The 288358-nt window shown below is 44.8% G+C and overlaps 2 protein-coding genes across 3 annotated transcripts in view; one reads left to right on the top strand and one right to left on the bottom strand.

Annotated features, from left to right (window-relative positions):
* Positions 1-8049, bottom strand: part of SEC24C (SEC24 homolog C, COPII coat complex component) — a 128624-nt gene extending 120575 nt beyond the window's left edge. For both annotated transcript variants that reach the window (XM_069753244.1, XM_069753245.1), the window contains exon 1: positions 7915-8049. In XM_069753244.1, coding sequence (XP_069609345.1) covers positions 7915-7994 — 80 coding nt within the window. In that variant the 5' untranslated portion in view covers positions 7995-8049. The remainder of the gene's footprint in view (positions 1-7914) is intronic.
* Positions 8050-51011: 42962 nt separating this feature from the next.
* On the top strand, positions 51012-244124 carry SYNPO2L (synaptopodin 2 like). The gene is made up of 4 exons (XM_069753242.1): positions 51012-51221; positions 141488-141639; positions 164554-165245; positions 240763-244124. The coding sequence occupies exons 1-4, from the start codon at positions 51117-51119 to the stop codon at positions 243009-243011; spliced, it is 3198 nt and encodes a 1065-aa protein (XP_069609343.1). The 5' UTR covers positions 51012-51116; the 3' UTR covers positions 243012-244124.
* Positions 244125-288358: the final 44234 nt, after the last annotated feature.

Raw genomic sequence — 288358 nt, 5'->3', positions numbered from 1 at the left:
CACGCCATGCAGTATATTATATGTGTGTCACAATTCGAAAGAGACAATTTTGCGCTCTTTGTTTTGTGGTAACATGGTTTATTGTGTCTCTGTATATAGACATATATTACATTTGGCCTCCTCACTATATATATATATATATATATATATATATATATATATATATATATATATATATATATATAGCATAGATTTCCTGTAGAACTCCCGTTTTTTTTTCGGTGCAGAAACGCTGCAGTTCCGCAAGTGATTTACAGTACAATGTAAATCAATAGCAAAAAAAATGCTGTGCTAATGGTGCAGACAAATCTGCACAAAAAACGCAGCGGATTCAAAAAAGGACCATGTCAATTATTTTTGTAGATCTGCTGCGTTTCTGCACCTCTTCCATAATAGAAATCTGCAGGGGTAAAAAAAAGGAAGAAATCCGCACAAAAATTTGCAACATGTGCACATATCAAAAAAAGGTGCAGATTCTGATCTGCGTTTTCTGCCAAGAAATTCAGAATATCCACAGAAAATTCCAGTCAAATCTGCAACGTGTGCACATAGCCTAAAGCCTTTGTGACAGTCACTTTAGTGTGTGTTTTTTTAAATCTATGTATAAACTTCCTAAAGATAATCCTTTTTGTTACTATTTATCCATTTTTTTTTTACATTTTATTTAGTGTATTGTTTTGATATAATATTGGTAGATATTTATTATTTGTTTAATTTGGTGAAATTGTGCAAAAAAGGTAAGAAGATTATTTTTAAAACCATTTTTGGTTTGTTGGATAATAATTCTATATGCGGTTTTGTTAATACTTTGTCATATTTCACTATACTGACTACGGATATGTCATCAATGTAAAAGTAGTGGACAACCTCTTTAAAGTCTGAAACCTTGGTCAAAGTTATCTTAAAGCACAAATCTCCAAGGGTGCCCAAAATTTTGCCACGGGCCATTTTGCTTTTTATAAAAATGTTAAAATGTATGATGACTTTTTTTATGCCTAAAATACAAAGGAAATGTGTCATCGTTAACTTTAGGCCTTTTACAGATCATTCATCTTCAACTTGCTTAACTGATCACAATAACAGTAATTCAGACCAGGGGTGCCCAAACTTTTACTTGCCACTGGATGCAAAATACAGCAATTATGCAGCATCTTAGTTTTTCATTAATAATGACGATCATGTCCTAAAGCAACAGAAATGCATTTTACAGATAACACATCACATGTATATCCTACCAACATTTACAATATCACCTGTAGCTTCCCAAATATCAAGGGCTTCACAAATTCTAGCAGGTTCAACTGGCACCTAACGTTCTCTCTTCTAGGAACTACCGTATATACTCGAGTATAAGCCGAGATTTTCAGCCCATTTTTTTGGGCTGAAAGTCCCCCTCTCGGCTTATACTCGAGTCATATACCCGGGTGTCAGCAGGTGAGGGGGAGCGGGGGCTGTGTAATCATACTTACCTGCTCCCAGCGCGGTCCCTGCAGTCCCTGGCTTCTCCGGCGCTGCAGATTCTTCCTGCACTGAGCGGTCACATGGCACCGCTCATTACAGAAATGAATAGGCAGCTCCACCCCCATAGGGGAGGAGCCGCATATTCATTGCTGTAAATGATCGGTAACTGTGACCGCTCAATTACAGGAAGAAGCTGCAGCGCCGGAGAAGCCAGGGACTGCAGGGACCGCGCCGCAGCAGGTAAGGGGAGCGCAGCGCTATAATTACCTGCTCCTTGCTCCGGCTCCGTCTGCAGCGTCCTCTAGCAATGACGCTCAGGTTAGAGGGCGCTGTGACGTAGTCAGTGCGCGCCCTCTGCTGAGCGTCAGTGCTGGAGATGGAGCCGCAGAGGAGCAGGTAATTATTGAAAGCGCCGGCGTCCTGAGAAGAGGTGAGTATGTGATTTTTTTTTTTTTTTTATGGCAGCACCAGCAGCATTCTAAGGAGCACCTATGGGGCCATAAAGGTGCAGAGCATATAAGGGGCACAGCATTATAAGGAGCATCTATGGGGCTATAAAGGTGCAGAGCATATATGGGGCACAGCATTATAAGGAGCACCTATGGGGCCATAAAGGTGCAGAGCATATATGGGGCACAGCATTATAAGGAGCACCTATGGGGCCATAAAGGTGCAGAGCATATATGGGGCACAGCATTATAAGGAGCACCTATGGGGCCATAAAGGTGCAGAGCATATATGGGGCACAGCATTATAAGGAGCACCTATGGGGCCATAAAGGTGCAGAGCATATATGGGGCACAGCATTATAAGGAGCACCTATGGGGCCATAAAGGTGCAGAGCATATATGGGGCACAGCATTATAAGGAGCACCTATGGGGCCATAAAGGTGCAGAGCATATATGGGGCACAGCATTATAAGGAGCACCTATGGGGCCATAATCAAAGGTGCAGAGCATATATGGGGCACAGCATTATAAGGAGCATCTATGGGGCCATAATCAACGGTGCAGAGCAATAGATATATGGGGCACAGCTTTCTATGGAGCATCTATGGGGCCATAATCAAAGGTGCAGAGCATTCTATATAGCACAGTTGTATATGGAGCATCTATGGGGCAATAATGAACGGTATGGAGCATCTATTTTTATTTTTGAAATTCACCGGTAAATGCTGCATTTTCTACCCTAGGCTTATACTCGAGTCAATAAGTTTTCCCAGTTTTTTGTGGCAAAATTAGGGGGGGTCGGCTTATACCCGGGTCGGCTTATACTCGAGTATATACGGTATTTAGGTGATTCAGTAACTGACGCCTACTTTGCCAGATACATGACCCATTGACAGCTACAGCGCTTTGGGCACTTATCACCAGCTGGAGCTTGACATCTATACAAATCCATATATTAGATACATAGAAAAAGCATTCATGAATGTACAGGAGAATGGAGCATTACCCTCTGCATAGAGCAGTGTGTCACTGGTTGGATGAGATAACTCATTGATAGATAAACTGTACACAGCATTGTGCAGGCAAACCTCTGCAAGATGTAACACCGGGGAGAGTGAATATACAGACTGACACTTCACATCCAAATGGACTATAATTTCAGACTTAGAAGAATGAACACTCAATACAATTAAAGCCAATGCCCTCAGAGAAAAAAAAACAATAGAGAAGAGGCAGATAATCCCTGATGTTTACACCTTAAGGATATTGAGTGATTAGTAGCAGCAGTGATGTTGCAGATGGCACACCATCACTGCAAAACCAATGAGGAGCAGCATCGAGCAAACACTGGATACTTCAGTTTAATTTTTTTTTTGTATTATTTTACAGAATTATCTACCCATGGCCCCTTTTTTCCCCATTTTGAGCTATAGAGCTGTGAGCATCTCCTTAAAGAGACTGTCAGAAAAGAGTAACTGCTTGAACAAAGTACAGGCGCTTGGTGCAAACTCTGTGTGGTCAAGCCTTTCAGTACACCTTCCCACCAACTTGTTTTCCTTTTATGAAAAGTAGAAAACAACAAGGCACTCAACAAATATGACTTGTGGATGGTGCTCAAGTAGGGAATCCAACCCGTAATCTAAGCAAAAAATTGTTTTCCTTTTATATCTGCCCCCCTTTTTCTTTGATTGACAGCTCTGGCTTTATAGTCAGAGAAGGACAGGGATATATGGAAAACAAGAAGATAGGAAGGTGCACTTAATACATTGCTCCAGAGTATTATGTTTTGTTTTTCAGTGCTGGAGTGGTGCTTCTAATCTAAGGTCCCTGACCCTAGTAACGTACTTACCTGCTGCCATCTTCAGCTTTTATCAATGCCACTCCGGTCCAGAGGCGCCACCTTGTTACTGTAACATCTCACTGTCCGGATGTCAGAGGTAACGGTCACAAGTAGTGATGTGCGAGTGTACTCGTTGCTTGGGTTTTCCCGAGCACGCTCAGGTTGTCTCCGAGTATTTGTAAATGCTCTGAGATTTCGTTTTTGTCACCGCAGCTGAATGATTTACAGCTGATACGCAGTTTGAAATCATGTGGGGATTCCCTAGCAACCAGGCAACCCTCACATGTGTTCAGGCTGCCTAGCAGCTGTAAATCATGCAGATGCATCAAGAAAAACTAAATCTCCGAGCACTTACAAATACTCGGAAAACCCGAGCAACAAGTATACTCGCTCATCGCTAGTCACAAGCTCTCAGTGCCAAGTCTATGGGAGCCAGAACATTGAAAAGTATTAAAGATAAACTTGGCACACATGAACGTAAATGCAGTGAAGATTTAATAAAGTAGAGTACATACAGTAGACGTTTCAGTTTAGACCTTCTTCAATGTACCTCACTTAATTACTTATAGGTTTTATGGGTCACATAGGGTTAGAAAGTACCCCACTTGGAATAAAGAGACGGTCTCTGATTGAGCCGGGTCCGGCACAAAGAGATAGGAGTGACGGACGCAGTATCCACCGCTAGTCCAGTGTGTCCACTGCACTGACAGAGCACACACTGCGAGGTGCCGGCCTCCCGCACTGACAGAACACACACACTGCGAGGTGCCGGCCTCCCTCACTGACAGAACACACAATGCGAGGTGCCGGCCTCCCTCGCTGACAGAACACACGCTGCGAGGTGCCGGCCTCCCTCACTGACAGAGCACACACTGCGAGGTGCCGGCCTCCCTCACTGACAGAACACACACTGCGAGGTGCCGGCCTCCCTCACTGACAGAACACACACTGCGAGGTGCCGGCCTCCCTCACTGACAGAACACACGCTGCGAGGTGCCGGCCTCCCTCACTGACAGAACACACAATGCGAGGTGCCGGCCTCCCTCACTGACAGAACACACGCTGCGAGGTGCCGGCCTCCCTCACTGACAGAACACACATTGCGAGGTGCCGGCCTCCCTCACTGACAGAACACACACTGCGAGGTGCCGGCCTCCCTCACTGACAGAACACACATTGCGAGGTGCCGGCCTCCCTCACTGACAGAACACACGCTGCGAGGTGCCGGCCTCCCTCACTGACAGAACACACGCTGCGAGATGCCGGCCTCCCTCACTGACAGAACACACACTGCGCTGCCGGCCTCCCTCACTGACAGAACACACGCTGCGAGGTGCCGGCCTCCCTCACTGACAGAACACACGCTGCGAGGTGCCGGCCTCCCTCACTGACAGAACACACGTTGCGAGGTGCCGGCCTCCCTCACTGACAGAACACACGCTGCGAGGTGCCGGCCTCCCTCACTGACAGAACACACGCTGCGAGGTGCCGGCCTCCCTCACTGACAGAACACACAATGCGAGGTGCCGGCCTCCCTCACTGACAGAACACACGCTGCGAGGTGCCGGCCTCCCTCACTGACAGAACACACGCTGCGAGGTGCCGGCCTCCCTCACTGACAGAACACACAATGCGAGGTGCCGGCCTCCCTCACTGACAGAACACACGCTGCGAGGTGCCGGCCTCCCTCACTGACAGAACACACGCTGCGAGGTGCCGGCCTCCCTCACTGACAGAACACACGCTGCGAGGTGCCGGCCTCCCTCACTGACAGAACACACGCTGCGAGGTGCCGGCCTCCCTCACTGACAGAACACACAATGCGAGGTGCCGGCCTCCCTCACTGACAGAACACACACTACGCTGCCGGCCTCCCTCACTGACAGAACACACACTGCGCTGCCGGCCTCCCTCACTGACAGAACACACACTACGCTGCCGGCCTCCCTCACTGACAGAACACACACTGCGCTGCCGGCCTCCCTCACTGACAGAACACACACTACGCTGCCGGCCTCCCTCACTGACACAGAACACACACTACGCTGCCGGCCTCCCTCACTGACAGAACACACACTGCGCTGCCGGCCTCCCTCACTGACAGAACACACACTGCGCTGCCGGCCTCCCTCACTGACAGAACACACACTACGCTGCCGGCCTCCCTCACTGACAGAGCACACACTGCGCTGCCGGCCTCCCTCACTGACAGAACACACACTACGCTGCCGGCCTCCCTCACTGACAGAACACACACTGCGCTGCCGGCCTCCCTCACTGACAGAACACACACTACGCTGCCGGCCTCCCTCACTGACAGAACACACACTGCGCTGCCGGCCTCCCTCACTGACAGAACACACACTACGCTGCCGGCCTCCCTCACTGACAGAACACACACTGCGCTGCCGGCCTCCCTCACTGACAGAACACACACTACGCTGCCGGCCTCCCTCACTGACAGAACACACACTGCGCTGCCGGCCTCCCTCACTGACAGAACACACACTACGCTGCCGGCCTCCCTCACTGACAGAACACACACTGCGCTGCCGGCCTCCCTCACTGACAGAACACACACTGCGCTGCCGGCCTCCCTCACTGACAGAACACACACTACGCTGCCGGCCTCCCTCACTGACAGAACACACATTGCGAGGTGCCGGCCTCCCTCACTGACAGAACACACGCTGCGAGGTGCCGGCCTCCCTCACTGACAGAACACACAATGCGAGGTGCCGGCCTCCCTCACTGACAGAACACACAATGCGAGGTGCCGGCCTCCCTCACTGACAGAACACACAATGCGAGGTGCCGGCCTCCCTCACTGACAGAACACACAATGCGAGGTGCCGGCCTCCCTCACTGACAGAACACACGCTGCGAGGTGCCGGCCTCCCTCACTGACAGAACACACGCTGCGAGGTGCCGGCCTCCCTCACTGACAGAACACACGCTGCGAGGTGCCGGCCTCCCTCACTGACAGAACACACAATGCGAGGTGCCGGCCTCCCTCACTGACAGAACACACACTACGCTGCCGGCCTCCCTCACTGACAGAACACACACTGCGCTGCCGGCCTCCCTCACTGACAGAACACACACTACGCTGCCGGCCTCCCTCACTGACAGAACACACAATGCGAGGTGCCGGCCTCCCTCACTGACAGAACACACAATGCGAGGTGCCGGCCTCCCTCACTGACAGAACACACAATGCGAGGTGCCGGCCTCCCTCACTGACAGAACACACAATGCGAGGTGCCGGCCTCCCGCACTGACAGAACACACACTGCGCTGCCGGCCTCCCTCACTGACAGAACACACAATGCGAGGTGCCGGCCTCCCTCACTGACAGAACACACGCTGCGAGGTGCCGGCCTCCCTCACTGACAGAACACACGCTGCGAGGTGCCGGCCTCCCTCACTGACAGAACACACGCTGCGAGGTGCCGGCCTCCCTCACTGACAGAACACACGCTGCGAGGTGCCGGCCTCCCTCACTGACAGAACACACGCTGCGAGGTGCCGGCCTCCCTCACTGACAGAACACACGCTGCGAGGTGCCGGCCTCCCTCACTGACAGAACACACGCTGCGAGGTGCCGGCCTCCCTCACTGACAGAACACACGCTGCGAGGTGCCGGCCTCCCTCACTGACAGAACACACGCTGCGAGGTGCCGGCCTCCCTCACTGACAGAACACACAATGCGAGGTGCCGGCCTCCCTCACTGACAGAACACACACTACGCTGCCGGCATCCCTCACTGACAGAACACACACTGCGCTGCCGGCCTCCCTCACTGACAGAACACACACTACGCTGCCGGCCTCCCTCACTGACAGAACACACACTGCGCTGCCGGCCTCCCTCACTGACAGAACACACACTACGCTGCCGGCCTCCCTCACTGACAGAGCACACAGTGCGCTGCCGGCCTCCCTCACTGACAGAACACACACTACGCTGCCGGCCTCCCTCACTGACAGAACACACACTACGCTGCCGGCCTCCCTCACTGACAGAACACACACTACGCTGCCGGCCTCCCTCACTGACAGAACACACACTACGCTGCCGGTCTTCCGGCTCCAGGGTCCGCGCGGGCCCCCGACGTCTTCTTGGCCTCTCCTGGCCCCCAGGACCTGTGACAGTAACTCACCTCCTTCCGCTCCGGCTCCTGCACTCACTTCCCGTCCGCTTCCAGAAAGCGTCGCCTCCAGTTCCTACCGGAAATGACATAAAACTTCGGGCTTCTCAGGCTCTGCCACGTCCACACTCCGCCCAGACAGGAAGAGCAGTCACAGAGGAGGCACCACACAGAAGCAAACCACCTGGTCACCTGACGTTAGACGCGCCTGCGCAAGTTTATGAGGTCTGCCATCTTTACTACTGGCAATGCTACCTGTGGAGGAACTTTCCTGTTCATGTTGGTTGTGTCGTGTGTACGCTACATGGTGGACTGACTGGTCTGCTTCATACAAACTGGTCGGTGTTCGGAAAGTGCCGCGTGGGGAAGGAAAACATCTACTTCACGTGCTCCCTCAGGGCAGTTAGGACATGCGCACTCCGAGCTTTAATGAAGCCGTAAAAAAAAAAACAACACCAGTTTTCCCAATCAGAAAAAGCTTCAGGAAATGTTTCTTCATTTTGGCGGTTTCTGGAAATTTTTTCCTTCATGAACCGTTTTTGTGGTTGTTTTAACGTTTCCTGAAGTGTTTTCTATAAAATGTTTCATGTGTTTTTTTCTGGGCGACTTTTTTTTTAACCCCTTAGTGACAAAGCCAATTTGGTACTTAACCCCTTCATGACCTTGGGATTTTTCGTTTTTCCGTGTTCGTTTTTCACTCCCCTCCTTCCCAGAGCCATACCTTTTTTATTTTTCCGTCAATTTGGCCATATGAGGGCTTATTTTTTGCGGGACGAGTTGTACTTTTGAACGACATCATTGGTTTTAGCATGTCGTGTACTAGAAAACGGGAAAAAAATTCCAAGTGCGGTGAAATTGCAAAAAAAGTGCAATCCCACACTTGTTTTTTGTTTGGCTTTTTTGCTAGGTTCACTAAATGCTAAAACTGACTTGACATTATGATTCTCCAGGTCAGTACGAGTTCGTAGACACCTAACATGACTCAGTTATTTTTTATCTAAGTGGTGAAAAAAAATTCCAAACTTTGCTAAAAAAAAATTTAAAAAAAATTGCGCCATTTTCCGATACCCGTAGCCTCTCCATATTTCGTGATCTGGGGTCGGTTAAGGGCTTATTTTTTGAGTGCCGAGATGACGTTTTTAATGATACCATTTCTGTGCAGATACGTTCTTTTGATTGCCCGTTATTGCATTTTAATGCAATGTCGCGGCGACCAAAAAAACGTAATTCTGGCGTTTTTAATTTTTTTCCCGCTACGCTGTTTAGCGATAGGTTAATGCTTTTTTTTAGTTAATAGATCGGGCGATTCTGAGCGCGGCGATACCAAATATGCGTAGATTTTATATTTTTTTTATTGATTTATTTTGATTGGGGCAAAAGGGGGGTGATTTAAACTTTTATATTTTTTTTATTTTTTTCACATTTTTTTCAACTTTTTTTTTTTACTTTTGCCATGCTTCAATAGCCTCCATGGGAGGCTAGAAGCAGGCACAACGCGATCGGCTCTGCTACATAGCAGCGATCTGCTGATCGCTGCTATGTAGCAGAAATGCAGGTGTGCTGTGAGCGCCGACCACAGGGTGGCACTCACAGCCACCGGCGATCAGTAACCATAGAGGTCTCAAGGACCTCTATGGTTACAATGGAGACGCATCGCCGACCCCCGATCATGTGACGGGGGTCGGCGATGACGTCATTTCCGGCCGCCCGGCCGGATGCGGTAGTTAAATGCCGCTGTCTGCGTTTGACAGCGGCATTTAACTAGTTAATAGGTGCGGGCAGATCGCGATTTTCCCCTCGCCTATTACGGGCACATGTCAGCTGTTCAAAACAGCTGACATGTCCCGGCTTTGATGCGGGCTCATCGCGGAGCCCTGCATCAAAGCAGGGGATCTGACCTCGGACGTACTATCCCGTCCGAGGTCAGATAGGGGTTAAAGGGAACCTGTCACCCCGAAAATCACGGGTGAGGGAAGCCCACCGGCATCAGGGGCTTATCTGCAGCATTCTGTAATGTTGTAGATAAGCCCCCGATGTTACCTGAAAAAGACGTTAGATTATACTCACCCAGGGGCGGTCCCGCTGCTGGTCAGGTCGGATGGGCGTCTCTGGTCCGCTGCGGCGCCTCCCATCTTCATTACAAGACTTCCTCTTCTGATCTTCAGCCACGGCTCCGGCGCAGGCGTACTTTGCTCTGTCCTGTTGAGGGCAGACAAAGTACTGCAGTGCGCAGGCGCCGGGCCTCTGACCTTTCCGGCGCCTGCGCACTGCAGTACTATCCTCTGCCCTCAAGAGGGCAGAGCAAAGTACGCCTGCACCAGAGCCGTGGCTGAAGATCAGAAGAGGACGTCTTGTAATGAAGATGGGAGGCGCCGCAGCGGACCAGAGACGCCCATCCGACCGGACCAGCAGTGGGACCGCCCCTGGGTGAGTATAATCTAACGTCTTTTTCTCCTTTTTCAGGTAACATCGGGGGCTTATCTACAGCATTACAGAATGCTGCAGATAAGCCCCTGATGCCGGTGGGCTTACCTCACCCGCGATTTTCGGGGTGACAGGTTCCCTTTAATGACCAGGCCAATTTTTGCAATTCTGACCACTGTCACTTTATGAGGTTATAACTCTGGAATGCTTCAACGGATCCCGGTGATTCTGAGATTGTTTTTTTCGTGACATATTGTACTTCATGTTAGTGGTAACATTTCTTCAATATTACTTGCGATTATTTATGAAAAAAACGGAAGTATGGCGAAAATTTTCAAACTTTGTATTTTTATGCCCTTAAATCAGAGAGATATGTCACGAAAAATAGTTAATAAATAACATTTCCCACATGTCTACTTTACATCAGCACAATTTTGGAAACAAAATTTTTTTTTGTTAGGGAGTTATAAGGGTTAAAAGTTGACCAGCAATTTCTCATTTTTACAACACCATTTTGAGGGGTCTATATGATAGAAAATAACGAAGTGTGACACCATTCTAAAAACTACACCCCTCAAGGTTCTCAAAACCACATTCAAGAAGTTTATTAACCCTTTACGTGCTTCACAGGAACTGAAACAATGTGGAAGGAAAAAATGAACATTTAAATTTTTTTTGCAAACATTTTAATTCAGAACCATTTTTTTTATTTTCACATGTGTAAAAACAGAAATGTAACCATAAATTTTGTTATGCAATTTCTTCTGAAAACGCCAATACCCCATATGTGGGGGTAAACCACTTTTTGGGCGCACAGCAGAACTTGGAAGAGAAGGAGCGTCGTTTGACTTTTTCAATGCAGAATTGGCTGGAATTGAGATTGGACGCCATGTCACGTTTAGAGAGCCCCTGATGTGCCTAAACAGTGGAAACCCCCCACAAGTGACACCATTTTGGAAACTAGACCGCTTACGGAACTTATCTAGATGTGTGGTGAGCACTTTAAACCCCCAAGAGCTTCACAGAAGTTTATAACGTAGAGCCGTGAAAATAAAAAATCGCATTTGTTTACACAAAAATTATCTTTTCACCCACAAATTCTTATTTTCACAAGGGTAACAGGAGAAATTAGACCACAAAAGTTGTTGTGCGATTTCTCCTGAATACGTCGATACCCCATATGTGAGGGTAAACCACTGTTTGGGCGCACCGCAGAGCTTGGAAGTGAAGGAGTGCCGTTTTACTTTTTCAATGTAGAATTGTCTGGAAATGAGATCGGACGCCATGTCGCGTTTGGAGAGCCCCTGATGTGCCTAAACAGTGGAAACCCCCCACAAGTGACCCCATTTTGGAAACTAGACCCCTTAAGGAACTTATTTAGATGTATGGTGAGCACTTTAAACCCCCAGGTGCTTCACAGAAGTTTATAACGTAGAGCCGTGAAAATGAAAAATCGAATTTTTTCTACAAAAAAGATCTTTTTGCCCCCAAATTTTTATTTTCAGAAGGGTAACAGGAGAAATTAGACCACAAAAGTTGTTGTGCAATTTCTCCTGAGTATATCAATACCCCATATGTGGGGGTAAACCACTGTTTGGGCGCACGGTAGCGCTCGGAAGGAAGGAGCGCCGTTTTGGAATGCAGACTTTGATAGAATGATCTGCGGGCGTTATGTTGCATTTGCAGAGCCCCTGATGTACCTAAACAGTAGAAACCCTCCACAAGTGACCCCATTCTGGAAACTAGACCCCCCAAGGAACTTATCTAGATGTGTAGTGAGAACTTTGAATGCCCAAGTGCTTCACAGAAGTTTAGAATGCAGAGTCGCGAAAAAAAAAAAAAAAATTTCCACAAAAAAGATATTGTAGCCCCCAAGTTTTTATTTTCACAAGGGTAACAGGAGAAATTGGACTGCAATAGTTGTTGTCCAATTTATCCCGAGTACACTGATGTGCCATATGTGGGGGTAAACCACTGTTTGGGCGCACGGCAGTGCTCGGAAGGGAAGGAGCGCCGTTTTGGAATGCAGCCTTTGATAGAATGGTCTGTGGGCGTTATGTTGCGATTGCAGAGCCCCTGATGTACCTAAACAGTAGTAACCCTGTTGTGAATTCCGCTCTTGGGCTCCCTCCGGTGGTTGTAAGTGGCACTTTTGTGAGTTCTGCTCTTGGGCTCCCTCCGGTGGTTTTAAGTGGAATGGCTACTCCTTGGATTTAGCTGTCAGCAGCTGCTTCCACTGATTGTCTTTTCTGCTCGGCTTTTTAGCCTGGCTCTTTCCTTCAGCTTGTGCCACTTGTCAATGGTTCCTGGTTGGATTCACATCTCTTTGGATTTCCCTGTTATCCTGACCAGTTCAGCAAAGCTAAGTCCTTGCTTGCTCTTTTCTGTCCACAGGTTGTGGACTTATCCGTTCTGTGCTTTTTATGTTTGTCCAGCTTGTCAGTATGAATCAATTCTGTGATGCTGGAAGCTCTGGGAAGCAGATTTACCCTCCATACATTTAGTCAGGTGTGGAGATTTTTGTAAACTCTGTGTGGATTTTTTGTAGTGTTTTATACTGACCGCACAGTATTCCATCCTGTCCTATCTATCTAGCTAGACTGGCCTCCTATGCTCATCCTAGTTTCATTCTGTGTATGTCTTTTCCCTCTCCACTCACAGTCATTACTTGTGGGGGGGCTATCTATCCTTTGGGGACTTTCTCTGAGGCAAGATAGTTTTCCTGTTTCTATCTTTAGGGGTAGTTAGTTCTCAGGCTGTGACGAGGTGCCTAGGGAGTGTTAGGAGCATCCCACGGCTACTTCTAGTGTTGTGTTGAGCTTAGGGACTGCGGTCAGTACAGATACCACTTGCTTCAGAGCTCGTTCCATGTTGCTCCTAAACCACCAGATCATAACAGTACAAGTGGCCAAAAATGAATTAAATGCATCTCAAAAGAAGGAAAAAATTCTGAGCCATTTTTTTTTCTGTGCTCTCTTTTGTCTTTTTTTTCCTCTTGTTCTCTGGGTGGTTCAGGATTTATGCTCTGGCATGAATGTTCAGGGTTTGTTTTCTCGTGTGGATCAACTTGCTGCAAGAGTACAGAGTATCCAAGATTATGTTGTCCAGACTCCGGCTTTGGAGCCTAGAATTCCTACTCCTGATTTGTTTTTTGGAGACAGATCCAAGTTTTTGAACTTTAAAAATAACTGCAAATTGTTTTTTGCTTTGAAACCCCGTTCTTCTGGTGATCCCATTCAGCAAGTTAAAATCATCATATCCTTGCTGCGTGGTGACCCTCAGGACTGGGCATTCTCCCTTTAATCAGGGGATCCGGCATTGCTGAATGTAGACGCATTTTTTCAAACGCTCGGATTATTGTATGACGAACCTAATTCTGTGGATCATGCAGAAAAAACCCTGTTGGCCTTCTGTCAAGGTCAGGAAGCGGCAGAATTATACTGCCAGAAATTTAGGAAATGGTCTGTGCTCACTAAATGGAATGAGGATGCTCTGGCTGCTATTTTCAGAAAAGGTCTTTCTGAAGCCCTTAAAGATGTTATGGTGGGCTTCCCTACGCCTACTGGTTTGAGCGAATCTATGTCTCTAGCCATTCAGATTGATCAGCGTTTGCGCGAGCGCAAAGCTATGCACCATATGGCAGTGTCCTCTGAGCAGAGTCCTGAACCTATGCAATGTGATAGGATTTTGACTAGAACGGAGCGGCAGGAATTCAGACCTCAGAATTGACTGTGTTTTTACTGTGGTGATTCTGCTCATGTTATTTCTGATTGCCCTAAACGTACTAGGAGGGTCGCTAGGTCTGTTACCATTAGTACTGTACAGCCTAAATTTCTTTTATCTGTGACCCTGATTTGCTCATTGTCGTCCTTTTCTGTCATGGCATTTGTGGATTCAGGCGCTGCCCTGAACTTAATGGACTTAGAATTCGCCAGGCGCTGTGGTTTTTCCTTGCAGCCTTTGCAGAGCCCTATTCCTTTGAGGGGCATTGATGCTATTCCATTGGCCAAGGATAAACCTCAGTACTGGACGCAGATGACCATGTACATGGCTCCTGCACATCAGGAAAATTGCCGTTTTCTGGTGTTGCATAACCTGCATGATGTTGTTGTACTGGGTTTTCCATGGTTACAGGAACATAATCCGGTGCTGGATTGGAAAATTATGTCTGTGACTAGTTGGGGTTGTCAAGGGGTACATAGTGACGTTCCTTTGATGTCAATTTCCTCTGCCCCCTCTTCTGAGGTCCCTGAGTTTTTGTCGGATTTCCAGGATGTATTTGATGAGCCCAAGTCCAGTTCCCTTCCTCCACATAGGGACTGTGATTGTGCTATTAACTTGATTCCTGGTTGTAAGTTCCCTAAGGGTCGACTTTTCAATCTGTCTGTGCCAGAGCATGCCGCCATGCGGAGCTATGTTAAGGAATCTTTGGAGAAAGGGCATATTCGGCCGTCTTCGTCACCATTGGGAGCGGGTTTCTTTTTTGTTGCTAAGAAGGATGGCTCCTTGAGACCCTGTATAGATTATCGTCTTCTTAATAAGATCACGGTCAAATTCCAATACCCCTTGCCTTTGCTTTCTGATTTGTTTGCTCAGATTAAGGGGGCTAGTTGGTTTACTAAGATTGACCTCCGAGGGGCATATTGTAACAACTCTGCTGGCATCACAGCATGGCCTCACATCTCTCACACAATCTTACCCACTGCTCCAGGCCATGATGTGGTTTCTGTTTCATGCCAGCTCCATGTTCTGTGTCTCTGCTCTGTGCATGCTTCATGGCTATGTGTATAGGGGGCCGGCGCCTGATCTCTCTGGTTCTTATAGGAATCAGGTGCATCTGTCTAATCAGTTCCTGACCAATTATCAAGAGGCCTCCTGTATATAGTGCAGCTCCACCCTGTGGTCTGGGCCTGTGCAATGTGTTAGCTCAGTTAGTGTTTAGCTGCTGAGTTTGCCTGGCCTTGCTCTGAGTTACTCCCTCTGAGCTTTTCTCTGTGCTATTGCCTTGATCTTGTAGTCCGCCCTCCAGGAGGCAGAATATCCTGGTCCCTGTGTCTTTGTCCCTGTGTCTTGTTCCATTGCCTTGTCTGTACTTTGTCTTTTCTCGGTCTCCTTGTCTGTGGCTTCCTTCCCTGCTTTGTCTTTCCTTGTGTTCTCAGTCTGCTTACACTCCGCACTCTTGCGGCTCTGCACTCAGACCTTGCTTCGCACTCTCTGGCTTTGCTCTGTGGCTCCGCTCTTTGCGGTTCTATCTGGCTCTGCCTCCTGTGTTTCTACACTTGGCTCCGTCTCTGCTCTTGGCTCCGCCTCCAGCGTCTCCGCTCTTGGCTCCGCCTCCAGCGTCTCCGCTCTTGGCTCCGCCTCCAGCGTCTCCGCTCTTGGCTCCGCCTCCCGCGTCTCCGCTCTTGGCTCCGCCTCCAGCATCTCCGCTCTTGGCTCCGCCTCTTGCGTCTCCGCCCTTGGCTCTGCCTTCTCCTTCTCTTAGTTCCACCTTCTACTCGTACTCAGCCTCCTGCGTTTCTGTTCTTGGTTCTAGCTCTTGTGCTTTCGCTCTGCATCCGCTCTTGCGGTCTTTCTCTACTTGTTACTTAGTCCTCCTGTCTGAACAGGTTCCAACCTGTTTCACATACCTGCCTGCAGACCGGTCCCTACCGGTTCTTCCTATGTTCCAGCCGTACCCGCCTGCCTACCAGAGAGCCAGCCGTGTCCGCCTGCCCGCCAGTGTCTCTGTTGTACCCGTCTGCCTGCCTGTGTCCCAGCCGTGCCCGCCTGTCAGCCAGAGTGCCAGCCGTGCCCGCTCCGTTCCTTAGTGGGATCAGCAGCCACAGCCAGACATCACCCTGGAGTGGCACCTGGTAGCTTCCTATTGCACAAGTCTGACCTCACCATCAGAGGCTCCAGCGAACACCTAGGAAGCTACTTAGTTACGCCCCTTCCAGGGAAGTTTGGTCTGTGGTCCAGTGGGGCCACACCCCCGTATGCCCGCGCCAACCAGTCTGGGCGCGTGCGTGACACATATAATCTTGTTCATATTAAACAGGGTGACAAATGGAAAACTGCATTTAATACGCCCGAAGGCCATTTTGAGTACCTTGTGATGCCATTCGGGCTCTCTAATGCTCCATCTGTGTTCCAATCCTTCATGCATGATATTTTCCGCAATTATCTTGATAAATTCATGGTTGTATATTTGGATGATATTTTGATTTTTTCCGATGATTGGGAGTCTCATGTGAAGCAGGTCAGGATGGTGTTCCTGATCCTTCGTGATAATGCTTTATTTGTGAAGGGGTCTGAGTGCCTATTCGGAGTTCAGAAGGTCTCTTTTTTGGGTTTTATTTTTTCTCCCTCGTCTATGGAAATGGATCTGTTAAGGTCCAAGCTATTCATGACTGGATTCAACCCACATCTGTGAAGAGCCTTCAAAAATTTTTGGGCTTTGCTAATTTCTATCGCCGTTTCATTGCCAACTTTTCCAGTGTGGTTAAGCCCCTTACTGATTTGACGAAGAAAGCCGCTGATGTGACAAATTGGTCCTCTGCGGCTGTTGAGGCCTTTCGGGAGCTTAAACGCCGATTTACTTCTGCCCCTGTGTTGCGTCAGCCGGATGTTTCTCTTCCTTTTCAGTTTGAGGTTGACACTTCTGAGATTGGGGCAGGGGTCGTTTTGTCTCAGAGGGATTCTGATGGTTCTTTGATGAAACCGTGTGCTTTTTTTTCCAGAAAGTTTTCACCTGCGGAACGCAATTATGATGTCGGCAACCGGGAGTTGTTGGCTATGATGTGGGCGTTTGAGGAGTGGCGATATTGGCTTGAGGGAGCTAAGCACCGCGTTGTGGTCTTGACTGATCATAAGAATCTGATTTACCTCGAGTCGGCCAAGCGGCTGAATCCTAGACAGGCTCGATGGTCCCTGTTTTTCTCTCCTTTTTGATTTTGTGGTCTCGTATCTTCCGGGATCTAAGAATGTTAAGGCTGATGCCCTCTCTAGGAGTTTTTCGCCTGATTCTCCTGGAGTCCTTGAGCCAGTTGGCATTCTTAAGGAAGGGGTGTTTTTTTTCTGCCATCTCCCCTGATTTGCGGCGGGTGCTTCGGGAATTTCAGGCTGATAGGCCTGACCGCTGTCCAGTGGGGAAGCTGTTTGTTCCTGATGGATGGACAAGTAAGGTGATTTCTGAGGTTCATTGTTCAGTGTTGGCCGGTCATCCTGGGATTTTTGGTACCAGAGATTTGGTTGCTAGGTCCTTTTGGTGGCCTTCCTTGTCGCACGATGTGCGTGCTTTTGTGCAGTCCTGTGGGCTTGCGCCCGAGCTGTTCCCGTGCTAGTGGGTTGCTTTTGCCTTTTCCGGTCCCTGAGAGGCCCTGGACGCATATTTCCATGGATTTTATTTCAGATCTTCCTGTTTCCCAGAAGTTGTCAGTTATCTGGGTTGTTTGTGACCGGTTCTCTAAAATGGTCCATCTGGTACCTTTGCCTAAGTTGCCTTCCTCCTCAGATTTGGTTCCATTGTTTTTTCAGCATGTGGTTCGTTTGCATGGCATTCCGGAGAATATTGTGTCTGACAGAGGTTCTCAGTTTGTCTCTAGGTTTTGGCGGGCCTTTTGTGCTAGGATGGGCATTGATTTGTCTTTTTCTTCGGCGTTTCATCCTCAGACTAATGGCCAAACTGAGCGAACTAATCAGACCTTGGAGACCTATTTGAGATGCTTTGTGTCTGCTGATCAGGATGATTGGGTGGCTTTCTTGCCGTTGGCCGAGTTTGCCCTTAATAAATGGGCTAGTTCGGCTACTTTGGTTTCACCTTTCTTTTGTAATTTTGGTTTTCATCCTCGTTTTTCTTCTGGGCAGGTTGAGCCTTCTGATTGTCCTGGTGTGGATTCTGTGGTGGACAGGCTGCAGCAGATTTGGACTCATGTGGTGGACAATTTGACGTTGTCTCAGGAAAGGGCTCAACGTTTTGCTAACCGCCGTCGGTGTGTTGGTCCCCGGCTTCGTGTGGGGGATTTGGTTTGGTTGTCTTCTCGTCATGTTCCTATGAAGGTTTCTTCTCCTAAGTTTAAGCCTCGGTTTATTGGTCCTTATAAAATTTCTGAAATTATTAATCCGGTGTCTTTTCGTTTGGCTCTTCCAGCCTCTCTTGCCATTCATAATGTTTTCCATAGATCTTTGTTGCAGAGATATGTGGTGCCCGTTGTTCCCTCAGTTGATCCTCCTGCCCCGGTGTTGGTTGAGGGAGAGTTGGAATATGAGGTTGAGAAAATTTTGGATTCTCGTTTTTCGAGGCGGAGGCTTCAGTATTTTGTCAAGTGGAAGGGTTATGGCCAGGAGGATAATTCTTGGGTTGTTGCCTCCGATGTCCATGCCACCGATTTGGTTCGTGCTTTTCACTTGGCTCGTCCTGATCGGCCTGGGGGCTCTGGTGAGGGTTCGGCGACCCCTCCTCAAGGGGGGGTACTGTTGTGAATTCCGCTCTTGGGCTCCCTCCGGTGGTTGTAAGTGGCACTTTTGTGAGTTCTGCTCTTGGGCTCCCTTCGGTGGTTTTAAGTGGAATGGCTGCTCCTTGGATTTAGCTGTCAGCAGCTGCTTCCACTGATTGTCTTTTCTGCTCGGCTTTTTAGCCTGGCTCTTTCCTTCAGCTTGTGCCACGTGTCAATGGTTCCTGGTTGGATTCACATCTCTTTGGATTTCCCTGTTATCCTGACCAGTTCAGCAAAGCTAAGTCCTTGCTTGCTCTTTTCTGTCCACAGGTTGTGGACTTATCCGTTCTGTGCTTTCTATGTTTGTCCAGCTTGTCAGTATGAATTAATTCTGTGATGCTGGAATCTCTGGGAAGCAGATTTACCCTCCATACCTTTAGTCAGGTGTGGAGATTTTTGTAAACTCTGTGTGGATTTTTTGTAGTGTTTTATACTGACCGCACAGTATTCCATCCTGTCCTATCTATCTAGCTAGACTGGCCTCCTATGCTCATCCTAGTTTCATTCTGTGTATGTCTTTTCCCTCTCCACTCACAGTCATTATTTGTGGGGGGGCTATCTATCCTTTGGGGATTTTCTCTGAGGCAAGATAGTTTTCCTGTTTCTATCTTTAGGGGTAGTTCGTTCTCAAGCTGTGACGAGGTGCCTAGGGAGTGTTAGGAGCATCCTACGGCTACTTCTAGTGTTGTGTTGAGCTTAGAGACTGCGGTCAGTACAGATACCACTTCCTTCAGAGCTCGTTCCATGTTGCTCCTAAACCACCAGATCATAACATAACCCCCCACGAGTGTCTCCATTTTGGAAACTAGACCCCCGAAGGAACTTATCTAGATGTGTGGTGAGAACTTTGAATGCCCAAGTGCTTCACAGAAGTTTAGAATGCAGAGTCGTGAAAATAAAAAAATATATATTTTTTCCACAAGTTCAAAAGTTGTTGTCCAATTTATCCAGAGTACGCTGATGCCCCATATGTGGAGGTAACCCACTGTTTGGGTGCACGGCAGAGCTCAGAAGGGAGGGAGCACCATTTGACTTTTTGAGCGCAAAATTGGCTGTCGTGTTTGGAGACCCCCTGATGTACCTAAACAGTGGAAACCCCCCAATTCTAGCTCCAACCCTAACCCCAACACAACCCTAACCCCAACACAACCCTAACCCTAATTCCTACCCGATCCATAATCCTAATCACTAACCCTAACCATAATCACAACCCTTACCCCAAAACAAGCCTAATGTCAACCCTAACCATAACCCTAATCAAAACCCTAAATCCAACACACCCCTAATCCTAATCTCAACCCTAACCTCAAACCTAACCCTAATCCCAATACATCCCTAATCACAACCCTAACCTTAACCCTAATCCCAAACCTAACCTTAATCCCAAGCGTAATCCTAATGCCAACCCTAACCCTAATACCAACCCTAATCCAAACCCTAACCCTAATCCCAGCTCTAACCCTAAATTTAGCCCCAACCCTAACCCTAGCCCTAACTTTAGCCCCACCCCTAACCCTAGCCCTAAGGCTACTTTCACACTTGCGTTTGGCATCCGTCGCTATCCGTCCTTTTGGACAAAAAACGGATCCTGCAAATGTGCCCGCAGGATGCGTTTTTTGCCCATAGACTTGTATTGCCGACGGATCGCGACGGATGGCCACATGTCGCGTCCGTCGTGCACTGGATCAGTTGTGTTTTGGCGGACCGTCGGCACAAAAAAAGTTCAATGTAACGTTTTTTTGTACGTCGCGTCCGCCATTTCTGACCGCGCATGGGTGGCCGTAACTCCGCCCCCTCCTCCCCATGACATAGATTGGGCAGCGGATGCGTTGAAAAACTACATCCGCTGCCCACGTTGTGCACAATTTTCACAAAGTGCATCGGTATGTCGGGCCGACGCATTGCGACGGCCCCGTACCGATGTAAGTGTGAAAGAACCCTAACCCTAAATTTAGCCCCAACCCTAGCCCTAACCCTAACCCTAGCCCTAACCCTAGCCCTAACTCTAGCCCTAACCCTAACCCTAATTTTAGCCCCAACTGCTCTTCTCCTGCCGGCCGGCAGATGGCGATAGATGGCGGGCGCACTGCGCATGCGCCCGCCATTTTCTTTTCCCCGGCGGCCAGGAGGAGCAGAAGGAGGACCCAGGGACACCGGTGAGTATGATAGCGTCCCCGAATCCCCCTATTTCTCTGTCCTCTGATGTGCGATCACATCAGAGGACAGAGAATTACACTTTGCTTTTTTTTTTTGCGGTCGCCGGTAAACAGTTAATTACCGGCGATCGCAAAACAGGGGTCAGTAAAACCGACCCCGATCATGTTCTTTGGGGTCTCGGCTACCCCCGGCAGCCCAGACCCCAAAGATCCTCCAGGTGCCGGCCGGTGGGCGCACTGCGCATGCACCCGCCATTTTTTTGCCGGAAGAAGATGGCGGCGCCCATCGGGAGCCACGAGGAGCACCAGGGGAGACAGGTGAGTATCGGGGGGCTATTGGGGACCCCATTTCTCTGTCCTCTGATGTGCGATCACATCAAAGGACAGAGAAATTAAAAAGGAAATCGCGTTTTTGTTTTTTTGCGATCGCCGGTAAACGGTTAATTACCGGTGATCGCAAAAGCGGGGTCGGTAAAAAAAAACCCCGAATCATGTTCTCTGGGGTCCCGGCTACCCCCGGCAGCCGAGACCCCGGAGAAAATCCGACTCTGCGGGGCGCTATTTACTTTTTCCACAGCGCCGTTAATTAACGGCGCTGTGGTTTAAGTACCCTTAGCAGCCGCCGTTAAAAGGCGTATCGGCGGTCGTTAAAGGGTTAATATGTCCATTAAAGGGAACCTGTCAGCAGGATTGTGCTCAGTAACCTACAGTCAGTGTCAGGTTGGCACAGTTATACTGATTACAATGATACCTGGGTGATGAAATCGTCTTGTGGTTGTTGTGTAATCTTTATTTTCAGTTTTAAGTTAATGATATGCTCGTGTTCGGGGCGGCCTGTGGGGTCTTCATGTGGTGCTCGGATTAGGTATTCATAATGCAGCCTGCTGACCTGCCCCCTAGTTTACATAATATCACCATGGCACCTGCGCTGCAGTATAATTACATGTGTAGGCTTTGTGCTCACGTTGCGGATTTTGATGCATTCCGCAGCGTTTTTGATGCATTCCGCAGCATTTTTGGATGCGTAGAATTGCATCAAATCCACAGTGTAGTGCCCAAGCAATGATAGTCAAGGGGAATTTAAGAATTGTGTACATGTTGTGGAAAAATCCGTGCGGAATCGCAGCATTTTTTTTCCACAGCATGTCAATTCTTTTTGCGGATCTGCAGCATTTCTGCACCCATTGGCTTCCATTGTGTCAGGCAAATCTGCAGCAAAACAGCAGGTTTTAAAAAGATCTGTGGATTTGCTGCGGATGTGCCTGCGAGAAACGCTGCAGATCGGGAGGAGGAAGAGTGTGTGGACGGAGATTGTGTGCGGAGAAGATGTGCGTGTCTGTGTGCGGGTGTTTGTGTGTGTCTGTGTGTAGGTAGGCATCGTCCGATGCAATGGGACTACTAGTCCCATCTGGCTATGACTGCTACAGTGACAGCTAGCCAGATGATGGGACAGCAGTAGTCACATCATCCAGCTACTGTGTAAAAAAAAAAATCACACATGCACATACAGTACATACAACATACAGTACATACCAATCACCTAAGTCCCCGAAGCCCTCGATCACCTGTAAAAAAAATAAATAAAAATAAACCAACAGTATACTCCCTGATCTGATTTAATCCATTTAATAACGAGTGTCCCACGACGATCTCCTGTGGAGAGCTCTCACATCCGGCAGATGTGACCACTCTCCATGGGCTTCGGTGGTACAGTGACAGGAGGTAATCCTCTGCACTGTATCCCTCCCTTGTGAGTTCAGTACAGTTCATATTGTCACTTTCGGCACCACTGCGTGGGAAAATTCTCACGCAGCAGTGCCGTAAAGTGAGAGCCCTTTGAACCCTCAGTGATAACACTGCAGGAGCCATTATCTCCTGTCCTTGTGTCACTGGTGGCCCTATAGAGCAGTCACATCACCTGATGTGACTGCTCTATAGTGGAGATCATTGTGGGACACTTAAATGGACTACATCAGACCAGGGAGTTTTTGTGTTGTTTTTTTATTTTTTTACAGGAGATAAAGGCATCGCATGGATTGGCAGAACAATAAAGATAGCAAAACTGTGTAGTGTTTTATTTAATTAAAATACTTTATTCTGACTGTGTGTTATTTAATCCATTAACAACTATAGGATTAGTAATGGATAGGTGTCTTATTGACACATCTCCATTACTAAGCCGGCTTGATGTCACCTTACAATGTAAAGATGACATTAACCCCCCTATTACGCCATATGCCACCACTACAGAGCAGTGGGAAGAGAGAGGCTAAGTGCCGGAATTGGTGCATCTATTACGGCACATGCATATACTCACCTTGCTTCCTGGGTACTTCGCCGCATCCCGCCTTTTCTTCCGGTTCCTCAGCCACGCAGGGGATCCCGTTCCCCTCGCATTCGCGCTAGGCCGCTAAGGTCGCGGTCCGTGCAAACCCGGCTTTATGATGCCGGGTTGTACTGACCCGGAAGCACTGTCCTGCCTGGGCAGCGGCCTCCGGGTATATTAGGTCGCTTTCTGCTATAGGAAGCGCCTGATTGTTATTGTGCCTTTCCGTGCTCCCTCCAGGTCTACTAAGGCTTCTGTATGTCCGGTCCCTGTACGCTTCCAGTGTGTGTGTGCTCTGCTCAATCCCTGTACACTTCCAGTGCATGCTCTGCTCAGTCCCTGTACGCTTCCAGTACGTGCTCTGCTCTGCTCCGTTCCTATACTCCTCCAGTGCGAGCTCTGCTCCTTCCAGGATCCGGTACCCTCTGCGTGAACCCTGCCGTGTCCTGAGTTCCGAGTTTTCTCTGTGGCTTCTCCGCCCGTCTGGTCCTCTGTGAGTCCCCTGATTCTCCTCGTTGTCCTCAAGCTGCCCCTCTGGCACAAGCTATCGTGGTGTATCTCCCTCCTAGGCTTGCCCCTAACGGTCCTTGTACAGGCCCTGGCAAAAATTATGAAATCACCAGCCTTGGAAGATGTTCATTCAGTTGTTTAGTTTTGTAGAAAAAAAGATCACAGACATGGCACAAAACTAAAGTCATTTCAAATGGCAACGTTCTGGCTTTAAGAACCACTAAAAGAAATCAAGAACAAAAAATGTGGTAGTAATGGTTACTTTTTTTAACCAAGCATAGGGGAAAAATTATGGAATTACTCAATTCTGAGGAAAACATTATGGACTCTTAAAAAAGAAGCAAACAAAAAACACTCCAAAACATCACTAGTATTTTGTTGCACCACCTCTGGCTTTTATAACAACTTGCAGTCTCTGATCCATGGACTTAATGAGTGTCAAACAGCACTCTTCATCAAACTGGCTCCAACCTTCTCTGACTGCTGTTGCCAGATCAGCTTTGCAGGTTGGAGACTTGTCACAGATCAATTTCTTCAACTTCCACCAAAGATTTTCAATTGGAATGAGATCCGGACTATTTGCAGGCCATGACATTGACCTTATGTGTCTTTTTTCAAGGAATGTTTCACAGTTTTTGCTCTATGGCAGGATGCATTATCATCTTGAAAAAAGATTTCATCATCCCCAAACATCCTTTCAATTGATGGGATAAGAAAACTGTCCAAAATATCAGCATAAACTTGTGCATTTATTGAAGATGTAATGACAGCAATCTCCCCAGTGCCTTTACCTGACATGCAGTCCCAAATCATCAATGACTGTGGAAATTTGCATGTTCTCTTCAGGCAGTCATCTTTATAAATCTCATTGGAATGTAACCAAACAAAAGTTTCAGCATCATCACATTGCCCAATGCAGATTCGTGATTCATCACTGAATATGTCTTTCATCCAGTCATCCACAGTCCACGATTGCTTAGCCCATTGTAGCCTTGTTTTTTTCTGTTTTGATGTTAATGATGGCTTTTGTTTAGCTTTCCTGTATGTAAATCCCGTTTCCTTTAGGTGGATCCTTGCAGTTCGGTCACAGAGTTTGACTCCAGTTTCCACCCATTCGGTCCTCATTTGTTTTGTTGTGCATTTTCTGTTTTGGAGACAAATTGCTTTAAATTTCCGGTCTTGACGCTTTGATGTCTTCCTTGGTCTACCAGTATGTTTGCCTTTAACAACCTTCCCATGTTGTTTGTATTTGGTCCAGATTTTAGACACAGCTGACTGTGAACAACCAACATCTTTTGCAACATTGCGTGATTTTTTCCTCAGAATTCAGTGATTCCATAATTTTTTCCCTATGCTTGGTTAAAAAAAGTAACCATTTCTGATTACCACATTTTTTGTTCTTGATTTCTTTTAGTGTTTCTTAAAGCCAGAAAGTTGCCATTTGAAATGACTTTGTTTTGTGCCATGTTTGTGATCTTCTTTTATTCTACAAATTTAAACAACTGAATGAACATCCTCCAAGGCTGGTGATTCCATAATTTTTGCCACGGGTTGTATAGGGGTCGGTTCCACCTGGTCAGCTCACCTGGGAACGGTCGTCACCACCATCCAGTGGGTCCACTCCAGGATTTTACTGCTGATCAGAAGCGGTGTTTGCAGCGCTGTCATGCACATGAATACCATCTTGCTGGAGAAAAAAAAATCTTCCTCCAAGTTGATGGAGCACCCCCGTGGGCAGTGGGGTACTCGGTACCGGGTCCTTCGGTTCTCAGGGGGATGTCACAGTGGCTGACCCGGTCCGTGGCCCGCGGGAGGTCCGTTGTAAAAGGGAAAGGTCTTTAAAGGGAAAATGTTCATGACGCCACTTGTGGTATTCGGTCAGGGTGACCGACGCTGCTTTAAGGGGTCCGCTGGGGTGATTTTATGGCATCTTTGCTCTGACTTCTTCTCACTCTCTATAATACAGTTCTCTTTTCGTGTCCTTTCTTAGGAACTGCCGCACTTAGGGTAGGCGCAGCTCCGTGACCCTCTGTCTAGGCCGACTGCGCAGTAGCAGCTATGGGATCACCTATACACACCGATATCTGCTACTGCGCAGGCGCAGCGGGTGCCATTTTAAAATTGTTTTTCTCCTACGCCTCATTAGGGGACACCGGAACATGGGTGTTATGCTGCTGCCACTAGGAGGACACTAAGTGAACATAGAAAGATTAGCTTCTCCCCTGCAGTATACACCCTCTGCTGGCTCTAACCTTCTTGCTTAGTGTCTGTGTGAGGCACTTGGGTCTGCTTTCAGACCCCAACATTTTTATTTTATTTTTACTTTTCTGTAAATTTTTATTTTTTAAATAACGGAGTGAAGGGGGCGACGGATCCTTTCAAGGCTCTGATCTCCCCCGAATCATCAACAGGCGAGAACACGGAGAGTTGTTCCCCATACCCTCTCCTGCAACGTGGGATGCCATGCCTGAGGTCACTTTCAGGGGCGACGATTCCTTCACGGTCCCGATCTCCCCAAACCTGCAACAGGTGACCACATAGAGTGTCCCTCTATGTATCCTCTCCTGGAGCCAGGCCTACAGCTGGACATTTTGCCCTGTTCCATGGACAACAGAGGCTCCATTATGGCGTCCGTGCAGCCCCCACTGCATCACCACTGATTAAAAGTGGATGATGGAAGGAGGCAGGAAGTCCCTCTCCACGCCCCTGGCTATGGGGATGGAGGATTGAGGGGGGAGTCCCACGACCAGCAACACCGCAAGTCCAGCTCTGCTACATCACCTCAGAATGTGTGTATGACTGCGGCTGGCACCATCTGATCACAGAGACAGGGTCCTAGACCCTGGGGGAGCGGTGTCACGGCATCCAGCGGTGTTTTACACCGGTTTATTCATATATCTGCACCGCCGGCGCTCATTTCTGGAAGGCTTCACAAATTGAGTCCCCGGCTTCAAGCCGACCTAGGCCGCGTTTTCATGGCTCTGCTCACCACGGCCAGCGCCGCCCATACTTCTGGCGCTTCTCGTCCTAAACGAGAGGCGCCCCTCCTGCTCTCGGTGGCCATCTTTCTGCACCTCAGAATACGGAGCCGGTTTCCATGACAGCGGTGACAGTTACAGCAGCACTGACAGAAGCGCTGCGAGGAGGAGTGAGGACACCAACACCTTCCCTGGGGACACGAGCAGGACCTGGGTAAGCTCAATCCACTGGAGCTGACAGTTTAACCCCTTCTCTGCATTCTTTTCTCTGCCCGTTTTCTCTTTTCACATACTCCCTCTATCGTTTCAAGGGTACACTATGCCTCAATCTGTGGTGTCCAAAAAGGCTATCAAAACACATACAGTGTTTTTTGCCGCATGTACCACTTGCAATACTGCCTTGCTCCGAGCTCACAGTACTCCGTTCTGCACGGCTTGTGACCCGGCATGCGCCCAGGAACCACTCCCCTCTGCTAACTGACCTCAGTGAGCCTAGTCCCCCTGAGTGGGCTGCGTCTCTGTCAAGGTCTATGGCTTCCCTGACCAAAGCAATAGACTCTCTGCGGAATCTTCTTAAGTCAGGATGTCAGTTTGCCGGCCGCGGGGCACCTTGCAACGGTTGGGAACCGTCGACCAGCAGGGGTCGTACTCTATTTGAAAGTGCTCAGGGTTCTACAAAAAGGACCCATGACACATCCCCTGAGCATGCTCGTGCTTCGGTGTCCGAGTTCAGTTTCTCGCTCCCCCTCTCCAGAGGTTCGCAGAGACCGTGATTCAGAATACGACTCTGATGCATCACTAGTCCAGGACTCGCAGAACTATCAGCAGACACTTGATTTCCTCCATTGAGTGAGTTAACAAGACTCTGAGGTTAGATGAGGAATCTATATCCATTCCGGATCATGTAGTGTCTTTTAAGAGTGCTAAACGTCCTCACAGGGTGTTCGGCAATCACCCTGAATTTAAGAACATTGTCCAAAGACATAGGGATCGACCAGATAAACGGTTCACAGGTCAGAAGCCTTTTGAGTCGAGATATCCCTTTGCTCCTGATTTAAGGAAGGATTGGCTACAATGTCCTTCAGTGGATCCCCCTGTATCGCGTCTTGCATCCAAAACGCTCCTATCCTTGTCTGATAGTTCCTCAGTCAAAAAATCCCACTGACCGTCAAATTGACAACCTTGCTCGGTCAGTCTTTGAGGCCTCTGGAGCGGCACTCTTTCCATCTTTTGCTGCAACTTAGGTGGCTAAGGCTAGGGTTCCTTGGGCAGTAAGTTTAACCGCAGCCATTCAGGATAGTGATCTTCCCCCGGAGGCAGCAAGCCTCCCTGTCAGATATCTTTGGCCGGGGATTGAGTAGTAAACGCTTCTTTAGATGCGGCCAATTGCACTGCAGCAAATGCCGTCTCCATCAGGAGGGCGCTATGGCTCATAGAGTGGCGAGCGGATTCTGCTTTCAAAAGGTCATTAACCTCTCTGCCTTACCAGAGCAGTCACTTATTTGGAGAAAAGCTGGACCAACTTATCTCCGATGCTACCAGAGGGAAGAGAAAATTCTTTTCCCAGCAAAGGCCCATTCGGCCGTTTCGGACCCAACAACAGATCCGGACCCGGCCCTTTTGTAGCAATACCAACTGGTCCTCTACAACTTTCTCTTCGGCATCAGGGCGGTCCCCACGTAGGGACAGAGGTTTCCAGGTCTCATATAGACCGAATCGTTCCTGGAAAAGCAGGCCAAAACCATCTGGATCCAAAGGGGCCAGATCCTTTAGATCTTCTACAGTCTACACAATGACTTGCTATGGTATACGGTGGACACAGACAAAGTAGGCGGCCGTCTACTTTCGTTCCGACAAACCTGGCTCTCAGTCATTCACGACGAGGGGGTCAGAGAACTGGTGTCCTCTGGAGTTTTTCTTCCCCTACCTCAATACTTTTTTCCTGTCTTCTCCCAAAACAAAGGCAACAGCTCTCCAAAGGGATGGAGTCATTATTCCGGTCCCTCAAGACAAAAGGTTCAAGGGTTTTTACTCAAACCTATTTGTGGTTCCGAAAAAGGACAGAACAGTGCGATCCATACTGGACCTAAAATTGTTGAACAAATTTGTCAGAGTTCGACGTTTCAGAATGGAGTCCCTCCGCTCAGTCATCACCTCGATGGAAAAAGGGGAGTTTCTAGCATCCATCGACATCCAGGATGCTTACCTTCACATCCCGATTTTTTTCCTCCCCACCAAAGATTTCTACGCTTCGCGGTTGGTGGGGACCACTTCCAGTTTGTAGCTTTGCCCTTCAGCCTCGCCACCACCCCAGAGTCTTCACCAAGGTCATGGCGGTCGTCATGACCATCCTTCACGCTCAGGGTGTGGTGGAGCTTCCGTACCTGGACGATCTGCTCTTCAATGGACCATCTTTTCGGGCCTGCGTGAGTATCACGGTGGATACATTTTCTCACCTGGGTTGGAAGATAAACTTAAAAAAGTCTTCTTCAGTGCCAGTTCAGCAGATTTCCTTCTTGGGAATGATCCTGGACACTTCCCGTGGGTTGTTAATTCTCCCTCTGGAAAAGGTGTTAGCCTTACAACAGGGTGCATGGATGCTCTCCCGCTCTTTCCCTCACTCCATACGATTCAGTATGGGGATTCTCGGCAAGATGGTGGCAGCGATAGAGGCGGTTCCATGTGCGCTGCTACACCTCCGCCCTTTGCATCATGCACTTCTGACGGCTTGGGACAGAAACCCGATCTCTGTCGACCGTCGATTCCGTCTGCCTCAGTGGGTCAGGCAGACCCTTAGGTGGTGGACGCTGAAGTCTTCACTGGATCAGGGAAGTCCTTCCTTCCAGTACATTGGCTGATGGTGACCACCGACGCCAGTCTTCTTGGCTGGGGTGCAGTTTTCCACCATTACACGTCACAGGACACGCTGGTCTTCTCGAGAGTCGCATCTGACAATCAACATTTTGGAGATACGGGATATCAAGTTAGCCCTTCTGCTTTTTTATTATCTCCTGGCAGGTCATCCCATCATGATCCAATCCGATAACGCCACGGCTGTGGTGTACATCAACCGTCAGGGGGGCACCCGCAGCAGGACGGCCATGCACGAGGTAGGTCACATACTTCTTTGGGCTGAGAGGAACCAAACAGCCATATCGGCGATTCACATCCCGAGTTAGGGGAATTGGGCAGCAGATTTCCTCAGCCGCCAGGGCCTCGCCTCGGGAGAGTGGTCTCTTCATCCGGAGATCTTTCAGCAGATTTGATCATCGCTAGGGCACTCCAGATGTGGAACTGATGGCCTCATGGCTAAACACAAAGGTTCCCAAGTTGATAGCTCGGTCCCACAACCTAGTAGCCATAGAAGCGGATCCACTGGTCCTTCCGTGGCAGCAATTTCGGCTTCCGTATGTATTTTCCCCCACTTCCCTTACTTCCAAGGGTCATCAAAAAGATCAGGGCGGAGGGGGTACCAGTGATCCTGGTCGCATCGGTCTGGCCGCACCGGGCGTGGTACGTGGACCTAGTTCAACTCATCACCGACATTTTCTGGCGACTCAAGGATCACCCAGATCTGCTTTCCCGGGGCCCTATTTACCATCAGAACCCCAGGGCCCTGTGTTTAACAGCGTGGCTGTTGAATCCTGGGTTCTAGATCAAGCAGAATTTTTTTCAAAAAGTGATCTCCATGATTAGTGCTAGGAAACCCGCGTCTATGCGCATTTATCATCACACCTGGAAGACCTTCTTCTCTAGTGCAGGGACCATGGACGCTCCCTCTTGAGTTTTCCAATCTTTCCATCTTGGAGTTTTTCTGCAGACCGGTTTGGAGTCAGGTCTCGTGCTTAGCTCACTCAAGGCACAGATTTCAGCCTTATCTGTTTTGTTCCAATGCAGGATTGCCACCAGATTACAGGTGAAGACTTTCATTCAGGGAGTTTTCCATGTGATACCGCACTATAAAATGCCGTTGGAACCATGGGATCTTAATTTGGGCCTCAGGGTTTTACAGGAGGTCTCTTTGGAACCACTGCAGGATGTTTCACTAACTTTTCTTTCCTGGAAGGTAGTTTTTCCTAGTCGCGGTCACGTCAATCAGGCGATTCTCGGAGTTGGCGGCCCTGTCCTGCCGAGCTCCGTTCCTGATTTTCAATCAAGACAAGGCGGTTCTGAGAACGTCCCCATCTTTTCTGCTCAAAGTTGTCTCTTCCTTCCATCTCAACGAGGATAATGTTTTACCCTCACTCTGTCCAGCATCGGTACATCGTATCGAGAAGGCTCTTCACACTCTGGATCTAGTGAGATCTCTTAAGAAATATCTCTCGCGGACAGCGTCTTTCTGTAAGTCAGATGCCCTATTCATGCTTCCGGAGAGGCATAGGAAGGGCCTAGCCACTTCAAAGGCCACAACAAGCCAAGTGGATTTGCTCAGCTATTCAGGAGTCCTACCGTGTCAGGGGCATACCTTTCCCAGCAAGTATTAAGGCACACTCCATTCCGTCAGTGGGCCATTCGGCACCAGGCATGAGCAGAACAGGTCTGCAAGGCTGTGGCTTGGTCCAGGTTACATACTTTCATAAAACACTACAGTATTCATTCTCCGGCCTCTGCATATGCGGCCCTCGGCAGGTGGATTCTGCAGTTGGCAGTACCACATCTGTAACTCGTTGGTACATGGAGTAATAATAGTTGCTTCTTCCCCACCCAGGAACTTCGAAAGGACGTCCCATGGTCCTGTGTCCCCAATGAGGCGTAGGAGAAATAGGGATTTTTGTGTACTCACCGTAAAATCCTTTTCTCCAAGCCAATCTTTGGGGGACGCAGCAGCTACCCTGTTAGCCTATTGGCTTGTGTTCATTCTTAGTTTTGACATAGTTTATTCTTGTTAATAGTTACAAGCTCCTACTACTTTGTTACCTAACTGGTTCAGGTTAGAGCTAAACAGACAGTGTATACTGCAGGGGAGGAGCTAATCTTTCTATGTTCACTTAGTGTCCTCCTAGTGGCAGCAGCATAACACCCATGGTCCTGTGTCCCTCAATGATTGGCTTGGAGAAAAGGATTTTACGGTGAGTACACAAAAATCCCTTTTTTTTTTCTATCTGAATAACATCAACCACATTTATTATTGGGACACTAAGGGTATGTGCACACGTTGCAGATTTGCCTGTGGAATTTTCTGTGCAGATTCTGCATTTCTTGGCAGAAAATGCAATTAAAAATCCATGCGGATTTGATGAGTTTTTTATGCTGATTTTCATGTGGTTTTTTTTTTTCATGCGAATTTGTATGCATATTTGAAGGCGAAATAAAGCTCTATTATTTAACAAACAAAAAAAAGAATTGTGATGTTATTTCTTATCCAACCTCTTCATTTACATACTCCATTGAAGAATAATGTTTACACACACAGAAATATAGATAATAGATAGGTAGATAATTCTATAGATATATGAAAAAATGCAGGCAGCACTCCATAGCTTAAAGGGGAAAAAAATGTGTTTTTTTTTTTCACCTTTAGCTATGGAGTGCTTGCTGCATTTTTTCCTATGTCTGGATTTGGGCAATCTATTATCTATCTATTATCTATTATCAATCTAGATATCTATCATCTATGTAGTGTGCTACCAATGGTTTTCTTGGTGACTGTGGTCCCAGCTACCTGAGATCATTAACAAGTTCCCACGTGTAGTTTTAGGCTGATGTCTCACCTTTCTCATGATAAAGGATACCCCACGAGGTGAGATTTTGCATGGTGCCCCATATCGATGTCGATTGACAGTCATTTTGTATTTCTTCCATTTTCTTACTATTGTACCAACAGTTGTCTCCTTCTCACCCAGCATCTTACTTATGGTTTTGTAGTCCACTTCAGATTTGTGCAGGTCTATGATCTTGTCCCTGACATCCTTATAAAGATCTTTGGTCTTGTCCATGTTGTAGAGGTTAGAGTCTGACTGATTAATTGAGTCTGTGGACAGGAGTCTTTTATAAAGGTGACTAGGACAGCTGTCTTTAATGCAGGTAACGAGTTGATTAGGAGCGTCTAACTGGTCTGTAGGAGCCAAAACTCTTAATGGTTGGTAGGGGATCAAATACTTATTTCTCACTGTAAAATGCAAATATAGTTATATAATTTAAACAATGTGATTTTCTGGATTTTATTTTTGATATTCTATCTCTCAATGTTAAAATTAACCTACCCTTAACCCCTTTACCCCCAAGGGTGGTTTGCACGTTATGGACCGGGCCAATTTTTACAATTCTGACCACTGTCCCTTTATGAGGTTATAACTCTGGAACGCTTCAACGGATCCCAGTGATTCTGACACTGTTTTCTCGTGACATATTGTACTTCATGATAGTGGTAAAATTTCTTTGATATTACCTGCGTTTATTTGTGAAAAAAATGGAAATTTGGCGAAAATTTTGAAAATTTCGCAATTTTCCAACTTTGAATTTTTATGCAATTAAATCACAGAGATGTGTCACACAAAATACTTAACAAGTAACATTTCCCACATGTCTACTTTACATCAGCACAATTTTGGAACCAAAATTTTTTTTTGTTAGGGAGTTATAAGGGTTAAAAGTTGACCAGCAATTTCTCATTTTTACAACACCATTTTATTTTAGGGACCACATCTCATTTGAAGTCATTTTGAGGGGTCTATATGATAGAAAATACCCAAGTGTGACACCATTCTAAAAACTGCACCCCTCAAGGTTCTCAAAACCACATTCAAGAAGTTTATTAACCCTTCAGGTGCTTCACAGGAATTTTTGGAATGTTTAAATAAAAATTAACATTTAACTTTTTTTCACAAAACATTTACTTCAGCTCCAATTTGTTTCATTTTACCAAGGGTTACAGGAGAAAATGGACCCCAAACGTTGTTGTACAATTTGTCCTGAGTACGCTGATACCCCATATGTGGGGGTTAACCACAGTTTGGGTGCATGGCAGAGCTCGGAAGGGAAGGAGCGCCATTTGACTTTTCAATGCAAAATTGACTGGAATTGAGATGGGACGCCATGTTGCGTTTGGAGAGCCACTGATGTGCCTAAACATTGAAACCCCCCACAAGTGACACCATTTTGGAAAGTAGACCCCCTAAGGAACTTATCTAGAGGTGTGGTGAGCACTTTGACCCACTAAGTGCTTCACAGAAGTTTATAATGCAGAACCGTAAAAATAAAAAATCATTTTTTTTTCACAAAAATTATTTTTTCGCCCCCAATTTTTTATTTTCCCAATAGTAAGAGAAGAAATTGGACCACAAAAGTTGTGGCACAATTTGTCCTGAGTACTCTGATACCCCATATGTGGGGGTAAACCATTGTTTGGGCGCATGGGAGAGCTCGGAAGGGAAGGAGCGCCGTTTGACCTTTCAATGCAAAATTGACAGGAATTGAGATGGGACGCCATGTTGCGTTTGGAGAGCCACTGATGTACCTAAACATTGAAACCCCCCACAAGTGACACCATTTTGAAAAGTAGACCTCCTAAGGAACTTATCTAGATGTGTGGTGAGCACTTTGACCCAATAAGAGCTTCACAGAAGTTTATAATGCAGAGCCGTAAAAATAAAACAAAAATTTTTTCCCACAAAAATAATTTTTTTAGCCCCCAGTTTTGTATTTTCCTGAGGGTAAAAGGAGAAATTGGACCCCAAAAGTTGTTGTGCAATTTGTCCTGACTGCGCTGATACCCTATATGTGGGGGAGAACCAGCGTTTGGGCGCATGGGAGGGCTCGGAAGGGAAGGAGCGCCATTTGGAATACAGACTTAGATGGAATGGTCTGCAGGCGTCACATTGTGTTTGCAGAGCCCCTAATGTACCTAAACAGTAGAAACCCCCCACAAGTGACCCCATATTGGAAACTAGACCCCTCAAGGAACTTATCTAGATGTGTTGTGAGAACTTTGAGCCCCCAAGTATTTCACTACAGTTTATAACGCAGAGCCGTGAAAATAAAAAAAATTCCCCCCAAAATTATTTTTTAGCGCCCAGTTTTGTATTTTCTCGAGGGTAAAAGGAGAAATTGGACCCCAAAAGTTGTTGTCCAATTTGTCCTGAGTGCGTTGATACCCCATATGTGGGGGGGAACCAGCGTTTGGGCGCATGGGAGGGCTCGGAAGGGAAGGAGCGCCATTTGGAATGCAGACTTAGATGGAATGGTCTGCAGGCGTCACATTGCGTTTGCAGAGCCCCTAATATACCTAAACAGTAGAAACCCCCACAAGTGACCCCATATTGGAAACTAGACCCCCCCACGAACTTATCTAGATGTGTTGTGAGAACTTTGAGCCCCCAAGTGTTTCACTACAGTTTCTAACGCAGAGCCGTGAAAATAAAAAATCTCTTTTTTTCCCACAAAAATTATTTTTTAGCCCCCAGTTTTGTATTTTTCCAAGGGTAACAGGAGAAATTGGACCCCAAAAGTTGTTGCCCAATTTGTCCTGAGTACGCTGATACCCCATATGTTGGGGTAAACTCCTGTTTGGGCACACGGGAGAGCTCAGAAGGGAAGGAGCACTGTTTTACTTTTTCAATGCAGAATTGGATGGAATTGAGATCGGTCGCCATGTCGCATTTGGAGATCCCCCTGATGTGCCTAAACAGTGGAAACCCCCAATTATAACTGAAACCCTAATCCAAACACACCCCTAACCCTAATCCCAACCCTATTCCCAACCGTAAATGTAATCCAAACCCTAACCCTAACTTTAGCCCCAACCCTAACTGTAGCCTTAACCCTAGCCCTAACCCTAGCCCCAACCCTAACCCTAGCCCTAACCCTAGCCCTAACCCTAACCCTAGTCCCAACCCTAGCCCTAGCCCTAACCCTAGCCCTAACCCTAACCCTAACCCTAACCCTAGCCCTAGCCCTAACCCTAGCCCTAGCCCTAACCCTAGCCCTAACCCTAGCCCTAACCCTAGCCCTAGCCCTAACCCTAGCCCTAACCCTAGCCCTAACCCTAATGGGAAAATGGAAATAAATACATTTTTTTCATTTACTTTTATAGCGGGTTTTTTAGCGGATTTTTATGATTGGCAGCCGTCACACACTGAAAGACGCTTTTTATTGCAAAAAATATTTTTTGCGTTACCACATTTTGAGAGCTATAATTTTTCCATATTTGAGTCCACAGAGTCATGTGAGGTCTTGTTTTTTGCGGGACGAGTTGACATTTTTATTGGTAACATTTTCGGGCACGTGACATTTTTTGATCGCTTTTTATTCCGATTTTTGTGAGGCAGAATGACCAAAAACCAGCTATTCATGAATTTCTTTTGGGGGAGGCGTTTATACCGTTCCGCGTTTGGTAAAATTGATAAAGCAGTTTTATTCTTCGGTTCAGTACGATTACAGCGACACCTCATTTATATCATTTTTTTATGTTTTGGCGCTTTTATACGATAACTATTTTATAGAAAAAAATAATTATTTTTGCATCTCTTTATTCTGAGGACTATAACTTTTTTATTTTTTTGCTGATGTTGCTGTATGGCAGCTCATTTTTTGCGGGACAAGATGATGCTTTCAGCGGTACCATGGTTATTTATATCCGTCTTTTTGATCGCGTGTTATTCCACTTTTTGTTTGGCGGTATGATAGTAAAGCGTTGTTTTTTGCCTCGTTTTTTTTTTTTTTTCTTACGGTGTTTACTGAAGGGGTTAACTAGTGGGTCAGTTTTATAGGTCGGGACGTTACGGACGCGGTGATACTAAATATGTGTACTTTTATTGTTTGTTTTTTTTATTTAGATAAAGAAATGTATTTATGGGAATAATATTTTTTTTTTTTTTCATTATTTAGGATTTTTTTTTTTTTTTACACACTTGGAAATTTTTTTTTTTTACTTTTTTACTTTGTCCCAGGGGGGGACAATACAGATCGGTGATCTGCCAGTTTGCACAGCACTCTGACAGATCACCGATCTGTCTGAGAGCAGTACAGCGTTACCAAGTGCCTGCTCTGGTAAGCCACCTCCCTCCCTGCAGGACCCGGATCCGCGGCCATCTTGGATCCGGGACTTACTGCAGGGAGGGAGGTAGGAGACCCCCGGAGCAACGCGATCACATCGCGTTGCTGCGGGGGGCTCAGGAAAGCCCGCAGGGAGCCCCCTCCCTGCGCGATGCTTCCCTGCACCGCCGGCACATCGCGATCATCTTTGATCGCGGTGTGCCGGGGGTTAATGTGCCGGGGGCGGTCCGTGACCGCTCCTGGCACATAGTGCCGGATGTCAGCTGCGATAAGCAGCTGACACCCGGCCGCGATCGGCGGCGCTCCCCCCGTGAGCGCGGCCGATCGCGCTGGACGTAATATTCCGTCCTTGGGAATTAAGGCCCACCCCACATGGACGGAATATTACGTCCAATGGCAGAAAGGGGTTAAAATCATAAACTGTTCATATCTTTGTCAGTGGGCGAACGTGCAAAATCAGCAAGGGATCAAATACTTATTTTCTCCACTGTAAGTTGAGATCTTATGATTGACTCAGCCATTGCAGAATATTTTACTTCTTTGCCTTAAAAAAACCCTGGTTTGCTTCTGCATTATGTTTTGGGTCATTGTCCATCAACCTTGTCCTAGCAACCTTGCTGCATATAGTTGAATCTGAGCAGAAAATATCTCACTGTGCACGGCATTCTGTCTGCAGTCACATCATCAATAAACACTGGAGACCAAGTGCCATTGGAAGCCATGCATGTCCATGTCGTCATACTATCTCCATCATGGTTTACAGAGGATATAATATGCATTGGGTCATGAACCTTCCCAAACTTTCTCTATAAGTTCTTCTTCCCATCATTCTGGTAGAGGTTGATCTTAGTTTCCAGAACAGTGCAGCTTCTTTAGATGTTTTTTTTGGCAAAGTGGCTTTTATAATTGTTAAGGCTGATAAATGGTTTGTACCTTGTGGTGAACCCTCTGTATTTGCTCTCATAAAGTCTTCTCTTTATGGTAGACTTGGATACTGAAACACTGGTGAGTGTTCCTTCCAAGAGAGTGTTCTTCATTTGGGTGGAAAAAAAAAATCCAAGTGTGTTGAAATTGCAAAACGTTCTATTTCATATATTTTTTTTATATGGGGGGTGATGGTGTTGTTTTCCATGTTCACTATATGGTAAAAGTGACCTGACAATATGATTCTCCAGGTTAATGTGATTTTGCAGATAAAAAAAACAAACAAACTATACTTGTTTGATAATTGTTAAAAAAAATTCTGGAATTTTATAAAAAAAAAAAAAAACCTTTGGTTGTGTTACTATTTTCGGAGACCCGTAAAGCTTTCAGATTTCGGGGTATAGTGCTGTGTTGTAGCTTATTTTTTCGCGCCCTGAGTTGACATTTTTATTAGTACTATTTTGGGGTTGATATGATGTTTTGATCACCTTTTGTTGCATTTTGTTGCAATGTTGAGGTGGCCAAAAAACTGTAGTTCTGGCGTTTTGATTTTTTTCCTCGTTACTCCATTTACTGCCCCTATCTGAGGAAGCCAATATGGTGAAACGGCGCTGTTGGGATCTATGACGGGTATCCAGGACAGGACTAATACTTACGTGAGTAAGAGAATACATGGGCTATGGGGGATAATGCATATTGAAGCATTTTGTCTGCAATAGACACTTTGTCTAATAACTTGCTGCAAAAAAACAATATTATTTTGCTCTTAGGATAAACTATTTAGCACTATGCACTTTGATTAAATATTATCTAATGAGCCATATTGCATATATTGCAGCGTTTTAGTTGAAGATTTGGTATCCCCTTAGCTCTTCCATTTTTGACTGGTTTACCCTCAGCAGTTTTATGAAATGTCCTTGTCTTGTTTTATTTTATATTTATGTTAAATAAACTGATGTTTTTATTACGTTTTTATTTGCCTATGCCTCTTTTTCACCTGCAACAGGCATGGTGTATATGAGAAGTAAGTACTGCATATAACGTATTTTGATGGTCTACTCTTACACAGGGGCCCACCGGAGGATTCCCCTGTTCTCCTGTGAACCAGTCCAACCCTGCCTGGATGTAATTTTTTTTGTGATACTGACTAATGCTCATGCTTTTATTTATGTTAGGCCGGTTTCACACGTCAGTGGCTCCGGTACGTGAGGTGACAGTTTCCTCACATACTGGAGCCACTGACACATGTAGACACATTAAAATCAATGCATCTGTGCAGATGTCATTGATTGTTTGCGGACCGTGTCTCCGTGTGCCATGTCAGTGTTCGTGGGAGCGCACGGATTACACGGACCCATTAACCCCTTACCGGCATCGGACGTACTATACCGTCCGATGCCGGCTCCCCTGCTTTGATGCAGGGCTCCGCGGTGAGCCCGCATCAAAGCCGGGACATGTCAGCTGTTTTGAACAGCTGACATGTGCCCGTAATAGGCGCGGGCAGAATCGCGATCTGCCCGCACCTATTAACTAGTTAAATGCCGCTGTCAAACGCAGACAGCGGCATTTAACTACCGCTTCCGGCCGGGCGGCCGGAAATGACGTCATCGCCGACCCCCGTCACATGATCGGGGGTCGGCGATGCTTGTATATTGTAACCATAGAGGTCCTTGAGACCTCTATGGTTACTGATGACCGGTGGCTGTGAGCGCCACCCTGTGGTCGGCGCTCACAGCACACCTCCATTTCTGCTACATAGCAGCGATCAGCAGATCGCTGCTATGTAGCAGAGCCGATCGCGTTGTGCCTGCTTCTAGCCTCCCATGGAGGCTATTGAAGCATGGCAAAAGTTAAAAAAAAAAGTTTAAAAAAATGTGAAAAAAATAAAAAAAACATAAAAGTTTAAATCACCCCCCTTTCGCCCCAATCAAAATAAATCAATAAAAAAAAAATCAAATCTACGCATATTTGGTATCGCCGCGCTCAGAATCGCCCGATCTATCAATTAAAAAAAAGTATTAACCTGATCGCTAAACAGCGTAGCGGGAAAAAAATTCGAAACGCCAGAATTACGTTTTTTTGGTCGCCGCGACATTGCATTAAAATGCAATAACGGGCGATCAAAAGAACGTATCTGCACCGAAATGCTATCATTAAAAACGTCATCTCGGCACGCAAAAAATAAGCCCTCAACCGACCCCAGATCATGAAAAATGGAGACGCTACGAGTATCGGAAAATGGCGCAATTTATTTTTTATTTTTTTTTAGCAAAGTTTGGAATTTTTTTTCACCACTTAGATAAAAAATAACCTAGTCATGTTAGGTGTCTATGAACTCGTACTGACAGGAGAATCATAATGGCAGGTCATTTTTAGCATTTAGTGAACCTAGCAAAAAAGCCAAACAAAAAACCAATGTGGGATTGCACTTTTTTTGCAATTTCACCGCACTTGGAATTTTTTTCCCGTTTTCTAGTACAGGACATGCTAAAACCAATGATGTCGTTCAAAAGTACAACTCGTCCCGCAAAAAATAAGCCCTCACATGGCCAAATTGACGGAAAAATAAAAAAGTTATGGCTCTGGGAAGGAGGGGAGCGAAAAACGAACACGGAAAAACGAAAAATCCCCTGGTCATGAAGGGGCTAAAGTCAATGGGTCCGTGTGCCGTGCAGGAGACAGCGCTGTCCCCCCACTGGTGCTGAAGCCGCGATTCATATCTTCCCTGCAGCAGCGTTTGCTGTAGAGAAGATAAGGGGCTTGTCCTAGTATGTGATGAGTCTGCATTCTATGCGACTACAGACTTCTGAATTCTCAAAGTGCGCACTGGACGGTGTCAGGATTCTCTCGTGACTTCGATTTACATACATGGAGTCACATGCTGACTAGACATGTGTGGCCTCACCTAATGAAAATTAATTGAGCGAGGTTGGACACATCTAGTTGGAATGTGGCCAGAAGCATACAAATCACATACTTGTGGAGATTCCTAAATGTGTACAGTGCATGTGCTGTGAGAATTCAGAAGCCTACAGTCACATAGAGTGACTGCAGACTTTCATCTCAAACCTGGACAACCCTTTAATTATGAAATGAAGCCCTACAGGCAATCCTAACAGTGTGTAATATACTCAGTGTCAGGATTCAGCTCTGCTTCCTTGCTCCAGCAGTCATCACATGGCTGTTTCACTCATATGCAATTTTCGTACTGATGGTCACGTGACAACGTACCTTTCTTCCTGCTTCTCTCAGTTTTTAACTGAACAGTGAGAGAATTAAGGAAAACAGCTTGTCAGCACATGATTAAGGCCAGAGTCACACATAAAGCATTGCATAGCACTCGGCGCACAGTGACACTCAGCTCCTGCTCGCAGCAGAACAGGAGCCGAGGGTCATTAGCATATCACATCCGATGCCATATGCTGGTGTCACTCCAGCCTAAGTGTCACGACTCAGCTGTTGGGTGACCCGGGACCAGGGGCTTCTTCCTTGTCCCTAACACTAGGGGGCGCCGTAGCTTGCCCTATTCACTGGGATACTTCCGAAGGTGAAAATGCCGGGGCCGCCACCCTTGCCTTATCTCCTGAATCAGCCCTCCGGCTGTTCTCTTCCCCCACCCAGGGAAGAGGTGCGCTGCCATGCACCGCAGTACACCAACCCAACAAACACGGCAGCACAAACAACAGTAACTAAAAATAGCAGGCATACAAATATGCATCGGGGAGTGGTGGATGGGGATAAACCAAAATAAGAGAAGGGAAGGGAATTATCACACTTAAAAACCCACCGAACTGTCACAGATAACTCCTCCAAACTCCTCATGTAAACACCTCTCCTCCAAGCCATTCAGCATAAACTAGCTCTGACATGGGTTTGAGTCAGGTCCCAGATTAAAAAGGGGATGGGAGTGGCTAATCGAGCTCAGCTGAGAGCACGGACTCCCAGAGCTCCTATCATGGCCAATTAGCCCCTGTTCTGCCAAAAGAAATTAACACCATTTAAAAAGAAGGTACAGTAAAGTGCTTCTTTTCAGCGTAGGAGTAGGAGCAATCAGATGCTGCGGTCTTCTGGCTCCTCTCTGTTGTGGTAACCTTGTGACACTAAGTGTACAAATCGCATATGGGCTTATGGATGGGGAGGTGCCAAACTGAATTATTTCCCCGAATGCCAGAAAACCTAGATACACCTCTACTGGCGCGTTTTAAATGCCGTTGTCAGAGACTGTTAGTGAGAAACCAAAAGAGAGTGGACACAAGAGCAAGATAAAAACAATCTAAATTTTTATTATTGAAAAATGTTAAAAAATATATAAGAGGATATTTGGTAATAATGACACAAACAATAAAATGAGAGACGATACACAAGTGCCACATACACGCAGGCGGTATAGCAACAATAAAATTGAGCCAAACAGCCAGTCTAACAATAGTGGTATATGAAGCAAAAGACAATACAGACAATCTGATTAAGCGTATACAAGAAATTGACCTTGTAGTGTGGGTTATATGCACTAATTAATTAATACATATAATAGTCCAATGATAAAGTTAAGTGCATACAACCACTTTTGCATTAATTGAAATAGACATATATGCACAAGTAGGGCTGAGACTAAACAAAGTATATATCATTCAAATCACATTAGAATAAGGTAAGATAGATGTAACAAAGGGCAATCTATAATAGAACATGATATAGCCACAGTTGGCTGATGCTAATGCAATAACCCTTGATGTGAAAACATGAAACTAATGCACATAAGAATAAAGGTGGCAAATATTCAGGGGAAGTCATATGACCTTACAGAAACCCTACATAGGGTGATGTGAAGTTAGTATGCATAATGTTATTTAAGCATGATAGGCCAACCCGTGATGGACGTGGGAAGAGGAGGACCCCAACGCGCGTTTCGCACACTGCTTCTTCGGGGGACGTGATGTAAGGGACTGGGGAACTGCATGTGGCTAAGCGGCCAATAAGGAGCTTCCAGTGACACGGTGGGGACTGGAAGCCGGGGAATCAGCTTCCAACGTCACAAGTTCACGCCCCCCACTCACACGTCAGTGAGGAGTGCCCGAAGTGTGACGTGGGAAGGACGCGTATCCACGGCAATGGAGCCATGTCGGTCAGATGGAGCACACACCGCAAGGTAAGTAGCTGGTGCTAGAGAAGGAGAGCGGACTTGTTGAGGAGGATGGGCCATATGTTTAAGAGGAATGGGACTCAGAGCTGCCTTGTTAGATGGAGACATATGGAAAGTAAAAAATAAAAAAATAATGAAGGCTGATGAAAAACTAAAAAATAATAATGAAAGATGATGAAAAAATAGGAAATGTGATGCAGAAGAATAAATAGTAAATAATAAAGACCAGTGCACATACCTTGAAAAGTGAGTGAAAGAAAAACAGTGAGTGAGAATTGGGTATAGATACCTGAAACAAAGAAAAATAGAAATATAGAGTGAGACACTGTGGACTAATAAGTGACTTGTTTAAAAGGCAAATACTGTAGACGTACAGTAGTTGGAGTGAAGTTAGGAATGATGATCAGACAACTCCATTTAAAGGTGTACAATTATGTGAATATAGCAGAAAGCGATGCCCCATAAAAATTAGAATACAGTATATATGGACATAACTATTAAGTGTGAAAATAACATGTGAAAACAACATATACATTTATAGAGTAAATATTACATATGTTAAAAATTTGGCCTGAAAAATATATATAAAAGAATTGCAAATAAAAATATGTATCAAAAACAACGACAAGGGACAATATCCGGCTCCAATGATCTTCATATATAGAAAATCCATCCACACACCCTGAAAGCTCAACAAGAAAAAATAGGTAAAAACCTGCACAGGAAAAAAGATTAAAAAAATTAATAAAGAGACAAAAAAACATCAATTAATAAAACTACAGACAAGACACTGAATATAAAGTCACAAAAATGGAACAAAACTAAGGACTTCATTGAGGCCCTTAGGACGAATGCAATCAATACGGATTATCCATTGAGCCTCTAGTTGGGCAAGTCTCTTTGATGTCACCACCGTGTTTATCCATCAGGACTCGGTCAATTCCACGTACTCGTAATAACTTACTGTTACACCCATGTGCTTCCTTACAGTGCCTAGGAATAGGCTTCAAAAATTCATCAGCCGATAAATCCAGAGCTCCTTTAATGTCGCGACCGTGTTCTCTGACTCTCACACGGAGTTGTCGTGAGGTCAGGCCGACATAAATCAAGCCATAGGGGCAAGTGCCATAGTATATTACCCCCTCTGTGGAGCATGTATTATGTTGCGTAATACAGAATTCTTTTGTGCCGTCACTGGATAAAAAATTGAAGCACCGTTCCAAATTGGCACAGGCAGCACAACTTCTGCAAGGGAAAAAGCCCCATCTCGGGCCCTTGGATCCAAAGGAATATTTTTATTCTTGACCCTTGTAATAACTATGAGTATGTTAACTCTCACAGATTTTTGCTTCTTCTATAAGTGATGGAAGGTGTTGGGGTAATGCATTTACCCAAGACCGCATCCTGTTTAATAAGTGGTCAATACTTATTCAATGCCTCTCTGAAGGCTGTGGAATTGCTCGAGAAGGTAGAAATGAGTCTCACCTGGTGGGTATTTGTTGGTTTTTTCTTGGTCTGCAGAAGATCTTTCAACAAAAGAGGATTTCTTCATACATTTCCTAACTGTCCTTTCAGAATATCCACGGTCCTTGAAACTATTGAAAATTTCATTTGCTTGTCTCTGATAAGAAATTTCTTCAGAGCAGAAAGGTTTTACCCTAAGAAACTGACCGTACGGAATGTTGTTCTTAAGGTGTCTTGGATGGGCAGAGGATGCATGAAGTAAACTGTTAACTGATATTTCTTTCCTATATAGGTAACTCTGCAGGAAACCGTTTACACCCCTCTGGATCCGTACATCAAGGAAATCCACACTACTCCGGCTGTAATGACAGGTAAGTTTTATATTGAGTTCATTGATGTTAAGTTGTTCTATAAATTTCAGAAGGTCGCTCTCAGTACCCTGCCAGATTGCAAAAACATCGTCTATATAACGTGTCCACATTAATAAATTTGAAGCCAAGGGGGTAGCATCTTAGATAAAAATCCTTCTCTCCCACAGCCCCAGGAACAGACATGCATAGGACAGTGCAAAGGCCGCCCCCATGGCTGTACCCTGGAACTGTAGGTAGAGTGCCTCAGAGACTGTTATCAGCATTTAACAGGTCAGTAGCAGCAGAGGAGTAGAGGCACATGCTGGCTGGGTAAATCAGCCATCATATGTGGTGAATGATGCAGCCAGCATCAAAAAGAGACAGCTACTTATTAAAGAGCTGCAATTCGTAAACTCCTACTCCAATTATAGTGTGAATACCTTCAAATTAAAGTTTAGAGTCTAAACTTTAAGCCCAAATTGAGCAAATTAAATATATACAGTCATGGCCAAAAGTATTGACACCCCTGCAATTCTGTCAGATAATACTCATTTTCTTCCTGAAAATGATTGCAATCACAAATTCTTTGGTATTATTATCTTCATTTAATTTGTCTTAAATGAAAAGAACACAAAAAGAATTGTCCTAAAGCCAAATTGGATATAATTCCACACCAAACATAAAAAAGGGGGTGGACAAAAGTATTCACACTGTTTGAAAAATCATGTGATGCTTCCCTAATTTGTGTAATTAACAGCACCTGTAGCTTACCTGTGGCACCTAACAGGTGTTGGCAATAACTAAATCACACTTGCAGCCAGTTGACATGGATTAAAGTTGACTCAACCTCTGTCCTGTGTCCTTGTGTGTACCACATTGAGCATGGAAAAAAGAAAGAAGACCAAAGAACTGTCTGAGGACTTGAGAAACCAAATTGTGAGGAAGCATGAGCAATCTCAAGGCTACAAGTCCATCTCCAAAGACCTGAATGTTCCTGTGTCTACCATGCGCAGTGTCATCAAGAAGTGTAAAGCCCATGGCACTGTGGCTAAACTCCCTAGATGTGGACGGAAAAGAAAAATTGACAAGATATTTTAACGCAAGATTGTGCTGATGTTGGATAAAGAACCTCGACTAACATCCAAACAAGTTCAAGCTGCCCTGCAGTCCGAGGGTACAGCAGTGTCAACCCGTACTATCCGTCGGCGTCTGAATGAAAAGGGACTGTATGGTAGGAGACCCAGGAAGATCCCTCTTCTTACCCCGAGACATAAAAAAGTTTGCCAAAACTTACCTGAAAAAGCCTAAAACGTTTTGGAAGAATATTCTCTGGTCAGATGAGACAAAAGTAGAGCTTTTTGGGCAAAGGCATCAACATAGAGTTTACAGGAGAAAAAAAGAGGCATTCAAAGAAAAGAACATGGTCCCTACAGTCAAACATGGCGGAGGTTCCCTGATGTTTTGATGTTGCTTTGCTGCCTCTGGCACTGGACTGCTTGACCGTGTGCATGGCATTATGAAGTCTGAAGACTACCAACAAATTTTGCAGCATAATGTAGGGCCCAGTGTGAGAAAGCTGGGTCTCCCTCAGAGGTCATGGGCCTTCCAGCAGGACAATGACCCAAAACACACTTCAAAAAGCACTAGAAAATGTTTTGAGAGAAAGCACTGGAGACTTCTAAGGTGGCCAGCAATTGAGTTCAGACCTGAATCCCATAGAACACCTGTGGAGAGATCTAAAAATGGCAGTTTGGAGAAGGCACCCTTCAAATACCAGGGACCTGGAGCAGTTTGCCAAAGAAGAATGGTCTAAAATTCCAGCAGAGCATTGTAAGAAACTCATTGATGGTTACCGGAAGTGGTTGGTCGCAGTTATTTTGGCTAAAGGTTGTGCAACCAAGTATTAGGCTGAGGGTGCCAATACATTTGTCTGGCCCATTTTTGGAGTTTTGTGTGAAAAGATCAAAGTTTTGCTTTTTGCTTCATTCTCTTTTGTGTTTTTTCATTTAAGACAACTTAAATGAAGATAATAATACCAAAGAATTTGTGATTGCAATCATTTTCAGGAAGAAACTGAGTATTATCTGACAGAATTGCAGGGGTGTCAATAGTTTTGGCCATGACTGTAACTTTATATTGAATATGTTTTGCAAACAGCTAAAGTGTCAAGACTTTTGTCACTGTCCAAATAATGCTGGACCTAACTGAATATATGTAACGATCTGGTTAGCGGGACCCGTCTCCAGAATACTGCGAGATCGGGTTCCATCTGGCTGCAAGCATTCCCCTGTTCCCTGCAGCCTTACTTACCCTGTCCGTGCTCCCGCGATGTTCCCTCGGGCTGCGGCGTCTTCCCAATATGTCTCCTCTGCCTCCTCACTTCCGGGTTGCAGTGGAGCGAGCAAAGGGCGCGCGCATGTGCCGTTGTCGAATGATTTAAAGGGCCAGTGCACCCTTTTTCTGTAATCACCATTCAGCCAAGCGCTGTGAGTTTTGTGTACACTTAAGGTCTTCACTTGCTTAGGGAGGTGCCTGTGCAACTTTGTGCATTGCTCTAGTTGCCGTTCTCAGGTCTCATTCCAGCTCTTGCTTGCTCAGCCTAGTCTTGCCTTGTACTAATACCCAGTGTTTTTCCTCTAGTTCTGGTGTCCTGTCTACCTACCATCTACCTACGGACTCTGATGGTACCCTCTGGACCTTTCATTTCACCTTATCTGGTTCCCTGGATCTCTCGTCCTCCTTTCAGTTCCACTGTTCCTCTCGGGTCTGACCCTCTGGTCTTGGAGCTGTAGCACTTGAACCTCTTGGTTGTTCTGGGTTAATCCATGTTAAGGGGTTCGCTCACTAGAGCTCCCTCGGGGGGATTCAGTGTTTCAGTCCAGGGGGGTTCTCCCTTGAGGGTTCTCCTGTTTAAAAGCCTAAATAAAGCCTTGCAATTCATCTGACTTCCTTGTCCGGCTGGTTTCTAGGGTTCAGCTTCCACAGTGTCCTGTGTGGTCTAGTGGATTCGCTAACCTCGCTACGCCTGCCATGGCATGACAGCACTTGCTCAGACCCCTCCCAAATGAAGTGAAGACCTTAAGTATACACAAGCCTCATAGCGATTTGCTGAGCAGTAATTACAGAAAAAGGGTGCACTGGCCCTATAAATCATTTGACAATGAAGACAACCCCTTTAAAAGATAATCAGAAATATCAGTTTGTCATTTTTTTCTTATTTTTTTCATCCAGGCTTTCTACATGAGTCTGGGCAGTATGTACCATGTGCTGCACAATGTTCGGAGCTACAAGTCTTGAGCGCTGCTGCAAATATAATTAAATGCACTTCTTTACAGCAGTATGTTTTAAAAAATCAACAAGCATTTGTCAATTGTAAAGAGTTTTCAAGAATCATTATATATGATACTGATAAAAATGTCTGCAAATTGAAAGACATCATCTCCAATGAGTCTGTGTGTTCTCCAGTGTTTGTGTGGCTTTCCTCCAATTTCTTCCCACACACCAAAGACCTACAGATAGGGAATTTTGACTGTGAGCCCCAGTGGGGACAGTGATGATGATGTATGTAAAGCGCTGTGGAATGTGATGGCGTTTTATAAGCAAGCATAATAAATAAAATAATAAAGACCTACCTCGACTGCACTAAACAGGGTAGAAATTCACTACTATATTCCATGTAGAAGATCTCTTAGACCATTTGTGCTTCTATCTATCACTTGACTAGGAAGTACTGCCAATGTGTGTTTTAGAAGATATGGGTCCTGAAATAGTTCTAATCCATGGCACCACACTTACGCATTCTTCACATTGTTACTCCTGGCTCTCATTAGTTAGATGATGTACACTTTCCACTCTTAGCTTATTTGACTTGTCCTCTACTATAATACTGGATTTACACATGAACTTTTTAATGGACTGATATTAAACAAAAACGGCAATGGTTCCAAACAGAAGAGAAAAATTATAGGAAGAACTTACACCGATCAGCCATAACAGTAAAACTACGTGTTTAATATTGTGTAAGACCCCTTGTGGTGCTAAAACAACCCTGATCCATCATGGCATAGACTCCACAAAACCCTTGAAGGCACCAAGACATTACCAGTAGATCCTTTAGGTTCTCTATATTGTGAGGTTGGGACTTTATGGATCAGACTTGCATTTTGAACACATCTCAAAAACTCTCCGATTGTTTTACGATCTGAGGAAATTGAGGCTAAGTCAACATTTTAAACTCTTTGTCATGTTCCTTAAACCATTGCCAAAATAAGGCCTTTGCCATCAGATAATGCCATTGCTATGCATGTGTGGACTTGTTTTGCAACAATGTTTTATTAGTTGGTACATGTCAACTAAACATCCACAAAATTGTCAGGGCTCAAAGTTTACCAGCAATCTATTAATCAGCTCATCATACTGCCTCTACAAGTATGCCGTCTTCCCATAGTGCATCCTGGTGTTATTTTTGCTCAGATAAGCAACAATCATGCACCCAGTTATTCATAAAATGTGAAAAAAGGTATTCATCAACCATACACATCCTTTCATTGTTACATGATCCAGTTGTGATTTTCATGTGTCCCTTGTAGGCATATTCAGCACTGGACAGGAGTCAGCATAAGTAATCTGATCGATCTGCAGTTATACAGCCATATTAACGGCAGACATATCATTGGTGCAACCTGTGCAGCTGTGAGGATGTGGACTGTCTTACCCCGTCCCACCCTGAAGACAACCGCCGTATACATATGTGTAATGTGAACACTGCCGAAGGGACAAACTCCTTTAATAGGTACTTATGGAAAACATGTGAGATACAAAGGAATAGAGGGAGCTTTAATAGATACGCCACCGGATTGACCACCTCCAGGATCTCATCTTGTCCAATAAACTTTGGACCCAACTTAACTGATGGCAGTTTAAGTCTGTTATTTCTAGATGATGACCACACTTTATCCCAACTTTAAATACAGGACCCACTTAACGTTTTCTATCGGCCTTCAATTTGTAATGAATCTGAGTGGTTCCAATATTCTTTTGTACATCCCTAAGTCTCTTCACATCGACGTCCACCCTAGGACATTGAAAACTAATCCTAGCAAACTCACCAAAATGGGGATGAAAACCATGATTTCAGAATAATGGTGTAGTTCCAGTAGACTGATTTGCCTGACTGTTAAAGGCGAATTCAGCAAGAAGTAAAAATAAAGATCAGTCCTATTGCTGAGCTGCCACAAAGCACCTTAAAACTTGTTCTAAAGGTTCATTTATCATCTCAGTCTGATCATTGGTTCCAGGGTCACCTTCATACACATTTTCTCTATTCTTCCTTACTTAGACCTGTCTACACCACCACCCAACAAGGCACTTCAGAAACTTCTGCCGTCCCTAACAACGATACCACAGTCAGTGAGAGTCCTGTATTTCATCCTGTGTCCTTTTCCCCTTAGGGAAGCTACTTGTCTGCTATAGCAGTTACTCAGCTTCTCTGCTGACCGATACGTTGGAACTACCACCTAGGGTGCTCTCTTCACCTCATGTTCTCTGCTCTGATCTGTCCAATTACCTCCTGGACTTGCAAGCTCGGTATTGCATTATATTTCCTGCCCCAGATCCTGTCTTTGGAAAACCACTCACACCTTCTGTCACTTCCTCTTGCCTCTTTCCTGGATCTTGCTATCTGCTCCCTCGGTCTACATTCCCTCCAGGGACACCCATGTCATGCGACTCTGCTTACCTATCAGACCATATCAGTCTGCCTCTGCTGCAGGCTGGGCCCTATCTAACTTCCTTATAGGAAACTGTCCCAATTATTAACACTAGCTCTACCTACTGTTGGGCAAACTATAACACCGTCATTAATAACATGTCTCAATACACATTACGCATTGCAACAAGCCATGTGTCTTCAAGGGGGAACATAGGCAGCATGTCCACCTTCTTACACAATGCCTCATATGCGTTTGAATCACAGTATAATTTCCTTTTTGCTTGTACATAGATGATGAGATTTGGATTATTCTTAGAGTCTAAATTAAGTCTTCCTTTTTTTCCTACAAATACCCATACTCCCAGCAGGACTATTTCAGCGATTCGAACAGGTGGATGCAGAAGGGGTCAGAATGCATTATTACTGAAAGGCAGTTCAGAAAGAAGCATCTATAATTAGACCGTATCACGGTTTGTGTGACAACTCTCCGTGGATTGGTAGGAGGGATCTGCTTTCAGAGAAGGGGTTAAAAAAAAAGGGAGAGAAAGAAGGAGAGGGCTGGAAGATTGACACGACATGTGCTGGGGAAACCACTGGCTTCATCCCAAAAATATCACTGACTCATGTTAACAAGTGGTGAAGGTCCCAGAAGAGTTGAGAGCAGCAAGGATCTCCACTCCTGCTGCTTGCTTTCCTACTTTTGATACAAGGGCAAGAAGTTGTGATGGAGATCAAACGTGCAGAATAGGACAAAGAAGTATGGGGAGTGACGACCATATCATCATCACCCTATCCGGAGAGGGCCCTTGGGGCTTTAGACTGCAAGGGGGAGCTGAGAAGAGCTTACCTCTCCTTGTGTCAAAGGTATGCGCTCGTTTTGAGGCCTAACACCACAAGGCCAAGCGGTAGCATGCAAAACCTCATTAAGTTACCACCATATCTAAAAATATGCTTTACAATGATTTACATCATACTAATAATTATTCATGTTATTGAGATTAGCTGGGAAATATTCTGCTATCTTGCACTATTCTGCAGAGCATGCATGTACCATTCATATAAAATAGGATAGAGACTATTGCATATCATTACCATTCTTTACAATAGCACTGCAGCTCCGGTATCTGGACTTACTGCTTGTATAGATGCAGATTTTGCTTAGTGATGGGCCCTTTTTAGCATATCAAGACTGCCAAGAGGAGGCATAATACTGACACCTATAAGAAATCTACTTACATATGAATTACTAACTTTAATTTTACACTTACGGTAATTATTTGCTTTAGTTAAACAAGTGATGACTACATGGTGTTTCTTGGGTTCTTTGCTAGGGAAAAGTTCTAAGGCTCAATTCACACTTAAAAAACAAACAAAATGGCAGTCATTTACAAATATAGGTAAGTGTATAGACAAAGTCATTGGCGTAACTATAGGTATAGCAGCTACTATGGGCTTAGAGGTTGACGCGTTGTACCTTTTTGTAAGCAATAAGAAGTTGGCAGCTTTCTGCTATCTAGAACAACTTATTTGTTTTCTGATATAGGGCACTATTATTCCATGCCTGTAATTATTGCTACTTATGCTGCACGTCAGGAGTCCATATCATGGTACCCTATAAATTCTAGTTATGCCCCTGCATACAGCTTCTTACCACATTACTATACTATGCTGCAGTAATAACTGTATCCAGTTGACAATTTTGAGTCACAAAAATTTCCCAGTGTGGATTGTAGCATTTTAGTGATTTTGCAGTCAGTCATGCATATACTGTATCAACATGCCACATTGTATTTTTTCAGGCTTTTTCCTCCATAGGCTTCTTCATAAAACTTAAAAGACAAAAAAATAGGGGGGCATTTTTCCATTTACTTTTGCAGAAATGTTCACATCTCACTGTAACATATTAGTAACTTCTGCAGCTCTTTAAAGTGCACCTGTCAGAAGACAGCTGTCCGTCACACTTGTCTAGCACTGTTGTAAATAACTAGACTGTACACCAACAACCGCATACGTTTTAAGGTAGAACGTTGGTCTAGTGATGCAGACCACCAAAATGAGTATAATTAAACAAGCACTCCTTCTTTTCCTATCAAAATTTGTATCCTCTTAATATATTGCAATCCTCATATCATATAGCTGTGTACTTACAATTGCTCTTTTTCCCTTTCTACCCAGCTAATTCTTCTTTTTCCATTAGGTCTATGACATCCTGTGATTAAAAACTGACTAGCTCAATCCTTCTAAGCTCGATGTAGAAACAGGAGGTCATTTTTTCCTGTATTTGTCATGAGTCGCTGCATAAGTCAATGGCGGGGAGTGAGGAGTGGAGCAACTGGGTCTGGAGTTAAAGAAGGGAATAATAAACGCAGGGACAAGAGACTTCCTGTTTTTACATCAAGCAGAAAAAAGAGAAGAATTAACTTGGTAGAAAGGTAAAAGTAAGTACACAGTGCTGTATGAACGTGGCCTAAAGTCAATAGTAAAAAGTTGTGTCAAGTGCAAAGCTTGTGGCAGCAGTTCAGTCTACACAGGAGAGAGGAACGTGCTCCATCACAGGCCTGCAATAGGCAAAACACTAAACTGAACTATACCGAAGTAATGTTAGGCCGGTTTCACATTCGCGTTTTGCTGATCTGCGGAGGGCTGCGGACTTCCTCCATGAAGCCCCGCCCTCGGCTGCACCTCTGCCGCTAGCTCTGCCTACTTCTGCATGCGGCCTGCATACCTATCTTTAACATTAGGTACGCAGGTCGTGCCGCTATATGCGGATGCTTCCGCATGCGTCGTTTTGACGATGTGGCGACCAGCGTAGGACGCAGCTTGTAGCATTTTTTTTCTCCACATCGTCAAAACAACGCATGCGAAAGCATCCGCATACAGCCGCACGACCTGCGTACCTAATGTTAAAGATAGGTACGCAGATCGCATGCCGGCCACATGCAGAAGTAGGCGGAGCTAGCGGTGGAGGTGCTACCGAGGGCGGGGCTTCATGGAGGAAGTCCGCAGCCCTCCGGAGATCAGGAAAACGCTAGTGTGAAACTAGCCTAAAGTGTGGGAGCTTCCAGAGGCTATATTTCAGCTGACCACAGACAAAATGTCATCAACAGTGACACTAACATTATGACTGTCAAAGACTATTACAGTATGTTTATAGCAAAAATTAATTAGTACTAACTAATGAAAATCTGGTACTGTTCATGATTTATGAAATGTTCTTTGTTGTTAGAGGTAAGTTGAAGTAATTAGTCCTGATGATAATACCTGTAAGGCAATGCCAATGCATGGTATTTCATAAGAAACAAATCTGTTTTCCGTAGGGAGATTTCATGTTAATTACCATTTTCCCAGCAAGCTTTCTAGTGAAAAAAAAATGTAAGTGCAAGTTGTATCATGGTTATTCAAGGGAATCTGTCACCCTTTTGTGGTTTTTGAGTTAATAATATGGGCATACAGGTTGTGACAGATTCCCTTTAACTAGTATAAGCCACTTGTCCACAAAGATGTAATCATCGCACAGTTCTCTAACATTAAGCACTAGGTTGTATGGTGACCAACATATGAAGAGTAGATCATCAGTCCATTAGAGCCACCAAGGTCACAGTCCAGTAGAGCCACCAAGGTCACAGTCCAGTCTATGGAGTTGCCCGGCCACAGTCTGCACAATTAGAAGCGAGTTAGTAGAGTTTATTTCTATCAATCAATAAAACTCTGTTCCAATGTACATGCCCCATATGAGGTTTAAAATGGGAATGGATGTCATATCGTGGCCCAGTCTTTCCGTAAGTGGTCAGCTTAAAGGACTTCACCTGTGTCAAAATGAAACGGTGAATAGTAAGTCTGCCTCAAACAGCTGCAATATGTTCGTGGTTAAGCAGATTGCCAAGTGACCTTCAGCCATCCCAAATGTGACTTGCTGAAGGTGCATTTGATGAGCATTTGACACCATGTCTCTCATACAGTATTTTAGCTTTCTGTCAACAACTGATAAAACCCATCCCTTGTCAATCTAAAGAAAAGAAAATTGGAAGCAAACATTACTATGTGATGCATTCATTATCCAACCAAAAACTTTTACAAGTAATTAAATTATTAAATACACCAGAGGTTGAGAACCATATTGTCTACAATAGTATACTATCCCTCCAGAAATGCAAGCTTCAATGTCACCAATCTGACAAGCTTTACTGCTATTAATTACTTCTCCTGCTCCCCATGGGTCATTTTTGACATGTCAGCAAGATATGCCATAAATGTTTGGTAGATGATGGTCCCACTTTAGGAACTGTCTAGAAAACTGGGCATGCAGGAGTTGGAACCCACATTTATCTGACATAACATCATATCTAGCCCATACGACATAACTGTCCCACATAGAACAACGCCAAAATATAATAATAATCATTTTGTTTCTATAGCACCAACAAATTCCGCAGTACTTAATCAGGGACATGTACAGACAATAAGGACATCACAAAGTAACAGTTCAACAGATACAGCTGGAGTGAGAGCCTTGCTGGCAAGATTACAATCTATAAGGAAATTGGGGAGACACAATAGGTGGAAAGTGTTTGTCATGTATAGTCTAGCCTTCATTATAATAAACTAGCTATTGAACCCGTTCTACGCCCAGGTGGCGAGCATTTATATTGGTATATGGTCTCCATCCTGGTATGTGCTGCTCCATCCTGCGTCCCCATCCTGTCATGTGCTGCTCCATCCTGCGTCCCCATCCTGTCATGTGCTGCTCCATCCTGCGTCCCCATCCTGTCATGTGCTGCACCCATCCTGCGCCCCCATTCTGTCATGTGCTGCTCCTATCCTGCACCCCCATCCTGTCATGTGCTGCTACCATCCTGCGCCCCCATTCTGACATGTGCTACACCCATCCTGCCCCTCCATTCTGTCATTTGCTGCTCCCATCCTGCGCCCCATCCTGTCATGTGCTGCTTCCATCCTGCACCCCGATCTGTCATGTGCTGCTCCCATCCTGCGCCCCCGTTCTTTCATGTGCTGCTTCCATCCTGCACCCCCGTTCTGTCATGTGCTGCTCCCATCCTGCACCCCCGTTCTGTCATGTGCTGCCCTATTCTATCATGTGCTGCTCCCATCCTGCGCCCCCGTTCTGTCATGTGCTGCTCCCATCCTGCGCCCCATCCTGTCATGTGCTGCTTCCATCCTGCACCCCGATCTGTCATGTGCTGCTCCCATCCTGCGCCCCGTTCTTTCATGTGCTGCTCCCATCCTGCGCCACCGTTCTGTAATTTGCTGCTCCCATCCATATGCCCCATAGGCTGCTCCATAAAGGTTTATGGCCCCCATAAGATGCTCCATAGTATATGCCCCGTACACTGCTCCATAAAGGTTTATGGCCCCCATAAGATGCCCCATAGTATATGCCCCGTACACTGCTCCATAAAGGTTTATGACCCCATAAGATGCTCCATAGTATATGCCCCGTACACTGCTCCATAAAGGTATATGGCCCCCATAAGATGCCCCATAGTATATGCCCCGTACACTGCTCCATAAAGGTTTATGGCCCCATAAGATGTTCCATAGTATATGCCCCGTACACTGCTGCATAAAGGTTTATGGCCCCTATAAGATGCCCCATAGTATATGCCCCGTACACTGCTCCATAAAGGTTGATGGCCCCATAAGATGCTCCATATTATATGCCCCCGTACACTGCTCCATTATGGTTTATGGCCCCCATAAGATGCTCCATTGTATATGCCCCCGTAAACTGCTCCATTATGGTTGATGGCCCCCATAAGATGCTCCATTGTATATGCCCCCGTACACTGCTCCATTATGGTTGATGGTCCCCATAAGATGCTCCATTGTATATGCCCCGTATGCTGCTGCGATATATAAAAAAAAAATACCATACTCACCTATCGTTGCTGGGCGCCGAGTGCTGGGGGGCCTGAGCAGGCAGGGACACCATCGCGCTGTGAGGGTCAGGTGCTGGAGTTGCCGCTAGCTCAGGCCCCCCAGCACTTGCTATATTCACCTGGCCGTGATCCAGCGCTGCACGCTGCTCCGTGTTCCGGCTCCTCTGGCTGTGACTGTTCAGTCAGAGGGCGGCACGCATTAAGCGCGTCATCGCGCCCTCTGAACTGTGAACGTCACAGGCAGAGGACCCGAAAGATGGAGCAGCACGCAGCGCTGGAACGGGGGACAGGTGAATATACTTACCCTCCTGGCACGTCCACGGTCCCTGCCTCTCCGTTGGAGATCGCGGTGTGCGTTCAGTGTTTACGCATACCGCGATCTCCTGGGAGCGTCACTCTGTGGGGTCCAGACTGTGCCGGCGCTTGCGCTTGTGCAGTCTATAAAGGCTTTGGACAGAGTGACGCTCCCAGCGTTATATTATAGATAGGGCATTTTAAATAAGTATCTGTATAGGTGCAGTTGGCAAGTGTTATTGGGTGCAAGGAGGAAGTGGACACAGATGAATTGGAGGGAGAAGGTTCTCAGTAAAATTTAAAAAGAGGGAACAGGGGAGAGTTAGGTTAGATATTAATGAGATTGTCCCGGGTAGTGCATTCCAGAAAACTGGTGCAGTGCAAGAAACTCATGCTCGCGGTGACATCAGTGAGGTCAAAGAAGTTCATGGGATATGAACTCCGCTCACCTTTCGCACATCACCGCGAGGCACTGAGCTGAGCAAGCAAGTGCAGCTCAGTGTCTCTGCTGGATGGTAGGCTTTATAGTTACATCATGCAACAATGCAGCCTGCCATCTAGTTGTAGCAGGGCTAGACACGCCATGGGCCAAATGGATTATTATCTTCTCTGCGGACAGATGAGGAATATGGTTGTTTATTATATTAATTCTTTTACAGGTGATATTGGCTTCCGTGGATTTGACGTCAGGTGAGTATAAGTGTTTTTGGTTAATGTAGAGTCAATATGTATACTTCTGGCCATATTCCGACTAGATGGGTGCTGCCTCACTCAATACAAGTGATTTGTGTGTCAAGTCTGAATGTGGCCAGGAGTATGCAAATTACATGTTTGCGGTCTCGTGACCGCTCAGTTTTGCAGCCAGTACCGGAGGATTCTTACATCGAGTGCTGTGCGTGACGTGAGGATTCACAAGTCTCCAATCACATAGACTTTCGTAATAAGCCCAAGAAACCCCTTTAAGGGGGCAGGTATATATAACTACTGCAGTTGAAATATAGTAATACATATCAGCCATTTAGATAAATGGCCACTCATATAATACAGTGACTGCTAACTGTTCTGAGTCATAAGCAGTGGTCAAAAGTGCTGAACACCCTCCAACGAGATGTTATAAATGACTGGTGTTTCTGAGGATTTTACATAATGTAATGGTGTTAAAGGGGTATTACCATCTCCAAGATCTTAGCCCAAAATGTAGTTAATGCAATAATATTAAAATTAGCAAATGCATCCAATTACAAATGTTGCATAGTTCTCCTGATTTGCTATGTCACTTACCGTATATGCAGGGCATTGCAGTAGCTTAGGTACCAATGGTTACTGCTATTCACAACTAACTATCTGTCACAATGTAAGTGGCCGCAACCATGGATATCTAAGCAACTACAATGCCCTGCACACAGGGTAATCAACACAGATAATCAGAAGAACTATATACTAATTCTAATTGTAGGTATTTGCTATTATTATTATTATTACACCAACTACATATTGGGATAGAATCTTGGAGGTGGGAATTCCACCTTTCACGACATGCGCCATACATGTACTGCGCATGCCGTGAATCTCCCTTTGATGTGGGCTCCGGCGGTGAGCCCGCATCAAAGTCGCGACATGTCAGCTGTTTTGTACAGCTGGCATGTGCGCCCAATAGCGGCGGGTGAAATCGCTATTCACCCGCCGCTATTAACCTGTTAAATGCCACTGTGAAACACAGACAGCGGCATTTAACCACCGCATCCGGCCGGGCGGCCGGAAATGACATCATCGCCGACCCCCGTCACATGATCGGGGGTCGGCGATGCATCAGGAAGGTAACCATAGAGGTCCTTGAGACCTCTATGGTTACTGATGCAGGCCTGCTGTGAGCGCCCCCCTGTGGTCGGCGCTCACAGCACACCTGCATTTCAGCTACATAGCAGCGATCTGATGATCGCTGTTATGTAGCTGAGCCGATCAAGGGGTGCCAGCTTCTAGACTCCCATGGAGGCTATTGAAGCATGGCACAAGTAAAAAAAAAATGTTTTTAAAAATATGAAAAAAATATAAAAAATATAAAAGTTTAAATCACCCCCCCTTTCGCCCCATCCTAAATAAAACAATTAAAAAAAAATCAAACATACACATATTTGGTATCACCGCGTTCAGAATCGCCCAATCTATCAATTAAAGAAAAGCATTAACCTGATCGCTAAACGGCGTAGCGAGAAAAAAATCTGAAATGCCAGAATTACGTTTTTTTGGTCGCCGCGACATTGCATTAAAATGCAATAACGGGCGATCAAAAGAACGTATCTGCGCAAAAATGGTATCATTAAAAACATCAGCTCGGCATGCAAAAAAAAAAGCCCTCACACGACCCCAGATCACGAAAAATGGAGACGCTACGGGTATCGGAAAATGGCACTTTTTTTTTTTTTTAAGCAAAGTTTGGAATTTTTTTTCACCACTTGGATAAAAAATAAACTAGACATGTTAGGTGTCTATGAACTCGTAATAACCTAGAGAATCATAATGGCAGGTTAGTTTTAGCATTTAGTGAACCTAGCAAAAAAGCCAAACAAAAAACAAGTGTGGGATTGCACTTTTTTTGCAATTTCACCGCACTTTTTCCCGTTTTCTAGTAAAAGACATGGTAAAACCAATGGTGTCGTTCAAAAGTACAACTTGTCCCACAAAAAATAAGCCCTCACATGACCATATTGACGGAAAAATAAAAAAGTTATGGCTCAGGGAAGGAGGGAAGTGAAAAACGAAAACGCAAAAATGAAAAAGGGCCGCGACTTGAAGGGGTTAAGATGCCTATACAACGAAAATAACTGTTGGGTCACCGCTTGCTCAACAGCCTTCTCTCCCATTTTGCCATACACAGGAACACAACAATTTTGAGCATTGAGCATTAGATTTCAAATTGCCTCACTCTTAAAGGGAAATGGTCACCAGGATTGGCAGCTGAGATATGGCCACCAACTTTCAGGGCTGATGTACAGCATTTTATAATGCTGTATATAAGCCCACAACCCAACCTGTAAGACAAGAAAAATACCTTTTATTATACTCACCTTCTGGGCGGTCCATTCCAAGTGGTGTCGATGTTTTTGGTCTGGTGCCTTCCACTTTCTTGTGGTGCCATCCTCCTTCTTACTTTGTGTGGATGACACATCGCTGCCTCATCCACACAGTCTCCTCAGCATCGCGCCCTGACCGTCATTGACTGCCAGCATCATGCTGATTGACAGCCAGCTTTCTGCAGTTAGGCAGTGAGAAGCCAGCTTTCAATCAGCATGACATTGTCAGTCACGCCCTGAGAGAAACCACTGCTCTGACGTTAGCAGAAGACGCATAATGGCTGGCAGGAGCAGTCTGTGACAGCTTTGTGCTATCAGAGATCTTCCCTGGGCAGAACAGGCAGGTTCTTAGCAACAACCTGCCTGTTAGTTCTTAGACACGTAGTAAACATTTAACATCTTCCTGGCAAACCTCTTTAAATTCTAAAAGGGAGCCAAACCACCCGCTAGTACATCATGTGTATAAATCACATGTTTTTGAAAGATCCATTAATTATATAAAGGATATTATTAAAATACCAATAAAATTCTAAATATGAGAACATTATATAAAATACATTTGTTAATATTAAAATATTAATATATTTTGAATGGGATAGGTCCGCTTGTAGGAGACATGGACATGACTGACAGTTTGTCATAGGCAAATCTTCCACGTGTGTTCTCTATTTTTTATTAATTGCGCTATGCATTTCTCTCTGGAATGGAGAGTCTATAAGTTCAAATCATTAAACAATGTAAATGGCTTTTAAAATTCGCAACATTTTTGCAACACGAAGTTGCGCAATAAACCTGCAACATTTGTTGTATTTACACTAGTTACGCCAAACTCTGCAAAAATGGGTGAAGCTGGGGTGGAAGGGGCGCATCTTGTCACAGCTCGTGAACCCTACCACCACAAAAGTTTTTTTTTACTTTCTTGCTGTCTGCCTAGTAATTTGTTGGGATTCTTCTTCAGCAACAACTGTCAAGGCTCTACACAACAGGTGGTAGAGGCAGACATCATCATTGCTTCCTCTGCATCTTTGGAGAAGGTCGTAAACATCAAGGCCAGTAACCCAGAGTTAAGAAAGCTTTTTTGAAGGGTGAGAACCAAACCACTAGCAGAAATAGATGTTAGTTTAAGGCCACGTTCACACTAGCAGTATTTGGTCAGTATTTCACATCAGTATTTGTAGGTCAAAACCAGAAGTGAGTCAAAAATGCAGAAGTGGTGATGGTGACATGTTTCTATTATACTTTTCCTCTGATTGTTCCTCACTTGGTTTTGGCTTATAAATAATAAAAATAATCTTTATTTTTATATAGCACTAACATATTCTGCAGTGCTTTAAAGTTTTTGCACACATCATCATCATCATTGCACACATATACCGTATATACTCGTGTATAAGCCGAGATTTTCAGCACATTTTTTTCTGCTGAAAACGCCCCTCTCGGTTTATATACAAGTCATTGCTGGTGGGGGAGCAGAAGATATCATACTCACCCTCCTGGTGTCAACGCTGCATATCGGTCCCTGCATCTCGGGCGCTGGCATCTTTCTTCTTGTCTTCCTTCCTGTGCTGAGCGGTCAAGTGGTACCATCTTATGAGGCCATCATTAACTTTTATGGAGCATTATAGGGGGCGTATTTTTGTATGGAGCATCTTATGGGGCCCATCATGAACATTATGGACAGTGGCGTAACTACAAAGTGAGGGGCCCCGATGCGAACTTTCAAATGGGGACCCCCCCACGCCAAAATATTTCCCACCGAAATTCACATTTTCCCTATTCATTTCGCACACTATAGTTTTGTTGCAATGTTGTATAGTCTGACCTAATACTGCCCTGTAATCGCTGAAAAAAATGATTTTATAACAAACATGTCTCTATACTAATTAGGGCGATGTCTTCTGAAGTGCAGACTCTGGGCGTTCGTGTCCTCCCTCGCTCTAATTCCAAGCGCACTCCCGGCGTTTGAAATCTGTGTGCTGTTTCTTCCTGGTATGACGCTGCAGTGCGTCATTTCCGGACCTGTGCAGTGTGGGGGTGTATTGGGTGTACTGGTTGGCTCCGGAGCATACGCACTGCACATTCTGACGCTGGCGAGTACACGCAATACTCCCCCACAGTGCACATGCTGGGCTCTGCCCACAGCCATGTACCATTCTTCCCGACTCGGAAATTTACAGCCCGTACACACACGGCTTCGCTCCGAGAACCCCGTACACACACGGCTCTGCTCCGTACACCTTATACACACGTGGCTCTGCTCCATACACCTTGCACACACGGCTCTGCTCCATACACCTTGCACACACGACTTTGCTCTGAGAACCCCGTACACACGCGGCTCTGCTCTGTACATCTTGTACACACGCGGCTCTGCTCCGTACACCTTGCACACACAGCTTCACTCCGAGAACCCCATACACATGGCTCTGCTCCGTACACCTTGTACACACGCGGCTCTGCTCCGTACACCTTGCACACACGGCTTCACTCCGAGAACCCCATACACGTGGCTCTGCTCCGTACACCTTGTACACACGCGGCTCTGCTCCGTACACCTTATACACACGCGTCTCTGCGCCGTACACCTTGCACACACGGCTTCGCTCCGAGAACCCCGTACACACACGGCTCTGCTCCGTACACCTTGTACACACGCGGCTCTGCTCCGTACACCTTGCACACACGGCTTCGCTCCGAGAACCCCGTACACACGCGGCTCTGCTCCGTACACCTTGTACACACGCGGCTCTGCTCCGTACACCTTGCACACACAGCTTCGCTCCGAGAACCCCATACACATGGCTCTGCTCCGTACACCTTGTACACACGGCTTCACTCCGAGAACCCCGTACACACACGGCTCTGCTCCGTACACCTTGTACACACGCGGCTCTGCTCCTTACACCTTGCACACACGTGGCTCTGCTCCTTGCACCTTGCACACACGGCTTCACTCCGAGAACCCCGTACACACACGGCTCTGCTCCGTACACCTTGTACACACGCGGCTCTGCTCCGTACACCTTGCACACACGGCTTCGCTCCAGGAACCCATACACACGCGGCTCTGCTCCGTACACCTTGTACACACGCGGCTCTGCTCCGTACACCTTGTACACACGCGGCTCTGCTCCTAACACCTTGTACACATGCGGCTCTGCTCCTTACACCTTGCACACACGCGGCTCTGCTCCATACACCTTGCAAACACGGCTTCGCCCCAAGAACCCCGTACACACGCAGCTCTGCTCCGTACACCTTGTACACACGCGGCTCTGCTCCTTACACCTTGCACACACGTGGCTCTGCTCCTTGCACCTTGCACACACGCGGCTCTGCTCCTTACACCTTGCACACACGCGGCTCTGCTCCTTACACCTTACACACAAGCGGCTCTGCTCCTTACACCTTGTACACACGCAGCTCTGCTCCTTACACCTTGCACACAAGCGGCTCTGCTCCTTACACCTTGCACACACGCGGTTCCGCTCCTTACACCTTGTAAACATGCGACTCTGCACCTTACACCTTGTACACACGCGGCTCCGCTCCTTACACCCGCGGATCTGCTCCGTACACCTCACATATACAGCTCCACTTAGTACACTCCATACACACGCTTCTCCACTCCGTCCATAACAAAAAGCGCAGGTGCTAGATATATCAATCCCGGAGGGGGGGATCATATCAATAATATAAATAGTAGCGCGAAAAATGAATCATATATCCCACGGCAGTATACCAACATAAACATAACAACTGCCGTGGGATATATGATTCATTTTTCGCGCTACTATTTATATTATTGAGATGATCCCCTCCTCCGGGATAGATATATCTAGCGCCTGCGCTTTTTGTCAGTATGCCTCCATCTTGGCACTCCTTGCAATGAATGGCAACAAATCTGTAAGCGGTCTCGGCGCATGCGCACTTGCGACATCGTTCGCCATCTTGGTACACCCTGCTGGGTCAGATGTCTATGACGCTGGGACATTTCCGCTTCCCAGCATGGCGCCGTAGCGTGCACTGCGATACACTCCTCCGTTCCCGGCTTGGAGATCCACACAGCTGGTATGAAACTTCTACTTGATTTAGATGTATAAATAGGTGTCAATATGTGGACACTGGCACTCTTGCTCCTGACGAAGCCACGCTGTGGTGACACGCGTTGGGCTGCTTTTGCCCCCCATGACCGGTGTTATGCTGCTTTAAGCGCTGTTTTTAGCTCTGGGCAGGTTATATTTGATTTTTATGGCTCTTTTTTGCTCCCCTCGGTTGTGTACCTGTATGCCTCTCTTTCTTTATTTAGTTACTGTTTTTAGGCAGGTGTTACATCGATGCGCCTCTCATCTGCAGGCCTATATATACAGCATTTGTAGTCTGTGGGGTCTAGGCATCTTCCTTATCCCACACTACGGACTCGGAAAATCTTGCATTTACCACTTTACATATTGAGTTTTTGTAATATACACGGTGCATCTATATATACTAGTATCAGCCTGACCAACTATATGATATTGTCCCCTGTACTGACTTTACTGCATCTGACCATATGCTATTGGCATTTATCTTGTTTGGACAACATATGCTCTATACATAAAATATTAGGTGGTACATTAGACTGATCATTATGATCTTGGGAGTTCTATTTTTTCCTTATTTTGTTATGGCCATAACAACTATATGCCTCTAGGGCGATTATTTTTGTCCTATTTTTTGAGCAGTTATATATACGGTATATATATATTTTTTTTTTTGCATGCGCTTATTAAACCATCTGTTTTGCATGTATACGTATTTGTCATGTTGCATTTGTATTATATATACCAGTATTAACCCTTTTTCTGGTCTTGGGGGGTATTCCCCATTTGGGGATGTACCATTATTGTTTTTAAATGTTTTTAATCGTGTGTTGTGTCTCGTTTTGACCATAATAAAATTGACTATTATATTATAAGGATTATTGTTCTTTTCTTGGTGATCCCCGGTTTTGTGTATGTCTCCTTTTTCTTGTTTTCTTACATTGCTCTTGTTGGACATACCCCGGGTTGATCCCAGCCTGTTATAATGATGATGGTGCCCTCCACCCCCCTTGTTTTGTGCCCACACCATTACTGACCCACTGCCAAACCAGTCATGCTGAAGGATGTTGCAGGCAGCAGATCGCTCTCCATGGCGTCTCCAGACTCTGTCACATCTGTCACATGTGCTGAGTGTGGACCTGCTTTCATCCGTGAAGAGCACAGGGTGCCAGTGGCGAATTTGCTAATCCTGGTGTTCTGTGGCAAATGCCAATCGTCCTGCACGGTGTTGGGCTGTGAGCACAACCCCCATCTGTGGACATCGGACACTCAGACCATCCTCATGGAGTTGGTTTCTAATCGTTTGTGTAGACACATGTACATTTGTGGCCTGCTGGAGGTCATTTTGCAGGGCTCTGGCAGTGCTCCTCCTGTTCCTCCTTGCACAAAGGCTGAGGTAGCGATCCTGCTGCCGTGTTGTCGCCCTCCTACGGCCCCCTCCACATCTCCTGGTGTACTGGCCTGTCTCCTGGTAGCGCCTCCTCTGGACACTACGCTGACAGACACAGCAAATCTTCTTGCCACAGCTCGCAATGATGTGCCATCCTGGATGAGCTGCACTACCTGAGCCACTTGTATGGGTTGTAGGGTCCGTCTCATGCTACCACAAGTGTGAAAGCACAACCAACATGGAAAAGTGACCAAAACATCAGCCAGTAAGCATTGGTACCGAGATGTGGTGTGTGGTCCCCACCTGCAGAACCACTCCTTTATTGAGAGCGTCTTGATAATTGCCAATAATTTCCATCTGTTGTCTATTCCATTTGCACAACAGCATGTGAAATTGATTGTCAAACAGTGTTGCTTCCTAAGTGGACAGTTTGATTTCACAAAAGTTTGATTTACTTGGAGTTATATTCTGTTGTTTAAGTGTTCCCTTTATTTTTTGAGCAGTGTATATATATAAATCGTAGTGTTGAGCATTCCGATACTGCAAATATCGGGTATCGGCCGATATTTGCTGTATCGGAAGTCCGATACCGAGTTCTGATACTTTTGCGATATCAGATGCCGGAATTGGAAGCTCCTATAGTGCAGTGATGCACTATAATGGAGTGTGGGCGGTACGTGGGCAGAGACTGCGTGTGTGTGTGGGCGGGGTCTGTGCGTGACCGTGGGGGGGTCTGTGCGTGCCTGCCGGGGGTCTGTGCAGGCCTGTTGGGGCTCTGTGCGGCGTGCTGGGGCTCTGTGCATGTGTGCCGGGGCTCTGTGTGGCGTGCTGGGGCTCTGTGCGGGCTGCCGGGGCTCTGTGCGTATGTGCCGGGGCTCTGAGCAGCATGCCGGGGCTCTGTGCAGCGTGCCGGGGCTCTGTGCGGGCTGCCGGGGCTCTGTGTGTGCCGGGGCTCTGTGCGGCATGCCGGGGCTCTGCGGCATGCAAGGGCTCTGTGCGGGCTGCCGGGGCTCTGTGCATGTGTGCCGGGGCTCTGTGCAGCGTGCCGGGGCTCTGTGCGTGTGTGCCGGGGCTCTGTGCGGTGTGCCGGGGCTCTGTGTGGTGTGACGGGGCTCTGTGCGGGCTGCCGGGGCTCTGTGCATGTGTGCCGCGGCTCTGCGGCGTGCCAGGGCTCTGTGCGGGCTGCCGGGGCTCTGTGTGTGTGTGCCGGGGCTCTGTGCGGGCTGCCCAGGCTCTGTGCGTGCGTGCAGGCATCGTCCGATGGGGCTACAAGTCCCATCGGACGATGCCTACTACAGTGACAGTGATTGACACATTAGCCAATGATGGGACAGTAGTAGTCCCATCATCCGACTAATGTGTTGAATGAAAAAAAAAAAAACTATGCATACTACATACATACTACATACATACATACATACATACTACATACTACATACATACTACGTGCATACATACTACATACAGTACATACTACATACATACATACTACATACATGCATAATACATACATACTACATACATACATACATACTACATACATACATACATACTACATACATACATACTACATACAGTACATTCATACATTACATACAATATATACATACAGACATACAGTACATTAAACATATAGTACATACTCACCATCACTTGTCACTTTGTTCCCCGAAGCCAGTGTCATCTGTAAAAAAATATGAAAATAACAAACAACCAATATACTCCCTGTCCGCTGAAATCCACGAGTGTCCCACGACGATCTCCCGTGGAGAATGGCAGCATCAGCTGATGCGACCGCTCTCCAGGGGCTCCAGGAACACAATGATGGGAGGAAGGTATCCTTCCGCACTGTATTCCTCTGCCGCTGTAAAAAAAATAGTCCCTAGTCTCACTTTTAGCAGTGCTGTGTGAGAAATTTTCCCACGCAGCAATTGCCATAAAGTGAGACTTTGAACTATAGTAACCTCAGTGATGCACTGCAGGAGCCATAGTCTCCTGTCAGTGTGTCACTGAGGGTCCTGACATCAGGCTGTGCACGTCCAGGCTGTGTAAGGGATAATTTACCAAGACGGAGAGTGATGGGGTGCTACGCCAGATTACCTGGCCTTCACATCACCAAGACCTGAACCCAATCGAGATGGTTTGGGGTGAGCTGGACCGCAGAGTGAAGGCAAAAGAGCCAACAAGTGCTAAGCATCTCTGGGAACTCCTTCAAGATTGTTGGAAGACCATTCCCGGTGATTACCTCTTGAAGCTCATCAAGAGCATGCCAAGAGTGTGCAAAGCAGTCATCAAAGCAAAAGGTGGCTACTTTGAAGAACCTAGAATATAAGACATAATTTCAGTATATAATTCCACATGTGTTAACTCATAGTTTTGATGCCTTCAGTGCAAATGTACAATTTTCATAGTCATGAAAATACAGACAAATCTTTAAATGAGAAGGTGTGTCCAAACTTTTCGTCTGTAATGTAGGTGAGCCACCCACAAGCTGGATCAGAGCTCCCCCTTCTGGCCTGGAGTGTGAACATGTTGCATGCTTGTTTGTACCTGATAAAGAAGATCCTTCCTCGCTTCCAAGTGTGACATCACTCTCCCTGTAAGGAAAACAATGCCACTTTGATAACCAGGAACCTGGGGTGTCACAGTACGCATCCACATGCGAACGCATGCAAAAGCATGTCCCTGCATACACCATGTTAAAGATTTGTATGCATGACACATGCGGATGTATGCGGATCATACGCTGCAGATAAAAACGATAATGTGAACCCGGACTAAGAAAGATATTTCACAATAATGAAATAAATTATAGGTACACTGGCCCTCCCAAAATGAACAGTGTGAGCTTAAACTGCTGGTGCCTAGACGGCTTCTGTGCCTAATCTGTCACAGTATAAAGAATAACAGAAAAAAGAGAAGACTCTGTAGCTGTAATGAACAAGTGGAAATACACTGTCCCAGTGATCAAGCAGAGATACCAAGCATCATGCAGTAAAAAAAATCACAGAGTGGCTGGATGAACTGATCACATATAATATAAAACACTAAATGCACTCAAAAAATTATAAAGTGTGCAGTAGTAACAGGTAACTGCATGCTGTGGGGCCCTCCCCTAATTTAATAACAATTGCATGCAATGCTGTAGAAAAATGAAAGACTTACTTGTGGTTAGCCATGGCAAAAAACATGTGTCCGTGGTATATTATAACCTTGTTCCTGGTGATCTCTCAAGAAGAACTAGACATCCTTGATTGTCCTCATGCATCTTTGTTGGTCCCAATTGTTGCTGTCCTAGGTTTGTTAGCATTTGTCTTAACCATGTCTTGACTGGCATGTGCTACGGTGACATATTCTGCTTCTGTCGACGACAGTGTTACTATAGATTGTTTCATACTAGTCCAACTAATTGGTCCACTTGAGAGCAAGAAAAGATAGCCACTGGTAGATTTCCTGTCAGTTGGATCTCCAGCCCAGTCTGCATCAACGTATCCATAGTTACATAGTAACATAGTTATTAAGGTTGAAGGAAGACTAAGTCCATCTAGTTCAACCCGTAGCCTAACCTAACATGCCCTAACATGTTGATCCAGAGGAAGGCAAAAAAAAACCATGTGGCAAAGAGTAAGCTCCACATTGGGGAAAAAATTCCTTCCCGACTCCACATACGGCAATCAGACTAGTTCCCTGGATCAACGCCCTATCAAGGAATCTAGTATATATACCCTATAACATTATACTTTTCCAGAAAGGTATCCAGTCCCCTCTTAAATTTAAGTAACGAATCACTCATTACAACATCATACGGCAGAGAGTTCCATAGACTCACTGCTGTTACAGTAAAGAATCCGCATCTGTTATTATGTTTAAACCTTCTTTCCTCCAGACGTAAAGGATGCCCCCTTGTCCCTGTCTCAGATCTATGATTAAAAAGATCATCAGAAAGGTCTTTGTACTGTCTCCTCATATATTTATACATTAAAATAAGATCACCCCTTTGTCTTCGTTCTTCCAAACTAAATAGCCCCAAGTGTAATAACCTATCTTGGTATTGCAGACCCCCCAGTCCTCTAATAACCTTGGTCGCTCTTCTCTGCACCCGCTCTAGTTCAGCTATGTCTTTCTTATCCACCGGAGACCAGAACTGTGCACAGTATTCTAAGTGTGGTCGAACAAGTGACTTGTATAGAGGTAAAATTATGTTCTACTCATGAGCATCTATGTCTCTTTTAATGCATCCCATTATTTTATTTGCCTTAGTAGCAGCTGCCTGACACTGGCCACTGAATATGAGTTTGTCATCCACCCATACATCCAGGTCTTTTTCATTGACGGTTTTGCCCAGAGTTTTAGAATTAAGCACATAGTTATACATCTTATTACTTCTACCCAAGTGCATGACTTTACATTTATCCCCATTAAAGCTCATTTGCCATTTATCAGCCCAAGCTTCTAGTTTACATAATTCATCCTGTAATATAAACTTGTCCTCCCCTGTATTGATTACCCTGCACAGTTTAGTGTCATCTGCAAATATTGAAATTCTACCCTGAATGCCCCTACAAGGTCATTAATAAATATGTTAAAAAGAAGAGGGCCCAATACTGACCCCACTGCTAACCGCGACCCAGTCCGAGTGTGTTCCATTAATAACCACCCTTTGTTTCCTATCCCTGAGCCAGCTCTCAACCCACTTACACATATTTTCCCCTATCCCCATTATTCTCATTTTATGTATCAACCTTTTGTGTGGCACCGTATCAAAAGCTTTTGAAAAGTCCATATACACTACATCTACTTGGTTCCCTTGGTCCAGTCCGGAAGTTACCTCTTCATAGAAGCTGATCAAATTAGTCTGACATGAACGGTCCCTAGTAAACCCATGCTGATACTGGGTCATGAGGTTATTCCTCTTCAGATATTCCAGTATAGCATCCCTTAGAATGCCATCCAGGATTTTAGCCACAGTAGAGGTTAAGCTTACTGGCCTATAATTACCGAGTTCAGTTTTTGTCCCCTTTTTGAATATTGGCACCACATTTGCTATACGCCAGTCCTGTGGTACAGACCCTGTTATTATGGACTCTTTGAAGATTAAAAATAATGGTCTATCAATGACTGTACTTAATTCCTGCAGTACTCGGGGGTGTATCCCATCCGGGCCCGGAGATTTGTCAATTTTAGTGATTTTTAGACGCCGCCGTACTTCCTGCTGGGTTAAGCAGGTGACACTTAATGTGGAATTTTTGTTATCACTGATCATATTGTCTGCCATGGGATTTTCTTTTGTAAATACTGATGAAAAAAAGTCATTTAGCATATTGGCTTTTTCCTCATCCTCATCCACCATTTCACCCAGACTATTTTTAAGGGAGCCAACACTATAATTTTTTAGTTTCTTACTATTTACGTAGTTAAAGAATATTTTGGGATTATTTTTACTCTCTCTGACAATTAGTCTCTCTGTCTCAATATTTGCTGCCTTGATTTGTGTTTTACAGACTTTATTTAATTTTCTATATTTATTTAATGCCTCATCACTACCTACTTCCTTTAATTCTCTAAATGCTTTCTTTTTGTCACTTATTGCACCCCTTACAGCTCTATTTAGCCATATTGGGTTCCACCTATTCCTAGCATGTTTATTCCCATACGGTATATACTGTGCACAGGTCCTATCCAGGATGCTAGTAAACGTCTCCCATTTTCTTTGTGTATTTTTATGTCTCAGGATATTGTCCCAGTTAATTGCACCAAGATCCTCTCTCATCCGTTGGAAATTTGCCTTCCTGAAGTTTAGTGTCCGTGTAACCCCTCTACTACACATCTTATTAAAGGATACATGAAAACTTATTATTTTGTGATCGCTATTCCCCAAGTGACCCCCAACCCTTGTATTTGATATGCGGTCTGGCCTGTTGGTTAATATTAGGTCTAGCAGTGCCCCCCTTCTTGTTGGGTCCTGAACAAGTTGGAAAAGGTAATTGTTTCTCATAGTTGTCAAAAACCGATTACCTTTGCTGGAACTGCAGGTTTCTGTTCCCCAATCTATTTCAGGGTAGTTGAAGTCCCCCATAATAATGACTTCCCCTTGAGTCGCAGCTTCATCTATTTGCTTTACGAGGATATTCTCCATTGCTTCCATTATTTTTGGAGATTTATAACAAACCCCTATCAGTAATTTATTATTTTTTCCCCCTCCCCTTATCTCCACCCACAGGGACTCTACATTTTAATTAAATTCACCTATATTATCATGCCGGATGGGTTTTAAGGATGATTTTACATACAGACACACCCCTCCCCCTCGCTTATCCATTCGGTCATTTCTGAACAGACTATAACCTTGTAAGTTAACAGCCCAGTCATGGCTCTCATCCAGCCACGTTTCAGATATCCCCACCATGTCATAATTATGCTCCAACAACATTAATTTTAATTCGTCCATTTTGTTAGCGAGGCTTCTGGCATTAGTATACATACATTTTATGTATCTCTCTGCACCTCTATTCTTTCTTAAATTATTAACTGTTCTAAGCCTACCCCCCATGCCACCGCCACCCCCATCTTCCTTATTTGTGCCCAGGTCTCTATCTGCACTATCTTCCACTCCTATAAAATGAACACCCTCCCCCCCAATTCCTAGTTTAAACACTCCTCCAACCTTCTAGCCATTTTCTCCCCCAGCACAGCTGCACCCTCCGGTTAAAATGCATGTCTCACTTGCAGGTAGTTTCAGTTTAACACTGCTAGTCCCTTTCAAATACTCTCTTCACTGCATTCCAATCCATTTTGTTTGGCTTTGACACCTTCCTGCTCAAAATTCACACTGCTGCTGCAATGTCTGGCCTTGTAACAGTTGCAAGATATAATAATTTTCCTATTTCCTTTCTGTATTTCTCATTATTTGGTAACAGATTCTGTTCACTATTTATTTCCTTCAGATAGTTGGTTTCCATTGGAGACTTTACTGGTTTTGCATCTTTCAATCCAAATGTTTTGATTATGTCTTGAATCATGTGATTTTGATTAAGAAGGAAACTCCTGTCTTCTTCTCTTTCTAGCTATATTCCTAGGTACTGTTTCACATTTCCCAGATCTTTGATATTGAAGTGTTGATCCAAAGTTTTCACTATCTCTGCTTCATCCCATTCTTTTTCAAAACAAACTAAAATATCGTCCACATATATCAGCACATAGATCCATCTGTCTGGCAGTCTCTTTGTATATTGACAATGATCCGCTTTGGTTCTTTGAAAATGTTAATTTATGAGTACTTCTGTGATTTTAACATTCCACACTTTAGTGGCTTGTTTTAAACCATATATACTTTTCTGTAGTTTACAAATCATGTTTGGTTTCCTTTTATCCTTGAATCCTGGGGGTTGTTCCATGTAAATAGATGTTTCAACTGCATTTGTTTCATTGCTACAACTGCAAAGTTCTGATTGTTGTGTGTTTGACAAATGGACCAAATGTCTCATCATAGTCTTCATATTTCTGAGGATAGCCTTTAGCTACAAATCTTGCTCAGTATTGATCAGCTGTGCCATCAGCTTGACATTTTACTTTAATAACCCATTTACATCCTATAGCCTTTATTTCTTTTGGTAGTTCTGTCAGTGTCCATGTCTTTGAATCATGTATGGATTTTATTTCTGTTTCTGCAGCCTTTATCCATTTGTTGGCCTCTTCTTCTGAAAGTTGATATATGTCCTCCCAAGATGTAGGTTCATACATTTTATTTGCACTTGCCTTGTATGAAAGACCTTGAGGTGGCCTTCCCTTTTTTCTCTTATTGAGCGTCTTGGTTCTGTGTTTGTATGGAGCTGTATCTCTTGACTTTCAGTTTTATGATTTCATCAATTTTCACTTCTTTCTCATCAGATGTTCCTGAAGTTATAGCACTATCGTTTCTCTCATTTTTCATTCCCAGTGATGTCATTATGTCATCATTTAGATTTTCAATGAATTTACTATTATTATTATTACTATTATTATTATACATTTTTATAGCGCCATTTATTCCATGGCACTTTACATGTGAAAAGGGGGCAAATATAGACAAATACAATTAAACATGAGCAGAAAAAAAAGGCATACAGGTACATAAGGAGGGAGGACCCTGCCTGCGAGGGCTCACAGTCTCCAGGGGATGGGTGAGGATACACTAGGAGAGTTTAGAGCTGGTTGTGTGGCGGTTCAGTAGGTTGGGGATCACTGCAGGCTGTAGGCTTGTCGGAAGAGGTGAGTCTTCAGATTCTTTTTGAAGGTTTCTATGGTAGGCGAGAGTCTGATATGTTGTGGTAGAGAGTTCCAGAGTATGGGGGAAGCATGGGAGAAGTCTTGGATGCGGTTGTGGGAAGAAGAGATGAGAGGGGAGTAGAGGAGATCTTGAGAGGATCGGAGGTTGCGTGTAGGTAAGTACCGGGAGACCATGTCACAGATGTATGGGGGAGACAGGTTGTGGATGGCTTTGTATGTCATTGTAAGGGTTTTCAACTTGAGTCTCTGAAAGATAGGAAGCCAGTGAAGGGCTTGGCATAGTGGAGAGGCTGGGGAATAGCGGGGAGACAAGTAGATTAGTCGGGCAGCAGAGTGTAGGATCGATTGGAGTGGTGCCAGAGTGCTTAAGGGGAGGCCAGAGAGTAGGAGGTTGCCGTAGTCAAGACGGGAGATCATAAGGGCATGCACTAGTGTTTTTGTGGTGTCGCGGTCAAGGAATGCGCAGATCCGGGAGATATTTTTGAGTTTGAGATGGCAGGAGGAGGCAATGGCTTGGATATGTGGCTTGAAAGAGAGGGCAGAGTCGAGGATCACCCCGAGGCACCGGGCGTGTGGGACTGGGGAAAGTGAGCAGCCATTGACATTGACATATAGGTCTGGTGGAAGGGAAGAGTGAGATGGGGAAAAGATGATGAATTCTGTTTTGTCCATGTTCAGTTTTAGAAAGCCAGCAGAAAAGAAGTTTGAGATTGCAGACAGACAGTTTGGGATTTTGGTGAGTAAGGAGTTGAGGTCTGATCTGGATAGGTAGATTTGCGTGTCGTCAGTGTAGAGATGATACTGCATACCGTGGGATTCTATGATCTGTCCCAGGCCGAAGGTGTAGATGGAGAAGAGTAGGGGTCCTAGTACAGATCCTTGAGGAACACCGACAGACAAGGGGCGGAGTGAGGAGGTGGTGTGGGGGAGGGAGACACTGAATGTTTGGTCTGTCACATATGTTGAGATCCAGGATGGGGCCAAGTCTGTGATGCCGAGAGATGAGAGGATCTGCAGCAGAAGGGAGTTGTCTACAGTGTCAAAGGCAGAAGACAGGTCCAGGAGAAGGAGGACAGAGTAGTGTCGCTTGCTCTTGGCACTTAGTAGGTCATTGGTGACTTTAGTTAGGGCAGTTTCAGTTGAGTGATGGGGTCGGAAGCCAGATAGTAACCAGTCAAAGAGGGAGCAGGAGGAGAGGTGGGAGGACAGTTCAAGGTGGACATGTTGTTCCAGTAATTTTGAGGCATAAAGGAGAAGAGATATCAGGCGATAGCTAGACACAGAGAATGGGTTGAGGGAGGGCTTTTTGAGGATGGGTGTGATCTTGGCATGTTTGAAGGATGAGGGGAAGACACCTAGGGGAGTGATAGGTTGAAGAGATGTCTTAGGGTTGGGATGAAGACTGTGGTGAGCTTAGGGATGAGGTGGGATGGGAGCGGGTCAAGCGTGCAAATGGTGAGGTGTGATCTTGCCAGGAGGGTGGAGAAGCTAGTTTTGGAGGAACGAGGTTGAGCAGCTAAGAGGGGCATTGGGCACTGTGGGCCAAAGCTTTCTCTGATCGTATCGATCTTCTGCTTAAAGAAGGAGGCAAAGTCTTCAGCAGAAATGAGAGGGGAGGGAGGGGGTGCGGGGCGATGGAGTAGAGAATTGAAAGTGTTGAAAAGCTGTTTAGGGCTGTGAGACAGGGAAGATATGAGAGATGAGAAGTAAGTTTGTTTTGCGGCAGTGAGAGTGGACTTGAAGCTGGCAAGGGACTGCTTGTATGCAGTGAAGTGGTCTGCAGAGCGGGATCGCTTCCATCTCTGCTCAGTGATCCTGGAAGCCCATCTCAGTTCTTTGGTCAGGCTGGTCAGCCAGAGCTGCCTGTTGAGTGTACAAGTTTTGCTATGCATGAGCGGGCAGCCGAATGGAGTGTTGCTGTTATTGTGGTGTTATAAAAAGTGGCAGCAGTATCTGTATCATGAAGGGAGGCTATGTCTGTAAGAGGGAGAAGGGACTCAGAGAGTGATTGTAAATTGAGGTGTTTGAGATTTCTGCGAGGGTGAGTGAGTTTGTGGAGTGGGGGTTGCACACTGGGAAAGGAGAGGGAAGAGAATGTCAGTATGTTGTGGTCAGACATGGGGAGGGGTGAGTTAGCGAGATTAGTAAGGGAGCAGAGGTGGGTGAAGATGAGGTCCAGTGTGTGACCATCTTTGTGAGTGGCCTCAGAGGACCATTGAGTGAGGCCAAAGGAGGGAGTCAGTGATAAAAGTTTAGAGGCAGCTGAGGTGGAAGTGTCAATGGGGATATTGAAGTCACCCATGATGATAGTGGGGATGTCAGCAGAGAGGAAATGAAGTAGCCAGGTGGTGAGGTGGTCGAGAAAGGTGGAGATGGCTAGTTCTGGGGGCGGTAGATGACAGCAAGCTGGAGGCTGCAGGGAGAATAGATGCAGACGGAGTGCACCTCAAAGGGAAGAGTAGTGGAGGGTGGTAGCGGGATTGGAGTAAAGGAGCAGATGTTGGACAGGAGCAAGCCAACCCCTCCACTGCGTTTGTTGCTGGAATGAGGGGTGTGAGAGAGGTGGAATCCGCCATAGCAAAGTACAGGAGGAGAGGCTGAGTCAGATGGAGTGAGCCAGGTTTCAGTTATGCCAAGGAAGGAGAGTTTGCTGGTGATGAATAGGTCATGGATAATTGGCAGTTTGTTGCAGACGGAGCATGCGTTCCATAGTGCACCAGGTTACACTGTTACTCTCTGTGATACTGTCTGTCTTGGGATCTAGGATTCTGCATCCTTTGCAATTGTCACTATATCCGACAAATATTCCTTCAATGGCTCTGTTTTGACGTTTGGAGCATTTTTCTTCTGGAATAAGCACAAAACTTGGTTTCTTACCTTGCCACAGTTCGCATGTTTTTTTTTTCAGTTTTCTTGAAAAAAGTCTGTTTTGCAGATAAGTAGCTGTAATTGCTGCTTCACCCCAGTTTGGAGTCTGTTAACATACATTGTGTCATTTCAGAGTTCTGTTTTTCTTTCTGCTACCCTGTTCTGTTCAGGTGTGTATGGAACAGTCTTTTGATGCTCTATTCCATTCTGCCTTAAGTAGTTTTCTATTTGGTGTCCTGTAAATTCACCACCATTATCACTTCTGACGATGATTGGCTTAACCCCTTAAGCCTCGAGGGTGGTTTGCACGTTAATGACCGGGCCAATTTTTACAATTCTGGCCACTGTCCCTTTATGATATTATAACTCTGGAACGCTTCAACGGATCCCGGTGATTCTGACATTGTTTTCTCATGACGTATTGTACTTCATGGTAGTGGTAAAATTTATTCGATATAACTTGCGTTTATTTGAGAAAAAAATGGAGATTTGGCGAAAATTTTGAAAATTTCACAATTTTCCAACTTTGAATTTTTATACCCTTAAATCACAGAGATATGTCATGCAAAATACTTAATAAGTAACATTTCCCACAAGTCTACTTTACATCAGCACAATTTTGGAACCCAAATTTTTTTTTGTTAGGGAGTTATAAGGGTTAAAAGTTGACCAGCAATTTCTCATTTTTACAACACCATTTTTTTTTTTAGGGACCACATCTCATTTGAAGTCATTTTGAGGGGTCTATATGATAGAAAATACCCAAGTGTGACACCATTCTAAAAACTGCACCCCTCAAGGTGCTCAAAACCACATTCAAGAAGTTTATTAATCCTTCAGGTGTTTTACAGGAATTTTTGGAATGTTTAAATAAAAATGAACAATTAACTTTTTTTCACACAAAATTTATTTCAGCTCCAATTTGTTTTATTTTACCAAGGGTAACAGGAGAAAATGGACCCCGAAAGTTGTTGTACAACTTGTCCTGAGTACGTTGATACCCCATATGTGGGGATAAACCACTGTTTGGGCGCATGGCAGAGCTCGGAAGGAAAGGAGCGCCATTTGACTTTTCAATGCAAAATTGACTGGAATTGAGATGGGACGCCATGTTGCGTTTGGAGAGCCCCTGATGTGCCTAAACATTGAAACCCCCCACAAGTAGACCCCTTAAGGAACTTATCTAGACATGTGGTGAGCACTTTGACCCACCAAGTGCTTCATAGAAGTTTATAATGCAGAGCCGTAAAAATAAAAAATCATATTTTTTCACAAAAATTATATTTTTGCCCCCAATTTTTTATTTTCCCAAGAGTAAGAGAAGAAATTAGACCACAAAAGTTGTTGTGCAATTTGTCCTGAGTACGCTGATACCCCATATGTGGGTGTAAACTATTGTTTGGGCGCATGGCAGAGCACGGAAGGGAAGGAGCGCCATTTGACTTTTCAATACAAAATTGACTGGAATTGAGATGGGACGCCATGTTGCATTTGGAGAGCCCCTGTGGGCCTAAACATTGAAACCCCCCACAAGTGACACCATTTTGGAAAGTAGACCCCTTGAGGAACTTATCTAGAGGTGTGGTGAGCACTTTGACCCAACAAGTGCTTCATAGAAGTTTATAATGCAGAGCCATAAAGATAAAAAATCATATTTTTTCACAAAAATGATCTTTTTGCCCCCAATTTTTTATTTTCCCAAGGGTAAGAGAAGAAATTAGACACACAAAAGTTGTTGTGCAATTTGTCCTGAGTACGCTGATACCCCATATGTGGGTGTAAACTATTGTTTGGGCGCATGGCAGAGCACGGAAGGGAAGGAGCGCCATTTGACTTTTCAATACAAAATTGACTGGAATTGAGATGGGACGCCATGTTGCGTTTGGAGAGCCCCTGATGTGCCTAAACATTGAAACCACCCACAAGTGACACCATTTTGGAAAGTAGACCCCCTAAGGAACTTATCTAGATGTGTTTTGAGAGCTTTGAGCCCCCAAGTGTTTCACTACAGTTTATAACGCAGAGCCTTGAAAATAAAAATTCTTTTTTTTTCACAAAAATGATTTTTTTAGTCCCCAGTTTTGTATTTTCACAAGGGTAACAGGATAAATTGGACCCCAAAAGTACGCTGATACCCAATATGTGGGGGGAAGCACTGTTTGGGCGCATGGCAGAGCTCGGAAGGGAAGGAACGCCATTTGGAATACAGACTTAGATGGATTGGTCTGCAGGCGTCACGTTGCATTTGCAGAGCCCCTGATGTACCCAAAAAGTAGAAACCCCCCACAAGTGACCCCATATTGGAAACTAGACCCCCCCAAGGAACTTATCTAGATGTGTTGTGAGGACTTTGAACCCCCAAGTGTTTCACTGCAGTTTACAACGCAGAGCCGCGAAAATAAAAAAATCTTATTTTTCCCACAAAAAATGATTTTTAGCCCCCCACATTTTTATTTTCCCAAGGATAACGAGAACTTGGACCCCAAAAGTTGTTGTCCAATTTGTCCTGAGTACGCTGATACCCCATATGTTGGGGTAAACCCCTGTTTGGGCGCACCGGAGAGCTCGGAAGGGAAGGAGCACTGTTTTACTTTTTCAACACAGAATTGGGTTGAAACGCCATGTCGCGTTTGGAGAGCCCCTGATGTGCCTGAACAGTGGAAACTCCCCAATTCTACCTGAAACCCTAATCCTAAAACACCCCTAACCCTAATCCCAATGGTAACCCTAACCACACCCCTAACCCTGACACACCCCTAACTCTAATCCCAACCCTAATCCCAACCGTAAATATAATCCAAACCCTAACCCTAACTTTAGCCCCAACCCTAACCCTAACTTTAGCCCCAACCCTAACCCTAACTTTAGCCCCAACCCTAACTTTAGCTCCGAACCCTAAACCCAACCCTAACCCTAACCCTAGCCCTAACCCTAGCCCCAACCCTAACCCCAACCCTTGCCCCAACCCTAACCCTAGCCCTAACCCCAGCCCCAACCCTAGCCCCAACCCTAGCCCTAACCCTAGCCCCAACCCTAGCCCTAACCCCAACCCTAGCCCTAACCCTAGCCCTAACCCTAGCCCTAACCCTAACCCTAGCCCTGATGGGAAAATGGAAATAAATAAAAAATTTTAATTTTATTATTTTTCCCTAACTAAGGGGGTAATGAAGGGGGGTTTGATTTACTTTTATAGCGTTTTTTTATATCGGATTTTTATGATTGGCAGCTGTCACACACTAAAAGACGCTTTTTTATAGCAAAAAAGTTTTTGCGTCACCACATTCTGAGACCTATAATTTTTCCATATTTTGGTCCACAGAGTCATCTGAGGTCTTGTTTTTTGCGGCACGAGTTGATGTTTTTATTGGTAACATGTTTGGACACGTGACAGTTTTTGATCACTTTTTATTCCGATTTCCGTGAGGCAGAATGACCAAAAACCAGCTATTGATGAATTTCTTTTGGGGGAGGCGTTTATACCGTTCCGCGTTTGGTAAAATTGATAAAGCAGTTTTATTCATCGGGTCAGTACGATTACAGCGATATCTCATTTATATCATTTGTTTTATGTTTTGGCGCTTTTATACGATAAAAGCTATTTTATAGAAAAAATAATTATTTTGGCATCGCTTTATTCTCAGGACTATAACTTTTTTATTTTTTTGCTTATTATGCTTTGTGGCAGATTGTTTTTTTGCGGGACAAGATGACGCTTTCAGCGATACCATGGTTATTTACATCCGTCTTTTTGATCACGTGTTATTCCACTTTTTGTTCGGCGGTATAATAATAAAGCGTTGTTTTTTGGCTCGTTTTTTTTTTTTTTCTTACGGTGTTCACTGAAGGGGTTAACTAGTGGGACAGTTTTATAGGATGGGTCGTTACGGACGCGGCGATACTAAATATGTGTACTTTTATTGTTTTTTTTGTTTTTTTAGATAAAGAAATGTATTTATGGGAATAATATATATATTTTTTATTTATTTAGTAATTTTTTTTTTTTTTTTTTTTACACATGTGGAAATTTTTTTTTAAACTTTTTTACTTTGTCCCAGGGGGGGACATCACAGATCGCCGATCTCACAGTTTGCATAGCACTCTGTGAGATCGGCGATCTCACTCATCGCTGCAGGCTTACAGAGCTGCAGCTGCAGCCTGCTCCTGACCCGGAAGTACTCCCTGCAGGACCCAGATGCAGCCCTGCGGCCATTTTGGATCCGGGGACTGCAGGGAGAAGACGCTCGGTACAAGGTGAGCACATCACCTTGTACCGTTCGTCTCAGGGAAGCACGCAGGGAGCCCCCTTCCTGCGCGATGCTTTCCTGTACCGCCGGCACACCGCGATCATGTTTGATCGTGGTGTGCCGGGGGTTAATGTGCCGGGAGCGGTCCTTGACCGCTCCTGACACATAGTGCCGGATGTCAGCTGCGATAGTCAGCTGACACCCGGCCGCGATCGGCCGCGCTCCCCCCGTGAGGCCGATCGCCTAAGACGTACTATCCCGTTGGTGGGAATTAAGGCCCACCCCACCTCGACGGGATAGTACGTCATATGGGATTAAGGGGTTAATCTGAAACTTGTTATTTGACTTTGTCACATAGTCTTCTAATTTTTCAAAAACTTCACTTTTGTTCTTTATCAAGTGCGTGACTATGTATCTTGAGTACACAATCGAAGTATAAAAAGGACAGCGCCACACCAGAAAGTGACAGACAGTAACCTGCAGGAGGCAGAATAAAGAAGGTTACTGTCTTGTCACTTCCTGGTGTGGTGCTGTCCTTTTTATACTTCGATTGTGGACTCTCTTGCTGGGACGGACCCCCTGGTGTGGACGAGCGCCCTGATGTCCATGGAGACGGTGTCAGTATTGGGTGCGGTCTAACACATTTGTTGGATACTTGCTATGTATCTTGAGTAGTCGTCTATGAAGGTCACCATATATCTATTACCTCCTGATGTGGTCACTTTCATGGGTCCACATACATCAGTGTGTAAAAAGTCAAGTATAGATACTCTTGTAGCTTTAGATTTTATACAACATTCACATTTTACGGTAATTGAGCAATCAGATATCAATACGTCTTTTGTGAAATTCTTCTTTTGTAATGCCACTATACTCTCAGGATGTCTGTGTCCTAGACGTCTATGCCACATGTGAATACAATTTTTGTGAACATGTGTACATAACTTCATCTGTTACTTTAATGTGTCTAGATGATATAATTGTTCACCTGCTTTGACATTAATTATTACCTTATCTCCCACTAGGATTGTACAATTATCATCTTTGAACTTTGCAGTAAGTCCTTTGTCTGTCAGCTGCTTTATGGATAACAATCCTCCTTCTAGTCCTGGAACATATACAGTGGGGCAAAAAAGTATTTAGTCAGTCAGCAATAGTGCAAGTTCCACCACTTAAAAAGATGAGAGGCGTCTGTAATTTACATCATAGGTAGACCTCAACTATGGGAGACAAACTGAGAAAAAAAAATCCAGAAAATCACATTGTCTGTTTTTTTAACATTTTATTTGCATATTATGGTGGAAAATAAGTATTTGGTCAGAAACAAAATTTCATCTCAATACTTTGTAATATATCCTTTGTTGGCAATGACAGAGGTCAAACGTTTTCTGTAAGTCTTTCACAAGGTTGCCACACACTGTTGTTGGAATGTTGGCCCATTCCTCCATGCAGATCTCCTCTAGAGCAGTGATGTTTTTGGCTTTTCACTTGGCAACACGGACTTTCAACTCCCTCCAAAGGTTTTCTATAGGGTTGAGATCTGGAGACTGGCTAGGCCACTCCAGGACCTTGAAATGCTTCATACGAAGCCACTCCTTCGTTGCCCTGGCGGTGTGCTTTGGATCATTGTCATGTTGAAAGACCCAGCCACGTTTCATCTTCAATGCCCTTGCTGATGGAAGGAGGTTTGCACTCAAAATCTCACGATACATGGCCCCATTCATTCTTTCATGTACCCGGATCAGTCGTCCTGGCCCCTTTGCAGAGAAACAGCCCCAAAGCATGATGTTTCCACCACCATGCTTTACAGTAGGTGTGGTGTTTGATGGATGCAACTCAGTATTCTTTTTCCTCCAAACACGACAAGTTGTGTTTCTACCAAACAGTTCCAGTTTGGTTTCATCAGACCATATGACATTCTCCCAAAACTCCTCTGGATCATCCAAATGCTCTCTAGCAAACTTCAGACGGGCCCGTACATGTACTGGCTTAAGCAGTGGGACACGTCTGGGACTGCAGGATCTGAGTCCATGGTGGCGTAATGTGTTACTTATGGTAGGCCTTGTTACATTGGTCCCAGCTCTCTGCAGTTCATTCACTAGGTCCCCCCGCGTGGTTCTGGGATTTTTGCTCACCGTTCTTGTGACCATTCTGACCCCACGGGGTGGGATTTTGCGTGGAGCCCGAGATCGAGGGAGATTATCAGTGGTCTTGTATGTCTTCCATTTTCTAATTATTGCTCCCACTGTTGATTTCTTCACTCCAAGCTGGTTGGCTATTGCAGATTCAGTCTTCCCAGCCTGGTGCAGGGCTACAATTTTGTTTCTGGTGTCCTTTGACAGCTCTTTGGTCTTCACCATAGTGGAGTTTGGAGTCAGACTGTTTGAGGGTGTGCACAGGTGTCTTTTTATACTGATAACAAGTTTAAACAGGTGCCATTACTACAGGTAATGAGTGGAGGAAAGAGGAGACCCTTAAAGAAGAAGTTACAGGTCTGTGAGAGCCAGAAATCTTGATTGTTTGTTTCTGACCAAATACTTATTTTCCACCATAATATGCAAATAAAATGTTAAAAAAACAGACAATGTGATTTTCTGGTTTTTTTTTTCTTAGTTTGTCTCCCATAGTTGAGGTCTACCTATGATGTAAATTACAGACGCCTCTCATCTTTTTAAGTGGTGGAACTTGCACTATTGCTGACTGACTAAATACTTTTTTGCCCCACTGTAACACATCATTTACTAGTAATTTTGAATTATGCCCAAATCTATCAGGACAGATTAGCATTCCTTGTCCAATACCTTCTGCGGTTATTTTACTCCCATCTGCAAGATAAATTGCTTCCTTCTTATGTTCATCAAGTTCAGTAAAGACGGTTTTATCACTATTCATGGGACTTGTTTCTCCTGAGTCAATAAAGCAGCCAGATGGTCACTCTTTGTCAGTTACTTTAAATGTACCATTCCAGTGATCTGCATGTGGGTTAGAAATTGTGCTTTTTACTTCCTGTTTATTCTCCTTTTGGTGTAATTTCTGTTGTTCTTCTTTCCATATAGTACACTCTTTCTTTAAATGTCCCCTTTTCTTACATCTGAAACATTCTCTTGTCTCTGTAATATGGGGCTTCTTGTCTGTTGCTTTAAAAGCATTTTCACTATCCTTTTCAGTGAAATCGCTTATTTGCTCTTTCCTTCTATGATATTTATCTATAAGTCTGGTCTTTACAAACTCTAGTGTAATGTCTGCTTAAGGTCTTGTCTCTAGCGCATTTATCAGAGCAGTGTATGAATCTGGTAAATTGCACAATAATATTGCTGCTATATGGCTTTCCTTAAAGGGACTCTGTCACCTGAATTTGGAGGGAACAATCTTCATCCATAGGGGCGTGGTTTTTGGGTGTTTGATTCACCCTTTCCTTACCCGCTGGCTGCATGCTGGCTGCAATATTGGATTGAAGTTCATTCTCTGTCCTCCGTAGTACATGCCTGCACAAGGCAATCTTGCCTTGCGCAGGCGTGTACTATGGATCAAACTATGTACTATGTACTATGAATCAAACACCCGAAAACCCCGCCTCTATGGCTGAAAATTGTTCCCTCCAAATTCAGGTGACAGAGTCCCTTTAATGTCTTCACCAACTGATCTCAGCTGTGTTATCACCTCCATCATGGAGTTTATATGCTACTGCATGTCTTTCCTAAGGGTACCGTCTCACAGTGGCACTTTGGTCGCTACGACGGCACAATCTGTGACGCTCCAGCGTCGCTCTATTATCGCTCCAGCGTCGTAGACTGCGGTCACACTTCGCAATGCACGGCGCTGGAGCTTACAATTTCATGACGTATTTGCGATGTTGAAGTCGTACGGGACCCATTACATTGTATACAAAATCGTGCACACCTTTGTTACACGATGCGATCATGCCGCCACAGCGGGACACTTGACGACGAAAGAAAGTTTCAAACGATCTGCTACGACGTACGATTCTCAGCGGGGTCCCAGATCGCAGTAGCGTGTCAGACACAGCGAGATTGTAAGTATATCGCTGGAACATCACGGATCATGCTGTCGTAGCGACCAAAGTGCCACTGTGAGACGGTACCCTTACACTTAATTTAATCTCATCTTGTAATGTTTTCTTAGCAGGAATAGTTTGTAATTTAAGCTGGATCTTTCATGCAGCTTCCTCAATGCTTCCCACATTCTCTTTGCTGTTTTCTCATTCCTTATATGGATTTAGGGTACCGTCACACAGTGGCACTTTTGTCGCTACGACGGTACGATTCGTGACATTCCAGCGATATCTATACGATATCGCTGTGTCTGACACGCAGCAGCGATCAGGGATCCTGCTGAGAATCGTACGTCGTAGCAGATCGTTTGGAACATTCTTTCGTCGCTGGATCTCCCGCTGTCATCGCTGGATCGGTGTGTGTGACACCGATCTAGCGATGCGTTCGCTTGTAACCAGGGTAAACGTCGGGTTACTAAGCGCAGGGCCGCGCTTAGTAACCCGATGTTTACCCTGGTTACCAGCGTAAATGTAAAAAAAAAAAAACAGTACATACTTACATTCCGGTGTCCGTCAGGTCCCTTGCCGTCTGCTTCCCGCACTCACTGACTGCCGGCCGTAAAGTGAAAGCAGAGCACAGCGGTGATGTCACCGCTGTGCTGTGCTTTCACTTTACGGCTGGCAGTCAGTGAGTGCGGGAAGCAGACGGCAAGGGACAGACACCGGAATGTAAGTATGTACTGTTTGGTTTTTTTTACGCTGGTAACCAGGGTAAACATCGGGTTACTAAGCGCGGTCCTGCGCTTAGTAACCCGATGTTTACCCTGGTTACCCGGGGACCTCGGCATCGTTGGTCACTGGAGAGCTGTCTGTGTGACAGCTCTCCAGCGACCACACTACGACTTACCAATGATCACGGCCAGGTCGTATCGCTGGTCGTGATCGTTGGTAAATCGTATAGTGTGACGGTACCCTTACTGATCATCCTCCACTAATAAGCTGATAGTAGCTCTGCTTGTCTGTTTTTCTTATCCCATGTCTGATTATTATCATTGGGTCTGTCTGTAGTGACTACCTCCATCTTTAGACAATAACATGTCCACTTTGAACTTCCATAACTGAGTTCTCACTGTTCAGCTTAGCTACTGTGAGTCTCAGCTCTGAACTGCTGCTCATCTTTAACTTATTTGTCTTACTTGTTTGGAGAGAATTGCTCTGAAGTATTCTTTTGCATTCACCAAGTCCTTTTTGTCTTCTGTGCTGGGCCGATAACCTGTTGCACAGTTTGGTCGCAGAAGAAACTTATGAGAGTAGATTATATGGGGTAATTCAACTTTATCTTTACAGAACATGAGGTACATGCATCAGCTTATTAATACAGCATGACAGGAAGTCTGAAGGACCTTTTACCAGAGAGAAAGTGAAACCAAAGTACAACAAGTATATGCATTACATTCAACTAAGCATATAACAGTAATAACATCGCCATCTACTGCCAGAAAAGTGTAAACTCCTCCTGCACATAAATAAGTATGTATCTGTTGCATATCTGCCAAATAAGTCTGTATCTGTTGCATATCTGCCAACAGGAAAAAGAGCAAAACAAAAAGTTTGAGGAGACAGTTTCATGATCCCACCACTCACTGTGTCCTAGTGAGGCAATGTGTGACAGCTCAGCCATTTTATGGATTGCAGGGACATGCCGGACTATCGGTATTGTGAGTTACACCTCGGTCATCCTTTAGTTTCAGGTTAGTGGTGTGATGGTCTGTGCTCTGTACTCTGATATTCTGATTTTGTTGTATGTTTGCTGTCGTTGTCCTGCTGCAAATTTAATTCTGATGATGATATTGCATGATGGATAAATATCTGCTGGTATTTATCAGCATGCATTGTGGAAACCATTAATCTTAATCCAAAACTCCATTTGCTGAAATGCAGCCTTATTTAGTAATTATTACATCAGTTTCCAGCCCTTTTACAAACAAACTGCCTTCTGCTGCAGCCAATACTTCACATTTTAATGCATCAGTCCACCTGTTACTGTTTTTATGCACCCCAGTTCCTGTGTTTTAGTGCATATGAAGGGGGCCAAGACCGGTTTGTTGTGAGCCAGAACTGAGTTCACTGTGCCCTGAAACCCTTCTTTTAAACCGGAGTCTGTGAAGTGTAGGGTGTTGTGCTGTGAAGTGTGTGCCTTACTTACTGTTGCTTCAGGAATACTTTATACCTCCCCGTCCAAGGGATCAGGTCCGGCTGTAGCTTCAGACATGACAGGATACCTTGAGTCCGGGTTAGCAGGTTCAGCTTTACTGTACAAGGCGGTTAGATCTGGCTGCAGCATGCAGAATAAGATATAGTTCATTTTTGTGATGTTTTGTTTCGTTCCTGGCCTGTCAGTCATCATCCTCTTTCTAAACATACCAGAAACAATAATATGTGATCCTAGACAAGAAGTAAACTATACAGAAGAAAGACCCCTAACATATAACTTTTGATGAGCTAAAGTTAAAAACATGTTCCAAATTGTAGATAAGTAAAAACAAATATATAAGGGACTTGGGTATTCATCAGAGAGAAATAAATAGTACAGTGTATCCTAATAGGCCCTATATGGTCTCTATACTGAATACTGCCTGGCAGTGGAGGTTGGCACCCTTAGTTTCTGCGGTATGGCTCCCCCACTCCTCGACGGCTCACCCTGATGTCCCTAATAATCCCTATAATGGAAAAAATATCCCAATATACCCTGTTACCCGTGAAATACAAACAAAAGACTGGTGAACAAAAAATGAAATACCGAAAAATATGTACAAATGCCTCTATGCCTGTATCATTGTCTGTCTCAAAGATGTAATAGACATAAACAGGTAGGCTATATTAATAAATAGATTTAAAGCCTGCTAATAATTGTATGTTAGTACAAGTAACAACATCAATTATCCCTTTCCTGAGATAAATAATCCTAAATAGAAAAAGTATATATAGCAACACCCATAATTTGAGAAAGGGGGTACTAAGTGTGGGTAAGCATGATGTAGTATTCATATATTTATCTAATTTTCCTACTCGAGTTCATGGGGGCGATTTGGGATTGATGTCGTTTTCTATTATAGAGGTGGTCCCTTCATCATTAAGTCAAGAAGATTGGGATAGAAAAATGATCCAACGTGAAACAAGATGGATTTATGTGCTTGGGTCCATGAGCCGACTGGGCCTCAATGAGCAGTTAACCTTCACTAGTTTCATCTAAACCGCCAAGTGTATATTTTGTGGTCCTGGAAACCTTCTTTGCCATGTATATTTTTCCTTAGGACTAATACAGGAGCATCACTTGTCATATTTATTGACTATTGCATTTTCTTTAATATGTGTTGTGACGATTCTCCATTCTCTGTGGACGGGGGGTACTCACTTGGCTGGTCATTGAGGCATATGAAGGGACGCTCAGGGTTAAACAGTCCATTCGGTTTATTAATACACACCATAAACCGAGTCTCAGGTACTTGATAACATGCAGCACCCCATGCACAGTCCAGCAACCGTTCGGCTCTACAGTACCCACGGTCCTCGCTGAGCCTTGGTGTGCCTAACATGGATTAGTGTCCGTTAACAGTCCGTGACTGAGTGAGTGCTCCAATTCTTTCAACTCCTGCTTTTACATATCCATTTTTATGCTCACACTATAATCCACCCTTAGCTATTTTGAGCCATACTTTATTTATACAAGGTATCATACCCTAAGGGGACGGTTTTAGCGGATGATTGACATAAGGATAATAGTGGAAGTGTACACTGTATTCAACAACACAAAGCAATGTATGCACAAATTATAGCAAAAATTACTATTGTATGTGAAGTTTTGTGTCACATCTTCTTCCATGTCTTCTTCTTGAGTAGATGCCCCTTTCAGCTTTATCCATAACTGTAAAAGGGTCGGTACTGCCACCAGACAAGTTTTTAATGTATTGGTAGCAGTAGTAGTCTTTGTCATACAAAAATGGCTAGTGTTCATGAGCTGAGCCAAGTAAACCCATAGATTCTGTTTGGTTTTCCATAAAGCCCTTTTCCATGGTTGGTCTCTCGGTATTTGATCTGAAGCTCTCTTGGGTAGTGATGGCTGTTGAAAGGACCATGCATATGGTGGCTGCAATGATGCTCCATTTCCAGATTTTAATCTACAGGAAAAAAAATAAATTATTCTCTGAGCTAACACTTGTCAGTTGGTACGTGTTCCCACTTCTCTTGCCTGGGCTTTATAACTATCAGCACATTATCTGCTCCACGAGCAATTACTTTAGCAGGTTCTGGAGGACCTTTGTCCCTCAGTTGTTTCACCCAGATTTTTGCACTATCTTTGATAGTATGTGAGGATCCACATAATTTATCTAATCTAACCTGATGAGCACCCCTTCGGCCTGTGCCCATTGGAAAGTAACTTTTTCTCCCAGGTGTCCATATTTCTGGTGTGCCCACTGGGTCAATCTGAGCAGTCCTTCAGTGGTGTCAGTCTTTGAACTGGATTCAGCGACTGATAGTCTGGAATGATCATCTGCTCCTGAGTTAATGAGTCTTTCCAGTGTACCTGAAGCACAATGAGTATCAACATAATAATAATAATAATCTTTCTATACAGGTCCTTCTCAAAAAATTAGCATATAGTGTTAAATTTCATTATTTACCATAATGTAATGATTACAATTAAACTTTCATATATTATAGATTCATTATCCACCAACTGAAATTTGTCAGGTCTTTTATTGTTTTAATACTGATGATTTTGGCATACAACTCCTGATAACCCAAAAAACCTGTCTCAATAAATTAGCATATCAAGAAAAGGTTCTCTAAACGACCTATTACCCTAATCTTCTGAATCAACTAATTAACTCTAAACACATGCAAAAGATACCTGAGGCTTTTATAAACTCCCTGCCTGGTTCATTACTCAAAACCCCCATCATGGGTAAGACTAGCGACCTGACAGATGTCAAGAAGGCCATCATTGACACCCTCAAGCAAGAGGGTAAGACCCAGAAAGAAATTTCTCAACAAATAGGCTGTTCCCAGAGTGCTGTATCAAGGCACCTCAATGGTAAGTCTGTTGGAAGGAAACAATGTGGCCGAAAACGCTGTACAACGAGAAGAGGAGACCGGACCCTGAGGAAGATTGTGGAGAAGGACCGATTCCAGACCTTGGGGAACCTGAGGAAGCAGTGGACTGAGTCTGGTGTGGAAACATCCAGAGCCACCGTGCACAGGCGTGTGCAGGAAATGGGCTACAGGTGCCGCATTCCCCAGGTAAAGCCACTTTTGAACCATAAACAGCCGCAGAGGCGCCTGACCTGGGCTACAGAGAAGCAGCACTGGACTGTTGCTAAGTGGTCCCAAGTACTGGGGAGGAAGACTGGGGGAGAAGGAAATGCCAAAATGCCTGAAGTCCAGTGTCAAGTACCCACAGTCAGTGATGGTGTGGGGTGCCATGTCAGCTGCTGGTGTTGGTCCACTGTGTTTCATCAAGGGCAGGGTCAATGCAGCTAGCTATCAGGAGATTTTGGAGCACTTCATGCTTCCATCGGCTGAAATGCTTTATGGAGATGAAGATTTCATTTTTCAGCATGACCTGGCACCTGCTCACAGTGCCAAAACCACTGGTAAATGGTTTACTGACCATGGTATTACTGTGCTCAATTGGCCTGCCAACTCTCCTGACCTGAACCCCATAGAGAATCTGTGGGATATTGTGAAGAGAAAGTTGAGAGACGCAAGACCCAACACTCTGGATGAGCTTAAGGCCGCTATTGAAGCATCCTGGGCCTCCATAACATCTCAGCAGTGTCACAGGCTGATTGCCTCCATGCCACGCCGCATTGAAGCAGTCATTTCTGCCAAAGGATTCCCGACCAAGTATTGAGTGCATAACTGAACATTATTATTTGATGTTTTTTTTGTTTGTTATTAAAAAACACTTTTATTTGATTGGAGGGGTGAAATATGCTAATTTATTGAGACAGGTTTTTGGGGTTATCAGGAGTTGTATGCCAAAATCATCAGTATTAAAGCAATAAAAGACCTGACAAATTTCAGTTGGTGGATAATGAATCTATAATATATGAAAGTTTAATTGTAATCATTACATTATGGTAAATAATGAAATTTAACACTATATGCTAATTTTTTGAGAAGGACCTGTAGTGCTAAAATATTCCACAGTGCTTTACAGTTTGTACACATTATCATCGCTGTCCGTGATGGGGCTCACAATCTAAATTCCCTATTAGTATATGTCTTGTCTTTGGAATGTGGGAGGAAACCGGAGTACCCGGAGGAAACCCACGCAAACACGGAGAGAACATACAAACTCCTTGCAGATGTTGTCCTCGGTGGGTTTGAACCCAGGACTGCAGTGCTAACCACTGAGCCACACAGTAGGGGTTGTCCCCTACATTCAGTTAACCCCCCAATGTATCCCCCCCAGGGACCCTCATGAATTTTATAAATACCTTCTGTTGCCATTTTCGCATGTGAGCGGCGCTATAGCGGCTGCTGAGTCCAGGTCATGTGACCCCTTAGCTGCAGCCACCGCTAATTTCTGCCGACATCACGTCAATTTCCAGACTCTAGAAATTGACATGACGCCAGAAGCAGGCGTGACCCAGCCTCCACAGACAGCAGTCACTCAAGAGTGACTGGTGACTGGGCTGTGGGCGGGGCTGGGGCTGCCTGCGGGGCTGTGCTGGGGGCAGGCAGGGCTGGGGTTTGCTGGCGGTGGTGGCGGCGGTGGGGGGGTGGGGGTCTGGGTGGTGAATCTGCCGTCGGTGGTTCTGCTGGCAGTGGGAGTTCTGCGCGGTGGGTCTGCGGAAGGTGCTGGAGTGTGCGGGCGGGGGGGTCTGCGGGGCTGTGCGGTGGGGTCATTGGTGTGTGTCTCTGTGTGCAGGCATCGTCCGATGGGACTACATGTCCCATCGGGCTCTGCCTGCTACAGTGACAGTGAGTGACACATTAGCCAATGATGGGACAGTATTAGTCCCATCATCCGGCTAATGTGTTGAATGTAATAAAAAACACATGCACACATATACAGTACATACATACATACAACATACATTACACACATACAGAACATACACCATGCAACATGCACCATACTTCATGCACCATGCGACATGTGACATGCACCATGCGACTTGTGACATGCACCATGCGCCATGTTACATGCACCATGCGACATGCACCAGTCGACATGCGATATGTGACATGCACCATGTGACATGCACCATGCGACATGTGACATGCACCATGCGTCATGTGACATGCAATATGCACCATGCGACATGCAACCTACGACATGCAACATACAACATGTGACATGCACCATGCGACATGCAACATGCACCATGCCACATACAGTACATACATACAGTGCATACATACAACATACATATAGACATACAGTACATATAACATAGAGTACATACTCACCATCACTTGTCACTTTGTTCCTTGAAGCCAGTGTCACCTGTAAAAAATATTAAAATAACAAACAAACACTATACTCCCTGATCCGCAGAAATCCAATTGAAACGAGTGTCCCTCGACGATCTCCCATGGAGAGCAGCAGCATCAGCTGATGTGACCACTCTCCAGGGCTCCAGGAATACAATGATGGAAGGTATCCTTCCACAATGTATTCCCCACAATGTATTCTTACGCCCCTGTGAGAAAATAGTCCCTAGTCTCACTTCTGGCACTGCTGTGTGAGAAAGTGCCCACGCAGCAATGCCATAAAGTGAGACCCCTGAACTGAGGTAACCTCAGCTATACACTGCAGGAGCCATTGTCTCCTGTCAGTGTGTCACTGGAGGGCCTATAGAGCAGTGACATCACCTGATGTCACTGCTCTATAGGGAAGATCGTCGTGGGACATTTGTTATTAATTGGACTACGGTTGACAGGTAGTATACGGTTTATTATTTTTAATTTTTTGCAGGCGAACGAGTATGGCAAGTATGGTTAAATTAAGAATATTAAAATACTTTTTTTCTGGCTATGTCTTTTTTTAACTCTTTCACTACTATAGGATTAATAATGGATAGGCATCAGATTGACGCCTCTCCATTATTAACCCGGCTTAATGTCACCTTACAATAGCAAGGTGACATTAACCCCTTATTACCCCATATCCCACCGCTACTCGGGAGTGGGAAGAGAGGGGCTAAGTGCGGAATTGGCACATCTCACAGATGGTATTTGTAGCCGGGGAGGGGGGGGGGGGGGCAATATCCATGGCCTCTCTCTAGGCTATGAATATCAGCTCGCAGCTGTCTGCGTAGCCTTTCTGGCTATAAAATATAGGGACCCCGCGTCATTTTTTGGGGGGTCCCCCTATTTTAATAGCCAGTAAAGGCTACGCAGACAACTGCGGGCTGATATTCATGGCAGGCTACCAATATTGGCCCCCGGCCGTCGGCTTTCCCCCTCTGGCGCAGAAAATTGCGCGGGAGCCCACGCCATATTTTTAATTCATTTTTTAAAAACTGAAACATTGTTCATTAACCCCTTTCTGCCAGCTGACGTACTATTCCGTCAGCTGGCAGTATCCCCCGCTTTGAGGTGGGCTTCGGTGGTGAGCCCACTTCAAAGCCGCAACATGTCAGCTGTTTTCAATACAACTAAAAAAATTTACATGATCGCTAAACGGCGTAGCGAGAAAAAAATCAAAAGCCAAAATTATGTTTTTTGGTCACCGCGACATTGCATTGAAATGCAATAACGGGCGATCAAAAGAACGTATCTGCACAAAAGTGGTATCATTAAAAACGTCAGCTCAGCGCGCAAAAAATTAGCTCTCAGCCGACCCGATATCTCAGAAAATATAGATGCTATGCGTATCGGAAAATGGCGCAATTATTTTATTTATTTTTAGCAAAGTTTGGAATTTTTTTTTCACCGCTTAGATAAAAAATAACCTAGACATGTTTGATGTCTATGAACTCGTAATCACCTGGAGAATCATAATGGTAGGTCAGTTTTATGCTGTGTGCACACATTGTAGATTTGGGTGCAGAATTTTCTGCACAAAATCTGCCTCTGCTTGCAGAAAACGCAGCTGCGTTTTTGTTATGCGTTTTTTCACTTTTTTTCACGGTTTTTGTGTGTTTTTGATGTGGGTTTTTTGTGCGGTTTTGATGCAGTTTTTGGTGTGGTTTTGCTGCAGTTTTTGGTGCGGTTTTCATGCGTTTTTTCTGCCGTTTTTGCTGCGGTTTTGATGCAGTTTTTGGTGCATTTTTGATGCAGTCTTGATGTGTTTTTTTGGTGTAGTTTTTGGTGCATTCTTTGCGCGGTTTTGATGCATTTTTTTATTTGTTTTTGGTGCGGTTTTTGCATGGTTTTTATGTGTTTTTGTATGCGTTTTTGAAAGCTAAATAAAGATGCATTATTGAACAAAAAAAAAGGATTTGGGATGTTATTATTGTCCAACTTCCTCTTTTACATTTGTCCAACCCAAACTCAATTACACACACAGATAGACAGAGAGATGATAGATGAAATGGATAGACAGATCTACATATAGATAGATCTATAGATGCATACATTTATCTATTCATATATCTATCTATAGATATATCTGGATAGATATATCTATTGATAGATGTATGGCTAGTGTAGGGTGTGTCCACTGTCCGGATTACATCCAAATTAGCTGCAGATTGGATGGTGCGTACTTGTAGTCCCATCGGATGATGCCTGCACACACATCCCAAAAGACCCCCCGCACAGCCCCGCATACACCCGAACAGTCCCGCACACACCCGAACAGCCCCGCACAGCGCCGCACACACTCGAACAGCCACACACACTTACACAGCCCCGCACACACCCGAACAGTCCCGCACACACCCAAACAGCCAGGCACACACCCGCACAGCCCCGCACACACCCAATCAGTCCCGCACACACCCAATCAGCCCCGCACACACCCGAACAGTCCCGCACACACCTGCACACATCCGAACAGCCTACAGATGCCGCACACACCTGAACAGTCCCGCACAGCGCAGCACACATCCGAACAGCACCCAGACCCTGCCCGCACACACCCGAACAGTCCCACACACTTCCGAACAGCCCGCAGATCCCGCCCGAACAAACATACACGCACACAGTCACCGCCCACACACTCCCCTCCTCCCGAACTGCAACGTTTCTCGGACCCACATCCACAGCAAAACTGCAGATCTTTTTTACATCTGCGGTTTTGCTGCGAATGTGCCCGACTCAACGAAAGTCTAAGGGTGCAGAAATGCTGCAGTTCGGCACAAAAGAGGTGACATGCTGCAGAAAAAAAAGCTGCCTTTCGGTGCGGCTTTTTCCGCAGCATGTACACAACAAGTCTGCGGCTCCCATAGACTTACATTGGTTGTGCACTACACTGCGGATTTGATGCACTTCCATGCAGCCAAAACCGCTGCAGATCTGCAATCAAATCCGCAACATGTGCACACATCCTTAGCATTTAGTGAACCTAGCAAAAAAGCCAGGCAAAAAACAAGTGTGGGATTGCACTCTTTTGCAATTTCATCGCACTGTGAATTTTTTTCACATTTTCTGTTACACGACATGGTAAAACCAATGGTGTCGTTCAAAAGTAGAACTTGTCACACAAAAGATAAGCCCTCACATGGCCATATAGATGGAAAAATTATGGCTCTCAAAAGGAGGGGAGCGATAAATGAAAACGAAAAAAGCTCCAGGGGTGAAGGGGTTTAGAAACATGGATATGGACATATCTATGGAAATAGACATAGATATATAAATACATATCTATCTATCTATCTATCTATCTATCTATCTATCTATCTATCTATCTATCTATGTGTAATGAAGTGTGGGTTGGACAAATGTAAAAGAGAAGGTTGGACAGAAATGACATCACAAATCTTTTTGAAGGCAGAGGAGGGAGGGGTTTGGGTGTGTTTTGGAGTGGGTGTGGTAGGTTCGGGCTTAGTGGCCTGTGCAATGCATCATGGAACTTGTAGTATTAGAGCACAATGACTCAGGAGAAAGGAAGTTGTCGATTAACCCCATGAGAGCTGGATCCAGTACTGAAGATGTGCTGCTACAGCATGATAAAAGGTAATATTGCTAAAATAAACACAGTGGATGTTTTCAGTGGCACATAATAGCAAGAATTATGAAAAAAAAATTATTGTAGCAGACAACTTCTTAAATTTTTTGCACAATTGCCCAGATATCTTACCACAATTCTTTTCCCCACACTACAAGATCGTTCCATACAGTAGTAGACACAAGCACACCGATCTCTAACAAATTCTGAATTGTCTCAATTTGTCCTCCTGATCCTGTAATTATAACCTTGCGGCCACTGAATTGTTTTAGATTTCCATAAATCAAACTGGCATCCGCCCTTGTATCTACCAAAGCTTTATTATGTTGCATATTTTTATTTTTCCAGTTAATCACAAAATCTATCCATTTGTGGGGCATGGCCAGCAAGTCAATCACTCTTATCTTTTTCCCCCCATCAATCCTCCATTTTAGATGAAGACATCTTGGAAGGTGAAAATGATAGCCCCTTCAGTTGGGTTTTGAATTTCTGTATCAAGGATTTGACTTCAGCACAAAGATCCTCAAACTCCGCAGCTTTGGGCTCTGATGCAGACAAGAGGGAGAGGGCCTTCTCTCGCCCCGTATCCTGTCTTGTCCCCGCTGTGGAGATTCAGAATCTTTTTCTGTAACCTTTTTATTATGTGAATCACCTGGCTTTTTATATTAATTCCTCTCTTTTGATACAATTTCCACATCTCGTCAGTACCAATCCCGTCTATTTTATCCCTGTGGATGCCATCCTTTACTAGGGCCATAAACCTATATTTCCATGTAATACGAGTTCTAGGATTGTAATAACTTTTGATATTGTCATGCTGCTCTTCAGAGCGAAAATTATCCTTTTGTTTGGGACCCCGATCTCCCAGATCCCTTAACTGTCGAATTGCCTCCAATATATTAGTGATTGTTTTCCCAGACTGACTTTACCATTAGTGTCATCATGATATGTTTATAAGCTGGAAAGGCATTTCTAATGATACAATTTCTAATAGATACACTTACAACAACTTGCATATAATCATCATAGGTGCTTGGTGAAATAGCATTCATGACCACCTCCTTCAACCACTGAGCATAATCTTTTAACGTAAACCATTGGTTTTCATAGGGTGGCCAGTCCGCCTCAGATGGGTATTTATGCTGCAATGTCATAGCCACAACGTCAAGCATACTACACACCACATGTGGTTGCTGGATTATCAAGGTACGGAATGCCTCCTTCACTAAAGGTTCATGACTGAGTTGGACAAATTTTGGGCCATCCACAGCGTCCACCTGTATTCCATGAGCTCCCATCTCCCGTAATCTGACTGCCCAAGCTACCACGGGTTCATTTGGCTTTTGAGAAAAATGATCATGAAGTTCATTAAGCTCCTTCTAACTGTAATCATCTACCACATTCTCATTCTGTTTACCTGTAGCTGTCTCTACAATCCATCTCCGATATATAGGATGAACGTTCATTGGGTTAAGAGGAGGATCAATTTCCCTCTTCCTATGGAAATGTTCATCCTCAGACTCGGGATCGGTGATGTTTTCGGAGTCAGTTGAATTCCAAACATCACCATCCGATTGATCTGGGTTCCACTCTATCGCTGCGTTGGCTATGGCTTTCTTTTTATTCACCTTCCCTCACCTCCTTCTGTAGTTATACTCTGCTATACGTACGGCAGCCTTTTCTGCAACATGCTGATATCCATCACATCTGTCCATTAATAACTTATTCTGACATTGTACTATAACCAATGCCTTCTGGGCCTCACACAACTGTTTTTCCAATTCCTGTACTTTTGTTAACATACATATTCTTTCCTCATGCTGTTTTCTATATGCAGACAACAATATCCATCCACGCCTACCAGCAGTGCCCAACTTTTTACCTTTCTCCACTTTTACTTTCTCTAAGCATGCAACCACATCAGCAGGTTCAGCATCCTTCAAACATTTGTCCCATACTTCACCCAAACCAGCACTGTGCGACAACGTGGTTGCCAAAATATGATAGGGAGCCTGTTTGCAAGCTGGAATATCAATAGACTCGCTCACAGCAACCTTTTTCTTAAAGAGAGGCATGTTTTACGCAATATCACACTATCTCACAGAGTCCTGTTAATATTAAGAAAAAACATCTGAGCCTTTTGCATACCCTGCTAACTACACCAAATTACATACTGTATTGCCATGTTTTTAGGTTAAAGTTTGGATACGGCTTTAAAGAAGGTTACTACTTGCGATATAACCCAATTTTATTTCAAAGTACAAAATTAAAGAATAGTACGATTGCATACACTTTTGTATATTTTAACATACAAAGGTTAAGTACATGTAAAGATTAAATACATATAAAGATTAATTACATATACTCATATCATCATCAAGGAGCTTTTAACCCCTTAGCGACCGCCGATACGCCTTTTAACGGCGGCCGCTAAGGGTACTTAAACCACAGCGCCGTTAATTAACGGCGCTGTGGAAAAAGTAAATAGCGCCCCCCAGAGTCGGATTTTCTCCGGGGTCTCAGCTGCCGGGGGTATCCGAGACCCCAGAGAACATGATTCGGGTTTTTTTTAACCCACCCCGCATTTGCGATCGCCGGTAATTAACCGTTTACCGGCGATCGCAAAAAAAACCAAAACGCGATCTCTTTTTAATTTCTCTGTCCTCCGATGTGATCGCACATCGGAGGACAGAGAAAAGGGGTCCCAGGTAGCCCCCGAATACTTACCTATCTCCCCCGATGCTCCTCGTGGCTCCCGGTGGGCGCCGCCATCTTCAAAATGGCGGGCGCATGCGCAGTGCGCCCGCCGGCCAGCCCCGCGAGAATCTTTGGGGTCTCGGCTGCCGGGGGTAGCCGAGACCCCAAAGAGCATGATCGGGGTCGGTTTTACCGACCCCTGTTTTGCGATCGCCGGTAATTAACTGTTTACCGGCGACCACAAAAAAAAAAAAAAAAGTCAAAGTGTAATTCTCTGTCCTCTGATGTGATCGCACATCAGAGGACAGAGAAATAGGGGGATTCGGGGACCCTGCCATACTCACCTGTGTCCCTGGGTCCTCCTGCTGCTCCTCCTGGCTGCCGGCAAAAGAAAATGGCGGGCGCATGCGCAGTGCACCCGCCATCTGTCTCCATCTGCCGGCCGGCAGGAGAAGAGCAGTTGGGGCTAAAATTAGGGTTAGGGGTAGGGTTAGGGTTAGGGGTAGGGTTAGGGGTAGGGTTAGGGTTAGGGGTAGGGTTAGGGTTAGGGGTAGGGTTAGGGCTAGGGTTAGGGGTAGGGTTAGGGGTAGGGTTAGGGTTAGGGGTAGGGTTAGGGGTAGGGTTAGGGTTAGGGTTAGGGCTAGGGTTAGGGCTAGGGTTAGGGGTAGGGTTAGGGTTAGGGGTAGGGTTAGGGGTAGGGGTAGGGTTAGGGCTAGGGGTAGGGCTAGGGGTAGGGTTAGGGCTAGGATTAGGGTTAGGGCTAAATTTAGGGTTAGGGTTGAGGCTAAATTTAGGGTTAGGGTTGGGGCTAAATTTAAAGTTAGGGTTGGGGCTAAATTTAGGGTTAGGCTTCTTTCACACTTACGTCGGTACGGGGCCGTCGCAATGCATCGGCCCGACATACCGACACACGTTGTGAAAATTGTGCACAACGTGGGCAGCGGATATAGTTTTTCAACGCATCCGCTGCCCAATCTATGTCCTGGGGAGAAGGGGGCGGAGTTACGGCCACGCATGCGCGGTCAGAAATGGCGGATGCGACGTACAAAAAAACGTTACATTGAACGTTTTTTTGTGCTGACGGTCCGCCAAAACACTGATCCAGTGCACGACAGACGCGACGTGTGCCCATCCGTCACGATCCGCCGGTAATACAAGTCTATGGGCAAAAAACGCATCCTGCGGGCACATTTGCAGGATCCGTTTCTTGTCCAAAATGACGGATTGCGACGGATGCCAAACAGCGCAAGTGTGAAAGTAGCCTTAGGGTTAGGGTTGGGGCTAAAGTTAGGGCTAGGGTTGGGGCTAAAGTTAGGGTTAGAGTTTGGATTAGGGTTAGGGTTTGGATTAGGGTTGGTATTAGGGTTAGGGTTGGCATTAGGTTTACGCTTGGGATTAGGGTTAGGTTTGGGATTAGGGTTAAGGTTAGGTTTGTGATTAGGGGTGTATTGGGATTAGGGTTAGGTTTGAGGTTAGGGTTGAGATTAGGATTAGGGGTGTGTTGGATTTAGGGTTTTGATTAGGGTTATGGTTAGGGTTGACATTAGGGTTGTTTTGGGGTAAGGGTTGTGATTATGGTTAGGGTTAGTGATTAGGATTATGGATCAGGTTGGGATTAGGGTTAGGGGTGTGTTGGGGTTAGGGTTGGAGCTAGAATTGGGGGGTTTCCACTGTTTAGTTACATCAGGGGGTCTCCAAACACGATAGCCAATTTTGCGCTCAAAAAGTCAAATGGTGCTCCCTCCCTTCTGAGCTCTGCCGTGCGCCCAAACAGTGGGTTACCCCCACATATGGGGCATCAGCATACTCGGGATAAATTGGACAACAACTTCTGGGGTCCAATTTCTCTTGTTACCCTTGTGAAAATAAAAACTTGGGGGCTACAAAATCCTTTTTGTGGAAAAATATATATATATATTTTTATGACTCTGCATTATAAACTTCTGTGAAACACTTGGGCATTCAAAGTTCTCACCACACATCTATATAAGTTCCTTGGGGGGTCTAGTTTCCAAAACGGGGTCACTTGTGGAGGGTTTCTACTGTTTAGGTACATCAGGGGCTCTGCAAACGCAACATAACGCCCACAGACCATTCTATCTAAGTCTGCATTCCAAAACGGAGCTCCTTCCCTTCCGAGCTCTGCCGTGCGCCCAAACAGTGGTTTACCCCCACATATGGGGCATCAGCATACTCAGGATAAATTGGACAACAACTTTAGTGGTCCAATTTCTCCTGTTACCCTTGTGAAAATAAAAACTTGGGGGCTGCAATATCTTTTTTGTGAAAAAAATATATATTTTTTATTTTCACGACTCTGCATTCTAAACTTCTGTGAAGCACTTGGGCATTCAAAGTTCTCACCACACATCTAGATAAGTTCCTTGGGGGGTCTAGTTTCCAAAATGGGGTCACTTGTGGGGGGTTACTACAGTTTAGGTACATCAGGGGGTCTGCAATCGCAACATAATGCCCACAGACCATTCTATCAAACTCTGCATTCCAAAAAGGCGCTCCTTCCCTTCCGAGCTCTGCCGTGCGCCCAAACAGTGGTTTACCCCCACATATGGCACATCAGCGTACTCGGGATAAATTGGACAACAACTATTGCAGTCCAATTTCTCCTGGTACCCTTGTGAAAATAAAAACTTGGGGGCTACAAAATCCTTTTTGTGGAAAAATATATATATATATTTTTTTATGACTCTGCATTCTAAACTTCTGTGAAGCACTTGGGCATTCAAAGTTCTCACCACACATCTAGATAAGTTCCTTGGGGGGTCTAGTTTCCAAAATAGGGTCACTTGTGGAGGGTTTCTACTGGTTAGGTACATCAGGGGCTCTGGAAACGCAACATAATGCCCGCAGACCATTCTATCAAAGTCTGCATTCCAAAACGGTGCTCCTTCCTTTCGAGCTCTGCCTTGCGCCCAAACAGTGGTTTACCCCCACATATGGGGTACCAGCATACTCAGGACAAATTGGACAACAACTTTTGGGGTCCAATTTCTCTTGTTACCCTTGTGAAAATAAAAATTTGGGGGCTAAAAAATCTTTTTTGTGGAAAAAAAAAATATTTTTTATTTTCACGACTCTGCATTATAAACTTCTGTGAAGCACTTGGGCATTCAAAGTTCTCACCACACATCTAGATAAGTTCCATGGGGGGTCTAGTTTCCAAAATGGGGTCACTTGTGGGGGATTTCTACTGTTTAGGCACATCAGGGGCTCTCCAAACGCGACATGGCGTCCGATCTCAATTCCAGCCAATTCTTTATTGAAAAAGTAAAACGGCACTCTTTCTCTTCCAAGCTCTGCGGTGCGCCCTAACAGTGGTTTACCCCCACATATTGGGTATCGACGTACTCAGGAGAAATTGCACAACAACTTTTGTGGTCTAATTTCTCCTGTTACCCTTGTTAAAATAAAAATTTGTGGGCAAAAAGATCATTTTTGTAGAAAAAATGCGATTTTTTTTTTTTTCACGGCTCTACATTATAAACTTCTGTGAAGCACATGGGGGTTCAAAGTGCTCAACACACATCTAGATAAGTTCCTTAAGGGGTCTAGTTTCCAAAATGGGGTCACTTGTGGGGGGTTTCTACTGTTTAGGCACATCAGGGGCTCTCCAAACGCGACATGGCGTCCAATCTCAATTCCAGCCAATTCTACATTGAAAAAGTAAAACGGCGCTCCTTCACTTCCAAGCTCTGCCATGCGCCCAAACAATGGTTTACCCTCACATATGGGGTATCGACGTATTCAGGAGAAATCGCACAACAACTTTTGTGGTCTAATTTCTCCTGTTACCCTTGTGAAAGTAAGAATTTGTGGGCGAAAAGATCATTTTTGTGTAAACAAAAGCGATTTTTTTATTTTCACGGCTCTACGTTATAAACTTCTGTGAAGCACTTGGGGGTTCAAAGTGCTCACCACACATCTAGATAAGTTCCTTAAGGGGTCTAGTTTCCAAAATGGTGTCACTTGTGGGAAGTTTCCTCTGTTTAGGCACATCAGGGGCTCTCTAAACGTGACATGGCGTCCGATCTCAATTCAAGCCAATTCTGCATTGAAAAAGTCAAACGGCGCTCCTTCACTTCTAAGTTCTGCGGTGCGCCCAAAAAGTGGTTTACCCCCACATATGGGGTATTGGCGTATTCAGGAGAAATTGCATAACAAAATTTATGGTTACATTTCTGTTTTTACACTTGTAAAAATAAAAAAAATGGTTCTGAATTAAGATGTTTGCAAAAAAAAGTTAAATGTACATTTTTTCCTTCCACATTGTTTCAGTTCCTGTGAAGCACGTAAAGGGTTAATAAACTTCTTGAATGTGGTTTTGAGAACCTTGTGGGGTGTAGTTTTCAGAATGGTGTCACACTTCATTATTTTCTATCATATAGACCCCTCAAAATGACTTCAAATGTGATGTGGTCCCTAAAAAAAAAATGGTGTTGTAAAAATGAGAAATTGCTGGTCAACTTTTAACCCTTATAACTCCCTAACAAAAAAAAATTTTGTTTCCAAAATTGTGCTGATGTAAAGTATACATGTGGGAAATGTTATTTATTAACTATTTTTCATGACATATCTCTCTGATTTAAGGGCATAAAAATACAAAGTTTGAAAATTGCAAAATTTTAAAAATTTTCGCCATATTTCCGTTTTTTTCATAAATAATCGCAAGTAATATCGAACTAATGTTACCACTAACACGACGTACAATATGTCACGAAAAAACAGTCTCAGAATCAGCGGGATCCGTTGAAGCGTTCCAGAGTTATAACCTCATAAAGTGACAGTGGTCAGAATTGCAAAAATTGGCTCGGTCATTAAGTACCAAATTGGCTCTGTCACTAAGGGGTTAAACATCATCCGTCTGGAATATCAGAGAAGCAAGCACCAAGACAGAGAACTGAACTCCTGGGAAATTCACAACACTGCATGGTCGTCCCGACTTATGCAGGTATCACAACATTGTACACATATAAGTACAGGTACCCATCTTTCTGCTTCTATCTTAGTCTTATTTCTCTGGCCTTATATAGTGAATAGCTATTGAACCCGTTCTACGCACTTGTGGTGAGCATTAATATTGGTATATGGTCTCTATCCTGGTATGTGCTGCTTGCATCCTGCGCCTTAATCTTGTCATGTGCTGCTACCATCTTTCACCCCCATCCTGTCATATGCTGCTCCCATCCTGAACTTTCTTCCTGTCATGTGCAGCAACCATCCTGCGCCCTCATCCTGTTTTGTGCGCCTTCATCTTGTCATATGCTACTCTCTTACTGTGCCCTCATCCTGTCATGTGCTCCCATCCTGCGCCCCAATCCTATCATGTGCTCCCATCCTGCACCCCATTCCTGTCATGTGATGCTCCTATCCTGCACACCCATGCTGTCATGTGCTGCTCCCATCATGCGCCCCCATTCTGGTATGTGCTGCCCCCATCCTGGTATGTGCTACTCCAATTCTCCGCCCTGATCCTGTCATGTGGTGCTCTCATCCTGCGTCCCCATCCTGTCATGTGGTGCTCTCATCCTGCATCCCCATCCTATCATGTGGTTCTCACATCCTGCACCCCCATCTGGTCATGTGCTGCTCTCATCCTGCACTCCCATTCTGTCATGTGCTGCTCCCATCCTGCGCCCTCATCCTGTAATGTGCTGCTCTCATCCTGCATCCCCATTCTGTCATTTGCTGATCCCATCCTCCGCCCCCAGGCTGCGCCCCCATTCTGTCATGTGGTGCTCTCATCCTGCGTGCCCATCCTGTCATGTGGTGCTCACATCCTGTCATGTGCTGCTCCCATCCTGCACCCCCATCTTGTCATGTGCTGCTTCTATCATGCACCCCCATCCTGTTATGTGCTGCTCCTATCCTGCTCCCCCATTCTGTCATGTGCTGCTCCCATCCTGCGCCCCCATTCTGATAAGTGCTGCTCCCATCCTGCGCCCCTATTCTGTCATGTGCTGCTCCCATCCTGCTCCCCCATTCTGTCATGTGTTTCACCCATTATGTGCCCCCATTCTGTCATGTGCTGCTCCCATCCTGCTCCCCCATTCTGTCATGTGCTGCTCCCATCCTGAGCCCCCATTCTGTCATGTGCTGCCACCATTCTGCATCCCCATTCTGTCATGTGCTGCTCCCATCCTGCGCCCCATTGTGTCATGTGCTACTCCCATTCTACGCCCCATTCTGTCATGTGCTACTCCCATCCTGCGCCCCATTGTGTCATGTGCTACTCCCATCCTACGCCCCATTCTGTCATGTGCTACTCCCATCCTGCACCCCATTGTGTCATGTGCTGCTCCCATCCTGCGCCCCATTCTGTCATGTGCTACTCCCATCCTACGCCCCATTCTGTCATGTGCTGCTTCCATCCTGCGCCCCCATTCTGTCATGTGCTGTACCCATTCAGCGCCCCCATTCTGTCATGTGCTGCTCCCATCCTGCGCCCCCATTCTGTCATGTGCAGTAAAAAGTCACTAGCTTGCTGCGCTGACGTATTTTCTATATACAGTGCCTACAAGTAGTATTCAACCCCCTGCAGATTTAGCAGGTTTACACATTTGGAATTAACTTGGCATTGTGACATTTGGACTGTAGATCAGCCTGGAAGTGTGAAATGCACTGCAGAAAAAAAGAATGTTATTTCTTTGTTTATCTTTTTTTTAAATTGGGAAAAGTTTTTTCAGAGGGTCATTTATTATTCAACCCCTCAACCCACCAGAATTCTGTTTGGTTCCCCTAAAGTATTAAGAAGTAGTTCAGGCACAAAGAACAATGAGCTTCACATGTTTGGATTAATTATCTCTTTTTCCAGCCTTTTCTGACTATTTAAGACCCTCCCCAAACTTGTGAACAGCACTCAAACATGGTCAACATGGGAAAGACAAAAGAGCATTCCAAGGCCATCAGAGACAAGGTCGTGGAGGGTCACAAGGCTGGCAAGGGGTACAAAACCCTTTCCAAGGAGTTGGGCCTACCTGTTTCCACTGTTGGGAGCATATTCCGGAAGTGGAAGGCTTATGGAACTACTGTTAGCCTTCCACGGCCTGGACAGCCTTTGAAAGTTTCCTCCCGTGCCGAGGCCAGGCTTGTCCGAAGAGTCAAGGCTAACCCAAGGACAACAAGGAAGGAGCTCTGGGAAGATCTCATGGCAGTGGGGACATTGGTTTCAGTCAATACCATAAGTAACGTACTCCACCGCAATGGTCTCCGTTCCAGACGAGCCTGTAAGGTACCTTTACTTTCAAAGCGTCATGTCAAGGCCCGTCTACAGTTTGCTCATGATCACTTGGAGGACTCTGAGACTGACTGGTTCAAGGTTCTCTGGTCTGATGAGACCAAGATCGAGATCTTTGGTGCCAACCACACACGTGACGTTTGGAGACTGGATGGCACTGCATACGACCCCAAGAATACATCCCTACAGTCAAGCATGGTGGTGGCAGCATCATGCTGTGGGGCTGTTTCTCAGCCAAGGGGACTGGCCATCTGGTCCGCATCCATGGGAAGATAGATAGCACGGCCTACCTGGAGATTTTGGCCAAGAACCTCCACTCCTCCATCAAGAATCTTAAGATGGGTCGTCATTTCATCTTCGAACAAGACAACGACCCAAAGCACACAGCCAAGAAAACCAAGGTCTGGTTCAAGAGGCAAAAAATCAAGGCGTTGCAGTGGCCTAGTCAGTCTCCTGACCTTAACCCAATTGAAAATTTGTGGAAGGAGCTCAAGATTAAAGTCCACATGAGACACCCAAAGAACCTAGATAACTTGGAGAAGATCTGCATGGAGGAGTGGGCCAAGATAACTCCAGAGACCTGTGCCGGCCTGATAAGGTCTTATAAAAGACGATTATTAGCTGTAATTGCAAACAAAGGTTATTCCACAAAATATTAAACTTAGGGGTTGAATAATAATTGACCCACACTTTTATGTTTAAAATTTATAAAAATTTAACTGAGCAACAAAACTTTTTGGTTTGTAAGATTTATGCATCTGTTAATAAAGCCTGCTCTTGTTTGAAGTTTGAAGGCTCTAACTTATTTGCATCTTATTAAACCTGCTAAATCTGCAGGGGGTTGAATACTACTTGTAGGCACTGTATATTCAGTAGAAAGTTGCTGGATTGCTCCGCTGATGTATTTTATATATGCAGACCCTGTAGAATAAGGCAGCACCCCATAGGCAGACACTGTAGTTTAAGACAGCACCCCAAAGGCAGACCCTGCAGTATAAGGAAGCTGTTATGATCCGGTGACCTTGGAGCTGCATGAGAACGTTCACTTGAGAAGATGGCCACTATACTGACCGCAATCCTGAACTTAACACCTCAACTAGAAGTAGCCGTGGAGTGTACCTAACACACCTAGACACCTCGTCACAGCCGGAGGACTAAATACCCCTAAACATGGAAATAGGAATACTATCTTGCCTCAGAGAAAATCCCCAAAGGATAGACAGCCCCCCACAAATATTGGCGGTGAGTCGGAGAGGAAAAAACATGCACAGGCAGAAAAACAGAATTTAGCACAGGAGGCCACTCTAGCTAAATAGGACAGGATAGGACAGAGTTCTCTGAGGTCAGTATTAAAACCCTTCAAAACATCCACAGCAGAATATACAAAAAATTTCCTACATCTAACTAAATGATGTAGGAGCGTAAATCTGCAACTCCAGTGAATCCTACAATCAGAGCAGGAATAAAACTGAAACAAGCACACAGCAGTGTGCCACAGATACAAAAACCAAACACTTATCTTTGCTGAATTTGGCAGCAAGCAGGAGAAGCCAGAAAGTGATCCAACACTTCACAAGGAACATTGACAACTGGCAAGGGCTAAGGGATCCTGCACACCTAAATATCCCAGTCGGCACGGTGGCTCAGTGGATAGCACAGCAGCCTTGCAGCGCTGGGGTCCTGGGTTCTAATCCCACCAAGGGCAAAGAGTTTGTATGTTCTCTCCGTGTTTGCGTGGGTTTCCTCCGGGCACTCCGGTTTCCTCCCACATTCCAAAGACATACTGATAGGGAATTTAGATTGTGAGCCCCGTCGGGGGACAGTGATGATAATGTGTGAAAAAAACTGTAAAGTGCTGCGTAATATGTTAGCGCTATATAAAAATAAAGATTATTATTATTTATTATTATTATTATTATCCGATACACCTGGCCAGGACTGCGAGTCAGAGACAACTGCATTCCCACCTACAACCACTGGAGGGAAACCAAGAGCACAATTCACAACAGGCAGCACCCCCCCCCCCCCACAGGCAGACTCTGCTGTATAAGGCAGCACCCCCCGCACAGGCAGACTCTGCAGTATAAGGCAGCACCCCCCATATGCAGATTCTGCAGTATAATGCAGCACCCCCCACAGGCAGACTCTGTAGTATAAGGCAGCACCCCCACAGGCAGACTCTGTAGTATAATGCAGTGCCCCCACAGGCAGACTCTGTAGTATAAGGCAGCACCCCATAGGCAGACCCTGTAGTATAAGGCAGCACCCCCCACAGGCAGACTCTGCAGTATAAGGCAGCACTCCCCACAGGCAGACTCTGCATATAAGGCAGCACCTCTCACAGGCATACTCTGTAGTATAAGGCAGCACCCCCCACAGGCAGACCCTGTAGTATAAGGCAGAACCCCCCACAGGCAGACACTGTAGTATAAGGCAGCACCCCCTACAGGCAGACTCTGTAGTATAAGGCAGCACTCCCCACAGGCAGACTCTAGTATAAGGCAGTCCCCCTTCACAGGCAGACTCTGTAGTATAAGGCAGCACCCCCACAGGCAGACTCTGTATTATAAGGATGCACCCCCCACCCACAGGGAGACTCTGTAGCATAAGGCAGCACCCCCCCACAGGCAGGCTCTGTAGTATAAGGCAGCCCCCAAAAGGCAGACTATGTAGTATAAGGCAGCACCCCCCCACAGGCAGACCTTGTAGAATAAGGCAGCACCCCCTTCATAGGCAGACTCTATGGTATAAGGCAGCATACCCCCACAGGCAGACCCTGTAGTATAAGGCAGCACCCCTGTTATGTTTGCTAATGACAGGTGTTATGAAGGCAATCCAGAAACACAGTGTGCTTAGCGATCAGAGCGCACACAGTGATCTGACAAATACCCAAAAATACAAGAACGAGCTCTGAGACGTGGAAACTCTGTAGACTGCACACCTGATCCTATCCTAAACACAACTAAAAGCGGCTGTGGATTGCGCCTAACAACTACCTAGGCAACTCGGCACAGCCTAAGAAACTAGCTAGCCTGAAGATAGAAAAATAGGTCTGACTTGCCCCAGAGAAATTCCCCAAAGGAAAAGGCAGCCCCCCACATATAATGACTGTGAGTAAGATGAAAAGACAAAACGTAGGGATGAAATAGATTCAGCAAAGTGGGGCCCGATATTCTAGGACAGAGCGAGGACAGTAAAGCGAACTTTGCAGTCTACAAAAAACCCTAAAGCAAAACCACGCAAAGGGGGCAAAAAAAACCCACCGTGCCGAACTAACGGCACGGCGGTACACCCTTTGCGTCTCAGAGCTTCCAGCAAAACAAAAGACAAGCTGGACAGAAAAAAAAGCAACAAAAAAGCAAAAAGCACTTAGCTATACAGAGCAGCAGGTCACAGGAACAATCAGGAGAAGCTCAGATCCAACACTGAAACATTGACAAGGAGCAAGGATAGCAGCATCAGGCGGAGTTAAGTAATGAAGCAGTTAACGAGCTCACCAGAACACCTGAGGGAGGAAGCTCAGAAGCTGCAGTACCACTTGTGACCACAGGAGTGAATTCAGCCACAGAATTCACAACAGTACCCCCCCCTTGAGGAGGGGTCACCGAACCCTCACCAGAGCCCCCAGGCCAACCAGGATGAGCCGCATGAAAGGCACGAACAAGATCGGAAGCATGAACATCAGAGGCAAAAACCCAGGAATTATCTTCCTGAGCATAACCCTTCCATTTAACCAGATACTGGAGTTTCCGTCTAGAAACACGAGAATCCAAAATCTTCTCCACAATATACTCCAATTCCCCCTCCACCAAAACCGGGGCAGGAGGCTCAACAGATGGAACCATAGGTGCCACGTATCTCCGCAACAACGACCTATGGAATACATTATGTATGGAAAAGGAGTCTGGGAGGGTCAAACGAAAAGACACAGGATTGAGAACCTCAGAAATCCTATACGGACCAATAAAACGAGGTTTAAATTTAGGAGAGGAAACCTTCATAGGAATATGACGAGAAGATAACCAAACCAGATCCCCAACACGAAGTCGGGGACCCACACGGCATCTGCGATTAGCGAAAAGTTGAGCTTTCTCCTGGGACAAGATCAAATTGTCCACTACCTGAGTCCAGATCTGCTGCAACCTATCCACCACAGAATCCACACCAGGACAGTCCGAAGACTCAACCTGTCCTGAAGAGAAACGAGGATGGAACCCAGAATTGCAAAAAAATGGAGAAACCAAGGTAGCCGAGCTGGCCCGATTATTAAGGGCGAACTCAGCCAACGGCAAAAAGGACACCCAATCATCCTGGTCTGCAGAAACAAAACATCTCAGATATGTTTCCAAGGTCTGATTGGTTCGTTCGGTCTGGCCATTAGTCTGAGGATGGAAAGCCGAGGAAAAGGATAGGTCAATGCCCATCCTACCACAAAAGGCTCGCCAAAACCTTGAAACAAACTGGGAACCTCTGTCAGAAACAATATTCTCAGGAATGCCATGCAACCGAACCACATGCTGAAAGAACGAAGGTACCAAATCAGAGGAGGAAGGCAATTTAGCCAAGGGCACCAGATGGACCATTTTAGAAAAGCGATCACAGACCACCCAAATGACTGACATCTTTTGAGAAACGGGAAGGTCAGAAATGAAATCCATCGAAATATGTGTCCAAGGCCTCTTTGGGACCGGCAAGGGCAAAAGCAACCCACTGGCACGAGAACAGCAGGGCTTAGCCCTAGCACAAATCCCACAGGACTGCACAAAAGTACGTACATCCCGTGACAGAGATGGCCACCAGAAGGATCTAGCCACTAACTCTCTGGTACCAAAGATTCCAGGATGACCAGCCAACACCGAACAATGAAGTTCAGAGATAAGTTTATTAGTCCACCTATCAGGGACGAACAGTTTCTCTGCTGGACAACGATCAGGTTTATTCGCCTGAAATTTTTGCAGCACCCGCCGCAAATCAGGGGAGATGGCAGACACAATGACTCCTTCCTTGAGGATACCCGCTGGCTCAGATAAACCCGGAGAGTCGGGCACAAAACTCCTAGACAGAGCATCCGCCTTCACATTTTTAGAGCCCGGAAGGTACGAAATCACAAAGTCGAAGCGGGCAAAAAATAACGACCAACGGGCCTGTCTAGGATTCAAGCACTTGGCAGACTCGAGATAAGTCAAGTTCTTATGATCAGTCAATACCACCACGCGATGCTTAGCTCCTTCAAGCCAATGACGCCACTCCTCGAATGCCCACTTCATGGCCAGCAACTCTCGATTGCCCACATCATAATTACGCTCAGCGGGCGAAAACTTCCTGGAAAAGAAGGCACATGGTTTCATCACTGAGCAATCAGAACCTCTCTGTGACAAAACCGCCCCTGCTCCAATCTCAGAAGCATCAACCTCGACCTGGAACGGAAGAGAAACATCTGGCTGACACAACACAGGGGCAGAACAAAAACGACGCTTCAACTCCTGAAAAGCTTCCACAGCAGCAGAAGACCAATTAACCAAATCAGCACCCTTCTTGGTCAAATCGGTCAATGGTTTGGCAATGCTAGAAAAATTACAGATGAAGCGACGATAAAAATTAGCAAAGCCCAGGAACTTTTGCAGACTTTTCAGAGATGTCGGCTGAATCCAATCCTGGATGGCTCGGACCTTAACTGGATCCATCTCGATAGTAGAAGGGGTAAAGATGAACCCCAAAAATGAAACTTTCTGCACACCGAAGAGACACTTTGATCCCTTCACAAACAAAGAGTTAGCACGCAGGACCTGAAAAACCATTCTGACCTGCTTCACATGAGACTCCCAATCATCTGAGAAGATCAAAATGTCATCCAAGTAAACAATCAGGAATTTATCCAGATACTCACGGAAGATGTCATGCATAAAAGACTGAAACACAGATGGAGCATTGGCAAGTCCGAACGGCATCACTAGATACTCAAAATGACCCTCGGGCGTATTGAATGCAGTTTTCCATTCATCTCCTTGCCTGATTCTCACCAGATTATACGCACCACGAAGATCTATCTTAGTGAACCAACTAGCCCCCTTAATCCGAGCAAACAAGTCAGATAACAATGGCAAGGGATACTGAAATTTAACAGTGATCTTATTAAGAAGGCGGTAATCAATACACGGTCTCAGCGAACCATCCTTCTTGGCTACAAAGAAGAACCCTGCTCCCAGTGGTGATGACGATGGGCGAATATGTCCCTTCTCCAGGGATTCCTTCACATAACTGCGCATAGCGGCGTGTTCGGGCACGGATAAATTAAATAATCGACCTTTAGAGAATTTACTACCAGGAATCAAATTGATAGCACAATCACAATCCCTATGCGGAGGTAGAGCATCGGACTTGGGCTCTTCAAATACATCCTGATAATCAGACAAGAACTCTGGGACCTCAGAAGGGGTGGATGACGAAATCGTCAAAAATGGAACATCACCATGTACCCCCTGACAACCCCAGCTGGATACCGACATGGAATTCCAATCCAATACTGGATTATGGGTTTGTAGCCATGGCAACCCCAACACGACCACATCATGCAGATTATGCAACACCAGAAAGCGAATAACTTCCTGATGTGCAGGAGCCATGCACATGGTCAGCTGGGCCCAGTATTGAGGTTTATTCTTGGCCAAAGGTGTAGCATCAATTCCTCTCAATGGAATAGGACACCGCAAAGGCTCCAAGAAAAACCCACAACGTTTAGCATAATCCAAATCCATCAGATTCAGGGCCGCGCCCGAATCCACAAACGCCATGACAGAAAACGACGACAAAGAGCATATCAAGGTAATGGACAGAAGGAATTTGGACTGTACAGTACCAATGACGGCAGACCTAGCGGACCGCTTAGTGCGCTTAGGACAATCAGAAATAGCATGAGTGGAATCACCACAGTAGAAACACAGACCATTCAGACGTCTGTATTCCTGCCGTTCAACTCTAGTCATAGTCCTATCGCACTGCATAGGCTCAGGTTTAACCTCAGGCAGTACCGCCAAATGGTGCACAGATTTACGCTCGCGCAAGCGTCTACCGATCTGAATGGCCAAAGACAAAGACTCATTCAAACCAGCAGGCATAGGAAATCCCACCATGACATCCTTAAGAGCCTCAGAGAGACCCTTTCTGAACAAAGCTGCCAGCGCAGATTCATTCCACTGAGTGAGTACTGACCATTTCCTAAATTTCTGACAATATACTTCTATATCATCCTGACCCTGGCACAAAGCCAGCAAATTTTTCTCAGCCTGATCCACTGAATTAGGCTCATCGTACAGCAATCCGAGCGCCAGGAAAAACGCATCGACACTACTCAATGCAGGGTCTCCTGGCGCAAGAGAAAATGCCCAGTCTTGAGGGTCACCGCGCAAAAAAGAAATAATAATCAAAACCTGTTGAATAGGATTACCAGAAGAATGAGGTTTCAAGGCCAGAAATAGCTTACAATTATTTTTGAAACTTAGAAACTTAGTTCTATCTCCAAAAAACAAATCAGGAATAGGAATTCTTGGTTCTAACATAGATTTCTGATCAATAGTATCTTGAATTTTTTGTACATTTATAACGAGATTATCCATTGAAGAGCACAGACCCTGAATATCCATGTCCACACCTGTGTCCAGAATCACCCAAATGTCTAGGGGAAAAAAAAAAAGTGAACACAGAGCAGAAAAAAAAAAAAATGATGTCAGAACTTTTTCTTTCCCTCTATTGAGAATCATTAGTTAGGCTCCTTGTACTGTTATGTTTGCTAATGACAGGTGTTATGAAGGCAATCCAGAAACACAGTGTGCTTAGCGATAAGAGCGCACACAGTGATCTGACAAATACCCAAAAATACAAGAACGAGCTCTGAGACGTGGAAACTCTGTAGACTGCACACCTGATCCTATCCTAAACACAACTAAAAGCGGCTGTGGATTGCGCCTAACAACTACCTAGGCAACTCGGCACAGCCTAAGAAACTAGCTAGCCTGAAGATAGAAAAATAGGCCTGACTTGCCCCAGAGAAATTCCCCAAAGGAAAAGGCAGCCCCCCACATATAATGACTGTGAGTAAGATGAAAAGACAAAACGTAGGGATGAAATAGATTCAGCAAAGTGGGGCCCGATATTCTAGGACAGAGTGAGGACAGTAAAGCGAACTTTGCAGTCTACAAAAAACCCTAAAGCAAAACCACGCAAAGGGGGCAAAAAAAACCCACCGTGCCGAACTAACGGCACGGCGGTACACCCTTTGCGTCTCAGAGCTTCCAGCAAAACAAAAGACAAGCTGGACAGAAAAAAAAGCAACAAAAAAGCAAAAAGCACTTAGCTATACAGAGCAGCAGGTCACAGGAACAATCAGGAGAAGCTCAGATCCAACACTGAAACATTGACAAGGAGCAAGGATAGCAGCATCAGGCGGAGTTAAGTAATGAAGCAGTTAACGAGCTCACCAGAACACCTGAGGGAGGAAGCTCAGAAGCTGCAGTACCACTTGTGACCACAGGAGTGAATTCAGCCACAGAATTCACAACACACCCCCCAACAGGCAGACACTGTAGTATAAGGCAGCTCCCCCCCACAGGCAGACCCTGTAGTTAAGGCAGCACCCCCCACAGGCAGACACTGTAGTATAAGGCAGCTCCCCCCACAGGCAGACCCTGTAGTATAAGGCAGCTCCCCTCACAGGCAGACTCTGTAGTATAAGGCTGCACCCCCCACAGGGGAGACCCTGTAGTATAAGGCAGCCCCCATAAAGAAAAACAATAAATAATCACCTCTCTTCTTCCTGGTTCCTGCGCTGCTCCCGCTCACTTCCGGACTGTGGGCGCCAGGCAGTGATGTCATCGCACCTACTGTCAGTGTTGGCGTCAGTGACGTCAGACGCTGACAGGGGGATGATGAGAGAAGGAGCGTAGCGCTCCTTCCCTCATCAATGTGGTCAGCTGCATCAGCTAGATGCTGATACAGCTGACCCTGTGATGACAGGCGGGGGCCCACTGCTGGCACTGGCCCCCCCCCCCCCGCCTGCTCAGGGGCCCATAGCAGTCAGGCAACAGAGCAGGAAGATTGAATGTGCCTGCTCTGCTGCATCCCCAGATGCGTAGCTCTGTGGGGTCCAGACTGTCGCTCTTGCGCAGTCTATAAAGGCTTCGGACACAGCATTATATATTATAGTCTAGATGGTGGCCTGATTCTAACGCATGGGGTATTCTAGAATATGTATGTATGTATGTGTATAGCAGCCACATAGTATATAGCACAGGCCACATAGTATATAGGAGCCATGTAGTATATAGCAGACAAAATCTACGTGGCCTGTGCTATGGCCTGCGATATAACGCAGTCCGTTACCGCTGGCATTAACCCTGTGTGAGCGGTGACTGGAGGGGAGTATGCGGGCGCCGGGCACTGACTGCAGGGGAGTAGGGAGGGACTAATCGGACTGTGCCCGTCGCTGATTGGTCGCGGCAGCCATGACAGGCAGCTGGCAAGACCAATCAACGACGCGGGATTTCCATTACGGAAGTTGCAGACAGAAAGACGGAAGTACCCCTTAGACAATTATATATATAGATATACACACACACACCTCACACCCTATCCAGTGCAGCCCTCCATCCCACCGTACAGAGCCCAATTATTAGGCATATACACACAGCTCTCCCCCTATCCAGTGCAGCCCTCTATCCCACCATACAGAGCCCAATTATTAGGCATATACACACAGCACTGCCCCTATCCTGTGCAGCCCTCCATCCCACCGTACAGAGCCCCATTATTAGGCATATACACACAGCTCTCCCCCTATCCGGTGCAGTCCTCCATTCCACCGTACACAGAGCCCCATTATTAGGTATATACACACACACACACCTCTCCCCCTATCCTGTGCAGCCCTCCATCCCACCGTACACAGTGCCGCATTATTAGGTATATACACACACACACCTCTCCCCCTATCCTGTGAAGCCCTCCATCCCACCGTATACAGAGCCCCATTATTAGGAATATACACACAGCTCACCCCCTATCCTGTGCAGTCCTCCATCCCACCGTACACAGAGCCCCAATATTAGGTATATACACACTCAGCTCTCCCCCTATCCTGTGCAGTCCTCCATCCCACCGTACACAGTGCCCCATTATTAGGTATATATACACACACAGCTCTCCCCCTATCGTGTGCAGTCCTCCATCCCACCGTACACAGTGCCCCATTATTAGGTATATACACACCCAGCTCTCCCCCTATCCTGTGCAGTCCTCCATCCCACCGTACACAGTGCCCCATTATTAGGTATATACACACACACCTTAAAATAAAAAATAAACATATAATCACCTTCCGAAGGCCCCTTGAAGTCCTGGTGCCTGTGTGCGGTGCACGCGGCAGCTTCCGGTCCCAGGGTTGGTATGAACGCAGGACCTGTGATGACGTCGCGGTCACATGACCGTGACGTCATGGCAGGTCCTTCTCGCATAGCATCCTTGGCATCAGAACCTGCCGCTTGCACTGCCGAGGACAGCGCGCGACGTCGGTAGGTGAGAATAACCTTTTTTTTATTATTATTATTTGTAACATTAGATCTTTTCACTATTGATGCTGCATACGCAGTATCAATAGTATAAAGTTGGTCGCACAGGGTTAATAGCTGCGTTAACGGAGTGCGTTACACCGCGCTCCGTTAATGCTGGCATTAACCCTGTGTGAGCGCTCAGCGCTGATTGCAGGGCAGTAAAGCAGCGGCCATTTCGCAGCCAGACTATGGCCATTGCTGATTGGTTGTGGCAATGGTCGTGGGCGACTTGGATTTCCATGACAGACAGAGGCCGCGACCAATGAATATCCGTGACAGACAGACAGAAAGGCGGAAGTGACCCTTAGACAATTATATAGTAGATTTGCAATATGCAGTAACTGTGGTTTGGCTCTAGTGGCCAGCTTTTGGGATAAGATGAATCAGAGATACCAGGCAAACATCAGACAATGTGGCAATAAACTCACACAATATAAAAGCTCCCAAGGATTACATGAGTCCACAGCAGATGGATGCTAAATAAACCTCCATGTTTTACAATAACAAACAACAAACATACAAAAACATAGAAATATTTGTGAAGTAAAAGCTTTCAGACTATGAAGTAAACATTTCTCAAGATTGTGTCACTATGAGCATTGTCTGTAATAGTATGACCAGCAATGTTGCTCTGTCATTGACTGAATGCATACTGTGTATTTTAATATGGACTCAAAATATCCATTTTTATGTTCACATTACAGGTCATCATGCGGCCCTTTCTCAAATTTTTACTGGGTCCTCATCAGGCCTTCGCTCATAATTTTTAGAGAGTCATCGTGCGACCCTCGTTCTTAATTTTTCATGGGGGTATATAATGCCCTCTTCATAATTTTGACAGAATGTGTATGAGACCTATCTCTACAATTCTCTTACGTATTTTACCCACTATATTCGTATATATATATATATATATATATATATATATATATATATATATATATATATATATACATATATATATATATATATATATATACATATATATATATATATATATATATATATATATTTGATACACTGCTGATTTTGCAAGTTTTCCCTCTTACAAAAAATGTAGAGGTCTGTAATTTTTTATCGTTGGCACACTTCAACTGTGAGAGACATATTCTACAAATAAAAAAATGAAAATCACATTATATGATTTTTAAATCATTATATTGGATTTTATTGCATTAAATAAGTGTTTGATCACCTATTTGATCAGCAATAATTCTGGCTCTCACAGACCTGTTAGTTTTTCTTTAAGAAGCTCTACTACTCTGCACTCATTACCTGTTTTATTTGCAACTGTTTGAACTTGTTATAAAAAAGACACCTATCCACCCCCTCAATCAATCACACTCCAACCTCTCCGCAATGGCCATGACCAAAAAGCTTTCTAAGGACACCATGAACACAATTGTAGACTTGCACAAGGCTGGGATCAGCTACAGGACAATAGGCAATCAGCCTGGTGGAAGGCAACAACTGTTGCACATTTATTAGGAAATGGAAGAAACACGAGATGACTGTCAATCTTCTCGATCTGGGGCTCTATGCAAAAGCTCTACTTGTGGGGTAAGGATGATCCTAAAGGCCCCGGCCATTCCGACACGACCAGCGATCTCACAGCAGGGGCCTGGTCGCTGCTACGTGTCACACATGGCGAGATCCCTACTGAGGTCGCTGTTGCGTCACAAAACTTGTGACTCAGCAGCGATCTCGCTAGCGATCTCGCTTTGTGTGACGGGGGCTTTAGAAAGGTCAGGAATCAGTCCAGAACTACACAGGAGAACCTGGTTAATGACCTGAATGAGCTTGGACCACAGTCTCAAACCTTACCATAGTAGCATACTACACCGTCATGGATTGAAATCCTGCATAGGACACAAGGTCTCTCTGCTCACGCTAGTAGTTGTCCAGGCCATTTTGAAGTTCATCAGTGACCATGTTGATGATCCAGAGGAGGTCATATGGTCAGATGAGACAAAAATAGAACTCCAGTTGCTGCGTTTGCAGGAAGAAGAAGGATGAGTACACCCCAAGAACACAGTCTCAACAGTGAAGCATGGTGGGGGAAACATCATACTTCGGGAGTGCTTTTCTGCAAAAGGGTTCAGGACAACTGCATCGTATTGAAGGGAGGATGGATAGAGTCATGTATTGTGAGATTTTGGCCAATAACCTCCTTCCCTCAGTAATAGCATTGAAGATGTGTTGTGGCTGGGTCTTCCAGTGTGACAATAGCCCGAAACACACAGCCAGGGCAACTAAGGAGTGTCTCCGTAATAAGCATTTCAAGGTCCTGTATTGGCCTGGCAAGAAAATCTTTGAAGGGAGCTGAAACTCAATGTTGCCCGGCAACAGCCTCAAAATCTGAAAGATCTGGAGAAGATCTGCTTGGAGGATTGGGCCAAAATCCCTGCTGCATTGTGTGCAAACTTGGTCAAGAACTACATTAAACGTCTGACCTCTGTAATTGCAAACAAAGGTTTCTTCACCAAATATTAAGTTCTGTTTTTCTATTGTATCAAATACTTTTTTTACATTCTTTGTAGGTGGGAAAACTTGCAAAATCGTCAGTGTACCAAATACTGATTTTCCTCACTGTATGCATACCCAGCTGTAAATGTTTTTGATCCCTCACACTTAGTGCATAGGCTTTACCAGTCTAGAAGTCCCACTTCATAAAAGTGGGAAAAAAATGTTTTCTGAGGCTCTCCTCTACGTGTCTTCCAGGGTGTATTGCTTTCCCCCCTTTTAATTTTTGGCAGCCCTTGCACTTAGTGCATAGTCTTTATGAGTCTAGTAGTCCCACTACCTAACAATTTTAATAGGATGTGTATGATGCCCTCCTTTATGTCTAATACAGGGTGTATCTGAGTTAATCTTCCTCCTAATTTTTGGCAGTTCTTGCATTGTCTGCATAGGCTTTGTGAGTTTCAGAGTCTCGCCTTCATAAATTAAACAGGATGTTTCTGACCATGTCACACACACCACATTCCCAGATATGGAAGTAAAATGGTAAAATTACATTTACCGGTGACTACCGGTGGGAGCAGTTTTATTTCCCCGTCTACTGTGTCATCTACGGTAGGCGACTCTGAAATACATTGAGAGATGGCCTGGCTATTAAGGGGCGGAGAAGGTTTTTTTTTCTCCCTTTTTACCGTAATTTTGCCATATTTGAAAGTCACTCTATAGGAAAGAATGTTTCCTAACATTTTTTCCTGGAAAATCCATTTTTATCTTCAGTTTTGTATGTTTTATTGTCTGTCCGCAAAAGTGGCATAATACTCTGACAACATTATTCCCTGCAGCGACCGGGAAATCAGACATGCATCCAGGCGTCTTCCTCCTGTTGTTTCCATTCCATTTGAGCACTATTTCCATAAATTTCTATGTTTTTCCTGCCTCCTCAGCTCTCCTGGTCTTCCAGAAAAATGCTCAAGCTCCCATTGATTTCGATTATACTCAGTACTCGAGTTGAGCCCGTCCGAGTGTATGGCCTGCTTCATTCGAGTACCGAGGACTAGAGCATTTACACCAAATATTGATTTCACTTTAATTTATCTTTTGTTTTTCCTATTTGGATTTTGTTAATTGATAAAAATAATCTAACAACTCTTTTCCTGGCATAAACACCAAGTAGGACTCAAGTGATGTGAACAAAGTCATTATCCATAAATAAATGATAACTAAAGAGGAACCTTGGCTTTATTGTCGTAGTCCTTTATCTAGCCCCTTCCCGACCTTTGACGCCACATAGGCGTCATGAAAGTCGGTGCCAATCCGACCTGTGACGCCTATGTGGCGTCATGGAAAGATCGCGTCCCTGCAGATCGGGTGAAAGGGTTAACTACCATTTCACCCGATCTGCAGGGACAGGGGGAGTGGTAGTTTAGCCCAGGGGGGGTGGCTTCACCCCCCCCCCCGTGGCTACGATCGCTCTGATTGGCTGTTGAAAGTGAAACTGCCAATCAGAGCGATTTGTAATATTTCACCTATTATAACTGGTGAAATATTACAATCCAGCCATGGCCGATGCTGCAATATCATCGGCCATGACTGGAAACACTAATGTGCCCCCACCCCACCGATCGCCCCCCCAGCCCTCCGATCTGTCCGGTACACTGCTCCGGCTCCCCTCCGTCCTGTGGTCCGCTCCCCCCGTGCTCTTGTCCACTCCCCCATGCTCCAATCACCCTCACCGTGCTCCAATCACCCCCCCTGCACTCCGATCCACCCCCCTCCGTGCTCCGTTACACCCCCCCGTGCTCCGTTCCACCCCCCGTGCTCCGTTCCAACCCCCCGTGCTCCGTTCCACCCCTCCTGCGCTCCGATTCACCCCCCCCCATGCTCCGATCCCCCCACCCCATCATACTTACCGATCCTGTCGGGGTCCGTCCGTCTTCTCCCCGGGCGCCGCCATCTTCCAAAATGGCGGGCGCATGCGCAGTGCGCCCGCCGAATCTGCCGGCCGGCAGATTCGTTCCAAAGTGCATTTTGATCACTGAGATAGATTATATCTCTATCTCAGTGATCAAAATAAAAAAAATAATAAATGACCCCCCCCCTTTGTCACCCCCATAGGTAGGGACAATAAAAAAATAAAGAATTTTTTTTTCCACTAATGTTAGAATAGGGTTAGGGTTAGGGGTAGGGCTAGGGTTAGGGCTAGGGTTAGGGGTAGGGTTAGGGGTAGGGTTAGGGGTAGGGTTAGGGCTAGGGGTAGGGTTAGGGGTAGGGTTAGGGCTAGGGTTAGGGTTAGGGCTAGGGTTAGGGTTAGGGTTTCGGTATGTGCACACGTATTCTAGTCCTCTGTGGATTTTTCCGCTGCGGATTTGATAAATCCGCAGTGCTAAACCGCTGCGGATTTATGGCGGATTTACCGCGTTTTTTCTGCGCATTTCACTGCGGTTTTACAACTGTGATTTTCTATTTGAGCAGTTGTAAAACCGCTGCGGAATCTGCACAAAGAAGTGACATGCTGCGGAATGTAAACCGCTGTGTTTCCGTGCAGTTTTTCCGCAGCACGTGTACAGCGATTTTTGTTTCCCATAGGTTTACATTGAACTGTAAACTCATGGGAAACTGCTGCGTGTGCACATACCTTTAGAATTAGGCTATGTGCACACGGTGCGGATTTGGCTGCGGATCCGCAGCGGATTGGCCGCTGCGGATTCGCAGCAGTGTTCCATCAGGTTTACAGTACCATGGAAAACCAAATCCGCTGTGCCCATGGTGCGGAAAATACCGCGCGGAAACGCTGCGTTGTATTTTCCGCAGCATGTCAATTCTTTGTGCGGATTCCGCAGCGTTTTACACTTGTTCCTCAATAGGAATCCGCAGGTGAAATCCGCACAAAAAACACTGGAAATCCGCGGAAAATCCGCAGGTAAAACGCAGTGCCTTTTACCCGCGGATTTTTCAAAAATGATGCTGAAAAAATCTCACACGAATCCGCAACGTGGGCACATAGCCTTAGGGTTAGGGTTGGAATTAGGGTTGTGGTTAGGGTTGTGATTAGGGTTATGGCTACAGTTGGGATTAGGGTTAGGGGTGTGTTGGGGTTAGTGTTGGAGGTAGAATTGAGGGGTTACCACTGTTTAGGCACATCAGGGGTCTCCAAACGCAACATGGCGCCACCATTGATTCCAGCCAATCTCGTATTCAAAAAGTCAAATGGTGCTCCCTCAATTCCGAGCCCTGACGTGTGCCCAAACAGTGGTTTACCCCCACATATGGGGTACCAGCATACTCAGGATAAACTGCGCAACAATTACTGGGGTCCAATTTCTCCTGTTACCCTTGTGAAAATAAAAAAATGCTTGCTAAAACATCATTTTTGAGGAAAGAAAAATGATTTTTTATTTTCACGGCTCTGCGTTGTAAACGTCTGTGAAGCACTTGGGGGTTCAAAGTGCTCACCACATAGTTCCTTGGGGGGTCTAGTTTCTAAAATGGGGTCACTTGTGGGGGGTTTCTACTGTTTAGGCACACCAGGGGCTCTGCAAATGCAACGTGACGCCCGCAGACCATTCCATCAAAGTCTGCATTTCAAAAGTCACTACTTCCCGTCTGAGCCCCGACGTGTGCCCAAACAGTGGTTTACCTCCACACATGGGGTATCAGCGTACTCAGGAGAAACTGGACAACAACTTTTGGGGTCAAATTTCTCCTGTTACCCTTGGGAAAATTAAAAAATTCTGGGCTAAATAATTATTCTTGAGGAAAGAAAACGTATTTATTATTTTCACGGCTCTGCATTATAAACTTCTGTGAAGCACTTGGGGGTTCAAAGTGCTCACCACACATCTAGATAAGTTCCTTTCAGGGTCTAGTTTCTAAAATGGGGTCACTTGTGGGGGGTTTCTACTGGTAAGCCACATCAGGGGCTCTGCAAACGCAACGTGACGCCCACAGAGCATTCCTTCAAAGTCTGCATTTCAAAATCTCACTACTTCACTTCCGAGCCCCGGCATGTGCCCAAACAGTAGTTTACTCCCACATATGGGGTATCAGCGTACTCAGGAGAAACTGGACAACAACTTTTGGGGTCAAATTTCTCCTGATACCCTTGGGAAAATAAAAAATTGCAGGCTAAAAGATCATTTTTGAGAAAATAATTTTTTATTTTATTTTCATGGCTCTGCGTTATAAACTTCTGTGAAGCACTTGGGGGTTCAAAGTCCTCACCACACATCTAGATTAGTTCCTTTGGTGGACTAGTTTCCAAAATGGGGTCATTTCTGGGAAATCTCCAATGTTTAGGCACACAGGGGCTCTCCAAACGTGACATGGTGTCCGCTAATGATTGGAGCTAATTTTCCATTTAAAAAGCCAAATGGCGTGCCTTCTCTTCCAAGCCCTGCCGTGCACCCAAACAGTGGTTTACCCCCACATATGGGGTATCAGCGTACTCAGGACAAACTGGACAACCACATTTACGGTCCAATTTCTCCTATTACCCTTGGCAAAATAGGAAATTCCAGGCTAAAAAATCATTTTTGAGGAAAGAAAAATTATTTTTTATTTTCATGGCTCTGCGTTATAAACTTCTGTGAAGCACCTGGGGGTTTAAAGTGCTCAACATGCATCTAGATAAGTTCCTTGGGGGGTCTAGTTTCCAAAATGGGGTCACTTGTGGGGGAGCTCCAATGTTTAGGCACACAGGGGCTCTCCAAACGCGACATTGTGTCCGCTAACAATTGGAGCTAATTTTCCATTCAAAAAGTCAAATGGCGCGCCTTCCCTTCCGAGCCCTGCCGAGTGCCCAAACAGTGGTTTACCCCCACATATGAGATATCGGCGTACTCGGGAGAAATTGCCCAACTAATTTTATGATCCATTTTATCCTATTGCCCATGTGAAAATGAAAAAATTGAGGCAAAAAGAATTTTTTTGTGAAAAAAAAAGTACTTTTTCATTTTTACAGATCAATTTGTGAAGCACCTGAGGGTTTAAAGTGCTCACTAGGCATCTAAATAAGTTCCTTGGGGGGTCTAGTTTCCAAAATGGGGTCACTTGTGGGGGAGCGCCAATGTTTAGGCACACAGGAGCTTTCCAAACACGACATGGTGTCCGCTAACGATGGAGATAATTTTTCATTCAAAAAGTCAAATGGCGCTCCTTCCCTTCCGAGCCTTGCCATGTGCCCAAACAGTGGTTTACCCCCACATATGAGGTATCAGTGTACTCAGGAGAAACTGCCCAACAAATTTTAGGATCCATTTTATCCTGTTGCCCATGTGAAAATGTAAAAATTGAGGCTAAAAGAATTTTTTTGTGAAAAAAAAGTACTTTTTTATTTTACGGATCAATTTGTGAAGCACCTGGCGGTTCAAAGTGCTCACTATGCATCTAGATAAGTTCCTTGGGGCGTCTAGTTTCCAAAATAGGGTCACTTGTGGGGGAGCTCCAATTTTTAGGCACACGGGGGCTCTCCAAACGTGACATGGTGTCCGCTAAAGAGTGGAGCCAATTTTTGATTCAAAAAGTCAAATGGCGCTCCTTCCCTTCCAAGCCCTGCCGTGCGCCCAAACAGTGGTTTACCCCCACATATGAGGTATCAGCGTACTCAGGACAAATTGGACAACAACTTTCGTGGTTCAGTTTCTCCTTTTACCATTGGGAAAATAAAAAAATTGTTGCTAAAAGATAATTTTTGTGACTAAAAAGTTAAATGTTCATTTTTTCCTTCCATGTTGCTTCTGCTGCTGTGAAGCACCTGAAGGATTAATAAACTTCTTGAATGTGGTTTTGAGTACCTTGAGGGGTGCAGTTTTTAGAATGGTGTCACTTTTGGGTATTTTCAGCCATATAGACCCCTCAAACTGACTTCAAATGTGAGGTGGTCCCTAAAAAAAATGGTTTTGTAAATTTCGTTGTAAAAATGAGAAATCGCTGGTCAAATTTTAACCCTTATAACTTCCTAGCAAAAAAAAATTTTGTTTCCAAAATTGTGCTGATGTAAAGTAAACATGTGGGAAATGTTATTTATTAACTATTTTGTGTCACATAACTCTCTGGTTTAACAGAATAAAAATTCAAAATGTGAAAATTGCGAAATTTTCAAAATTTTCGCCAAATTTCCATTTTTATCACAAATAAACGCATAATTTATTGACCTAAATTTACCACTAACATGAAGCCCAATATGTCACGAAAAAACAATCTCAGAACCGCTAGGATCCGTTGAAGCGTTCCTGAGTTATTACCTCATAAAGGGACACTGGTCAGAATTGCAAAAAACGGCAAGGTCTTTAAGGTCAAAATAGGCTGGGTCATGAAGGGGCTAGAAAAAAAAGTATATTGTGAGCTCCTTTTACAGTAAACATTTTCCATACACTTCGGCAACTGCTGTTTCCATGATCTACTTATGTATCTATTTGTAGTAACATTATATCACCCTGTCAGAGAGGTTCTATCTACTGGATACATTGTAGCAAAATCTCAGCTGTAAGAAGTATTATTTCTATTCTCTGGGCCAAATCTAGATTGCTAGAGGCTCCTGAGCAAAACAATTCCAGGGGTGGCATCTCAAGTAGAGATGCCATATAATTTGTGATTAACTACTGCTAGACATAATCATTACATTCCAAGCTGCTATTATCAGGATTTGGTGACAGTCGTGGAGGCTGTGGCAGATTCCCATTTGTCCTTTCCAAGGGTCAAATATCTGTCTGTAACTATAGATTTTATTTCAGTCATGCTCCTTTTTTTCTTTGATCCCATAGGAATGAATGAGGGCAGTTGCAAATATGAGTAAATAACTCTTCATTCACTGTTCACATTAATGCAGCGGCCAATGGCAGGTGGAATGAAGGCCTGGTGAGCGTCAGTCTTGGGATAGGTATGGCTCCCAGACACCGGACATGTGGACATTCCAAAAATGTTAGAACTGGATCTTTCAATTTTCCTTGATCTTAACAATAAATAATTCGACATATTATGTCAATTATCTGTCAGCCAATTATATATTTTGTGACAGCCAACATGAGGAATGAGGAGAATACCTATTGTATGTGTCAGGAACTTGCAACCATTTTTACATAGGCTCAGATATAAGATCACATTATGGTTCTGTATGAAAATGGTGTTACAAAGAAGTGCTGTAGAATCCAGTGTGAGCTTATGGGAGCATACATTTGGCATATTATAGAGGCACGTCAGATTAAATGGAGTGTCTATGGGGAACATACAGGCAATGTGTAATATGATGTAAATGGTGAAAGTTCAGGCAGAATCTAGTGTGTATATGGGGAAAGTGCAGCCGAAATGCACGCTTAGCTGTTTTACCTTTCCTATCCATTTTCTATTTATGCTGCAAAAATCCTCCTTATTGGCACCATGTTTATACTTCTGCAGATCTCTCAACAAACATTTCAGTCCATAGTTCATTATTAGGGCTTGTGCACACGACTATTTAAATCCACCACAGAAAAAAGCAGATCACACTCTAATCAGAGTCTGATTACCATTATTGGATTGTTTTTCTCAGACGGAGAGAAAACAATTATGTGACCCTACCCTTAAAGTAATTTGCCTACATACCTTTTCAGCGCTTTATTAAAATTGTGGTTTGTGAATTTTAGATCAATTTTATTCCACCTCTTGCCCTATAGGTGGCAGCAGTGTGCACGCCTTGCTCTACAGCTACACGCTCTTCTCGGGAGCATAATACAAACTATGAAGCAGACCTAGATGCAACTGGATTTTTAACTTTTTTTTCCTTCTATAGAAGAATATGTTGTGAATATTGATTGAAATATTTCCAACATAACTTGTATAGTACGGCACCACTGGTCCATATATTACATTATTTAGAAGTTATAGGCATCACCCACAGCTGTAGGTTTCTTATAAACGACAATTATAATCTTGCTGCAGTGCATATTCGTAGTGCATTGTGTTTCAGTGATGTCCTCACTTCTACATGAAGTGAAGGTAAAAAAAAAGTCTCCTTGACCCATGTAAAAGGGAGACTAGAGTAATCTTTTACAGCAGTTGAATTCCCTTTCCTAAAGGTCCCATCCTCCAAACATTTTAGTGTGTAGTGTAATTCTGTCTGATCCCAGAATCTTTCTAAAATCTCCTTTCAGGAATGTTCAGACAGCTGAAGAGTTGGCCTTTTATTTTTAGTCTGAACTGAGCTCACAGAGTGAGTTCTCTTCAATGTCCTATACATGGCAGGGCAGAAAAGAGAAGTATGTGGCCACATTCACACGGTCAGTATTTGCTCAGTATTTTACATCAGTATTTGTAAGCCAAAACCAGGAGTGGGTGATAAATGTAGAAGTGGTGCATATGTTTCTATTATACTTTTCCTCTATTTGTTCCACTCCTGGTTTTGGCTTATAAATACTGATGTGAAATACTGACCAAATACTGAAGGCGTCATCTGAAGGAATACTGAAGGAATCATCTGTGCTCTCGGCTGACAGAGGTTGCTTTTAGATTATAAAGACATTTTTGTGTATTTTGGCAAATGAACGATAAAACAACATATACTCTAGTTCCCAAAGATATAAAAAGCCATAAATGTCTTATGTTCTGATCACAGTGGCATTTGTTTCCCTCTTCTTAGTCTGTCTTATCAATTCTCCAGAAAAATATAGAGATGTTTTATAGATATTGACCCTATTTATTACAACCTTATATCAGTTGGTTTTCTTTCAATCTTTTTTTCGGAGGGCTGAATAGTAGAGTATTTTGGAGCGATAGACTTTTCTGTGCCTCCATGTGGATGATCTGTGCCCCACCATGTCCTCCCCTAAAATTATATAAAAAGTCATTATACATTATAAATAAGAAAAAAACTAATAATGATAATTATGTGAGGTTTCCCCTAGGAGGAAAACATTTACTTAGACATATTTGTAGATTGTGATCCCTCACGGGCAGGGTCCTCTCTCCTGTACCAGTCGATGACTCTTTTTGTTCAAGATTATTGTATTTGTTTTTATGTATGTCCATTTTCACATGTAAAGCACCATGGAATAAATGATGCTACAATAATAACTAATAATAATAATAATAATAATAATAATAATAATAATAAATAATAATATGTGAACCCGCTTTCTCCAGAAAGACATTTGCAGTTTGCAAATTCTTCAATGTGATGAAGCTATGTAGCACCAGCTTGTGGCCAGATAAAATCATGGCTGGTACTGTTTTCAACATGATTGTTTATTATACTCAGTATAATAATAGGAAAAGTGCGAAGGTTCCCGCACACCTTATGCTACATACACACTGACCCGAATTCAACAGCCCCATAGGCACATATGGCTGATCCATGCATCATGGTCCATGCTTGAACCACAACACACGGATGTGTGAGTCCGACCGGAGATTGTAGCAGAATAGAAGTATTCCTTGAGTACATTAGGTAGATGGATGGCAAACATTTTAACATGTTTGACCCCCCAAAATATGTTTTGGTTAAGAAAAAAAGGATGATATGTCCATATGCTACATCATTGACCTCTATTATGAAAAAACGTATATGACTTGATTATTTTTTTGGCCTAACCGGCAGTATAAAGTCTTACCCAATTCCACAGTCTAAAAATATTAATATCATTCATTCAAATGACTTACAATTTATTAACATAGTTTTTTTGTTTTTTTCTTTTAAATACACTAATGGTCTGACACCCATTTGATAGTAGATTATTGCCGGCTTTTCTGACACATCACCTATTTAGAGATTGTGAGAACGTAGTGGACAAGCGGAGTTATTCAAATGAGACTTAGATCTTGGCGTCATCCATTTCAACACTGTGTACATCACAGTCTGTCCTTTTCAGGGCCACTATATACAGCAATGACGTACTATACAAAGCACTGTCAAAAAATGTTAGCAATAAAGGCCAATAATGAAAACAGCGTAAATGCACTGCTAAGGGAAAATTAAATAGATTGGTGACTGCTTCTGTGTAGTGCCTCCATTAGCTGCTATTTCACGTACAGTACTAAATAAATGTATACAGTATGAATTAAATTACATCTGTCACTTACCAGTGCAATTTACTAATACTATCACTGCTGTATATGGATGTGCCCGAGATCTAAGTGCTAATTTTTGTGTAATACAGTTTAAATGGAGGTTAAGTAAGTGCACATATCATTCCAGTTCATTCTCTTTTTATTATTATTATACATTTATATAGCGCCATTTATTCCATGGTGCTTTACATGTGAAAAGGGGCAAATATAGACAAGCACAATAAACATGAGCAATTCAAGGCACACACAAGTACAGAAGGAGAGAGGACCCTGCTCATGAGGGCTCACAGTCTACAGGGGATTGGTGAGGATACACTAGGAGAGGGTAGAGCTGGTCGTGCGGCGGTTCAGCAGACTAAGGATCACTGCAGATTGTAGGCTTGTCAGAAAAGGTGGGTCTTCAGGTTGTTTTTGAGGCTTTCCGTCTTAGGCGGGAGTCTGATGTGTTGGGGTAGAGAGTTCCAGAGTATGGGGGAAGCACGGGAGAAGTCTTGTATGCAGTTGTGGGAAGAAGAGATAAGAGGGGAGTAGAGAGGGAGATCTTGAGAAGATCGAAGGTTGCGTGTGGATAAGTACCGGGAGACTATGTCACAGATGCATGGAGGAGGCAGGTTGTAGATGGCTTTGAATGTCATAGTAAGGGTTTTGAACTGGACAATAGGAAGCCATTGAAGGGCTTGGCAGAGAGAAGAGGCTGGGGATTAATGGGGAGACAGGTGGATTAGTCATGTAGCAGAGTGCAGGATGGATTGGAGTTGTGCCAGAGTGCTGGAGGGGAGACCAGAGAGTATGAGGTTGCAGTAAACGAGGCGGGAGATGATAAGGGCGTGCACTAGCGTTTTTGTGGTTCCATGGTCAAGGAATGCACGGATCTGGGAAATATTTTTGAGTTTGAGTCGGCAGGAGGAGGCAAGGGCTTGGATATGAGGCTTGAAAAAGAGGGCAGAGTCGAGGATCACCCCGAGGCACCGAGCATGCGGGACTTGGGAAAGTGAGCAGCCATTGACATTGATGGATAGGTTTGGTGATGGGGTAGAGTGAGAAGGGGGAAAGATGATGAATTCTGTTTTGTCCATGTTCAGTTTTATAAAGCAAGCAGAAAAGAAAGCTGAAATAGCAGACAGACATTGCGGGATTTTGGTGAGTAAGGAGGTGAGGTCGGGTCCAGATAGGTAGATCTGTGTTTCATTGGCGTAGAGATGATACTGCAAACTGTGGGATTCTATGAGCTGTCCCGGGCCAAAGGTGGAGATGGAGAAGGGGCCCTAGGACTGAGCTTTGGGGAACACCGACAGACAGGGGGTGAAGTGAGGAGGTGGTGTGGGAAAGGGAGACACTGAATGTTCGGTCTGTTAGATATGACGAGATCCAGGATAGGTCTGTGATGCCAAGAGATAAGAGAATCTTTAGCAGGAGGGAGTGGTCCACAGTGCCAAAGGCAGGAGACAGGTCCAGGAGAAGGAGGACAGAGTAGTGTCACTTGCTCTTGGCGGTTAGTAGGTCACTGGTGACTTTAGTTAGGAGATAGTAGAACACAGCTAGAAGAGTATAGCCCAATGGAATAAAACGTAACCTTTACTAATAATGTTTAAAAAGTGGACAAAACAATACAAAATACAAACAAAGTGCTCACGCCGAAAAACCGTGCTCTAATAAAAAAACTGGTTTGATCTCACCAATTATGGAAGAAGGGTACCCATGCCAATGATGAAGGGTCCCAGGGAGGGTCCAGTAGTTGTAGGGTAAGAACGAGGGAACGGGGGACCTGTTTCCTAAACCCCTGTCGTGCCCCGGTAATGACTCCTGTCCTCACAAGGACAGGCCCAAATAAGCCCTACTACGGACGCCCCCTACCGTGTGTAATATGATTCGCGCCTCCCTACGCGTTTCTCAGCTGTAGTTGTATTGAGAATATATGACATACAGGTCGACTCAATTTACTAATTATATGACTTCTGGAGCAATTGGTCACTCAGGATTTTATTTAGGGGTATCACACTACAGGGGGCTGAATATAAATGCATGTCCCAATTCTCCGCTTTGTACTTTTAAAATAATTACTTTTAAAATAGTTAGAAAACCATTTCCTTTACACTTCACAATTACTTTCTGATTTGTGTTGGAGTAACACAAAAAATCTCAATAAAATACATATAAGTTTGTGGGTGTAACATGAAAAAATGTGGAAAATTACATGGGGTATTAATACTTTTTCAAGGCACTGTATATACAGATGTAGGTGTATATAAATCAGAAGGATAACATTTAGATCTATAGGTATAAAAAATTATTTTATACACAGCGTTTGGCTCACTGTTAGGCCCCCTTGCCATGTCCATTTTTTAAGTCCATATGTGGTCCGTTTTTAATAACTGCAAATACAGACACACGCACACCCATTGTATTCAATAGTGGTGTGCACATGTCAGGTTTTTAACACGGACCGTGTGTCCATGGGAAAAACCTGCTGACATGTCTTTTTTTTCACACAACATGGACACAACATGTCAATGGATGCAGGGCCGGCTCCAGGTTTTCGAGGGCCCCGGGCGAAAGAGTCTCAGTGGGCCCCCCCTTTAACACATACCCCGATTTATGATGCCCAGATACGGCAGAGAAATGTATAGTACAATGCCAGATTTCACTTCTTACATGAGTGACAGCTATTGTAAATTCTGCAGTGTATATATACAGGACAGGAGGAGTGGTACTGTGCAGTGTATATATACAGGAGGAGTGGTACTGTGCAGTGTATATATACAGGAGGAGTGGTACTGTGCAGTGTATATATACAGGAGGAGTGGTACTGTGCAGTGTATATATACAGGAGGAGTGGTACTGTGCAGTGTATATATATATACAGGAGAGGTGCTGTGCAGTGTATATATACAGGAGGAGTGGTACTGTGCAGTGTATATATACAGGAGGAGTGGTACTGTGCAGTGTATATATACAGGAGGAGTGGTACTGTGCAGTGTATATATATACAGGAGAGGTGCTGTGCAGTGTATATATACAGGAGGAGTGGTACTGTGCAGTGTATATATACAGGAGGAGTGGTACTGTGCAGTGTATATATACAGGAGGAGTGGTTCTGTGCAGTCTATATATACAGGAGGAGTGGTACTGTGCAGTGTATATATATACAGGAGAGGTGCTGTGCAGTGTATATATACAGGAGGAGCGGTACTGTGCAGTGTATATATACAGGGGAAGAGGTGCTGTGCAGTGTATATATACAGGTCCTTCTCAAAAAATTAGCATATAGTGTTAAATTTCATTATTTACCATAATGTAATGATTACAATTAAACTTTCATATATTATAGATTCATTATCCACCAACTGAAATTTGTCAGGTCTTTTATTGTTTTAATACTGAAGATTTTGGCATACAACTCCTGATAACCCAAAAAACCTGTCTCAATAAATTAGCATATTTCACCCATCCAATCAAATAAAAGTGTTTTTTAATAACAAACAAAAAAACCATCAAATAATAATGTTCAGTTATGCACTCAATACTTGGTCGGGAATCCTTTGGCAGAAATGACTGCTTCAATGCGGCGTGGCATGGAGGCAATCAGCCTGTGACACTGCTGAGATGTTATGGAGGCCCAGGATGCTTCAATAGCGGCCTTAAGCTCATCCAGAGTGTTGGGTCTTGCGTCTCTCAACTTTCTCTTCACAATATCCCACAGATTCTCTATGGGGTTCAGGTCAGGAGAGTTGGCAGGCCAATTGAGCACAGTAATACCATGGTCAGTAAACCATTTACCAGTGGTTTTGGCACTGTGAGCAGGTGCCAGGTCGTGCTGAAAAATGAAATCTTCATCTCCATAAAGCATTTCAGCCGATGGAAGCATGAAGTGCTCCAAAATCTCCTGATAGCTAGCTGCATTGACCCTGCCCTTGATGAAACACAGTGGACCAACACCAGCAGCTGACATGGCACCCCACACCATCACTGACTGTGGGTACTTGACACTGGACTTCAGGCATTTTGGCATTTCCTTCTCCCCAGTCTTCCTCCAGACTCTGGCACCTTGATTTCCGAATGACATGCAAAATTTGCTTTCATCAGAAAAAAGTACTTGGGACCACTTAGCAACAGTCCAGTGCTGCTTCTCTGTAGCCCAGGTCAGGCGCCTCTGCCGCTGTTTATGGTTCAAAAGTGGCTTTACCTGGGGAATGCGGCACCTGTAGCCCATTTCCTGCACACGCCTGTGCACGGTGGCTCTGGATGTTTCCACACCAAACTCAGTCCACTGCTTCCTCAGGTTCCCCAAGGTCTGGAATCGGTCCTTCTCCACAATCTTCCTCAGGGTCCGGTCTCCTCTTCTCGTTGTACAGCGTTTTCTGCCACATTGTTTCCTTCCAACAGACTTACCATTGAGGTGCCTTGATACAGCACTCTGGGAACAGCCTATTTGTTGAGAAATTTCTTTCTGGGTCTTACCCTCTTGCTTGAGGGTGTCAATGATGGCCTTCTTGACATCTGTCAGGTCGCTAGTCTTACCCATGATGGGGGTTTTGAGTAATGAACCAGGCAGGGAGTTTATAAAAGCCTCAGGTATCTTTTGCATGTGTTTAGAGTTAATTAGTTGATTCAGAAGATTAGGGTAATAGGTCGTTTAGAGAACCTTTTCTTGATATGCTAATTTATTGAGACAGGTTTTTTGGGTTATCAGGAGTTGTATGCCAAAATCATCAGTATTAAAACAATAAAAGACCTGACAAATTTCAGTTGGTGGATAATGAATCTATAATATATGAAAGTTTAATTGTAATCATTACATTATGGTAAATAATGAAATTTAACACTATATGCTAATTTTTTGAGAAGGACCTGTACAGGAGAGGTGCTGTGCAGTGTCGTGAGCAGGGCATTGTTGTATCAGAAAATCTTTTCTGTTTTGAGTTTTTCTATGAAACAAAGACTTTTCTACATAAACAACGTTGTTTGGTTTTGCGGCCCTAACAGATCTGTGCTACAAAGTAACAGGCGGCTCGGGCATTAATGAGGGACCTGATGCTGAATCCTTTCCACAAACCCTAATGACCCAATTAGTGCCCCGTCATTAGAAGCTCATTAAACGCCTCCCTGTCCCGAGCAGTCGTGTACAGTATAGGGGGATCCTGCAGCCCACCCCCTGACTGCTCCATACCATACACTGCCCTCTGTCGCTCTCACTATTATCCTGTGCATTTCTCCTTCATCGTTACCCCATGTTACACTTGTCACCCCCCACTACAGAGTAGCAGGGCAGCCAATGTCACCCCCTCCCGGACCCTAATGGCAGCAGGAAATGTCTGCTCCTCTATTGGGTTGGAACCTGATTTAATCAAGGAATAATGTGGATTTGTTGCCGGTGGCTGCAGGGGAAGGGTTAAGTGATGCCATGTCCTTGGTGGGAGCAGTGGCAGCTGCTGGGACCTGGACAGAGACAACCAATGTTGCTGTGACTGCACAGTGTGACCTGGAGGAGAGAAGCTGAGACTCCGGAGCAGAAATCACCCACATGCCAGCACTGGGCAGAGTCCCTCCAGTCACCAGCCTGGGGCCACGGGGCCCCAACGTACAGCCCACAGCTCAGTTTTATCCATGGCAGCAGCTCCCCTTCCTCCTGGCATCTGGTTAACCCCATTTATGTGGGTCGGATTGTTATCTTTAAGGTTTAGCAATAACCTTCATACAGATGGGAAGGGGTTAAGCTTCTTCCTACCCCACTGGTGCAGGTTGGTGAGGAATGCATGCATTCTGGGGTTCTGGGTGAGCTGGGCGGCTGCAGGTTGCAGGCTGCACCCCACCAGCTGCTCCTCCAGACATCACCCACATTTTTAGGCAGCAGACACAGCAGCAGCAGACTGAGCCATAAGACCAACTGCAATCACTGCTGGATACCTTTGCACTCACTCAGTCACTGGTAGGAGCTCCTCCGGAATCTGCCTGATAAGTGTTCAGCAGCACTGCAGCCAGCCAGGGGCTGAGAGCAGAGAACGTGCTCTCTCCGCCCACAAACAATGTCACACTGGCTGCCTTCTCTTAACCCCTATGTGTGCCTGCCTGGCTGCACTGACTGAGTTAGAAGATGCTTGTGTCAGAGCTGGCACATAGGGGTTAAGAGAAGGCAGCCAGCAGTGACTTTGTGGGCGGAGAGAGCTGTATCTATGACAGCGTGAGTGGGCCCCCCCTCTCTCTCCAGGGCCCCGGCATTTGCCCAGGTGCGCCGGGTGCTGACGCCGGCCCTGAATGGATGCCACACACGTGCACACTGATGACACTCAGATGACATCCTTTTGTCATCTGTGTGACACGTAAGGGCACCTGGGAAAAAGCAGTCCAGTTATAGCTGTTCCTAGGCGCTGGGGACTGAATTAAACTCATCATTGTTGCCTGATCTATCTGCGAGCAGCGAGACCAGGCGGCGCTGATGATAGTTGTAGTTAGCGGGCACTGTCTTTGTCTAGCATGTATTAAATAAGTAATTAAAAAAAGACCCTCATCATTTTTATAACCAGCTGAAAGAAAACTGACAGCTGGGGACTGATGTTAATATTCTGGAAAGGGACCAATAGCCATAAAGCATCCCAGGCTGTTAGTAACAGCTCACAGCTGTTTGCTTAGCCTTTACTGGTTTGCAAAAGGTGGACCCACCCCCCAAAAATGACCTTGGGTCCCCCTAATATTACTAACCAGCAAAGGCCAAACAGACAGCTGTGGGCTTGCACTAATAGCCTAGGAAAGGGTCATGGATATTGGCACCCTCCCAGGCTAAGAACATCATTCCTCAGCTGCCCCAGAAATGGTGCATCCATAAGATGCACCAAATCTGGTGCTTACCCCTGCCTCATCCCACTTACCCTTGTGGGGAGGCAAGTGGGGTATTATTTGTGGCATTGATGTCAGCTATGTAATGTCAACTGACATCAAGCCCAGGGGTTAGTAATGGAGAGGCGATGGAGTAAGTAATGGAGATGTAGCTGAGTTGGGCTATTTGTGGGACTTATGGATTATTTCTAGTACATGTGAGGAATACTGTGTTTTTCTATTTTTATTTGGATAATAAATGGGTAAAACATGGTTGGGGAGTTTTTATTTCAAATAAAGTACTTTATTCTGTGTTTTTATTTTTTAACTTAAACTCATGGAGTTTGTAATGGGCCATCTGATAGATGCCTCGCCATTACTAACCCTTGGCTTGATGAAAGATGACATCAACCCCACAAATACTACCCCACTTGCCACCGCACCAGGGCAAGTGAGAAGAGCTGAGGCTATGCGCCAGATTTGGTGCATCTTATGGATGCACTATTTCTGGGGTGGCCGAGGGTTGATGTTCTTAGTCTGGGAGGGGACCAATATCTATGGCCACTTCCCGGACTATAAATATCAGCCCACGCTGTCTGTTTAGCCTTTGCTGGTAAGAAATATTAGGAGGACACCATGTCATTTTTTGGGGGGTCCACCTTTTATTAACCAGTAAAGCTGTGAGCTGTTATTAATAGCCTGGAACCTTTATGGTTATTGATCTCTTTCCAGAATACTAACATCAGCCCCCAGCACTCAGCTAGTTAGGAAAATAAACGAGGACCTTACACCATTTTATTTATTTTTTTAATACACAATATACACAACCATAGGTGCTAACTCCAACTCCAATCATTGTTACTTGGTCGCGGTGATCACAGGAAGACCAGGTGACAATGATGAGAGCTGTCTTCAGCACCCGGCACCTGACTGTACTGCTTTTCCCCAGGTGCCTGTACGTGTCGTACTGATGCAGTACATGGATGGCACATGGATACGGATAGGATAGGTACTATTTTTTCCAGTACCGGTAATATCAAGACATGTGAAGGAGGCATTAGAGTTTCTTTCTTTCAAACTAGTGAATATTCACTCATTCAAAAAAAATATGCTTATCGTTTGACATACTGTTGTCAGAGTGATCCAATTTTTTGACCTGAGTTTCATCACTGTTTGGTGAAAGTTTCAGCTTTTACCATTAGTGTTGTTTTTGATCAATGATTTTACATATGAAAAGAAAAAAAAATTGCAAACCTTCTCAAATACATTACAATGTTAATCTGTGACTTCCAGAAAAAAACACGGACCTGTTACTAGCTACAAAGAATATTTTGTAAGAAAATCACTGATCCAACACGTCCATGAAATATATCTGAATGAGGCCTTAGGCCCCATTCACATGTCCTGATATTTCCAGTACTGGAAAAATCAGTACTAGTGTTATCTGTTTCCTTGTGTACGTGTGTACCATGTGTATGCTGTCTGTGTCCACCATCCGTGTCACTTTAGTAAAGTGGTGAACCAAGGAAAGTGTCAAGGAGTATTTATTTCAATAAAGGTTTTTTTTGTGTGTTTCTTTTTATTAAGCCGGGGTCACATTTGCGAGTGTGATGCGAGAAACTAGCGCGAGTCTCTCGCATCAATTCCCGACACTGCCGCCAGCACACAAGTGTTCAGCTGCATGTATTTGTATGCAGCCACACACTCCGGTCCCGTGTGTCGGCGACAGTGTTGGGTATTGATACGAGTTTCTCGCATCACACTCGCCAGTCTGACTCCGGCCTTACTGGGTTAGTAATCGGTGTGACTGATAGAAATCTCTCCACTACACTACAACAGGGCTTGATGTTTAGCTGCATTTTTGGACAATTCACAGCTGTCATCAACTCCAAGCACCATTACCCCAATTGCCAACACACCAGGTCAATCGATAAGAGTGAAGACAAAGCGCCAGAACTGGTAAATCTTATGTGATGCTCCAATTATTGGGTGGCTGCGGCTGGTATTTTTCGGCTGGGAAGGGCCCAATAACCATGAACGGCTGTCTGCTTTACGTTTGCTAGTTATCAAAAATACGGGGGACCCCATGTTGCTTTTTATCATTCGCTTATTTATTAGGATAAAGATGTACAGTAAGCTAAATATGCAAGACACTAATTATATATGCAATGTCACACGAACAGCACACATATGGTACACACGAACACACGGATGGTACACTTGTACACATGGACTGTCAACAGAAATCCAAAAGGATAGTAAAAACGAGCGTGTGAAGGGGACCTAAAGGTAATTCACCAACATAGTATGCCGGAATTCCCCCTTTAATCCTTTACTTTTGTGATAAGGAAACATTGCATTAAATCCTCAGTTCATGGTGAGGACTAGCAGATATTTCATGGACAACTGCTAACACAACTGAAATCTGCTACCTACGTAGGCCATTAATGACATAATCACATGTTAATCGCCACCATACATACATTTAATTCCACAATAAAAGAAAAAATAGACAAAGCATACAGAGTATCCAAAAAACACCACTCATAGAAATGTAAAATTGAATGCAAATTTATTAAAAAATGAATTACATTAAAAAACATGAACCGTATAGTAACTGTCTGATACATGTTAGAGGATTCAAAGAAGGAAAACTAATCAAGTTTAGAAAAAAGGAAGTGGTGAGTGAGGTCAGACAGGCTCTGCATTGGCTCATTGCAATCCACTACAATTCCAAGGTGTTAGGTTTAAATCAACTGTTAATTCTAATACAACAAAAGAAATCCCAAGTCTTGATGAGCACAACAGCCTTCTTTGCTGTGCTAACCTCTTCACACTGAGGTCAATTTCCATTTTTTCATCTTAATGTTTTCCTCGCCTATTTCAAGAGTCACAACTTTTTTATTCTTGCATCCACATAACTTATGATGGCTTTTTTGTGTGGGATGAGTTGCACTTTTGTATTACATCATTCATTTTATCATGTGATGCAATGGAAAGAGGAGGAGAAAAAAATCCAAGTGAGTTGAAATTGAAACAAAAGTGCAATTTCAAAATAGTTTGTTTTACTTACTATGTTCATTATGCAATAAAACGGACCTGGAAATATGATTCCCCAGGACAGTACGATTGCACAGATATCAAACATGCATAGGTTTTTTTTATTTCAGTGGTAAAAAAAAATTTGGAAATTTGTAAAGAACTATTTTGCTTGTGTCGCTATTTTCCGAGACTCATAACATTTACATTTACATTTTTGGGATCTGGGGCTGCGTGATGGATTATTTTTGTGGCCTGAGCTGATGTTTCTACTGATATCATATTGGGGTAGATATCATGTTCTGATCACCTTAGGCTGGTTTCACACTTGTGTATTGATCTGCAGCGTTTTAAACGCAAACGCATTTAAACGCATTTGGTGCAAAAATGCGTTTAAATGCTGTGTTTTTTAGGCGCATGCGTTTTTGCATGTTTTAATGCAAACGTGGCGTTTTGACGCGTTTACAAGCGTTTATTCCTGCGTTTGCGTTTTTGAAACGCATGATGAGAAGTGTGTGACAGCTGCCAATCATCAAAATCAACTAGAAAACCCACTATAAACAGAAATACCTAGGGTTAGGGTTAGGGTTAGGATCCCTAGTAACCCTAGTGATCCTAACACTAACCCTAACCCTAAAACACAAACTCTAACCCTAACCCTAACACACAAACTCTAACCCTAACCCTAACCCAAACTCTAACCCTAACCCTAACCCAAACTCTAACCCTAACCCTAACACAAACTCTAACCCTAACCCTAAAACACAAACTCTAACCCTAACCCAAACGCTAACCCTAACCCTAACACAAACTCTAACAAACTCTAACCCAAACTCTAACCCTAACCCTAACACAAACTCTAACAAACTCTAACACAAACTCTAACCCTAACCCTAAAACACAAACTCTAACCCTAACCCAAACTCTAACCCTAACCCTAACACAAACTCTAACAAACTCTAACACAAACTCTAACCCTAACCCTAAAACACAAACTCTAACCCTAAAACAAAAACTCTAACCCTAACCCAAACTCTAACCCAAACTCTAACACAAACTCTAACACAAACCCTAACACAAACCCTAACACAAACTCTAACACAAACTCTAAGTTTGTGTTAGAGTTTGGGTTAGGGTTTGTGTTATGGTTAGGGTTTGTGTTAGGGTTTGGGTTAGAGTTTGGGTTAGGGTTTGTGTTAGGGTTAGGGTTAGAGTTTGGGTTAGGGTGTTTTCTTGTGTTTTTCTATAAAAACTCATGCAAAAGCATATGCTTAAAAATGCATGCGTTTACATATACATCAATACGCTTTTCTTGGCGCAAAAAAATGCATGCTTTTTTTGCGGCAAAAAAACGCCGCAAAAATTGCTACATGTTGCATTTCTGCAACACAACGCATGCAGAGAAAAAACGCATGCATTGCAAAAACGCATCAAAACGCATGCCAAAAAACGCATGCGTTTTTAATGTTAAATATAGGGAAAAAAACGCATGCTTTTTTTGCGTTTTTTACCACAAAAATGCAAAAAAAACCCGCAAATGTGAAACCAGCCTTATTCTGGCATTTCAAATTTTTTCTCCTTACTCTGTTTACCGATCAGATTAATTTATTTTATATTTTAAATATATTCTGCTTTGTGTAGTGAAAATCACGATCTCCTAAGAATGCCAGCTAAACACTGACCTTCACAGGATTGACGCAATACCAGGCACAGTAGTCTTCAGCAGATCCCTGGTTGTCATGGCAGGTGGAATGACGCTCCCCCCACCAGCATGTATTAAATGCTGTAGTCAGAGGTTCACAGTGGCATTTATCAGGTTAACAACAGCGGGCAGAGCTCTGCTCCACCCACGGCTGTTAAAACCACACGATAGCTGATGAAATCAGCCATCTTCTGCCACGAAAGATGCAGGCTTGGTGTGCGAGCCCGGATCAAAGGCAGGGACATGACATATGACGTACATGTATGTCATATGTTGTGAATGTGTTAAACTGCAGGGCAGCTACACAGTAATGGATGTGCTGGGTATTTCAGGGAAGTGAATGGGACAATGCTATAGCACGGCGATTACTATGTAGACCAAATGAAGATAAATAGAGATGCTGCACCTCTTGCCGAGAATTGAGACCCCTGTAATCGGATGTTGATGACCTAGCGTAAGGATTTTCTATCACTTATAACATTTTCTGGAGTAAATCTATTGACCATGCCACCTCCTTCTAAGACACCGACGTTTTAGAAAATGTGCAACGTTGGCACAAAATTGCCACTAGAAAATTAGTTTAAATTGCATTCCATATTAAATCTATGTTAATATTCACTATTATTAGTGATGAGCGAATATACTCGTTACTCGAGATTTCTCGAGCACGCTCGGGGGTCCTCCGAGTATTTTTTAGTGCTCGGAGTTTTAGTTTTTCTTGCCGCAGCTGAATGATTTACATCTGTTAGCCAGCTTAAGTACATGTGGGGATTCCCTAGCAACCAGGCAACCCAGCTTAAGTACATGTGGGGATTCCCTAGCAACCAGGCAACCCCCACATGTACTTATGCTGGCTATCAGATGTAAATCATTCAGCTGCGGCAAGAAAAACTAAAACTCCGAGCACTAAAAAATACTCGGAGGACCCCCGAGCATGCTCGAGTAACGAGTATATTTGCTCATCACTAACTATTATCATTATTTTTTTCTAATAGCATTACAAATAGGGGCACCTAATGGACCGGGTTCATGCTAAGACATAACCAACATTGGTATTTTGTAGCTCATGGCCTTCTTGTCCTTTGTAGAAGAAAAGACATCACTAATCCTTGTGATACATCCCTCAATTCGTTGGCTTACATATCTGCTAGTTTTTAAAGCGAGCCCTGCTGGGGGCACTATAGAAATTGTATGAGCTGCTTCAATAGTCTGTATGCCTTTTTTAAATATGCATTGGTTAGTCTTTTATTTAAATTTTTTTTTATATTTGTTTATTACAGGTGCGAAAGCGAAGTAAGGCATGTCGTGGTGGACTGCGGGAGAATGATGAATTGGTTGGGATCAATGGGAAGTCATGTGTTGGATTATCACATGCAGAAACAATGCAGATGATAGACTCATCAGGAGGCAACCTTCATCTTCATGTCAACAGGTAAATACCAACTTAACTGTCTTTTGCCAAATATAAGATTTAAAACTGGGTAGAGCAAGGACAATATTTTCTAGGGGTGGTACGTTGACCTATCGACCTGGATCAACTAAGGGCACATATGAGAAACAGACTTGTGGAATAGAACAATGGGCAGATTGCTTACCATTGTATTTGCTCCTTCTTGCACACTTATGTTGAAAGAAAGCCAGATATTATGACATGTATGTTTTAGTGTATATGTTTTTCCAAGCAAATAAATCACGGCACTTTTATTCCTTATGGAAATGTATGAATAGTCAACTGGGTGTTACTGAGTCGCCCGCCAGGGCCGTGGGGTACTCGGTAAAAGGGAAAGGTCTTTAAAGGGAATAGAGTTTATGTTCGTGACGCCACCTGTGGTATTCGGTCAGTGGGGACCGACGTCGCTCCGAGGGGTCCTCTGGGTGATGTTATGGCAGCTAGATGGTCTAACTTCCCACAGGTGAAGTGTATCCCCAGGACTCCCAGCGTGTAAATGGAAGATGGTGGATGGTACAGTAAAGAACAAGGACACAGGTTTGCAGTCTCTTTACCTTATTTACTGACGACTTCAGCAGCCACAGTCCAGAGCACCAGATCACAGGGCAGGCAGGGTCCGGCCGGTTTGGAAGTGAATCCAGAGTTCCCTTTACCCGGTGGAGTTAAAAGCCTTCCTCTAGGGCGGTGGTGTTGTAGTCCCTTTATGCCTATGGCTTCACATAAGGTCCTCACAGTTGTTCTCTCTGTCTCCCATATAGGATAGGACATAACCCGTATGACTGGTGACTTGAGCCGGTTTATAGGGACTCTAGCATGCCCCAGGCTCTGTAGGTGTCACCGTGCCTACTTGGTATTAATGCAGACAGGTAACTTGCAGTTCAGCTGTCCTACCGGTCTCTGATGTAAGTCATGGAGTTACTTACAGCCCTTGGTGTTCCGGCTACCGCAGGGCCGTATTTAGAGTTTCTGCTGCCCTAGGCACTTTTCGTGCTGCCTCCCCCATTGGTGAGTATGACTAATGCAGACACTATCGGCAGTGACTTAGGCTACTTTCACATCAGTGATTTTTTTACATTTGCGGCAGATCCGGCAGTTTTTCCGCATCCGTAACGGATCACTTACGGCAACACTGTGTTCGGCCTCATTCATTCCCTATGGGACTTGCGGCACTTGTGGTTTTGCTGCGATCCGGCAAATGCAGTACTTGCAGCAACAAGAAAAAAAATGCTGCTAGCAGTGTTTTTTTTTGTCTCACCTCAAGCGCTGCACATGTCCGCAAGTCCCATAGGGAATGAATGAGGCCGAACGCAGAGTTGCCGGCCTGTAAGCGATATGTTACACGACAGAGGTGGAAAAACTGCAGTATCTGCCGCGAACGGAGAAAATCGCTGATGTGAAAGCAGCCTTAGCAAACCTTTCCATTAGTTGTCATATGAGAATCTGGTGGATCTCATACACAGTACATGGTCAGTTGATTCTGCCATGGTTGCAAGGTTTGGCTGACAAGTTTTTAAGGGGAACCAGTCAGTCGATTCATACTACCAAAACCACGGGCAGCATCACTCAGACTGCAAACAGGGAAGTTTATCTCTGCAATGCTGGGACGTTTCAGAGAGAATAGTTTGAAGAGCTGGATGGATAATTTAGTGAGAGAACGGACTAATCTGTTGCTATCGTCTGTGGGCTTCTCACTCCATGTCTCTAGATCAGGGGTGGGCAATTTATTTTCCCGAGGGGCCAGATGAAAGACCATGACTGTTGTGGAGGCTGAACCAATAGCATGAAAATAATTCTACTCAATATTAAGTAATATTAATTGTATCACTTAATATTGAGCAGAATTAAGTATGCTGACACCAATTATATATCTTTAAACCCCCCACAGCCCCTTAAATACAGCATGAGCCCCACACAGTCTCCCCATATACAGCATGAGACCACCCTCTCATCTACTCTCCTCAGCAGCCTCCCCTCTGCTCACCAGCCTCTCACATCCTCCCATCACCAGCCTCCACTCTCCTCTCCTCAGCAGCCTCCCCTCACCAGCCTCTCATCTCCTCTCCTCAGCAGCCTCCCCTCACCAGCCTCTCATCTCCTCTCCTCAGCAGCCTCCCCTCACCAGCCTCTCATCTCTTCTCCTCAGCAGCCTCCCCTCACCAGCCTCTCATCTCCTCTCCTCAGCAGCCTTCTCTCACCAGCCTCTCATCTCCTCTCCTCAGCAGCCTCCCCTCACCAGCCTCTCATCTCCTCTCCTCAGCAGCCTCCCCTCACCAGCCTCTCATGTCCTCTCCTCAGCAGCCTCCTCTCACCAGCCTCTCATGTCCTCTCCTCAGCAGCCTCCCCTCACCAGCCTCTCATGTCCTCTCCTCAGCAGCCTCCCCTCACCAGCCTCTCATGTCCTCTCCTCAGCAGCCTCCCCTCACCAGCCTCTCATGTCCTCTCCTCAGCAGCCTCCCCTCACCAGCCTCTCATCTCCTCTCCTCAGCAGCCTCCCCTCACCAGCCTCTCATCTCCTCTCCTTTCCAGCCTCCCCTCACCAGCCTCTCATCTCCTCTCCTTTCCAGCCTCTCCTCTCCTTTCCAGCCTCTCCTCTCCTTTCCTTTCCAGCCTCTCATCTCGTCTCCAGCCTCTCATCTCCTCTCCAGCCTCTCATCTCCTCTCCTTTCCAGCCTCTCATCTCCTTTCCAGCCTCTCATCTCCTTTCCAGCCTCTCCTCTCTTTTCCAGCCTCTCATCTCCTTTCCAGCCTCTCATCTCCTCTCCAGCCTCTCATCTCCTCTCCTTTCCAGCCTCTCCTCTCCTTTCCAGCCTCTCCTCTCCTTTCCAGCCTCTCATCTCCTTTCCAGCCTCTCATCTCCTTTCCAGCCTCTCCTCTCCTTTCCAGCCTCTCCTCTCCAGCCTCTCCTCTCCTCTCCAGCCTCTCCTCTCCTTTCCAGCCTCTCCTCTCCAGGCTCTCCTCTCCAGTCTCTCCTCTCCTTTCCAGCCTCTCATCTCCAGCCTCTCTTCTCCTCTCCAGCCTCTCCTCTCCTATCCAGCCTCTCATCTCCTCTCCTTACCAGCCTCTCATCTCCTCTCCTTACCAGCCTCTCCTCTCCTTTCCAGCCTTTCCTCTCCTTTCCAGCCTTTCCTCTCCAGCCTCTCCTCTCCTCTCCAGTCTCTCCTCTCCAGTCTCTCCTCTCCAGTCTCTCCTCTCCAGCCTCTCCTCTCCTCTCCACTCTCTCCTCTCCTTTCCAGCCTCTCATCTCCTCTCCAGCCTCTCATCTCCTCTCCAGCCTCTCATCTCCTTTCCAGCCTCTCATCTCCTCTCCTTACCAGCCTCTCATCTCCTCTCCTTACCAGCCTCTCATCTCCTTTCCAGCCTCTCCTCTCCTTTCTGGCCTCTCCTCTCCTTTCCAGCCTCTCCTCTTCTTTCCAGCCTCTCCTCTCCAGCCTCTCATCTCCTCTACTTTCCAGCCTCTCATCTCCTTTCCAGCCTCTCATCTCCTCTCCTTTCCAGCCTCTCATCTCCTCTCCTTTCCAGCCTCTCATCTCCTCTCCTTACCAGCCTCTCATCTCCTCTCCTTTCCAGCCTCTCCTTTCCAGCCTCATCTCCTCTCCTTACCAGCCTCTCATCTCCTCTCCTTTCCAGCCTCTCCTTTCCAGCCTCTCATCTCCTTTCCAGCCTCTCATCTCCTCTCCAGCCTCTCATCTCCTCTCCAGCCTCTCATCTCCTTTCCAGCCTCTCATCTCCTTTCCAGCCTCTCCTCTCCTTTCCATCCTCTCATCTCCTTTCCAGCCTCTCATCTCCTTTCCAGCCTCTCATCTCCTCTCCTTTCCAGCCTCTCCTCTCCTTTCCAGCCTCTCCTTTCCTTTCCAGCCTCTCCTCTCCTTTCCAGCCTCTCCTCTCCTTTCCAGCCTCTCATCTCCTCTCCAGCCTCTCCTCTCCAGCCTCTCCTCTCCAGTCTCTCCTCTCCTTTCCAGCCTCTCCTCTCCTCTCCAGCCTCTCTTCTCCTCTCCAGCCTCTCCTCTCCTTTCCAGCCTCTCATCTCCTCTCCTTACCAGCCTCTCATCTCCTCTCCTTACCAGCCTCTCATCTCCTTTCCAGCCTCTCCTCTCCTTTCCAGCCTCTCCTCTCCTTTCCAGCCTTTCCTCTCCAGCCTCTCCTCTCCAGTATCTCCTCTCCAGCCTTTCCTCTCCAGTCTCTCCTCTCCAGCCTCTCCTCTCCTCTCCAGTCTCTCCTCTCCAGCCTCTCCTCTCCTCTCCAGTCTCTCCTCTCCTTTCCAGCCTCTCCTCTCCTCTCCAGCCTCTCATCTCCTCTCCAGCCTCTCATCTCCTCTCCTTTCCAGCCTCTCCTTTCCTTTCCAGCCTCTCCTCTCCTTTCCAGCCTCTCCTCTCCTTTCCAGCCTCTCATCTCCTTTCCAGCCTCTCCTCTCCTCTCCAGCCTCTCCTCTCCAGCCTCTCCTCTCCAGTCTCTCCTTTCCTTTCCAGCCTCTCCTCTCCTCTCCAGCCTCTCTTCTCCTCTCCAGCCTCTCCTCTCCTTTCCAGCCTCTCATCTCCTCTCCTTACCAGCCTCTCATCTCCTCTCCTTACCAGCCTCTCATCTCCTTTCCAGCCTCTCCTCTCCTTTCCAGCCTCTCCTCTCCTTTCCAGCCTTTCCTCTCCAGCCTCTCCTCTCCAGCCTCTCCTCTCCAGTCTCTCCTCTCCAGCCTCTCCTCTCCTCGCCAGTCTCTCCTCTCTAGCCTCTCCTCTCCAGTCTCTCCTCTCCTTTCCAGCCTCTCATCTCCTCTCCAGCCTCTCATCTCCTCTCCAGCCTCTCATCTCCTCTCCAGCCTCTCATCTCCTCTCCTTACCAGCCTCTCATCTCCTCTCCTTACCAGCCTCTCATCTCCTTTCCAGCCTCTCCTCTCCTTTCCAGCCTCTCCTCTCCTTTCCAGCCTCTCCTCTTCTTTCCAGCCTCTCCTCTCCAGCCTCTCATCTCCTCTCCTTTCCAGCCTCTCATCTCCTCTCCTTTCCAGCCTCTCATCTCCTCTCCTTTCCAGCCTCTCATCTCCTCTCCTTACCAGCCTCTCATCTCCTCTCCTTACCAGCCTCTCATCTCCTCTCCTTTCCAGCCTCTCCTTTCCAGCCTCTCATCTCCTCTCCTTACCAGCCTCTCATCTCCTCTCCTTTCCAGCCTCTCCTTTCCAGCCTCTCATCTCCTTTCCAGCCTCTCATCTCCTCTCCTTTCCAGCCTCTCATCTCCTCTCCAACCTCTCCTCTCCAGCCTCTCCTCTCCTTTCCAGCCTCTCCTCTCCAGCCTCTCCTCTCCAGCCTCTCCTGCCTCTCATTTCCTCTCCTTACCAGCCTCTCATCTCCTCTCCTTTCCAGCCTCTCCTCTCCTTTCCAGCCTCTCCTCTCCTGCCTCTCGTCTCCTTACCAGCCTCTCATCTCCTCTCCTAACCAGCCTCTCATCTCCTCTCCTTTCTAGCCTCTCCTCTCCTTTCCAGCGTCTTCTCTCCTGCCTCTCATCTCCTTTCCAGCCTCTCCTCTCCTTACCAGCCTCTCATCTCCTCTCCTTTCCAGCCTCTCCTCTCCTTTCCAGCCTCTCCTCTCCTGCCTCTCATCTCCTTTCCAGCCTCTCCTCTCCTGCCTCTCATCTCCTTTCCAGCCTCTCCTCTCCTTACCAGCCTCTCATCCCCTCCCCTTAGCAGCCTCCCCTCTCCTCACTCACTCACATCAGCAGACTCCCGTCTCCTCTCTCGCCTCACTCCTCTCTGCAGCTTCCTCTGAGTCCTCACACACTGCCCGCCTCCTCTCCCTGCTCACTGCCGACTTCAGTATCTTCTCCCACAAACATTACCTGCTTCTCTGCAGTCTGCTCCAGTGCTCTTACAGTAAGAAGAGCGCACAGCGTGTCACATGACTGGCGTCAGGAGGACCATGATGCACTTGGGCTGCTGCTGCTTAAAGGTACAGCATCCATTTCTGCCCCATACAGTAGTCAGGGCAGCAATGCCCTGATGGCGGCCTTGCGCCCGAGACCCCCTCCCCCCGCAGCAGCTGGGACTGAGGTGGGTGGGCGGGGGACCCCCGGACTTAAAAAAAAAAAAAAATTTTTAAAAACTTGCTCAGGTGCCGCCCCCCTGCATTGTCCCCGCCCTAGGCACGTGCCTAGTGGCAAATACGGCCCTGGGCTACCGGTTATCTGCGCTTCAGAAGGAGGCAGCCTGCTCGTGGCTGGTCTCCTCTGATGTCCTTCTCCTTTTGCTTTGTTCCCCTTCATGCTCACTGAACGATGTCCTTTCCTTCTGTATGTTTACTCTTTCCCGGAGCTGCAGCACTGCGGATACACCTTCTCTGGCCTCAGACTATTCCAGTCTACTTGCTGGCACTTTCTAACTCTCTTTCCCTCCAAAACCACAATATATATACATATGTAGGGGAGTCACCTAGAAATAGGATCACAAGCTCCCCCTTGTGGCCTGTAGTGTGAACATGTTGTGTGCATTGTGATTGCCTGATGAGAGTTATCTTTCATCATGTCCAAACGTAACATCACTCTCCCCATGAGGAGAGCAATGCTACTGTGATGACCTGGACCCTGGACCCTGGGGCGCCACACTCCCCCCATTAAATCCAGTACTCCCGGACTGGGAAAAAAAGAACAACAATACAAATTAGCAAAAAGACATACAACTTTTGGAATGCTATAAACATGGAAAACAAGTTAATATTATGCAAAGTAGAGCTTCCCTTTATGGGAGGTGAGAACACTTGAACATTACAAAAACATATTTACATTGTAGGCCTACTTTTAAGAATAGAAAATAGTATAATAATTAACTAACTATGAAGGGCTATTACCCGCTACAGGTATTCTATCTCTTAAGGATTCAAAGTGCAAAACAAACATTTTCTTTGTTCAAAGTGCAGAACTTTCCTAGCAACGGAAACTACCCCTACAGGTGTACTACATCAAGTCATTTTCACTACCTCCTGCACATAACACTATATAATTTTCAAGTTTCAATTTTATTGTTATTCAATATATTAACTCACTACTATGCTACTACCTGGCATATAACATACATTTCTAACCAACTTTAGGTATTAGTTCAGCAACTATTCAACTTTCAAATCTTTCAATATTGAGGTAGTGCAATTCGATACTCAAGTCAATCAATAACTTTAGAACAGCAGCAACGAAGCGAGGGACCCGTCATTAACCCCCAATGTTGGTGTTGGGCGGGCTACAAGGCGTGTATCCAGACCCGGAATCCTGCTGCGCCAAATGGGTTTTTCTTCTGGTCTCTGTAAAACAAAGCAACTTTCACAGCAATGTTAGAAGCAGTCTTTTTAAAGCTTCTTTGTAAAACCAGTAGGAAAGCACCTTTAAGAAGGTGAAAACTATTTACAAGACAGTTTGTGAATCATTCACTGTCCATGATCCAAATATCCTACAAACAAACAAACTCTGTAAATAGAGGATCCCTTTAAACTATGGACCCCTTTAAATAGAAACCTGGTCAGGTTTATGAACTGTTAAACGGTAGCAGTCATTTTTAAACTGTTAGCATTAATGGACAAACTTTCAACTATTTAGTCACATCACTTTTCTCATTTACTTTCTCTTATGCTTGCTGGGCTAGGAATTGCTGTCTCTCCATATCAGAGTTCTGGCCCAGGAGATATTGTCATGGCCCCAACCATGTTGGAGAGCAGATGGTACTGGGAGTTGGCCTACCAGTGACTCTTTGGTCTGCAGCGTGGCACAGTCAGTCTGGAATCTGGAATTCCTTGCCTGAGGAGGTGGTGATGGCGAACTCAGTTGAGGGGTTCAAGAGAGGCCCAGATGTCTTCCTGGATTGTAACAATATTGTATCTTACAGGTATTAGGTTCTTTAGAAGGACATAGATCTGGGGTTTATTTTGGACGGAATATAGGCTGAACTGGATGGACAAATGTCTTTTTTCGGCCTTGCTAACTATGCTACTTGCTAACTATGTTACTGTGATCAAATTCAACTCAGCAGTTTTTTTTTCAACTGGACAAATCTGAAGGACAGGTCTGGAGATTTCACTGTTTATACAAAGTACAAAAAAACTATAGCAAAATCAAAGGAATAAGCTGGAGCATAAGTTTGTATACTGTATATGCAAGGTATTAGAGCACATTTACACTGTGGCCATTTCATAAGCAAAACCCAAGAAAAAAATAAAAAAACAAATTGAGCATATAATGTATAGTAAGTACCGTGTATACTCGAGTATAAGCTGACCCGAATGTAAGCCAAGACCCTTAATTTTGCCACAAAACAACTGGGAAAACGTATTGACACGAGTATAAGCCTAGGGTGGGAAATGCAGCACCTACTGGTAAATTACAAAAATAAAAATAGATACCAATAAAAGTAAAATTAATTGAGACATCAGTAGGTTAAATGTTTTTGAATATCCATATTGAATCAGGAGACCCATATAATGCTCCATATAGTTCATGATGGGCCCCATAAGATGCTCCATACAAAATACGCCCCATATAATGCTCCATATAGTTCATGATGGGCCTGATGAGATGCTCCATACAAAAAATATGCCCCATATAATGCTGCACAAAGGTTAATGATGGCCCCATAAGATGCTCAATAGAATAATATGCCCCATATAATGCTGCTTAAAAGGTTAATGATGGCCCCATAAGATGCTCCATACAAAAATATGCCCCATATAATGCTGCACAAAGGTTAATGATGGCCCCATAAGATGCTCCATAGAATAATATGCCCCATATGCTGCTCCATAAAGGTTGATGGCCCCATAAGTTGCTCTATAGAATAATATGCCCCATATAATGTTTCATAAAAGTTGATGGGCCCCATAAGATGCTCCATACAAAAAATATGCCCCATATAATGCTGCACAAAGGTTAATAATGGCCCCATAATCTGCTCCATATTAAAATATGCCCCATATAATGCTGCATAAAAGGTTAATGATGGCCTCATAAGATGCTCCATAGAATAAGATGCACCATTGAATAATATGCCCCATATGCTGCTGCTGCTGCTGCGATTAAAAAAAGAAAAAAAAAGACATACTCACCTCTCGTTGCTGGGGGAGAGGTGACGATGTCCTGAGCAGGCGGGGACACAGGTGCGCTATGAGGTGCCGGTGTCGCCGCTGGCTCAGGCTCCCCGTCACGTGTGATATTCATCTGTCCCGTTCCACCGCTGTGCGCCGCTGTGTCTTCTGGGTCTCTGCAGTGACTGTTCAGGCAGAGGGCGTGCAATAAACACATTGTCGCGCCCTCTGACCTGAACGTCACAGCCAAAGGACACAGAAGACACAGCGCGGTGGTGGAATGGGGATAGGTGAATATCGCATGGCTCACCCTCCCCCGTCATACTCACCCTCCTGGTGGGGTCTCTGCATCTCAGATGGCCTCTGGTGCCTGCAGCTCTTCCTGTGTTCAGCGGTTTATTCATTACTTTAATGAGCGGTACCATGTGACCGCTGAACACAGGAAGAGCTGCAGGCACCAGAGACAATGTGAGAAGCAGGGACGTTCAGAGACCGCGTCAGGAGAGGGTGAGTATGATGTGACAGTCTCCACTCCTGCTGCTCCCCCTCCCCCACCAACGCCCTGGGACAATGACTTGAGTATAAGCCGAGAGGGAAAAAAAATGGGCTGAAAATCTTAGCTTATACTCGAGTATATACGGTAAATAATTAAACAGTAATAGTACGTGTAAATAGCATAGGGTACTTGGTTAACACTATTTTGATTAAACGAAATGTATAAAAGCCATCCATCCCACTGTTACAAAGTGTACCCAGTTGGGACAGTCGTAGCCTATCTCTAGTATTAAAACCTTACCGTTTATCAGTCGACCTCAATATGAATAAGGGCAGAGCAGGACAGGGGCCCCGACTGTTCAGCCACCTGTCCACAGGAAGCTACATAGATAAACGCCTAGCTCAGAACAGTGGGGGTGGCACAAAAAACTACAGCGAAAAACATAGCCTTTCTCTTTTTTTCTGGGCACTTACCTCTGGCTTTTATGCTGAAACCATGCCGGTGCCATCCTTATGATTAGAAGTCAAACACAGCCAGGAGGAATAAAAGATAATTTTCTCCTGGCAGTGGGGCTCTCAGTGCTGACGCCGCATGATGTCAGAATGCTATTTATCTGCAATTTAACCCTATACCTGCAGGTTAATACCATTATTTTATATGATAGATTCACTTTCAACATGAGATTTACTGTTCACGGTACTGATTTTTCAATAATAAGTGTGAAATTGACTTGTTATACTGCAGGTTGTGAAGTGTTATATGTCAAGAAATGGCTGAAATATGACCTGTTAAGCTTTTTTCTGTGACATACAGCTGCTTAGAGAACAAGCAGGAGACATAATAGTTTATTATAGCAGCAAAGTCAACGGCTTTACATGTCTGAAAATAGCGGTCCCCTCACCCATATTACTTAATCTCAGCATGAAGGTCTCTTTCTCCACCTGTTGGGGTGAAATAGCATCATCCAAGCAGTGAACTATTGATTTCACATGGCATTAACTGCTTCTCTTGACAGCTCACATGTACGTTGCCTGTTGGCTGAATAGTAATGTCTTTTTAACAGCTGACTGGAACCAGTGATTTGCCATTGGCAACTGATATCTGCGGAAACATCTCTGCTAATATCCACTGACTGGAATTTATACTATCCTAATTATGTTTCTGTATAATATGCCATGATATAAGATGATGATGTATGCATACTGCATAAATCACCGAAAAATAAAAAAAAATTGAATAGCTACATAATACTGGTGTTAGGACAAAATCTAAAGAAATTATAGTTTTTTTCTGAGATCAACTACCCGAGAGTGAGTAAAATTGCCCATAGGTTGGTGTTCTGCTTACTGAGAACTAATGATTACCTGATCACACAGTTCAAAATAATCCACATCTTCTTCTATAGCGGTGTTCTCAATTTCTTACAATGTTTTAACTAGACAGCATCAAAATAAGCAAGTTTGCAATTAACTTGCTTTTTTATCTGCTGTCATTCTCCTGCAAAGACAGCTTTTATCTGGCATAGTGTACAGCTGGTTTCCATGGAGCTTGGCCTCTAGTGCATGTCCTGACCCTGGGCAAGAGTGTGCAGTAGCTACATTCATGGAGAGGAGTTAACTCTTAGCATTCCAATCAGCTCTCTCTGGTCCCTTGATTTCTATACAGCAATTAGCTGCTCACCTCCCTCCTCTCCCTTTCATCTTCTGAAGAGATACAGTTATAAATCACCAGCCCAGAAGGTCTCTTATTCACAGCTCTCTGCTCTAGTTTTCCAGAGCTGCATGCTTTTTCAAATGACCTATTATCTCTGTGTATAAATACAGTGTTTCTTCAGAACAAATCACTAATAGCTGAATGTGTTAGAACTTGTGCTGGTTATAGTTCTAATAATACTACAATTCTATTGACCAGAGCTGTCACTCAAAGATGAAAGACTGCCCTGTTAGAAACCAGGAAGTAAGGAAACTGTAACTGTAACATTGCTTTGAGCTGACAACTTAAAAATATCCCTTTAACCCCTTTGAGACCTCAGCCATACTAGTACTGTTCAGGTCGCTTCCCTCACTTTGATCCAAAAAACCTTTGTGGAATTGCACTTTTTTTTGCAATTTCACAGCACTTGGAATATTTTTCATGTTTTTGAGTATACGATATGATAAAACCAAAAGTACAACTCGTCCCGCAAAAAACAAGCCCTCACATGGTCATATTGTCGGAAAAATTAAAAAAGTTATGGCTCTGGAAAGAAGGGGAGCGAAAAACAGAAATGCGAAAAAGGCCAAGGTCTCTAAGGGGTTAATAACCTTGGTCGCTTTTGTCTGCATCCATTCAAGTCAACTATGTCCTTCTAATACACTTAAATCCAAAATTGTAATCAGTATTCTAAGTGTGGCTGCACTAGTGACTTGCATAGATGCAAAACTATGTTCTTGTCAAAAGCATGTATGCCTATGCAATGCATCCCATAATGTTATTTACCTTGGCAGCAGCTGCCTGGCACAGATCACTAAGATGAGTCCACCCATTTGCCCAAGTCTTTTTCAGTGACAGTTTAACTCAGTCTTTTACAATTTAGTACACAATTGTACATTTGTACATTTTATTTCTCCAGCCCAAATGATTTATCTACACTAAACTTCAATGGTCATTTCTCTGCCCAAGCCTCCAGCTTATATAAAACCCTCTGTAATATTAAATTATCCTCCTTTGCATTAATTATCTTGCAAAGTTTGCAAACAGCAAATATTCTCTATTCTGTAATTCCCTTACTTACAGGGTCATTATTAAATATGTTAAAAAAGAAAAATGGTCCATGCTGACCCCTGTACTGTCCCACTGTTAACTGTGACCCAATCACAGTGTGTTCCATTAATAACCAGCCTCTGCTTCCTATCACTGAGCCAATTGTTATTTCCCCCTAGTCCCATTTCTCTCATTTTATGGACCAACCTTTCATATGGCTCTGTATCAATCACATTTGAAAAGTCCAGATAACATCCAAGGCGTTATCCTAGTCCAGTCTGGAACTTATCTCTTTATAGCAGCTGATTACACTAGTTTGACAGGGCCGATCCCTCATATACCCATGTTGATGTTGGTTTATGAGGTTATGAGGTTATTCTTGAAATACTAAAGGATAATATCTCTATAACAACCTTCAAGGATTTTGCCCACATAAGAAGTTACATTTAGCAGCCTATAATTTCCTGTTTGAATATTGGCACCACATTTGATTTGCAGCAGTCCTGTGGTACGGATCCTGTTACTATGGAATCTTTGAATATTAGAAATTATGGTCTACCTATCACAATAATTAATTCCTGCAGAACTCAGGGGTGTATGCCATCTGGGCCTGGTGATTTGTCTACTTTAACGATTCTGAGGCTGCGCCATACTTCCTGGTAACATTTAATGGATAATTTATGGTATCCCCTCATCATGTCATCTGTTCTAGGATTCTCTTGTATAACTACTGGAGAGAAGAAGGCATTTAGTAGATTATTCTTTTCCTCATCCTCTTTCATCATTTTACCCAGATTATTTATTTTGTGGGGGGCCAACAGTATCATTTTTAAGTTTATTACTGTTTATACAACTTGTAATGCAGCGTTTTTCACTACAGTGCAGTAAAGAGGCAGTGACCCAGGTTAGTCAAAGTAAAATGTCCTGAATTTGGTGACTTACAAAAATAACTCAAGCTTTATCCTTCGGTCCACAGCTGGATCGTCCATAACAGTCCGTATCAAATCTGTTGCCATGGGCGACTACACCGCCGTATCACTGGTGGGTGCATCAATGCCTTTGCCTACTCTGGCCTGTGTTCAGACTCACTCAGACCTGTCCTGCACAGAGACTCCTGCTCTGATGCTTGCAAAACAAACACTGATACCACCGAAACCTTAACTGAAAGTTTAACCCCCTTAGTGACAGAGCCAATTTGCTGCTTTTTACAATTCTGACCACTGTCACTTTATTTGGTTATAACTCTGGAAAACTCAACGGATCCTACTGATTCTGAGAATGTTTTTTCCTGACATATTGTACTTCATGTTAGTGGTAAAATTTCTTTGATATGACTTGCGTTTATTTGTGGAAAAAAAACGGAAATATGGCAAAAATTTTCAAAATTTTGCAATTTTCAAACATTGAATTTTTGTGCCCTTAAATTAGAGTGATTTCACACAAAATACTTAATAAATAACATTTCCCACATGTCTACTTTACATCAGCACAATTTTGGAAACAAAATTCTTTTGTTAGGAAGTTATAAGGGCTAAAAGTTGACCAGCGATTTCTAATTTTTCCAACAAAATTTACAAAACAATTTTTTTAGGGACCACCTCACATTTGAAGTGACTTTGGGGGGGGTAAATATAACAGAAAATACCCAAAAGTGACACCATTCTAAAAACTGCAGCCCTCAAGGTGCGCAAAGCCAAATTAAAAAAGTTTATTAACTCTTCAGGTGCTTCACGAGAACTAAAGCGCCGTGGAAAGAAAAAATGAACATTTTACTTTTTTCACAAAAAAATCACTTTGGAACTATTTTTTTTATTTTCACAACGGTATCAGGAGAAAATGGACCACAAAATTTGTTGTGCAATTTCTCCTGAGTACGCCGATACCCCATATGTGGGGGAAAGAAACTGAGGGCATGGCAGGGCTCAGAAGGGAGGGAGTACCATTTGACTTTTTGAATGCAAAATTGGCTGGAAACAATGGTGGCGCCATGTCTCGTTTGGAGACCCCCTGATGTACCTAAACAGTGAAAAAAAAACAACTCTAACTCCATTACACCCCTAACCCTGATCCCAACCCCAACACACCCCAATCCTAATCCCAACCCTAACCACAAACCTAACCCCAACACACCCCTAACCCTAATCCCAACCCTAACCATAATCCTAACCACAACATGCTCCTAATCCTAATCCCAACCCTAACCACAACACAGCTCTAACTCTAATCCCAGCCCTAACCGAAACTCTAACCACAAACCTAACCCCAACACACCCCTAACCCTAATCCCAACCCTAACCATAACCCTAACCACAAACCTAACCCTAACACACCCCTAATCCTAATTCCAATCCTAACCATAACCCTAACCCTAGCCCTAACCCTAAACCTAGCCCTAAACCTAGCCCTAACCCTAAAATTTTCCTATTGTTGCAGGGTGCAGGCCGGCAAATCTCGGCAGTACGCCCCCGTCATTTTATCCCGGAAGAAGAGTCTGGCAGCCCGGGGGACTTCATGGGGGGATGCTAAAGGATCCAGGGATTATGGAGGTATCGGGGGAGAATCGGAGGACCCTATTTATCTCTCCTCTGATGTGTCACATCAGAGGAGAGAGAAATTAGATGGAAAATCTGACTTTTTTTTGCGGTTGCCGTTATACCAGGGTTGGTAAAAACTGACCCGAATCATGTTCTATACGGTCTCAGTTACCCCTGGTAGCTGAGACCCCAGAGATATTCTGACTTTGGGGGGGCGCTATACACTTTTTCCACAGCACCGTTAATTAACGGTGCTGTGGCTTAAGTACCTTTAATTGCCGCTAATAAAAGACGTATCAGCAGTCATTAAGGGGTTAAATGAGAATCGTGGACATGGGCCACCCCCAAGACCTGCAGTGGAGGGAGAGATCCGCCATACTACCCTCTTGCAGATCGATCCAAAAATAAAAGCTCATGTCAAGTTTTCCTAAATCTTACTGGGTCAAATAGCATAATCAAGTCCACACTCTCTTTTATTTTGCATTTTAACCATCTGTGGCTGTAATTACAATGCTCTTCAGCGGGTTTAGTATGTTTCTATGCGCATCCTGGGGGACACATAACGACCCTTTTGCATGAGTCCCCTCGCTGCCTCACAAGATGAAGAATGTTTTTGGATTATTTGTACTTTCTTTGGCAGTGAGCTTCTCCATTTCAATCTTTGCTGCCTTGATTAGTTTTTTGCACTATTTTTTTTCTATAATTTCTTTATATTTAATACTTTGTTACTACCATATTGCTTTCATTTACTTAAGGCTTTCTTTTTTTTTTATTTATTATGTCCTTTCCATCTTTATTTAGCCATAATGGTTTCTTCCAATTTCTCACTTGTTTCTTCCCATAGAGTATATATTTTTCCCAGGTCCTATTCAGGATCTTTATAAAAGTGGAGGATATAAGATATAAAAAGACACCTGCGCTAGAAATAAAAAGATCCCCAGTTCAACTATTGCGGCAACCGAATGTAGCTGCCAGGACTAAATAACTAAGCAAAGACCACCTGCATAGAACTTACTGCACATTATTATTATTATTATTATTATACATTTTTATAGCGCCATTTGTTCCATGGCGCTTTACATGTGAATACGGGGCAAATATAGACAAATACATTAAACATGAGCAGATAACAAGGCACACGAGTACATAAGGAGGGAGGACCCTGCCCGCGAGGGCTCACAGTCTGCACATGCATTACATACGGCTGTAAATTAGCCAAGAATGCTGGTATGCAGGGAGAATAACTTACTTGTGTCTGATAGGTGCATGGTAGTTAGTCATAGATCCAGTTGGCTGGGGATGATGCAGAGTATGCTCCCAAAGTTAGCCAGTAAAGAGTCCGGCAGGGGTTGCAGCAAGGTTAGACTGAGAATGCGGCTTGCCACAGAGGGAGCGTCCTCCCTTGGTGGTGGGGAAGCCTCCAACACTGCTAGGAGGTTGGACAGATGAGTGGCGGCATGCTATGGCTGAGAGACGCTGCTGTGAGGTAGCGTTGTGTGTGTGGGGCGTGGTTAGGGTGACGTGAACCGATGAACAGGCGTGCGAGAGGGTCAAACTTTTCAACGCGTTTCAAAGGTGCTCGGACCTTCTTTGTCATCCCTGACAGTAATTGTCTTTCATTGTTGTAAAATATCTGTTTCCTTTGCTAGACCTGCAGATTTATGCTCCCCAAATGATATCAGGGTAGTTGAAGACCCCCATAATAATTACTTCTCCCTGATTCACTGCCTGGTATATTTGCTTTATGATGATATTTTCTGCCTCTTACATTATATGTAAAAAAAGGAGGACAAGGAGCATACACAGGGAATATAAATATAAAAAAAGCATATATGGTAAACATTAAAACGTCTTTCAGTAACATGTCACATTACACAGTCATTTCCAATCCAATGCAGAAAGAACCATCCGCTCTTATCATCCCCAATAGAGAGTAATCAGTAGGAGAATGTCCATACAAAGTATATACCAGCTAAGCCTATGTATAAAAATGTGCTATATAGCATAGCCCCAAGTGCCCACATGAGAGAGAAACCATCAATCATCCTGGGTGCCGCAACATATTGTGAAAATAGGCTTACCGGTGAATGGGTGAAGTGAGTGCTATCTCACTTCCTCCAGGTGTAAGTTTTGTTCAAAGGAAGTGTGAGTGAGGTGGCCCAATAGCACCTGCTGACTGGCTGCAGGACTCATGAAACATAATGTCATAGGAGTCCCGGGAGACCCAGCACCGATGTCACTGGAATGGTGCCAGCAGCGGAGGTGAGTACTGACTGTTTTTATTTTACATGGGGAATATAGTAATTGAGAAGGAGTTGTCCGAGTAGCACAAAAAAATCAAAGTATGAACAAAATAAAGGGATCAAACAAGCCAAACAGTTTTAAAAAGAATTAAAAAGCCCAAATGCTATCAATATGCTGGCCCTCCAGCCCACAATAAGGCTGTATCCTACCCTACCTGTCCACTGCAGAAAAAAAACAATAAATGACAAACTCAGAACTATAAGTGCGCATGCGCACATATATAATGTCGAGAATGTCCTGAATTGCACCTTAGTATGCATTCAAGAATGAGCGAAAAACTTGCAGACACACTATGTAGTAATATTAGAATTAAAACGGCATGCCTGCATACATAGTTATAAGCACCATTCAGATTGCACCTTTTTTGCACATGTGAAAACGAAAAAGAATCCTAAAATAAATAAATCCAAATAATAAATCCAAATAATGAATATATGATCACATATAGCACATGTACAGATAACAAAGAAGTCTGCCCCTGAAGATCACAAATATATGCTAGACCAGTAAAGTGAGATAAATCAAGAAACGCATAAAATACAACACAGATGTTGTTTAGCCAGTGGCGTATCCAGAACAAATATCTAAATGCGTAAAAGAGGGCAAAATCTGAATCATGCTTAAATATTCATGTATGAAGATTTATAAGTGCAAAACCATCTGGATAAAGAATGTATATATATATATATATATATATATATATATATATATATATATATATATATATATATATATATATATATATATGCAGGTATGCTTGTATGTGTACAACCCCACATGCAACCAAGGTAAGTTGCAAAAAGAAAAAATATATATATAGTAGTACATGAAATACATAAATATAACAATTATATCCATATTTATTAATGTGCATATCAGTACTAGAGAGCAGTCATACACAGTATTAGGATGCATATAGAAAACTAAGTGTCGTGTCCATATCAGGCTCATTTAGGAAAACTAAATGTCTGAACACTATAAAATACTCGGATGTCACCCAAGCATGCTCGGGGAGACCTGAGCACAATGCTATTCGATCATCACTAGTTATAATACCCCTGGTGACACCAAAAACACAAAATGCTAGCAGCAGGGCAAGCCAGGAGTCAGGACCTCCAAGGCATTGAGAGACAGTTTATGCCATGTGCCTAGCTTGGATACCCGATAGTTGTAAGGCACAGAGGAATCATGGAGGACGCTGGTACGGTTGACAAGGTACTCCTTCAGCATCTTCCTAAACTTCCCCTCCTTGTCAGAGGAGGACCCACGCATCAGGGCCTGGGTGATGGGAGGGTCTGAGAAAACTGACCTAGACCTTTGATAGTGTTCTCCTGCCTCTTCTACAACTGGTGTGAGTCTTCCTCATCTCTGCTTCTTAGTTATCCAAGGAAAAGTTACCTCTGCCACCATTGTCAGATGGGAATTTTTTTTAATTCTTCAACTAGGGCCTTCTGGTACTGCAACATTTTATTAGACCTCTCTGCCATGGGAAGGAGACATGTAAAGTTCTCCTTGTAGCATGGGTCTAGAAGGGTGACCAACTAGTAATTAGTGTTGAACAAAATGTGTACAACGCGAAGGTCATGGGAAAGGCAACGGAATATAAACTCAGCCATGTGTGCCATACTGCCAACAGTCAAGACTTCCCTCTCCCACCAACAGGACGACTGTCTATCTTCTTCTCCTCTCCCTCCTATTCATCCTCCCTTTCCTCATCTTCAGTCCATCCATGCTGAACAGACAGGATGAAGGTGGTGTGGGTAGTATCATTTGTGGCTCAGGGAACCAGCTCCTGTTCCTCCTACTCATTATCACCCAATCTGTGTTGAGTGTATGAGATGAGACTGGGCTGTGTAGCATCACTTTGTATAGTATCTTGCTCCATCTCAACTTGCTTCCACTGCAAAATTTCCTCTTTAATTGTGAGCAGTGAGCATTTCAGTAGATAGAGAAGTGGGATGGTTACTTTGATTATGGCATCATTGCCACTCAGCATCTTGACCTAGTCCTCAATGTTTTGGAGCACCGCACAGATGTCAGACATCCATGCCCACTCATCAGCTATTATGTGCGGAGGCTGACTGGTATACTGCCGGGCATATTGCAGCTTGTATTCAGCTACTGCCCACTGTTGCTCACAAAGCCTTGCCGCCAACATATGTAATGTTGAGTTCTAATGTGAAGAGACATCGCATAGCAGTTGGTGAACTGGTGCAACACTGCCAGGGTGACGGCAGCTGTAGCCTACTTGCGGAAATGGGCACACATGTGGTGCACTTTCACAAGTAGCTTGGGCAGATCTGTGTAAGTTTTGAGAAACCGCTTAACCAGTAAGTGGAGCACATGGGCCAGGCATGGTGCATGTGTGAGATTGCCTAGTTTCAGAGTCGTCTCCATATTATGGCCATTGTCACACACGTCTATGCCTGATAGTGGGTTCAGAGGTGACAGCCACAGATTAGTCTGGTCTGTTAGACCTTTCAACAACTCTGCGGCAGTGTGCGGTTTATCACCTAAGCAGATTAGCATCAGCAAAATCTGTTGCTGCTTGTCCAAGGCAGTGCTGCAGTGATTGCAACTGATGTTGACCTTTCGGGCTTCAAAAGTGGTGTTCTGCGTCCCCCTGCAAAGACGAACAGAAAGCTAAGTCGACATGATGTGTGTGTGTGTTGTACTCCTGCAGCAGGCACAGTTTCACCTTGCCCACAGCCTGAGCCTCCTCGCTCACCATCAGCATCACGCCCACTTCCCTGTCCCTTACCACGTGCCTTGCACATTTTAAATTACGCCTAATATATCCCTTGTGAGAAAAGTTTGCAGGATTAGTATCGCAGGAAAATTTGCCCACCTCAGATGGACTTGTTACAGTGCAGAAGCAGTATAGCAACCCTATTTCTAACCAACCGAGTCTGGCTTTTTTATTTTGATTCACAACTGGTGCAGCAAGCATAGATGCTGTATATTTCCCTTTTTGAAAAAATGTTCAGTAATACGCAGGAAAATTTGCCCACCTTAGATGGACTTATTACAGTGCAGGAGCAATAGCAATATAGCGATGCTATTTTTAACCAGCCAAGTCTGGCTTTTTTATTTTGATGCACAACTAGTGCAGTAAAAATGGTGTATAATGTTTCTCTTTTTAAAAAAAGAAAATTTTGCAGTAATGCTAGCGCAGGAAAATTTGCCCAGCTCAGATGGACATGATACAGTACAGGAGCAATATAGTGATTTTATTTCTAACCAACCAAGTCTGTTGGTTAGAAATAAGCTTCATTATTTTGATGCACAATTGGCGCAGTATAAATGCTGTATGATATTTTACTGTCGAAAAAAATTTGCAGGATTGCTAGCGCAGGAAAATTTGTCCACCTCAGATGGACTTTTTACACTGCAGGAGCAATATAGTGATGCTATTGATAAAAAAACAATTCTGGCTCTATGTGTTTGACACACAACTGGCGCAGTATAAATGGCATATAATGTTTTCTGGCTGAGATTTTTTTGCAACAGCAGTATCACAGGAAATTTGCCCACCTCAGATGGACTGGTTACAGTGCAGGAAACAATATAGCGATGCTACTGTTAAACAACCTAGTCTGGCTGTATGTTTTTTATGCACAGTATAAATGGCGTATAGTATTTCCCTGCTGAAAAAAAATTGCAGGATTAAGAGCAAAAAAGAATATTATTAACCCTGAGAAATAAAAGCGCTTTTGGTATGATTTGCCACAGAAAGGACATGCAATTAGCCCTATAGTGTCCTACACTATCGCTTCAGCACAATGTCTCCCTAAGTGCTGCTATCAGCAGTATGAATATTGATTATACTGTAATTAGCTTTAATAAGGGCTGTTATTGCAGTTGAAAGAAAGATTACACATGTTTAACCCTGTCTATACACAGCTACAACTTAGCCTAGTTCAGCAGTGCAGCACCTCTCTCTACTCTTGCTGTGTCGGTTGGTAAACTGTGGCGAGTATGGCGTCACGGGTGTTATATACAACTGATGATGCTTTGCTGCCAGCCAATCACAGTAATGCCACAACCAAGATGGCTACAGCATTACAGTGACTTGCAAGCAATCCCCAAATGTTTATTGGCTATCTAACATGTGGGGTGGGGACTCGAGCTTGCACACAAGCATTCAAAAATACTCACTGAGTAACGAGACACTGATGCTCGAACTAGTAATGAGCAGTGACGTGCACGCTCGATCATCACAAATACTTATTTTATAATTATATGATATTTCTTGTAGCCCTCACCTTCTTATGCCCTAGATGTGGTAATATAATGGCCAAAGCAGCTGGTGGTCTCCAGTTGCAAGAAGAAACAGCATTATAGTTTTAGTAGCCTTATTAGCCACATTATATGAGGTCACTCACTACACTGCAAGCATGAAGTACAACCTATTTTTAACGAGCAGAGTTGTCTGTCTGTTAAAGAAAATGTGACGAGACTTTATGACACAGAGAGAGACTCAGCAGATGAAAACATGAGTAATAACTAGAAATGTCTCAATGCTGATGTCAACACTATATCTAATGCTAATTCATTGAAATAATTATATTTGTAGGTGATGGGTATCTAGTATTGTAATATCTAGTACAAAAAATTCATACAGAATTCACAATGAATAGAGCATAATTCAGTGAATGAATAAAATGTAATTTTCAACTTTTTAAAATAGGAAGTAATCAGTTAAGAAAGACATAAGTGTAAACATTGTAAGAGTGAGATGTAAATTTGAGTTGTAATCTAAAAGATTGAATTATCAGATATACTGTACAGTATGTGCTGAATAACATTGAATAATATTGAGAAGAAATATCCAAGGATTGTGCTTTTGGTGTGTTTTTGATGCTGCCTATTTTTGCTGAGCCAAAAACTCAGTGTTTTACAGTTCCAGCTAAGTGGATGGGATTTATAGAAAACTTATGTCCACTTTTTAACTCAGTGTAAAATGACTTGCAGGTACGCAGAGTTTTCTGCGTGTAATTTCCCCATAGACTTGCATTAGGTGCGGAATTTCCACAGGTAAAAAATGCACATACATTTTAGTGCGTTTCCGTGGTGGAAATTTATCAAAATGCATGTAAGTATATCAATAAAGTTTTGTCAAAGTAAAATACTAAGAAGTATCAAAACCAAAGCTTGACATACCAACAAGAGACAAAAACTGCAGTGTCAAAAATGTGATACTAACGCATGTTAAAAAAATTCATACAAAACACAAATAAGAACCACAAGTAACCCAATTTAAATAATAGGTGCAAAAATAGTGCAGAAATTCTGCAGAGTCAAAACCTCAGCAAAACTCTAGTGGAAACGTAGCCTCACAGAGACTACCACTGTAGACGACTTTCACACAACCAAATTTTGGTTATTAATATGCATCAGTATCGGCAAGCCAAATGTAGGTGTGAAACATAAAAAGGGTGAAAGCATAATAGAAAGATTTGTACCTCTTTAATATTTCGGACGCAATCCCAGCTTTTGTTTGCAAATAAGGATGCAAAATGCTGACCAACTGACTGCCATGTAAGGATGACCTATTCTAAAGTGATGGGTCATCCCCATTGGAGCGCACTGTTGGTAATGTCTGCTTCCCTGGGGAAAAAAGACGTATTGAGATAAAAATTACGCAGCTAGAATGGTTTGTATCTCTTGTGTCCTGGAGCTAGTTCATACTACTATTGCTGGAGCTGTCTCCTCTTCTGTGCACTCCTCCCAACCAAGAGCTGGCTGGGTGTAATCTGACTCTGATTTTTATCCCTTACAGGACAGCAGCTGGAACTCAGACACCTCGGACACAGAGAGTGCTTCCTTCACCTAGCAGCCCAAACTCTATTAGAAGCCCAGACCCTCCCAGCTTCTGGTCTGCATCTCCATCAATCTCAAAGACATCTGGTCAACCTCGACTGCTGCACTTGGAGAGCATTACCTCTCCTCCAGATAGTGAGGCATATTACGGAGAAACAGATAGTGACGCTGACATTCAAGCATCCTCTGGGCATCTCCAGAGTGCCCAACAACATCTTAACCCACAGCAGGCACTCCCAGAGAAACACCGCAGGGCACGTAAGAAGAGTCCAAGATCTCCACCTGGGAGCAGCAGCAAAACCGAAAACGAGCAGCAATCTTTATCTGAGATGAGTGGTTATGAAAGTGGTCCTGGTGGTGTTACAGAAGGTGTTTCACAGTTGACAAGTGGAGTCGCCAAAAGAGAAATAGTATACCAGCCTGATGGCAGTAGAGCTGAAACCCCCTTCTCAGATGTGGAGGGCTTCCTGCCAGTTGAGGAGCCAGAGCAGATATCCAATATCACTTCAACTTCACCTGAATCGATGCTCCTGCCCCATGCCACAAAAAGCATCCGAGCTGAGCGACATCTTATCCCCATGATAGGACCAGTGGCACACCCTGTAGATGAAGATCTGACTACAACCTACTCAGATAAAGCCAAAGAAGCAAGTAAGTACTGATTCAGATCTCCCTCCTAAAATAAATCTGCTTGATGCCATGTCAAAGTGTTTCTAATACGTACATCGACATCAAGGTGCTACAGGTTCTGATATTCTGAAGTGTGAGTGAAATCCCCAGAATAGGGGTTTATATCCTGTTTCTTGGTAACAGATGACATGGTCAAGCACTTGAGATCCTTCTATTTTTACTTTATCTGTAAGGCCATATTAGGTTTCAGTAAAAGTCTAAGCATAAGTCAGATAATCCCTTCTGTAAATTAATATTGCTGTAAGTATTTCATACTTTCTTGAGTGTCTGCTACTGGAACAGAACTCTTGAAACATACCCTTAATTACAAGATCATCCACAGTCAGTTACACTTACAGTACTTATTAGTAATTCTGATTAATACATTGTATTAGTTAGGAGAATAGATATACCGTAGACTTTATAAGTTGTATACAGATGAAATGATTTAATGGCTCTCTGAAAAGAATTACATTTTTTTACTTTATCGTCACTTGCCTATGATCTTCACTTTGACTAGATACTCCCTGGCCTGTTAATAACAAAGTTGGGATGTCAGTTGGAAGATTATAGTGTTGCTGCTTTATATCAGTATAGGCCTCATGCACACGACTTTATTATAGATCTGTGTAGTAATGATTCATTATACAGCGCTCATGGAAAATCAGAAGATCAATAATGTATCTCTATGTGCCTTTACTTTTACAAATAATGCTCCACTCTATGACATATTAATAGTGAGGGCAAAGTGTTCATAGACTATCTACGAACAATTCAATAATACATAACTATCAGGACTCTTTTACTGTTGGCATAAGAGCTTAACTTTACTACTTTAAAAGAACAAAAATGTAAGTATATTTAAAGCACACCATTGCATCTGCAAGATATGAGAGGCAGCCGGATAGATAGGAAGTTGTATTTTTAGTTTGTCTCTTTCTTCATTAGTATCCATTTACAACTGACACTTTATGCCTGCCATGTTAATGAAACTAGATTTCATTCCTTTTATGTAACGAGAATCGCTGAAATTATTTTTTATCAATATTTATTCAAGGGAATTTGTCAGTAAACTCAACCCCACAAACCACATGTATGGGCATAGAGATCTTTGAAAGCGAAAATCATCGATACCTTTATAACTTGATCTGTTGCTGCATTCTTAGACAATTAGAGTTTTAATTCATATGCAAATGAGTAACTAAGTGCTGTGGGTGTGAAAGAGTACTTCTGGAGCCTCTGCCTCTCAATATTACTTTGCCGCCCAGCATTAGCCTCTTTAGCTTGATTGATAGCTCACTGACTGATTTCCTTGACTGTCACCTGACATAAACAGTGAGCTATCAATCAAAGCTAAAGAGGCTGGTGCTGGGTGAGAAAACAGGCTTAGGAGGCAGAAACTCAGGAAGTGCTCTGTCTTGCACAGGGCACCTAATTTGCATATCAATTTAAACATTGATTTCTTGGGAATGTAGCAACAGATAGAAGATATAAATGTGTCAATGGATTTAGCTCTCAAAGACCTGAATGTCCATATATGAAATTTGGGGGTGGGAGTTGATCTTACTGACCGATTCTCTTTAATATATTTTTGCATTTTTTTTTTGAAAATTACAATAAATATACATGCTACATATTCCTCACCTAAATGAGTACTGTTTATGATAAGTACAGTAATATACCATTGAATGTATAGTCATGCACTGTATACTACACAAGAAGAAAAGGAGCCACAATATAATCTGCACACCACCAATCAAGTATATGAAAAAAGAACAGCTTTATTGGTAACAAAATTAATTAAAAACAGTTAAAAACAATACACCAAACAACTCCCCCATAAGGTCTGTCCGAAATGATATCACATCAATGAAATGAATAACACACATGGCGCCAGACACAAATATACAAATGTATTCACAAAATTTGCTCTATAGTATTATTAAATGTCCCTCATAACAGGGGGACACTGTACCATACACATAAACTATATCACTAGAGGTGTGATCACAACCAAATGAATGGACCTCACCATGGTACAATATAAAATCACATTTATTGAAATAATTAAAAACAACATATATCAAGAACAAACAAGGGTACTGGAACCACAGAAAAAAGGGACTTTTTCTACCATAGGTAACCCGCAAACATAGTATGGACTGTCACAGTGAATAGGAATGATATCTCACAGGGATGACATGCCTGTATATACTATGTGGTGCACATGCCCACCTGGCTATAATAGTAAGTGAAACTGGATAGCTAAACGCTAGTATACCTTGTTTCCTAGATGAGCCATGCACCCCCAACAAAAGGCATAAACAACCGAAAGAGGATAAAAATGTACCTGACAGTTGACCAAATGTGGGGTAAACCTCGGCGTCCCTCTGCCCCGACGCGTGTTTCACACCGCTTCTTCAGGAGGCGTGTCAGGGCAGGGGGTTTGCCGGCTTAAGTATAGTGGCAGAAGACGTGATTGGATTCTGGAGCTAATAAATACTAAGGTCAGGTGTGATATTGTGACCGCTATGTAAACCATGAGCGTGTGTCCATATGCGCCGCTGTACGAAAACAGGATGTGCTGCACCGCAGTCTACCGGATATGCCTAATAACTCCTTGTACGGAGAGCATATCGGCGCTTGCGCGGATCTGTCGGACCATGTAACCAATGGGGAATCAGATCCCGGTCATGGGGTTGGAAGCGGCAGGTCATTGGTGGAAACGACTCTGCATCCTCGTTCCCCTAGTAACCGATCGCCGTTCCCCACACGTCCGTGATCAGCGCAAGCGCACCGCTCACTGCTCTAAAGAAGAAGGGGAAATGGAAGATATGTACAATACTAGAGTGCCAGGTACGAGTGTAAAGAGTGTGGCATACTTTGGTGACTGTGATGTGAATGTGTGTAAAGTGTAAGTATGTGTGTCTAATGTAAAGAGTATCTAACTGTTAATTTTGCGTAGATACTCGTGAATATAAAGCTCACCAAATATATACTCAAGGAGAACAAATAACAATCTCCACTATGGGGACCTACAAACCCCTGTTTAATAAGTGAGGTATGACACTGTGCTATCATGCACAGATGTCCATATTACTAAGCTAGATTTGTGACATAAAAGGCCCGTCAGGCTACACAATACATATAATATACGATAAATAAAGTGCCAGTGCATAACACTGAAATGTAATAAAAAATTTTTTGACAACTATATAATATTTAGTATATGCCCACACTTATACATAAACACCAGCATGATTCATCAAGGCACTAAAGACAGTAAAACAATACAAGAGTGGTCACGAAGCCCCCCCTCCCTCACCAGCAGCACAGGACAATCCAAGGACAAAAACATCATTATGGAAAAGAGTTCAATTAAAAAACTAAGTTTCATCTTCTCCTACTATAGCATGTTGAGAATATAGCATTGCTGTATGTTGCTTGGATATCTCAATTTTTTTCGTATAGCAGCCACTTCGTCGTGATAATTCTTCACTTGGTAATATAGTGCAGTCACACTTCCTCCTGCCATGGATAAGGATGCCCCGATGATCCTCCCAAATAATGGATACAGTGACTAAAACATATATATAATAAAAACACGTGAATAAAATGCCAACATACAACACAACCTAAAAAAGAGAGTTATCATAGGTGGATAACCTATCCAAGTATATAACCCCCTACCACACTACTACCTACATATTCAGAAATAATGTTACAAAAATGCACTAAAGCCAAAGCTCTCATTTAGGCCTTGTGGTACAACCGTACCCAATCTGTAAATCCACTGGCATTCTTTTTTAGCCAGCCTCTGGCCAATATCTCCCCCCCTGGTTCCCAAATCCAACAGATCAATACCCTTAACGGACAGTAATCTAGAGTTGCACTGATGATGTCTCTGAAAGTGCCTAGGGAGGGTTTTCAATGTGGCACCGTCAAGGGCTGTTTTTGCTTTATCGATGTCTAAGCAATGTTCGCGTACTCTGGTTTTTAATTCACGGCTGGTCATACCTATATAAATTTTGCCGCACGGGCACTCAGCATAATAAGTTACACCCTTTGAGGAGCATGTGATGTATGGTCGAATATCGTATGTTCTAGTGCCGTCATGATGTGTTCTATAAGGGCATGTGCACCACATAGTATATACAGGCATGTCATCCCTGTGAGATATCATTCCTATTCACTGTGACAGTCCATACTATTTTTGTGGGTTACCTATGGTAGAAAAAGTCCCTTTTTTCTGTGGTTCCAGTACCCTTGTTTGTTATTGATATATGTTGTTTTTAATTATTTCAATAAATGTGATTTTATATTGTACCATGGTGAGGTCCATTCATTTGGTTGTGATCACACCTCTAGTGATATACAAATATACAAATGCAAAATACGGCTGGGAATGATCTTGTGAAAATATATATATAGACCATATACTCAAACCTAATGCAGGGATACGGATCAAGGCCAGGCCAAATACATAACTAGCACATGGACAAAGATCTACCAATAACAGGGCCTTAGCCCCTAATACAAGATGAACAAATCATGTCCACTGCCCATGGTTAGGGCCGCAGCCACAAAGACCCAGATGAACATATCACCCCAGCAGCATGCATAAAGTTACCCAATGATCACCTAAAATAGGGAGGGTAACCCCGGCAACCAGTGTGCGAACCAGGACCAGGAGGTGGGAGAACCCAACGCGTATCGCGGTTCCCAAGACCGCTTCGTCAGGGGTAGTGACTTACCATAAAAAGCCTGCGTCCTTATATATCAAATAGAGCGGCCGTAAGTGAGCACCGGTGTGTGGCCTGTCCCGGACCGGAAACACGAAGACCGGAACTGGTCATGAGGGAGGGTCAAAGGACAGGTATAGTTGCACTTGCGCAAACAGTAGGGGATGTCAAAAGTGGGCAGATGTCTCTGCCCACACTGTTCCAATGTGCACGCGCCGAGAAAACAGCCGGCGGTCCGCATAGGAACAAGGAGAAGAAATCTTCAGGGGCAGCCAGAGGTATATAGCGAGAATGCAGCTATGTATGTGAGCGTGTAAGGAGAAAAGAAAGAAAAAGAAGGAGGTATAGTCAAAAATGTGTCCAAAAATACAGACCCATTTGGAAAGAAAATAATAATACTGAAAGGAAAAACATTTAGTTAAACAAGAAATGCTAAATACACAAATCAAACAAAAACCTGTAAATAATAATTATACCTGAAAATATAACGAGAAAAGAAAGAGGGATACCACCCAAATGTCCCAGACCCAATAAACCATAAATAAGACCCATTTATGATTATACAAAAATATTTCAAAAATATGACATAATACAAAATAGGGGCGATGGTACAGGCCCATAACATATTTATCCATCAAAAATGGAGGTCGCCAACCCCCCCATAATAGAACACATAGTCCATAAAGGTCCACTGATATCCTGAAGCCAGTTCACAGTGGCAAGAATCCATGGAAGAGAAAGGGGGAATACCCCCGCCAGTCCATCCAATTCCGGAAATGGCCGCTAGAAAACGCTATAACTCCCAGTGTTGTCCAATTTCCCAAGTATATGTACATGCACTGTATACTAGTACTGATTACTAGTAAATATGTGTATATGCCATTTAATTAATGAGACAGTAAGCACTGGACGTTCTCTGCATCATATTCACTTTGAGTTTGAATAATTCCTAAATTACATATACAGCTCTGGGAAAAATTAAGAGACCACCACATCAAAACCCTGTCATGGGCAGCACAATTTCCAGACCTGAACCCCATTGAAAATCTCTGGAATGTAATCAAGAAGATGATGAATAGCCACAAGCTATAAAAAAAAAACTGCTTAAATTTTTGTACCAGGAGCAGTGTGAAAGTTTGGTGGAAAGCATGCCAAGACGCATGAAAGCTGTGATTAAAAATCATGGTTATTCCACAAAATATTGATTTCTGAACTTTTCCTGAGTTAAAACATTATTATTGTTGTTTCTAAATGATTATGAACTTGATTTCTTTGCATTATTTGAGGTCTGAAAGCGTTGTTTTTTTTGTAATTTTGACCATTTCTCCTTTTTAGAAAAAAAATACAAAATTTATTGCTTGGAAATTCAGCGACATGTTGTCAGTAGTGCCAAGCAAGTAGACTCGTTGCTTGGGTTATCCCGAGCACGCTCGGGTGATCTCTGAGTATTTGTTAGTGCTCCGGAGATTTAGTTTTCATGGCCTCAGCTGCATGATTTATGGCTGCTGGACTGTCTGAATATATGTGGGAATTCCCTAACAAACAGGCATTCCTCACATGTATTCAGCCTGTCTAGCAGCCATAAGTCATACAGCTGAGGCCATGACCTTGGCAAGGTTGACTCCCCGTGACTCCCCCCAGCTTTCTTGAATAACCACACCACACAAGTATTTTGGATAATAATGGCCACAGCAGCCAATTTATTATTGATAATAATAAAAAGACCCTTGGTGAGGCCCTCGAAGCTAACCCGATCCTGGTCTGGTGATTATACCATCGGCACTGCCTCTTCCATTTCAGCCTTACTTCAAGCCGCGTTTTTCTCCAAGCTCGGAAGCACCATGAGTTGAGGGAAGAGGTTGCCTCCACACCGTTAACCTGTACCCGACTTCCATCGTCGGGTACCCACCCATCGGTACAGTGCACCTGACCTCCAACATCAGGTGGCCCTCCGGATCCCACGATAACGTGACCCCAACCTGCCTCGTCGGGTATCACCCAAGTATCACCAGACCACCAACAAAGTAACTATCCAAGGTAGGGGGGGGTCCCGCAATGCAACAATCCCCCCTTTACTGAACTTTTTTGCCAGCTTTGCGGACCCACCAACGCCACACCGAGAGCACTTGACCCCCCCTTCAAGTGCTAGAGACCCCACCAACCAACCCTGCTGTGGCCATCCATATCCCCTCAAGCAAGCCCTCAATCCATAAGTCAGTCCCCGCGGTGTTCAAATGCACCGTGTCCCCTACCCAGCAATCTCGCTCTGTAGAATCCAAGCCTGCGTGACGTACCGTCACCCCTCCGTTCCGTGACACAAACTTAGATACCTCTTTGTTAACTTTTACCCGGGCTTTGTTAATCTTTCCCACTAACCGTGCCCCTCGCCACTTTCTTCTAGGTACCATGTCAGACCACACTAGCCTCATGTTTGGACATGCTAATCCAAGCTGTCTTGCATCCCTTCTGATTTTGGCACTCAGCCCTTTTCCCGAGCTAAACCCCAAGTCATTACCCCCTGCATGTAATACTAATATATCTGGGACCCCGTAGAGGTATACTGCCCGGTAAAACTCGTGCAGTACCCGGCCCCATGTTAAACCCCGATATCCCAACCACCTAATCACCACCCTATTTCTTGCAATACCTAACTGTCTCCCGCCCATCCGTCTGTCAGCTCGCTGTGCTCCCCAGTAAACGTATGAATGTCCTAAGATCAAAATGACGATCGGGACTTGTCGTGTAACAAACCAAAAGAAATTAGTGTGATGTACCAACTCTGGTGGGGATCGCTGCCTCATAACCTTGAGGTCGTACGTAAGACCTGTAACGTCGCGACTCCCACCGGCCAATTCGCTTTACTGTTTCAGGGCTCAGCCCGCCCACCGCGGCCTCCGTTGCCGACCGATCCGAAAGGAATGGCCTGTGTATCTGCCAGGATCCACTCCTGCCCTTACCACTTAGGTCCGTAATACTTTAATAAATTGATACCTGGACAAAAATGACCCATCCTCGTGACATAGCAGCGGTCCCCCCTGTTTAGGCTTGGCTGCCGAGAATATCCCGAAACATTTCCATGGACACATGATATAGAACTGCTTATTTTTCCCAATAACACCCTTTTTCCTTTTCCTCTTTGGTCCGTCTTTGATCTCCTAATCCAAAATTCCAACCCCCCTTTTGTCTTCATAATGTCTTCGGCTAGAATGTCCCCCGCTATCGCCTTGCCTGGTGCTACTAGTTCCCCTATCCTCATAGCTCCAAAGAATGTAAGTGAAAAAGCCAACCTAAACAGGCCAACCTCAAATTGTGTCCTGCACACCACCTCTAACTGCCCTCCTGTTTCTTCTAACATGCCGAATGACACCGGCCGCCTGCTGTCCTTTCTAACCTTTCCCTTACGGTAACCTTTTATGGCCTGTCTGACTAAAAAACTCTTTGTCAAATCAGTTCTGTTCCTTAGTTTAAACCTAAATGCTAATCCTGCAATTAGTTGACTCATTTTAGCCGCTGACCAACTATCATCTGCGGCCCGCCTAATTCCCATCAATAACACCCCTATCTGTTCCTCTTCTGACAAGTCCTCGCTCCCTCGGCCTAGCCATTGTTCCCACTGCCTCCATGACCATCCGTACGCCGCCCACATGCTACTTGTTACGGATGACTTGATCAGCGGTTCGGCAGCCCTGATGCCACGTTCCATAGTCCGGGAGGGCAGGGTAAGCCCTCTTCTTCCGCTCGGGGGCCAACGCCCAAAACCGCTGCCACTGAAAATGAGAAAGCGCATCAGCGACCGAGTTAAATTCTCCTGGAACATGAGATGCTATAATATGAGCATTGATAACTAAGCATTCCAACACCAGCTGCCTCAACACTCTAATTACTGGCGGCGAAGACGCGGTGATGTTATTTATGGCCATGACCACTACCATGTTATCGCACTTAAACCTAACTTTTCGGTTCTTCAGCCGATCTCCCCATAGTGTTACCGCCACCAGGATTGGGAAAATTTCCAGTAGTGCAATGTTCTTTATCAGCCCTGAGCGCACCCACTCCTCTGGCCATGCTGCCGTGCACCACTGCCCCTGACAGTAAGCTCCAAAACTATGCCTGCTGTATCCATGTATAATTCAGTATCCAAATTACAACATCCCCCTTCCATCAACAGGGAAAGCCCATTGTACTTTTCTAAGAATGTGTCCCAAACCGCCAGATCTGCTTTGTTATCCGCCGTCAATCGCACATAATGATGCAGCGATTTTACGCCGGCCGTTGCCACCGCCAATATCCTCGTGAATATCCTACCCATCGGCATTTCTCGACATGCGAAATTTAAACTCCCCAGCAAGGACTGCACCTCCCGCAGCTTCAGTTTTTTAACTCTCCTAGCCCTGCCTATTTCAGATTTCAGGGTTGCCACCTTCTCTCCCGGGAGACGACACTCCTGCCGTATAGTGTCGATTATGATTCCCAGAAAGGAGATACACGACGTTGGGCCGACAGTTTTTTCGGGAGCCAATGGCACCCCCAACTCCTTAGCAACCCCTTGCAAACTTTTTAACATGGTATCGCACACCTTTGATTGTGCAGGACCTACGCACCAAAAATCATCGAGGTAGTGGATCAACCATCCCAATCCTGTGATATCTTTCACTACCCACTCCAGGAATGTGCTAAGGGCTTCGAACAACGAACACGACAATGAGCATCCCATTGGCAAACACCTGTCTATGAAATGCTTTCCCTCCCAATAGCACCCGAGCAACCGCTGACTATCCGGTTGTACTGGCAGTAACCGAAAGGCAGACTCCACATCAGTTTTTGCCATCAGCGCCCCCTTCCACATTTTCTTACCCAATCTAACGCCAGGTCAAATGATGCGTATAGCACCGCACATAACTCCGGATCGATGCCGTCATTGACGGACCACGAGGATATGACAGGTGATGTATCATTTGGAACTTGTTCGGTTCCTTCTTTGGTACAATGCTCAATGGAGAAACCACCAAGCCCGATATGGGTGGGAAACTAAACGGACCCGCCATTCGGCCCATCAGCACCTCTTTCTCAAATTTCTGTTTTACAACTGCGGGGTATTGATAGGCCGAACTGAGATTCTTCAGCTTCCGTGACATTTGGCACGCTGGGGAAGGATAGAAAACCTGTCCTTGAAACCTTTGCTTAATAAGTCCGCTTTTTTCCTATCTGGGTATATACTTAGATAAGGAAGCATCGCGTGTAGCTTGACTGATGTTTGTCCCTTGACCATGACCGGCTCCTCCCACCTTACCACCATACTTCCTAGGACACATATTGGCCCCATGTGCCGATCCGTTACAATTGGAGCAAGTGTGCCTAAATTTACAGCCTGTTCCGAATTTGCACTGTCCCTCATTGAATTGCCAGGAAAGCCCATGTTTCTGATTCCAGCCCCGGCCTTGGAAGCTCCCCCCTGCCAGGGCTCCTGCGCTGTATCCTGTATGGCCGGCACCACCGGCCCCTCCCTGAAAGGGCATCCAATGTCTGTGATTCTGAGACATAACCTGAAGCCACAGGCCAATATCTTTCTGCTCCCATCTCATAGATGGTCGCATAGCCTTGCGCTGACAAAACTGTTCGTCATACCGCAGCCAAGCTTGTCCCCCATACGACTTGTGAGCATCCCCAATGGTGTCCAATTGAGAGCAGTTTTCTGGTGCCTTTTCCCCAATGACGCTACCTAATATCGTGAAGGCATGCCACCAATTTGTAAACGTATGTGCCACCATAATTGGTCGCTCCTCTTCTTTCCTCCCTCCTTCCTTTCCTAACTTTGTGCTCAACCTCTCTACAGGCAAAAGCGAGAAGATGTCCACATACTCGTCCTTCCATATTTTTTCCTTCATCTTTTTCCTAAGGTGGATACCCAAGTTACCCGTAAAACAAAAATATATATCCCCCGCGCCGTGTCATCTAACTGCCCGCTCTCCTCATCCCCGGCTTCCGCCGACTCAGGGGCCCTGATTATATCTTCCCCACCCCCAGTGTCACCAGGCCGCAAGTATGGGCTCGTTCAAGTTGATGCCCAGGCCCGCGTCCCTCAAACCGATCCATTCTGTCTGCCGAGCTCGCTGTCATGGCCCTCATTTTCCTAGCGGTGGACTCCAAGGACCCTAAAATAGGGGCTACACTATCCCATTGTGATCTCTGGCTCCCCCCATCCACTTGCAATGGGCCTGCATCTGGATATGAAGCAAACATGGATTCATAGTTACCAGGCCACGTGGGAATCATCCTCCCCTGGCCGCTGTGCTCCTGGAATCCTCCTCGCCGTCGCTGTCCACATCCAGGGATGAGGGCCATCTTGTTCCTTGCGACCAGTGTCCGTCCTCAGCGCGCTCATCTCCCGCTCTTTCTTGGCTCCCGTGGCTATATTACGTGGTGGCCACGCTGTCACTAGTTCTATTCGCCTGCCTGGCTCTGCCCTGGGTGTTCTGCTGGTGGCTCTGGCCCTGCAACCCGATGCATGGCCCTGGCTGCCTGGGGGTGCTTACAGCCCTGGGCCGTCGCCTTCTGATATCGCTTGGCCCCGCTCCCTCGAAGGGCTCCTTGCCCTGCGCTGTTGCCCCCTTACCGGCATCTCCATGGACAGCCTTTCGGGGGGCCTAGTGCTGCATGTTGTTCTCCTCCCCCCCTCTTCCCCCACAGGCATCTGGCTGGACGGCCCCGGAATTTGCATTTTTTTCTACAGGCGCCTCATTGGGCAGTCTGCTTCCCGGGGGCCTTTGAAAAGGACCCCGGAAACAAGATGGTGCTGCCCATGTGTCCTGGCTCCCCTGCCTGGCTGCGGAGAGAATGCTCACACCCCCGGCCGCTTCTGCAGCTGGAACTGCCGCCGGAAGCCTCCCTGGTGATCCCTGTCCCTGCTGCTGCTGCGCTGCGGTGGGTCTCGCGGTCTCCCTCCTCCGCCCCCCCATCGGCTCTGGACCCCATTCTCCCTGCCTTTCCTGCCCAGCAGAGCATGCAGCATCCGCCGCCCGACGCCTGCTCACCGGTGCACTCCTCCTGCGACTATTACCGGTGGAACCCCCCGCGCTCCTCCTGCAGGATCCTGAGCTGCCCTCACTCTTGCACCCCGGACCTGCCCCCCCAGCCGGCACCGAGGACTCCCTGCTACTACCACCATCGCCCACCCCCAGGATACCTTCCGCAATGCTTTCCAACCATCCTGGGGGTGAGTGCTGGCAGCCGCCTGGAGCCTGGAGATGACGTCCATGCCTGGTAAGATGTGCCTAGGGGGTGGGAGAGCTCGGTGTGCCTGCGGGGTGGGAGAGCTTGATGTCCGGCCATCCTGAGAGCGAAAGAGGATCACGGCTCCTCCCTGCGTCCTTTTTATCCCCCTGTGGCCCCCTCTTTCCCCCCATCTTAAGTCACTTCCCCTGTGTCACTTCCCCTTTAATCAATCCCCTACTACTTCTCTCTCACCCCCTTCCCCCCCCGCTTACCCCTGCCGTCCCACTGCCTTTTTCCCGAATCCCCAAACAAATCCATCACTTGCAACCTGCCCAGTCATGGACCCCTCCTTTCGGACCCTCCATGCCTTATCCGGGGGTTACTCGAAAACTAAATCTCCGAGCACTGACAAATACTCGGAGATCACCCGAGCGTGCTCGGGAAAATCTGAGCAACGAGTATACTCGCTCATTACTAGTTGTCAGTAGTTTATAGAATAATAGAAAAATTTAGCTTTCACTCAAAAATATACCTATAATGAGAAAAATCACACAAACTGAACATTTTGTAGTGGTCTCTTAATTTAAGAGCTTTAGTTATCTACACACTATTAGACATTGTTATTAGAAATTCATTGGCATTTACTTTTGCAAAGAGAGGCTTCAGGAGAAACACATGCTGTGCTTCAAACACTGGGACACGTGCATAAAAAAAGCACCTTTACACCAGCAAACGCATGCATCAGTTAGCAAATATGAGCTGCACAAATAGAAATGATGCACAGATGTAACAAAAATAGATAACCCATGGTATCTGTAACATTTACACCCCTGAATAATAACATTTTCTATAGTGACCTGGTGTTAGTTGGCCAATAAATATTTTAGAGCACAAAATGTCAGTCATGCTTTACACATGTAGCCTATACTTACCATATTTTAAACCACACCCCTCAACTTAACATTGTTGGCTATAATGAGAACATGCAAAAAATAACTTCCATGTGCTATCTAAATGTGGAGCTTGAAATAATTTCTACCCCAAATCTACTGTAGAAAAGAGCAAGGAGAGACAGAGAAGTAGAAGAAATGAACAGCACTCAGCAGCCTGCAATGACACAGACACATGCAGGCAACAGAAGACATATGGTTACAATGACAGAAAAGATTGTTAGCCCAAATGCGTTCAAAATACCCCAAATGGATCTTTAGCCATCATTTCTATTTCTGAAAGAGAAAACACTGTAGTTTGACAATAAATGACTTCACCCAACCTCTAACCATGAGTGGAGAAAAAGTTTCAAATTCTCTGAAAAAAAGGCCAAGAAGCAAAAATTGCCGGGGTATGTAAACTTTTGAGCACAACTGTATATATGTGCCTTTAAAAAAGTATTCATAGCCAGTGAATTTTTGTACACTTTTTCTCGTTACACCCACCATCTTAAAGAGTAACTGTTGTTTTAATTTTTATTTAATAAATCAATAGTACACATGAAAATCAGCAACTTTGTAATATATCTTATCAGAGAAATCTGCTTGTTTCTCTGCCAGAATTGATCAGTCATTAACAAAATCCTCAATTTTGAGCTATAATCTGTATTTAGTGAGGACAGACTTTCCCATTATGGAGATAGGAGATGGCGGTTAGTATAGATAAGATTCTATGTAGATGGAAGGAGGCAAGAGATAGAAGAAAAGGTCCTCCTTCTCCTATCTAGATTGAATCTTATCAGTACCAACTGCTGACTCCTATCTCAGTAATGGGAACATTTATCTTCACTGATTACTGTATACATTTATACTTTATGAATATTTATTTTTATCAATTAAAAAAATACAAAGGAATTGAATAAAAGAGAAATCTACATCAAATCAATATTGGTTTAACCATTAAGCCATGGGAGCCCAATGGTCTTTGGTGGAAGTGGCTAACTGTATGATGTGCATGGGGACCTCCCAACTCTACCCTAACAAATTATGTCATGGAAGGGAAGGTTTGGGCCTTTGGAACATCCATGGTTAATCCTTTTTTTTTCCAAGGCAGATTAGCTGCTGACAAAGGAGCAACAAATAGCTAGCACTCGACTAATGGGTGAAGATTTGATGGTGCTAGTGAACGGGATCCGGAGACCCCCAATTACATAAGGAAAGTCAAAAACACTGCACTCATCTAGTTCAAATTTTGCTGAAGTGAATACATTTATTTGAAGATGCAGGAACGAAACAATAAGGCAACAGTAAAACACATACTCACCTCCCTTGATTGCAGCTCCCGGCGTCTCGTTCCGGCGCCTCCATCTTCCCGGCGTCTCTGTTCTGACTGATCAGGCAGAGGGCGCCGCGCACACTATATGCGTCATCGCGCCCTCTGACCTGAACAGTCAGAGCGCAGACGCCAGGAAGATGGAGGCGCCGGCCGGGAAGATGGAGCGACGCTCGGCGGCTGGAACGAGGACAGGTGAATATGCTATACTTACCTAGTCCTGGCGATCCTCGCGCTGTCCCTCTGCCTGGTCTTCGGTGCCGCAGCTTCTTTCTCTATCAGCGGTCACCGGCACCGCTGATTAGAGGAATGAATAGGCGGCTCCGCCCCTATGGGAGGTGGAGCCGCTTATTCATTTCTGTAATGAGCGGTCCCACGTGACTGCTGAAGAGGGGAAGAACTGCAGCACAGAAGACCGTGGGACGGCAGGGACAGCGCGAGGATCGCTGGGACTAGGTAAGTATACCTCAGCGCCCTCACCCGCCGACCCTGCCACCCACCTTGACTCGAGTATAAGCCGAGAGGGGCACTTTCAGCCCAAAATTTTGGGCTGAAAATCTCGGCTTATACTCGAGTATATACGGTACTAAGAATTTATATTGAGGCTAGTCATGATAATCTTCATGATAATATATTATTTTTTGCCATCAGTTCTATTTAAGGGACAAGCTCCTGAAGGCAAATACTAAGTCTGAATAGATATAGTTAATGCTTGTGCTTAAAAGTGTCTTCTGCATTCCATTCCTTGAAGTTCGTGGATGCCGGAAGAAGTACCTAAGGCTACGTTCACACTAGCGTTCGGCTAGTGTGCGTCGCGCTAGCGTCGGGCGACGCAGCGGCGACGCACGCGTCATGCGCCCCTATGTTTAACATGGGGGACGCATGCGTTTTTGCTTGTTGCGTTTTCCGACACGTGCGTCTTTTTTGACGCTAGCGTCGGACCAAGAAAACGCAACAAGTTGCATTTTTCTTGCGTCCGATTTTCGTCAAAAAACGACGCACGCGTCGAAAAACGCAGCGTTTTTGCGTGCGTTTGCACGCGTTTTTCGGTGCGTTGTGCGTCGCGTCGCCGACGCAGCGGCGCACAACGCTAGTGTGAACGTAGCCTTAGAAATGAAATATAGAATGAGACAGGGTTCTCCAGCTATTTTTAGCATGGTTCGTTCCTTATCAAGAGAATAATTTATAAAAACATTAAAGTTTAGGAATTTAATATAATGATGAACAAAATAATTGATTATAAATAAATGTACTTGCTATAATGGACTTCACATGCCATTCAATTCTCTAAATATCATTTTTTTTACGAGTCCTTGAATATAGTTTCACTTAAAGAGCATCTGTCTAACCTCCTAAGCCCTCAAAATGCACATCATAGAAAGTTGAATAAACTTTCTGTAATAAAGTGATACATTGATACGATGTCTTATTCCAGAGAATTCCACGTTTGTCTTATATACAATGGAAGAACTAGAGTCCCATGGCCCCAGGTGCAAAATTTGGAGCAGTGTACCCACCAGCATGTTGGCCACATTTACTGGCCCCAGTAATAATGTTTTCTGTTCTGGCCCCTATCCTGTAATAATGTCCCCTATCCTGTATCATTTTCCCCTGTTCTGGCACCTATCCTGTAATAATGTCTTGCATCCTGTAATAGTGTCCCTCGTCTTGTGCCCCATCCTGTGATAATGTCCTTCATCCTGATACCTATCATGTACTAATGTCCCCCATCCTGTAATAATGCCTCTCATTTTGTGTCCCATCCTAATAATTCTCCCCATCAATGTCCTCCATCCTGGCCTCAACATATAATAATGGCCCATGTCCTGGTCTACTCCTGTAATCATTTCCCCTGTTATGTTATAATATCCCACATACTGGGCCTCATCTTGTAATTATGCCCTTCATCCTAGCACCTATCCTGCACTAATGTCCCCCATCCTGTAATAATGCCCCTTATTTTGTACGCCATCTTGTAATAATGCCCCCAACCTGTAGTAATATCCCCCATCCTGGCCCTATCCTGTAGTAATTGCTTCTGTTCTGGCCTTCTCCTGTAATATTATCCCCTATCCTCTAATAATGTCCCCAGTTCTTGGCTGCATCCTGTAATAATGCACCCAATGCTGTAACAATGGCTGCCATCCTGGCCCCTTTATTCAATAATATTCCCAATTCTGGTCCCTTCCTGTAGTGTTTTCTATCGTCTTGAGCCCCTTCCGGTAATAATATCCCCCATTCTGTAATAATGTCCCCTATCTTGTAATAATGTCCCATCTCCTGTCTCCTTACTGTAATAATGTCCCCCATTCTTTAATTTTGTCCTCCATCCTGGTTCCTTAATTTAATAATGTCACCTATTTTGACCCCTTGCTGTATTAATGTTCTCCATCCTGGGCCACATCTTGTAATAATGCCCCTCATGTTTTAATAATGACCCCCATCCTGTAGCAATGGCACCCATCCTAGGTCCCTTCCTGTAATAATAACCCCTGTCCTTGGCCCTTTATGTAATAATGTTTCCCCTCCTGGTGTCTTGCTCAAATACATTTAAACCTTAAAAAAAACTAATGATCTTTCTTACATCTCACTCCTGCAGTGAGCAGCGCCCTCTTCCTCTTCCACTGGCAGCGCAGGAGAGCTCCGAGCACATGGAAATAACTTAATGAGAGAAAGTCCACTTCTACAATACTGTGTTAGATATGCTGTACTGTGTTAGCTCTTTTGTTCTGTGTTAGCTATGCTGTTTTGTGTTAGCTCTGCTGTTCTGTGTTAGCTCGCTTTTCTGTGTTAGCTCTGCTGTACTGTGCTAGCTCTTCTGTTCTGTGTTAGCTCTTTTGTTCTGTGTTAGCTATGCTGTTTTGTGTTAGCTCTGCTGTTCTGTGTTAGCTCGCTTTTCTGTGTTAGCTCTGCTGTACTGTGCTAGCTCTGCTGAACTGTGTTAGCACTGCTGTTCTGTGTTAGCCCTGTTCTGTGTTAGCTCTGCTGTACTGTGCAAGCTCTGCTGAACTGTGTTAGCTCTTCTGTTCTGTGTTAGCTCTGCTGTTCTGTGTTAGCTCTGCTGTACTGTGTTAGCTCTGCTGTTCTGAGTTAACTCTGATGTACTCTGTTATATTTTATCTTACTATGACCTGTGTCTGATTATGACTGCAGTCTGTCAATTAAAATAACCTATGGAGACAGATTCTCATGCAGATCAGTGTCTGGCCTATAGATCTTACAAGATCATTTACATATAAGAAAAACATGGATTTCTCTGGAATAAGACATAAGATTAAGGTATTATTTTATTCCGCTTCCTATGACCTACATGCCTATATAGACAACTTAGGAAGGAAGAACCTACCTACCGTATTGAATGACAGTCTTTAACAAATACAGAACTGCCTGTAATTTTTATGTTTTAGTCGTAAACAGAGGTATGAAGGAATGTCTGTCTGGTTATCACTAGTGTTGAGCCACCTCCCTAGTGTTCGGGTTCGGTTCGTCGAACAGGGACGTGTTTGATGAATGTTCGTCGAACCCCATTGAAACCAATGGCAGGTAAACACAAACACATACAAACATATGAAAAACACATAGAAAACACCTTAAAAAGTGTCCAAAAGCTGACAAGCTGCTCAGAAGACACAACAAACACATGGAAAAGTCACAAGTACATATAGTCATGCGAAAAGAAAAGAGGTGGAGGAGTAAAAGGAGGAGGAGACACAGATATAGGCATGTCATGCCCTTCTAAAATCAAGGAAGGCTGGAGAAAAATCTAAAATCACTCTACCAACACCCAGACGTCTTGACAAAAAATAAAAATAAAAAATATCTTGGGGGGTCCATTCAGAACACTTTCCTTAGAAAACGTAGTGGTACCCCAGTTGGGAGTTGTGCCAAAAAATGAACCCAATACATTCAAACTAATCCACCATTTGTCATATCCAAGGGGCAGGTCAGTAAACGGCAACATCGACGCGGAACCAATTACAGTACTATGTACTGTACCTCCTTTGACGAGGCAATCAGGCGGGTCAAGAAGTTTGTAAGGGGCACCCTAATGGCCAAAACAGACATTGACGGGGCGTTACTACCAGTGCCTCCGAATAGTGTCCTCCCATTGGGCTGCTTCTGTGAAGGCGCATACTACATAGATCGCTGTTTGCCCATGGAGTGCTCCATATCCTGCTCACTATTTGAGGTGTTTAGTTGCTTCCTCGAATGTGTCGTCATAGACGTTTGTAAGGCGGCACATATTACCATTACCTCGACGACTTCTTATGCCTGGGCCCAAAAGATTTGCCACAGTGTGAAAACACGTGGTAGTCCACCTGTGAGAAGGAGAGAGCTGCAGGGAGAGTAGACACCCCAGAGCCGAGGGGTTAGATTGAGAAAGAAAGAAGGCGGTGTAGCTTGCTTTATGGGTGGGGTACTCTGCTGAGTAGCAGAAATTGCTACTAGGCTCAAAAGGATTTCCTGGGCCAGATGCCGTTAAAAATTAGTACTTAGGTAAACAGGCGGTGTAGCTTGTTTCATGGGTGGGGTACGCTGCTGAGTAACACCAAATTCTACTAGGCCCAAAAGGATTTCCTGGGCTAGATGCCGTTACAAAATAGTAGTTAGGTAAACAGGCGGTGTAGCTTGCTTCATGGGTGGAGTACGCTGCTGAGTACCAAATTCTACTAGGCCCAAAAGAATTTCCTGGGCTAGATGCCGTTACAAAATAGTAGTTAGGTAAACAGGCGGTGTAGCTTGCTTCATGGGTGGAGTACGCTGCTGAGTACCAAATTCTACTAGGCCCAAAAGAATTTCCTGGGCTAGATGCCGTTACAAAATAGTAGTTAGGTAAACAGGCGGTGTGGCTTGCTTCATTGCCCCCTGACGAAGGTGGTTCACCGAAACGTGCGTTGGGGCGGGCGCACACCCCCTGGACACCCTTACTGCATCAGCCACAGGTACCCATTTAATTTATATCTCGCCATTTGTAATTACTATGCGGTTGGCATTTGTGTAGCATTGACTCCTGAGTGTGCTGGTGCAGCGGCAATATGCCTTAGAATCATTATGGGATGGATCTGTCCAGGGTTTGTGCCCCCTACGTGCTTTTGCATAGCATGTTTTTGGTTGTGTTAACCGACTCCTATTCACAGCGTCTTATGTAATTTTTAATAATAAAGAATTGTTGTATTTTTGTCTATAAGCTTTGACTTACGTATCGTTTGTTTTGGAGTGTGTTGGTTTCAACATTGGCGATTAAGTCATACTGTCCTCCGCTTGATAGTTATATCTAAAATTAGTGAAATAATGCGGATAAGTTCTATGAGTTATCATTAGGTAAACAGTCGGTGTAGCTTGCTTCAAGGGTGAAGTATGCTGCTGAGTAGCACCAAATTCTACTAGGCCCAAAAGGATTTCCTGGGCAAATTGTATTTAGGTAAACAGGCGGTGGGTGGCTGGGCTACTCTGCTGTTTAGCAGACACTGAAGCTTTGGAGCAGACCTCTGAATCCCAGGCCATAGTATGAGTAAACAACTCTGCAGACACCCCACCCACCTGGAATTGACGATGGCAATGTCATGTAAAACTCAGCAAGGTGACTAAATAAAAGAGTCTCCATTTTTTCCAAAACTTCGGCCACAGACACCACTTAAGTGGCATCAATTTCACCAGAGTGTTTTAAAACGGTTGGTGAGGTGATTTTCAAAAATCATCAAGCTTTTAATCTCCCCAAGAAGACACAGGGGTAGAAAAGTCCTTGCGGATCCAGGATTTGTTCATCTTGATGAACGTTAGTCTGTCTACATTGTCACTGGACAGCCGCGTGCGCTTATCTGTTAGCACACCACCAGCAGCGCTGAACACACGTTCAGAGAGAACGCTGGCTGCGGGACACGACAAGATCTCCAAGGCATGAGTGGCGAGCTCAGGCCATTTTTCACGATTGGAAGCCCAAAATGAGCAAAGGTCCAGTTCCACAGTCATGGCATCGATGTAAACTTGGAGATACTCTTGTACTATCCTCTCTAGGCGTTGGCTGTGCGTCAGACTTCTTGTCTCCTGTGGCCTTGCAAAGGATGGTCTAAAAAAATCTTGAAACGATTGGAAAAAATTGCTGTTTCCACCAGATACGATGTTACTGTTACGGTTAGAGTGATGACTCGAGAGTCCCACGGTTGGCAAGTTAAAACTCAGAGATTGACTACGTGCACCACTGGTGTTTTATGGAAATGCAGATGTTAGATTCTGTAACAGTCTCTGCTGATACTCCTGCATCCATGAATCCCTTTCTATGGCAGGAATTATTTCGACAAATTTGCTTTTGTACCGGGGATCTAAGAGTGTGGCAACCCAGTAGTCGGCATTACTTCGGATTCTGACAATCCGAGGGTCATGTTGCAGGTAGTGCAGCAAGAAGGCACTCATGTTTCTTGCGCAACCAGGAGGACCAAGTCCTTGTTGTCTTGGTGGTGGCGAGGTAAGAATCATGCTTCCTTCGTCTGCCCTCTCCCCCCAACCTCGCACAACAGAAATTTGATCAAGGTCTCCCTCATCTGATGAGTCTTCCATGCCCAGCGCCAGTTTGTCCTCCACTTCTTCCTCGCCTCCTGCACCTTCCTCAACAGTTTGACTGCTACCATGCGCCCTCGGTAATCCCTCTCCCCCAGCCTCCAATTCCAGCCGCCTTGGTGCTGCCAACCTTCTTGACCTTGCAAATATTATTCCTTCCGCATACGACTCCTCCTGTTCCTCCTCCTCCTCTTGTTCCACCACCTGACTTCGAACACTGTGTAAGGTGTGCTCCAGCATGTCAATCACCGGAATGGTCATGCTGATAATGGCATCTTCAGCAATAAACATCTTCGTTGCTATTTCAAAACTGTGCAGAAGGGTGCATAGGTCCCTGATCTGAGACCACTCCTGCCGCGTGATTTGCCCCACCTCTTGATCACGTTGGCCCAGGCTATACGTCATAACGTATTGCACCAGGGCTCGTCGGTGCTGCCACAGTCGCTGCAACATGTGCAGAGTTGAATTCCACCGTGTGGGCACATTGCATTTCAGCAGGTGAACTGGCAGGCCCAATGACTTCTGTAGAGATGTAAGTCGTTGAGCTGCGGGATGCGAATGGCGGAAGTGAGCACACAGCGACCGTGCCCTTTGCAGAAGCCCATCTAGTCCGGAATAGTGGGATAAAAATTGCTGGACAACCAGGTTCAAAACGTGAGCCATACAAGGCACATGTGTGACATTGCCCCGGCGAAGGACCGCACCCAGGTTTGCAGCATTGTCGCACACAGCCTTCCCTGGCTGCAGGTTGAGTGGAGACAACCATTGATGGAACTCGGTCTCCAGAGCTGACCACAACTCCTGTGTGAGCTGTGTGACTCATATTTCCCAGACATTTCAATGTAAACACTGCCTGATGCCGTTGAGCCCTGGTGACAGCATAGTGAGGAGGTGTTCAGGATTCCTTCTGCGCAGTTACAACGCGGGTGGCATTACCAGACAGGCTTTGGGTGCAGGTGGAGGACCGAGAGGAGGTTGAGGAGGCAGAAGCAGTGGAGGAACTTCTAGATACAGAGGATCGACGAGCAACTCGTGGGGACTGCAAGACTTGAACAGCAGCCCCTTCTCCTGATGTCGCCGTAGTTACCCAGTGCCCAGTCACCAACATGTAATGCCCCTATCCATGTCTACTCGTCCAAGTGTCTGTGGTGAAATGCACCCTGTCACACACAGAGTTTCTTAAGGAAGCGGTGATGTTGTGTGCAACATGCTGGTGTAGCGCAGGCACAGCTTTCTTTGAGAAGTAGTGGCGACTGGGCATCTGGTACTGGGGCACTGCGATGGACATAAGGTCTCGAAAATCCTCTGTGTCCACCAGGCGGAAAGGCAGCATTTCTGTAGCCAACAGCTTGCAGATGGAGAAATTCAACCTCTTAGCTTTGTCATGGCTAGGAGGAAATGGTCTTTTACTTGTCCACATCTGAGGGACTGAGGGCTGGCTGCCGTGCTTAGACGAAGTTGAGTAGGGTGTTCCCGGCAAACTGCTGGTCTGTGAGGAAGGTGCAGGCGGAGATGTTATGTTGCCTTGATCAAAATGTGGTGTCCCCGGCAAACTGCTGGTCTGTGAGGAAGGTGCAGGCGGAGATGTTATGTTTCCTTGATCAAAATGTGGTGTCGATGTCAAAGAGCGCTCAACAACAGCAGGTGTTTCCACTTGCAAATGTCCTGACGACCTGCCAGTCACACTGGCTGTTGCGGGTAAAAAGGTGTAAGGTCTGCGTCCAAAACCATGTGCGACTGCTGTCCCCACAGTCACAGAGGATGAAGAGGACGCGGATGCACTTGATGGGGCAGACGGTGGTTGACCCGGCCCACTAGGCCGCATTGTAGCACAGTGAGCTTCCCACTGCAACTTATGCCTCATATCCATGTGACGGTTCATGCATGAAGTACTCAAGCTAGTCATTTTTTGTCCTCTACTGAGATTTTGTCGACAAATCTTACAGACAACATGAGTTGGGTCATCCTTTGCAATGTCAAAAAATGCCCAGGCTATGCAAGGCTTAGAGCCCGTGCGACCTAAAGAGCCACCACGACTTCTGGTCTGAGGCACAGTTGGGGTTGAGGATGCAGTTGTTGACGTGCTTCCAGTACTCTGTCTCTGTCCAGGAAGGCGCAACGTTACCTCATCGTCAGACTCGTCACTAGCATCCTCCTCCACCTCCTCTGCTGACCTCATGTACTGGCAGACTGGGGGTTGACAGTAAGTGGGATCTACAACCTCGTCATCATCATCCTGTGTGTTCTCACACCCGTCGTCCTCAGAGCCAACCTCTTCCTGCCCTGACCGAAAACTCAAGTTTTCGTTCCAATCAGGTATCTCAGTCTCATCATCATCTTCCTCATTGTCTGCACCAACAAGAGTTACAGTTTGGGAACAAGGGTCTACATTATGCTCAGAACCTTCTTCATCTGGGCCTGGATCCGACTGACAAAGATTCTGGGCATCAGTGCAGATCATTTCCTCGTCTGGATTCATAGAAGCTCTAGAGCAGACCTCTGATTCCCAGGCTATAGTATGCGTAAACAGCTCTACAGACTCAACCATGTGTGCTACCCCATGCTCAGATGGGCGGCTGGAGACTTGGGAGCTGTGAGGAAGCAAGTGCGATTGGGGTGACAACTCTGAGGACTGAAGTAGTTGTGATGTTGAAGTTAACATGGAGGAGAGCCCACTTGAACGAGCACTTGATATCCGTTCAAGCACGTGCTGTTTTTGTGCCTCATCTGGAATTTTTGGCGATGCTTGTAGCGATTGTCGTAAGAAGGGGATCATATCAGATTGTCCACGAAAAGAAGTAGACATCTTACTTTGGCTGGAAGATGGTCTTTCTTCTGCAGATGTTACTGTTACTTTACCACCTACCCCACAGACACAACCTTTTTTTCCTTTCAACACGCCTATTCCCCTTTCCACCAGCAGCAGGCCTTTTGCCACTCATTTTAGTGCTTAACTAATTGGCAACTCTGTATCTGTAGTTGTTGGCACAACAACCGATGGATGAAAACCGAGCAGAACTGAGTGGCCAAACTGTGGTACTAGGCCCAAAGCTATTAACTGGATTAGATGCAGTACAAATTGAGATACACAGGCGGTGTAGTTAGTTTCACAGGCGGGCTACTCTGCTGACATGCAGACACTCCTCCTAGGCCCAAAACTATTAACTGGATTAGATGCAGTAAAAATTTAGATACACAGGCGGTGTAGTTAGTTTCACAGGCGGGCTACTCTGCTGACGTGCAGACACTGCTCCTAGGCCCTAAACTATTAACTGGATTAGATGCAGTAAAAATAGGGATACGCAGGCGGTATAGTTAGTTTTACAGGCGGGCTACTCTGCTGATGTGCAGACACTGCTCCTAGGCCCTAAACTATTAACTGGATTAGATGCAGTAAAAATAGAAATACACAGGCGGGCTACTCTGCTGATGTGCAGACACTGCTCCTAGGCCCTAAACTATTAACTGGGTTAGATGCAGTAAACATTGAGATACACATGCGGTATAGTTAGTTTCACATGTGGTCTACTCTGCTGACATGCAGACACTGCTCCTTGGCCCTAAACTATTAACTTTGTTAGATGCAGTAAAAATTGAGATACACAGGCGGTGTAGCTAGCTTCACAGGCGGGCTACTCAGATGACTATCAGACAATGCTACTAGCCCAAAAGGATTGGCTGAGCTAGATTACACCAAATGCTGTGACAAACACTTGCACAGCACTGGCATAGACCTGCCTGGCAAACTGTGCTATGAACTGCTGTAACCTACCCTGAAAAGGGCTGATATTACAACTAGTCCCGACTCCTCCTGACTCCCTAAACCTATCTCTCTGAAAATTCGCTCCAAAAAACACTCTTAGACTGTATAGCGCCCACAGCAGCAGCGGTGCTGTCTAACACTAAGCTGCAGCAGTGAGGAAATGGTGGCGACGGGGCAAATGGCTGGTTGTTATAGGGCAAGGACATGTGACATACACAGCCAATGCCACATGCCCTTGTTTCTGTGCATCACATGCACATTGCTATGTGTGTGTGCAGTGCTGATAGGTTGAGAGACTGCACGGCCCCACTGTAAATGCGGGAAAGAAAAAAAAATGGAGATCGGCATTATTTCAGCACAGATCTATCCCCCGCGCCCCCCTCCCACCCACTATACACTGAAACAGTCTATTAACAATGATAAACAGTTTTAATGTGCAAATCAAGTTAGGCTTTTGGTGAACGAACAGTTATCGAACAGAAACTCAAACAGCCGAATTTTAAGCAAATTGTTCGAGTCCGTCGAACGACTCGAACACCGCCCAAAACAGCTTGAATTTGAAATTGGCAAACAGTTCGACTCGAACACCGCTCATCTCTAGTTATCACGGCAGTGAAACATCTCACCACGTAAGGTCATTTTTAGAATATTAGCTGTATTAGAATACAGAATTCACATGGTTTGGAAAGTTTCTTATAAGGCATTTTTGGACTTGTTAACTCAGCCTTTTACAGGTCAACTTCTTTTAAGCCCTTGCACCCTGTTACCTGTCCAGTAGTCCTTTCACCTGGTCCTCAGATGCTCTGAAGACATGTTTTACTTTCTGTTTTTTTTTTTGTTTTTTTTTTAAGATCCTGTGCCAGCGCTACTGCCATACCAGAAGGAGGTAGTGCAGTGCAGCGTCAGGTAGTGAAGTACTCTGACCAGCTTACACCTACATTTTCTCCTTGGATTTTAGCGCAAATGGAAGGAACAAGGATGTCGAACTAGCTTTTCCTTATCTCCCTTATCTTCGATGATGACACCCAACAGCGTGAAGCTAGCTGCCCTACCGCAAGAGGTAGTAATGGTAGATAATAGATCAGCATTTAAAAAAGGGCTGGATGACTTCCTCACAAACGTCATTATGGGTTAGAAATAATCTTGATATAGGGAATGTATAATTAGTGGAGAAAGGTTGAACTTGATGGACCTAAGACTTTTTCAAACTGCAGTTAGAGTAAATCCAATCAGAACCTGCTCTGACTCAGGATAACCCTTCACCTTCCTAACTATATAATAAGGTATATTGTACAGCCATTACATTTTTAATTGTGACAGCGAGTATTTAATCTGGTCTGAGGTCTGAACTTGTTTTTGTGCAAACTGGTGTCTAAATTAATGTATTGGTTACATACTAAAATAGGAATCTAAGATCTGAATATACAGTATTTTGGGGATCTGAGGTCTGATATTAACATAAGGGTCAGTCATCAGATTGAATATTATTTCTAGCCCAATATATTTATACTCCTCCTTTGTGTGTACCACACCCCTAAAAAGAGCCACTGCCATTTTTGCTGCACCCACTGCTCATGTATCACCATGTAAAGAACTCTTTTAGGGCAGTGGTAGAATGAACTCAGACAGTCAGAAGAATGCTCTTTAATAGCCCACTGCCCTGGATTGACAGGTCTCTGCCTGTGTGCACATATAGAGTCTGTAATGGTAGTTCCCTTCACACCACTCCAGAGGCTCTGTGCTTCCTTGGGGCAACTTCCCACCAAGTTACCAGCAAATTCAGAGACAAATCTTTTCCATGGCACCAGAGAGATGAATTTATTCCTTTATTCAGCCAAAATGCATCACAAAATACAATAATAATAATAATCTTCATTTTTATATAGCGCAAACATATTCCGCAGTGCTTTACAGTTTGCACACATCATCATCGCTGTCCCCGATAGGGCTCACAATCTAGATTCCCTATCAAACCAATAAAGAGAATCCAGGAAGCAAATGTCAAAGGTACATAAAACCAAAAAATTTTATTAAATAAATACAAGAAAAAAGATTACCAAACATAGCATATTCAGAAGATAAAACATATATATACTGTCCTCAGTGAGATACACATGCAATATAAGACCGCAGACACAGAGCCATGCACAGCACCCCAACTAGATTTCCATTAATAGTATCATGGATAGCACAAACAACGTAGAAAGCTGGTGATGTAGCTAAATACAGTGTTGACAGCAGATCATATACAATATACACCAAAAGGACACAGTGTCCGAGATAAATGGTGATAACTCTCACCTGAATATATTGAATAAGGATCTATTTTACGCTATGGTAGCTGTACTAGTAAAAGTGCAAGCAGTGCTTTGTAAACCACTACACATAGCAGCCATTACAATAAATCAGTGCCAAAACCAGCCTGTGCTAACGAGGTGAATACCCACAACATGTTAGAACAAATCAAGAAGGAGTGTGGATGCAATACATCACCTGCATGTGCAGTCCTGAGAGCCCCAACGCACGTTTCGCGTATTCCCTATCAGTATGTCTTTGGAATAAAAGCAACGTTTTAGTCAGCAAGCGGCCTTTTTCAAGCATAAACCATTTTGTTTATGCTTGAAAAAGGCCGCTTGATGGGCAAAACATTGCTTTTATGTGCTCATGTAGATCAAGCAAAGTAGAAGCAGGCATATTGCACGGCCAGTAGATATTCAATAAAGATATCCAGAGAGTTCAGGGAATTGTAGTACAAGTGCACAGATCCGTCCTGAGCCTCATCAGAGTGGGTAGTTCCTGCTTAGTAAGACGAGGCCTGGGAATTCGGTGCTCATTGGCGGATGACAGTAAGGTGAGGAGGAGTGGAGGACCAGGTAGGTGAGCGGTGAGGAGACTATAAGGATTTTCTTGATTTTTTACATATTATGTTTATTATGCTGTGGGTCTGGAGAGACCTCAGAGTGTAAAAAAGGACATTCAATTCTAAGAGAATAATGTCTCCGTGTGAACGGGCAAATTTGAATTTTACCTGATTTGCTCATCTCTGAATGACAACAAAAATGGATGCAGTAAAGGGTTTTTTTCATCACAAGCAAAGTTAATTTTAAAATGTATTTTAATTAATATATCTTGGAGTAATAATAATTTTCGCAATTCAATGTGTTTAAAAAAATGTTCTTGTGCTGAGATAATCTTATAAATGTGCACCTGCTGTGTACTGTGTAATGGCTGTGTCTGACCATGCAGGAACACGGTCTGATCATACCACATCTCCTGGGCAGGGGAGGATGCAAAAGAGAGTATACAGACATTATACTACAGGATCATAGCTGGTTACTTTTGTGAGGTAAAGTATTTCACTGCCTGTTTTTAAAAAATGTTTGCAATCCCGTGTTGTAAAATTTTGCAATATTGTGTTGTAATGTCTGTATACTGTTTTACTTTCTCCCGTGTGCAGGAGATGTGGTATGGTCAGACCTTGTTTCTGCATGGTCAGACACAGCCAATACACAGCACATGGAAGGGACACATTTATGAGATTATCTCAGCACAGGAATATTGTATTTAAACACATCCAATTGTAGAACTTATAACTCCAAGATCAATTGAATAATGTGAACTTTGTTCTTGGGAAAATCCCTTTAAGTAAGACAGCTGTTTTTTGCAGATAAGGTGACTGCAAGAATGTTCTGCTTTAAGTTGTTAATAGTTTTGTGATGATTGAGAGTAGATGTTGACTTCCAACCAATATAGTTATGTTTCCACCATCATGGATCAGTCTATCAAAAGTGTAAGCAATGTAAAACTGTTTTACCACAGTTTACCCTTTCCCCAGTTTGCAAGCTATTTTTTGACCAGCGAGTAAGGAGACTTCTGCATGAGATCAGTTCCTAGAAAAGCATGTTCAGCTGTTCTCAGCTGTCTGATATTCCAGGCCTTGGTGAAGCAATGTATCTGTGTTTAACAATACATTCATACATCCCTGCGTTGTGGTCAGTGTATTGTCCAACATGCATGGATCAGCCTATAGTCTCTTGATCTGACGATAGCAGCCTCATAGGCATAGGAGGCTGTCGAGTTCAGGTCAGGAGCATCACGAACTTAAACAAACAGGTGGGCGAATCTAGACTAATTCTAATTAATTTTAAACTGAGACCTAAAGGAATTATGAAACTAACTAGTGATAAGCGAGCATGCTTGGGTAAGGTGTTATCAGAGAACACTGTTGTCCTAATTGAGTATTTTCGGTGTGCTCAAAATAAAAGCTTGAGTAGCCGTGATCGCACGACTCAAAGCTGTTCGACAGCCACCAGACATGCAAGGATTGCCTGTGGAGAAAACTACTGTTTTGGCTCATGGCAGGGCTCAGACAGGATGGAGCGACATTTGCAATGCGGATTGTTATGGAATATTCTCCAGGTGTCATGTTGTGTTTGGAGAGCCCCTCCAAGCACCCTTAAACAGTGCTTAAACAGTGGAAACCACCTGCAAGTGACTCCATTTTGAAAACTAGACCGCTTAAGGCATTTATCTAGGTGTGTGTTGAGCACCTTGAATCCCCTGGTGCCTCACATAAGTTAATAACGTTGAGCTATGAAAGTAAAAAAATCAAATTTTTCACACTGGGAAATGGGTAAAAATGGCACTAAAATTTGTCCCATAATTTCTGCTGTAAAAATATGACATATGTAGCTGTACAGTATTGCTTAGCCATATGGCGAGACTCAGGAGGGACAGAGTACTATTTTCTGGAGCGCAGATTTAGCTAGAATAGTTTGCGGACTCCATATGCAGATCTCATGAATGCTAGAAAAGCAGAATCCCCTTCAAGTGACCCAAGTTTAAAATTATACCCCTTTGGGTATTTATTTACAGGTACTATATAGTGACGATTTTGACTCTATGGGTGTTTTCCAGAAACAAGCAGCAGTGGATGTTGCTGAGTGAAAATTGCAATCTGCCACTGTGGTGCCCGCATGTTGTTGTCCCCAGTACATAGTAGTCACCAGTATGTGGTAGTGCCCAGCTCATGCTTCTGGAGTCATGCACCTGTAAATTAGGCAGGCTGTCCACTACAGAAATTCCAAATATGTGGACGCTGAATGTGGTTTAGGCACACTGTGGGGATAAGGGGGCATTTGCATTTGTGAGTGCAGAATTTACTGAATTTCTTTTGGGGGGGTGTGGAGCTGTAACGCTTTTCCAGAGCCTTTGTACTACCAGTAACGAGGAAGCCACATATATTTCCGTTAACAGATGACGGACCTGAGTGGGAACTTGCTTGTGTTGTGAATTGATTTGAAGCTTTTCTTAGGAAGATTTTACATAACTTTTGGGATCAGATTTATCCAATGCTCTACACTGAGCACTTACATGGGGGTTTACATCTAAATCTCTGAGTGACATGATTCAGATGAGACTCCCGAGGCATCTGTGGTGCCCCTGAAGTCTGGTCACCACAGAGGTACTGTACCTCATCCAGAGGTGTTGGACTCCACTCTTGGGTAAGGAGGGGGCACTAACCAGGACTCAGCATCCAACACCACACCAGGGTGTCGGTGGAGCCAGTAGTTAGGGGAGAAGCTAGTTAGGAGGGAAAGTGAGCCAGATTGTGAGAGGAGCTGAATGGAGCAAGACATGTATAAAAAGGCTCCCTGTCAGAGGGAGCTAAAGAAAGAAGAGTATAGAGAAGAAGCTTCAGAAGAGAAAGAAGGGGTCCTAGGGGCACGAGTAGTAAGCAATCCATCCACGGGGCCAGCATCCACAATGACCATCGCCAGGTGGAGGGACCAGGTCGCAATGGGGAACCGGCCCCCAAGACTAGAGGACAAATACAAGTCTCAGCTAGCTAGCCGGAGGCTGCAGCATCTGTATGTGCTGCAGCCACATCCAAAACATTTGCTGAAAAGGCAGCCACATAGGATCCAGGGGACCAACAGAGAGTGTCGCCCGACAAGATCTGAGGCTGCTGGATTGGGACACTGTGTATGAAGGCGCAGGGCAAAAGGGTAAGAGCCAGCACAGCGAGATGGCCAGAAAAGGAACATAAAAAGGGGGATCTGGAAGGTGCACTCAATTTACTTGAGAGCTGGCTGGACCACAGACCCGGAAGACATAGCACCCCGGCTGGGGACTACAACTAAGAACTGAGAGTAATTGTGTGGAAACTGCACCCTGCTGTGTCATCTGAATTATTACTGCTTCACCTGGCTTGCACTACAACCACCATCATCACCCTCTAACACCATCACTGCCCTGGGGTGTAGCTCTACCTGTGGAGAGCTGTAACAACACTGCTGCATCACTATCAGCCCCAGTGGTCTCTTCAAGCAGCGTCAGCTATCATCTCCTATTTGCTGAATATCACAGGTGGTGTCACGAACAATTCCCCTTTTCCCATAAACTTTATCATCCTTTGCAACATCACTCTTTTATTGGATGCCCAGGGCCACGGACCGGGTCACTGCTGCTGTGACACATCCCTTTGAGAACCGGCCTGGTAGACAATGCCCGCCCACTGCAAATATTACTATACAACAAGGACATGTCGATCAGCAAGAGAGTTCACCTCCTGATTTGGTATGGCGGGGACAGGAAGGAGAAGAAGGCCCGTGCACGAAGGAAGGAGTAGGAACAACACGCGGTTTTTGCAATCAACCCGGAACATAAGATGGCGAGCGGTGGCTACCTGGAGTGAGGGGGAGATGCAGAGGACTTCCCCAGCTCATGGAATGAGGATCTGGCCCAACCGACAGCCGTTGATCCGGGGCTCCTAGGAGCTCAGGTGGAGGAGCTGAGCCACCAGCTCCTGGGCACAGAGCTGACTGCGGTGACCAGCTGGAAATCGGCCCTGCAGAGAAAAATCAAGCTGGAGGACCAGCGTCCTGTCCAGCGGCCATCGTCTCCAACCCCAATGGAGGAGGAGACCGGTATCGGTGAGACCACAACAGCAGGTACTGTGACCTACACCCGTCATTGGGGTGAAAAAGGGTGGTATGCTCTGAACATCAGGAAATGTAAGCCCACAGCTCCTGGTCCAGTGGGTGCCAGTCCTGAAAAATAGATAGTGCCAATAATGCCAGAAGCCAAACCAGTCCCTGCTGTAACACCAAGCGCTGCACCAGCCCCTGCAGTTCCAGCCAGACCAACAATGTGAGATAAGGCTACCCAAATCCTGGTGGTAGGACCTGAACAACTGGCAATAACAGGTGTAGTTATTCACCAAGAATTTTCCTGGCCAGGGAGTGGCCATAACCAGGTACTGCCCTGGAAGCAGCAGAAGTAAGCAAAGAAGAGATAGCACCTGACTGTAAATAGTTAATACTGTGTAATAGTTGGTAGTTAAGTAAACATGGTTAGGTTTGTTCCCTAAAGTTCAAAGACAATATGATCATGAATGGTGAGTCATCCGAACTCCTTTTGTACATAGTTAGCACATTTTAATGTGCTCCTTATTTGTTTTGCATCACCCTTTTAAGAGTGCGCTTAGGACACCCTAACCCTTTAATAAAAGACCAAAGAACAAAAACCGTCTGGCGTGGCTGAAGAAGTGGTCCAACGTGGAGACTAGCTATGCCTTGTAGTCATGCCCAAGACCTATGTTGGGGGTTTGATATGGATCCTCCATATTGCACTAAAGAGAGGGATGCCTCGGTTTGGGATCCCATTGAAACCTACTGAACTTGATAGAAAACGTTTTATAGAAGTTGATAGAAAATGTTTCATTGGACCTAATAGAGAATGTTCTTTTGTCCTTAATCGAGAATATCTCATTGAATGTGAAAGAGGATGTGTACTGAAAGTAAATGCTAATATTAATGTTTTATAGGAAGTAATGCTTTTGTGTTATCTAAATGCAATGTTTAAGAGCCAAATGCCTCCCATAAAGAGAAGAAGAGTTTACCTGTTGACATGCATGTCCAAAAATAGATTGCATGTTTTTCTGTAACATCTGTTTTACTTTGTCCTATGTTTAACGGGGGTGGGGTGGGGGGGGGGGGGTGTATGTGGTGCCACAGAGGTGCTGAATCTCATCCAAAGGTGTGATACTCTGCTTTCGGGTAAGGAGGGGGCACTAACCGGGATTCCACACCAGAATCCAACACCACTCCATTCAGGGAACCTTGGTGTACTGGGAGGTGGCCTCATCCCAGTCTGGGGAGGGTTACTAGGTAGAGGGTGTGGGTGGAGCCAGTAGTTAGGGGAGCAGCTAATTAGGAGGGGAAGTGCGTCAGATTGTGAGAGAAGCTGAATGGAGTAAGAAGTGCAAAAAGAGGTTCCCTGTCAGTAGGAGCTAGAGAAAGAAAAGTAGAGAGAAAGAAGCTTCAGAAAGAAAGAAGGGGTCCTAGGGACACGGGTAGTGTGCAATCCACCCGTGGGGCCCGCATCCACGCTAACCATCACTAGGTGAAGGGAGAAGGTCGCAGTGGGGAACCGGCCCCCAAAACTAGTGGAGGACTACAAGACTCAGTTAGCCAGCTGGAGGTTGCAGCATCTGCATTTGCTGCAGCCACATCCAACACATTCGCTGAAAAGGCAGCCACATAGGATCAAGGGGACCAGCAGAGAGTGTCGCCTGACAAGATCTGAGGCTGCTGGATTGGGACACTGTGTGTGAAGGCGCAGGTCAGAAGGGTGAGAGCCAGCGCAGCGAGACGGCCAGGAAAGGAACATAGAAAGGGGGTTCTGGAAGTTGCACCCAATTTACTTGAGAGCTGGCTGGACCACAGACCCGGAAGACACAGCACCCCAGCTGGGGACTACAACTAAGAACTGTGAGTAAACGTGTGGAAACTGCACCCTGCTGTGTCCTCTGAATTATTACTGGGTCATCTGCCCTGCAGTACAACCACCATCATCACCCTTTAACACCATCACTGCCCTGGGATGTAGCTCTACCTGTGGAGAGCTGTAACAACACTGCTACATCACCATCAGCCCCAATGGTCTCTTCAAGCAGTGTCGGCAAACAACTCCTATTTGCCGAATACCACAGGTGGCGTCACAAACAATTCCCCTTTTCCCATAACCTTTATTCCCCTTTTCACCATCACTCTTTTATTGGACACCCAGGGCCACGGACCGCAGTGACAGATGCCTTTAAGAACTGTCCCGGTACCGAGTATCCCCACGGCCTTTGGGGGCACTCCAGATCTGTTCACTATACAGTTACCCTGGCATCCATCTGGCCTCTGATCAGCGATGTCCTTCTTTTCAGAGGTGCCAGAACTGTGTTCGACTGTGTTTTAATGCACGCCTAAAAAGATCGGGCAGATGGCGTACACAGTGACTCCATGTATTCATTATAGGGAATCTTCCACCGGGTGTTCCGTCTGAATCACGTTTTTCAGAGATTTACCTGGAAATCCCAGTGTAAGCGCTTAGCCTAGAGCACAGGATAAATTTGAGCTGAGCCTTACTGAGATCTTTGGGAGGCAGAATGAAGAACAAATCAACAGCAGGTGAAGAATTGATTTTATTTATTTTTTATGAAGTTCCTTGTGTGGTATAAGTGATTAGCGGACTTTATTATTTGGGTCAGTGCGATTACAGTGATTCCAGATTTATATTTTTTTTATGTTTGGCTGCTGTCACACATTAAAACACACTTTTTATTGCAAAAACTAGTGCCTCACCATATATTGATAGATGTACATTTTCCATATTTTTGCTGACATAGTCATGTGAGGGCTTGCTTTTTGTGGGATGAGTTGATGTTTTTATTTGTACCATTTTTGGGCACATTACATTTTTTGATTGCTTTCTATTATGATTTTTGGGAGGCAGAATGAACAAGAAACAACAATTCAGGATTTTTTATTTTTATACTGTTCTGTGTGTAGTAAAATTGATTAGGCAGCTTTATTCTTCGGGTTAATATGATTACAACAATACCACATTTCTACAGTTTTTTTATGTTTTGGCGCTTTCACGCAATAAAAACTATTTTATAGAAAAATGTATTATTTTTGCATTGCTTTATTCTGAGAGCTATTACTTTTTTTTTCTTCCGTTGACGGAGCTGTGTGGCAGCTTGTTTTTTTTTGTGTGGGACAAGATGATGTTTTCAGTGCTACCATTTTCATGCACCGTATATACTCGAGTATAAGCCGACCCGAGTATAAGCCGACGCCCCTAATTTTGCCACAAAAAACTGGGAAAACTTATTGACTCGAGTATAAGCCTAGGGTGGAAATGCAGCATTTACCGGTGAATTTCAAAAGTAAAAATAGATCATTATTTCCCTGTTGTGAATTCTGTGGCTGAATTCACTCCTGTGGTCACAAGTGGTACTGCAGCTTCTGAGCTTCCTCCCTCAGGTGTTCTGGTGAGCTCGTTAACTGCTTCATTACTTAACTCCACCTGATGCTGCTATCCTTGCTCCTTGTCAATGTTTCAGTGTTGGATCTGAGCTTCTCCTGATTGTTCCTGTGACCTGCTGCTCTGTATAGCTAAGTGCCTTTTGCTTTTTTGTTGCTTTTTTTCTGTCCAGCTTGTCTTTTGTTTTGCTGGAAGCTCTGAGACACAAAGGGTGTACCGCCGTGCCGTTAGTTCGGCACGGTGGGTTTTTTTTTGCCCCCTTTGTGTGGTTTTGCTTTAGGGTTTTTTGTAGACTGCAAAGTTCGCTTTACTGTCCTCGCTCTGTCCTAGAATATCGGGCCCCACTTTGCTGAATCTATTTCATCCCTACGTTTTGTCTTTTCATCTTACTCACAGTCATTATATGTGGGGGGCTGCCTTTTCCTTTGGGGAATTTCTCTGGGGCAAGTCAGGCCTATTTTTCTATCTTCAGGCTAGCTAGTTTCTTAGGCTGTGCCGAGTTGCCTAGGTAGTTGTTAGGCGCAATCCACAGCCGCTTTTAGTTGTGTTTAGGATAGGATCAGGTGTGCAGTCTACAGAGTTTCCACGTCTCAGAGCTCGTTCTTGTATTTTTGGGTATTTGTCAGATCACTGTGTGCGCTCTGATCGCTAAGCACACTGTGTTTCTGGATTGCCTTCATAACACCTGTCATTAGCAAACATAACAGTACAAGGAGTCAAACTAATGATTCTCAATAGAGGGAAAGAAAAAGTTCTGACATCATTTTTTTTTTTTTTTTCTGCTCTGTGTTCACTTTTTTTTTTTCCCCTAGACATTTGGGTGATTCTGGACACAGGTGTGGACATGGATATTCAGGGTCTGTGCTCTTCAATGGATAATCTCGTTATAAATGTACAAAAAATACAAGATACTATTGATCAGAAATCTATGTTAGAACCAAGAATTCCTAGTCCTGATTTGTTTTTTGGAGATAGAACTAAGTTTCTAAGTTTCAAAAATAATTGTAAGCTATTTCTGGCCTTGAAACCTCATTCTTCTGGTAATCCTATTCAACAGGTTTTGATTATTATTTCTTTTTTGCGCGGCGACCCTCAAGACTGGGCATTTTCTCTTGCGCCAGGAGACCCTGCATTGAGTAGTGTCGATGCGTTTTTCCTGGCGCTCGGATTGCTGTACGATGAGCCTAATTCAGTGGATCAGGCTGAGAAAAATTTGCTGGCTTTGTGCCAGGGTCAGGATGATATAGAAGTATATTGTCAGAAATTTAGGAAATGGTCAGTACTCACTCAGTGGAATGAATCTGCGCTGGCAGCTTTGTTCAGAAAGGGTCTCTCTGAGGCTCTTAAGGATGTCATGGTGGGATTTCCTATGCCTGCTGGTTTGAATGAGTCTTTGTCTTTGGCCATTCAGATCGGTCGACGCTTGCGCGAGCGTAAATCTGTGCACCATTTGGCGGTACTGCCTGAGGTTAAACCTGAGCCTATGCAGTGCGATAGGACTATGACTAGAGTTGAACGGCAGGAATACAGACGTCTGAATGGTCTGTGTTTCTACTGTGGTGATTCCACTCATGCTATTTCTGATTGTCCTAAGCGCACTAAGCGGTCCGCTGGGTCTGCCGTCATTGGTACTGTACAGTCCAAATTCCTTCTGTCCATTACCTTGATATGCTCTTTGTCGTCGTTTTCTGTCATGGCGTTTGTGGATTCGGGCGCTGCCCTGAATCTGATGGATTTGGATTATGCTAAACGTTGTGGGTTTTTCTTGGAGCCTTTGCGGTGTCCTATTCCATTGAGAGGAATTGATGCTACACCTTTGGCCAAGAATAAACCTCAATACTGGGCCCAGCTGACCATGTGCATGGCTCCTGCACATCAGGAAGTTATTCGCTTTCTGGTGTTGCATAATCTGCATGATGTGGTCGTGTTGGGGTTGCCATGGCTACAAACCCATAATCCAGTATTGGATTGGAATTCCATGTCGGTATCCAGCTGGGGTTGTCAGGGGGTACATGGTGATGTTCCATTTTTGTCGATTTCGTCATCCACCCCTTCTGAGGTCCCAGAGTTCTTGTCTGATTATCAGGATGTATTTGAAGAGCCCAAGTCCGATGCTCTACCTCCGCATAGGGATTGTGATTGTGCTATCAATTTGATTCCTGGTAGTAAATTCCCTAAAGGTCGATTATTTAATTTATCCGTGCCCGAACACGCCGCTATGCGCAGTTATGTGAAGGAATCCCTGGAGAAGGGACATATTCGCCCATCTTCATCACCACTGGGAGCAGGGTTCTTCTTTGTAGCCAAGAAGGATGGTTCGCTGAGACCGTGTATTGATTACCGCCTTCTTAATAAGATCACTGTTAAATTTCAGTATCCCTTGCCATTGTTATCTGACTTGTTTGCTCGGATTAAGGGGGCTAGTTGGTTCACTAAGATAGATCTTCGTGGTGCGTATAATCTGGTGAGAATCAGGCAAGGAGATGAATGGAAAACTGCATTCAATACGCCCGAGGGTCATTTTGAGTATCTAGTGATGCCGTTCGGACTTGCCAATGCTCCATCTGTGTTTCAGTCTTTTATGCATGACATCTTCCGTGAGTATCTGGATAAATTCCTGATTGTTTACTTGGATGACATTTTGATCTTCTCAGATGATTGGGAGTCTCATGTGAAGCAGGTCAGAATGGTTTTTCAGGTCCTGCGTGCTAACTCTTTGTTTGTGAAGGGATCAAAGTGTCTCTTCGGTGTGCAGAAAGTTTCATTTTTAGGGTTCATCTTTACCCCTTCTACTATCGAGATGGATCCAGTTAAGGTCCAAGCCATCCAGGATTGGATTCAGCTGACATCTCTGAAAAGTCTGCAAAAGTTCCTGGGCTTTGCTAATTTTTATCGTCGCTTCATCTGTAATTTTTCTAGCATTGCCAAACCATTGACCGATTTGACCAAGAAGGGTGCTGATTTGGTTAATTGGTCTTCTGCTGCTGTGGAAGCTTTTCAGGAGTTGAAGCGTCGTTTTTGTTCTGCCCCTGTGTTGTGTCAGCCAGATGTTTCTCTTCCGTTCCAGGTCGAGGTTGATGCTTCTGAGATTGGAGCAGGGGCGGTTTTGTCACAGAGAGGTTCTGATTGCTCAGTGATGAAACCATGTGCTTTCTTTTCCAGGAAGTTTTCACCCGCTGAGCGTAATTATGATGTGGGCAATCGAGAGTTGCTGGCCATGAAGTGGGCATTCGAGGAGTGGCGTCATTGGCTTGAAGGAGCTAAGCATCGCGTGGTGGTATTGACTGATCATAAGAACTTGACTTATCTCGAGTCTGCCAAGCGCTTGAATCCTAGACAGGCCCGTTGGTCGTTATTTTTTGCCCGCTTCGACTTTGTGATTTCGTACCTTCCGGGCTCTAAAAATGTGAAGGCGGATGCTCTGTCTAGGAGTTTTGTGCCCGACTCTCCGGGTTTATCTGAGCCAGCGGGTATCCTCAAGGAAGGAGTCATTGTGTCTGCCATCTCCCCTGATTTGCGGCGGGTGCTGCAAAAATTTCAGGCGAATAAACCTGATCGTTGTCCAGCAGAGAAACTGTTCGTCCCTGATAGGTGGACTGATAAACTTATCTCTGAACTTCATTGTTCGGTGTTGGCTGGTCATCCTGGAATCTTTGGTACCAGAGAGTTAGTGGCTAGATCCTTCTGGTGGCCATCTCTGTCACGGGATGTACGTACTTTTGTGCAGTCCTGTGGGATTTGTGCTAGGGCTAAGCCCTGCTGTTCTCGTGCCAGTGGGTTGCTTTTGCCCTTGCCGGTCCCAAAGAGGCCTTGGACACATATTTCGATGGATTTCATTTCTGACCTTCCCGTTTCTCAAAAGATGTCAGTCATTTGGGTGGTCTGTGATCGCTTTTCTAAAATGGTCCATCTGGTGCCCTTGGCTAAATTGCCTTCCTCCTCTGATTTGGTACCTTTGTTCTTTCAGCATGTGGTTCGGTTGCATGGCATTCCTGAGAATATTGTTTCTGACAGAGGTTCCCAGTTTGTTTCAAGGTTTTGGCGAGCCTTTTGTGGTAGGATGGGCTTTGACCTATCTTTTTCCTCGGCTTTCCATCCTCAGACTAATGGCCAGACCGAACGAACCAATCAGACCTTGGAAACATATCTGAGATGTTTTGTTTCTGCAGACCAGGATGATTGGGTGTCCTTTTTGCCGTTGGCTGAGTTCGCCCTTAATAATCGGGCCAGCTCGGCTACCTTGGTTTCTCCATTTTTTTGCAATTCTGGGTTCCATCCTCGTTTCTCTTCAGGACAGGTTGAGTCTTCGGACTGTCCTGGTGTGGATTCTGTGGTGGATAGGTTGCAGCAGATCTGGACTCAGGTAGTGGACAATTTGATCTTGTCCCAGGAGAAAGCTCAACTTTTCGCTAATCGCAGACGCCGTGTGGGTCCCCGACTTCGTGTTGGGGATCTGGTTTGGTTATCTTCTCGTCATATTCCTAGGAAGGTTTCCTCTCCTAAATTTAAACCTCGTTTTATTGGTCCGTATAGGATTTCTGAGGTTCTCAATCCTGTGTCTTTTCGTTTGACCCTCCCAGACTCCTTTTCCATACATAATGTATTCCATAGGTCGTTGTTGCGGAGATACGTGGCACCTATGGTTCCATCTGTTGAGCCTCCTGCCCCGGTTTTGGTGGAGGGGGAATTGGAGTATATTGTGGAGAAGATTTTGGATTCTCGTGTTTCTAGACGGAAACTCCAGTATCTGGTTAAATGGAAGGGTTATGCTCAGGAAGATAATTCCTGGGTTTTTGCCTCTGATGTTCATGCTTCCGATCTTGTTCGTGCCTTTCATGCGGCTCATCCTGGTCGGCCTGGGGGCTCTGGTGAGGGTTCGGTGACCCCTCCTCAAGGGGGGGGTACTGTTGTGAATTCTGTGGCTGAATTCACTCCTGTGGTCACAAGTGGTACTGCAGCTTCTGAGCTTCCTCCCTCAGGTGTTCTGGTGAGCTCGTTAACTGCTTCATTACTTAACTCCGCCTGATGCTGCTATCCTTGCTCCTTGTCAATGTTTCAGTGTTGGATCTGAGCTTCTCCTGATTGTTCCTGTGACCTGCTGCTCTGTATAGCTAAGTGCCTTTTGCTTTTTTATTGCTTTTTTTCTGTCCAGCTTGTCTTTTGTTTTGCTGGAAGCTCTGAGACGCAAAGGGTGTACCGCCGTGCCGTTAGTTCGGCACGGTGGGTTTTTTTTTGCCCCCTTTGCGTGGTTTTGCTTTAGGGTTTTTTGTAGACTGCAAAGTTCGCTTTACTGTCCTCGCTCTGTCCTAGAATATCGGGCCCCACTTTGCTGAATCTATTTCATCCCTACGTTTTGTCTTTTCATCTTACTCACAGTCATTATATGTGGGGGGCTGCCTTTTCCTTTGGGGAATTTCTCTGGGGCAAGTCAGGCCTATTTTTCTATCTTCAGGCTAGCTAGTTTCTTAGGCTGTGCCGAGTTGCCTAGGTATTTGTTAGGCGCAATCCACAGCCGCTTTTAGTTGTGTTTAGGATAGGATCAGGTGTGCAGTCTACAGAGTTTCCACGTCTCAGAGCTCGTTCTTGTATTTTTGGGTATTTGTCAGATCACTGTGTGCGCTCTGATCGCTAAGCACACTGTGTTTCTGGATTGCCTTCATAACACCTGTCATTAGCAAACATAACATTTCCCCATAGCTGTGCCATATAGTGCTCTGCACCGTTCATTATTGCCCCATAGCTGTGCCATATAGTGCTCTGCACCGTTCATATTTCCCCATAGCTGTGCCATATGGTGCTCTGCACCGTTCATATTTCCCCATAGCTGTGCCATATAGTGCTCTGCACCGTTCATTTTTCCCCATAGCTGTGCCATATAGTGCTCTGCACCGTTCATATTTCCCCATAGCTGTGCCATATAGTGCTCTGCACCGTTCATATTTCCCCATAGCTGCCATATAGTGCTCTGCACCGTTCATATTTCCCCATAGCTGTGCCATATAGTGCTCTGCACCATTCATATTTCCCCATAGCTGTGCCATATAGTGCTCTGCACCATTCATATTTCCCCATAGCTGTGCCATATAGTGCTCTGCACCGTTCATTATTGTCCCATAGCTGTGCCATATAGTGCTCTGCACCGTTCATATTTCCCCATAGCTGTGCCATATAGTGCTCTGCGCTGTTCATATTTCCCCATAGCTGTGCCATATAGTGCTCTGCACCATTCATATTTCCCCATAGCTGCCATATAGTGCTCTGCACCGTTCATATTTCCCCATAGCTGTGGCATATAGTGCTCTGCACCGTTCATATTTCCCCATAGCTGTGTCATATAGTGCTCTGCACCGTTCATTATTGTCCCATAGCTGTGCCATATAGTGCTCTGCACCGTTCATATTTCCCCATAGCTGTGCCATATAGTGCTTGCACCGTTCATATTTCCCCATAGCTGTGCCATATAGTGCTCTGCACCGTTCATATTTCCCCTTAGATGCTCCACATAAATCTGTGCCATGGCTGCTGCTGCAATAAAAAAAACAAAAACACATACTCACCTCTCTTGCTTGCAGCTCTTCAGCGACCGGTCCCGGCGTCTCTCCACACTGACTGATCAGGCAGAGGGCGCCGCGCACACTATATGCGTCATCGCGCCCTCTGACCTGAACAGTCAGAGCGGAGAGACGCCGGGAAGATGGAGCGGCGCCGGGAAGATGGAGCGGCGCCCGGCGGCTGGAATGGGGACAGGTAAATATGACATACTTACCTGGTCCCGGCGTCCGGCTTCTTCTCCCGGACAGCTGTCTTCGGTGCCGCAGCCTCTTCCTCTATCAGCGGTCACCGTTACCGCTGATTAGAGAAATGAATAGGTGGCTCCACCCCCATGGGAGGTGGAGCCGCCTATTCATTTCTCTAATCAGCGGTCCCACGTGACCGCTGAACAGTGGAAGAACTGCAGCACCGAAGACCGTGGGACGGGCGGGGAGCGCCAGGATCGCTGGAAGCAGGTAAGTATGCCTCAGCGCCCTCACCCGCCGACCCTGCCACCCACCTTGACTCGAGTATAAGCCGAGAGGGGCACTTTCAGCCCAAACATTTGGGCTGAAAATCTCGGCTTATACTCGAGTATATACGGTAGATTGGTCTTTTTGTCTTTTTAAAACAAGAAAAAATCAGCAACACTCCACTTCTTGGTGAAAAAACAACCTTAGTACTTTATTGCATAATAAAGATCATGGACAAGGTATTACGGGTAAAACAAGTGCAGGTTATGCAGGCAAATGAAGCAGGACGACGGCCGTTTCACGCAATATGCGCTTCTACGGGTCCATTCATATCTCTTTTTACCTTTTTGTCTTTTTGATCACGTTTTATTCCTCTTTTAGTATAGCATAGTTTTTTGCCTTGTTTTTTTTGTGGTGTTCACTGAAGGGGAAATTTTATAGGGCGGGTCAGTCTGAACGCGGCGATGCCACATATGTAACATAGTAACATAGTAACATAGTTAGTAAGGCCGAAAAAAGACATTTGTCCATGTGTATGTGTACTTTTTATTTTATGATTTACATAAATGCATTTATTTATTGGATTAATATTTTTTTCCTTTTTTGCTCTTCTTTTGGTGATTTAAAAAAAAAAAAAAACTTAAAATTCTTATTAACTTTTATTTAACCTTTTTTACATTGTCCCAGCATGGGATATCAACAGTATCATGACAAATCGCTAATCTAATACTCTGTAATGCGTCTGCACTGCAGAACATTAGAGCAGCGGCTGATATGCAGCTCGTGCTCTCAGTATGAGCTAACAGGACACCATCCCTGTATGACCCATCTTGGGACTTGAGGTTACCATGTAGACCATAGAGATCGCATCATGTTGTGCTGATGGGAGCACAGAGCTCGCTCCCTCTGCGATGTCCTGCGATGTCGCTGTCTCTATTGACAGCAGCATCACATGGATTAAACGCCTGCAATCAGTGCTAGCACAGATCGTGGGTGTTGCTGCAGGGCTTCAGCCCTCACATAGAGCTGGCACCTACACTCGATCGCGGAGGCGCTCAGCGTGAGTCCGTGCGATCGCTGCGCCGTACATGTACTGCTCTTTGCGGGAACGCAGCTCCCACGGTGCCTAACTGCTCCTTAAACCTGGAGCAGTTTGCAAAAGAAGCGTGGTCCAAATTTCCAGTTGAGAGGTGTAAGAAACTTGTTAATGGTTATAGGAAGCGATTGATTGCAGTTATTTATCCCAAAGGATGTACACCCAAATATTAAGTTGAGGATGACAACAATTTTGTCCGGCCCATGTTTGGGGTTTTGTATAAAATTATGTCTAATTATCCTTTTCGTCTCTGTTTTTTTTCTGTTGTTCTAATACACACAAAGGCAATACATTTTTTTTTGAGAAATACTTCATTTTCTGAAACAATTTCAATGGTTTCAACACTTTCGGCCATGACTCACTCTATCTATCTTATCTATCTTATCTATCTATCCAATTCCACAAAAATGGAAGCAGCACATCATGGTAGAGTCAATTCACGTGCAGTTTAATTACTCATATGGTGATGTTTCAGTCCCAAAAAAGAGCGTGGACCTTTTTCAAACCACACTCTTTTTTGGACTGAAATGTTACCATATGGGCAATTAAACTGCACGTGGATTGCCTCTACCATGGTGAGCTGCTTCCATTTTTGTGGATATATTTACCAGGATTGGTACATACCTAGGAAGCTTTTGCACCCTAAGACTACTTCTTGTGCCACTTTTTTACTTTCTATCTATCTATCTATCTATCTATCTATCTATCTATCTATTTTAAAAAGATATAGAGCTACTCCTGAGAACAACAATGACCAAACTGGCGTACTCAGAAACACATCAAGGGTGGACTGTAAAGAAGTTGCAGCAAATTTTGTAACTTTTAAAAAAATTGCAATTCATGAATCAAGTTAGAACATTTGGTAGTGTTAGTCTCAAAATTTGGCAAAACAAATAGGCAATTACATATAAAACAGATTTTTAAAAAGGTGCCAATAGAATAATGAATTGGGTGGAAATAAAAAAGGCACAAAACTAGACTTAAAAGGCTCACAGGCAATGATGAATTGGAGTATTTAGGTTTTTTATGGTATTTAGCATTGACATGTAGGGCATTGCTGTAGAGCAGGGGTGCATAACATTTTTGGTCCGAGGGTCACATTGCAATACTGAACCATTCACAGGGGTTGCAATTTTTTTAAAGGGGTAGTTACATGAATACATCACCAGAACCACCATCAGTGCATTGATATCTCACAGGAACCAAATTCTGAGTGTTTGAGAAGGATTTGGAGAGTTTTTGTGCCATAAAAATCAGTGTGAACACATACTAACTTAAACTGAACTTTTTGGAGCAGAAACTCACTAAATCCTCCTCAAAATCTCAAATTTCTAAGTTGTGACTATTTTTAAGTTTTAAGATAGCCAGGAAACACGTTATGGATTCCTACATATGTGCAAGATCAGAACTGCTGTCAGCACATGAGTGTAGCACCGGAACCACCATCATTACATAAATACAGCATCAGAACAACCATCACTACATTAATACAGTACCAGAACCATCATCAGTACATGAATTCAGCACCATAACCACCATCAGTACATGAATGCAACCTCAGAACCACTGTCAGTGCATGAACACAGTACCAGAAACACCTTCAATACTTGAATCCAGCACCAAAACCACCATCAATGCATGAATCCAGCACTAGAATCACCATCAATCCATAAATGCAGTGAAATAAACAACAACATGTATTCACTACATGAATGAGGTGCCAGAACCGCCGTCAGTATATGCAGTGTCAGAAACAGTCAGTACATGAATGCAGCACCCGAAATACCATCGGTACATTAATGCAGCGAAAGAACCTCCATCAGTACATTAAAACAACACAAAGCATAGTACAGTGATCAATTTTAATGTCAGGTCAGCCCCATGTACATTTGCATTGCATGAACCTACAATTTCCAGTATGTCCTTAACAATGGTAAGGAGATGCTGGAAGTTGCTGTTACTAGTCATGAGCAGACTGTGGACCATACAGGAACCACAGCACTGATGAGACGTAGTCAGTATCACAAAGAACATTTACATCTAGGTACCTTATTAGAGACATATTTTCTGATTAGAGTCATTCCCATCCCTTTTTTCTCCATGTAGCACAAACATCATGATGAGATATGCCCAGAGCTCATCTCTTCAGACTTATCTCTTCTCTGTCTTTAGCAGAACATCACTACATGGTGCCCTTAAAAATAAATGCATGATTATACTTCTCCATAAATAAAAATATCTTCCCTGCTCTGCCCCTGAATAAATAATAGCTCTTCACTGTGTTTCCTGCACAAAATACTTCCCACACATTGCTCTTCTCCAAAATATCTTCCTCACACTTCCCCTTTCCAAAATAACCCCCAACACTGCCCCTCTATATAATATCTCCCCCACATAATATCTTGCACAAAACCCCTTTCCATATTGTTCCCCCACATACTGCCACTTTCCAGTGTTCAAATGTATTTGTGCCTGAAAGAAGAGAATACATTTGAAAATGGAAAGTAGGAGCCGCCAGTTTCCGGGCAGCTCTGCTGACATCACAACAGGACGCATGCAGCCCCCAGGTCGTATGTTGAGCAGGCCTGTTTTAGTGGAAGAACTGACTTAAAGTTGTTCTCTAGTATCTAATGATTGATGATCTATTCACTAGATAGGTTATGAATATTAGATTGGTGAGGTTGGACACCTGGCACACCCACCTATCAGCTGAAAACTGCCGTGGTCTCAAATCTATATATCCGGCTGGAACACTGCAGCCCTGTACATTGCTTACTAGTCGCAGATAAGTATAGTGATTTATGTCCTATTGAAGTGAGTGTACTGGAGTATTGGCCAGCAGCCACTACGCAATGTGTTGTCATACCTCCTCCGATATCATATTGAGATAGGCCATAAATTGTTAGTCATTGACAACCTGTGTAACAATTTATGGGGTGCATGTCTCCAGAAGCACCAACTGGATATGTATTGGGCATAAAGATGGCATTTGCAAATTTCACTCTGCATCATCCACTGTGCACTTTCTGGAAAATGCTAATGGTGCACAAATAGTTACTAAATCCATATATTAATTCCATGAGTATAAATTGCAAAATCACTTTTTTTGGGATTTTTGCTGTTTTTTGCACTTTAGGGGTTTTACAAATGGTGCCAACACACTACAAGAAATTCTGCACTCCAAAAGTCAAATGGTGTTTGTTCTCTTCTGAGCCATGCCATGTGCTCAAACTGTAGTGTATGTCCATATATATGGTATTGTCAAACATGGGGGAAAGATAGCATATTAAATTATGGAGTACTTTTCTCATATTAGCCAATGTAAAAATGAAACATGTTCAGCTAAATATACTTATTATTGTAACAAAAGTATTTTTTTTTATTTTCACATAGTCCACTGGAATAATCAGTGAAATACAAGTGGAGTAAAAACTGCACATTACACCCATAATTGAATTCACTGAGAGATGTAGTTTCTGAAGTAGGGTCACTTTGAGGGTTTTGTGATGTTTTACCACCTCAGGTGCTCTCCAAGTGGCACCCATAAATTATTAACTAAAGCCAAACAGTGATTCTTCCCTTTCATGTCCTGCCATGTGCACAAAGAGTAAGTTATGACCACATATTGGGTATTGCCCCATTCTGGATAAATTGATTTTCAAATTGTGGGGCCCATATTCTTTCTTATGAAGATGAAAAAAAGATTGACTAAAACAAAATTTTAATAAAGAAAACAGAATTTTGTATGTTTTTATGACCCAACATTTAAAAATTCTGTGAAGCACCTGTGTGTGCAAAATTCTCAGTTTCTGTAATCTTGTGGGGAAAGTCTACTGTTTTTGACCCTTGGAGGTACTGGATTTACAAAATGTTGTCTACAATCTATTCCAGTCAAAATTTTGCTTCAAAAGTCCATCATGATCTCATGATTAATGAGGTGATTAGTCTGGGGAAAACAATGCCCTCATAACTGTTCATCCACTAATTAGCATTTCATGATCGTGGTTATAGAATGGGTTTTATGCATGTGCACATTCATAAGCCATTAAAAAGACTTGTAAGGAAGGGTATATCTGATCAATGAATACATTGTGGTGGTTTGGGTCACCTTTGGAAGCTAACAGGTTCTCATTATAAAAATGATCTGCCACTGTGGTCAAAGAAGAAGCATAAAAGTGATGTGGCTATATAATTCCCACTTGGATGTAACCTAAGATTCCAAAACGTAACATTGTGCCCCCGTTGCAGTAGCAGACACATGCCGATAAAGGCCTTATTAAATACAATTTAAAAATTATATTTTGTTGGAGCAAAAATCAAATAAGTCAATAAGAAAAGAACCAAGCCAATGATTTGAATCTGGTTGAATACCGTACTCCAAACATGGGAAAGCACATTTATTCTTTGTTGATGACCTATCTTGGGGTATGAGCAACTCTATATCGCATGTTACTAACAATGTTCCCATTGGTATTTCCATATGTTCCACCTGTTGTAATAAATGCATAGAATCATGTAGGTACAGTATGAAGGTTATTGGAGAATCAAATGTTGTAAAAAATATATCAATGTAGGTGCGCGCCTTCCCACACAACCTACTTTCTTCTGCTCTGTTTACAAAAACATTCTTATAAAAGTCAATGAACATACATGTTCTATTGTTCCTTTCATCCATGTAGAAACTAAAAACAGCGTAGCTGTTTAGGTCGCTGTAGAGACGTCAAACACAGCAGCTCCAGAACGATGCAGGAGCGATCCTGTGATGTAACGGCGACTCACTTCTCGTTCTTGCTGGTTGTTAGCTCCATGTAAAACATTGCTGGCATCGTTGCTTTTGCTGTCAAACACGACGATACACGCCGACCTGACGACCAAATAAAGTTCTGGACTTCTAGCTCCAACCAGCGATATCACAGCAGTATCCTGATCGCTGCTGTGTGTCAAACACAACGAGATCACTATCCAGGACGCTGCAACGTCACGGATCATTGTCGTTCTCGTTGTAAAGTTGCTGAGTGTGAAGGTACCTTTAGTCTTAGTCCACCCTCAACTATGTGATTGACATATGTAATCGGTTTGAGCATGTCGAATGAGCTGACAGATGGGATGGCCAATAAAAGACCCCAGTCAAGGAAAACTTTTGCCTACCCTTATCCACTTGACTGACAGGTCTTTTTCTATACAGAAACAGTGAGCAGGGCCTTGTGAAAGTTGCTAAGGGCCTTCCTCTTGCACTAGTCATTCAAGACGCATTGGTCAATGGACGGCTTCTAAAAGTATGGTTCTTTGAAATGCTGCAGTGTTTTACATAGTTGCACTAGCAGCCAAATGATTGTCAGGTTCACGTTTGGTGATAGTTTTCTTCTTTCTAAAGATTCTGATAATAGTATAAAAAACTAAATAAACAATGTGCTCTAGGATTTATAGGACTTTGAGTCCATTGTATTCTTCCTTTCTTTGGTGGAGTGATTAAAGCTGGCATTGGGTATTCTGGAATGTTTTTAGTTGTGATATCACTTCTGTTGTTTAATAGATGATCACAGAAGTATTAATAACTGTCTGGTATCAAATATGAGAGTTATGAAAAGACAGCAGGTGAAAGATTATGGGTTTACACTGGCTAATGCCAGTCATGGAAGGGAACTTTCCTAACTTTATAAATATAAACGTCACCTCCTATAAATGTGGATTGGTGCCGAAACATTTCAGTAGCCAGCTAAATAGTCTAGGAAGGGTTTACATGATGGAGAGATCAGTCGTATGACCTTAGAACCCAATTATTTCTGAAATGTAGGTCAATGGAATCTTGATCCTCACAATTCTTTGTTTGGTAAGTATACATCTGCATTTCCATTTTGCATCAGGACAACACCTGTCAATATATCTAATAGACCATGGTGACATCGTCCAAGGGGGGCTTCTTAATCAGCCATAGTAGAGAGCAGCTCTATAGTTGTATCTCTATGGCCGCCATCTAAAACTAAATTTCTCTTGAGGTGGTATGCCTAGCAGGCTATAGCTTCACCCTGCAGAATCTGTTGTTTGTTCGAGGGTGATGTTAGAAGAATGTTTGGCTATTTGCTGGTTGTCCAGGAGGCCACATTTTGAAAGGGGAAATCTCATCAGAATTTTTATTCCATCTAACAATAATTGTAGAAGCAAACTTTTTAAGAATTTTGAGATCACCGAGAGCTGCTACTGCACAGGCACCATCTTGGAGGAAGAAATTTTATTTTCTTCTCCAGCAAGATGGTGCCGCCGGCATCTGTGCAGTAGCAGCACTCGGATCGCTATACACACCAATAGCTGCTACTGCACAGATGCAATAAGACTGAATATTCATTTCTCTTAAGTATCCTCACACGTGACAGCCGACCCCAGCAGGAAGTCTGACACCGTGCGCTACTGAAGAGGAATGGATATGCAGCGCCCCAAAGATCTGGTCGTTGCAGTATGACACTCTGCCACTAAGGGGAGTGATGGTACGTCTGATGGCACTGAAGGAATTCTACTGACCAGGTATCACCAGCACACATTACACTTCACACTCCGGCCCCTAGGGGGAGAAAAAGGCTTTATTTATTGGGCCACTCCTCACACTGGTAAAACTAGGGGTTGGATAGGAAGTTAGTCAGAAGCTGACTGGGTTGGATTCAGGCAACATCCCGTGGCAGGGGGTGTTGCAGGCAGAAGACACAGGGGAGTCCCTGTTGGGCGTGGGAACCTGGCAGGTACCTAGCAAACAGAGCAGAACGTTATGGAACCGCACCTGCACACCCCGAGGCGGTATCCTAAGAGAGAGACACGAAGGGAAGGATATTGTGGAACAGTGAGAAACGAGATCAAGCACAAAAGAGAGCCAGTAGGAGTCGTGCCGTGAGACCGAGGCAACATCCTACTGAGGCGCGTAGCCGGTGGCCGGAACACCGCGGGAGTAACTGACTCTAGGCCTTACTTCGAACTCCGCCGGACAGTTAATTATAGGTTGGCTGTCTACCTTAAATTTCCTACGAAGACATAGGGGGCAACTCATGGAGAGGGGCGTCTCTAGGGTCCCGGAAGAGCTCCGAGCCTTCCCGTCATACGGGTGCGTCCTAGCCATAACATACCTGGGGGACGAGAAACTAGTAACATCTGGAACTAACGAGAGAGAAATCAAGAGAACTAGAAAGTACAAACGGACGAGAACAGCAGTTGTGAGGACTATTCCAAATGCTCAGCAGGTTAGCACTACAACACACAGGTGCTAGTGGTAGGCACTGATTTCCACCTGCAAAGGGAACTCTGGATGTGCCCATCGGACCGGCCGGTCTCAGAAAGCCCTGTTAAGCGTGCTCTGGATTGAGGATACTGAAGTCTTCAGTAAAGAGGTAAAGAGACTGCAACCTTGTGTCCTCGTTATTGACTGCACCTCACACCATCACCATCTACCTTACTGGGAAGCCCTGGGGACATACTTCACCTGTGGGAAGGTATACCATCCAGCTGCCATTCCATCACCCCAGCGGACCCCACAGCAGCGTCGGTCACCCTGACTGAACACCACAGGTGGCGTCACGAATCCCTGACAGACTGTACCACCTTTAGTGGACACCCCTTAGCAGGGTCGCGGACCGGGTCTAGCCACCGTGACAGCCTCAGAACCGAACCAGAGAGGCCTGGTACTGAGAACTCGTGGCCCTGTGTCTGGGGGCGCTACAACTACTCACCGCTCTCTGCGATGAACAGTCCCGTGAGTATTTTGGCAGCTGTGCTCTGCTTGTGAGCAGCGCATGACGTCCTTGCCATGCGCTGCTTACAAGCATTAAGCAGCTGCTGGCACTGAAGCAAGACGCTGCGAGGGAGCGCCGTGTAGGTGAGTGTAATTTAAAAAAAAAAATCTTTCCTGATGGGGCCATGCATACCAGGAACGGGATGGGGCCAATTATAAAAGAAAAAGGATGGGACCAATCATACCAGGAACAGGATGGGGCCAATTATAAAAGAAAAAGGATGGGGCCAATCATACCAGGAATGGGAACAATTATACCAGAATAAGGATGGGACCAATCAAACCAGGACCGGGATGGGGATATTTATACCAGAATAAGGATAGGACCAATGAAACCGGGACCATGATGGGGCTAATCATACCAGGACTGGGATGGGGTCATGCATACTAGGACCGGGATGGGGCCAATTATACCAGGATAAGGATGGGGCCATGCACACCAGGATAGAGATGAGAGCCATGCATACCAGGATAGGGATTAGGGGCCATGTGTATCAGAATGGGGATGAGGTGACCATATGCACAAGGAGAGGGGATATTACAGTACAGAGTTGACCTTTATTTTTGCATCAATTTTTTCCCCCTAATTTCCTCCTCTAAAACCTAGGTGCATCTTATGGTCCGCTGCGTCTTATAGTCTAAAACATATGATACATTTAAAACCAAGTAAAATATGGTACAAAATTCTAGGTCATGGATATGATATAGTCAGATGACTAGTGATGAGCAAGTATGCTCGCCACTACTCGGTACTCGTCTGAGCATCACACTACTCGAGATGCTAGGAGCTCTCCGAGTATTTCCAGGGTTGCTCGGTGTGTGGCAGACTTCAGTGCATATAGCAAGAGGGTCCATTCCAGTTCTGTCTGCTGCTGCTTTTACAGATAGTTAACAATAGTTGACATGTTGGAAACACATGGAAAAGTTGTGTCCCTGAGCCGAGGCCCTAACGCAGGAACTAGAGCAACTCCACCAAATTTTGTGATCCTACAAAGAACAAAGGAGCAATAGCTCTCAGAGCAAAAAGAAATATGTAAAGTGAGATGGGACAATCAGTTATGGTGAAGTACAAAAAATATTTGTTAGTCAAAACTCACTTACATAAATTAGTCGGGCATATAGCCCAATTGAAACATATGAGTATTTAAAATGGGGGGGAGGGGGAAGAAGGCCAGGCTTCACTACACACAAGAGACCTCCAAAATAACATGCAATGATGACAGATAAAACTTAAACTGGGCACAAAACACTGTGTATGTATATTTAACTCTGCAGAGAGAAGTATAACTACACAGAGAAAAGTATCAAGAAGAAAATATTTGCCCCAGTCAAATGGAATAAAGACCATATAAGCCTATATGGGGCATAGATCATTCCCATAGCCATGTGCTCAATAAGACTGGGAAAAAAAGGATATTGCTCACATTGCATGAAATGCTAAAGTGCTTACCCATGTGGGAAGGAGGAGTTGAGTGAGGAGTGTAAGCTGACCCCCTTTACAGATATTTCTAGATATAGCCCCAGGTATCTGGGGCCAGGCAGGACCATATTTCCCACTAGGCATTTGAGGGCACGTGCCTAGGGTGGGACGATGCGGGGGGGCGGCACTTGAGCAAGTTTTTTTTTTTTAATTAAAGTCTGGGGTCACCTTCCGACCGCCCCCCCCGGCCGCCCGGCCGCCTGCTTGCCTGCCTCCTTGAAGACATTATACCCTACTCCAACGATGCCTGGTCTCAGTGCCGGCAGCTCGTCCAGTGTGAGCAGTCACATAGTACCGCTCATCAAGGTGATGAATATGGACGCATATTCATGACATTAATGAGTGGTACCACGTGACCGCTCACACAGGAAGAAGGTGCTGCGCCGGGACAGAGATGGAGGGATGTTCTGCGCGGTGTGGGAAGGGTGAGTATGACAGCCAGGGAGGACGGGGGAGGATGAAGGAGGACGGGGAGCCGAGCCATGCAAGATGGGAGCGGGGAGCCGAGCCATGCATACAGGATGGGAGGGAGAGATGAGCCATGCAAACAGGATGAGAGTGGGGTGAGATGAGCCATGCATACAGGATGGGAGGGGGGTGAGATGAGCCATGCATACAGGATGGGTGGTGAGATGAGCCATGCATACAGGATGGGAGGGGGGTGAGATGAGCCATGCATACAGGATGGGAGGGGGAGATGAGCCATGCATACAGGATGGGAGGGGGGTGAGATGAGCCATGCATATAGGATGGGAGGGGGAGGGGGAGATGAGCCATGCATACAGGATGGGAGGGGGGTTGACAGGAGCCATACATACAGGATGGGAGGGGGAGGGGGAGATGAGCCATGCATACAAATGGAAGGGGGAGATGAGCCATGCATACAGGATGGGAGGGGGGGTGAGATGACCCATGCATACAGGATGGGAGGGGGAGATGAGCCATGCATACAGGATGGGAGGGGGAGATGAGCCATGCATACAGGATGGGAGGGGGGTGAGATGAACCATGCATACAGGATGGGAGGGGGAGGGGGAGATGAGCTATGCATACAGGATGGGAGGTAGGGGGCCATTATGCAGTATGGAGCATCATGTGTGGCCTTTATACAGTATGGAGTATCACGTGTGGCCATTATACAGTGTTGAGCATTATGTGTGGCCATTATACAGTATGGAGCATCATGTGTGGCCATTATACAGTATGGAGCACTGTGTGGCCATTGTACAGTATTGAGCATCATGTGGGGTCATTATACAGTATGGAGCATCATGTGTGGCCATTATACAGTACTGAGCATCATGTGCGGCCATTACACAGTATGGAGCATCATGTGTGGCCATTATACAGTACTGAGCATCATGTGGGGCCATTATAATGTATGGAGCACTGTGTGGCCATTATACAGTATAGAGCATCATGTGTGGCCATTATACAGTATAGAGCACTGTGTGGCCATTATACAGTATGGAGCATAATGTGTGGCCATTATACAGTATGGAGCATCATGAGTGGCCATTATACAGTATTGAGCATCATGTGGGGTTGTTATACGGTATGGAGCACTGTGTGGCCATATGTTTTTGTTTATAACTATTGTTTATGAAACAGTGTGATCAGCAGTACTAAATGGGTGTGGCTGGGGTGAGGATATGGGTGTGACTATTTGTGAAATGGGTGTGTCAGAGGCGTGGCCTAAAATTTGCCGCGGCGCAGCGTTCAGTTGTCCATACCCCAGTCCTTGGAAAGCAAGCGCAAATACGCAGCCAACGCCCCACAGGCTACACTACTAAATTCCCACATTTCATGACTGCTTGCGCTCGAAATGTTGCCTTTTAGGCTCATGGAGACAGAAGCTTTCCACAACCTGATGACAGCTGCCGTCCCTCAGTGCTTGGTCACCAGCCCCCACTATTTCTCCCGATGTGCCGTCCCCGCATTACACAAGCACAAGTGCCACAACATTAGCCATGCCCTCAGCAATGCAGTTACTGGGAAAGTCCACCTAACCACGCACACGTGGACAAGTGCTTGTGGGCAGAGATGGTACATCTCGCTGATGGTACACTGGGTTAACATAGTGGAAGCCGGGACCCAGTCGGACCTTGGGATTAGTGATGAGCGAGTATGCTTGTTAATTGGGCTTCTCTGAGCATGCTTGGGTGGCCTCTGAGTATTTTGGCGTGCTCGGAAATGTAATTTATGTCAACGCAGCTGCATGATTTGCAGCTGCTAGACAGCTTGAATACACGTGGGGGTTGCTTAACAAACAGGCAATCCCCACATGTATTCAAGCTGCCTAGCAGCTGCAAGTCATACAGCTGATTCAACATAAACTAAATCTCAGAGCACGCCAAAATACTCAGAGACCACCCGAGCATGCTTGGAGAAACCCCAGTAACAAGCATACTCGTTCATCACTACTTGGGATGGAGCACGTCCTCCAGATGCCAAGGATTTTGAGCCCTAGGTAATTCAGGATTGCCCCCACAGTCTACAGCTCCTGCACCTCCTCCTCTTTAGCCTCCATCTCCAAAATGACCACATCAGTCACAAGCTGGAAGCACTGCAGCACTGCCTCAGTCATGCAGCAACAGGCTGTGCTGAACCTAGTATGCTTAGGTGACAAACCGCACAATGCTGAAGAGTTGTGGACAGCTCTGAAAGAGCAGGCAGATCTGTGGCAGACACCACTGAACCTACAGCCAGGCATGGTCGTGTGTGACAATGGCCGGAACCTGGTGGCGGCTCTGAGGCGAGGCGAGATCACACACATGTGCTTAACCTTGTGGTTCAGCAGTTTCTCAAAACCTACCTGGAGCTGCTGGATCTGCTTGTCAAAGTATGACACCTGTGTGCCCATTTTAGAAAGTCAGCTACAGCTTCCTCCGCTCTTGCCGTGCTTCAGCAGCATTTGCAGCTTCCGGCTCACCGACTGGTGTGTGATGTCCCCATGCATTGGAATTCTATACTGCAGATGTTGGGAAGGATTTGTGAGCAGAAGAGGGCAGTTGTTGACTACACATAAGACCTCAGGAGTGGGCATGGATGTCAGACATAGGTACCATCCTCCAAAACTTTGAGGACTCCAGCAAGATGGTGAGCAGTAATGATGCCATAATTAGAGTCACCATCCCACTTCTCTGTGTTCTGAAATGCTCTCTGCTCACAATCAAAGAGAATGCATTGCAGGTGGAGAAGGATGAGATGGAGCTTGGAACCACACAGGGTGATTACACACAGCCCAGCCTCATCTCATCCCAACATGGATTGGGTGACAATGAGGAAGAGGAGGAGGAAGAAGAACAGGAGCTAGTTTCATGTGCTATCTGCACAACTGTAATACCGTCTGTTCAACGTGGATGGCCTGAAGACAGGGAGGAGTAGGAGCAGGAAGAGGAAGAGGAGGTGGAGAGCATGGTCAGTCATGCTCTTGGTGAGGACATGGAAGTCTTGCCTGTTAGCAGTCTGGCACGCATGGCTGAGTTTATGTTACTCTGCCTTTCCCGTGACCCTAAACTTCTCATCATTTTGGGTGACAGTCATTACCGGGCGGTGACACTTCTAGACCCACGCTACAAGAAGAACTTTCTATCTCTTATTCTGTAGGCTTACAGGTCTACTAAAATGGGGCAGTACCAGAAGGCCCTTGTTGCGGAATTATGAAAAAAATTCCCATCTGAAAACGCTGGTGGCAGAGGTCACAGTTCGTTGGACAACCAAGGAGTACAGGCGAGAGAGACACAACTCCAATCCAGCAGAGGCAGGGGAACACTGTCAAAGTCCTGGGAGAGTTTTCTCAGACACTCCCCATCACACAGGCCTTGAGGTGCGGGGTACCCTCACAAGGAGTGCAAAGTTTGGGAAGATGCTGAGGGAGTACCTTGCTGACTGTACCAACGTCCTCCGTGATTCCTCTGTGCCTTATAATTATTGAGTATCCAATCTGGACACATGGCATGAACTGACTCTCTATGCCTTGGAGGTCCTGGCCTGCCCTGATGCTAGCGTTTTGTCAAAACAGGTGTTTAGCGCCGCCGGTGCAATTATAACTGATAAACGAATCCGCCTGTCAACTGAAAATGCTTTTATACTTTAGCATGTATATTTGTTAAGCAGCATTGCCACGTGTGCCACTACCTGTCCCTTTTTTTCGTGTGTGCTGGACTTTGGCACAGGGTATTTCACGCTTGCTGTTTTCTACCTGTTTGAATAAAATAAAAATATTTTGTATTTTTATATATTTTGGACTGTAAGACTGCCTTTTTTTGGATGATTTATTCTTAAATTAAACAGGATGTGTCTGATGATGTGTCACACACCACATGGCCAGATAAGGTTGTAAAATGTTAAAATGACATTTCCCAGTGAATGCATTTGTCTTGGTTGAAAGCAATGCTGAAGTTCAAAAATGCATCAAAACCGTTATGTGTGAACATAGCCCAAGGTGTGGAGGAGCATTTTTGTTTTTGGTTATTTATTTTGTCTTGTATACAAGTTGTTACCCTGGAAAGGATGTTCCTTAACATATTTCCCAGGAAAATCCATTTTGGTTTTGTTTTTGTATGTTTTAGGCTGGGTTCACATTGCGTTAATAGCAGCCCGTTAAACACATACGTTAATGGGCTGCTGTTAAGGCAAGTGCCATTTGGCAGCACGCTAGCGCAGGTAGAGCATCTGCTAGCTCTATCTGCGCTAGCGGTGATGGACCCGGAAATGCTGAAGCCCGAGTCTCGGGGTTCGTCACTCAATGACGGCACATGGCTAGCGCACGCCCATTGTGGGCGTGCGCTAGCGATGCGTCTGACATTGCATTCAATGGCGGCGTTACCAGACTACGTTACACCGTGTTATGCCACGGTTTAACGTAGTCCGTCTTACGGACTGGGGGGACGCAATGTGAACCCAGCCTTATCGTGAGTCTGTTAAAGTGGTGTAAGACTCTGACAATATTGTTCACAGCAGTGACCTTGGAGTCAGAAATGCTTCCAGGGGTCTTCCACATGCTGTACCCATGTCATTTGAGCACTGTTCCCATCGATTTCCGCAATTTCTAGTTCTGCTCCACACTGCCGGGAAGGTGCCGGAAAAATGCTCGAGTTTCCCATAGACTTACATTGGGCTTGTTGCTCGGGTCGAGCACCCGAGTATTCCAATTTGCTTGACACGAGCACCCGAGCAACGAGCCCAATGTAAGTCTATGGGAAATCCGAGCTACAGATGACTCCTACATGGTAACACCAGTATGCAACAAACTCCAGTGAGTAAAATACTGTATAATACCGAGAAGGAAATATCATAATGAAACCATGAAATAGCACTGTAGAATATAATGTAAATAATATCCAAAAATGTAAACCTGTAAGGTATATACTAAGGTATCCATTGATGAAGCCAGTTAACCAGCAATACATGTAAGGTCTTTAATGCTCCATGGTCTATCCTGTATTGGCCACATTATTGGTAAATGTATTGCCGGGATCACACTCAGTCGGAGCAGCCTTTGGAAGTGGGGAATCACCAGAAATAATACACAAGACACGTCTTGTATAGTGTATCACTGGGAAGTCTCTGAAGCACGCCTGCCTTCAAGCTGCTATCCCTTCTTTATATAGTTGTTTCAGTAGGTTTAGTGGTTATACAAGTTTTGCATGTTTAAACAAAGAGACAAAACAGGAAAGAAAGAAAAGAAAAGAAAACAGTTTCGTGGGCGGCAGTTTCACAACAAACAGTACAAAGGCAATTCCACAGACAAGAAAAACAGGATTTCATACTATAGCTAAAATGTCCTTGAATGGACAGGTCAATATTTATCACAAATTCTTTTTTTTAATTTTTGTTCATTGAGGTAATCATTTTTGTTCTGCTCTTCACAATCCCCCCTTTGACATATTCCATTCAAAACCTTGTCGATCATTTTAGTAATTATTTTTGTGATATTACAAAAAAAAACAACTTTATATTCTCGCATCCATTACACAAAATTTATTTGTGCATACCGAGATACCCTTGAGTACAACCTTGAACAATACATATATAATTACAATAACCATAACTGTATGTATTAGGCTTTGCATAATCCCGGTAACCCACCCACCGATCCCTCTGAACCAATTGGCCGGGTTAAGAAAAGAAAAGGTATCTGACCACCAGCTATCCTTATTTTGGTCATTGTCTTTGTCATACTGATCCCTGAGTCGTTGTACGTCTTTTAATTTAAATCTCATACTCATAGTACTATTCGGGTCTATATAATGACAGCAGGTGGGTCCGATGATTTGACACATACCCCCTTGTGAGGCAGTTAGGTAATCCAATACCAGGGTATGTTGGTTAGTGACTATTATAAGCTGATTCTGTACAGCTATACTAGTATTTAATATGTCCAATATATCCCAAATCTGATCATCTAGATAATCCGTGGCTCTAACTAATTTATCCCACATTTGTGTTAACATAGGATAAATAAAAATGGTACTAGCAATTTTGTTGGGAATTCCCATTTGTACTATATGCGGCCTCCCCGAGGGACGTGGTGAGTTATCTGCAGCTCTTTTATACAGTGTGTGCTTGGGCACGGCTTGCATATTCACTTGTTTATTTGAAATTATGAAAGTAGCCGGGGTTAGGCGTCCTAATGTACAAGTACCCTTTATACCTACGGGAAGCCATTTATATGCTCCTTCTCCGCATATCCAAAATGTACCCTCAGGCAGATCCCACAAAGCTGAGTGCTGCAATACCAATCTGTGAGCCAAATCCACAAAACTAGATACATTCTGAAGCATACACCAAGAGGGTTTTTGTCCCAAGGGGCTACAGTACCCGGCTGCGGGATTCCCACATACATGCATTCCGTTGACATACTCATTGGATTCATTACAAACCAGGTTTCCCGGCTTACTTGTACAACTGTTTGCATCACCTTGGGGGAACAACTCAGAATGTTCCCATTTTCTATTATGTATGTATCTTTCCGATACTGTAGGTTTGAAAGCATCAGAGGAAGGGGTGGTTGTACTGAAACTGAGCTGTAGATTTTCAGTGGGGACCTGTCCTAAATCAGTTAATCCAGTCTTATTCCTAGGTACCCATTTTCCTCCCTTGAATGCTAAATATTGTAAGTTGTCTATTTTTCCTGTAAGATTGCCCTGCCACCAAGGAAATTCTACCCATCCCACAATTGGTATGGCGATTGTAGTATTCCATAGTCTAGTATTGCCAGGTTGGTTGTTGGCCAGGTTGTCTGAACAATTAGGCCAAGCGAATATTTCTTCAGCTGACACGGGAACTGCTAGAAAAGGTATACTTGTGGCTGATACTGGTGAATGGGTACAGATCCAACAATCTGCCAGGGGTTGCGTATTATTTAACAAGTCATGTACTAATTTTCTATGATGTTGTACGAATCTATTGTTCAAAGGGGCTAGAGAATTCAGTCTTTCCCATGCCTCCGTTGAGGTTAACATTATTAACATCAATATCATGAGTCTTATACTGCTTTTTTGCAATGGCTTGCATGTATCCATGATGCCTTTCCTTCAAGCTTGACTGCTGTTGGAGTTGTTAACAGGACTTGGAAAGGTCCGTCAAATCTCGGTTCCAGAGTCTTTCTGGTGTGTCTTTTCACGTAGACTTGATCACCAGGTTCCAACTTGTGGCCTCCTTCGAGATTTTCTGGATCTGGAAGGGAAGCAAAAACTTGCGAATGCACTTTAGTTAAACGTTTTTGTAATTCTTGTACATAAGCAGTTAAAGTCTCAGTATTCAACATCAGTTGTTGTGGAAAATAACAACCCAAATTTGCTGCTCTACCAAAAAGAATCTCATGTGGTGACAGCTTAGCCTTCCCCCTTGGGGTGTTTCGGATGGAATACAGGGCAAGTGGTAGACACTCGGGCCTTCTGGATTTTTAATTTTATTGTCCCATTTAATCTTTCCACTTTACCTGAACTCTGTGGATGATATGGAGTGTGAAACTGATTTTCTACTCCCAACATTTTCATAACATTCTGAAATATTTCCCCAGTAAAATGGGTACCCCTATCTGACTCGATCACCTCAGGCATGCCGTAACGGGGTATCAGTTCATGTGCTATTTTAATGGCAGTAGTTTTTGCTGAGGCTTTACGAACTGGATAAGCCTCTGGCCACCCTGAGAACATGTCCACACACACAAGCACATATTCGTATCCATTGTACCTAGGAAGTTGGATGTAGTCGATCTGGAGTCTTTGAAAGGGATACAGTGGTCTTACATGATGCTTGGTTGGGGTTTTAATGGCCTGACCTGGATTGTGTGCCAGGCATATAGCGCATGCAGCACACATGTTCCGAGCAAAATTACCAAAGCCTGGAGCCAACCACCTTTCTTTTACCTTGAGCGTCATACCATTTGCCGACACATGCGTGGGTAGGTGGAGGTCACTTGCCACTGCGGGGTACCAGGCTCTGGGTAAACACAACAAAGTTCCTTTTTTCCATAATCCTTGCTGATCTTCTGCCCCTTTTTTCTGCCACTGCCCTCGTTCTTCGTCGTCTACCTGTTTCTGAGCTTCCTTCAATCTTTCCTCATCATCTTCAGAGCTATCTAGTGTGTGGGCATGATGTAAGGGTTTACGTGCTGCCTGTTTTGCTGCCTTATCGGCTTTATCGTTACCCCTGGCTTCCTCGGTGTCGAGTCTCACATGTGCAGCTACCTTTATCACCGCTATTTCTTTAGTTTCTTGTGCTGCCTCCAGAATCTGCCTAATGAGGGAGGCATGTTTAACAGGTTGGCCTGAAGCAGTCATATAACCTCTGGCTCTCCATATTACGCCAAAATCGAAAATAATGCCATGTGCATATCTAGAATCAGTGTATATGTTTGCTGTCTGATCTTTGGCTATTTTTAGAGCTTCAACTAATGCCGTAAGTTCTGCTTCTTGTGCAGACTGATTAGCAGGGAGAGGTTCTGCTTTCAGCACTTCATGCTGAGTTACTACCGCATAACCTGTATGAAATTGTCCATTCATATCTGCATATCTACTGCCATCTATGAAAAGTTCAAATGTAGCATTACAGAGTGGCTTGTCACGTACATTACATAAGCCCTGAGTCTCTTGTTCCATTAATTGTACACAATCATGCATTGACTTTGATGGGTCAAAGGAGTTGGAGAGTGCAGTTTCAAAGGAGTTGGAGAGTGCAGTTTCCTCAGGTATGGTACCCCCCTCAGACTCTAAAGGGAGCAAAGACGCGAGATTAAGAGTCTGAATCCTGGCAAAGGAAATGTTGGGCGGCAGTAGTAGGGAACATTGGAGACGGAGGTGTCTGGCCATTGAAATATGTTTAGGTTGGACCTGGTTAAGAATGCCATGTACATCATGAGTGGTCTGAACTAGAAGTGGGTGATCAAGAACAATCTCAGAAGCTTTATCTAATAACAGTGAAATTGCGGCTACTACTCTTACACAAGAAGGTGCGGCTCTAGCTACAGGGTCCAGATGAGCTGATATGTATGCCACAGGTCTCTGTTTGTTTCCATGTTTTTGTGTGAGCACCCCTGTAGCATGTGAGGATATCTCAGCTGCCATCAATTGAAAAGGTTTAGTGTAGTCTGGGAGTCCCAAAGCCGGAGCTGATACCAGTGCTGTTTTCAAAGAGGAAAATGACTGTTTAGCCTCTTCACTGAGTGAATATGGTGTGTTGGCAATACAGTCATATAAAGGCTGCATGAGTTGACTTGCATGTATGATCCACTGTCTACAGTGTGAAACAATACCTAGGAAAGCACGCAGCTGTTTGTGATTCCTGGGTTCAAGCATGTTACGTATGGCTTCCGTACGTTGAGGTGTGAGGTGTCTGATGCCCTGTGATATGCAGTGACCTAAAAACACGACTGTTTGTTGACAAGCCTGGAGTTTCTGTCTATTTACTTTACAGCCTTCTTGCGCTAGGAAAATTAAGAAATTAACAGTTGAGGTAACTGCCGTCTGTTCATCAGGGCAACAAATAAGTAAGTCATCTACATACTGTAGAATGACTACTCCTGGTTCTGGGATGAAATTTTTTAGCACGGTCTCCATTGCTTCAGAGTACAAAGTTGGTGAGTGTACCATACCTTGTGGCAATCTTGTCCATGCTAATTGTTTACCCTTGAATGTAAAGGCAAACAAATGCCAACAGTTCTTATGTAGTGGCACAGAAAAAAATGCGTTTGATAAGTCAATTACCGCAAAATATGCAGCAGTGCTGGGAATTTGAGACAGTAAGGTATGAGGATTCGGTACCACAGGGGTGACCGGTGCCAAAACCTTATTGATTTCCCGTAAGTCGTGCACCATGCGATATTTCACCATAGTTTCTTTGGAGGACACTTTCTTTTTAACAGGATATAAGGGTGTATTGGCGGGTGACCTGATTTCTACCAAAACACCTTGTAACACATAATCCTGAATTTGTTGAGAAATCGCCTGTTCTTGCTGGGCGCTGATGGGGTATTGCCTAAGCTGAGGTAATATGGTTCCCGGGGCAGTTTCTAACAGTATAGGAGCTACTGATAAAAATCCTACATCAGTGTCTCCTTTTGCCCATAGGCTGTCAGGAACCCGAGACAAGTCAATTTTTGCTTGTTGAGTGTAAATTTCGGGAAAATCCTCCATTGCCTGTATTCTAACATATGGTTCCAGAGTTTCTGCATCTTCAGGGATGGTCAGCATAACTGTGCCATCTTCTCTAAAATGGATGTTTGCATGCATTTTATTTAAGACATCAGTACCCAACAAGCAGGTAGGTGCACCTTTAGCAAATAAAAATTTGGATACAAAAGTTTTAGGGCCAAAGCTCACATTTAAAGGTTTTGTAAAGGGCAACGCCTGAATTTTACCATCATACCCTTCTGCATATGTAACCTTTGAGGATATATTGTCAGGATATGGTAAAAAGTCCTGATTTAAAATGGAGGATGTTGCTCCCGTATCTATCAGAAAAGGTACATTTTTACCCTCAACTTCAACTTGTATTATTGGTCTTCTAGAAGGAAGAGAGACCTGCATAACTTTCAGTCATTCTGAGCTGTCTGTTTGATCAGGCACTGGGTTATTTATCCTATTTTTGGGTACAAAGGTTCCTGAATCTATATCTGCTTTTCTCTTCCTACATTCCCTTTGGAAATGTCCTGGCTTCTTACAGTAATGACAAGCAAACTTTTGATTAGCAGAGCCAGTATTAGCCTGTGCAATTCTTACTGGCTTAGAATTTTCTCTTAAGTCCATTTCTATCCCTACAGCTTTCTGTCTAGCCAGGTGTGGGTCTTCCAAGGTTCTCCAATCAGGGGTTGCGGCCTTAAGCTTTTCCTTCACTTTTGGAGACAATCCATCTATAAAGGTTTTTGTAACTAACCTCATCATTCCTGGAGCGGTTAGATCCATGCCTTCATCTCTGAAATTATTTTCTACACTTAGATAATATTCGTCTACTGATTGTCCAGATTTCTGAGCCACCACTCCCGTTGTTCCTCTCTGCCTCTGTCTCTCCCTCATGAAAACCATTAAGTGATCTACAAATTGTGTACCTGATTCTATCGTTTGTAAGGCACCATCTCCTGCTTGGGGCCTATGTACCTGTAGATTTGCTAATAGCTCCTGGAAGAGTCCAGGAGTCATTTTCATTCTACATAATTCTTCTCCATCTGCCCAAACTCCAGCGTGAGTCTGCATAATTTGCTGTATATATTGTGCAAATCTAACTGGACACTGGGTGGGATCTGGTGCGTTATGCAAGAGAGACATGCCTTCAGCGGGGGACCAAGGGAAATATTGTCGAGTTTGGTGATATCTAGTTCCCATTACTCCGTCAGCACCAGGTTCCCTAAAGGGTCTTGGTACTACCCTAACAGGGGCAAGTACAGCGCCATGTCTAGGTGTACCACAGGCTAGGCAATCATTTCTCCAGTCTGGATTTTGTTGTCCACAGTGCGGACATACCCATCCTTCTGGTCCGGCTAAACTTTGAGGTGGTGTTTGGAGAAAAGATGGGGCATGTGGGTTAAGGTATGGGGGTGGGGTATTTTTAGATTCCACATTTTGTTTTTCTCCACAGCCTGTGGGTCTAATACACCACTTTTTACTCTGTTGATTATATGTCCATCCCTCATTTTCTGCTACCCTAGAGACATCAATCAATGCTTGGATCTGATCTATCCATTTCTTGTCTCTGATTATGCCTTTTTTCCTTTCCTGAATTCCTTCCCATAGTTTTCTACTAAAAGCTTCTGCCCTAGTAACTCCAAACTTACTAAAAATCTTTTTCAGCCCCTTAGTGGCATCTTCACCACTTCTCTCCTTTATGATAGTATAGATATCTAATTCTTCTGGTTCCGACTTTGTTTGCTTATTCCCCATTTTCTTATCCTGAGCTTTCTTGCCCTAGGTGGCGTTTGGGTATGAGAATACCTCGTTACCTTCTTCCTAAGGAGCTAGGATGTCTTTTTCTTGCCCTAGGTGGCGTTTGGGTATGAGAATACCTCGTTACCTTCTTCCTAAGGAGCTAGGATGTTTAAACTGTGTTGATGTAAGAAAATCCTGATTCCTACACCTATAGCAAACAACACAAATGCAACCAGACAGAAAAAGAAAAAGAACATACAACGTATCTTGTCCCAGGCTAATTTATCTGTCCTGGGCTTATACTATCACATACAACGTATTCTTGTCCCAGGCTAATTTATCTGTCCTGGGCTCATACTATCATACACTTATCCGTCACCAGGTTTTTGTCAAAGACAGGATCAGAGATTGAACATAGGCGCGGAGGTCTCCCCGAAAGGACGCAACCACGTTGCCCAGTGGGACAGTCACTTCTTCTGTTTCAACCCCCTGGGCGGCTTATAGGGCTATTCCCAACTTCCACACACCTTCTATTCACATTCACTCTCATTCAATGCCGTACTCCGTGAGGTGATCAATTCCTAAATAGTTCAAGAACCTGAGCTATAGGTATCCTCTTCTACTAGAACTACCCGCTAAAGAACACGACACAGAAAATCTTACGGACAGTGCAGGGCAGATATAAGAGATCTAACAGTGTCTCTTACCTGGCCAGGTTTTTGTTCATCTGCCGTCCATTATCCCAGATTCTCTTTTCGTTCGTATTCTGCCGGTGTTCTTGAAGGAATACACAGACCTCGGGTCCCTGTTCGGGCGCCAGGAAATGTCGGGATCACACTCAGTCGGAGCAGCCTTTGGAAGTGGGGAATCACCAGAAATAATACACAAGACACGTCTTGTATAGTGTATCACTGGGAAGTCTCTGAAGCACGCCTGCCTTCAAGCTGCTATCCCTTCTTTATATAGTTGTTTCAGTAGGTTTAGTGGTTATACAAGTTTTGCATGTTTAAACAAAGAGACAAAACAGGAAAGAAAGAAAGGAAAAGAAAACAGTTTCGTGGGCGGCAGTTTTACAACAAACAGTACAAAGGCAATTCCACAGACAAGAAAAACAGGATTTCATACTATAGCTAAAATGTCCATGAATGGACAGGTCAATATTTATCACAAATTCTTTTTTTTTATTTTTGTTCATTGAGGTAATCATTCTTCACAGTATCCTTTGAAAGTATATCCTTCTTTTGACTGTCTTAAACTTAGAATTTAGGGTATATAGAGCTCTGGCAAAAATTAAGAGACTACTGCAAAATGTTCAGTTTGTCTGATTTTTCTCTTTATAGGTATATTTTTGAGTAAAATGTAAACTGTTCTTTTATTCTATAAACTTCTGACAACTTGTCTCCGAGTTTCCAAACAATAAATTTTGTATTTTTTTTCTGAAAAGGAAAAATGGTTAAAATAAAAAAAAAATAACCAGTGCTTTCAGACCTCACATAATGCAAAGAAAACAAGTTCATAATCATTTTGAAACAACAATACTAATGTTTTAACTCAGGAAGAGTTCAGACATCAATATTTTGTGGAATAACGATGATTTTTAATCATAGCTTTCATGCATCTTGGCATGCTTTCCACCAGTCTTTCACACTGCTTTTGGGTAACCTTATGCCACTCCTGGTACAAAAATGTAAGCAGTTCTTGGATGGCTTGTGACTATCCATCATCCTCTTGATTACATTCCAGAAGATTTCAATGGGGTTCAGGTCTGGAGATTGGGCTGGCCATGACAGGGTTTTGATGTGTTGGTCTCTTAATTTTTGCCAGAGCTGTATATATATATACCCTATATGGCCTAAACAGTTATGTACTCATCTTTTCCCCCCTCTTTTGGTCATACAGAGATTCATCGAGGTATTCCTTGAATCAGGACAAGAAAAGGAGACCATGAGCCATAATGCAATGGCCCAGACATAGCCCTCTACATACAATTTGAGTCCTCAAACAGCCTCCCTATATAAAGTATGAGCCCCCATATAGCCCCGTACATACAGTATGAATCCATGCACAGACCCTTATATACGGTATGAGTCCACACACAGCCCTTACATACAGTGTGAGCCCCTACAGATCTACCTATATACAGTATAAGGTGCACATAACCCCTATATACAGTATGAGCTATAAAGCTACCTAGATACAGAATGAACACTCACATAGCTCCCTATGTAGAGTATAAGCCCCACATAGCTCACTATACACAGTATGAACCCCCAAATAGCCTCCTATATATAGTATGAGCCCGCACATAGCTCCCTATTGTGACAGGACCACTACTTCCAACAGGTGAAGCTATAGAGTTCAAGTCCTCTCTCTCTTCTCTGAAGAGGCAATGGTGAAGCTATAGAGTTCCAGTCCTCTCTCTTCTCTGAAGAGGCAATTTACATATGGTCCCAGGGTCACTGGCACTGTATGTGAGGGGAGATATGTGTCACTAACATTGCTTTCTTCCCTGATCTGAAACCCATACATTTCTCTCCAGCATGCTATGTGCTGAAAGGATTAACCAGCCATTATAAGGGACAGGTTTTTGGGTGAGTAGGTGAGAGATGAATGGGATGCCTACTCACCATATCTCAACCTCAATGGTGTGGCTGGAGAGTTAAATGTTCATCCACTGTTGTTTTTTCTGAGTGTTGTGTGTTTGGAGAGGAAAGACTCCAAATGTGGCTCCAGGAAGAGCTGAGAACTTTGAGTGTTCCCTGCTGGTGAACCTTGTGGGAAAAATTACTCTATTGGACTTTACCTTTGTTTTGTTTTGCCATTAGACCAGAAAGGCCACATTTACTTTGTTCAACACTGCTATGCTGTGCTATAATAAACCAGCAGGTGACTTACACACGAAGCGTTCCTGTGTTTACCTCTGCAAGCAGTTGGGTGAGTCAACCCCTCACACTATATACAGTATGAGCCCCCATATAGTCTCCTATATACAATATGAGCCCGCACATAGCTCCCTAGATACAGTATGAGCTCCGATGTAGCCTCTTAAATATAGTACTAGCTATTTCCAGCCGGCTAACGCTTGGCACGCTCATTGCTATCTAATTAACGCTGCTGGTGATTAAACTAAAGTAAATAATGACAACATTCAATAGCGCTTACACAGGTGGTAAATTAACTTAAATTATGTGTGGTAATGGGGTGGGGGGCAGGATTGTGTGTGGTAATGGGGTGGGGGGCGGGATTATGTGTGGTTATGTGTTGGGGGCGGGATTATGTGTGGTGATGTGGTGGGGGGCGGGATTATGTGTGGTGATGTGGTGGGAGGCGGAGCTACTGTGCAGGGGGCAGGATTAGCGAGTAATCACGATGCCTCTTATATATAGAGATGAACACAAACATAGCTCCCTAGGTACAGCATAAGCACCACATAGCCCTCTATATACAGTATGAACTAGCATACAGCTACCAAGATACAATATGAGCATTCACATAGCTTGCTATATATAGTATAAGCCTCACATAGCTCCCTATACACAGTATGAGCCCCCATATAGCCTCCATTATATAGTATGAGCCGGCACATAGCTCCTTAGATACAGTTTGAGCACCTACACGCCATCCTATATTCAGTATAAGCCTCCAAATAACTGCCTATGTTCACTACGAGCTCCCATAAAGCCTCCTATATACCATATGACCCCCTATACAGTCTTCTATATACAGTATGAGCACCTATGTACAGTATGAGCCCACACTCCTATATACTCACTACACACTCCTATATACAGTATGAGCCTGCACATTGCCTCCTATATACAGTGTGAGCCCCTACATTGCTCCCTATATACAGTGTGAGTCCCTATTTCACCTCCTATATAAAGTGTGAGCCCCTATATAGCCTCCCATATACAGTATGGGCCCTCATATAGCCTCCTATATACAGTATGAACCCCTATAAAGCCTCCTATATACAGAATTAGCCCCTATATAGCCGCTTATATACAGTATGAGCCCCCATATAGCCTCCATTATATAGTATGAGCCCGCACATAGCTCCCTAGATACAGTTTGAGCACCTACACGCCGTCCTGTATTCAGTATAAGCCTCCAAATAACTGCCTATGTTCAGTACGAGCTCCCATAAAGCCTCCTGTATACCATATGACCCCCTATACAGTCTTCTATATACAGTATGAGCACCTATGTACAGTATGAGCCCACACTCCTATATACTCACTACACACTCCTATATACAGTATGAGCCTGCACATTGCCTCTTATATACAGTGTGTGAGTCCCTACATTGCTCCCGATATACAGTGTGAGTCCCTATATCACCTCCTATATAAAGTGTGAGCCCCTATATAGCCTCCCATATACAGTATGGGCCCTCATATAGCCTCCTATATACAGTATGAACCCCTATAAAGCCTCCTATATACAGAATTAGCCCCTATATAGCCGCTTATATACAGTGAGAGGCAATATAGCCTCCTATATACAGTGTGAGTCCTCACATCCCATATACATAGTAATAAAAAAAACACACACGCACACACAGACATACTCACCTTGCTCCCATTACCCTGGCGCTCTGCTCCAATCACTCTGTTCCACTTTTACTGCCCACCGTATACGTTGCCATAATGTCATCGCGCCGGTGCCAGCAGATGATGTCATTGCGCTGGCACATCACAGCAGAGGCGCTGGGATATGTGCGCCATCATCAGCGGGATTATGGTGAGGGCAATCTGGCGATAGGCCCACCGAATCCTCCAGCAGTAGCTCAGATTGCCCTCATTATAATCCACCCATTATTTCCATGTCCATCAACGTAGTAAATCATTGTCACCTATACTATTTTGTTTTTGCTACGATAAGGTACCTAAGGATTTGAAGAGGACAGTCAATTGTGTTATTGCCCTGAAGTTTATTGTAAAGGCTTTACCATACCTCTTGTCTAAATTTACATTTAATTAGACATAATGAAAAAGCCTTATATGGTCAGTGAGAATGGCGAAATGTGGGAACAGGTGATTCAAGCCAAGAAGTCTTTGGAATTAACACCATGATCCAAGCAATAATATTCTTATCTCCAGAATATGGGGCAAAATAATTATTTTGCAATATGATATCCATCACACTTAAAGTGGGATAACAGAAAAATCTGAGTCATCTGTTGTATATTCCACAGATGGTCGGCCCATGCTCGCTAGTGATAAGGCTGCTTTATTAGCAAAATGAAAAGTGTGAACTGATCCCAGCATCTTGGAATGTTTTCATTTTTTCCAAATATTACACAAAACCATCCTAAGATGATAGAAATCTTTTTTCCTTGTGGAGCTAGCGCCTTCTAGCAGTCATACTTTGTAGAAACAGAGTTTCCTAGTAATCTAGCACTTCTCCAATACTTGAGGAAACAGGAATTTATCTTTAGTCTTTAATCACTAACTATGTGCACAAGGCTAGAAGCATGATAAGTTTTAACCCCTTAATGACCAGGCTTAATTTAACCCTAACATCTACCTATCTTACTTGTTTTTTCATTATTGCATGTTCCATTTGCTGAACAAATAAAGTGTTAAAGGGATTGCCCAGGTTTATCACAATAGTCTGCCATCACTCTATGTCTTGTGCAGTGCCTGATGGTTTGGTGATAGGAATATTGGTGTAGATCTGCCACAAGGAGTAGAGTTGAGGTGGTGCAAAAAAGTGGGATGAAAGTGGCTTGACTACATAGACAAAGATAAGGACCTGCTACCTGTGATGTTCTTGTAGCTAGGAAAGATTAAACAGCAAAGACAGAGGAGACTCCTTTAATAAAGGGGGTTGTCCGGCCAGTCACTCTACGTGACTGCAAACTTGTGAATCCTACCAGCACGTGCACCTCATGCTGTGGGGATTTTCGGGTGCTGGAGCTGAGAGCAGTGGGCTCATGACCGCAAATACGAGATTGGCATACATGTGGTCATATGCTGACTAGATGGGCACTGTGATGGATAAGGATATACATCACTCTGTGTAATGCAGAGCTCAGATAGGATACCCCTCTGTAAGCAATGCAGAAATGCTCTCTGGCACTTGTATGATGCAAGTGGAAAATGTGATTAGGAAATGCAGTTCAACAAATGTGATGTTTCTGTCTGTAACTTAGACCTTCATAAGACTAAATATACAATAAAAAATAAATCAACATAACATAACAGACTAGAAAGAATAGAAACTTACCACAAAAGGAAGGATTACAGTTGTTCAAGAGAAATATATACATATACATGTATACAGTTATGGCCAAAAGTGTTGGCATCCTTGAAATTGTCCCAAAAAATTAAGTGTCTCTTACAGAAAATTATTGTAATTACACGTTTTGTTATACACGTTTAGTTCCTCCTTGTGTATTGAGAACAAAAACAGGAAAAAAAGCAAATTGACACAGCAACCATAAGTAAGCTCATCGCACTCATGTTGCCAGTGTTGATGAGTTGACAGAGGGAGTCATCGCTTTTTGTCAAACTTCTTATATGCCTCATTCGCTATTGACTGCAGCATGTAATGAGTTAATCAAGCTTGTTCAAAGTGCCCACAGCCATTCCTCCCTGTTGTTTTCTGTGCTGTTTCTTCAGGAAACAACAATACATCTGTGGTTGTTTCCTGAAGAAGAAATGTGTGGTATTTTGAAAAGCGTCTAATAAATCTGCATGTTTAAAGGGAACCTGTCACCAGGTTTGGCTTACATCATCACCTCTGATGTCTCCAGTTTTAGATGAGAAAGGACAGACAGCAGTGTGAGCAGTGTCTTCTTACCTTACCACTGGTATCTCCAGTACTATATGAGAAATGGTAGACAGCAGAGTGAGCATTGTCTTCTTACCTCACCACTGGTATCTCTAGTACTATATGAGAAAGGGAAGACAGCAGTGTGAGCAGTGTCTTCTTATCTCACCACTGGTATCTCCAGTACTATATGAGAAAGGGTAGACAGCAGTGTGAGCAGTGTCATATTAGCTCAGTTCCTCTGGTTTCTCCAGTATTACAAGAGAAAGGGTAGACAGCAGTGTGAGCAGTGTCTTCTTACCTCAGCACATCTGATGTCTCCAGTTTTAGATGAGAAAGGGTAGACAGCAGTGTGAGCATTGTCTTCTTACCTCACCACTGGTTTCTCCAGTACTATATGAGAAAGGGTAGACAGCAGTGTGAGCAGTGTCTTCTTACCTCACCACTGGTATCTCCAGTACTATATGAGAAAGGGTAGACCGCAGTGTGAGCAGTGTCATATTAGCTCAGTTCCTCTGGTGTCTCCAGTATTAAATGAGAAAGGGCAGACAGCAGTGTAAGCAGTGTCTTCTTACCTCAGCACATCAGATGCCTCCAGTTTTACTTGAGAAAGGGTAGACAGCAGTGTGAGCAGTGTCTTCTTACCTCACCACTGGTTTCTCCAGTACTATATGAGAAAGGGTAGACAGCAGTGTGAGCAGTGTCTTCTTACCTCACCACTGGTATCTCCAGTACTATATGAGAAAGGGTAGACAGCAGTGTGAGCAGTGTCTTCTTACCTCACCACTGGTATCTCCAGTACTATATGAGAAAGGGTAGACCGCAGTGTGAGCAGTGTCTTCTTACCTCACCACTGGTTTCTTCAGTACTATATGAGAAAGGGTAGACAGCAGTGTGAGCAGTGTCTTCTTACCTCGCTACTGGTATCTCCAGTACTATATGAGAAAGGGTAGACTGCAGTGGGAGCAGTGTCTTCTTACCTCACCACTGGTATCTCCAGCACTATATGAGAAAAGGGTAGACAGCAGTGTGAGCAGTGTCTTCTTACCTCACCACTGATTTCTCCAGTACTAGATGAAAAAGGACAGACAGCAGTGTGAGCAGTATCTTCTTATCTCACCACTGATTTCTCCAGTACTATATGAGAAAGGGCAGACATCAGTGTGATCAGCCTGTTATTAGCTCAGTACCTCTGGTATTTTCAGTATTAGCTGATCTAAAATGAGTCTTGTGAATACCCCAGCACATGCAGTGTGCGATAGTCTATTTTATTTCACATAATGCTATATACAGTATAATGGTGACTGGGTTTTTCTCAAGAAAATGAAAGATAAATACCAGCATCTTTGGTGGTTTTGGGTAGAGAAAATGTTTATTCCTAATAGTCTCATGAAATGACTGTGTGTGACTGAACTTTCATTCAACTTTACCAAGGGCAGGCCTACCAAGCTGATGCGACTCTTGAAGAATAACAATAATTTAGTTTCTTTTTTTTCATAAATCAATAGTACACATGAAAATAAGTACCTTTGTAATATACATTATTAGAAATCTGTTTGTTTTTCATCCTGGGTTGATCATTCATTCTCAAAATTCTCAATTCCCAAGTAAAATCTCTCTTCGGGGAATATAAATGTTTGTTTCCATTACGGTGATAGGAAATGACAATTGTTGCTCCTAAAGTTCTATGGAGAACTGTAACTTTTTTCAGGAGAACTTGCTACAAAATTTAACTGTCTGACTCTAGCTCTTTCCTCCATAGAAACGTATATGCACCTACTGCCATCTCCTACCTCAGTGTGGGAAAGTTTGTCTTCACTGAACAAACATTTTGCCCAAGAATTGGGAGTGAAAGATCAATCTAAGAGCAGAAAGAAGTGGATTTTTCTAATACGATACATTACAAAATTGCTTATTTTCAAGTGTGTTATTTATTTATGAAGTAAAAATTATATCGATAATTAGTCTTCAAGATAGAAGGCTGCAGGCATTGCAGGACCTTAGGTATCCATGGTTATGACCACTGATATTGTAACAGTTAGTTAGTTAGTTGCCAGTGGACATAACCATAGATACCTAAGGTCATGCAATGCCTTCACATGAAGAAAGAGACATAGCAAATCAGAAAAACTATACTACATTTCTAATTGGAGGTATTTGCTAATATTATTATTATTACACTTACTACATATTGGGATAGGACCTTGGAGATGGGAATGCTACTTTAAGTATAAGCACTATTTAATTTATATACTAAATATGAACGTGACCATGCTTTTTCAATTGTAACTATATTCCCAATGCATTTCTTCTTACTTGTTTGAGTGTACCAAAAGAAATATTGATTTTTCTATTGGGATCTTTAAGGATAAGGGAGGTATTTTAAGAGCTCTGACCTCATGTTTCCAGAATGGAATATATATCATTGTTTCACACTTCATGTAATGGGGAAGGGTGCTTTGAAAAATTTTTGCAGGCTGAAAATATTTATTTCTTACCCAACCATAGGCAAAGAGGAACATAGCTAAAGTGACAGGTGACATTGTCCATAGCCGGGTCCAGTGATAAGCCTGGGCACACAAAAATAGACTCTATGATCTCATCAGCTTCTGAAAGCCAGTGAATCCAGCAGCTATGCCAGGGGAGACAAAAGTGGGGACTTAAAAAGGCTTGTAGAAAGGGCAGGAGGGAGCTGGAGAGATTTTCTAACTTTGGTTTGGCTCCAGCTTGGAGTACATTTGTCCCTTGTCATCTCTATATGGAACATTGTGACTCCAATGGTGTATGTGACATGCCTGATTCACCGGTATCTTCCTACCACAGCACAGATAATCTCTATGCAGGTAATTTGCATCTACTTGTGCGCTTTATCATATTTTATTATTATTATTTGTGTCTACATTGTCGCTGTCTACAGGGAACCTTGTGTGATATGATATCACTTCAAACAAGGACATCTTGGGGTTTTCTTTCTCACCGATTTGGCACGACCTGTTTTATGTACAGTGTATGTCAGTGTAAAGTGATCAGCTTGACAATTTGAAGAGCTTTGTAGGACAAGTGTAAGTAAAGTGGTCAGACCTGCTTTAATGATATTAACACCTCGTGGATATATTTTGTTTCATTGTGCTTTCCAAATCCTTAATTAAGAGTAAGTTGCACAGTGATGGACTTTGCTTCAATAATGAAAATGTCTAAAATTAATGGCATCAACAATCTAACAATCATTTTGACAGAAGTCCTAAACCAATACCCGATTTTTTGTTACTGTTGAAAAACATAGGGAATGTTTAATTCCTTAACTTGTGAATATGCTTGCTATTTTTTTAACATTTTTTTATTCCCCGCAATAAATGATCGGAGATTAGGATAAAAGTTATGCCCAATTTTCACTAGACTAAAACTGTTCAGCTAAAACATTTCTACACATTCAGTTATTTTTTTCATTATATGATTGTCGCTGTGGTTATGATTTTAATATTTTGATATCTGGAATTTGTCAGTAATGAATTATCTGAAACTTTTGAAACACCATTTTTAAAATAATCATAAATATGACAACTTAAAGATGTCTCATGGTTAATTTTTTTCTCCTGAACATTGTCAAAAAGTTGACTTTTAAGCATGGATTTTAAAATACTCTTTTAAGATTTGTCATGCAGGCTATTTTCCATCCATTAGTGAAAATACAAGTAACAGAATTACTGTGTAAGATTATCATGAGATATGAATACAATTTCCACAGTGATAAGTTCGCTATAATCTACTTTTGCAGTAAGGATGATGTACAAAGTTCTAGTTGACCAGTTTCATATGTCAAAAACGATTATAGCATTGCTCATCGTTATATGATATAAATACTTCATACTGTTCCCTCTTTAGTAATGTCAAGTACTGGCAGTTGTAGAAGGACACTTAAATCACAGGAAGTAACAGTAGTGCTGTAAGACAAAGAACACCAATCCATACATTTACCAATCATGATACTTCTTAATCATATTTTAGGTGTTCATGTCTTTTCACATATTCTTTAAAAATTTGAAAATATATATTGACATTTCTTAGTTTTATTTCTCTTTTGTGTTGAATATATGCATTTGTAACTGGATTAAACTATATGACTTTTGTGTTTTCTTTTTCCTTTTGCAGAACTTAATCGCAGTGAGAGCGTACAGGAGAAAAATGTCAAGGAGGCTAGAACCAAATGTAGAACAATTGCATCTCTGTTAACTGATGCTCCAAATCCTCACTCAAAGGGTGTTCTTATGTTTAAGAAGAGACGACAAAGAGCAAAGAAATATACACTTGTGAGTTTCGGAAGTGTAGACGAAGATCGTTACATCGAAGACGAAGACGGGGTCCTTCCTACAAGTGAATCAGAATTTGACGAAGAAGGATTTTCTGATGCCCGTAGCCTAACAAATAATTCAGACTGGGACAGCACCTATATAGATATTGAAAAGCCCAAAATGGAACATGAGGCACAGGAAGAAAAAGGTCTGAGTGAAGCATCTGGAAAGGGAGCAGCATTGTTTGAATTGCAAAGGCAGAAATCTGAACAGGTGGTTGACAGTTCTCTCTCACAGAATTCCCAAGAGCATCATAAAACTCCCGTTGCTCCTCCTCGGAAATCAGTTGTTAATGGAAATGCTATTCACCCAGTAAATTATGATAAAAGTCAAGAGTTGAGGGGCTCAGAGAATACTAAGGTGACAAGCACACAGATCTCACTAACCCCTGCTCGTTCTCAAGATCCACAGTGTCCTGGAAATGTCATCTTTAACAGGTCAGCAAGACCATTTACTCCAGGTCAAGTTGGACAGCGGACAATGGCTTCTTCAGTTGTGTTCAAACCCTCTCCTCCCAAAAAAATTGAATGCTTTCCTGTGCAAAATTTTGCGCCACCTCCATTTAACCAAGTTTTAGCTGATACAACTGCAAACATACAAAAAAACCCTGTAAGTTCTGTTGCATCCCTTTTTATCCCGGCACCAGGTAGAGCACTGTCATCACCAGTACCTCAATACAATGAGAATCCAAAGGAGAACCTCTCAGCTCCAACAACACCACGGACTACAACAGCTTCCATATATCTTGCATCTCCTTCTCGTCCATCAGAGCCTCATACTGTTAATTCTAAGTCAAATATATTAAAGTCCACTCCAGTGACTCCGCCAACATCTACAGTGTCACAATTTATTAATCCAACACCCATTGCACATTCGTATATATCACCAGTTACCCAAGTAAATCAGTCACCTGAGTCTGTAAACTCCAGAGAACAAAGGATCTCTGTACCCATAGGACGTACTGGCATCCTAAATGAAGCACGAAGGAGAGGTGGGAGAAAACAGATGTTTGTTAAAAAGGAAGAGAAAAAGTGTTTGCCAAACCCAGATCTCTTGTCAATGGTGAAGAATATAGATGAGAAACCTAAACAGGAGCAGCATGGAGCAGGTTTTGAATCTGGCCCAGAAGAAGACTTCCTCAGCTTAGGAGCTGAGGCATGTAATTTTATGCAATCTTCAGCACGAAAATTTAAGGTTCCTCCACCTGTGGCTCCAAAACCCAGTTTTAAAACAACATCAGAACAACTTATAAATGGAAGCCAAGATATTCCTGAGTTAAAGGGTAAAGGAGCAGAACTGTTTGCAAAACGTCAAAGTCGTATGGACAAATTTGTAGTTGACTCAGATAATAGATCAAGCTCCAGGCCTAACTCAAGGCCAAGAACACCTTCACCAACACCATCTCTTCCATCATCTTGGAAATATTCACCTAATATTCGTGCACCTCCTCCAATAGGATATAATCCACTGGTTTCACCATTCTGTCCATTAGCTGCTTCAAAATCTCAAGTTGGCAAAGTAGACAGCAAAGTTAAGAAAGGTGCCGCTGGCAAACCACGAATGCAAGCTATAGATTTTATGCGCCACCAACCTTACCAGCTGAATTCAGCCATGTTCTGCTTTGGGAATTCTCCTAATGGCCAGGATACTCAAAAAATGAATTCCACTCTAACTAGACATGTTCCTGTGAAAACTGCTAGAGCTCATGAGATTAAGCGATTCTCAACTCCTACTCCAATGTCTTCTTCAATTAACATGATGCCTACAGTGTTAACGCCTAGATCAGCAACAACACTTGCAGAACCAGTTTGGAGAACCGATATATCATGCCAACCTATGCCAACCAATGTTCCTGGTCCTGGGCCTTTTTACGCTCCTATTCAGGAGGTTCCACAGGAAAATCGGGAATCTTCAGTCCTTAGTCCTATAAACTCATTTACCTCCCCTAGATCATCAATGTCTAAAATTCAGGTGCCAAAGCCGAGATTCTCTGCTTCCAAAACAGGAATGCAGGCCCATGTATGGAGACCAGCCAAAGTCCACTTTTGATAATTGAGAAATACAATAGCTTTAGTGTCATCCACTATTGATGATTGAACCTGCTTGGAAAAAGTGTTATGCGATCATGCCCGGGTGCTAACTGAGTGTTTTTGGCGTGCTCGAATAGTATATTCTTGTACCTGCAGTTTTGTGTTTGACAGCCACAACACATTCAGGGATTGCCTAACAAACAGGCAATTTTTAACACAAAATCGAGCATGTTCGTTCATCACTATTATCCACCAGTTGTTGAAAATGATCTTATGCTTACTGGCTTAGCTGTTTATTGATTTGTGTGTATAAAATAATCATCATCCTTGCATTCTTCTGTGACTGTTCTTGACTTGAAGAAAAAAAAGTAAGCAATGAACTATCAAAAAAGAGTTGGAAGAGTATGGTACGCTGTATGATTTGCTAAAAACAGACGTTTAAAGAAAAGATTTTTAAAGAAGACAAAATGATTTGGGATAATTGAATCTGAAAAACTTTTGAGACAAAGGTTGAAATATTCAGAATGTAACAGAAATGTAATATGAGCATCTCTATATGGAACAAGCAAAGATGGACATGGTATTAATGAAGAAGCTAGTTCGTTGTAAGACTTAGGGGGCCTTGAATGTTGGACGTATTTGATATTGTGCCATCATCATACTCGAGGTGACAAACACAGAATTTCTTTACTTTAGCTACATAAATGGGATGAATGCCATTTCTCTTTGATGATACTGGAAATCCTGGAATCTACAGATACAATAATATTCTGGACTACATTACAATTCAGCTATATTGCAATCACATATGAGAACTGCATGTTCCTTTTTTTCATATGAAGTGTGCATGATTGGACACATTTTCTGAACCACAATTATGTGTTTTATTCACAAAATTTGTAGTGTAAATTTTGTGTACAATTTTTTTTTTATCCTCCCCAAAATTCTAATTAAGATACCCACTCTTGTAGCATTAACGTAAATGTACGGGATGATTTTGAGGTTTTCAGTTTAATGTAGAAGAAAACATTGTTATCATGATTCCTAAGCTGACTTTTGTAACACAGCTTTGAAGCAACTTTTATTTGAAGTGATATACAGTACATAGATAAAATAAATTCACGGTAAAGTATTAATGTCAGAACTTTTTTATTTTCACCAATATTTCACAGTGATATTCCTTATTAATCCTGAATATATCTGGTATATGATATTTATTAGTTCACATATTTAAAATAATAGACAATATTTTATAATAAATGAGCCTTTTGGGGAGAAATCTGACATAATAGAGTTGCCTAAGCTATTAGAGTGCTCAATCTAAGGCCAGTCTCACACGTCCAGATAATTCCGGTACCGGAGAAAACGGTACCGGAGTTATCCGTGTCATCACGTAGGCCATCCGTGTGGGATCCATGTGATGTCCGTGAGTACGTTTTTGGGGTCCGTGTGCTGTACGTGTGTCCGTGTCCGTGCATTGCAACAATTTTTACAATTTTAACCCTATAACAGGAAAAATGCACACGGACAGCACATGGATGGCACACGGACAGCATCCGTGTGCGGTATGTGTTTACACGGACCCATTGACTTTAATGGGTCCGTGTGATCCATGCGCTGCCACGAACACTGACATGTCTCCGTGTTTTGCAAACGGACACACGGTCCTGAAAACACGGTGACATGTGCAGAGACACATTTATTTTAATGTGTCTACGTGAGTCAGTGTCTCCGGTACGTGAGGAAACTGTCACCACACGTACCGGAGCCACTGATGTGTGAAGCCGGCCTAAAGGGACTGTCTCTCTTCAGAAATATATGTCTGGAATGTGAATAAACATAAAACTGATGGTAAAAAATTGCAGAATGATGCAGCTAGAGATGGGTGAATTTATTTGAGCAAAATTGAATTCTCCTTGAATTTTTCAAAAACTTCTGATTCTCCCGATTTCCAAATTTTTGCATCTCACTTTATTTGAATTCAACAAAATGGCAAATCAAATTTCCCTGTCAAATTGAAAAATATGAAACTTAACAAATTCACTTATTTTTAAATGCAGCATAATTACACTTTTGTTGGAAATTAAGCAAGTTCCAGCAACACAACGATCTCATAGTAACATAGTTAGCAAGGCCGAAAAAAGACATTTGTCCATCCAGTTCAGCTTACATTCCGTCAGAATAAATCCCCAGATCTAATGTACATCCTTCTAAAGAATCTAATAACTGTAAGATACAATATTGCTACGCTCCAGGAAGACAACCAGGCCTCTCTTGAACCCCTGTATTGAGTTCGCCTTCGCCACCTCCTCAGGCAAGGAATTTATAATTCTCACTGCCCTAAAAGTAAAGAATCCTCTTTTATGTTGGTGGAAAAACCTCTCCTCCAGACGCAGAGAATGCCCCCTTGTGACTGTCACCATCCTTGGTATAATCAGATCCTCGGAGAGATATTTGTATAGTCCCCTTATATACTTATACATGGTTACTAGATCACCCCTCAGTTGTCTTTTTTCTAGACTAAATAATCCTAATTTTGCCAATCTCTCTGGGTATTGTAGTTCCCCCATCCCCTTTATTAATTTTATTGCCCTCCTTTGTACTCGCTCTAATTCCATTATGTCCTTCCTGAGCACTGGTGCCCAAAACTGTACACAATACTCCATGTGCGGTCTAACCAGGGATTTGTACAGAGGCAGTATAATGCTCTCATCATGTATATTCAAACCTCTTTTAATGCACCCCATGATCTTGTTTGCCTTGGGAGCCGCTGCCTGGCACTGGCTGCTCCAGGTAAGTTTATCATTAACTAGGATCCCCAAGTCCTTCTCCATGTCAGATTTACCCAGTGGTTTCCCGTTCAGTGTGTAATACTGATATTGATTCCTTCTTTCCATGTATATAATCTTACATTTATCATTGTTAAACTGCATATCATAGTAAATAGTCAAATTCATAGAAAATTGCAGTAAAATGTGTTGTATTCTAGTTACACGCCAAATTAAAAAGAAACACAAAGAGTACGACAGCCAATACTGTATGTCTGCAATGCTATGAAAGAGTTTGTCCCGTATACTTTTATCACCAATACACAGGCTAGATGTAAATGTCTAATAATTGGTCATCTGACTGCTGTGACTTCTAGCAATCCAGACAATGTAGGTTACAAAGTTCTTATAGGAGGTTACAAAGTTCTTACAGTATCTTTCAGCGTTCCCAAATACATAGCGTAATAAAAAATATAAATTTTATGGTTTTAATTATCAGGATCATCATAAAAAACTCTAGTCCTTAAAAAGTCCAAAAATTAGGTAGATACAACTGCAGGTGAACAACCATACATAAGAAATTTAATTGTGTCGTTATTCATAAACTATGCCAAAATGCAGTAATAGGATATGAAAAATTGAGTATCTGCTTATGGCTTTCATAGGGCTTAAAAGGCTAAGTAGTATCCAATTACTGCTAATCAAATCGTATATATTAAAGGGAATCTGTCACTGGGTCTTTGTTATGTAATCTGAGAACAGCATGTAGGGTCTGAGACCCTGATTCCAGTGATGTGTGACTTGCTGGCCTGCTTGCTGTCATTTTAATAGAATCACTGTTTTATCTGCTGCAGATCTAGCAGTGCTCTAAATGCTGAGCTCTGCATAACCCTGCCCACAGCAGCTTTCTGTGTATACTGTACTTTGAAAGAAAGCTGCTAATCAGTGGTGGGGGTGAGGTTATACAGAGCAGTTGACTAGGAGGCAAGAAACACTTAAGGTACCGTTACACTAAACGACTTACCAACGATCACGACCAGTGATACGACCTGGCCGTGATCGTTGGTAAGTTGTTGTGTGGTCACTGGGGAGCTGTCACACAGACAGCTCTCTCCAGCGACCAACGATCAGGGGAACGACTTCGGCATCGTTGAAACTGTCTTCAACGATGCCGAAGTCCCCGGGTAACCAGGGTAAACATCGGGTTACTAAGTGCAGGGCCGCGCTTAGTAACCCGATATGCACCCTGGTTACCATTGTAAAAGTAAAAAAAAAAACACTACATACTCACATTCCGATGTCTGTCACGTCCCCCGCCGTCAGCTTCCCGCACTGACTGTGTCAGCGCCGGCCGTAAAGTAGAGCACAACGGTGACGTCACCGCTGTGCTCTGCTTTACGGCCGGCCCGGTGCTGACAGTCAGTGCAGGGAAGCTGACGGCGGGGGACAGACATCGGAATGTGAGTATGTAGTGTTTGTTTTTTTTAACTTTTACAATGGTAACCAGGGTAAATATCGGGTTACTAAGCGCGGCCCTGCGCTTAGTAACCCGATATTTACCATGGTTACAAGTGAACACATCGCTGGATCGGCGTCACACACGCCGATCCAGCGATGACAGCGGGTGATCAGCAACCAAAAAATGGTCCAGATCATTCCCCAACGACCAACGATCTCCCAGCAGGAGCCTGATCGTTGGTCGCTGTCACACATAACGAGATCGTTAGCGGGATCATTGCTACGTCACAAAAAGCGTGACGTTGCAACGATATCTTTAACGATATCGTTATGTGTGAAGGTACCTTTAGTCCTGTGCTTAAAGGGAACCTGTCACCCCGTTTTTTCAGTAGGAGATAAAAATACCGTTAAATAGGGCCTGAGCTGTGCTTTACAATAGGGTATTTTTTGTCCCCTGATTCCCTACCTATGCTGCCGAAATACCTTACAAAAGTGTCCTTTTTCGCCTGTCAATCAGGCTGGTCAGGTCAGATGGGCGTGGTCACAGCGCTGTTTCTCCCCCACATCTTGCTTATGTTCCCGTTGGTGGCGTAGTGCTTCTCGCATGCGCAAGTGCCGAATGCACTGCGCAGCTGTAGAAAAAGAGCGCGCTCGCCGCTATTCAGCGGTTTCTCGGTGGGCGCGGCCATCTTGCTGAGGCCGCGCGTGCGCAGATGGAGTCTCCTGCTTCCCGGGGCTTCAGGAAAATGGCCGCGGGATGCCGCACGTGCGCAAATGGACATCGTGGTGGCCATTTTCCTGAAGCCGATATTCGAACTCGGCTTCAAGAAAATGGCCGCCGCTCTTTTTCTACAGCTGCGCAGTGCATTCGGCACTTGCGCATGCGAGAAGCACTACGCCACCAACGGGAACATAAGCAAGATGTGGGGGAGAAACAGCGCTGTGACCACGCCCATCTGACCTGACCAGCCTGATTGACAGGCAAAAAAGGACACTTTTGTAAGGTATTTCGGCAGCATAGGTAGGGAATCAGGGGACAAAAAATACCCTATTGTAAAGCACAGCTCAGGCCCTATTTAACGATATTTTTATCTCCTACTGAAAAAACGGGGTGACAGGTTCCCTTTAAAATCTACTGTTGATAAAACACAGATTTTGTTGACACAGCAACATGCAGCCTAGTAAGTGACACCACTGGAATTTGTAGAGCATTGCTGGGAACATACATAAGGTATCCAAACAGCAAAGAAGAATCGCAAATGCACTCACCAACTGCAGTTAAAGGTGCTTATTCAAACACAAAGCAAGAAATCTTCACGGCACGGGGGAGAGGGAAATGACCAGAGGGAGTGCGGCAAACGAGACGACGGCCGTTTCGCGCTACACAAGAGCGCTTCTACGGGTCCATCAGACCCGTAGAAGCGCTCTTGTGTAGCGCGAAACGGCCGTCGTCTCGTTTGCCGCACTCCCTCTGGTCATTTCCCTCTCCCCCGTGCCGTGAAGATGTCCTGATTTGTGTTTGAATAAACACCTTTAACTGCAGTTGGTGAGTGCATTTGCGATTCTTCTTTGCTGTTTGGATTCATATGGACTTTTTTTCATGCAAATAGCACCTCCTTCTCTTTCTCGGATTGCCATATCAGACCTGAATGTGTTAATTTGGATTTCCTCTACGTTGGTGTGGGGGGTTGTGCTGCTCCTTTCTTCTTTTGTTGTCTGACATACATAAGGTACATAAGCCCCAAAGGAAGGTATAGAGTATGGGATATAACCTTATGTGGTCAGTTTCAATATACAGACATGATCGTCCATCTGAGATATTAGTAAAAAAAATAATGCTAGATTAAGGTGCTGGTGGTCAAAGGTATGCAATGACATGAAAGTCCTATAAAGATTAATGGAGTGGGCTACCAAGAGGAAATGAATGGTAAGCAAGGAAGAAAAGCACCATGTAAAGAAATAATATACAGTCAGAGGTGTATCTAGGGTTTCTGGCACCCGGGGCAAGAATTCATTTTGGCCCCCCCCCCCCCCCTCCCAGGACATATGCGATTTTCACACTTAGTCATGTACCAACGAGCTGCTCTCCCTAATGCTCTCAATGATCAATGAAAAACTGAGAGAAGCAGAAGAAGAGAAGCTCGTTGTCACAGGACCACAATTATGAAAGTCGCATATGAGTGAAGTGTTCATGTGACAACTACTGGAACCTGCAGAGCTGAATCCTGACATCGCAGGCTTCTGAATTCTCACAAGGAATGCACTGCACACTTTTAGGATTCTCCCTTGCCTGTGGACAGTCATGTCAGCACAAGCATACGATTTGTATACTTCTGAACACATTACGACTAGACGTGCCCGGTCTCGCTCAGTTCATTGAGTGAGGACACACATGTCTAGTCAGCATGTGACCGCATGTATGTAAATCACCAGCACGAAAGAATCCTGACAGCGTGCAGTGCGCACTGTGAGAACTCAGAAGTCTGCAGTCACAAAGAATGACTGCAGACTCATTACAAACCTGGACATTCCGTTTAAAGCTCCTAACATAAATTAAAACATGAGAATTAGTTAACATCACACATAACATTTACATCCAGGTACCTTATAGATGACGTCGTCTCGAGCCGATCTCCTTCTTTTCTTCATCTTGTCCAGACCCCATGATGAGTTTTCTCATCCACAGCCGTCTCTGCAGATTTCCATCTTCTCCATTCTTTTGCAGAAAATCTCCACATGACGCCCTTAAAAATACAAGTGTCTTAAAAATGCTCCTGAATAAAAAATTGCCCCTCACTATATTTTCTGCACAAAATATGACCCCCACACTGTCCTTCTTATGGCTCATGCTCTTCACACTGACCTCTCCTTTCCATACCGGTCCCCTCTTGACATTGTCCTCTCATACTGTGTTCCCCCTATAGGGCCCAGTATTTATACTGTACTCTATCATCAAACTCCCCTTTCCTGGTATACCGTCCCCTCCTGGCTGTGCTCTCACACTGTCCCTCCATGCTACACCCCCACTATTCAGTTTCTATTCTGTGCCCATTCACTTTTGTCCCCCCATACTGTCTCCTCACACTATTCCCCTCCCTCCTTATACTGTCTCCTCTCACATCCCTCCTGTTCACCATACTGTCTCCTCATATATTTACCCCCTCACTTTCCATACTACCTGCTCACCTAAATCCCCATACTGTGTCTGCACACATCCCATCACCCTCACTTCTCGTACTCTGTCCACATACATTTTTCACATCGCTCTTCATACTGTGCCCTCATTCTCCCATATTGTATCCTAGTACATGCCCCCCATTCCCTCATACTGTTTCCTCATACATGCCCCCAATTCCCCCATACTGTTTCCTCAAACATGCCCCCAATTCTCCCGTACTATTTCCTCATACATGCCCTCCATTCCCCCATACTGTTTCCTCATACATGCCCCCCATTCCCCAATACTGTTTCCTCATAAATGCCCTATTCCCCCATACTGTTTCCTCATACATGCCCCCAATTCCCCTGTACTGTTTCCTCATATATTCCCCCCATTCCTCTTCATTTTGTGTCCTCAAGTCTCCCACACACATTAAATCCCCCATCCCCACTACAAATCTCACCCCCCACATAATAAATTCCCCCATCCCCAAATTCTCCCCACACATAATAAATCCCCCTATCCCCACTCAAATTGTCCACACACATATTATTGTCCTCTACCCCACCCCATCATTGCTCTCTTCACCACCTCCATCATTGCCTTATCCGTCATGCCCATCATTGCCCATTTCACCACCTCCATCATTGCCTTCTCCATCATGCCCATCATTGCCCATTTCACCACCTCCAGCATTTCCTCCTCAGCAATCCCATCATTGCCCTTTCCACCACATCCATCATTTCCTCCTCCACCATCCCCATCCTTGCCCATTCCACCAATTCCATCATTTCCTCCTCCCCCACCATCCCCATCCTTGCCCATTCCACCACTTCCATCATTTCCTCCTCCCCCACCATCCCCATCCTTGCCCATTCCACCACTTCCATAATTTCCTCCTCCCCCACCATCCCCATCCTTGCCCATTCCACCACTTCCATCATTTCCTCCTCCCCCACCATACCCATCTTTGCCCATTCCACCACTTCCATCATTTCCTCCTCCCCCACCATCCCCATCCTTGCCAATTCCACCACTTCCATTATTTCCTCCTCCCCCACCATCCCCATCCTTGCCCATTCCACCACTTCCATCATTTCCTCCTCCACCACCATCCTCATCCTTGCCCATTCCACCACTTCCATCATTTCCTCCTCCACCACCATCCCCATCCCACCACTTCCATCATTTCCTCCTCCCCCACCATCCCAATCCTTGCCCATTCCACCCCTTCCATCATTTCCTCCTCCCCCACCATCCCCATCCTTACCCATTCCACCACTTCCATCATTTCCTCCCCCACCATCCCCATCCTTGCCCATTCCACCACTTCCATCATTTCCTCCTCCACCACCATCCCCATCCTTGCCCATTCCACCACTTCCATCATTTCATCCTCCACCGCCATCCCCATCCTTGCCCATTCCACCACTTCCATCATTTCCTCCTCCACCACCAACCCCATCTTTGCCCATTCCACCACTTCCATAATTTCCTCCTCCACCACCATCCCCATCCTTGCCCATTCCACCACTTCCATCATTTCCTCCTCCACCACCATCCCCATCCTTGCCCATTCCACCGCTTCCATCATTTCCTTCTCCACCACCATCCCCATCCTTGCCCATTCCACCACTTCCATCATTTCCTCCTCCACCACCATCCCCATCCTTGCCCATTCCACCACTTCCATCATTTCCTCCTCCACCACCATCCCCATCATTGCCCATTCCACCACTTTCATCATTTCCTCCTCCACCACCATCCCCATCCTTGCCAATTCCACCACTTCCATCATTTCCTCCTCCACCACCATCCCCATCCTTGCCAATTCCACCACTTCCATCATTTCCTCCTCCACCACCATCCCCATCCTTGCCCATTCCACCACTTCCATCATTTTCTCCTCCAACACCATCCCCATCCTTGCCCATTCCACCACTTCCATCATTTCCTCCTCCACCACCATCCCCATTCTTGCCCATTCCACCACTTCCATCATTTCCTCCTCCACCACCATCCCCATCCTTGCCCATTCCACCACTTTCATCATTTCCTCCTCCACCACCATCCCCATCCTTGCCCATTCCACCACTTCCATAATTTCCTCCTCCACCACCATCCCCATCCTTGCCCATTCCACCACTTCCATCACTTCCTCCTCCACCACCATCCCCATCATTGCCCTCTCCTCCCCCTACACACACACACCATTTACTTCTCTGCGTTCCCCTGCAGCGCGCAACACACACACACACACATGCACACACACACACACCCCTCTCACCTCCCCTCGCGCTCTGCCGCAGCATCTTCATCGCCTTCCTCTGACACAGCCGGCCGCTGAATGATGACGTCATCCAGCGGTGTGTCTGTGTGAGAGGAAGCGTGGGCAGGAAGCAGGAAGAGAGATCGCTGCAGCTCCACTGCTATTTTCTCTTGTAGGCAGCGGAGCTGCAGAGATTTCTCCCTGCCTGCCACAGCCACCCTGCAGGGGCCCCTCTCCACCTCCGCACCTGTTGGGAGTCGGCGCTCTGCAGCTTCTCTGTGCCGGCTGTCAGCTTGACAGTCGGCACAGAGAACAGCTGACTCCCAGACCGGGGGCGGCAGAATGCTGTGCTCTGCTTTACGGCCGGCGCTGACAGTCAGTGCAGGGAAGCTGACGGCTGGGGAAGTGACAGACATCGGAATGTGAGTATGTACTGTTTTTTTTTTTTACTTTTACAATGGTAACCAGGGTAAATATCGGGTAACTAAGCGTGGCCCTGCACTTAGTAACCCGATGTTTACCCTGGTTACCCGGGGACTTCGGCATCGTTGAAGACAGTTTCAACGATGCCGTAGTCGTTCCCCTGATCGTTGGTCGCTGGAGAGAGCTGTCTGTGTGACAGCTCCCCAGCGACCACACAACGACTTACCAATGATCACGGCCAGGTCGTATCGCTGGTCGTGATCCTTGGTAAGTCATTTAGTGTAACGGTACCTTTAGTCACACTAAACGACTTACCAACGATCACGACCAGCGATACGACCTGGCCGTGATCATTGGTAAGTCGTTGTGTGGTCGCTGGGAAGCTGTCACACAGACAGCTCTCTCCAGCGACCAACGATCAGGGGAAAGACTTCGGCATCGTTGAAACTGTCTTCAACGATGCCAAAGTCCCCCTGCAGCACCCGGGTAACCAGGGTATACATCGGGTTACTAAGTGCAGGGCCGCGCTTAGTAACCCGATATTTACCCTGGTTACCATTGTAAAAGTAAAAAAAAAACACTACATGCTCACATTCTGATGTCTGTCATGTCCCCCGCCGGCGTCCACAGGGTTAAAACTGCTTTTGGCAAGAGCGCTACTAATGCACAGGCTGCTGCCGAGAGCTTCCCTGCACTCACTGACTGTGTCAGCGCCGGCCGTAACAGCTGTGCTCTGCTTTACGGCCGGCGCTGACACATTAGCAGCGCTCCTGCCGAAAGCAGTTTTAACCCTGTGGACGCCGGGGGACGTGACAGACATCAGAATGTGAGTATGTACTGTTTTTTTTTTAACTTTTACAATGGTAACCAGGGTAAATATCGGGTTACTAAGCGTGACCCTGCTCTTAGTAACCCGATATTTACCCTGGTTACAAGTGAACACATCGCTGGATCGGCGTCACACACGCTGATCCAGCGATGACAGCGGGTGATCAGCGACCAAAAAATGGTCCTGATCATTCCCCAACGACCAACGATCTCCCAGCAGGGGCCTGATCGTTGGTCGCTGTCACACATAACGAGATCGTTAGCGGGATCGTTGCTACGTCACCAAAAGCGTGATGTTGCAACGATATCGTTAACGATATCGTTATGTGTGACTCCCCCTTAATTGGAAGGATGGTGCCTTAAAGACTGGTAGAGGTGGAGTTATTGGGAGTGAAGCCAGACTTGAAAGTGGAGCTGGGCATTGTGGACAGAAGGACACATAATAGGAGTGGCTGAGGAGAGTGACCTCATGTTGCTTTGAACAATATGCCTTCAATGGAGAAAAACTGAGGGAAGTAATAAAGGAAAGTTAGTACAAAGTAGAAGTAAATGTCAGAATATATAGGGTAGGAAGGGGAAAGCAGATGGGGAAATCAAAGTGTAGATATAGAGGAAAAAAGAAGAATAAGCAGCGAGGTAGTTGGTGTACTTACCCAGGAGTAGTGAGGTAGATCTCCATGTTATTCAATTATTATGGAAAAGAAAAAATATACACACATTAGTATGTATGATAGAATATAGAAGTAAATGAATACAATTCACAAAAGTAAAAAAAGATTATTAAAGGTTTTTTTTCCCATGAACAAAGCACATTTTAATAAATAGATCTTGTAATGTGCCCCTGCTATGTACTGTGTAATGGCTGTGTCTGACCATACAGGGACATGATCTGATCTCCTGAGCAGGGGAGAAAGTAAAAGAGAGTATACAGACAGGACAGCATGGGATGGCATGATTCTTTCTGTGAGGTAAAACATTTCCATGTCTGTTTAAAAACAAGCAGCAAATGTTTTACCTCTTAGAAAGCAGCATCTGTGATCCCATGCTGTCCTGTCTGTATATTCTTTTGCTTCTCCCCCACCCAGGAAATGTAGTATGATCAGACCATGATCCTGTACAATCAGACACGACCATTACACAGTACACAGCAGGGCCACATTTATAAGATTATCTCAGCACAGCAACATTTTTTTATAACACATCCAACTGTGGAACTTATGTTTATTCTTTGATCTATTGATTAAAATGTGCTTTCTTTGTGGGAAAACCTCTTAAAAAGTGTCAACAGAACCCAGAATTCTTGGTTAATAGACCAGCTAGGTGAGTGCTGGATCTCTATCTCTGTGATGTCTACAAACTGAAAGAGGCAAAGAGTGGTCTTTGATTGACATATGGAATCAGAAAAGTTAAATCAAGAGGTCATATTCTCTACTACTTACTGTTTGTAGTGTGTGCAATTGAATGGCTAACTTGCTTGAAATGTTGTGGCATAGGCAGCTATACAGCTATATGCAGCTTACTATTTGGACTTTGATGACTTAGGTTGTTTCTCCCACATATAATAGACCATAGTGGCATTTGATGAGCTATATGAAATTATTAGAGTTGCATGCGAAAAAATATATACCATATATACTTGAGTATAAGCCGAGATTTTCATCCCATTGTTTTAGGCTGAAAGTGCCTCTCTCGGCTTATACCCGAGTCACTCCCACCGATATGTCTCCCCTCTCCCCCGGTCTGTCTCACTTCGCCAGGAGTGTTTCTTACCCCCTCCTTCACAGTAGCAGTGGCGGAGTAGTGCGATCCTGGCATGTATTGAGTCTCGGAGATAGCGGCGTGCCGGTAACGTATGGAGCATATACGGAAAATGTGTATTAAATGGTCAGCATATACCATAGCTCCAAGGCAGCTGAGGATGCAAAAAAGAGTTCACAGACAGTATAGCAGGGGATCGCAGTTGTTGCTTTCTGTGAGTTAAAACATTTCCCTGCCTGTTATTAAACAAATAGGGAAATGTTTTACCTCACAGGAAAATCAGCAGCAAAACCATGGGAACAGCGTCGGACTGGAGCACCTTGGGCCCACCAGAGAAAATCATTCTTGGGGCCCACTATGTAGCTACATAGAAATAGATACAAGACCACCAATTGTGCGGTAAAAAGCGCTAATATCAGGGTATAATATAAGGTAGTTCACGTCTTAATAATGTAGCAAGGGTTGGGGTAGCCCCCTCACAGAATATAATGTAGCCCCCTCATAAAATATAATGCAGTCCCCTCTCATAGAATATAATGCAGCACCCCACAAAATATAATGCAACCCTCTCAGGTATGACGCAGTCCCCACCATAGAATATAATGTAGCACCCCATAGGGTATAATGCAGCCCCCCCCATATAGTATAATGCCACCCACCACAGAATATAATGTAGTCCCCTGAGAGAATGCAGTTCCACCACAGAATATAATGCAGCCCCCCCATAGAGTATACTGTAGCCCCCTCATATAGTATGATGTAGCCCCCATAATATTATGTAGTCCCGAGAGAATAATGCAGCCACCCATAGAGTATACTGTAACCCCTCATATAGTATGATGTAGCCCCCCATAATATAATGTAGTACCTTGAGTATAATGCAGTCCCCCCACAGAATATAATGTAGCCCCCCAGGGCCGTATTTAGAGTTTCTGCTGCCCTAGGCACTTTTAGCGCTGCCTCCCCTTTTGGTGAGTATGACACTATCGACAGTGACTTTGGCAAGAATCGCTGATGTGAAAGTCGCCTTTTGCAGCTGATCGGGCAGTTTTTCTGCATCTGCCGCGTAACGGATCACTTATGGCAACACTGCGTTCGGCCTCATTCATTCCCTATGGGATTTGCGGCACTTGCCGTGATCTGGCAAATGTGGTACCATACCTCCCAACTTTTGAAGAAGGGAAGGAGGTATTAAGTTTGCGGTGCGCGTAGTGCGCCGCGGCAAATTTTAGGCCACGCCTCTGACCAGACCTATTTCACAACTAGTCACACCCATATCCACGTCCCAACCGCAGCCATTTAGCACTGCTGATCACACTGTTTTATATACAATAATTATAAGCAAACAAAAATATGGCCACACATGATGCTCAATACTGTATAATGGCCACACATGATGCTCCATACTGTATAATGACTGCACATGATGCTCCATACTGTATATTGACCGCACATGATGCTCCATACTGTATAATGACTGCACATGATGCTCCATACTGTATAATGACCACACATGATGCTCCATACTGTATAATGACCGCACATGATGCTCCATACTGTATATTGGCCGCACATGATACTTCGTACCGTATAATGGCCACACATGATGCTGCATACTGAATAATGGCCACACACAGTTCTTCATACTGTATAATGGCCACACATGATGCTCCATAGTGTATAATGGCCACACATGATGCTCCATAGTGTATAATGGCCACACATGATGCTCCATAGTGTATAATGGCCATACATTGCTCCATACTATATAATGGCCAGACAGTGCTCCATACTGTATAATGACCACCCACACATAGTGCTCCATAGTGTATAACGGCCACACAGTTCTCCATACTGTATAATGATCCCACATAATGCTCAATACTGTATAATGACCACAAATGATGCTCCATACTGAATAACGGCCACACATGATGCTCCATACTGTATAATGTCCATTGGCCACACATGATGCTCCATACTGTATAATGGCCACACATGATGCTGCATACTGTATAATGGCCACACACAGTTCTTCATACTGTATAATGGCCACACATGATGCTCCATAGTGTATAATGGCCACACATGATGCTCCATAGTGTATAATGGCCACACATTGCTCCATACTGTATAATGGCCAGACAGTGCTCCATACTGTATAATGACCACCCACACATAGTGCTCCATAGTGTATAACGGCCACACAGTTCTCCATACTGTATAATGATCCCACATAATGCTAAATACTGTATAATGACCACAAATGATGCTCCATACTGTATAACGGCCACACATGATGCTCCATACTGTATAATGTCCATTGGCCACACATGATGCTCCATACTGTATAACGGCCACACATGATGCTCAATACTGTATAATGACCCCCCTCCTGTATGCATGGCTCATCTCCCTCCTATCACATATACATAGCTCATATTACCCCCTCCTGTATTCATGACTCATATCTCCCCATGTATGCATGGCTCATATTCCCCCCCCCCACTATGCATGGCTCATATCCCCCCCCCTGTATGATTGGCTCATATTCCGCCCCTGTATGCATGGCTTATATTCCCCTCTGTATGCATGGCTTATATTCCCCCCTGTATGCATGGCTTATATTCCCCCCTGTATGCATGGCTTATATTCCCCCCTGTATGCAAGGCTCATATTCCGCCCCTGTATGCATGGCTCATAGTCCGCCCCTGTATGCATGGCTCATAGTCCGCCCCTGTATGCATGGCTTATATTCCCCCCTGTATGCATGGCTCATAGTCCGCCCCTGTATGCATGGCTCATATTCCCCCCTGTATGCATGGCTCATATTCCACCCCTGTATGCATGGCTTATATTCCCCCCTGTATGCATGGCTTATATTCCACCCCTGTATGCATGGCTCATATTCCCCCCTGTATGCATGGCTCATATTCCACCCCTGTATGCATGGCTCATATTCCACCCCTGTATGCATGGCTCATATTCCCCCTGTATGCATGGCTCATATTCCCCCCGGTATGCACGGCTCATATTCCCCCCTGTATGCACGGCTCATATTCCCCCTGTATGCATGGCTCATATTCCACCCCTGTATGCATGGCTCATATTCCCCCCTGTATGCACGGCTCATATTCCCCCCTGTATGCACGGCTCATATTCCCCCCTGTATGCACGGCTCATAGTCCGCCCCTGTATGCATGGCTCATATTCCCCCCGGTATGCATGGCTCATATTCCCCCCTGTATGCATGGCTCATATTCCCCCCTGTATGCATGGCTCATATTCCACCCCTGTATGCATGGCTCATATTCCCCCCTGTATGCACGGCTCATATTCCCCCCTGTATGCATGGCTCATATTCCCCCCTGTGTGCACGGCTCATATTCCCCCCTGTATGCACGGCTCATATTCCACCCCTGTATGCATGGCTTATATTCCCCCCTGTATGCATGGCTCATATTCCACCCCTGTATGCATGGCTCATATTCCCCCCTGTATGCATGGCTCATATTCCACCCCTGTATGCATGGCTCATATTCCCCCCTGTATGCATGGCTCATATTCCACCCCTGTATGCAAGGCTCATATTCCCCCTGTATGCATGGCTCATATTCCCCCCGGTATGCACGGCTCATATTCCCTACTGTATGCATGGCTCATATTCCCCCCTGTATGCATGGCTCATATTCCACCCCTGTATGCACGGCTCATATTCCCCCCTGTATACACGGCTCATATTCCCCCTGTATGCATGGCTCATATTCCCCCTGTATGCATGGCTCATATTCCCCCTGTATGCATGGCTCATATTCCCCCTGTATGCATGGCTCATATTCCCCCCTGTATGCATGGCTCATATTCCCCCCCTGTATGCATGGCTCATATTCCCCCCTGTATGCATGGCTCATATTCCACCCCTGTATGCATGGCTCATATTCCCCCCTGTATGCATGGCTCATATTCCCCCCTGTATGCATGGCTCATATTCCCCCCTGTATGCATGGCTTATATTCCCCCTGTATGCATGGCTTATATTCCCCCCTGTATGCATGGCTTATATTCCCCCTGTATGCATGGCTTATATTCCCCCCTGTATGCATGGCTTATATTCCCCCTGTATGCATGGCTTATATTCCCCCCTGTGTGCACGGCTCATATTCCCCCCTGTATGCATGGCTCATATTCCACCCCTGTATGCATGGCTTATATTCCCCCCTGTATGCATGGCTCATATTCCCCCCGGTATGCACGGCTCATATTCCCCCCTGTATGCATGGCTCATATTCCCCCCTGTATGCATGGCTCATATTCCACCCCTGTATGCATGGCTTATATTCCCCCTGTATGCATGGCTTATATTCCCCCCTGTATGCATGGCTTATATTCCCCCCTGTATGCATGGCTTATATTCCCCCTGTATGCATGGCTTATATTCCCCTCTGTATGCATGGCTTATATTCCCCCTGTATGTATGGCTTATATTCCCCCCTGTATGCATGGCTTATATTCCCCCTGTATGCATGGCTTATATTCCCCCTCCTGTATGCATGGCTCATATTCCCCCCTGTATGCATGGCTCATATTCCACCCCTGTATGCATGGCTCATATTCCCCCTGTATGCATGGCTCATATTCCCCCCGGTATGCATGGCTCATATTCCCCCCTGTATGCATGGCTCATATTCCGCCCCTGTATGCATGGCTCATATTCCCCCCCTGTATGCATGGCTCATATTCCCCCTGTATGCATGGCTCATATTCCACCCCTGTATGCATGGCTTATATTCCCCCTCCTGTATGCATGGCTTATAATCCCCCCTGTATGCATGGCTCATATTCCACCCCTGTATGCATGGCTCATATTCCCCCTGTATGCATGGCTCATATTCCACCCCTGTATGCATGGCTCATATTCCCCCTGTATGCATGGCTCATATTCCCCCCAGTATGCATGGCTTATATTCCCCCCTGTATGCATGGCTCATATTCCGCCCCTGTATGCATGGCTCATATTCCCCCCTGTATGCATGGCTCATATTCCCTGTTATGAAAGGTAATTCAGTACCACAATGGACATAGAGGTCAGCGCACATACAGTGACCTGGCAATAACCCAAAAAACAAGAATGAGCTCTGAGACGTGGGAACTCTGTTGACCGCAATCCCTAATCCTCTCCAAACCACACTAAAGGCAGCCGTGGATTGCGCCTAACGCTCCCTATGCAACTCGGCACAGCCTGAGAAACTAGCTAGCCTGAAGATAGAAAATAAGCCTACCTTGCCTCAGAGAAATACCCCAAAGGAAAAGGTAGCCCCCACATATAATGACTGTGAGTAAAGATGAAAAGACAAACGTAGAGATGAAATAGATTTAGCAAAGTGAGGCCCAACTTTCTGAACAGAGCGAGGATAGGAAAGGTAACTTTGCGGTCAACACAAAACCCTACAAAAACCACGCAAAGGGGGCAAAAAGACCCTCCGTACCGAACTAACGGCACGGAGGTACACCCTCTGCGTCCCAGGACTTCCAGCAAGCAGTAAAAAACAAATTGACAAGCTGGACAGAAAAAAACAGCAAACAAATAGCAAAGAGGAACTTAGCTATGCAGAGCAGCAGGCCACAGGAACGATCCAGGAGGAAACAGGTCCAATACTAGAACATTGACTGGAGGCCAGGATCAAAGCACTAGGTGGAGTTAAATAGAGCAGCACCTAACGACTTCACCACATCACCTGAGGAAGGAAACTCAGAAGCCGCAGTACCACTTTCCTCCACCAACGGAAGCTCACAGAGAGAACCAGCCGAAGTAGAACTTGTGACCACAGGAGGGAGCTCTGCCACAGAATTCACAACAGTACCCCCCCTTGAGGAGGGGTCACCGAACCCTCACCAGAGCTCCCAGGACGACCAGGATGAGCCATATGAAAGGCACGAAAAAGATCGGGAGCATGGACATCAGAGGCAATGACCCAGGAATTATCTTCCTGAGCATAACCCTTCCACTTAACCAGATACTGGAGTTTCCGCCTTGAAACACGAGAATCCCAAATCTTCTCCACAATATACTCCAACTCCCCCTCCACCAAAACCGGGGCAGGAGGATCAACAGATGGAACCATAGGTGCCACGTATCTCCGCAACAATGACCTATGGAATACGTTATGTATGGAAAAAGAATCTGGAAGGGTCAGACGAAAAGACACAGGATTAAGAACCTCAGAAATCCTATACGGACCAATAAAACGAGGTTTAAACTTAGGAGAGGAAACCTTCATAGGAATATGACGAGAAGATAACCAAACCAAGTCCCCAACCCGAAGTCGGGGACCCACACAGCGTCTGCGATTAGCGAAACGTTGAGCCTTCTCCTGGGACAAAGTCAAATTGTCCACTACATGAGTCCAAATCTGCTGCAACCTGTCCACCACAGTATCCACACCAGGACAGTCCGAAGACTCAACCTGCCCTGAAGAGAAACGAGGATGGAACCCAGAGTTGCAGAAAAACGGTGAAACCAAGGTAGCCGAGCTGGCCCGATTATTAAGGGCGAACTCAGCCAAAGGCAAAAAGGACACCCAGTCATCCTGATAAGCAGAAACAAAGCATCTCAGATATGTTTCCAAGGTCTGATTGGTTCGTTCGGTCTGGCCATTAGTCTGAGGATGGAAAGCCGAGGAAAAAGACAAGTCAATGCCCATCCTACCACAAAAAGCTCGCCAAAACCTCGAAACAAACTGGGAACCTCTGTCAGAAACGATATTCTCTGGAATGCCATGTAAACGAACCACATGCTGGAAAAACAATGGCACCAAATCAGAGGAGGAAGGCAATTTAGACAAGGGTACCAAATGGACCATCTTAGAGAAGCGATCACAGACCACCCAAATGACTGACATCTTTTGAGAGACGGGAAGATCTGAAATAAAATCTATAGAGATATGTGTCCAAGGCCTCTTCGGGACCGGCAAGGGCAAAAGCAACCCACTGGCACGAGAACAGCAGGGCTTAGCCCGAGCACAAATCCCACAGGACTGCACAAAAGTACGCACATCCCGCGACAGAGATGGCCACCAAAAAGATCTAGCCACTAACTCTCTGGTACCAAAGATTCCAGGATGACCAGCCAACACCGAACAATGAACCTCAGAGATAACTTTATTCGTCCACCTATCAGGGACAAACAGTTTCTCCGCTGCGCAACGATCAGGTTTATTAGCCTGAAATTTTTGCAGCACCCGCCGCAAATCAGGGGAGATGGCAGACACAATTACTCCCTCTTTGAGGATACCCGCCGGCTCAGATACATCCGAAGAGTCGGCCACAAAACTCCTAGACAGAGCATCCGCCTTCACATTTTTAGAGCCCGGAAGGTATGAAATCACAAAGTCAAATCGGGCAAAAAACAACGACCAACGAGCTTGTCTAGGATTCAAGCGCTTGGCAGACTCGAGATAAGTCAAGTTCTTATGATCAGTCAATACCACCACGCGATGCTTAGCTCCTTCAAGCCAATGACGCCACTCCTCGAATGCCCACTTCATGGCCAGCAACTCTCGATTGCCCACATCATAATTACGCTCAGCGGGCGAAAACTTCCTGGAAAAGAAGGCGCATGGTTTCATCACCGAGCAATCAGAACTTCTCTGCGACAAAACAGCCCCTGCTCCAATCTCAGAAGCATCAACCTCGACCTGGAACGGAAGCGAAACATCTGGTTGACACAACACAGGGGCAGAAGAAAAACGACGCTTCAACTCTTGAAAAGCTTCCACCGCAGCAGAAGACCAATTGACCAAATCAGCACCTTTCTTGGTCAAATCGGTCAATGGCTTAGCAATACTAGAAAAATTGCAGATGAAGCGACGATAAAAATTAGCAAAGCCCAGGAACTTTTGCAGACTTTTCAGAGATGTCGGCTGAGTCCAATTATGGATGGCTTGGACCTTAACAGGATCCATCTCGATAGTAGAAGGGAAAAAGATGAACCCCAAAAATGAAACCTTCTGAACACCAAAGAGACACTTTGATCCCTTCACAAACAAAGAATTAGCACGCAGGACCTGAAACACCGTTCTGACCTGCTTCACATGAGACTCCCAATCATCCGAGAAGATCAAAATGTCATCTAAGTACACAATCAGGAATTTATCCAAGTACTCTCGGAAGATGTCATGCATAAAGAACTGAAACACTGATGGAGCATTGGCAAGTCCGAATGGCATTACTAGATACTCAAAATGGCCCTCGGGCGTATTAAATGCAGTTTTCCACTCATCGCCTCGCTTAATACGCACAAGATTATACGCACCACGAAGATCTATCTTGGTGAACCAACTAGCCCCCTTAATCCGAGCAAACAAATCAGATAGCAATGGCAAGGGGTACTGAAATTTAACCGTGATCTTATTTAGAAGGCGGTAATCTATACAAGGTCTCAGTGAACCATCCTTCTTGGCTACAAAAAAGAACCCTGCTCCTAATGGCGACGATGACGGGCGAATATGCCCCTTCTCCAAAGACTCCTTCACATAACTCCGCATAGCGGCGTGCTCAGGCACAGATAAATTAAACAGTCCACCTTTTGGGAATTTACTACCAGGAATCAAATCGATAGCACAATCACAATCCCTATGCGGAGGTAGGGTATCGGACTTGGGCTCATCAAATAAATCCCGGTAATCAGACAAGAACTCAGGAACCTCAGAAGGGGTGGATGACGAAATAGTCAGAAATGGGACATCACCATGTACCCCCTGACAACCCCAGCTGGACACAGACATGGATTTCCAATCTAAAACTGGATTATGGACTTGTAGCCATGGCAACCCCAACACGACCACATCATGCAGATTATGCAACACCAAAAAGTGAATAACCTCCTGATGTGCAGGAGCCATGCACATGGTCAGCTGGGTCCAGTACTGAGGCTTATTCTTGGCCAAAGGCGTAGCATCAATTCCTCTCAATGGAATAGGACACTGCAAGGGCTCCAAGAAAAACCCACAACGCCTAGCATACTCCAAGTCCATTAAATTCAGAGCAGCGCCTGAGTCCACAAATGCCATGACAGAATATGATGACAAAGAGCAGATCAAGGTAACAGACAGAAGAAATTTTGACTGTACCATACCAATGGTGGCAGACCTATCGAACCGCTTAGTGCGCTTAGGACAATCAGAGATAGCATGAGTGGAATCACCACAGTAGAAACACAGCCCATTCAGACGTTTGTGTTCTTGCCGTTCAACTCTGGTCAGAGTCCTATCGCACTGCATAGGCTCAGGTTTAAGCTCAGGTAATACCGCCAAATGGTGCACAGATTTACGCTCGCGCAAGCGTCGACCGATCTGAATGGCCAAAGACATAAACTCATTCAGACCAGCAGGCATAGGAAATCCCACCATGACATCCTTAAGGGCTTCAGAGAGACCTTTTCTGAAAATAGCTGCGAGCGCACCTTCATTCCACTGAGTGAGTACGGACCACTTTCTAAATTTCTGACAATATACCTCTATTTCATCCTGACCCTGACACAGAGCCAGCAAATTCTTCTCTGCCTGATCCACAGAATTAGGCTCATCGTACAGCAATCCGAGCACCAGGAAAAATGCATCGATATTACTTAATGCAGGATCCCCTGGCGCAAGGGAAAATGCCCAGTCCTGAGGATCGCCACGCAAAAAAGAAATAACGATCCTAACTTGTTGAACTGGGTCACCAGAGGATCGAGGTTTCAAAGCCAGAAATAGTTTACAATTATTTTTGAAACTCAGAAATTTAGTTCTATCTCCAAAAAACAAATCAGGAATAGGGATTCTCGGTTCTAACATAGAATTCTGAACCACAAAGTCTTGAATACTTTGTACTCTTGCCGTGAGCTGATCCACACATGAAGACAGACCTTTAATGTCCATTGCTACACCTGTGTCCTGAACCACCCAAATGTCTAGGGGAAAAAAAAAAGGCAAAACACAGTGCAAAGAAAAAAAAATGGTCTGAGAACTTCTTTTTTCCCTCTATTGAGAATCATTAGTACTTTAGGCCTCCAGTACTGTTATGAAAGGTAATTCAGTACCACAATGGACATAGAGGTCAGCGCACATACAGTGACCTGGCAATAACCCAAAAAACAAGAATGAGCTCTGAGACGTGGGAACTCTGTTGACCGCAATCCCTAATCCTCTCCAAACCACACTAAAGGCAGCCGTGGATTGCGCCTAACGCTCCCTATGCAACTCGGCACAGCCTGAGAAACTAGCTAGCCTGAAGATAGAAAATAAGCCTACCTTGCCTCAGAGAAATACCCCAAAGGAAAAGGCAGCCCCCACATATAATGACTGTGAGTAAAGATGAAAAGACAAACGTAGAGATGAAATAGATTTAGCAAAGTGAGGCCCAACTTTCTGAACAGAGCGAGGATAGGAAAGGTAACTTTGTGGTCAACACAAAACCCTACAAAAACCACGCAAAGGGGGCAAAAAGACCCTCTGTACCGAACTAACGGCACGGAGGTACACCCTCTGCGTCCCAGAGCTTCCAGCAAGCAGTAAAAAACAAATTGACAAGCTGGACAGAAAAAAACAGCAAACAAATAGCAAAGAGGAACTTAGCTATGCAGAGCAGCAGGCCACAGGAACGATCCAGGAGGAAACAGGTCCAATCCTAAAACATTGACTGGAGGCCAGGATCAAAGCACTAGGTGGAGTTAAATAGAGCAGCACCTAACGACTTCACCACATCACCTGAGGAATAAAACTCAGAAGCCGCAGTACCACTTTCCTCCACCAACGGAAGCTCACAGAGAGAACCAGCCGAAGTACCACTTGTGACCACAGGAGGGAGCTCTGCCACAGAATTCACAACAATTCCCCCCTGTATGCATGGCTCATAGTCCGCCCCCGTATGCATGGCTTATATTCCCCCACCTGTATGCATGGCTCATATTCCCCCCTGTATGCATGGCTCATATTCCCCCCCCTGTATGCATGGCTCATATTCCCCCCCCTGTATGCATGGCTTATATTCCGCCCCTGTATGCATGGCTCATATTCCCCCCTGTATGCATGGCTCATATTCCCCCTGTATGCATGGCTCATATTCCCCCTGTATGCATGGCTTATATTCCCCCCTGTATGCATGGCTTATATTCCCCCCTGCATGGCTTATATTCCCCCCTGTATGCATGGCTTATATTCCCCCCTGCCTGGCTCATATTTTCCCCTGTATGCATGGCTTATATTCCCCCCTGCATGCCTTATATTCCCCCCTGTATGCAGGCTTATCTCTCCGCACCCGCACCCGCTCCTGCTCCTGCTCCTGCTCGGCGCGCCGGCTTATGTCCTCCTTCATCCCCCCCGTCCCCCCGTCCCTCATACTCACCTGTCCCACTGCACGGCCGTGCCGACATCCCTCGCGCTCTGTCCCGACTCCAGGCGGCGGCGCCGGCGCAGCACCTTCTTCCTGCTTGAGTGGTCATGTGACACCGTTCATTAAGATCATGAATATGCGCATATTCATGATCTTAATGAGCGGTGTCACGTGACAGCTCGTTCAGGACGAGCTGCAGTGCAGACGCTGAGACCATCGCTGGAGCAGGGTGAGTATTCAAGGCGGGTGGCGGCGGGGGAGGGGGGCCTGGAGCGGGGGGAGGCCCTGCCAGCAGGTGTCAGAGCCAGGGCACACCGGAGGATCCTCCGGTTCCCCGGTGGGCCAGTCCGAGCCTGCATGGGAACCCATGCTGTGCTATCTTTATACTCTCTGCATTCTCCCCAGACCAGGAGATGTGGTATGATCAGATCATGATCCTGCACGGTCAGACACAGCCATTACATACAGTAGAACACAGCAGGGGCACATTTATAAGCTTTTCTTATAATTATTGTGGAACTTAAGGCCCCGTCACACTTAGCGACGCTAAAGCGATCCCGACAACAATACGACCTGTCAGAGATCGTTGCTGCGTCGCTATGTGGTCGCTGGTGAGATGTCAAACAGTGAGATCTTCCCAACGACGCAGCAGCGATGCGGCAACCTGTAGCGACCTGTACAACGATGTCGTTGGTCGTTGTGACCCTGTCACATGGCAGCTATTATGACGATTCAGACCTCGATGAGGGACGTCCTGTGTGACGTTGTAGTCACACAGGTGTGCATTTGCATTGCCTTTTCCGCGCCCATTCAGTTCCGATTGGTAGTCGCTACTGCATTCTAAATGGTGGTGGCCTTGCCTTATGAGGCGACACAATAGCCCTTCCGTCCTTTGTTCCTGACCGCGTGGTGGTTTGCAGATCGTTGTAGAGTTCTCCGGCCTGCGACTCCTCTTCGATTTATCTATTCTTCAACGGTTCTTCTGACACCTAGGATGGAAGCGCTACTATGTCGCCTTCTGTTGAAGGCATGACCGCCAATCAGAACGCAGTAGCGACCACCAATCGGAGCGGAGGTGTGCGGAAAAGGCAACGCAAATGCACGCCTATGTGTCGGTGTCTGAGTCGTCAACGAGGTCGTTGGTAAGGTGTCAAACACAGCGATGTGTGCTACCCAGCGGGACCTCAACGATCAAAAAAAGGTCCAGGCCATTCCGACACGACCAGCGATCTCACAGCAGGGGCCTGGTCGCTGCTACGTGTCAAACATAGCGAGATCGCTACTGAGGTCGCTGTTGCGTCACAAAACTTGTGACTCAGCAGCGATCTCGCTAGCGACCTCGCTTAGTGTAAAGGTACCTTTATTATTCAAGATATATTGATTAAAATGTACATTGTTCTTGGGACAAACTCTTTAAGGGAACTGTGCATAAATGCCCAGAGAACTCAATTGACTTAAAGGTGTTTTCCCATGGGCAAAGTTCATTTTAATCAATGGATGTTGGAATTATAATAATTTCCACTATTGGATGTTAAATAAAATGTTCCTGTGCTGAGATATTCTTATAAATGTGCCCCTGCTGTGTACTGTGTAATGGTTGTGTCTTCCCATGCAGGAACATGGTCTGATCATACCACATCTCATTGGCAAGAAGGAAGCAAAAAAGAGTATGCAGACAGAACAGCAGGGGCTCACAGCTGATTATTCTTTCAGTGAGGTAAAAAAATGAGCAGCAAATGCTTTACCTCACAGAAACAATCTGCAATTCCCAGCTGTAATGTCTGTATCCTCTCTTTTGCTTCTTCCTCTGCGTAGGAGCTGTGGTATGTGCAGACCATGTTTCTTGCACAGTCAGAAATGGCCATTACACAGGACATAGCAAGACAATTCATGGGTTGTACTTCATTTTTCACACAATGCTTCTGCATTTTGGCCTAGTTTTTGTTAAAGTTAATCTGTCAGTAGGATCAACTCTCAGTAGGATCAACCATCCTACAACCTCAGATAAACAACAACCTATGACAAATTACACCATGTCATTATTTATTTAAAGGGAATCTTCTCAATAGAATCGTCCCTCCTATTAGCATATAGGTCATAGAAAGCTGAATATAATGATACCTTGATATCTGTGATCTGATGTCTTATTCCAGAGAGATCCACGTTTTTTATATGTAAATAAGCTGTTTAGATCTATGGGCCGGACACTGATCTGTATGAGAATCTGCCACCAGAGATTATTGTAAATGAAAGAGGGAGTTACCAGGGTGATGTGTAATGGTTATCAGTGTGGTGTGTGATGGTTACCAGTGTGATATGTAATGGTTACCAGTATGATGTGTAATTGTAGGGAGGAGAGCCAAGCAAACAGTCCCTTTTGCGCATTTGGTCTGGAACTGTGGGGGCTGTCACCATTATTTCAGGGGGAAGAGATTTCTGACCGAAGCAGTTCAGGACACCTGACTGATGGGGGCGTGTCCAACATAAATAGCAGTCTGAGCAGGAAGATGGGACACTTGTTGGGGAATGAGCTTGTGAGCAGAGAGACGGTTGACTCCCTCTCGCCGGACCCATGCCAGCTAGCTGTGCCTTGACTCCTGGCTATCAAAACTGCTAAGACGTGCAGCCCACCGGTAAGCCTCCAAATGACTTTCCCTGAAGTAGGGAGTGAGGCACGCATGCGTGAACAGGAGCAGGGGGTGACAGTCCCGGTGGGGAAGGTCCGAGCGCAGGGATGTCTGTAATTGCCATTGCTGAACCCCAATGGGTGGAAGAAATGAGGAGAGAACTTGTGAGTGTGAAAGTGGAACTGGCTAACATAAAAAAGAAATCAGAGGCTATCAGTAATTCTTCAGAGAGCATGGACGGCTCAGACCCCTGCCATAACTCCCAAATGTTTCGCTGGCAGAGGCTCATCACTTGTTACAACTGCGGAGAGAGTGGACACATCGCATGGGAGTGCACCCGCCGAGGAAGAGTGACGTCTCGCCGCTCGGAGCCAGAACATGTGAGGAAGAGTAATGGAAGTCCCACAAATTTTGTGTCAATATGCCCCCTGGTATGGGCAGAAATGGACGGATGTGCAGTGCGATGCCTGATCGATACTGGCTCGCAGGTGACAACGATGCCAGAAGCTTATTTCCGGTGACATTTTCCCAGACCGAAACGGCCTGAATAGGGCCCTGTGATAAAGTTAATTATGGCCAACCATCTGCCCATCCCAGTCGCAGAGTGGAATGGATGCAAGTGTCCATCTGTGGGAAAGACCTGGGAAGACAGAAAGGCATGGTACTGACACAGGGAGAAGTGAGTAATGGACCCACTGTCACCTTGGGAATGAATGTGCTGAAGGTGTTTGGAAGCCTTCTCATCAGGGAGCCTCTAACGAGACCCTAAAATAGTGGGGTCCACATACACCACAGAGAAGAATTCTTCAGCAACTGGCACAAGTGGCACATGTACAGGAGTTTAGCTGTAAGGGAGGAGTGTTAGGAAAGGTAATCGTCCCGCCCACCACCAAAACTGTTCTTCTACCAGGACAACCAGGGCTGTCCCTGCCCATTCGTGCCTGCATCCCCTTAGAAGGTTTGAGGTCCAAATTGAACCATCTTCTTCAGAGTAGTTACCCACGGACTCCTAATGGCGCATAAATTAGCCATTGTATGAGAGGGGACTGTTCTAATGCGGTGCATTAACTTAGGAGAACAGGGCATTACTGTTGCTCCCAGAAGTGTGGTGGCCCGAATAATGAACCTACCTGAAGAAATAGTGGCCCCCAAACAGTACAACTGGAGATACAACCTGGAGACACCTTGACTGTGTCAGTAAACTCCAATTAAGCGCTAGAACCTCATTACATCAAAGAGGGCCGGCCCATAATAGAACAAATGTGGGCTGCGCTGGCCGAACCTACACTCACTCAGGTGCAACAGATAGAAGCTCTACTGGGGAGGTATAAAGATGTTTTTGTTCGTCACAAAGATGATTTTGGCTGCACCACGGCCATCACGCACAAAATTCCTACCGTTAGCACCACGCCCGTAAGAGAGCGTTACTGGCAAATTCCCCCACAGTTATACCAGGAATTGAAGGGCATGTTGAACCAGATGTTGCAGGCCAGCGTGATTGGAGAGAGCCAGAGTCCGTGGGTTGCCTCAATTGTGTTAGAGCGGAAGAAAGACGGCACCTTACGTTTTTGTGTGGATTATCAAAAGCTCAATGTCTGTACTGTGAGAGACTCTTACCTGTTAACTCGGATTGAAGAGTTCCTGTCTGCTCTAGGGAAAGCCAGGTTCTTCTCTACACTGGACCTCGCCAGTGGCTACTGGCAAGTGCCCATGTCTGAACAAGATCGAGCAAAGACTGCCTTCATTCTTCCTATGGGCCTGTACAGGTTCAACCGTATGCTGTTCGGCATAGCCAATGCTCCCAGAACTTTTCAACGTCTCATGGAGAGGTGCTTAGGAGATTTGAACTTTGAATCGATTCTCATCTACCTGGATGACATTATAATCTTTGTGGCTACATTTGAGGAACATCTACAGCGCCTAGAACAAGTGCTGGCCCGCCTTCAGAGACACGGACTAAAAGCGAAGCCCCAGAAGTGCCATTTGTTTCACACGCAAATAGAATACTTGGGCCATGACGTTTCTGCTGAAGGAGTGGAACACTCTAGAGAGATCACTGATTCAAAACTGGCCTACTCCAGAGACCGTGAAGGATGTGCGGGCGTTCCTGGGACTGACCGGATATTACAGGTGTTTTGTGAAGAACTTCGCTCGACGAGCAAAGCCTTTTCAAGAGCTGTTGAAAAAATTACCTTCCGGTGCAAAAAACTGGAAAATCTGCTGGACAGAGTCCCAAGAAGAGGCCTTTCAGAATCTAAAAAGAGCACTCACAGAAGCGCCTGTCTTGGCTTATGCAGATTTCTCACAAACGTTTATTCTCAACACAGATGGTAGTCTGCTGGGACTTGGAGCTGTGTTGTCACAGATGCAGGATGGGAAATAGAGGGTGATCGCATACGCTAGCCGGTCCCTTCATGATTCTGAGCGCAATCCGGACAACTACAGCTCCTTTAAGTTGGAGCTCCTGGCACTGGTGTGGGCTATGACAGAGAGATTCGCCGAATATCTATCTGGCTCCGAAGTATTAGTGTGCACTGACAACAACCCGCTAGCGCACCTGGAGAATGCAAGACTGGGGGTTCTGGAGCAGCGATGGGTGGCCAGAATTGCGAAGTTTCGCTACAAGATTGCATATTAGAGGGGAGCAGAAAACACTCGCGCTGATGCCCTGTCTAGGAGGAGAAGTACTAATCCAGAGTGGGACAGAGATGCGGAGCTGGAAGATGAAGAAATCCCTAAGTTTCTGAAACCCACCAGGATGATGATGGCAATGCTGTAGCAAATACACACCTCGGCCCAGGAAGGTGTACTAGGACGATCCCGGGATGAGCAGGTTTAACTTCAACAGGAAGATAATGAACTGGGATGTCTTACTTGGGCCTCCTCTGAGTGTGATTCCGCCTCTGCAGCTCGAGCTTGTCTCCGGGTGGTCACAGGATATGTCTCAGCCAGAGGGGCAACCGAGAAGGCAGACAACATGGGCCCCAAGTCATTTCCCAGCAAAACTTCTGCAGGCAAATCCTCCATCAAGCCGACCTCAACAAGGCCATCCCCAACTCCCCAGTTCAGGTGAATCCTGGCAGTGGGCAGTCGATGTATGGCTCCCCCTGCTACATGGACTGCCACTGTCCGGTCCATCTTCTCTTGGTCCCGGACGAGATGAGGCTTCACAAGGGTCAAAGTTGCTCCGGAATCTCTTAGTCCCTGCATGCATTTCACACAGACGCTTCTATGTTTGGATTGGGGGCAGTACTAAGCCAAGTCGGGCCGGACGGCCAAGAACACCCGGTAGCTTACCTGAGTCGGAAACTACTGCCCCGTGAAGTGAGCTATGCGGCCATTGAGAAGGAGTGCCTGGCAATAGTATGGGCACTCAAAAAGTTACAACCATATTTGTATGGACGACAGTTTTCCCTCCTAGCGGACCACAATCCCCTAGTCTGGCTTAATCGGGTTTCCGGAGACAACGCCAGATTACTGCGGTGGAGTTTAGCCCTACAACCTCTGGACTTCACCATCCACTACAGACCCGGCAAACAAAACGGTAATTCCGATGGACTAAGTCGACAAACAGAACTTGTACCAACCCCATAAACTTCGGTCATCCCCAAACCAATCCGTTAAGGATCAGACTGTGTATGCCGATCGCGTCGCTGAAAAGGGGAGCCGTGTTACAGAACCCCCAGCACCAAGAATATGTTATGCAGTATATATTATGTATAATAGGTTCCATGTGAAATGCATCAGTCCACAGGCTGCGCCCCTAGTCAGAGGGGACAAGATATTCTCCTTCTGACCTCCCCCACCTTTGTAATTCCCACAGTAAATATCAGCAGGCTCCGGCCCCCTGTGGCTATTGTAATGTATGTCTGGCCTACTTTTTCTATTGGCCTGCCTGTTATGTTTGCTAATGACAGGTGTTATGAAGGCAATCCAGAAACACAGTGTGCTTAGCGATCAGAGCGCACACAGTGATCTGACAAATACCCAAAAATACAAGAACGAGCTCTGAGACGTGGAAACTCTGTAGACTGCACACCTGATCCTATCCTAAACACAACTAAAAGCGGCTGTGGATTGCGCCTAACAACTACCTAGGCAACTCGGCACAGCCTAAGAAACTAGCTAGCCTGAAGATAGAAAAATAGGCCTGACTTGCCCCAGAGAAATTCCCCAAAGGAAAAGGCAGCCCCCCACATATAATGACTGTGAGTAAGATGAAAAGACAAAACGTAGGGATGAAATAGATTCAGCAAAGTGGGGCCCGATATTCTAGGACAGAGCGAGGACAGTAAAGCGAACTTTGCAGTCTACAAAAAACCCTAAAGCAAAACCACGCAAAGGGGGCAAAAAAAACCCACCGTGCCGAACTAACGGCACGGCGGTACACCCTTTGCGTCTCAGAGCTTCCAGCAAAACAAAAGACAAGCTGGACAGAAAAAAAAACAACAAAAAAACAAAAGCACTTAGCTATACAGAGCAGCAGGTCACAGGAACAATCAGGAGAAGCTCAGATCCAACACTGAAACATTGACAAGGAGCAAGGATAGCAGCATCAGTCGGAGTTAAGTAATGAAGCAGTTAACGAGCTCACCAGAACACCTGAGGGAGGAAGCTCAGAAGCTGCAGTACCACTTGTGACCACAGGAGTGAATTCAGCCACAGAATTCACAACAGTACCCCCCCCTTGAGGAGGGGTCACCGAACCCTCACCAGAGCCCCCAGGCCGACCAGGATGAGCCGCATGAAAGGCACGAACAAGATCGGAAGCATGAACATCAGAGGCAAAAACCCAGGAATTATCTTCCTGAGCATAACCCTTCCATTTAACCAGATACTGGAGTTTCCGTCTAGAAACACGAGAATCCAAAATCTTCTCCACAATATACTCCAATTCCCCCTCCACCAAAACCGGGGCAGGAGGCTCAACAGATGGAACCATAGGTGCCACGTATCTCCGCAACAACGACCTATGGAATACATTATGTATGGAAAAGGAGTCTGGGAGGGTCAAACGAAAAGACACAGGATTGAGAACCTCAGAAATCCTATACGGACCAATAAAACGAGGTTTAAATTTAGGAGAGGAAACCTTCATAGGAATATGACGAGAAGATAACCAAACCAGATCCCCAACACGAAGTCGGGGACCCACACGGCGTCTGCGATTAGCGAAAAGTTGAGCTTTCTCCTGGGACAAGATCAAATTGTCCACTACCTGAGTCCAGATCTGCTGCAACCTATCCACCACAGAATCCACACCAGGACAGTCCGAAGACTCAACCTGTCCTGAAGAGAAACGAGGATGGAACCCAGAATTGCAAAAAAATGGAGAAACCAAGGTAGCCGAGCTGGCCCGATTATTAAGGGCGAACTCAGCCAAAGGCAAAAAGGACACCCAATCATCCTGGTCTGCAGAAACAAAACATCTCAGATATGTTTCCAAGGTCTGATTGGTTCGTTCGGTCTGGCCATTAGTCTGAGGATGGAAAGCCGAGGAAAAGGATAGGTCAATGCCCATCCTACCACAAAAGGCTCGCCAAAACCTTGAAACAAACTGGGAACCTCTGTCAGAAACAATATTCTCAGGAATGCCATGCAACCGAACCACATGCTGAAAGAACAAAGGTACCAAATCAGAGGAGGAAGGCAATTTAGCCAAGGGCACCAGATGGACCATTTTAGAAAAGCGATCACAGACCACCCAAATCACTGACATCTTTTGAGAAACGGGAAGGTCAGAAATGAAATCCATTGAAATATGTGTCCAAGGCCTCTTTGGGACCGGCAAGGGCAAAAGCAACCCACTGGCACGAGAACAGCAGGGCTTAGCCCTAGCACAAATCCCACAGGACTGCACAAAAGTACGTACATCCCGTGACAGAGATGGCCACCAGAAGGATCTAGCCACTAACTCTCTGGTACCAAAGATTCCAGGATGACCAGCCAACACCGAACAATGAAGTTCAGAGATAAGTTTATTAGTCCACCTATCAGGGACGAACAGTTTCTCTGCTGGACAACTTCGCCTGAAATTTTTGCAGCACCCGCCGCAAATCAGGGGAGATGGCAGACACAATGACTCCTTCCTTGAGGATACCCGCTGGCTCAGATAAACCCGGAGAGTCGGGCACAAAACTCCTAGACAGAGCATCCGCCTTCACATTTTTAGAGCCCGGAAGGTACGAAATCACAAAGTCGAAGCGGGCAAAAAATAACGACCAACGGGCCTGTCTAGGATTCAAGCGCTTGGCAGACTCGAGATAAGTCAAGTTCTTATGATCAGTCAATACCACCACGCGATGCTTAGCTCCTTCAAGCCAATGACGCCACTCCTCGAATGCCCACTTCATGGCCAGCAACTCTCGATTGCCCACATCATAATTACGCTCAGCGGGCGAAAACTTCCTGGAAAAGAAAGCACATGGTTTCATCACTGAGCAATCAGAACCTCTCTGTGACAAAACCGCCCCTGCTCCAATCTCAGAAGCATCAACCTCGACCTGGAACGGAAGAGAAACATCTGGCTGACACAACACAGGGGCAGAACAAAAACGACGCTTCAACTCCTGAAAAGCTTCCACAGCAGCAGAAGACCAATTAACCAAATCAGCACCCTTCTTGGTCAAATCGGTCAATGGTTTGGCAATGCTAGAAAAATTACAGATGAAGCGACGATAAAAATTAGCAAAGCCCAGGAACTTTTGCAGACTTTTCAGAGATGTCGGCTGAATCCAATCCTGGATGGCTTGGACCTTAACTGGATCCATCTCGATAGTAGAAGGGGTAAAGATGAACCCCAAAAATGAAACTTTCTGCACACCGAAGAGACACTTTGATCCCTTCACAAACAAAGAGTTAGCACGCAGGACCTGAAAAACCATTCTGACCTGCTTCACATGAGACTCCCAATCATCTGAGAAGATCAAAATGTCATCCAAGTAAACAATCAGGAATTTATCCAGATACTCACGGAAGATGTCATGCATAAAAGACTGAAACACAGATGGAGCATTGGCAAGTCCGAACGGCATCACTAGATACTCAAAATGACCCTCGGGCGTATTGAATGCAGTTTTCCATTCATCTCCTTGCCTGATTCTCACCAGATTATACGCACCACGAAGATCTATCTTAGTGAACCAACTAGCCCCCTTAATCCGAGCAAACAAGTCAGATAACAATGGCAAGGGATACTGAAATTTAACAGTGATCTTATTAAGAAGGCGGTAATCAATACACGGTCTCAGCGAACCATCCTTCTTGGCTACAAAGAAGAACCCTGCTCCCAGTGGTGATGACGATGGGCGAATATGTCCCTTCTCCAGGGATTCCTTCACATAACTGCGCATAGCGGCGTGTTCGGGCACGGATAAATTAAATAATCGACCTTTAGGGAATTTACTACCAGGAATCAAATTGATAGCACAATCACAATCCCTATGCGGAGGTAGAGCATCGGACTTGGGCTCTTCAAATACATCCTGATAATCAGACAAGAACTCTGGGACCTCAGAAGGGGTGGATGACGAAATCGTCAAAAATGGAACATCACCATGTACCCCCTGACAACCCCAGCTGGATACCGACATGGAATTCCAATCCAATACTGGATTATGGGTTTGTAGCCATGGCAACCCCAACACGACCACATCATGCAGATTATGCAACACCAGAAAGCGAATAACTTCCTGATGTGCAGGAGCCATGCAAATGGTCAGCTGGGCCCAGTATTGAGGTTTATTCTTGGCCAAAGGTGTAGCATCAATTCCTCTCAATGGAATAGGACACCGCAAAGGCTCCAAGAAAAACCCACAACGTTTAGCATAATCCAAATCCATCAGATTCAGGGCAGCGCCCGAATCCACAAACGCCATGACAGAAAACGACGACAAAGAGCATATCAAGGTAATGGACAGAAGGAATTTGGACTGTACAGTACCAATGACGGCAGACCTAGCGGACCGCTTAGTGCGCTTAGGACAATCAGAAATAGCATGAGTGGAATCACCACAGTAGAAACACAGACCATTCAGACGTCTGTATTCCTGCCGTTCAACTCTAGTCATAGTCCTATCGCACTGCATAGGCTCAGGTTTAACCTCAGGCAGTACCGCCAAATGGTGCACAGATTTACGCTCGCGCAAGCGTCGACCGATCTGAATGGCCAAAGACAAAGACTCCTCCAAACCAGCAGGCATAGGAAATCCCACCATGACATCCTTAAGAGCCTCAGAGAGACCCTTTCTGAACAAAGCTGCCAGCGCAGATTCATTCCACTGAGTGAGTACTGACCATTTCCTAAATTTCTGACAATATACTTCTATATCATCCTGACCCTGGCACAAAGCCAGCAAATTTTTCTCAGCCTGATCCACTGAATTAGGCTCATCGTACAGCAATCCGAGCGCCAGGAAAAACGCATCGACACTACTCAATGCAGGGTCTCCTGGCGCAAGAGAAAATGCCCAGTCTTGAGGGTCGCCGCGCAAAAAAGAAATAATAATCAAAACCTGTTGAATAGGATTACCAGAAGAATGAGGTTTCAAGGCCAGAAAGAGCTTACAATTATTTTTGAAACTTAGAAACTTAGTTCTATCTCCAAAAAACAAATCAGGAATAGGAATTCTTGGTCCTAACATAGATTTCTGATCAATAGTATCTTGAATTTTTTGTACATTTATAACGAGATTATCCATTGAAGAGCACAGACCCTGAATATCCATGTCCACACCTGTGTCCAGAATCACCCAAATGTCTAGGGGAAAAAAAAAAATGAACACAGAGCAGAAAAAAAAAAAAAAAAATGATGTCAGAACTTTTTCTTTCCCTCTATTGAGAATCATTAGTTTTGGCTCCTTGTACTGTTATGTTTGCTAATGACAGGTGTTATGAAGGCAATCCAGAAACACAGTGTGCTTAGCGATCAGAGCGCACACAGTGATCTGACAAATACCCAAAAATACAAGAACGAGCTCTGAGACGTGGAAACTCTGTAGACTGCACACCTGATCCTATCCTAAACACAACTAAAAGCGGCTGTGGATTGCGCCTAACAACTACCTAGGCAACTCGGCACAGCCTAAGAAACTAGCTAGCCTGAAGATAGAAAAATAGGCCTGACTTGCCCCAGAGAAATTCCCCAAAGGAAAAGGCAGCCCCCCACATATAATGACTGTGAGTAAGATGAAAAGACAAAACGTAGGGATGAAATAGATTCAGCAAAGTGGGGCCCGATATTCTAGGACAGAGCGAGGACAGTAAAGCGAACTTTGCAGTCTACAAAAAACCCTAAAGCAAAACCACGCAAAGGGGGCAAAAAAAAACCCACCGTGCCGAACTAACGGCACGGCGGTACACCCTTTGCGTCTCAGAGCTTCCAGCCAAACAAAAGACAAGCTGGACAGAAAAAAAAACAACAAAAAAACAAAAGCACTTAGCTATACAGAGCAGCAGGTCACAGGAACAATCAGGAGAAGCTCAGATCCAACACTGAAACATTGACAAGGAGCAAGGATAGCAGCATCAGGCGGAGTTAAGTAATGAAGCAGTTAACGAGCTCACCAGAACACCTGAGGGAGGAAGCTCAGAAGCTGCAGTACCACTTGTGACCACAGGAGTGAATTCAGCAACAGAATTCACAACACCTGCCCTGTGTATCTGTGTTATATATCCTGTGTGCTGTGAATAAAGTGTGATCTTTTTAAACTGGAAATATGTGGAGTAGCAGTCAGCTTTTATATGCTCTCACGTAATCAAGGAATTCCAGCCAGCGTCCTTCATTCAGAATCCAGCAAAAGCAGAGTGGACCTCCTGAAACACGGGGGGTGCTGAAAGAGGTACTACAGCACAGTAGACCCCGTTACACTGCCTCTCTAAGAATCCTGTCTGAGTAGAAGAGGAGCCTGAGGCTCCTGAGATGGTCCATATGCCAGTGGAAGAAGAGGATGAAGAAGGGGCGAAGGATTAAGCTCTGAGAGGTTGGAACCAGAGGATACAGGCTCACCCATGGCTCTTCCCCCACAGCCGGATTCAGCCTCACAAGAGAGCTCTACTACTTTTCCTCATCTGAGATGCTCCGAACAAACAACAGCTGGCAAGACCCCCAATAACTATGACCAAAAAAATTTCATCTGGCAACAATCTGAACAGAAAAAGAGAAGACAGTCACACACTCCTCAAAGAGTTTAGTCTGTGGAATGGCGAGGAAAAAGAGTGGGGGAGTGTAGGGAGGAGAGCCAAGCTAACGGTCCCTCTTGCGTGTCTGGGTAGGAACTGTCGGAACTGTCACCATTGTTTCAGGGGGAAGAGAATTCTGACTGGAGCAGTTCAGGACACCTGACTGATGGGGGTGGGTCCAACATAAATAGCAGTCTAAGCGGGAAGACGGGACACTTGGTGGGGAACGAGCTTGTGAGCAGAGAGACGGTTGACTCCCTCTCGCCGGACCCATGCCAGCTTGCAAAACTGCTCCCAGCTAGCAAAACTGCTAAGACATGCTACCCATGGCCCAGAAAGACATCTGCACCGTATCGTGACCAGTGCAGAGTGCATAGCATCAGCCATATCCCTACGGTGTCAACTGAGAACCAGCCTGCTCCTGAGACTGTGACCACTGGACTGTGTACTTCTTCTGCGGCCTTTTCTACTGAACTGTTTGCTACATCTGCTGTGCTGCGGACCTACACTTCTTCAACATCTTGTGCCTGTACCAGGAGACCACATGCCAAAGGACTCGGAGGATTCATCACCGTAAAGAGACAGTGGATCGCCTTTCTGTGAGACTGGATCCGAGACATCTCGCACCGCCTACGGCACCACCGAGGTATCTTCCAGCCACCTTCCTCCAGTGCACAGTGACTGATAAGTTAACCCTTTGTTGCCTGCTGTATGTCTTATCCCCATCTGCAAAGTCATTTCCTTTACCTCCTGCTTATTCCATCACTATTTTACATAAAGAACATGTTAACCCTTGCTATGTTTCCTGTGTGTCACTGCATCCTACGCACCTGCTAGCATCCTACATAATGGCCGCTCCCTGCTCTCCTGATCTCACTGCAGAGCTGTGTGTGATTATACCTGACACATTTGCAGGTTCCTCTTGTTACAATACAGCAGAGCTAAGAGAGCTGCAAAATGTGTTTATAAGAAGATAAATGTCAGTTCTACTGTTCTGGGTTAGTTACACGTCTCACACTGGTAATTATCAATGTTATTTAACCCTTTAACGGCCACCGATACACCTTTTAACGGTGGCAGTTAAGGGTACTTATGCCTCAGCACCGCTTTTTAACAGCACTGAGAAATAAGTGTATAGCTCCACCCAGCGTCGGAATTTCTCTGGGGTCTCAGCTACCGATGGTAGCGGAGTCCCCAGAGAACATGATTCAGGTCGGTTTTTACCGACCCCAGTGTTGTGATCACTGTTATTAACGGAATAACAGCGACCGCAAAAAAAAGTCCGATTTCCCATTTAATTTCTCTCTCCTCTGATGTGATCGCACATCAGAGGAGAGCGAAATGTGGTCCCTCGATCCCCCAGGTACCTCCATTTCAAAATTTTTGCCAAATTTCCATTTTTTTCATAAATAAATGCACGTTATATCAAATAAATGTTACCACTATCATGAAGTACAATATGTCACGAAAAAAAAGCCTCAGAATCAGTGGGATATGTTTAAGCATTCCAGAGTGATAACCTCATAAAGTGACAGTGGTCAGAATTGCAAAAATTGGCTTGGTTCTTAAGTACCAAATTGTCTCTGTCACTAAGGCCGCCGTCACACTAGTGAGTTTTATGGACGTATGAGAGGCGCAGAAAATATGCATTGCACACAGGCCAATGATTTTCTATGGGGCAGCTCCTATCTGCCGTATTTTACGCATCTGTATTATACGGTATTGTACGGCCGTAGAAAATCGCAGCATGCTGCGTTTGTCAGCGTATTGCACAAAAAATATGCCAATGAAAGTCAATGGGGGTGAGAAAAATACGGATCACACACGGACCAACAGTGTGACTTGCGAGAAATACGCAGCGGTGTTCTATAGAAAAGCCGGTAATTCAGTGCGGTGTACAGTAAAATCACACTGACAGGTTAGAATAGAATAGCTATAATAAATGTCTACACATAGTATAGGTGTATGTATATATATATATATATATGTATATATATATATATACACAGTACAGTCCAAAAGTTTCGACACACCTTCTCATTTAAAGATTTTCTGCATTTTTACGACTATGAAAATGGTACATTCACACTGAAGGCATCAAAACTATGAATCAACATATGTGCAATTATAGACTTAACAAAAAAGTGTGAAACAACTGAAAATATCTATATATATAATTGCCTAAGGGTTTTTCCGTCTGTCTGTCTGTCTGTCTTTCTGTCTGTCTGTCCTGGAAATCCCGCGTCTCTGATTGGTTGAGGCCGTCAGGCCTCGACCAATCAGCGACGGGCACAGCGACGATGATGTCATAAAGGACGTAGAAATCCCACGTTTCTGATTCAGCGACGGGCACTGTATCGACGTAGATGTCATAATGGTTGCCATGGCGACGATGATGTCATAAAGGTTGCCTCGACCAATCAGCGACGGGCACAATCTGCTGCGAATTCTGGAATCATCATTGTCCATATACTACGGGGACATGCATATTCTAGAATACCCGATGCGTTAGAATCGGGCCACAATCTAGTGTCTTATATTCTAGGTTCTTTAAAGTAGCCACCTTTTGCTTTGATGACTGCTTTGCACACTCTTGGCATTCTCTTGATGAGCTTCAAGAGGTAGTCACCGGGAATGGTCTTCCAACAATCTTGAAGGAGTTCCCAGAGATGCTTAGCACTTGTTGGCCCTTTTGCCTTCACTCTGCGGTCCAGCTCATCCCATACCATCTCGATTGGGTTCAGGTCTGGTGACTGGAGGTCTTGGTCAAATAGCCCTTACACAGCCTGGAGGTGTGTTTGGGGTCATTGTCCTGTTGAATAATAAATGATGGTCCAACTAAACGAAAACCGGTAAAATAGCATGCCGCTGCAAGATGCTGTGGTAGCCATGCTGCTTCAGTATGCCTTCAATTTTGAATAAATCCCCAACAATGTCACCAGCAAAGCACCCCCACACCATCACACCTCCTCCTCCATGCTTCACGGTAGGAACCATGCATGTAGAGTCCATCCATTTACCTTTTCTGCATCGCACAAAGACATGGTGGTTGGAACCAAAGATCTCAAATTTGGACTCATCAGACCAAAGCAGAGATTTCCACTGGTCTAATGTCCATGCCTTGTGTTCTTTAGCCCAAACAAGTCTCTTTTGCTTCTTGCCTGTCCTTAGCAGTGGTTTCCTAGCATCTATTTTTCCATGAAGGTCTGCTGCACAAAGTCTCCTCTTAACAGTTGTTGTAGAGATGTGTCTGCTGCTAGAACTCTGTGTGGCATTGACCTGGTCTCTAATCTGAGCTGCTATTAACCTGCGATTTCTGAGGCTGGTGACCCAGAAGCAGAAGTGACTCTTGGTCTTCCTTTCCTGGGGCGGTCCTCATGTGAGCCAGTTTCTTTGTAGCGCTTGATGGTTTTTGCAACTGCACTTGGGGACACTTTCAAAGTTTTCCCAATTTTTCGGACTGACTGACCTTCATTTCTTAAAGTAATGATGGCCACTCGTTTTTCTTTACTTAGCTGCTTTTTTCTTGCCATAAAACAAATTCAAACAGTCTATTCAGTAGGACTATCAGCTGTGTATCCACCAGACTTCTGCACAACACAACTGATGGTCCCAACACCATTTATAAGGCAATAAATCCCACTTATTAAACCTGACAGGGCACACCTGTGAAGTGAAAACCATTCCCTGTGACTACCCCTTGAAGCTCATTAAGAGAATGCCAAGAGTGTGTAAAGCAGTCATCAAAGGAAAAGGTGGCTACTTTGTAGAACCTAGAATATAAGACATATTTTTAGTTGTTTCACACTTTTTTGTTAAGTATATAATTCCACATGTGTTAATTCATAGTTTTGATGCCTTCAGTGTGAATGTACAATTTTCATATTCATGAAAATACAGAAAATCTTTAAATGAGCAGGTGTGTCCAAACTTTTGGTCTGTACTGTATATATATATGTCAGTGAGACACACATATATTTATGTATTTATATTTTATATAGCGCTAGATAGCAGAAAAGCCGGTAATTCCATTGCCGGCTTTTGCTATCTCCTACACAAACCCGACATGATATGAGACATGGTTTACATACAGTAATCCATTTCATATCCCTTATTTTATTACATATTCCTCACTACTAATGTTAGTAGTGTGTATGTGAAAAATTTGGGGACTCTAGCTGTTAAAATAAAGGGTTAAATCACGGAAAAAAATGGCGTGGGCTCCCGCGCAATTTTCTCCACCAGAATGGTAAAGCCAGTGACTGAGGGCAGATATTAGCCTTCCTCTAGCGTTAGGGTCGTGACCGACCTGTTTTAGGTTTTAAATGCATACAAATTCTACATACATTTGTTTATTGCATCAAGACTTTTTGACTTTTTCAGGAACTTATTGTTAAACAAAATACAATAAAATAAAATTATTTTACTAAATTGTAAAATGCTCTTATTAAAATTATAATATTTGTGTTGGGGTCAATTTCGACCCAGGTGTAATATAATAGTAAAAAAACAATAATAAGTCCCAAAACTGAACTCATAAACACAAACAAAACTCATAAACAAAACTCATAAACAAAAAACAGACAACAGCCCACAGCCAGCTCTACCTCCAACAACTTGAATTAGGGACATGTCCAGGCATGTATGGCCAAATCAGCTTAGAGTTGGTACTTTGCAGAGTATACATCTCCAGTTTACACATGCAACAATGAGGAGAAGATTTGATGTAAGCCAAATTCTGGATTATATCTTAGATGATATTGAATCAGAGGACACACAGCAGCAAACTGATACAGATGAACAGGTTTTTGAGGAGGAAGATGATGTGGAGTATCAACCGGAAGACACAGACAGTTCTGATCAGTCTGATGAGGAGGTCACTGGTGCTGAAGCTGCTCCCGCTGAAAGATTCAAATCCAAAAGTGGCAAGATCAGTTGGAGCTCAGTACCTCCAGATGTACATGGCAGGGCAGATGCTGCAAATGTCATAACAATGACCCCTGGGATTACAAGGTTTGCTGTGACAAGAGTAAGTGACATCAAGATATGTTTTGATCTGTTTATGCCATTGTCAATAAAAGAAGTCATTATTGCTATGACAAACCTTGAAGGAAAAAAGTCCACGGCAACATGTAGAATGACCTTCATGATGATGTCCTGGATGCCTACATTGGTGTTCTTCTCCTTGCTGGAGTGTACAAATCCTGCAATGAGGCCACTGATAGTCTCTGGGACGCATCGAAAGGCAGGAATATTTTCCGGGCAACAATGTCACTTCAAAAGTTTCAAGTGATATCAAGAGTCCTCAGATTTGACAATAGAGACACCAGAACAAAATCTGCTAAACTTGCTCCCATCAGGGGGGGAGAAATGGGTGCAGCTCCTTCCACTGATGCTCAACCCAGGGCCAGAGGTGACAGTAGATGAACGTTTTCTCCCTTTCCGCGGAAAATGCCCCTTCCGGCAATACATGCCAAGTAAGCCAGGCAAATACGGCATAAAAATCTGGGAAGCCTGTGATGCAAAAACTAGCTATGCATGGAGTCTACAGATTTACACAGGCAAGTCTGCAAGCGGCATCCCTGAAAAAAAACAAGGAAAATGTGTAGTCCTCGATATGACTACTGGACTGCAGGGTCACAACATTACTTGTGACAATTTTTTTTACTATGACCTTGGACAAGAACTTCTCAGGAGGAAAATCACCATGGTGGGCACAGTGAAAAAAAAACACACCTAAGCTGCCCGCTGAATTGTTGCAGATGAAGGACAGGGCTCCACTTTCCTCAAAGTTTGTTTTTACAGACACCACCACTGCTGTTTCATACTGCCCCAAAAAACGACGGAATGTGGTACTGATGTCCACACTTCACAAAGATGCAGCTGTGTTATCAGGAAGTGACAAAAAGCCCAGAATCATCCTGGACTATAACAAAAACAAAGGAGGAGTGGACAAGCTGACTGCCACCTACACTTGCCAGCGAATGACTAGGAGATGGCCAATGGTTGTATTTTACAACATCCTTGATGTGTCAGCATGCAATTCATTTGTGTTGTGGACCCACATTCACCAAGGATGGAATTCAAAGAAAACAAACAAGCGGAGGATGTTTCTTGAGGAACTAGGAAGATCCCTTGTCAATGTGCACATTGACCAAAGTTAACGAGTGCCCCGAGACCCAGCCGCTGCAGCCTTGGTCCGACAACTCCAGAGCTCAACAAGTGCTTCGTCCACACCCACAGCAACACAAAGAGCATCATCACCAGCATCCTCCTCAACCAGGCCTGCCTCAACATCAACCACAACAGCTACAACCCCAGTGAAACCACCTGATTCTAAAAGAAAGAGGTGTCAGGTCTGCCCTAGCAATAAGGACAGAAAGACAAACACATCGTGCTTCGCCTGCAAAAAATACCTCTGCAAAGAACACACAAAAAGTGTCACTTTTTGCCACACATGCATCTAAATACTAATGCATCTAAAAACTAGTACTTGATTTCTGTTGATTTGATTTGCTTGATTGATTGTTGTTTGTTTGTTTGACCTAGAAAAGCTACTTTTTATTATTATTGCTATTAATGTTAATATAATTTTCATCTTTTATTTATATTAAAGTTCTATTTAAAAAAAAATCAGTTTTTTGCCTTTTTCATAAAGTAGTTAGATATGGGTCAAAATTGACCCGTAACACCATAGATGTTACTAGAGTTAATAATATAAAATATATATATGTATATTTTTTTTACATTTAAAAAATGTGTTCTAAAACCCTTCAGTAATAGTCAAGTAATATAACAAACTTTTTAAAATTTATATTATTCTCTTGAGGTTCATTTGACAATATTTTTATATTGAAAATGAAGGGTATGCTCTCAAATGAAAGGCCCAGGGGGCCACAACAAAAATATTAAAATCAATCCTTCCATGGATGAGAAACCCTAACAAGGTAACTAAGAGGTAAGAAACAAATTGGATCATAAATAACTGTTTTTAGGGTATCCTAGGGGTGATTTAAGACACGGGTCAAAACCGACCCGTTAACATAAGAAAGAGTAACAGAAAGCTAACACTAGAGGAAGGTTAATAGCCTAGAGAGGGACCATGGTTATTGGCCCCCCCTGGCTAAAAACATCTGCCCCCAGCCACACCAGAAAAGGCACATCTGTAAGATGTGCCTATTCTGGCACTTGGCCACTATCTTCCCACTCCCGTGTAGCGGTGGGATATGGGGTAATAAAGGATTAATGTCACCTTGCTATTGAAAGGTGACATTAAGACAGGTTAATAATGGAGAGGCGTCAATAAGACACCTATCCATTATTAATCCAATAATAGTAAATGGTTAATAAAACACACAGGCGCATTATGAAAAAAGTATTTTATTGAAATAAAGACACATGGTGTTGTAACAGTTTATTATACTCTCAATCCAATTGAAGACCCTTGTCACCTGAAACAAAGTTAAAATAAAAAAACAACAATATCCCATACCTTCCGTTGTTCAGTCTTGTCCCAAGCTGTAATTCCATCTGAAGGGGTTAAATAATTTTACAAGCAGGAGCCTGCTAATGCAGCTGCCCCTGCCTGTAAAAAATGGGGAATGAATGGAAAGCAGGGGAACGTAGCTACCTAGACTTGCGGTGCTGCGCTGTTGTGAATTCTGTTGTCGAGCTCCCTCCAGTGGTCGTGAATGGTACTTCGGTGAGTTCTGTCCGTGGGCTCCCTCTGGTGGCTGTGAGTGGAGCTGCTGCTTCTGAGGTTCCATACACAGGTGACGGGGTTTATCCTTTGGTTTGCTGCTCTATTTAACTCCACTTAGATCGTTACTCCATGCCAGCTGTCAATGTTTCTGCATTGCTTCAGTTCGCTCTTGGATCTTTCTGAGACCTGTCTCTTCCTGCAAGAAGCTAAGTCCCCGTTTGTTATTTTCTGTTCATGGTTTTCTAGTCCAGCTTGCTTTCATTATTTTGTCTTGCTAGCTGGAAGCTCTGGGACGCAGGGTGGCGCCTCCACACCATGAGTCGGTGCGGGGGTCTTTTTTGCACACTCTGCGTGGTCTTTTGTAGTTTTTGTGCTGACCGCAAAGATACCTTTCCTATCCTCTGTCTATTTAGTTAGTCTGGCCTCCCTGTGCTAAAACCTGTTTCATTTCTGTGTTAGTGACTTTCATCTTTACTCACAGTTAATATATGTGGGGGGCTGCCTTTTCCTTTGGGGAATTTCTCTGAGGCAAGGTAGGCTTTACTTTCTTTCTCTAGGGCTAGCTAGTTCTTAGGCTGTGACGAGGCGCCTAGGGAGCGTCAGGAGCGTTCCACGGCTATTTCTTGTGTGTGTGATAGGATTAGGGATTGCGGTCAGCAGAGCTCCCACATCCCAGAGCTTGTCCTGTTTGAAGTTTAACTATCAGGTCATTCCTGGTGCTCCTAACCACCAGGTCATAACAGTCCAGCTGGCCCAAAGTATTAATGCATCTCAATAGAGGGATAAGAGAAGCTCTGAGACCATTTTTTTTTCTTTGCACTGTG

Source organism: Ranitomeya imitator, chromosome 2 (genome assembly GCF_032444005.1).
Source record: "Ranitomeya imitator isolate aRanImi1 chromosome 2, aRanImi1.pri, whole genome shotgun sequence".
In the NCBI taxonomy this organism is placed as follows: domain Eukaryota; kingdom Metazoa; phylum Chordata; class Amphibia; order Anura; family Dendrobatidae; genus Ranitomeya; species Ranitomeya imitator.
This window is presented reverse-complemented; position numbering and strand designations above follow the sequence as displayed.

Excerpts from the sequence above, each read along its gene's own strand:
- SYNPO2L (XM_069753242.1), top strand. The coding sequence starts at position 51,117 with ATGGGGAGTGACGACCATATCATCATCACCCTATCCGGAGAGGGCCCT. Across the intron at positions 51,222-141,487 it reads TACCTCTCCTTGTGTCAAAG|GTGCGAAAGCGAAGTAAGGC; the intron begins GTATGCGCTCGT and ends TGTTTATTACAG. Across the intron at positions 165,246-240,762 it reads AGATAAAGCCAAAGAAGCAA|AACTTAATCGCAGTGAGAGC; the intron begins GTAAGTACTGAT and ends TTCCTTTTGCAG.